Here is a 270084-nt window from a genome sequence, read left to right on the forward strand (position 1 = left end):
TAGATTTCTTGTAGAAATACGAATTTACGAATTCACAAATCAAATACAAACCATTACAAATTCATTGCCAAGGATAATCTTCTTTTCATAGCAAATGTAAGATTAAAAGGAAATAAGTGCCACCACTAGCTTCTGTAAACTTCCTATCATACCGCTGTACTTCAAATTAGTTGGTTTACAAATCAAATATATATACAAATCAAATATAAGCCATTATCTTCAAGTGCAAGGGAATGAAATGTCATTTCTTACAATTTACATTGTAATTGGAAAAGCTTTTCAATGATGTGCTGGATTGAAAGTCAGGCTGTATTTTCAATAGGATAGTGAAATACAAAAATATGGTAATTTCCATACAGTAAAAATATTGTTCTTTATGGCTATTGTAGTGCCTACTGTTACCAAAGTTTATCCAGCAATTAATCCCCTAGTGAAGGGTGAAACAGGCTGGTGTTGCTCACTGGGCTTCTCCAAATTACAAATCTGTTTAAGCGTGCAAGTTGCTTAGGAAAAAAAAACAAACAAAATGGGTAGTGGCAACAATAATTTTCCTCCTGTGCTCAGTATCAAATCCCAAAAGTTCTACCCAACAATTTCCGTTTCTTCAGTCAATTGTTCTAATGTTCCCTCTTTGCCATTTTCTAAAATATTTTCCTCGAGAACAGATGACCAAATAATAGATATGCAGGTCTTGGAGATGATCCCAGCTAGTGGATCAGCCTAATGGGTCAAAGAACGAGGGATTACAAAACTGGGTTAATGCCCGGGGTGTTCATTAGTGCATTACTGAATAGCTGCAGAAAATGTAACCTTTTCTATTGAAGGTGACACATTTTGGTAAAGAAAGGAGCTCTACAGGAATGACAATCAGGTCATCCCTTTTCCTAGGCAGCTACATCAACACTGTTGGAAAGGAAACAGTGCATTCCTGGTGTGAATACTGGAAAACATACCAGTTGTTAGAGATGCTCATAGAGTGCCTGTGAACTGGATATACTGTCCATGTGCCATGAACATGAAAACAGTATATGCACAAATCAATACAGCCCTGCAGTGTGTTTCAGTGTTCAGTTATGCCCTGCATACAGCCTTCAGTATAGTGTTCCTGATATACAATCCCTGTCACAGAACAGCAAAGATACTCTCTGGTTTCTGACTTGCTGTGTGCCAGTTTGGCACTGATCCTTTAAATGCTCACCATGATTTAAGGGGTTATCCCAGTAAAAAGTGTATCATATATACCCTACCTTGAACTTAATTTCTGCATCAGGCAGATGCAGGGGTTTTACACTGAAATGCAAGGAAAATCACAGAAATTATATACCATAAATGTAGGAGAAAGAGTGAAATGGAGGCTTCAGAGTACCCAATCACCCCCACAGGCCAACAGGTGAACGGACTCTAATTTTATTTTCCTCAGTAATCTTCCAGCCTTCCTTACTCTCTGTTTGAAGTGCAGCAACCATCAACAGATTGTGAGCTACGAGGACATGTTATCTCCCGTTCTAGTCACAGTATCGCCGCAAGAGGGCAAAACGCAAGAGGGCAAAACACCACGGAGGTGCAAAAACTGCCCCTGGGACTCGCCAGCTCGTGTCCCTTCGCTGCCGCGGTACAGACGCTCACGAAGGGGCCGCCGTGCTGCCTTTCCTTCCACGCAGTCCTCCGTGACGCGCAGAAATTCCCTAGAACGATTCATAAGTTTCCTTTGTTCCCCCACCTCACTTCATTTAAAGCTTCCTCCTTTTTCTTGCTGCCCATTAAAATAGTCAGGGGCTACTGACGATACCCAGCACTACCGGCTGGCTCGCACCTGCCGGTGTCTCCGATGTCCTTGGTCCCTCTCTTTGACTGTACCATGTCGGGCCTGAGAGAATGCATTTTTTTGTCCCAGTGTCTATTGAAAAGTTTTGGTTTAGTTCCCCCAAATCCCTCTTCTCCACGGTCGCAGCCTGACGCCAGGGCCGACCCCACCCCGGCTCCATCCCTGCCATTCAGCAGGAGACGGGACGTGCCCCCTCAGGGCTCGGCAGGGCGCGGGCACTGCCCTCCTCCCAGCGGCAGCAGGGCTGGCCCTCAGCCGGCGGAGTCCCAGGCTCCCGGGAGACGAGGGACGTGGCAGCTGCCGGGCAGGACCGGGTGACTCCCTCGGCCGGGCAGGGGCCGCGCTCCCGGAGCGCTTTCCGCCGCCGTTTGTCTCCCGTCTCTTCCCGTTCGCAGGGGCAGCTGCTACTGCGCAACCCCATCCCCGCCCGCTCCAGCGCCACCGCCTCCTCTGCGCTGCCCGGTGAGCTGAGTGGGGCCGGGACGCGCCGCCGCTGCCCGCGGGGCCGAGCCGGGCCCTGGCTGGGGGGGCGCGGTTGCGGAGTGAGCGTGGAGGTGTGGGGACACCTGCCCGGAGCGCCCGAGTCGGGCAGATCCCAGCGCTCGCCCGAGGGGGCGCCCGGCGCGGCGGCGGCAGCAGCGCCGCTCCCCACGGAGCCCCTCAGCACCGCCGCCCCTGGGCCTGGCGGGCTCGGGGGTGTCCGGGCACCGGCGGGCGCCGCCGCGGGCAGCTGCAGCACCTGCGGCGGTGCCCCCTGGTGACTTGCGGCCAGGAGCTCGAGTTACGCTGGGACAAGTCGCCGTGTTCCTGCTTGTTTCATCCTTTGTTTTGTGAAGCGGGTAATGTTTGTACGTGCAAGAGCATGAAACAAGCAGTGCTGGTCTCATGGGATCTCAGGGAAGAAAGCGGCTAGGCGCCCATCCCTTGTGTCTGTAGACCCGCTGCGTCGGTTCCCTGTCACAGCTATTTATACTTTCCACATCCCAGCTGTGCCTGATGACCTGTCGACTTCAGCACCATGCAGCAGGCGATTTTAGCAAGTTAAGCAATACCTTGCAAGTAGCATTCTTTCCTTTTTTTTTTTTTGTTAACTGTCATTTAATTACATGGTCTAGTCTTGCTACAAGAGTATCACACGCTGTCCATCCTCTGTAATCAACTACTGGTCTATGGTATGGAAGCTGATCACACAACAGTAGCAGAACTGGTAGAACAGTTCATAGTCGAGAAGGAGCTGGCACAGGAGCAGATGGCACAGCTCTTCGTGCATCTTGCTGCTTTTCTTCTTTGGCAGCCTGGAGACAGTTCTTTAAATTTTCCGTCTTCCCGTGTAAGTGCTACTTTACTGAGAAACACTGTTTAAGAAGAAGTTTTTTAAGTGTTTCTTTAAGCAGGAATAATTTGGAGATGAGAAATCATCAGCAAGTTTTTATGTGTACCTTAATGTCTTCCATGAAGGTTTCTCTGTCTGATGGAGTGTCAGCTTCTCCTTTTCTGTAAGCAGGAACTTATGGTATGGACTCTTGTTTGCTAGGATAGCTCATCTAGCTTCTCTCTGTCATGCTTCTTCAAAGCTGACACTCATCTACTTTTTTCAAGACTCAGTAATTAATGCTTAAGTTTCTGTGCCCTAATTTCTCTCTGCAACCTAATTATTATTGTAATTTTGATGGCTGCAGTGTTCTGAAATGACAGGTAATTTTTGAACAAAAAGACCTTAATAACCACTTGTGCTACTGTACTCATTTTCTCATTTTTATGTATTTGGTAACAAAGGGTGAGATAGTTGAAATTCTAGATAAAATTTCAACACAAATTTAGAGGGTTTTCTTTAGTTCTTCGCTTTGAACATTCAAAAATTTTTAATTGGAGTTTTTTAGTAATCTTTTTGAAGAAGAAATGTCCAAAGCTTAATACATTATGCAATTTGAATTTTACAAGAAATTTAGATATAAATAGGCATCCTTCATTCTTTTTTTCCCTTGAAAATTTATATAATCTGTTTCGTTTCCTCAGTGCTAGTGAAGCTTCACAGGGTTTGTCATCCATCTTGTATTCAGCAAGAATGGCTGACCCATTTGAAAGAGTTCACAAAATAACAGTGACAGTTGGAGACCAAAAAAGCATGATCTATGGGGAAAGTGATAAAGATTTATTTAGCTCAAAGACAAGTTTGAAGGGGAGGTAATATATAATAAGTGTTTAAAGTTGTTAAATGTTCTTGCACAGAAGAAAAGGAGCCTTTTTGTTCTCTGTATTCACAGAAAATAATGGAAATTACTGGAAAATATAGGTGCTAGGGAAAGAGTTAATAAAAGATAAGAAGGTAATTAAATAGTTTGGGAAAGTTGTGAAATCTTCATCAAAGATCTCTAAAAGAAGGCTAGACAAATGATTTTCAAAAAAGGGAACTGGGAGTGACTTGGAAAAGAAGTCTTAGGACTCTGGTACTGGTTTTACTGGTCCTGAATCATAGGAAAGGATCTAAAGGTCATCAAACAAAATCCATCAAGGAGCACAGGCTTTTTAACACTCAGATATGTCTACATGCTATTTTGGAGGCAAGCATGAACTCACACAAAGCAACTGATCTGGAAGCAGTACAGACAAAACACACATGGCCCAGTGCCAAGCTGAAAAGGCCCACTCAGGGTGACACTGTTTTCTGAGTTCCAAATTGAAAACTTCTATCTTTATGCTGGCACTTTTTGCTGAAAGACAAATCACTTGAACTGCATTTAACTACAAACCCACTTCAAAATCCTATGTTCATATGCTTTTATTTGAGTTCCAATTGAAGTTATGTGCAAATAAAAATAGAAGTAAATTTGATGTGATAAATCAGAAACATCTCATTTGCTGTTCTCTAACAGAATCCTCTGCAATGTGTTAACATGCATTTGTAGTGTTTCTTCTGTCCTTTGTAAGAACTGCAAAAGGCACATGCATGCAGAATTTTAATAGATCTACAGGAATTTTCCTTTTTAAATACTGCTGGGCCAGAAAAACACTGCAGCCTCCTGTAACATAGTGTTAAAAAGTATCCACTTGAGCTGGATTTTTTCCATGTAGTTCACTATCAGCATTCTTGGTTACACAAATTATAACCTGTGCTATAGACTCATTTTTCTTATGTAAGTGTAGTTTTAAATCAACAGTATATGCTGAACTAAGAACCTTTCAAACCATAAAAATAAATTAGAAAAAAAAAAAGACCTATTTTGCAGTAAAAACCGCATGCTTGGAAGATATTTAGATAAGATGGATGTTCAAATCACTTCAAATGCCAGTCAACCTTAGAGAGCCTTTGTTTGCATTACTTTAACCTTGTCTTTTAAATATAGCAAGTGCATTTATTCATCAGTCCTTTGTTTGATTGTTGAGGGGTCTAACACCAAGTGGTTTTTACCCTGCTCCAGTGAGCATCATCAGCCTCAAATGAAGCAGCTGTTCAACAGATAGCAAAGCATCTTTTTCTCTGAGGGGAATAGAATGTATGTAGAGACTTCAATATACCATTTGAATACACAAATGCAGCATATAAAGATATGTAAAGTGTATATCACTAAGTGTAGACCATTTCTAGAATGTATTTGAATAGATGAGGATATAGCTGTACCTGAAAACAATCTCTGAGCTAACCTTGTGCATAAAGTCTTTCAGTCCTTTCTGGTTGGACTTGATTTGGGGCTCTCACTGGGCTGTTTTAAAATTAATTAATTCTAGAATTGTGTTAAGAAGCTATGAAGAATTAATTAGAACTGGTTTAAGGTGTTTGAGTGATATAAAGAAATTCATAACTGATAATCATTCTTTCACTACCCTATGATGCCTAATGTTATCATAGCAAAGTGATACAAAGTACTTGTAAAATTTATCAGAGTGTGGATTTACTTTTAAAAAAATCATTCATAGAAGGGTTCATAATTTTATACATTCAGGTTTTGAAATGTGTCTGGTACAGAAAGCAGCACTGACACAAGTAGGGTAGTAAAAACTTGAGAGATATCCTGCTTAAGTTAAAACGTTTGAATCATCACATTTTGTCATGAACAAGACGGGTTACTAGTATAGATTCTTACCTTTTACCTAAGTGTCTCTTCCCTGGTCTTCTGCTTGGCCACCTTATGTTAAAATACATTAATGGATTCTAAATAAAAATTTATTTTAATTTATTGTGATATTGCAAGAAAATATTTGATGTTTGCCTTAATTTCACTTTTTAAGCCTAGAATGGATCTGGTTGTTAAAAGCTTCATGTACACTGGGCCAGGAGTCTAAATTATGCACACATTTCTGTTCATCCAGTATTCCAGACTCTTTAAATTTGTAGAAAAAGTAGAAAATCTGTTGATTGAAGACCTCAGACATAAGTGAAAAATAATGAGTAACCTCTCTGTGTGTTTCACAGTCTTTGATTCAGAAAACAAAGCAGAAAAAGGAAAGGTAGAAATAGGGAAAACACAAAAGTCTATATGACTCAGTAAGGCAAACTGCTCTTCAGACAGCCTGTAGTGAAGGCCTCAGAGTTTCTTTCCTTAGTGAAAACTAAATAAAAATTAAAAGTTAAAATAGTTGCAAAATCAGATGTTTGGACTGGTAGAACAGAGATTCTCTTGATACTGATTTTTATACTCCAGCTTCCCCATCAGTGAGCACTGTGCATTTTAGCACTGTGAATAAGCATAACTAGTATAGGGCTTCAATTGAGATGTAGATGAAAAAGATTTTCTTATTTTTTTCATGTAGCTAGCACAAGAGGATAAAACCAGAAGTGGGTAAAAAGAAGAGCTGGAGGACCTTTGAAGAAAGCATAACAAAAAGGGAAGACTTTGGACACAGGTTAGAGAAGACCAGAGGGACACCAGAACACAGCAAGACACAAAGTAAAATAGAATATTTGTTTTGTCCTTGATAATCCTCGTGGGCCCCTTCCAACTTGGCATATTCTCTCATTCTGTGAATTTAGGTCCTTCTTCACAGGGAGGTCAATACAGGTCTGTGAAAAAGTCTGTTGCCACCAGTAGCGTTGATCCTTCTACACAAAAAAACTTCTAAGGAGCAAGCCTCCAGGGGCATATTGTAAAAGGGGTCTTTGTCTTGCATGGTTTTATGTTGGCATTCAGTTTTGTTATGTGGTATTAGATGTGAGTATGCTTATTTTATGTTTAGGATAGCAATGATTCATTTCTGTGGACATATTCTGGGAAAAAGGGTGTTCCTTGTCTTTTGTCTAAATATTGGACAGGTTTTTTGCTTGTTTGTTTGTTTGCTTTTGTTTGGTTTGGTTTTAGTTGTTTTATTGTTGCTTTCTAATTCTTTTATGCAAACTGGAAATAAAACCAACTGTGTTACTTTACTATTAAAAGCATCTAGGTGGTATGCTATACAAGATCAAAGAATGTTTGTGAATAAAGTATTAGTCTCTTCTGCAGTGATGAGAATACTTATAGACTTCAAGGTAACAAGAGACAAGCGGTGGTGTCAGCAAGTGACCAAATTGTATGTTTTGGGGTCTTTACAAATTGACATACAGAGCCAAAATATCACAAGCTGAAATAATGAATAACCAAGAGGCTGATGTTCTGCGTTGCTGGAGTTGTAGAAAATACATAGCAAATTCTGTTTGCCTTGCCAAATGTAATGGAAAAGAACTATCTGAAGTAAGTATACCTTCTTTAGAGTGAGTTTGTAAGTTTCTCCAGTGCTGTTTGTTTTAAATGAAGGAGAAGTATTAGCCTCACTTTATAATTAATCTTGTATGTCCAAAGTATGGTTTGCCCTGCCAGGCTAAAATACAATTTAGTAATTTATATCTTCTTTATTAAAATACACAGAAAGATTATTATACAGAATAAAACTATGACAGAGTATTTCCTACTGTTTTATGATGGAAGTTAGTAATCAAAAGGACCTAGAGTCTTTCCAAATATGCCAAAAAGACTGTGCTTACATTTGGTGATCTTGAATCAAAGTGAAGAAGCAAATAGAAAAGAAGGTCTTGGTGTTTTTTATTAACACGTTAGTAATGCAACACATTCTTTTTGGCACTGGAGAAGGTTATAACCAGTAAATGCAGAAACAAACTTATTTTTAAGATCATTTTTAATTAGTATTGTTAATAAACCCGATTTTAATCACTCGGCTTACAGAGCTTGAGGCCCTGGAATAATTTTCATGCTTTATACTTGAGGGTGTTTTTTGTGAATGGTTTGAAGTGATTTTTAGGGAGGGATGTGGGCATTGCAACTCATTTAATGAAAAAAATGTATCCACTTTTTTAGTAGTGGAAAGAAGGAGGTATCTTTGTCCCTGCCCCATGGTGACACTTTTAGTTGTGAGTGGAGATCCACCATCATTGACTGAAGTAGCTCTTTCTCTGATTATGTAGACAGAAGATAAAAAAGTGTGTTTTAACACTATATCTGAGGGTGTTGGGAGGCAAAGATAGTACTATGATGAGAAGAATGATATTTTCAGTATGTTGACTTCCTAATGAATTTTAGACCTTCACTCAAAGACACAGCTGAAATATGAGTAAAAAAGAAAAATTGCAGAACAGATTTTAAAACAAATTTTGAAGTTACAAATATAGTATAAACACTTTAAATTAGAATTATATCCAAATTGAAGTACAGGTACTCTCCACAGATAGGAGGGAGACAATAGCGTAGGCATGGTAAATGGACCTATCTATCTGCTGTTAATACTTGGAGAATTTCTAAAAGCTTCTATCTTCTGTGTATAGTCCCACTTTCAATTTTTATCAGAATGAAACTTATATTCCATACTATAGGAGCCTACATTTTCCATATTCATAAAATTTAACAACTGCTTTTAGGACTTTTTCACTAGAATTTCCTTATATCTTCAGCCATCTTTATTACTTTAGTTACATAATTGTTTTTATTTTAGTATGAGTTAGTGAAATGCTATAGGGTGTTAGATTTATTTTTTTTTCTATTTAGTTGATCACATTGTATCAGTAAAAACTCTAAAGTTGCTAAGACTATCTGATTTCTCAGCTAGTTATTCTAAACAGCATTAGAAAATTAATGTGAAGCTATGTGTGTCCTTTGTGCAGTACTGATCACAGTCTTCTTATAAACTATAACTTACATTTTTCTGATTTTACTGGAAAATTATGCCCACTGATAGTGCTTCTGAAATCACTTTACAAATATTCTTGGAAGAGCTGTAATTGCATGCTCTCTGTTCTTGTAAACAAAACAAAACCACCTCCAGACACCTACATCTCTACTGTGGAGTCTGTCCAATGTCCTTAGATTTAGAAATAGAGAATTATTGACAGCATCTACCTGATTTTTAGAATAAAAAATGCATAAACATATTTGAGTATAATCTTTTGTTAATATTTACTGAATTTGGGAAGCTGACTTCTGGCAGTATTCAAAGAAAAAGATCTCACATGAATGTTAAATATCAATACAGTAATTTTTTTTTTAACAGACATCACAAACTTCAGCTGCTGCTCAGGACTCTTGCAATGTGAACTTAGATACCATTCCAGAGTGGGTGAAATGTGTCATTGAAAAGGTAGATTTTTTTTTTCTTGCATCTTTACATTCAAAATGTAAAATAACTAAGGGGAACAAGTTTCAAGAACACTTTTCTGCCAAGGTCTGTTGTATGTTACAGACATCTTATAGCTGAGGGAATTCTTCTCAGTAACTTCTATCACTACCATTTACTGATGGGTTTTTCTCCCTCTAAATGCTGATTTCTTTTGTTTTGTTTTTAATGTATGCAGAAATGCTACAAGTGATAAATTCTGTTTCCTGCTCCTTTATAGATGAGTGTATTGTTTGTCCAAAAAACTGTCATGGGCACCTCTGGATTTGTCAATGCTTAATATTATATTTATTATCTAGGTTTTGTGGTTTGCTTTGTCTTGCTTGCTATATCTTGTAGTACTAACATATATCTTGACAGTGACAGTAATGAAGCAGAGCAAGGCCTGAGAAACGAATGTGATATTAGCAGAATGAGAATTAGAGAGTTAATTTAGAATCCATACTCTGAGCAAAAGCATAGAGAACTAAGTCTTAGGAACAGCAGAGATAATAACTCCTTAAGGAATGCAGGACACTGACACAAAGGACATAAAGTAAGTACACAGGAAAACAGAGAGAACCAAAAATGCTAACATACACATAAAATGGGCATATGGAGGGGAGACAGAGGAAGATGAGGAAAAAGAGATGAATCAAGGCCTAGGTACTCTTGCCAAATATCAGGAGCTTCTGCCAAATGCACAAGGAAACCATCCAAAGTAGGGAAAAGTCAAAAGTTTATGGTGATGAAGAGGAGGAAAAAGACCCTTCAAGAGGCTGAAGAACAGGAACTACCACCAGGTTTCTCCCCAAATTGAAGACTGTGCCCGTAACTCTGTCTTAACTCCTCCTGTTATGAATATTAAAACTAGATGTTCCAATATTAGGAATATTCATGAATAATGATGCAATTGCTTAGCAAAAATTGTATAAAAGGATCCAGATGTTCATACTACTTTGAAACTCTTTTGTCCAGCGTGAGCTGGGAGCCTCCTGAACATTGTATTGCAATAAATGCCTCACTACTCAAAGACCTAAACTCTGTCTCTGGGTGGTTTCTCTGCGCCTGTTTGGGGCATAAAATTGGCATCAGTAAGAAACAGGTTTCCTCATAAAACTGGACTGAGGGTTTGTTAAGAGATCAGTTTTCGGAATATCATGTGTTGTCTTTTATACTTAATGTGCTATTATGTCATATGAATAGAAAGTAGATACCATCCTGCAAACTCAAAGGTCTGATGACAAGCCAGTGTCACTGCTTTTGAGTTTTAACTGCTCATTTGAGATTACAAACCATCTCCTAACTTTCCTGTTGTACTGATTGCTTCAGTTGAGTATTTTCTCTAAGTTGTTTTAGGTCTGGAAGTTAATGTTTTTGCATAGATATTAATAAGCAGAAACAGTGCTTTTCTTTTGCCCTACAGATTTTCTTTGATGAGTCTTTGATTGTGATAAGCAAATGACATCTGCATTCTTTTCTGCTTAGACTTCAGCGTCTAAGCTTTACTATATTCTAAGTAACTTCTGTTCTAACAAATCCACACTGAAATTGATGCACAAAGAAAAACCGAATGTTATGACTGTAAAACTAAGCATTTAAAAATTTTAAAAAAATTGTTTTCTCTTCCTTCATTGTATTGCTCTACATTTTATTTTGTTAAACATTAATTAAATTATTTTCAAAATAAGCAGTCTTTTTTTCTTCTATGATGAATAACAGAATGGTGTATCTGTTTGAGAAACATTGATCTTGGAGGTGCATTGAAAATTATGGGTCATGAGGTATTTTCTCACTTTACAAAATTGCCTAATCATGAATCCTTAATCAAAAGGATGCAGTTTTTGACAGTACTTTGCCTGTTATATTATTTCAGTAAAATTAGATTCAATATTGATAGTAATATTATTCTTTTCATACTTAACTGCAAAGGAATTCTGTTTATCTCTACCTTCTGCATTTGAAAACTTAGAGGGTTAGCTAGGAGACCTGGGAAATACAAAACCCACAGACTGCCCAGAAAAGACTTGACATATTTGCTCAAGGTTGCAGAGGAGCAGTGCTCCTCTGGTGAAAAAGGCAGAGAACACAATTCTCTGTGAACACCTTCAACATCTTTGTTTTCATTTTGTCATTTAATATCCTAGAAACTCTTGCCTCAAACTCTGGCTTCTCTGGCAAGATCCTGTGATTTAATGGATAAATGTTTGGGGTTTTTAAACAATTCTGAGTTATCTTCAGATCCTCCTGGGCTCTGAATAATTTTGTGATCATGTGTTATTTTCTCCTGTATGACTCCTGAATCAAAAGCTAAATCATTTTACATAAGCGCAAAGTCTATTTGCAGGCTGTAAAAACCCACTGCTTCCCAGCCGGTTCTCTTTCGCCATCTGTCCCTGTTCTTAACTGATCTCCTTGGATTTCATGCACATATTAATGTATAGATAATCTTCAATAATTGTACATATATACCTAGTGCTGCTAGTGGCCTTTATTGTATTTTCTTTTCCCCATCACTTATCACTTGTTTTGGCTTCTTTTTCTAACCATTCAAAATTTTTCATCTTTATGCAGTCCAACATTAAATCTGTGTACCTTCAGCTCCTCTTCAGATCTTGCTAATTTTTCCCCTGCCACCTCCTCCAATGGTAGGCTGTTACTTCTTTTACTGAGTCAATGCTTTCACAGTCCATTGCCAAATTCATGCTAAATCAGTCTCAGGCTCCTTGGTACCACACCTCATCTCTCAGTCTCTGTGCATAAGGGACATAGACATGTCCTTCTTCTTCCTTACTGTCTCTTGCATTCCCATTTTTACCAGACTCCTAGCTTTCTTCCCTAATCTTCAGGAATCACTCCTCCTCTCCCTTTGAAAATCCAGGATACTATTCCATGCCAGAAAACCTCAATAAAGTTACTAGAAAGTGCTATTCTCTTAATTTTAGTGCTTATCTCTTAATTTTAGTGCTTAGCCCTTGGCATCACCCAGAGGGTGGTTGGGCACTGGAGCAGGCTCCCCAAAAAAGTGGTCACAGCACCAGGCCTGACAGAGTTCAAGAAGCATTTGGATGATAGTCTCAGGCACATGATGCGACTCTTCAGGATGGCCCTGTACAGGGGCAGGAGTTGGACTTTATCCTTGTGAGTCCCAACTCAGCATATTCTGAGACTGTGTGCTCTGTGATCTCAAAATGGAGTGCTGGAGAGTAAGTCTCTGAACGAGCCTAATTTCTCTTTGGTAATGGCATATGCACACATTGGTCAGCTTCATAAACTGACAGATTGTGCACGTTCAAGGAATTTTGAAGGATTTGAAAGCCTTTGTTCATATGTAAACTGGCCTTTGGTTATATATTAACTAATCTTTTTTTTTCTCCAAGTTAAAAACCTGTCCAGATTTAAACAGATCCTCACAGGTGTGATACAAGGCACATCTTTGGTGCTTCATGTAATTTTGAGGTTTTAACTCACAAGGCAGGAGTAAGTTTCTCTGATAAGTGTTTCCAGAACATTTTCTAGCATTTTGTGTGAAAAATAACCATTTTTTTCCACACAAGTTGATGGGGTTTTTTTCCTGAAACTGCAAAATTTGTTTTACTGAAATTTTGTATAGCTTTCAATCAGACAAGTACCAGTCATCAATCTTCCCGAATTACCTTGAAAGCCATTTGCAACTGAAAGCAGTGCTTAAACCAGAAATGCTGGGCAGCTTCTGTATTCATGGCTCAACCTCACTTTAGAAACATTAGTGAATAAAGTGTGACTGGAGTTGATAATGTTTCTCATCTGGTCTTTGCTCCTACAAACACCTGCATAACTTTAATCCTCAACAGTGTTTGTCTTGACAGATTACTATGTTTACTGAAAATACTAATAGTTGTGTAAATATGTTGTACTAATAATTGTGTAATTATGTAGGAGTTCGAAGATTTTTGACACATATTTTCTTTTGAAAAGGTGACTTCAGGATTGAAATTAAATTCATAAAATTACAAATAATGAAAATAACTGTGTCCATGTAGAGTATTAAGGATTTGTCATGGTCTCTGCACAGAGATTGTGTTCTAAAGCTACATACACCAAGATACAAGTACCATTTTAAGCTTTTGTGGGGTAAATAAAGTGAAAAACTATATTCTTTTTGTAAGGTATCTCCTTCCACTGTACTTAGTATGCAAGAGTTTATGGATTTCCAGCCCTCAGAAAATTCAACGGAGAAACTGTGCTTGCCAATTCCAGATTAACAAATGGCAAATTGATTTCACTGCTTTAAGAATCTAATGTTTTCATTAGTATTGCAGCATTATTCTGTCTCTGGACAAGTTTTAAACATATTTCAAAGCTCCTGCATTTTGAAATGTGTTACAGATTTCTTAGTTAACAGTAGCAAGCAGAGTTTTGACCAGAAAATCTGTGGTGGATTTTCTTTCTACGCTGAAGTCTCTTGCCCTTTGACTAAAGAAGAAAATAACTCTAGTGATCATTTCTTACTCATTTATTTTCAGTGAACATGATGGGTATTTTTCTTCTTTTCTTGTCAATAGGCAGAGTGGACAATTGGAAAACCACACTGTCCATTCTGTAAGGCCTGCTTAGTGGGCTTTAACTTTGTTTGCAACAAAAGATATTTCTGTGGACAGTTAGTAAATATACATTTCTGCAAAACTCAGACTGACTCTCAACCATCTTTCTCTGTTAAATTGTCAAAATCATCAGGAAAACATTAGCCTGTCCTCAAAAATCAGTCTGGTTTTAGCAAGGATACCTGCCACAAAGTGGTAACTGCAACTTTGCAAATCAAAAGTCAAGGACTTTCCTACATGGCCAGAAATAATAATGGTCCTGGAAAATTAACAGAAGCACTTTGTCTAGAAGTAAAAGCTCCAAGATATGAGATGAAAAGTAAAAAACTTCCCTTAAGGGCATTAAACCAGAACAGAAATCTCTCTTCTTCCTATCCTATAAATGATGCATGCACTGTAAAACCTTTTCACAGAAGATCACGTAGTTTGGATTTACATATCAGAGAGAGACTGTTTTTGTCACCTGTGTTAAATGAAACTTGCAGTATGGGAACAATTTACCATGGCCATAATGAAAACCCACCTGTTTACACACAGGGTGGCTTGCAACTAGAGTCCAATAGGAAAGATGGTAGTTCTTTTCAGGACCTGTGTAGTTCTAGTGCTGCCAAACTACAAAACCAATTTCAAGTTACATCCTTTACCACATTACTGCACAGAGGAACAGAAAGTGAATGTGATTTTAGAGCTCATGGACAATCTTCTGCAAGTATTGTTGCTGATAGGTTACCATTTGTGCTGAAACTTTCTTCACCTATGAGGGCTGTAGAAGACAAACAGTACCTCACACCTGTTGGTCTTGTGCAGCGCGCAAGTATTTCCTTCAACCAAAAGCTGAGAAAGAGAGAAAGAAGCAAGTTGAAAAGCCTGAGGAGAAAGCAAAGAAGGTGAGAACGATGGCTACAGAACCAAGCAGGTGATGAAAATTAATTATACTACTTTTTTTGGTAAAGTTTGATTTACTTATTCTGACGTTCTTTTTATGCTATCTCTTAATACTAGTATAATGTCGAACTGCCCAGAGTCAGGTATCCTGCAAACAAGGATTTATGACCCCTTCCTACATGTATTTTTTTGATAATTGAATCATATTTTTTTCTGTGCAAAATCCAACAACAGTGAGTTGGCCTTCTTATTGTTTTATGATGTAATAATAAATTTGAAGAGGGGGAAAAGGCAGTGAAATACAGTGAAATTTAATCAGATTAAGTGATTAAAGAAAAATTAAACATTTAAGTCTTCTAAATGAGAAACTCTAGCATTTTGGTGTTACCAAAGTTTTAACTGATGGCATTTTGAGTTAACTTCACAGTTAAGAATGTTTTAAAAGATGTTTGCATTTATTATTATCGTAACACAAATATTTTTCTGTGAGTAAAGAATTGATTGTTGCTACTTAAAATATTAGTCTTTAGTAGGTAAATATTTTGTCTACAAATCTAACATAAAATATTACATATTCTTACCAACTGTACAACCATAGTTTCCTTCTTTCAACCATCTAAATCAGAACAGAATTAAAGGCCATAGATAGTCATGCAATTTTTGGTGGAAGGCAAAGGAAAAAGGCCAAAAATATGTCTCAAAATGCTTAAGACAGTTTTTGTTTTCTCTGAAACTTAGTAGAAAGACTAATGATATATATGCCTTTAAAAGAATATTTCTCATCATAAATTTCTGTGTGGTCATCATAAATACTGTGTGATCAGCAAGAGCAAACATACTAATCAGATAAGTAGTATCTATTCAAGAAATTTTTCCTGCTTTGGGTAGGTTTGTCATTGTGAATTCAAGATTAAGAGAGAGAGAGAGTTTGAGGCTGTCTCTCTCTCAATTAAATGTGAGAACCAACTTGAAAATGTAATGGGTCTGGGACATGCTATGAGACTTTTCAATATGGTATGCATACTGAAGAGTCTTCATCTTTCATTTTTGAGAAGGGTTTTTGTTTTGCCCAAAGACTTAAATCGATATTGTGGCCTTTTGAACAAAATTTGTTCTTATTTTGTAAAATGCATCTCTGAAGCTGAGAGTAAAGAACATTTCCAAGGTTTGGATGTCTTAATACTGAATACTGGTTTTCTAATAAGTCTAAAGATTCTTAAATATCTGAGTCCCTAAAGTGGCTTTAAAAATTCCGGGCCTAAATGATGATGCACAACAACAGTGTACATGAGTATTTACAAAGTTGTATCATCTGCAGTCTCTCCAGACACTTTAACCTTTGTTAGATGTTACTTTCAAGAGTAAAATGTTATACAAAATTTCCAAATTTGTGATATGTAAGAAAGAAAATACTTTCAACTCTTATTCTTGTTAAAACTTACTTAACCAATGCTACATTATTTCAGTTATTTACATTAAATAGCAATTTATATAGAGTTGTTAAATCTGATAAGACTCATCAGTAAGCGTACGGTATACAAAGGAAAAAAAATTAAAATTAGTATGTAAACTAAATGATCTGGGTTTGAATAGTACTTTTAAGAAGAGTGTATTTTGAATTTGCATTGATTTCTTTAACCTTGGTGAGAATCTGCAGTCATGACATGGAGTATTTAAATGAGTCTACTTCTCAGACTGTGTCAAGCAGCATGTGTGAATAGTGCAGCTGTGTTTCTGATCACTGAGATATCTTCCCAGGAATATGTGAATCCAGAAAATCACATCCTCTGTACAGTCTGACGTGTCGCAAATAGAGATGATCCTCTGCCGCCATACGCTCCATTTCGCAGCAGCTCACCTCTGGTGTCAGTATCCTCCCTTTTCTTGTAAGTTCTACTTGCTGTTGTTTTTCTTTAGCATTCTAACAATCCTCGTTGTCAAAATGTGCATTTTGTTGCTGTGGTACTTTCAGTAGGAAGCTGATCTGTGGTACTTCATAACCATGATTTCTAACATACTTACCATGTATTCTTAAGCAATCAGTAAAACTTCATGAAGAGAAAAAAGCATAAACCTCTGGGGCTATGAAGTGAAAGAATTTTGATAAATGACAATTGGAAGTATATAATTTAAGTGCTCTTTTAAGACATACTGATGTGAGGTGAATATCTTCTATGCTATTAAAGGTATTGTGCATCTCATTTTTATCTTTAATTAAAGTTTTTCTGGAAAGCAAGCCAAAGAAAGCAGACCTGTTCAGCCTTTGGAATTTCTTTGTTAAATGCATGGGCTGCTCTTCTAAGTTTATTTTGTTATGAGATAACTTATCTGCTAAAGGGATTTTTTCTGTCCTTCAGAAAGCCAAAGTGTGGCCATAAATGTTGTGTTGTGACAGAATGCAACTATTTTATTAAATTGAAGTATATACACCTTGCATTGTAAATAGGAGCAATTCTGTGAGCTCCTGAACTGCACTTGTCTCCAGAGGCTTGCACTGGTGCAGATTCTGAGGTGTAGGTGCAGACCTGAGCAGCTATCCAACAGCAGAGGGACCCAAGCTTCCTCTGTCTGTTCTGCAAGGGACTGCTCTTAATGCCTGTGAGGGGGATGCTTGCATTTTGTGTGCGTGTGAACATCTGTGTTCACAGGGGATTTTTAGGTTTCTGTTAGGGTATGATTATATTGTTGGTGCATGATAATTATATAAATTCTTAGGGTATGACAATAACTACTTAAGTCTAGGAATTGCCAGTATTAGTAATGGTTCTTGTTATTGTTGCTATAACTAGGAAGATGAAGTATTCCTTTTAAAAATTCCATTTTGGGTATATCTTGTTATATATTTACATTGTTTGTTAATGCATGAAGCTTGTATTAATTTTCTGAAAGATCTCAGACAAAAATACCATTTGTGGCTCTTCCAGTTATATTTCCTTTCTCCTCACAGTCATTTTACGTAGAGGAAGGCTATATAGTCAGCTTCAAAACTGCAATATCCTCTCGGAAATGATCCTGATTCATTGGGGAAAAAAATATTGGCATTTTTTTGCGTCATTTCTTAATGACACTTCACCGGTTCTTTTGTATCTTTTTGAAAACATCAATGTTTGTCTTACGAAGGTGACTAATGCTTCTTGGAAACTCAATTTCCAAGAAGTGAGTTTCTGTTCATGCTCGCAGTATTAATCTGAACTTAGGAGAAACAGGTAAGATACTGCATAGTTTATCCACACTGTCAGGTTCTGTTATCTCAGCCTGCAGCCTTGAGTTTTCATGTCCGTAATCATGTCCTCTAGCAACTGACAGTCTTGTAGTGAAGGTGTTAGGCTTCAAAGGCTTAATTTATGACCAAAGTTCGCTTAATCTATGCAAGTCTCTTTTTCATGTATAAATTGGTGTACAATTCTTTTTCTTGCATTGTCATGTTTGTATTGAAACTGTAAATGCGTCAAGAGTTTAGTTTTGCGTTTATGCACTTGGATTTCAGTCACTCTTTCTGTGATGATACTCATTACAAGAATTATCCTCAAACTATTTATGGATTTCTCAACTGACTGCTGAAGGGCTAAAAGCATTATTTAGTGTTGGCACCAAAGTAAATCAGGAAGGGAATGAGTTGAAATAAAATCACAGCTACAGTAGGCAAGCAGTATCTACAAAGTTTCAGTTGAGACCTTTCTTAGGGAAATATGAGGACCTGGAGGAATTCTATATCTTCCTTAAGTGACTTAAAGAGAAATGAAGATTAAATATTAATACAAAGCTTTTCAACCTGTGAAAGAGGGAAACTCTAATTTCAGAGTTTGAGAACCACTCCTGCTCTTATGTTTAAGGCATTCTTACGTTTAAATCCTTCACTGAGAGCAGCTAGTGGTTTCTTTCTATTTACCCCAGAATCTATTTGTGGTCATTTTTGTGTACTTGGTTACAAATTTCTTTACCTTCACTCTCTGTTTACTGATCTCCAGCTTCGTGCTACATCCAAATTACTGTATGTGGTTCCTTTCATGTGAGATACAGTTACTTTTTTCTGTTGGTTATCCTTGAAACCATTCTGTGCAGGGCCAAGTCTGCATTTCTTTAACAGACCTCTGAGAAGTTTCTCAGAGCTGTTGTAGTCTCCAATGCCAAGCCAGTGCCCCTTTTCATGTGATCCTAGGCTTGTACTCCTCCATGTTGCATCCTGGGTCTCCATTTCTTAATACCTCTGCTGTCTTTAGCAGGCCTGCATTTCTTTACATCACTGTATTACAGATGCAGCTATCTAATTATACATGGAACAACTGCTGTCAGTGGTTGCACCATACAAAGATAGCAAAGGTAAAACAAATTGGCCAGAGAGACATCTGGTCAGTTAGAAAAATTGCTGTCACAGCTAAATGAAGTAAAGCCAAGGAGCAGGTAGGGCAGAGGGAGTTCAACCAGAGCAAGTATGACCAGCGTCAGCCCTGATGCCTCAGAAGTTCAGTGCTGAGCTTGTAGCTGTTCCTAGAACATAGCATTACAGGGCTATGTAGTTACAAGGAGCAGTATCTTTCTTCACTTGCTGATAAAAGGAGGGGAGAAATTTTGGGCATGAATTTGTCTTATCTTTGCTTTTGCTCTGGCTGTAACTATTGTTACTGCATGGTGATTTTGTACTTATCACATTAATTCTGTCACTGATTATAAATTGGATTAAGAAGAAGGTATTAAGAGTAACGAACGGATTCATATCCAAATGCATGACTTAACTTTTTTAAATTGCACTTGTGGTTTCTGTAGCAATTGTATCTGAGTAAAAAAAGCACATCTGCTGGTTTCTGAGATGTGTCTGGAGCTCCTGTTGCAAGTCTTTAAACTCCAACACTTTTGAGTTTAATTACTTTTAGCTGCACTCTTTTTATGCTGTTATATGAGATTTCAACTTTAAAGGTCTGACCTGGCCTCTTCTAGTGTTTAATAGGTCTTTTACACAATTTGGTGCTAATAATAACCAGTGGGATAGAGAGGTTTGCAAATTTTTTAGGGATTCGTCAGGAAGAAACTTTGCTTGCGTTGTGTTACGAGTTGTGTTGTAGTTTACTTAACCCTTAACTCATGTATTGGAAAGGAGCAAAAATTGTTCAGGATGCTACTGGATAAATACATTGTATCAGGATTGTCTCAGTGTATCTGTATGTAACCTAATATATTTATGATCATCTTGAAGCTAGATTATACAGACTAGACTACAGTGTAGCTGCACTGTGATAATAGCTTTACTGAAGGCCAAAATAGCTGGCTGTGCTGTGATCATGTTCCTTCATTTAAGTGAAATAAATGTTAATAAGTTCCTTGTCTATAAACTGCTTTTAGAATGTACTGATTTTATAGAATGATCTCAACATAGCAGAATTCCATGAGCTGTTATTCATTTTGTGCCTGTCTTGCAAAAGAGGGAGAGGATCATCTGCTACTTCCTGTTCCAGGCCACCTTTGACAGTTAGTGTGCTAAGAAAAGACAGTAGTATTCACTGACATATTTTTGCTTTTCCTGCTTCTTGGTAATGTGTAGTTTTTCTCAAGAGGGACGCATGAAGTCTCCATATTGCAGCCACCTCTACCTTAAATAGTAATATTTTACTGATAGTCCTACAACCAAAAGATCAATAGTTGTGGTAATGTATCTTACTGGATGAAAACCCCAAAAGAAAGAAACTAAGCCCATTTAAGTGAATTACATATTTTATTGTTGACTGTTTGCCAAAAAAAAAAAAGTTCTTTAATAAATAACCACAGAATGATTGTTGCTGTTCCAAAGCTATATTGATTGCTATTCCAAGAAAATATTGATGATTAGCCTAAAATTATAGAAACACTGTATGCTTTTTTTTATATATAAGAAGTAAGGTTTAGAAACTATTATTTTAGTTTTCTAGAAGCTCACAGACCACTTAAATCATAAGAATTTATGAGACTTGCAGTCCCTCAGCTGAGAAAGACAATGACCTGTTTGTGGAGGTGGGTTGCAGTATTGTGCAGTTAGGTCAATCCCATAATTTGAACAGGGATTTTTATTAGAAAGGTAGAGTGAAGAGCAGACTAAATTGCAATTATAAAAATACCTTGTGGCAGACGAAAATCAAAGTTCAACAATGGCATGAAGAATACAAGAATACTTTCATATTTATGAATGTTACTGTGTATTACCAGAAGAACATCAAATACACAGTAAGGAGAAAATTTAAGATAGAATTTTACAAAAGAAAATAATGTATTGTTATAAATTTGACAGAATTTTTTGCCCCTAGTTCTAAATTTTTACAAATTATTACTGTCTCAGTGACTATTTGTCTTTGATTTTCATGGTACCAAACTCTCTGAATACATATAAACTGAGATAAATTAAATGTGGCTTGCATGGAGATTTATGTTAAATGTTGGTCTTGGTTCTTAAAATTAAAAAATCTTTTTTTTTCAGGAAAATAAAATTCCTAACATATGGGACCATTAAAGCTCTCTACTATTTCATAGAATCAGAATCATAGAATGGTTTGAATTGGAAGGGAAATTAAAATCATCTGGTTCCAACCCTTCTGCCATGGGCAGGGACACCTTCTGCTAGACCAGGTTGCTCAAAGCCCCATCTAACCTGGCCTTGAACACTTCCAGGGATGAGGAAACCACAACTATTTCTTCATGCTTTGTAGCAGACAGTGTATCTATGAATGTTTCTAATCCATGACCCCCCATTAACTTTTATGGTATCTAGCTCCTAAGCATTTTTTCCTCATGTCTGCTTTTGAGAAAAAATAATGCTATCTGAAAATATTTTTTTTATCCTTCTTTCACTATATTAGGTGAAACTGCAGGCAGTCACTGAGAAATCACTGTACACATTCAAAAGATGTCATGCTAACAGAACAGATTAGATTTCATACAAACACTATTTTTGAAGTTGATAAGGAGTCAGTGATTCTAGTAGGAAATGGCAAAGTTAAAGTAGCAAATTAGTGAAATGAATTATTATGTATAGTACTGCAAAATACTGAAGAGGTGTTGTACGGTAATTGCATTTCAGAATTAAGGAAAAAGTAAGGACAGATAGCACCTACTATTACAGCTGAAGAAGCTGGCAGTCTTTTGGGCATATGAATGTCTTTTTCACATACAAAGTATAAGTTAGGTAAAAAAAAGTTTTCTGTGTTATGACCTGCATCCTTACAACTGTAAAGCTGTGACCACATAATTTTTTTAAGCTAGTTACTGCCAAGACTTTATTCAGTCCAGCGCTTTTTCTGATATCATGTAATTCCCAAATCCTTTATATCAGCAGCTAAATTAAAATGATTACACATCAGAAGGAGTCCCTTATGGATGACTTAGCTAAAAACATACTTCACATTTAATACAATTCAGAACTGGGGAGGGTGGAGTGTGGGGTTGGTTGGTTTACAGGTTTTTTTCATTTGCTTTCAAGAGTATGTCTGCTTTATGAGAGAATGATAGAAATCTGCCAGTTCCCACTGTTAGTAATTTTTGAAAATGCTGTCAGTCAGAAGAAACATTTATTGCACAAGGCTTTCTCCCTATAGTCTTTATAAAAGAAATCCTGCAGTTTGACAAAAGGTTAATAAAATCTTAATATTTTGTAGCTCAAAAAGTTGAAGTGATCTTATTTTCATATTTTATATATCTCATTTTCTTTTGTGTACAGAGTGAGGAGAGCTTGCATTACGTGGACTAATCAACTTTGTATGATTAGTAGTAAAAGTATGCAGCATCAAATGATGTTATGAACGCTCAAAGAAATAAATAATTTCATGGTTCTCCCAACTTTTAATGACATTATTTATTTCATTTTTATGCTCTTCAATGGCTTTTAAAAGCTATTTTGAGTTTTGATTTGGATTTAAGAGTTTTTGCTAAAGTGCACTCCTAATACAAATTCTGAAGCAAATTGAAAATAATTAGCTAGCAGCTTGAGAACTAGAATGTGATCTTATCTAAGGGAGACTGAGTGGAAGCAACTGGTGAAGAAAGATGATTCTCAATTTCTTCCATAAATGCAAAAATTTTAATTCATGTTTTGGTAAAAGCTGTATAGAAAATGAAGAAATGTCTAACCAAAAACAGAGTGAGAAAAAAGAATTCCGTGGACTTTTCTAAAAGTCTAATTAAAAGATGAAAATAGATGTAATTTAGAATATCTCAGCTTCCATTTTCAGATTAAAATCAGTATGTCTCAGGAAGAGGAGAGCTGGAATTGCAGTGCAATTCTGAAATGCATTTTACTGTGCATTTTACTGTGCTACTCCCATCTGTGTGCTTACTCTGCTGTTTTTCTTGTCATATTAATTTTCATGCCAAGCAATCTACTTAAGAAAATAAGTCATAGAAAGCATTTAATTAATAAAAAACAGAGCAAAGAACATTCATTAAACCATGAAAATGTTCATACATGGTGAAGGAAGAAAAATGCATTTCAACCACAATTGATGATGTGGTAAATTTTATTCAGGTAACTGCTAATCTTTAGGAAATTTGAAGAAGTCAGGTACACATAGGAGACTCTTAAATGCTCTAATGTATGAAATGCTGTACTTGAACTTTGCAAAAGGAAAAGTTACCATTCACAGGGCAAAAATCTGTAGAAACCAACCCCACTGTAGCAGACCAACCAGCACTGGCACGTCCAGAAGAGCATGTCCTAGATAGAAGCTGCTCTTCTTCTGTCAGATTAATTTGCTTTTATTCTTAAAGTCTGGTGCATACCAAATACACTTATCAATGGTTTAGAGAATTACTTGTTTGTTTTATTGACAACATTAGAAAATAGGATTCTAGAATAGTAAAGAGAAAAATGTAGCATTGCATATGGACAAATGTGTATGGTTTATATTATTTGCATTTTTTCCAGCTTTGGGTGGAATTGGGTTTGGTGCTCCATCTTACTTTCTACAAGATAGACAAGGTTGTAGGAAAAGATACATGAAGAAGTTGTTTAAAGAGTACAAACAGACAGACCTGGTGGTTCCTCTTGGCTGCATAATGACACAGCTTGTACTGTTAAGTAGTACTTCTTTTGAGCTGGGTCCAAAATCCAGTTGAAGTGAGCATGTTAATTATGTTACAGTAAAGAGTAATACTGGTTTTAGTATATTAGCAAACTGAAATTGAGATTTATGCTTTATAAAAAAATGCTGAGCAGAAAGAGATTTCTTCTAGATCATCAATTCTCTTCATCAAGGAACTACTAAACTGAAAGGCAGAACACCATTTTTGTAGTTGCTGTGGCAATATGCTGCTGTTTCCATCTGCAGCACAGACCAATCTGGTTTCTAAAAGTAAGCTGTGTTAAGAGGTTATAAATAATGCATTAGAATTACTATTAGATTAATCTTTCTGGATTTAAATCTCTTAATCTATGGAATATATCCATATTTAGAATGGTGTTAACCACTGTGTGGATGTCTGTCTTTTGGATTCCTTTTGTTCTGAAAGTAACCCAATTCCCTTTAGTTTAAGTATAAATGTAGCATTGACTAGTGCAGGGAAACTGTTTTAATACAAACGTGTGAGCAGTACTGGATTTTTGGGATATATGCTGAAAAGTACAGTATGTGACCCACGACAGTGGGTAACAAAATATTATGAGGATCTCCTGGGCTTAACTTGAGCCACTATTAGTAAACTATAATCTTACTTTATAATGGAGAGATGCAGTAGAAGGTAGTTGCTTAACCAGAGTGCAAAGATGGCCTCTCAGTTGTTCTCTGCATTTTCTCTAGATCAAACTTCTGTAAAACCTGTAAGTGGCAGTAATAGTGTAACATCTTACAGAAATTTGTCTGTAGCAGCACATTATCTGTATTCTCTGCTTCTCTTTATCTATACTACTATTTCACCACTTTCAGCTACGAAGATAGGTTTTTCTCTTGCTTTTAGCACAGATTTTTTTCAGCATTTTGAATCTCAACAAATCCAGTGATCTGGTTAGATAAGATTCAGAGTATCAGTTTATCTGTCTTAAATGTCTCTACCTAATATTCTACCTATGTTCTTGGCAGCAGTTTGCCTTTTTGCCCTTTTGTACATGGTACTGTATCAAAAGACTTTGGACCACTGGAGCTGCTTTTTTGAACTTGCATATGTTTCCTCAGCATCTTATCTTCAATTTCTTATTTGTACTTTAAAATACAGGGAGTTTTTCCACTTGTCTTCTGTTGTTTTTCAAATATGGGTGTGAATGTTCTATGGCAACAGACTTGCTTTTTTTTTTGCGTGCAGTGTGGTTCTTGTCATCCTTTATTGTGGGGAGAGCTCAGTTTTTCAAGCAATTCTTCAGGAAAAGCAGACAGAAAGTGCGATTTTGAGCACAGTGGAAGAAAATAATTCTTATACCTCAAGCTGGTTACTCTAAAAAAGCTTGCCAGTATTTTCCTAGCCATGTACATGATGTATGGAACATGAAATGAAAAGGTACATTTTAGTAACATGGGTATTGAAAACTCTGCAGCAAGACCCCTCAAGTAGTGAACTATGGCCCAAACATAGCTCATCTCACCTTCTGCTCTCCTTTGTGTCTCAGATAGTAAGGGGTCCTTTATGTGTACAGAGGGAGGAAACCTGGCACAGACAGAGCTGTCTGGAAGGTGATTGACAAACCATGCATCACAAGTCCAAGAGTGAGACCACTTAGCCTAAGAAAGTAAATACAGGGGTTTTTTTGCAATTGTCTCTTGTCATGCTCCCACTATGTTGGATAGGGTTGCAGATGGAGGTTGAAAGAACAAAGGGTAGTGCAGTTGGAGTGCAAATGCACATACCTTCCCTGCTCCTCCTGTTCTTTGTTTTGAAGCTGGATTAGAGAGAAGAAAAGGGAGTGGGGGGAAACAGATCAGACTCTCAGGAGACTATGACACAAGTGCAATCTAAGTGGAAAACAGAGACAGAGTGGTGACTGTCAACTCGTATGTATTTGAATGTTGAAGTAAGAGATCAGGACTTGTGGGTATATGTGAAACACACAAGATGGAGAGCACCTTTTATTCATTTGGCTCTGTGTTTTTACTTTTAAGAAAGAAGTAAGATAAGACATATTAGTAGAAAACTAAGTGCTGCCATTTCCATCATTTGCCAAAGGACTTCATCCATTTTTTATCTCTGATATAAGGAGTTGTTCTAAGGACCCACCTCCCTAACTTTGTGTAGAGCAATAATGTTTAAATTCTTTGTATTTATGACATTTTTTGTGGTTAGTGTCAAATTTATTCAGAAAAACCCAGTGCTCTGTTTAAATTTTTGTTTCAACAAAAAATTGTGCTGAGTGCAAACTTTTTATCAATAGCAATAGCTCACCTTTCCTGATTTAGAGCCTGTTAGTGCGAGATGCATCTTTTATGAGACATTGTTCTAGAAGATCACTAGGAGTTCAAGGTACCTGCTAGTTTATGGGATAGTCCTTTTGGAAAGCTTACAAATGAAACTAGATTTTTGGCATAACAAATAAAATAAAAGAAGGTATGAATTATGTGTCTGTCTGCAGGGTTCCTACTAGTGACTCTCTGAACAGCACCAGCCTGTCATAATTGTGGATGGGCACAGTGCATTTGTGACTGAATCAGAACTTTTCAGGAATTATGTTTTGCTTTTGCCAAATGTGGACATCAAGGAAATGTATATGACTCACCGTGTCAGTGATATGCTATTGCAACTTAGTTTTATGAATTATGTTCTAGACAATTTGCAGTTCTTTGTTAAAAATACTGACATAGTCAGAACCACTTGGCAGTGCCAAAATATGCCAGTATCTGATTACCTTTTTAGTTTAAATGATAGTGTGAGTAGGCAACATAGTTGGTGGTTTCATGTGAGTGAAAAGGCATCCACATACAGTTCTGACCAGAACTGTCTATGTCTCTTGTCTCATCTGACTACACAGTGCCCTGATTCAGAGAGGAAAAAAGACTAAAACTAAATACCTCTCTGTTGTTTTTTTGTGCCATGTCAGGTCATGCTGGGTTCACTAGTTTACTGTAACCAGCATAAGAGTATAGTTGAAACTGTGTGATTGGAGTTAAACAAATGTTAGCTGATAGATCAGCTGAGGTATAACATGAAAACATGGCTTTATACTTATGATTTTTGCTAACTATTAGTTTGTTCCATAGTCTAACAATCCTGCTGGAAAATGTTCTTGTGTTAGACTTTTGGTTGTTTGCAGTCAGACTGTTTCCTACCAGCAAATCATTTTTACTTGATGGATGTTTCTTATGATGGCTATAAAAATGTAATTACTCTAGGTGGGAATGTCTGAGACATTATCAAGAACTGATTTGCTGCAGATAGAATTAAGTTGAGGGCTAGAGCATAATCACCATATATTGATACCCTGACTTCCTAGTGTGAATATAAAAACTGATCCAGCTTTTATCTCCATAAGTTTTAAGATGGACTTTTGTATCTGCTTTTGAGCTTTTGTAGCCTTACGTATTTAAGTTATGTATGTTATAGGTTATAAATTTAAGAGTGGAATTTTTCTTCCCCCTGCCCCCCCCCCCACTGTAGGAAAGAAGGAGTTTGAATGGAAAGGGGGAAGGGGTCAATTAACCTTACAAAGGGTCTAGCTGGTCAGACTGCATTCCTAGCTGATGCCCCATCAGAGACTGGGGGGAGAGGGGAGGAGTTTTGGGAGGGGGTGGCTGGCTCTGCTTGGAGGGGAGAGGGGCAGACTGCTGAGTTCTCTCTCTTGAACGGATACAGGGTCTGTGTGCGGGTATTCTTTGGAGAAAAAAGCCTGGAAGCCAGGCTTTTCTGGCTTCTCATCCTGGTGAAGCCAATCACTGGTCTCGGCTGGCTTTGCACGCTGCCTCGTGACTCCAGCCAGAGCCTACTGTGTTTTCATCGGAGAGCTCTGTGCCCACTGAGGGAGAGAGAAGAGGAGCCTGGAGACACTGTCACCTGGGAACAACGGTGAGTTCCGTGGGGGTGGACTACTTTCCTTTCCCCCTTTCTCCCATTGGGGGAAGGGTCTCCATTTTCCTTTCGGCTTCTCCCACGACCCGAGACCAACCCCCAGACCCCTCCCTGTGTGGTGACCGACAGAGCCCAACAGCGCCCCCTGCAGGTCACACAGGGTACTGCAGGCTCTGCACCCCCAGTGACCCAACAGCGCCCCCTGCAGGCCACGATTAGGACTGTGCTAAAGGACAGAGAAGTATTCAGACCCTTTCTTTTGTTTGAAGGGGACTTTTGGGTACAGGACTATTGTCTAGGGTTTTTTTGTGTTCTGTCGCTGTTCTTGCCAACATACTTATATCTTTTAATAAAGGGTTGTTATTTCTTCTGTTTTTTCCACACTTCCTCGATTAAAGCCCCTTAATTTTGAATTTACAATTGCTGAGAGAGAGAAGTTTGGTCTATCTCATAACTCATCCTGTTTAGCAAACATTCCAGTCTCATCAGACTGAGACAATGTAATAATCCATACTTAAATTATTAGTTGTTCTGACCTAAGAAACTAACATATCTAATTTGAGGTGGAGGCAGAGGGGGCCACATTTTAATTTCCCCTCAGTAATGCAAGAACAATGAAAAGGAGCATCCTACCTAGTAATTGTGCCTGGGTGACCTGCATGCTGATGGCATTGGATAACCAAAATATGAAAATGTACTCTAAGATTGAATTTAGTCCTCTGTTGATTCTAGGGAAGACAGTTTTTCACTCTTTTGTTTGGCTCCTTGCTTTTGTACTAAATTTGGCCAGAGTGGACCTGACAGTACATCATAAGCATGTTAACTACAGAATTAACTACTCTGTACAAGTATTTTTAGAACTGAACCAAAATGACAGAAGTAATTATATTTTTATCATCTGATAGCAGAAAAATTGTCCAGCCATATTTTAGAGAACCTAAATGACCTAAAAGTCCAGTGGCATTTTAATTTTATCTTTGTAGAAAATTTGTAATGTCATGTCTGAATTTCTGAAAATTAAAAATACACTCTGAAAAAGAGACTGTGTTCTGTGGATCATCATAGAATGATAGAATGCTTGGGCTTGGAAGAGACCTTAAAGATCATATATTTCCAAACCCTTTGCCATGGGCTGTGGCACCTTCCGATAGACCAGGTTGCTCAGAACCCCATCCAACCTGGCCTTGAACGCTTCCAGGGATGGGGCAGCCACAGCTTCTCTGGGCAACCTGTTCCAGTGCCTCACCACCCCCACAGTAAACAGTTTCTAATCTTAATCTATCCTATTTCAATTTAAAGCTGTTCCCCCCTTGTCCTATCACTACATGCACTTGTAAAATGTGCCTCTCCCTCCTTCTTGTAGACCCTCATTAGGTGCTATAAGGTGTCCTGGAGCATTGTCTTCTCCAGGTTGAACTCCAGCTCTCTCAACCTGTCCTTAAAGGAGAGGTGATCCAGCCTTATGATCATCTTAAGTGACCCTTCTCTGGAATTGCTTCAGCAGATCCATGTCCTTCTTATGCTGGGGACCCCAAAGCTGAACACCATACTCCAGGTCAGACAGACTAGCATAGCTTAACGTATTTCACTGCCTCATTAATAATTATATTTCATATTAGCATGCTGTACTCACGTATTCTGTCAGGCAATGAGAGTTTTTGCTCTAATTTTGTTTTTTCTTAGGAATAAAAAATTTTGGAAGTATGGTCCATTGCAGTAGACACATTGACAAATCAGCAAAAGCTATACAGCAAACTTACTTCTATGGTGCAGAGCTGCCATAGAGTATTGCTCTAGCAATAATGGCATATTATAATTATGCTGAATATATCGGTACCAATAATTACATAAATGAAAGCAAAAGGCATGCCAGTACTTGAAGGCTCATTTTTTTGCGTGATTCATTGTTGCCGTGAGGAGGAGTTTCATCATACAGCATTAAACAGTCCTTACAAAGCATATAAAAACCATTTCATATTCTTTTTTGTGGTAGAGTTGTTTTGGAAAAGACTGCTCTCTGTCTAAGCAGTAGCCATCATCACAGATTATTTGCAGCCTAAACATTATATTACTTCTTGAGGTACATGAGATTGCTTTCATTAGTGAAAAATTGGAAGGAAGAACATCACATACTGGAAGAACAGGAATGATGTTAAATATATAAGTGTACCAGTGTATAGTGTACAGTAACACTAAATACACAGTGATGGTGTCTAAGAGCATAAAACCCATAAGAGCTCCCCATAAAAACTGCAATACCGTTTGTTTTAAATACTGCTAAGTTCATACTAAACATTTGCTTTGTAAGCAACATTTTGTTTAATAGCTTTTCTGTAGAAGTAATTTGGAGCATTGACAATGAACGCTTTATGTGGTAGAGTATTCTAGCATCTTTATTTGTTTCAGAGAACTTCAGAAGTATTAGGTGCTTTTTCAGTGTAGGTGAACTCAATAATCCCTGCCTCAAGGGCATGCAGTTTACTTTCAGTAATTATTCAGTGGGAGAGAACAACCAGCTAGAATGGTGAAGATCAGATGAAGTAAAACAAAAATTAAGCGCTCAAAAATATTGCATGTATGGAGAAGCACATGATGACCTGAATTTACTTAACAAAATTAGAAATAAATAGTGTATACTTTACTCACTGTCTCTGAAATAGGTACTATGGAGACCAGTGGTTAGATAGTTCAGTGAGGTTACAGTGAGAGAAAAAGTTTTTAGAGATTTGTGTGAGAAAAATAACATGCTATGGTGAGGCTAGAACACTAGCAGAGCAGGGACTGTGAGATAAGACCAATAGGTATCCTAATTCAAATTTGATTTTGAATTAATGCAAAACTAAGCATGTCACATTTTCCAGGCAGTTTTTTCTTCGAGAGTACTAAGTACAGCGTAGGTACTTCATCTGGAGCACTAGGAATCATGGGGTGTTTTAAGGGATGAAAATGATGAAAAACCGAAATATTGGAGGATTTTTGTTTTCTTGCATGACCATCTTACCCAGTTGCAAAAATTTTCTGTTGTATATAAATATGTAGGTATATAAATATGTAAGTATATGCCTGGTGCAAACCACAAATCATCTCTGATTTGAAGGATCATGATTTTATGTAGTAGTGTTTTTCTCAGCTGCATTAAAAGGTGCTGCATTGATTGTGGTAATATGGAACAGTCTGAATTATTAATTTAGTTGCATTTGGCAGGTAAACTAGTTTTTAATTGATTGTGCTATAAATGATGATACATACTTTCACAAAGCCGTTACCTACATTTGAAAGATATCTGTGAATATCTAATGTTGAGTATGCATAAATTAGTATGCTCAAAAACGAAGTATAATCTGAAACTAAAAATACTATCAGAAGTGCTTAAGAGGCTCTAGTTAGGTAATAGATTTCAAGTTTTAAGATATGAGTTGTTTGCTGGCTAACTGTTGCAAATCACTTTGGAATAAGTAATTTTATTTGAACATTTGGCAAATAATCTTTGTCAAGTGGGTTAAATGGATTCACACGTAACACTAGCTGTCTGTAAGCACAATTACTCATGAAAAAGAAATTACATTTCTTTTGCTGCACTGAAAACTGAAGTTAAAACAGATATACTCTGGGAGAGCAGAGGTAATTACTGTATTCCCAAAAGATTTTTCCTGGATTTTTAAAATAAAATTATTTATATATGCCTCTTTATTCCTGACAAGATACAGTCTTTGAAAGAATAATTAAACACTTACTTAGTAATGTGTGTTCTCTGCCTTAAGGGCTGTGATGGGCTGCCCAGCCAGCAGCTGAACACCCATCCAGCCCCTCGCTCAGTCCTCTCTCTTGCAGGTTTAAATGGGAAATAGAAGAAGATGAGAACACTCATGGATCAAGACAGTTTAACAGGGAAAGTAAAAGCTCTGTGTGCAAGCAGAGCAAAAAGAGGACTTTATTTGCTTTTCTCATCAGCAGTTGTCCAACCACTTCCAGGGAAGCAGAACCTAAGCACATGTTGCTTGCACAGAGAAATATCATAATCACAGACATCTACCCTTCCTCTGCACCTCCCTGAGGATCTATTGCTGAGTGCTGTGGTATAGATCACCTGTCTTGACTCTATCAGCTCCCAGCCTCAAGCCCAGCCCCAGCTTATGTGAAGGAGAAAAGAAAGCATTTGAAGGAAGGAAGTACTGTTCAGCAATAGCCAAAACACGAGTGTGTTATCAGCACTGTTTTGCCTACGAATACAAAGCAAAGCCATATATCTATGCCATGTATCTTCATACTACCTATGAAGAAATTTTTTTTTTCCTGTCATTGGTAGTAGTTTTATAGCACACCTTTCTGATTTTTCTCTGCATTTTCTCCCCAGCGGCCTCTCCAGTTCCCATCTGAGTCTGTTTCATTGCCATTTCATACCCTATGTATCCACTAAGTGATCCGTGGTTAAATAACTAAAGTTGACAGTGATGGACTTCTGAGTTAAGACTGCACTCAGGCTTAAGCAGGACACAGTTCGCATCGCTGAGTTTTTCTTTTTGGTTGTCTCCATCAGTAAAACTTTATTAATTTCAAAGGTTTATCTGCAGAATGGGGACTAAGACTTCTTTTTAGTAACAAAATGCTGGGTGCTAGAAGATTTGAATTTGTCATGTGCACTTTAAGAATTTGTGCTGGTTGCACCCTTCACAAAGACTTTATGTTACATCTTGTCCTTGAGGGCTTTAGCTTGCATTCTCTAAGATCCAAAATGAAGTCCTAGCCTCCCACTGAGTGCACTGTGTAAGTTGTAAAATGAAAAGTTTGTAGCCAAGCAAGTTTCATTCTTTTTCAGATAGGCAGGTCTTTGAAAAGTGTAAAAGTGAGCTTTGCTGCTCCAAACATGCCCTGCTTTCGCCTGAAGAACTGACGTAAATAATACATCTAAAAATGCTCACAGTTTATCGGCTACAACTCACATTAAGGAGGCAACCAACACAGCACAATAAAATTAAATGGCATGGATTTCCTTTGTGTGCTTCACTGTATTGAGTCTTTTGTCTTTGCATGTTATGTTTCCTCATTAGAAAAGACTTTTTCTGCTCTGCTAAACTAGGACATAGGATGCTGCCCACATTAAGGAGATCAAAATTAGCAGCTAACTTTGGAAAGTTTCCAAGACCTCACTTGAGAGTCCTGGGATTATGAAGGATGCTCCTGTGTGAGATCTATTCTCTACTGAAGTCTAGTAGGATTATTTTTATAATTTTTCCAATTTTTCCCTTATTATTAAGTAGGAAATAGTGTCTTTTCCTCCTGTCAGCATAGATAATTAAAAATGAAACCATTTTTAACTAACATGTTAATAGTAGTGAGGAGTGTTAAAAATCTGTTGAATTTTTCAAAAAGAGGATATATATTCTGGTATCAAACTTAAGTACAGTACTTTGCCACAAAAATAAATTGTAGTTCATTTTACACCATTTAGAACAATGAGTCTGAAATAACTCTTCCTGATGTTCTTTTTTTCCTGTGTTTATTTTGAACTGCTTGTCACATAAAAAGATTGTAAGCTGTGTGTTTCAGTTTTCCTTATATTTCTACAAATTTCCAAACTGTTTTATATCTTCTTAATGTCTGTCTTGCAGACATCCTGTCCTATTTTCAGGATGTCAGCAGTGAAATTTTTGAGATACCTTGTCTACTGATGATTATTTACTTTGTATGTTGGCTATCATAGTTAGATCCAAGTATTCATTATGTCGTATATCTAGGTTGGGTCAAATACATGAAGTATAGGGCAATATATTAATTTCAGTAAATCCATGTATCTTGAGAATTTTAATGAATGTATAATGAATATATTAGTTTGTTGCACAAGAAGTTAAACTTTTTAGATAAGGTTTATCAGTGCTAAGCTAAATCCAAAGGTTCAGATTAATTTTGGATGTGAGAGGATGATCATGTTTAAGGTGGATTTTGTTTTTCTAGGCTATTTTCTGAAAAAATTTAACCCTTAAACAAAAGGTTTGCCTTCATCTAAGGATCACAAATCATACTTCATGGTAACATTGTCTTCGTCAAAAGATAAGTTACTGCTAAGATTCAATTTTCTGTTGGTGAATGTGTTGCACCAACATTAGTAGTTGTATCCTACTTTTTTAATCCAGGCAGAGGCATGTGAAATAGCAGATGTTCAGCTTGATTTTTCTATTACAGCTTCCTGCAATTCCAAAGAAAAGCTTTAAACACTGATTTTTTTTTTTCTGGGAGGGTGGATTTTCATATTCAATTTCTGAGAGGCCCTGTGAGATACTTCTTTAGAATAAAAATCTGCAATATTAAACTGTAGCAGAGAAAAAAGATTGAAATCTCTAGAGGCCATTATTTAGATCCCTCAAGGTTTTTATAGGAAGGCTCATGACAAATGTTGCCACCCTAAAATTTTAAACAGCCTCACCGTCTTCATAAATAACTTCTGGGGAAAATGGAGTACAGTACAATATCCTGCTTATACAATACAGAAAATTCATGTATTGCATAAAATAAAGTCTGAATATTTTAATACCTGTTCAGGGATTGTAATTTGCTCTGCTTGAAATTAAATATTTATGGAAATGTATAGGAGATTACTAATGATTACCAAAAGATGCATGAATGCATACAAAATTTTTTACTTATACTATGAAATAAAAAATAAGCCATCATTTATTTCTGTTCTGTTTATTAGACAGAAAAGATTTGGATAACAGCAGCTTAAATGAAGTATCTGGAAAGATACTGTCAGAATACTGACAGCTGACCCTTTTGAATACATCCATGTTCAGTAGTGCCAGACTGAAGCATCGAACAGTTAAATTTGAGGAAAAAAAGCTTTTGCACAATTTGGTTGACTTTGGATATGACTGAATAAAACACCAAGTAAAGAATGTAGTGCTTATTGCTGATAGCTGCCAATAAAGAACCATAGTTTATAATAAAACTTCTGATAAATTTTCAATAAAGTGTCATAAAGAAAAAGAGTTGAGAAGAGATTGGTTAATCAAATTGGGTATCCAGATATTATTTGTCAGAAAAAACAATATACAGAACATTTGGACTACATTTTATTACTGCTCCACCTGGATTATATTTTTAAATAGCGCAGGTTCAGATTTCAATGTCAGTCTCCAAAGGTTGCATGAAAAGAATCAAAAACAGGGACTTTTTTTTCTATTGCTGCATGAAGACATCTGAAACACGTGTGTATCTTGGTGGCTTATTGTTTTAACTTTGCATTAAAATGTCTACTATAGATGGATTACAAACTGCAAGTTTTACTGAGTCAGATAATTGTGTTATCAAAATGGAGAAAGAAGTCTTGTTTTTCTTGTTGTTGATGGCTCTTAGAGTCTTAACATTAAATAATTTTTTACTTTTAAAAGTGTCCTTTACAACTTAGAGAAAATCTGTAGGAAAGCAATACAAGTTCTGTAGGAAATTAAACAGATTTGGACTTGTAAATTTGTAGTAATGCAAAATCTGACATAATATTCCTGGGTTGTTTTTTTTTAAGTAGAAACAGATATTTATGGTTTTGGTGATTTGTTTACAATTTTAAGGAAAAACTATTTGATTTTTTCCAAGTCATCCTGAACTGCATAAGAAGCAAATTGAAAGATTTTATTCTGATGAAGTTAGGATTATTCCATAGTGATCTTAGTAGGTATAAAAAAATTAAGCAAAAGTGATGTAATCTGATTACGTTTCTCATATATTCTTCTTTGCAACGCTTTACTTGTCTTTATTTTCCTTCAGTGCAAGTGAATGCTGTACTCTAAACACTCTTTAGTGATGGACTCTGTTTAAGTAATCAATATTTAAATTGATTTTAAGAAATTCAGGCAAGACACTTTAAATAGGTGGCCTGCTTGTTCCAAGCAAGATGATCACCCCAGTTACTCCATCTAGGTAAGGAAACTTTTAAAATCTGGATCAGTCCTTGAATTGTCTAAATATAACTTTAGGTTCCTAATTTTAGGGCAACTTATTTTAAAGCAATTCATCTCACTGGGTGCATCTTTCTTTTACTGCAATATCTCGCAAACTATACCTCTCTTATGGAAACAAAGGATATTTGTAGATTCATAACTCTTGATTTGGGGGTGAGAGGTAGAAGCAATGTAAGGGACACAGTGGGAACCCAGCCAAGACATGAGGATGTCACATTCCACAGGTGTTCAGCTGAAGGGGCAGAGATGGGCATACCATAATGTGCATCCTGCTGAATACAGGTAAAGGCAGAGTTAATTTATCTGGGTTAAATACCTTCTTTGAGTCACAGTTGTTATGAATCTTAACTAAATTCTTTTCTATCTGACGAATAAAAGGCAAGAACTCTATGACTTCTGCCCCAGCCTGTGTTGGAAACCTGTGTTATTGTTGTATTAATAAACTTTGAGAGATCATGTAGCCACCACAGCTAGTGACTGAAAGGAAGGTCATGGTTACACAATACTACTGAGGAATTCATGGAAAAATTATTAAAGACGTTTTTGAAAGGGCTTGTTCTGCGAGTTCAGTTCAGCAAACTCATCTTTCTGTCCAAAAGAGTACAAAGTCTTCTGTAATACTGTCTAGCAGCCAAGAACTCCATGTAACTCTCATTGTGTTGAACTTCTGCTAGTTGTTAGCAGACAAATCTTTGCAGTTAGTATAGACTGTATGAGTAGAGAGAACTGTAACTTGGAGCTGGCAAATCCCCGGAGCAATGTGACTGGTAAGAAACTTAAAATCTGTACACCAATCTTATTATTTTAGAAAGCTGTGTTCCACAAGTGGAGATAACATTGAGTTATAAACAACTTGTAAATGCTGTTCAGAACAGGAGTGAATCTCCATCTCTGACCAGCACTCTTCCATGTCATCTACTCTACTTTCTGCTGTATAGTGCTGGGGAAAAGACCCATGTTAATGATAAGAGTACATATTATTTTAGATATTCTTCTAAAACATCTTCTGTTTCATATGAGATAAACAACAACATTAGATTAGTTACTCTTTTGATTACTGGTAACTTTAAGAAAACATAATTGTACAATAGAAATAACATCTTAAGTAATGGTTTCCTTGAATAGATTTTAAGATAGATAAATAATGTAGTTTGAATAGGAAAGTTAAATAGCAAATACACTCAATTGGATCCTGTTGTCATATATTCATAGTGTAGTAACATCATAAGTGTAGTCTTCATGTGCCATTAAGTAGAATTGCATTCTTTCAGCACTATACAGTCACAGAAAGTTCACAAACTAAGGGTAAGTCTCCAAAAGTAATTCAATACCAGAAATGTGGACTAAAAGAAGTGATTATTTAAACTGAAAATGCAATACTTGACAGTGACTCTGATGTAGTCAACTATAAAGATTAAAAATTACTGAGACAGTGCAGTGGGCCTAAAAGTGTTATTTCAAAAGCTTTTGCATAAATCTGAGATAGAAACACATTGAAGGGATACAGGACACGGTAGTTAAGATAGTGATGGTAGTGTTCTAGAAAGGTGCTGGCTGCCTGCATATAGAGGAAGACTGTAGATATCGCTCAAGATAAGTAAACAGTGAGGTGTTCAGAATGGGAGAAGGGGCTTATGAAATCTCTGAGTTGCAGCTTTTGGTGACTATTTAAAGTTATAATTATTCCTAGGCTAGTAGGAAATTCCTTCCAATTCTTATTGTTGCTAAAGCTTTTATTTAAAATATGGGGATTAAATTGAAAGCCTATTTAAAAATAGAATAATTATTTCTACCATTTTTTTACATGTTTAATCTAGAAAACATACAATGAATCTGTGCAGGTTCTTTATTGATCTCATTTGTTTAGGGGCTTAATAAAAAGCACTGCTGGTTGAGTGTTTCTTAGGTCAGCTGCACTGATAGCAACTTAGTCATTTTGCTGATTTGTCAGCACCTAGACCCTAACTTTTGCACCTGTTTTCCTTGCCTACAAGTCCTTTTGGCTCCAACCAGTAAAAAAATGCAAGACTGATTTCTTGATTCCAAGGTCCCCCTTGGGTCTCATGGAGCAGCCGAGCTCTAGCTAGCATTTATGCCTTTCCTTCTGCACCTCACCAAGCAGAAGTCAATCTGAAAGGAAAAGAAAATAAAACGGAAAGGCAACTTTAAGGTACAAAGGTCAATGCCACACAGAGATGTCTTCAGCTTCAGGACTGCCACTTTCTGTCCCTGCTATTTTCCAAGAGTGCTTATACAAAACACTGTGTAAGTATCAATAGCCTTGTTTATCTTTTAAGCTGTTTTGCAGAGGTTGTTCTTTAGAGGCTTCTTCAGGGTCAGACTCTCATTGGAAAGGATGTTCCATGACCTTTTCCCAGTCCTGAAGCACTAGCCTGTGTAGGAGAGTAATTTACTACTCAGAAATTATGGTTGCTTACTTGTCTCTATTGGTTCATCAATGCACTGAAGGGAATCAAATTCTAGCTAATCTGTATGTGTCATCAGGATTGCTTGTTTCCATTAAGCTGTGATATTGTAAGACTGCTGTACCAGGGATACTGATAGCCGTAATTACAACACCAAGGATTGGTGATAGAATGCTCATGGCAAAAAAGCATACTGTAGCCTTTCTCCGTATGTTTCTTGACATGTCCCTGAATGGATATTAGATTGGCATCTTTAGTTCTGCTTAGGGAACCAAGTGTTCATACTGGTCAGTAAGACAAACTAAGAACATCTTGGACCTCTTACGCAGCCATGGTCCAACAGCTGTAATTTGACTTGTCAGAGGAAGAATGACAGGTAGGAAGACCTTTAGTCTACTCAGTATGCTTGAGTATGCCTGAGATGTCTTATGAGATGTCCTACAATTTGATTACAATGGTGTCTTCCATTACAATTTTAATTTAGGCATCATGAAAGGATTTTATTACATTTATAAGATCACAAAAATATTTACTATTTGCTCTCTAAAAACAATTGAGAACAATACATGATCCTAGTTAAACCACTCTAGGTAAATTTTTAATTACTAGATTTTGAAGTGGTAGTTTCATCATAGAATTTGTTTAGAGCATAAGATATCCCTTAATTTTTTATATTCTGCGTAAAATTCTCCTGTGGTTAGTTCAGGTTATGGTTGGTCTCTGTGAACAATTAGAAGCAAAGATGCCTTCTGTCTTCATCACTGGCAGGAATTAGCAAGTGTCTTTTTATGAGTTATAGTGGAAGTGGGGAATGATCCTTGCCTACCGTGCCAAATAGAATGGCAGAAAGGTAGATCATGGTCACTAGCAATGAGCAGTAAAAATGGTTATATTCCTAATTAGCTGTGAACTATTATGTTTAGTAAAGTTTACGTCTGACATTCTTCACCAGCACATTCCCCAGATCCGCTCAGCCCTGAAATGAAGAGCAGTTTGTACTGAAGTAGCCCCTAAAGAGTCTCAACTCTGCTGGCTTAAACATATCTTAACTTGAAAGTCAAGTTTGCCTGATGTTCAGTCCTTTGATCTGATGCCTCATAGAAATCCTATTTACTGTAAGAATAACAAAGAATTTTTGACTGATAATACATTGTAGAAGTGTTGGTTAGCGTCATCACTATCAATGAGTTAATTGAGAAGGAAGCAGGACAGTGTTTCTGCTACCTAACATGAGTGTGATTTCTATTTCATAGATCTGTACCAGTGACACAGATAGCTCTGTGCTATTCCAAATTTGGACATGAACACAAGTTCAGTTTGATCCTAGAGTATTTATTGGCCAGAAACCTGCCAGGATTTCTGGAGGAATATGGTGCTTGCGTAGCATAATTATAAAAAGTTAAGCAACATTTTTTTGGTCAATGCAGAGTTGTGGAAACCCCTAAAACTGAAAACCAAAACTGAAATTTTAATTGGATGAAGGTCAAAACAGGAAGCTCAAAAGCATTCAAGGTGACATGTGAGAATAAGCAAGAAAAGGTGATCATATTTTTATTAAATCAGAGTCAGATTGAACATACCTTCTCAAAGAAGCAAGAGATGAGCAAACAGCAAAGTAAATTCAGGAGGCCTTTTGTGAATATCCTAGCTGAATAGATAAAGATGAATGTTTGAAATAGCAACAGAAAAAATCAGAGATAACAACTATTACATAACTAATCAAGGATTAAAGGAAGGATTTTTTAACTGTTCATAATTTAATTTTTTTATTTCAAATAGCTTCTTTCATGTTAACTTTTTTTGTAACTCTGGTTTGTTAAAATTTATCTTCAATTTTCTGTTGAACATCTTTGAAGACTTTTAGACAGCACTTTCTGTAATACCTTGGTTAACTTCCTAAAAACTGATTAAGTACTGTCGGCATCAGAAAACTTTCAGTTCAGTAAAACTGTGCCAGCTTTCTCAAGATACAGTCTTGTGCTTTATATTTTTCATTCTCTGGAGGAATTAATGTTTCTTTTGTTTGCTTAGATGAAATAAGAATTTGGGGCATTGACATTAACTAAAGCTGAATATGACTTTGTTCAAAGACAATGGTTTGGCTCCAAGATAGGTCATTCACCAGTTTCTCTGGAGAAATTAAGGGAGGCATGTTGCCAGATTTGCAAATTAACTAAATATTTTGTGTGGGTATACACAGCCTTGTCTTATAGAGGGGTATGGTGAGGCCCTGGCATGCCTGTCTTGGGTATTCCCTCTGACCGTTGTTGCCACACTGTCCCTGTCTTCAGATAAGTAGGGCCAATTCATGAATTTATTTTTAAGAAATTATTTATGTTACTGTATACCTATGCATGGTATTGCACTAAAATTGACTTGAAACATTAAAGCCTTAAGCAGTGAAAGGGTTGTAACAGCAGTTTATAACCAAATTCGGAAAAGTTTTTGTTAAATCATCATTAATATTAAATTATTAAGTTTGACAAAATATAAATCATGCAGGTAAAGAAATAAGCATCCAGAGAGTATTAAGCAGTTTGCCAAGTAGCATTCACACTAGGGACATCAGTACAAGACACTTTTTAATGCTATTTTATACTTAGTCATCTCAAGCTATTATATTAAGTCTATCTGTAAATATCAATAGCTTTTGATTCTCTATATGTTTGGTAGTAGTCTGTAAAAATGGAGCCTAAAGGAATATACGTAGTTAGAGAAGAGTTGTAGGGAAAAATGAAACTAGAGGTAGGTAATGCCACTACAGCAATTTGATACAAAAGGGTAAAGGCTTTTGTGATGATAACTTATCAAGAGTTGCTGGCAACTGAAATGTAATATTTGGTCATCTGGGGAGATGACAAACAGAAAGGAAACATAAACCTGCAACATGATTCTTAGAAATGTTTAGTGATAAAAGTAGGAACAGCAGAAGATGGATGAATAATGCTGATAATGATGAGTTCAAGAACATGATGAGTAAGACATAGATGAAGAGACAGTGGAAAAGAAATAGAAAATAGGTTAGAAAAAATAAGAAAGTATACAGATACAGAATATTCTGAATACTTTTTAAAATTAACTTTTCTCATAGAATCTTGGGGCACGTACCACAAAAAGTTAAATACCTCAGGTTGCTGTCTGAGATTCCCTGGTTTTCATTGTCTATGCAGTAGTGGCAAGGAGAGAAGTTGTCCACAAGTTAAATTCACGGTTAAGATATAGTTTATATACATGCAAATGTGAACAAAAATGATTACAACTCCCCATCTTAAAGGCAAATTATGAAAAAATTACCTTAAATGTACTTTGTATGTCATCAATGTAGACATACAAAACTTACCTTATAAATTAACAGAAGATATTTTATGGTCTAGAATGTATGCAAACTCTGCATTTAGAACTATGACATGATCTCACACAGAGACCATGCAGCTTTATTCCTTGATATCAGTCATCAAGACTGAATGGATTGAAATCAGAACATATATGGGGAAGGGGAAGGCAGTTAAAGAAGCAAGAATGTACATTTCAATTACTGTTTATTGTTTTTATTTCATCTGTATATTTTATTTCATCTCGCTTAGCTAAAATTTGAAATAAAATGTTTTTAAAGCAGAAGAGTGGGATTGTCTATAAATCATTTTAAAAAGCTGTTATATAATATCGTGCCTATTTGGTAGTTAGTGTGTTATGGTTTAGCAGAAGAAAGAAGAAGCAAACAGATAATTCACCTAGTTACTTAAAAATAAGATCTGCTTGCAGACTGGCTTTCAAAGTTCCTTCAAGTCTTCCAAAGTCAAGTGAGTTTTACGTTGTAACATATGCATTAATTACTCCTGTTTTAGTTTGCATCCTATCAGTTAAGCTAGCCAATTAGCTTGTATTTGTGAGTATTGATAATTATAGAATAATCACAGATGATTATGTTTGTGATAATAATGACAGACAACGTTTTCCAAGTACATTCTGCCCTCCCACAGTCCTCTTGTTTCTTCATTCCTTTATTTTCAGGAAAATAAACAGCCCAAGAGAGGAATCATAAGTTGTTCTACTTTTTATTTGAATTTGTGAGGGGGACATGATATAGTAGTCATTGAATATTTCCCATATAGTTGGTAAATATATTTCACATTTAATAAATTAGTGACATTTTTAGTTATGCAAAATGCTCACTGTAAAATGTGTATGCTTACATTTAATGTGGCTTTATGGATTTTGTCATTAATATCCACCTCAAGTACATTTCATATCCAGGTTTTCTAAAGCCTAGCTTACTAGCAGGAAGTAGGACTTGGATTTTGGGGATGGAAAAGGAATGGAGAGATGTTTAGGCTGTTGTGTAAGTTAAGTGGATATAAGATGCTGGGAGCCAGTGAGAGCCCGTGGGTGAAATCAGAAGGGCGAGAGCAGAGAAATATTTGAAGAGACCAGAGAGAAAGTGAGAGGAGGGTAAGTGTAGGATAGCGAGGGAGATTTAAGAGATGATTTTGCAATGGAACAGGCGTTGAGAAGTTTTAACATAGGAAAGCTGGAAGTTCTGGTGTTCATCCTGGGGCACGAAGAGTTTGGAAATTGATTCTCTCTCGAGAAAAAAAGAGACTTCTGAGACAACAGGTATGTGGAGCTGAAACACTGAGGCGAGACAGTGGGAAGGTTCAAGCTTTTCATTCAGGAGGAGAGGAAAAGCTAAAACTCTGGATCTGAGAAGGTCAGAGGTTGCATTGAGTGGCCTTGGTTAAGGGAAGAAACAGGATGCTTTGGGAACTTGAGTTCACTAGAGAGCTTGAGACTGAATAAGAGCTTGGGACGTGAGATCAGGACTCAACGGGACATGCCTGCAGGCATTCACATAGGAGAAGTGCTATCCTCTCATAAACCTCTCTGGCAATACATGATTTTTCTTTGTTGGAAATACAAACTTGTTTTAACTAGCAAATCTTGCAATTGACGGCACGGACCCAGTCACTTGCGGTTCCAGGCAACTGAATCACGTTTATTGAGAACAACAACGTCTTATATATGCAGTTTGAACAGTAACAAATCACATCCCAGTACTCCATGGAGCATGTGCAATAGTGTATCAGGAACTACATTTCCCAGAATGCCTTCGGCACTCTTCCTGTGATATAAACCTCCACATGCAATTTAGCTATTATGTTAGCGTAACCAGAATATGATGCCGCTTGATTTGTGTATGAGAGAAGGCTGGCATTTGTGCAAGAAGTTTGGGATGATACCTTATTTGTAAAAGCACCTGTATCCTTGAAAAATTATAGAATACTTGGAAATTTTGGCCTTTTTCTCCATGTCGTCATCAGGTCTGCCGGTGACCACACGTTGGTAGATTCAGTGGTGGGGCTGCTATTCAGAGCGAACAAGACAGGTTGGAGAAATGCAAGGGGCTTCAGCAAACAAGGACGCTTTTGCCAGGCACCTAAAAAGAAAACCAGATCAAAGTAGAAGATGGAAACAACAATGTAAAAGATCATGTAGCAAGCTAAATTGGGTGGTTGTCAGAACGCCACAGCAGTCTGTGTAGTTCAGAACATTCATATGTGATTTGGTAAAGTGATACATATACAACTGATAAAGTTTATTAGTGATATTAAATTACTCACTTCACTGATGACAGTAAATGTGAACTTGACATCTAACAGTTCTCTTGATCAGTGACCTCAAGGAGGCAACAGAATACATTTTCATCAGGCCTGCAGAGGACAGCAAAGTCAGGGACAGATTGACAGACTCAGCACAGGGCTGCCATTCAGAGACATGTAGACAAGCTGCAGAAATGTGCTAAAGGAACTTTATGAAATTCAACAAGGACAAATGCACCTGGGAAGGAAGAGCCCCTGGCAATGAGACAGATTGGGCACTGACAGCCTGGGGAGCAGCCCTCTGGAAAGAACATGGGCCTCCTGATGGAGAGCAAGCTGCACGTGAGCTGGAAGTGTGCCCTGGCAGCAAAGAAGGCCAACAGCATCCTGGGCTCTATGAACAGGAGCATGATGTATCAACAGCAGTAGATGAAGCTTTTATCTCCTGCTACTCAGCATACCACATCTAAAATACTGCAGTTTTGCCTAGCAGAGGGTCATCAGGATGTTCAGGGGCTTGGAGAACCTGACTTGTAAGGAGAGGCTGATGGAACTGGCTTGTTCATTTTGCAGAAGGGTAGGCTTTGGGAAGGATCTCCAGTCAGCCTTATCATACCTGTAAGGAGACCACCAAGATTACAAGCCAGCTGTTCACAGTGGTGCATGGCAGGAGGATGAACATCAACGGATATGAAAAGTTCAGAGTGCAAGTAAGGAAACCACTTTCACTGTGGGGAGAGTCAGATGATGGAGCAGTTGCCCCCGGAGGCTCTCCATCTCCATAATGCGTAATATTCACTATGATGTGCTGTAAATTAGCTATTGCCACTTGAGAAAAGACATCTGGATCATTCTGTGATTAGCTTTTTGAAAACATTCCATGCACAGCCACAGTCAGAAGGTAAGCAGGAATTTTTAGAATCATAGCAAAATGGAAAGTATTGTGTCATTGTCTAGATTTGTGGTGATCCCACATCTCCAATTTTGCATATAATTTTAGATTACATCACCTCAGAGAAGGATAAAGCAGGGTGAAGCATAATGATGATAGGATGATGTGAAGTATAAAAGCTGTTCCATACAAAGGAAATTTAGAAGTTCTTTTGTTTGGAAAGGATATTACAGAAGACAGATACAAGAGATCTGTGCAATTATGAATGACATAAAGATGTTTTAGGAAAGATTGTTCACTGTGTCTCAGAGGCATTCTTGCATTAGCAATTATATCAGTCATAATAGATGGAGCACAACAATTGACGCTGTGGGGTCAGATGTCCACATTTGCATGTGGGGCAACTTGCTTGCAATCCCCAGGGCTAAATGCCCATTAGTGGTTGAAGCATATTACTGGAACACATCAGAGCTCTTGGAGCTCATCTTCTGGTTTAGTTTCACCCGAAAAGAAATCAATTTATTTGCTCCACCAAGGGACACAAAGTGCAGTAAATGGAGGCAATATGAAATCTGGTCCTAAAGCATGCAGAGACCCGTGTAAGAAAAGAAAATCCCATCAATGCCGTTTTAATACATCGTTCTGAAAACAGCTTCCAAAGCACTAGGGCCCTAAGCTGCTAGTTGCTGCAAGGGCACATATGGGAAGGTGTCAGTCAGTACTTGCATTTTTTCTCAGTCTTTCAATTGCTCTGTCTTATGTGCCGCTTTGGAAGCTTATAATCAGAAAGAAAAGACTGTGCCAAAATGATGCACCTTGGTGCATCTGATTACCTAAGAACACTTGTTCATATGTAATTTAATTTTATATGAGCACTTATAATGTTAACAGTTATTGTAGCTTGCATATCATTAGTTTGGACACATTTTTAGACTAAAATTTTCCATCTCATACCTTAAACTCTTAAGTAATAGAAAAATTAGGTCTGTCAATTTATACAATTGGGAGAATGTTTTAAATTGTTTGTAGTCTAATTTTGTGTTTTGCTAGTACCTCAACAGGAGGTTGCAAAAACTTTGGCAGGGACGCATGCAACAGATGTGCCTACTGATGCTTTGGTGAAAATCCTTTTTTGTTTGCATGCTTTCTGCATATAAAAGTGTGATTTGCACACAACATTGTTTTTGTTATCTAACCTATTAACTAACAGGTTCCTACTAACAGTCTGCCAGACTCTGCTGGCACTGTACATGAATATTCATGTGTTTTGAGTGGAAGTTCTTATTCAATGTATGCATGCACACAGACATGCACAAGGAAGTTAAATAAAACACATTTTTTTACAAATACATGTCCATGCAGAAATTATTTGGAGACTGTACTATTTGGACACTGAAATCCTGTATGATAAGATTTCTTTTTTTAAAAATGAAAAAATATATTAGAAGTGAATTTGAAGCTTCCTCAGGTCTTTTGTTTCATAATTCAACCCCTACTCCATGTTGCTGTACAGGTTTTGAGGAACTTTACAGCTCTCAGTTTTTATCTGCAGATGGCTAAAATCAGATGCAGAGGCATGGCTTATTTCCACTCTAGCTAGAGATACAGATATTTGAAGGCATTTTTCCTGTCAGAATTTATTATAGAATCATAGAATGAATCATAAAAATTGAGGATTACATGAAAACAGAGTGAAAATCCAGAGTATGATTGCATTCCCTCCTTATTCTTCATAAGACTTTCTGCCTTTGCAGTAGAGCTGCCAGGCTCTTTCTGGGCCACACAGCTGCACAGGCATTTCTCTAACCTCATGTCTTGACATATGGAAGAGCTATGCTCCTATAGTACTTCTCTTGCTACATCAGGAGAAGCAGGAGAAGTCAGGGGAGCAATGAACAGAAAGAACCTTATGGCGGGACCCCACACTCTGGCCATTTTTGGAGTTATAGGACTTTTACTTCCACTTGGCTATGTTTGCATCTGCCTATATATTCTAAAGGTGTTACCAGCATAAAAACAGTGATTTAAAAATTAATTTTAACCTAGTATGGATCAGATAGGAACATAACATTAAAGCAAGCAGAATTTATTTTGAAGACTGTTTGGAAAAAACCCCTCAAATTCTAGAAATAGGAACTCAAATGTGTTTCAGGCGTTGAACTATGTATGTACAAATCTGGATGTATCTTGATTACTGAAGAATTCAGCTGAGTAGAGATTACTAATTAGAGAAGAGATTGATTACACTATATGGAGCCTTTCATTTCTGGATCGCTGAGTCAAATTCAGTGGAAGAAGGCACCAAGACAGGTGTTCACAGATCTGGATAACATGAGCAGATAGCATTACTTTACTATAACAGAGAATGCCAAATACAAACAAACAAACATATTACTTTCTAGATGTGGAACACAGAGTTAACTTTTTTAAATCTTACAAAATCAATTCCACAGAGAGCTTCTCTGAGTCCAACAAAGTAAGGAAACTTAACAGTGAGGTGTGAGATTTCCTGCTTCTATTTGTCCTTTACACAACCAGGGAAAAAGGTGTTACCTTTTCTTTTCCTAGTCAATCTGGTTGCTTTTAAAAAGATTTTTATCTCCTAGTCTGTTTTTCAGCAGATTTTCAAAGACGCTCAGATAGTGTAGCAAGGAGGCATTTCCCATATGGACTTCCAGTATGATATCTGTGGATGGAGGTTTGATATGGACATGGTGATAATCTACATTTATTCAGTCAACTGGATAATAGGATTTATTGTTTTCTGTTTTCTTTGTTATTTCTTTTTCCCTTTTTAGGCTGTAGAAATCACAGTAAAAATGACAGTCGTGAAGCACAATAATGTGAATAGAAAAAAATGGAAAAAGGCAAAATGTTTGATATTGAGTTTTTATCATTCAGAATTGTAATAGACTGCATCAAGCATGCTGTGAGCCTATTTGATACTTCTGCTAGGTGTGACAATTTTTAAAAAAGTCCCAAACAATAGTTGCACAGGGTGTAGCTACTGTTAAGCACAATGGATTCTTTCACAGCTGTGTACCTGCCTGCAGAAGCTCAGATCCAAGTTAAGCTTTTGCCAGCATTCTACATATACACATCACATTTTTATCACATCAACAACAGCATTACCACAGTTACTGATACTGAGATGGAAAAGAATGAAGAACCAGAGTTAACGTTTGTTTTGTCATTTTTAGAGAAAAGTATTTCTGGTGACATGAACCTCTGGGAGTAAGAACAGCTATTGTAGCTATCATGTGACAAGTAACTGTCTTGATGATGAGTAGTGTTGCTTTTGTGGATATGTTTTCAGCTTTTTTTGTCCTTGGCAATCCTGACAACATCATAACTATGAGTTGCACAGTCTCCTCTGGGGAATCCCAGGTTTGTACAAGGGGAGTCACAGATCGACAGAAAAGAAAGGCAGGACATCAAGAGAAACTGCTGGTATTTAGTCCCACACCCAGGCACATGCTGAGAGAAAGGAAGTAAGATATGCTGTGGATTGCTCTGGCTGTGGAACAAGACACCAAACTCTCTTTAGAGATGTCCTTTATTTAGCAAAAAGTGCTAAGACAAACAATAACAGTGATGTGGATTTAAAACAGGCTGAACAGTTAAGCTCAGAGTGCTTTGGTTAGTGGCACAAAGTCTACCTGGAGGCAGGTAACTAGTGGTGTATCTGAGAGATCAAAACTCTGTCCTATCCTGTTCATCACCTTCACCTGGATTTTGGGGCACGGCATACCCTCAGCAAGTTGTGGAGGTCAAAACTGGAAGGAGTGGCTAATACACCAGAGGGTTGTGCTGTTGTCCAGTGGAACCTTGACTGGCTGGACAAATGGACTAAAAGGAACCTCATGCTGTTCAACAAGGAGAAGTGCAAAGTCTTGCACCTGGGAACAGCCCCATGCCCCAGAACAGTGCAGAAGATGTACTGAATAAGCTGACAAATTTGATCAGAGGAATGCTTCTGGACAAGTCAGCAGATTGACACTTTAAAAAAAAAGCTCTGCTCAGTTCCAAAGGAAAGGCTTCAATCAGGACAGAGTTATATAGGAGATCAAATGGCTTTTCTTGCCCGTTGAGTGCTGTGCAGGGCACTCTTTACATATACAGTCTCCCCTGGCATTTTGGGGTCCATTTTTTCCTCTATTGCACAAGTGTCCTATACAAGTCCTTGGGAGTTATACAGGGCATCTGATGGCAGACATTGATTTTTCCTTTTCTGCTTCATTAAAAGATTCCCAAATATTCCATTTTCTTAAGATATTTTGCTTCACTGCTGGATTCTACCCAAAGAAGGCAAGGTGATGTGCTGTTATTTTTCATTGCTTTTTGCCCTTTGGGGCTGCTCTTCCATTTCATTCCGTTGTTTTGCTAAGGTATGACATACCCCCATTCTGAAATGCTGAACTTATACCCAGGTAAGAATCTGTGACCTAATTTATTCTACAGACTTTAATGAAAATTGTGGCGTATATAAACAAAAGGAAAATATATATCCATGACAAAGAAGGGAACAAAACACTTTGTTACTAGATATAAACAAAATCTCAACATAAAGGGATTTCTGGGTCCCTGTATAAATTATGTCAGGAGCCAGAATATGGTTGGTTCTTGCAAGAAAGCAACTATGAAGGTGTAAAGTAGCAGATAAGCAAAGGACAGTAAAGCAGCTGCTTCCAGGGAGGTACTGGGTAGCACTACTGGGTAGCAGTGGCAGATACTGTATGGATGCCTTTCAACCTGGCTTAGTAAAAGCAAGACAAAGCACAAGGCTATTTTACTTAGCATCACCTAGAAAGCAGCTGACCAGTCCCTCAGCTCTGCTCAAGACTGGTAGGAAATGGAACAGGAACAGAAGAGTGGCTTATGAATCTGTTCGTTCATCATCTCTGTGAAGATGAAAGCCCTCAAAATCCTGGCTCATTCTGCCTGGACCTGATCTTCTAAGGGCTCTTTACACAGTGATCCTTGGTTAGGAAAACATGCTGCTTCATTCAGAATTCTTCACGATACATGAAAATGTAAATGAAGAAGCCCCACAGGATCGTTTGAAATTTAAAATATATCTGTAAGCACTTCCTTTAATATCATAGCAGCAGTCAGTTTCCTGTGTACATTCATCTAAGCAGAATCATAGAATCACAGAATCAGCTGGGTTGGAAAGGACCTCCAAGATCATCACATCCAACCATGAAGCAGTTTTTTGAGTTTAAAAAATATTCTAGATCTCTTCTCTGGTACTCAACAGCAATGCTGCCCTCCCTCAGCCACATTTTTTATTGTCCATTCTACTTTACAAAATTTGGAAAGACTTCATCATCTTCATGCCCTTGATGTCTCAAGGCTAATTTACAAGTAAAATAAAATTGTTCCCATGATTTCTAGATTGATGTTATACAAGTGATACATATCATTATGCTACTGTATTAGTGATGGCTTATTTAAATTTGCACTTTGGTTTTAGGATTAGAAAACTCCAGTAATTATGTCCTGACTTTTCAGTAAATACCATTTTAACTTATTAATAATCTATTTTATTTTCCATCAAACATTTTCAACATTCACTTGAAGTATTTCTACATTTCCATTAAAGCATTAACATGTAATCAGGCAATCACTTGAAAATACTCCATATGTAATCTTTTATCCTCAAACGAGACGATGAAGCAGAGAATGTAAATGCCACCAATAAAAGGATTGTGGTAAGTAATTTGATACTGATGCAAGCATTAAAAATTAATTATTTTAAATCCTTTTCACTCTGCCATTTAAAAAATGTGTATCAGAATGCTAATCATGTAATGTACTCCACTGTTTCTGACCTGGAGAATGAAATTCAGATTGAGCAGATGGAAAATCTCGTGCAGACTTACTGCATGAAATAAAGGATAATAGATATTGACATAAAAATCCAGCTGACCATCCTGATCAATTAAAATTGAGAAGTAATACTTTAAAAATTCTATATAATACCAGTCTACCTTAAAAAAATCCCTGGTTTGGGGATATTAACTCTTCATATAATCAGATTGCTACCCAGGAAATATTGTTTAGACTTAAAACTGAAGTGTGAAAAGCCTGTCATTAATCCATATCCAGTACAAATCCTTGTGGAGGTACATGATTCCAGAATTCATTACCAGTCATAGCATAGTATGTGACAGTGCCTGAAAGACGACACATTTCAATTAGAAACATACTAGGCAAGAATGTGTAAGAATGCCTTGCAGATGGCTCTAGATAGCTAATGTATGCATTTCAGCTGTGAGAAGTTAAACTAGTTCTAAAATAATTTGAATTAGAGTTCAGGAGAGGAAGAATATACTAATTTTCTTTTACATTTTATCAAGCAGAGAATGCTTGCAAGAATTTAATGTTACAGTTAATTTATAGCTCTATCTGGTTCTATCTCATAGAACTGGACTCCACTGTTTACCGGTTTTAAGACTTGTGAATTAAATGAACATAAAAGTTAATAATTAGCTATACGGTCACAGATTTTTCCAATGTAGATTATGCTTTAAATTCTAAACTAAAAATTGACATAATGGTATTAAATTACCAAGTTGTGCTGGTATCTTATCTTTAATTCTGCTTAAGACAGGAATATAATATAATGATAACAACAGCATAAATCAAGATACCCTTCTCTTTCCTTAACTCTTATTTCTGAAGTGTTTTATTTTCAGAATGATCTACAGGTCAAATTCTCATTATTTTTAATCTCTAAAAACAAGTTGTTCAGAACTTTATTTTTCACGCAGAGTCTAGTAACAACAATGCTCAATGTGCAAAGCACTTGGAGCTTCTCAAGTGAGAAGCACTTTTACAAGCACAAGGTGATATCTAAATGCAAGTATTACAGGGTTAATCTAACAGGTTAACACATTTTTTCGCAACAGCAGCTAAATTATCATATTACCATAATTTAAATCAAAGGACAGCCAAACTGTATATGCATGACTTGTGTAGGTACCAACTAAATTCTTTATTGACTTAAAAAACAAAAAATAACTGGTTTAGCATTTAGCGCTTTACAGGAAGTTTAACATTAAAAGGTTTTCGGGATTGTCTGTGACCCACTGGTTGAAAAGACAATGGAAACCAACTAGTCTCCACATACTGTTTAGCTGAGTACCCTCAGCAGGAAAAGAAGAAAATGTCTAAACCTTTAAATAGTGCAGATAGCCACTTGCTTCAGGCAGCAAAATATAAATCACAATGTGATTTAGTAAACATTTTTTCTGGTTTTTTGCTTGCAAGCAAGATGAGTTTATTTCACATCTAAGATTTTTAACAAACACAAGTAAAGAAATACAATAGTTATTGCAAAAACGTAAGAGTCAAGAAATGCTTCTGTTGTTAGCATCATCAGTGATCAGCAATGTGATCATAGCAGTCATACTTCTTTTGTTCAAAAGAACATTTGTAAAGATTGTTGAGTTGTCTCTTTGAAAACACTACAAGTATAATTCAGCATTATATTAGAAAAACTTTGCAATTGTAACATATGGCAAATACAAAAATAATATTTTTAAATTTATTGAAATTACTTGCTTTTTAGACATTAGTAATGGGTAGCTTTCAAAAGCCAGGTAATATTATTTCAAACATAATGAACGGTATTATATTTTTTAAAATCTTCAAGATGCAACAACTGCGATTAATTTATGTTTCCTCCTGAAAGATAAAGCAGTTAAGTCAAACCACTGCACAGTAACCAAGTCACAGTGCAAGGATAAAATCAAGGACTTGAAGGAGAAAATGCCAAGTCCTAGGAAAGGTAGTCTTCAAAACAGATAAGGATGAAGACCTGATTCATTGATGAACACTATCTGCTAGCCCTTGTTTTTAACCTGCTGTTACAGAAAAGTCCAGTATCTCACCAGTCCATCTTCTGTACCGCTGCAACAGCCATACTGCATCTGAAATTGCTGTGCTTTTACCCCCTTTTGGTGCAGGAATCCTCACATGGACTAGAGCCAGCTGGCTGTGTGCAGTACCACTTGGCATTAGGAAATCATACAGATGGCAGGCAGCATGGTCAGATGACAATGCAAACTGCCCATGCACTGCCAGGCTCTAGGTGGCTGCCTAAATTAAGTGGATATTGAGTGCCTGCATCTGTCCAAATATTTCTCATTTACTCCAAGAAAAGAACTGTAACACAGAATTAATTAGGTCTGTACTTTCCAAAGATCCTGGGCATCTAACTGCCCTTAGAATAGTGGTATCTGTGATGAATAATGGTGTATATACTAGTAACAGTAACTTTTTGTGTAGTTTAGTGGCCAGATCACTTCCAGGAAAAGGGTTTAAACATATCCTCCTACAATCAAAACTTCATTTGTACACAGCAAATGCTCTAAGCACTAGATGAATATGTAGTCAGGGGAAAGAAAAGTTCTCTATTATGGTAAGACTTGATGATCCTAAGGGTCATTTCCAATCTCAATAATTCTCTCTGAATTTAAATGCATTATTAAGTGCGGAAGATGGAGTTTCTAAGAAGTTCCAGTTTCACATACATTTAATCTCTAAATTACATGCTTCAGTCACAAGTATATGAGAGAAGGGGAAAAGAGGCAAATGCTATTCTTGGATATACCTATCACATTCTAGGGGCTGTTTCCCAAAGTCACTATTGTGAATTCCATTCTCCTGCATCTCATATTCTTTCTTCTAGATAGAATGAATTCTAGCTAAACCCTATTTTGAATGTTGGTTCCCTTGAAAAACTTGAAGATCTGAGTATGATACCTTAAACTGTTTTAATCATGATCCTTTATGCATCCAGCTCCTAGAAAACAACTTTTGGTGTACTTCTTAGGAAAAACTTTTCAATGTTCAAAAAGCAGTCACAGCTTCATGAGATTACTTTAAGTACATTCTGTGAGATCCTTCAAAGATTAAATAAGTGCAGCTAATACCACTGTCTCTTTAAAACCTCTTCATATATATAATTATTTCAATAGTATTCATATGTGCTTACTAAGCCTTTTTATATGTTGTTGTATATAGGAACAAGGTATAATTATAATACTAAACATATCAAAACCAGAGTATATCAAATAATACATCTGATTAAAACCCTGGAGATACTTACCTTTTAAATTGTCACAAGGAAAAGTATTGGTGACATAAATGGATTGAGAGCAGCCTTTGAGAGAAGGATTTGGGGGTTCTGGTGGATGAGAGGCTGGACATGACCCAGCAATATGCACTCACAGCCAGAAAGCCAATTGTGTCCTGGGCTGCATCAAAAGCAGTGTGGGCAGCAGGTCAAGGGAGGTGACTGTGCTCTGGTGAGATCCCACCTGGAGCGCTGCATCCAGCTCTGGCGTTCTTAGCACAGGAAGGACATTGACCTGTTGGAGTGGGTCCAGAGGAGGGACACAAAAATACTCAGAGGGATGGAGCAATTCTCCTACAAGGAAAGCCTGAGAGAGCTGGACTTTTCAACCTAGAGAAGAGAATGCTTCAAGGAGACCTTTTTATGGCATTTCAATACTTCACAGGAGCATATAAGAAAGATGGTAACAAAATGTTAAGCAGGGCCTGTTATAGGACAAGGGGTCATGGTTTTAAACAGGAAAAAAAGGTACTATGCAGGTTGTGAGGCACCAGAACACGTTTCTCAGAGAAGCTGCTGATGCCCCATCCCTGGAAGTGTTCAAGGCCAGGTTGGATGGAGCTCTGAGCAACTTGATCTAGTGGAAGGTGTTCCTGCCACATCCACTGCCCCCTTGGCAGGGGAGTTGAAACTAGATGATCTTTAAGGTGCTTTCCAATTCCAATATGAATCTATGAGTTTTAGCTAAAAGTTAATCTTCAACTCAACTATTACTGCTTTTTGCTAAGCATTTCTTACATGCCAGTTACACACAGAGCTGTTTTAAGACTTCGGACCTCAAATGCACAGCTTGAAAGAAGATACTTCAGAAATACCATTAATAGACCTTGCAATGAGTGCACTAGAGAGCTATGTACCTGGTGAATCTAGTGCATAGGGGGTACCTGTGCAGGTAGTGCCCAGGAGCTTTTCAGAGTTTAAAAACTGCTGAACCACAGACTGAACACCGTACATATATTGTGCAAAGTGAATATGATGATTAATTATTTTCATAGAATGAAGTCATCAGTGAGTTTAAACAGCATGACAACAAGAGAGACAGAATTGTGAAAAAGAGTAATTTAATTTTCTGTATAAAAAAAAGAGCTCAAATATTATGTGGCGATAAGGAGGGAACCAATATGTGATTCAGAGGGGGAAAATAATCTGGCTTGCCCTGTATTCATGTATCAGGACGTCCATTAGAGAGACTACTGTTCTCATGAACCATTTAAAGTAATGTGTGGGCTCTGTTAGCTTTGGAGGGGTTTGAAAAGGATGACTCTTTCCTGCACACAACACGTCTGCTGTAACAGGCTCAATAAGGAAAAGTGAGGCCACTTTTATTATCCATCAAAAGACTCTTGTGCTAGGAGTAGGTACAGCAGAAAAAAGATGTCATTCTTTTCATTGGCTTTTCAAAGTGAAAAAAAAAAAAAAAGGAACAGCTTTATGGACGATTGAAAGGATTTTACTCATTGCCTTAAACTGCTTGTAAGAAAATTCCAATTTTTAGCTTTTCCTTCTGCGTGTCAGACTTGAGACAAAGGCATGGTTTGTTGGTATGAAATAAGAAGGAAGTATTTCAGTCTGTAAGGTTCATGAATAAAGGGCAAAAGTCTCTTACAAAGAAGACCTCTAAGTTAGTATTGCAGTCGCTTAAAGAATTCCTTAGATAAACATTAATCCCTTCCTGTAAGCAAACAGTGCTCAGAAAGAAGCAACTTCATTCAAGTAAAGAATAAAGTATTAGCTGGGATTTCTTAGACCTGCCCAAACAAGTCAGGCCTTAAAATCCACATAACCACTTTAATGTCATGTATATAAAAACTGAAGGTGTTCTTCCAATAACAATAAAAAAACCCTTTTTTGGTGTTGAAGTTATTTTAAATTAATTCCTAGTTTTGTAACCATGGAAAACCTGACAAAATAGAACTTCTGCCACTGGTGTCTGCAGGAGAATAGGAATAAATCTTTGCTCTCTGCAGATGTTTATGGATGTTTATGAAATGTTTTTGAGAAGCTAAGAAAGAAAAGGAGATAGATGGTGACAGTGCTAGGCTGTGTCAGCAGACCAATATCTTGCATAATTAAATTTGTCACAGGCTCTTTGTGAGGGTGAAGAGGTAACATTGTCAGAAAGGTTCTGTCCCTTGAAAGCCTTATGTGCTGAATCCAAAGCCTATCTGTATGTCTGATCCACCTCCCTATAAGGGGACTAGAATTTCGAAACCAGATTTGACCTTCTCAAGAGTCCCTTCTATGACAGCGGCCTAAATGATGTTCTCAAACTGCAGGTTGGCAGGCAAAAGATTTTATTATAAACAAACCTTTTCTTTTTATCCACTTTTTCTCTGTCCACGCACTAATATAATATATGTCATTGGTTAAGTACTCTTGTTCACGTGTCTGTATCTCATCACTAATTGGTCTCTAGCGTCTGTGCATGTGCCACATCCTGTCTCCTGACAGGTCACCGGCATCTCTTCTCATGTCCAAACACATTCCTCTATCTGCAGCTGTTTTTCTTCTGTTTCTCACACTTTCTTCCTTAATGAGGTTTTACTTGTTTCTTTGCCAGGCCGCACCTGTAGCTCAAGGTCAAAGCTGCCTTACTACAATTCCTCCTTTTTGTTTTTAAATTGAAAAATAAGGCCTGGGAGAAACTCTGACCTATTACTTGTTGAACACAAGATATCAAACAGGGGATACATAATAAATGCACAAAACTTCAAATAATGTTACAATTACTATCTTCCCAAATTTAGCACTAACATTAAAAATGTTTAGACTATCAAAAAAGACTATCAAACATTTGTTAGATATAGAAAGGTAAAAAAGGAACAAATGCAAAAAGAAATAATTTTAAACAATATCAAACCAAATAACCAATACAAAACATGTTTAGTTAGCTTAAACAAATTACTTAATTTATTCTCATTATTCTCTATCAGAAATTAACTTTATTTCAGTTATTGTTTCAATACTTTACCAGAACCAACCTATAAACAAATGGCCTTGAACCAAACTTAACAACTTGATGACCTCAGGGTTTGTGCTCCTTAACTTTTGTTTAAAGGTGTTTCTAATACAGGGTTTGTTCTTGAGAGCTTTTATTCAGTCTAAAAATACTTCTGTAAATGGAACTCCATTCAAATTTAGGGCTATGTGTTTTCTGTTTTTATTTTAAGGTTGTTTGTGTATTTGTGAGCAAACTCAAAACATACACACATACAAACTCTCACAGTGGCCACTGTCAAACATACTTTCATACAGACATACTTCTGAGTTTCATGTCACTGTGTTTTATGAACTAAGAAATTATTATTCTTGTGTTTTGCCCTCAGATGAGTAAGATCTAATTATGCATGTCTGTTTTATGAAAATATAACTTGTAAAATACAAACATATTTCTGTTTCATGTTCAATTCAAAACTCAAATACATACAAACATTTCTATAGTTCAAAGATAAATATATACTCTTTCTACTTCCAAAGCAAAACACACACTTCCCCATGTTAATGGGCTTTTGGACTTCAAAGAGAACCTGTTAGTCACTACAAAATACTTCAAAACCTCTACTTCTCCACTGCATTTATGCATATATCTTAAAAAAATCTTGGCTATTTAATCAACTTCAAAAACCAGTTAGTAAGACCCTCTCATGAACCTGTCTTTCCTCAGTCCCCCCTTTTTTTTTCTTTCTTCGCAGCTGGAGGTTGAGGGTGAGAGAAAAAGGGTTGTTGTGTTGTCTCTCCATTGTCAGCGTTCATGCCCTGAAAATGAACTGTTAGGTTAGTTGTTACATGAATAATAAGCTTTGCTTTGGTTGCTGTTGACTTTGAGCTTAGTGTTCCATGTAAGGACAACTTTCATTCCATTGTTCTTTACGTATGAGTTATTTGCTTTTTATATCATTTGTTTGTGACATCTACTTGGGTAGGTGTGGCCAGCACCACTCAGTCAGTGGCCTTCAGCCTCTCCATCGTCATGTAAGTGGTACTTCTTTTGCACTTGCGTGTTGTATCTCAAGGGTCTTTCTTAACATCATCCTTTTTGTCACTTTCTCTTTCAAATGCTTTTGGAGGGCTGTCAACTAATAGTAAAATACTAATTAATCTCAAATTATACAAGATGTTTGTTTCAGGGACAAAGTTTTTGTCTATCAGCGCTTGCTTTAGGCTAAACACAGACTAAAGTAGCATTATCTAATTAACCACAAATACATTCTATTGCATGATCTGTGGTTGGACCATGCCACTGTTGAACAACTTAAGCAGCATATTGATGAAAACAAGGAAGACAACATAAAACATTCACAACAAATGAGTAATAGTAAAAGTGTAGACAATAATATCTTTGTAATCATATCCATCTTTAGTGAAGGGATCGGAATAGGTTCCAGCTGTTCTTGCTTCGTTGGGTCAGCTAGGGTCACCTGCATGCTATGCTTTGGTTGTAGGTAATCATAATCTTTTTGCAGTCAGCATACAGGGGGTCAGCATCCCACTTGTGAATGTAGACTTAATCTCCAAGTTGGAATAGATGAACAGAAGTGCTTAATCTCACAGGTTCGGACAACAGAATGAATCTGTGGAATTTCTGCAAAGTAGAGCTTAGATTATTAAACAATTTTCATAAAATAAGTTCAAACTTCAGAATTTTTGTAACTTGGCTGTAGCAGAGGAATTCAGGTTTTATAGTAAGAAGTGGTTGGTTGTCAGTTATTAATAAAAGGCTGCAGAAAATCATACAAAGGAGGTAGCACACTATAACTTGGCACCAGGCACTGACACTGCTTGTGTTAAATGTTCAGAGCTTGTGTGCTGTGAAAAACCCAAGAGTATTCACTGGACACACACAGAGTAGGAGCAAGTCAACTGGAAGACTTATTTCTTATGTTTATGTGGCTTTCATTAATGCAATAGTAAATGTTCTATATTTAAGTATAACATAAGAGCATAAAGAAAAGTATCCAGGACATGATCAAAATTCACTCAGCTAAGGTATTCAGTAAGCAATGTATAAGTTAGACAAAACATTTAAACAACTTGAACAAACCAACATGCTATGATGTTAGCAGTCTATTAAAAGATTTCAGGTATGATGCAAGCTAGGGCCTATGGGGGGACTAGCACTTGCTTTGTTTTTTAACACAAGGCTTTTCTTCTGTGAGGTTCAGCACTTCATGTATTGTTATTTATAATCTTGTGTGGACTTGTAAACTAAGAGGTTTCTTTCATATGTTGCAGCAGTTAGAGAGGAGAGAGAGATATTCTAAAGAATTCTCGCCACTTGCTATAAAACTTCTGGGATAAAATACATATAAATAATATTAATTTTCATGAAAGACAATAGAAATATAATATCAATAACTATAGTATTGTCTCATAATTTGTCTCATAGTATTTGTCTCATAACTATACTAGCAATCCATTCTTTTAAAGTTTTTCTAGTTTGGATATTATGAAGTAAAGTCACTGAAGATATCTCTAAAGCCAGTGAGATATCTTCAAAAGTCATTTGATATAGAATTTGGAGTTTGTTTTCAAATTCCAGTTAAATTCATAATACAAATTAATTCATGTTATAACCTTCTATACTGGAGACAAATGCAAGTTTTGATTCTAACTCTGATTCTTGCTTACCAGCAATATAACACCACATACAGAAAGAATAAGTTAAAACACATTGCTGGTGACAGAGACTTTCTTAACTCTGGAATAGTAGATCCAGGGATCTATTAGGGCAAGAGGCCTGCTATATAAGAAGGAAAAAACCAATGCATTTTTTTCTTCATACATGGCCTGCACTGAATGGCTAATGCATGGCTGTAGTTGCTGCTCTGATTAATAGAAAGATGACAAAAGCAATTACAACAGTTTCTCTAATTTACTGTATCTTGCATCATCTTCTCAGCCTCGGGCTAGGCTCACAGGCAGCTACAGTTTGGTTCTTCTGTTTATGAGAACTACTAATGATAGATTGAGAATGGATACTTTTTCATTTGTGATACAACCAAACAAATAAGGATCACCTGAAGGGATATAAAAGGTATTGTTAGTCACACTAATCACAACATCAGGTGCACCTCAGGTCTTTCAACACAGACCATATATTTCTCGCACTTGGGATCAAATTAAAGATTTTGTTTTGTTTTATCTCTTTTTTCTTTTCAAAATTATAATCAATATTATCTCAGTAAGAAATTGAAAATATAACCATAAAGGTCTTTCTTTTCAAAGCACTGTAAAAATGTTGGCTGCTATTTCAAGAGGGAAGGAAAAATTAATTACTTAAAAGTTAATTTACTTATTTTCCAATATATTTGGTATGTTTGAGTCTATAACAGTGAAAAAATACTGTTTGATTATTTTTTTTCCATACTCAGCCTCAAGCTACATGTGCAATTCAGAAGGATGGAGAAGGCCAGATTCCAGCTTAGAGCTGGTTCCTTAGATGTGATCTACATTATTTGCTTGTATTTTTAGTCCTCTCGTTTATGAAATTCTAGTAAGAGAACAAAATTCACAACATATGTAGCACAAAGGAGAACAAATAACTAGTTGTAAGATCATGTAAAAATCAGCTGAGTAAACTTTTTAAACACAATTCTAAAGATGTGATCAGTGTAATGCTAACTCTGGGTAAGGCCTCTGGCTTCAACCACTTGTATTCACAGCACTAACTGTGGGGCTGTTTCAAGAAGACATTTCCCCCATCCCTGCAGACTGACGGTCTAGAGAAGCACTGAGCAAATGTAGCAGCAAAAATACAAGGGGAGTCACAGCTGCTTTCTTTTCTCAACCACTTACATGCATGGTTTCTGCGGGGCAACTTCCCCGCAAGCCGGTCCCTCACTAATTCCTAAATTGCAGAGCTAAGGAGCTAAAGAGGGAAACGAGAACTATGAAAAAGTGTGTACTTGTTTGTTTTAGAGACTTAGTCCCCAATAGTAACAGAAAAAGGAAAGAAGACTCTTGTTTTTCTCTCTCACTGCAGCCTCTGCTGCTGTTCTTGCTCGCTCTTCCCTCCCCCCTCACGGGGTGGAAGGGAGAGAGAACCTGCTGAAGCTATGTTTAGTTTCTTTTCTCGTTGCTGCAGGCCCCGCCAAGCCCCCCACAGCTTTCGCACGGCAGCTTGGCCCCCAGTCCCGGAGCGCGGCAGCCGTTGGGGACTCCCACAAGGAGCTTGGCTGGCTCCACAGAAGCAGCTCTTGGCTCTGCCGCCTGCTCTGCTGCCGCCTCTGCCTCCAGGGTTCCTCCGCCGCTCCACTGCTCTCCGCCGCGGCTGCCGGCGCCGCTCTCTCCCTGGCCCGGCATGGCGGCGGGCCCAGCGCACAGCCCCCGGCCCCAGCGCCGGCGTGCCGGACTCAGGCAGCAGTTTGAACAATCTCAAAGGGAATTCCTATGTTCTTGTGTCCATCTGAGACACCTCTCCCGGACGCTCATCCCTGGGTTTTAACAGTTACTAACAAACCCATGGTTGCTTTTCCACACACACGCACAACCCCCAACACACACACACACTAGCACAGTACCGTTAGTAACACTGTGAGCTTACAATGACACATTGGACAGATAACAGAGTTAACATGAGAGTTAACAGAAATACAGGAAGACAGCTTTCTAGCCTGTCTTCCCCCTCAACAAGAAGTGGTACTTTTCTGGGGTTGCTCCATTCCTGTTTCCCTCTGGAGCCTCTCCTGGTTTTTTCTTGCACCGCTGCTGCCAGGCTGCTCTCCTACCGGCTCTCAGGCGCTTTTGCTTTATTCACACGGCGCTGCTTCGCTCCGCTTCCCCACACCATGCGCTTCAGGGCGCCTGCACGGCCAAAAAGTCTTGTATTAGCGGCAAGGGGGGCTGGCCTTTCTCCCTTTACTGTCTCCGGGGGTGATTTGCTAGGTTTTTCTTCATTTTCTGGCTTGAAGGGTGATGATGTTTTAGAAGCGTGATCTTTTAAAGTTTTAAAGACAGTTCGCCAGAGTTCCAGGACGCTGGCAGCCTGCTTAAGAGACTCGGTGCCTGCATTGCCTGCATTAGAAAGCACTCTCCCCTCAGAGTCCCAAATGTCTATACAAAATGCTATCTGAGCATCTACACCATTTCTTTTGCACCAACTATGTAAGGTGCAGAGCGCACGTTTCTGATATCGCACACTGTGCTTCTCTAGTATCTCTGTTAGCACTGTGACAACAGATTCCTCCTCCACGGATATCTGTGCTCCCATTATTTTTGTTCTCCAACGGCACACCTTCTTTCCAGGTGTCTGTAAATAATTAGGTCCCGACTTTCAGCTCTCAGGTCCACCAACAAATGTTGGAGCGCCACCGCCACCACTCTCAGGTCCATGGTTGTTATTGTAATAAATCACGTCAGGGTCACCAATTGACGGCAGCCTAAATGATGCTCTCAGACTGCAGGTTGGCAGGCAAAAGATTTTATTATAAACAAACTTGTTCTTTTTATCCACTTTTTCTCTGTCCACGCACTAATATAATATGTCACTGGTTAAGTGTTCTTGTTCACATGTCTGTATCTCATCACTAATTGGTCTCTAGCGTCTGTGCATGTGCCACATCCTGTCTCCTGACAGGTCACCAGCATCTCTTCTCATGTCCAAACACATTCCTCCATCTACAGCTGTTTTTCTTCTGCTTCTCACATTTTCTTCCTTAATGAGGTTTTACTTGTTCCTTTGCCAGGCCACACCTGTAACTCAAGGTCAAAGCTACATTTCTACATTACTACATTTCTACCTCCTTCATTTTCATGTCCCTTCAGAAACCCATCCCTACATGCCTGCAGGATTAATCACCCCAAAATGATCAACTGTGAAAAGCCTGTGAAGCAGATTTTATCTGAGAAATTATTACCATATTCATAAAGTAGCAGCTCTGTGGATTAGAGAGTCGAGTACTCAAAAGCTGTCACAGATCTTTTCTGCCTTTTCTCATCTATACTCTGAAAAAGTGTGTAAAGTTCCATACGCTGATGCCCAAATATTTTCTGCTTTCTGTATTATGTATCTTTATTTGCTGTATTCAAATTCCCGATGCACTGGATAATTAAAAGATGACCATAAAAAACAAGTCTCTGAGAGAAATAAAAAGTCCCATTCCCATATATGACAGTTTTGTAAATGTACACATTTAAATGTCTATTTCAAAATCACTTTGAATTGTAAAGTTTCAGAAGCATTAGGAATAAAATGATTCAATTTTATTTAGTAGGAATTTCATTTATTGGTTTGAAAAGTGAGTTGAAATTGCTTGGAGCTGCCTTCTTAACTTTCAGACTGAACGTGTACATTTTGCATGCAAATAAGATAGAGAGACTGTGACTACAAATAGCTATACTTAATTTGAATATACAAAAATAGTATTTGCATGTGTGAACTTTACTAGAGGACAAGTAAGGGAGTTTTATAAACAAGCTTGAGTTTTCTAATCTTCTGTAGGATGACAGGAATATTTACCAAATTAAAGACACATAGGAGTATCAGGAAATTAAATTTAGAAACTGATGGAGAGAAAATAAGGAAAATAATCAAATTATAATCCAATATATTGTCATAATTCAGCATTCAATCAGAATGTAGTTGATTCACAAGCACAAATAATAACAATAAACATAACACAACTTACATTAGACAAATATTTGGTAATGGCAAGTTGGTAGACCTTGCTTTCCTTCAGATACAGTCCTTGATTTTTTACTGAGTCTCCTAAAGTTCTGTGCCCTGGTTCTGCATCTGGATGGAGTCCAAATTCTATTCCTGCTACCAGAGGAAATCTGGAAGTTAAGAAGACCAGTACTGGATAGGAAAAAGGAATAAATCAAATTAATGAACCATTCAGAACAATGCAGTAAGGGGCAGACTCAGAGCAAAAAAGACATTACTCTTAAAATAAGATTAATGATCATACTTGCATCAAATATCCTAATATTATAAGGATATTTGAATCAGCAGCTGTTACTTCTTTTTGCCAGCAGTCCAGAACTGATCATCTGTGTTAAGGCACTACCAAATGAAAGGTGTCTACATTTTTATCCCACTGTTTATATAGCACTATATAACACTATACAGTAATAATATTAAATATATTTATTATAGAAAAGTAATCATCATACTTTCTAAAAGTATATTACAAGTTTTGTGATACCATTTTCAGCATTAACTGAAACTGTATGAAACATTTTCTGTACCTAAGACAACTAATATTTTTTATACATAGGCAGAACAGACTGGATGATCACTCTACAGACTTTCCATCAAAAGCTGAGTACCTGTAAAACTCCTTTAAAAAATCTTCCAATAGTTATTTCACTGTATTTTTTAGTACTAGTGGTAGATCTAGAACAGGGAAGATAACAGAAAGAACAATCCATAGTAAAATCTTCTGCAGGGTATACTCAGTATAAACACAGGGTATATATAAAATGAAAACAGAAAATAATGAAATTTCTAGTAAGATTTTTTCTTACATAAATATTTGACTAAATAATACATTATCATGTTGAAAGATCTGAAGTTAGCTGTGGTTTGAGTTTATTCTAAACAAGAGGCAATGTGTATTAAAAAGTTGTTCAAATAATAATGATGTAGGAGTCAATACTGCAAATATGTATACACATATTTAATTTTATGTGCAGTAAACAGTCTTAGAAAATTAGGCAAAGACCTTGACTTAATGACTTATATATTTAAAGGTATGTTCCCTGTTGTTCTAAAATATTGCATACATGGGTAGAAGGAGAAGCCAAATCTCAATCACAATGCCTTCTACAATAAAAAGAGTATAGAGTAATTAACTAAGAAGAGGTAAGTGGAGATAGCAATACCATCAAAACTGATTGTATATGAAGACTTGTTAAACTTTCACTTTTTAAATCGTTTGGTAGCATTTTGGTTTAAAGCATATTTGGCAAAACTAATTGCTCTGCAGATTCACTTCAAGATATGTGGCAAATTTGTTCTCAAACTGCTCATACTGAGGAATGGGACTAATGGGACTAATCAGGAAAATCTTGCTTTTAAGGCTAGAACCAAGATTTCACCCAAGCTATTTTGTCTCATTTCAGTATTCTGTACTTTAACATAGTATCATTATTCACTCCAACCACATTTGCCGTACAAGGACAATAAGCAAGCAGATAGCTTATGTGTTTAGTTAACATGCTGATATATTCAGTATATGTATTGATACATGAAGCATTAAGATTTACTTTTAATTTTTGTTCTGCTAATTTTAAGTTCCTAATTTCTTCAGAGATTTCTTTTCTTTTAATATAACTATATTTGAATGCTTCCTTTTGTGTTACAACTCCCCGACTTCTAGATTTGCTCTTATTCAGACATTTTGGAAGGACTACTCCAAACAAAATAATTAAGATACATTTCTAAGGTTAAATATTAATATATTCAGAAGATTCTGTGTTTCCAAAAGCATTTTAAATGATGATTTGAAGTAGCTACTGCTACATCATCAGCATAAGCAGCTTCTAGTATTGCACTGGCCATAGAATTTCCTAGACCACCTTCTGCTCCCACAGCGTTTATACAACCATCTAGTTCTCTCTCAGCTGGGCAAAGAACTACTTCCAAAAGATGCTGAATAATAAGATTTCCAATATACTTATTTACAACAAACATTCTTTAACTCTAGAAACCTGTTTCAAAAAGCAGATTTAAGTTTCAGCAGAAAATCATGAAAAATGTCCTATAAATCTCAATAAACATTTAAAGCATCATTAGTTTTGTTCTTAATTAATACCAACACTTCTGAAGCCACCTAGCCTACACTCTATGCCCACACTTATGAGAAGTTTATCATTACCAGCAAAGCTACAAAATACATCACTCAAGTTTATCTAAGTAGAGGAAATTACAGTCTAGCATTTCTTCTTACTGTATCTGATCTAAATGATTTGCAGATAAAAATAGTGGACAGGATCCAAACCTGCTGTAAGATGATAAACCCAAGACATTCCCACAAGAGTAATAAATACAGTTCTATCCATTGTTGTACTTGGGAAAAAAGCTTGATTGGACAGCAAGAGACTACTCTGCTGTTAAATGAACTAGAGGAGTTTGTTCTCATGCAGAGAATCTGCAACACAAAGTATATCTGGGATTTTATTTGTGAGCTTTGAAAAGTCAAAATTACTTTTCATTTGATGTTGCCTCTTCAAAAGGAAGATAAAAGGATTCAAATTACGGTAATAAATCTTAGAAGAAAATTGAGAAGAATTTAGAAAAAACTTGAGGATATATGGAAACAGTTGATAACCCATGTGCATCAAATCAACAGATTTGATATACCTGATATACCCGATGCTTAAATCTGCTTTAGAACCATCATTACCCATGAGCATTTCCTGAGCAATTTTCTTAACTATTCTCCCAATGAAATATTCAAAACAAATTCACCTGTGGTCAACGACAGAAATATTTCTGTGGGTTTAAGATCAGGAACTGTAAACAACTCCACAGCCAGTCTAACAGTCTTAAAGCTTTACTGTAATGCTTTCTGGGTTTTAGCATCTTTGTGAATACTAATGATCTAATTAAAATTGTCTTGTGTTATATTCTCCAGAGAATATAACAGAGGCCATGCTAGTACAGCAGGTCAAAGTCTGCTTTATGGGAATGTACCTGTGGTTCAGTGCTGCATATCAGATAAAATAGGTCATTTAAATGTAATATTATGTAAGAAATATTCACAGTAAGAATGCACAATGCAACTCAAGAGCAATAACCACCTAGGTGATATAAGTATAAAGGTCTAGGGATTGGGGTATGTATTATTGATACATAACTATAATAAAGAAAATCCTTATGAATGGTGATCTTTCAATTAGAATGCCCCAAAATACATAAAACAGAATGTTATTAGATGATGCAGTCTTTCACTCTGCCATTGTTTCTAACTGTTGAATGAGTAGCTATGTCAAGAATAAATTAACTCATATTAATCCATATACCATTCACATAAATCCTATGCCATGTAATTCATATACTCTTACCAACACATTCTCTCAAGAATTCAGCAAGTAACACAGAGATGTCAAGGGTACTGGTTTTTTACCATAAGCAGATAAAGTAATATTTTAGAATCAAACTGCATAAATTACAAGATTTCCAAATCCCATTTTCATAGTTGAGCTTAAAACTAAGTTTGATAGTGTGATGTTGGCTGAGCAATCACGAACTATATAAAGTTTACCAAGGGCAAGTGCCAGATTCTGCACCTGCCATGGCAACCCTGGATGTATCTACAGATTGGACAATGAGATGCTGGAAAGCATGTGCTGTGGAAAGGGACCTGGGGGTCCTGGTCGATGGCAGGTCAAATATGAGCAGTGCCCTGGCAGGCAGGAGGGCCAACCGTGTCCTGGGGGACATCAGACAAAGCGTTGCCAACCATATGAGGGAGGAGACTGTCCTGCTCTGCTCTGCACTAGGGTGGCCTCACCTTGAATACTGTGTGCAGTTTTGGGCACCACAATTTAAGAAAGGTATTAAGCTCTCAGAGAGTGTCCAAAGGAGGGCAATAAAGGGAAGCCATATGAGGAGCGGCTGAGGGCACTTGGTGTGTTCAGCCTGGAGGAGACTGAGGGGAACCTCATCATGGTCTATGAGGGGAAGCAAAGGGGCAGGCACTGATCTCTTCTCTTGTGACCAGTGTCAGAACTCTAGGGAATGGCAAGAAGCTGTGTCAGAGGAGGTTGGCTATTAGGAAAAGGTTTTTCACCCAGAGGGTGGTTGGGCACTGAAACAGGTTTCCCATCACCTAAATTCATGCTCGGATAGGAAGTCAGGATGCAGACATAGTAAAACTCTACATCTATGAATACTGGCCCAGTATTCATAGAATCATATGGATCATCAAGTCCAACTCCTGACCCTGCACAGGACACTGCAAGAGTCACACCATGTGCCTGACAGCATTATCCAAATGCTTCTTGAACTCAGAGAGCCATGGTGGTGTGACCACTTCCCTAGGGAGCCTGTTCTAGTATTATTGATATGGACATTGAAAACAGCTGGTTTTTAAACAATTTTAATGTAATTCTCTTTAACTGTTAATTTTTTAAACAAATCATTAAGAAAATCACATCCGTCTTATGGCGAATATGGTGCTGAAAGCAATGAGGCTGCCACCACACAGAGTTTGATTTCAGGATATATCCGCCAATCTTTCCAGCTTTCCCCTTTTATTAGGGTTCCTTTGCAAACAGCATCTGGTGTTTGTCTTTTAGTTAATTGGAATTCCCAGGATCGTCCTAAACCAGTGCCTTGATCACACACATTCACCTCACGTCATGTGGTGGCTGTGTTCAGCCACGAGAGAAACACACTCTATTATGCAGACCATTCAAAGTAGTTTTTGCTATGAGAACACAGCACTCTCTTTATCAAAAACACCAGTCAAGGCCAAAACACTCCTTTTTGATCCTACTTAACTGAATGCAGGTGCTGCTGGCTCAACTCGTTCCCACACCAACTGAAGATTCAGAGTATACTCAAGTGATCACTGATTTTATACATAAATCTTTTTCTGAATTTCCCAAAATCCTAGTTCTTTGAAAATCATACTGAAAGAATGAAACAAAGTCAGGGTTTTCGGGGGGGGGTCTTTTTTTTTCCCAGAAATTTCTAAAACTGGACTTTTTCCATAATGCATGCTCCATTGATCTTTTTTATTTCATAATAATTTTCATGGCCAACTAGGATCAGATCAATTCCTTGGATATTATTGGCAAATCCAACAGTATCTGTGTCATAAATTGTAATAATCTTGACCTCTTCTGCTTTAAATTTTGAAGATGTTGTTATCTTCTGTATAGTCTAGGTTAATTTGTTGATAGTAGCAATGGTATCTAGCCTGTTAACCCAGTTTTTATACATTCCATTTAAGTTTAGGTTTGAGTTTGTTTTTTTTACTGCACTGTGACCTGTTAATTTCCAAGTTAATCTGTCACATACATTGCAGAGGAAGCCTGGAAAACTGCCTTTGTACATATTCTTCCAGAATATCCAGTGCTAAAACCAAATTCATCGTTTCCTAAACTTAAGTTCAGGAAGTAATTTTTTTCAATGTAAAAAAAATAACTGCACATTTTAGCCAAATGCTGGTGTGCTGGTTTAAAAGTTAACCAGCAGGGGAAACCAAACCAACTCAAAAGAGAGATTACCAGTCAGAATAACAATTTAATAAAATAATACAATAAGTACGACCACACGGACAAGCAACCGGCCCTAACCCACAAAACCGAAATGTACAACTCAGCACCCCGGGGCACAAACAAAGCAGTGCTCCCTGCCCCCCCCCGAGTCCAAAGCAAAGGGAGAGGGGAAAAACCTGCCAATGGGAGAGCTGCTGCAGTCCGGCCAAAAGTGGCGACTGCAGCCCAGCCGAGGGTGGTGGTCTCAGTCCAGCTGAGAGCGGTGAGCTGCAGTCCTCCTCTGGATCCCACGAGTGGTGGAAAGGTTCTGAAACTCCAAGTTTATATATTCTCCAGCTCAGGCAGGAATGCTTAGTCCCTCCCTCAGAGTGGGGAATTCCATAAAAGGATGCTCAGTCCTTCCCTCAGAGTAGGGAATTCCATAAAAGGGTGTAAGCGTGCTCAGTCAGGGAATTCCACAAAAGGGCATGAGGACAGGAACATCCCCCACCACCACCTCGCAGGCCTCTACTGACAACAGTTTCTGGGAAATGGCATGGAGGGCTATAGAATACACAGTTTTGGGCTACACCCATCCAGTGATGAATCGGTCCCAGCTGTTCTAACTAGGACAGCTGGTTTTATGTATCATTTACCATGAGATAGAGATTGAGGAAACATACATTTTGCCTTGTCTTTAAAATAAACCCGATAGGGAGGTTTATTCAATCTATCCATTACAGCAAGAAAAGCTGGATCAATTTAATATATTTTTTGTATCTATTCTAAATACATAACTGCATCTATTTCAATTTACAAGTTTAAACATTCATAAATCATATTTATGGGAGCATTTTTTTATTAAGACTGAAGAAAAAAGTTTACATTTAATGTTGAGATGGATAACTGAGGTAAAAAAAAAAAATCTCAGCTTAGTATGATATTCTGCACTGAGCATTATAGTCTACAAAAAACCCCATAAAACAGGACAACAGTAGGCGTAAGAAATACTGACCACAGTATTTTCAAATCTGTGTATGTTCTACATAATTCTACATAAAGGCAGCACTGAGTGACCTTTTGGTTCAAATACTGGAGTACTGGTGTAGTACCTGAAAATGTCCTTCTTTGGTGTATTATCCTAGAGGGTTCTGAGTGTTAAGCTGCTTCAGCAGAGGATATAATTGCTAAGGTGAAAAATTCAACATACATATTGAACTTGAAACAACACTAGCATTAGCAGAAGGACAATTTAATATGAAAGTGACTGTTAGTAAGTACACAGGCAGATTTTTATGGATACAACCTACAGTACTTTTCTTTGAAAAATATGATGTTTTCATGTGTCATACATATACATCCTCGTTTTGGAGTATGTGTAAAACAGGAGCAGAAAACCAAATATATTAGAAGGATTTAAATTTACTTCCTAAAAATTAACTAGCCTCTGAGCCTTGCAAAAGAGTAACCAAAAATAGTAGGGACTGAAAAAAGACTAGCTGATGTCATCCTTCCACCCAACTAAATCCATAGCTGAAAGGACAGATATGTCTGGAAACACAAAGTAAATCAAACAAAAAAGCCCAATAAGATAAATACTTAACATATTTCTGCTTTCCCTTTTTGCCTCATAAGAAATCTTGTGCTGGTTTAGCAACCCTAAAGGACTTTTGCTTTACTGATGAGTAGTTGCCAAACAAACTAACTTGTGCTTTAATAGTCCCTGCGTTACTGCACTGCTGTTCTCAGTAGCCTGTTTTGTTGTCTTCTAGTTCTGAAACTAGACATAGTGCTGTCTACTCTCTTATATGGATCTGAATCATGGGTCATCTACCGCCACCACCTGTGACTCCTAGAACGCTTCCATCAACGCTGTCTCTGTACAATCCTAAACATCCACTGGTCAGATTATGTGACTAATACGTCTGTTCTAGAACAAGCAGCAATCACAAGTATCGAGGCCATGTTGCTGAGAACACAGCTGCGCTGGGCAGGGCACGTCTCAAGGATGAAGGACCACCGCCTCCCTAAGATCCTGCTTTATGGTGAACTTGCCACTGGCTGCCTCATGAGAGGAGCCCCAAAGAGGAGATACAAGGACTCCCTGAAAAAACATCTCAGCCTTGGCCATACTGATGAACATAACTGGTCTACTCTGGCCTCCAGTCAGGAGGTCTGGAGACACACCATCTATAACGCCGCTGATGCCTTTGAGAACGCACGCAGGATCACTTTCGAGGAGAAAAGACAACGCAGAAAGAATTGTGCCTTGCAGAATTTACCACCTAAGGAGTCCTTCTGTTGTGCCTTTTGCAACCGGACATGCCTGTCTCGTATTGGCCTTTTTAGCCACCAGCGCGCTTGTGACAAACGTGGGTAGAGCCCTTCCCAAATCTGCATTCACAAAGCTTGGCCATGATGATGAGTTCTGAAACTATTTATCAAAATGTCATTTGGGAATCTGAACACTTGCTGCCCACAACAAAAGCAAAAGTCAGTTTCAACTTAGAATCAATTACTGTATTTATTAAAAAATCATGGCTAGGCTTCATGAACAAAGATTTGGGAAGGGCTGTACCCACATTTGCTACAAGCGCGCTGGTGGCTAAAGCGGCCAATGCAAGATACTTATTATTAAAAAGTATTTCTTTACCAAGACACACTTTACATGGTTTGTCTCTTTTTGAAGCAGATTGTAGGCCAACCAAAAATATTACATAGGCTTAAATGGTCTTGGATTTACTTCTCCTCTGAAGTAGTGGTTCCTGGGGACTGGAAGAGCCACAAAGATGGTACCACTAGACAAATTGTATGCCTGTCCTTCTGTGACAAGGGCTATTCTGAGGCTTGTAAAGCACTACTTCAGCCACTGAATAAAAACAATATATTTCTACCCCTCACATGAAGAATTTAGGCAGTATTGACAATGCCAACACCACAGTCTGCAATAAAGGCAAGAACACAAAGTCCTGCCTGAGACAGCTTATAATCAGAAAACCACAGATGAACAAATGCAAAGAAAAATAAACCAACAAACCACAGGTATTATGAAATTCAACTTACCTTAGATTTCTTTTTTAAAGACATCACAGCACATTGGCAAAAATCACACACTATTGCTACACATAAAGCTGATGGATTTAAGCAGTCTACTCTGAAAACATTTTAGGCAATCAAACTTTTTATATTTGTTGCAAGTCTACAAGGAAAAAAATAAAGGAAAAAAAAAGGAAATGCCACAGGCCCACTTCTCTTACTCATCATGCTGTTCATCCATACTTGTAGCCTCCTTTGCATTGATGTTTTGGCAGAGCTTTCATTTTGAGGCATTTCCTCAAAATAACTGAAAATATTTACAATTAAACAAATTAACAATGTTTAGAACACTGCATTCTTTTTCAAATGTGAATAGCAGGTGTTCTCTGAATAGAAACATAGGGGGAAACAGAGAAAGGCTACAAGCAAAATGTGGATTTGCTCTTTTTCTGTGCCCCACTGAGTTGTGTATCTCACTAGACCTTCACCCCTAAATAACTGCCCTCTTAAAACTTTCCATTTTGTTTTTGCATAAGCATTCCCTGTTGCTGTTGAGCTTTTTCTACTCTGCTTCTTAATGTATGTTTCTCCTTTTCTTGCCCTTCATTTCTTTCCCGCTTTTTCTTTACCCTTGTCTTTAAAAGCTGTACAAATTCATGGAATATTAAATAGCACCAATACTGCCATCATTAAATCACTTCCCTAGTGATCTATTGGGAAGAGCATTTCTAGTAACTGAATATTTAGAAATTTTGCTTCCAGCAGTACTAAATTCAAAAACTTGAAAAGATGATGAAGTACTGGCAAACAAAGTCTCTGTCTCATGAATTGACAAATAAACTTCCATGAATTTACAAAACCTTTCATAGCATCATGGAATGTTGGGGAAATGGGAGTTTTTACCTCCTATAGGAAAATTTATGAGTTAATATTTTTTACGAAGTTTATGGGATATTTTTGTAATTCTAAAATCCTACAAGAATAAAGTTGAAAAGGACCTTGAGGAGGTCCTATAATTTCCGTCCTGGGAGGTGTTTAAAAGTATGTGCTTCTAGAATAAAATTGTTCATACTTTTCTTAAAACCCTTCAATTAAAATCGCCTTGGAAAACTAATCCATCTTAACTTTAAAAAGAATTTTCAATCTAACCTTCCTGAAATTTATTATATATTTCTATGATGCCAGGAGAGGAAAATGTATTATTCCTTTCCTTAATGTGTGTCCTAGTTAGAACAGCTGGGACCAGTTCATCAGTGTGTGGGTGTAACCCAAATTGTGTATTCTACACCCTCCATGTCATTTTCCTATTAACAATAGACCATTTGCAGCAGCTGCCCAAAGCACACCTGACCCCTCAGGCTATAAGCTGGGTGTTAAGAGGCCTGTGAGACAGGAGGATGTCCTTGTCCTCACACTCACCCATTGTGAGTCACAATCACTCATTGTGGAACTCCCCGCCTTGGGGGAGGTAGTGGGCATTCCTGCCTGAACCTGAGGATGTATAATCTTGGGGTCTTGGGACTTCTGGTACCACTCGTGGGATTCAGAGGAGGACCAGAACCTTGACCAGACTGCGACCACCACTCTGAAACAGACTGTGATCATCACTCTCAACCAGACTGTGACCATCACTCGCACCAACAGGTTTTTTTCCTCTCTTTTTACTTTTGGACTCAGGGGACCACAGGGGGCTCAGCACGGAAGCCAACGAACAACATTCTGTTCATGCCCCATGGTGCCAGGTTATACATCTGGGTTTTCTGCGGTCTAAAACCAACTGTTTGTCTATATAATTGTATTTATTGTATTATTTTTATTAAATTGTTATTCTGGTTTATAATCTCTTTTGAGTTTGAGTTCGAGTTGGGTTCATTTCCCCTGCCGGTTTACCTTTAAACCAGCACACTCTGTAGCAGTTTGTGTACTTGCAAACTGCTGTTTTCCCTCAGTCATCTACTTCCAGGTCTTTCAGTCTCTACAGAGTTCATCTTTTCCATCACATCTTATAATTTTTTCTGCATCCCCCTTCTTTCCAAGTAGCCCACATCTTGCTTAAAGTGCAAGGTACCAGACTGGATAGGTCTTAACAAACTGATAACTCAAGACTGAGTAGGTATTAAGTGGAATTATTATTTCAGGTATCTCACTAGTGATAACACTAATTCTACCTCCTGATATAATAGGGGTTGGTTTTGAGTAGCTTTTGTTTATTTTCTGTTTTTTTGGTTGTTTGGGGTTTTTTTGTTATTAATAGCTTCATCTTCGTGTCAACAACAAAAATGCCTAGCTCATATTCTGCAGCGCTTTACACACTCATATGATTGATAACTTCTACCAAAGTGCAGTATTTGCTCATTTCCCTACATGATTTCACAACACTTTTAAAGATAGTATCTTCAGTTTGTCAGGTTCACAATAAATTCTCAACTGAGTTCCAGCACCTGTCCCTTTCACATTTGTGTCATCTAAATTAATAATCATAAGCCAAATATCACCATCTGGGGAACATGGCAAACACTGAACAGAGCTGGACTCTCAGCATACATCTGCTGAGCCCCAGTCACATTAGCTCCGTGTTCAAACTACTTTGACCTTCCTTAATTTTGGCACTCCCCAGAGAGAAGGCGAAGAGACAGTTTATAAGCGAACCATAATCCAGAGTATATACATCCTATATATATGTAGCATATATTCCACAGGACTTCTCTGGTCCCCTGTGGTTAGGTGGTGAACAAAGAACAGGACTAGGGCTCTGGCCCTGTAAGTCTGTCATGTAGTGTAGTTTATGTCTATATATGAATTTTTATGTAATTTTTAAAATCCATTTGTATAATAAATCTTCCTCTCTCATCATGAATTTTAGCCCATGCAGGGTAAGCTTTGAAATTTGCTCATATTTGGAGGTCTGACATGCTAAATCTTAGAACTATAATTTCACTTGTGATTTAGAGAAACAAAATACAAAACTGTTCTTTATCACACAGAATAAACAGATGGGACTGTGGACAACAGAGAAATGAGTGAGAAACAAAACAGGAAAAATAAGGACAAAATATTGAGTAGAAGGATAATATATAACTAGAAGCAGAAGATGAAAACAGGCCAATTAAAACATATGGCATAAACCACAAAGAATATAAAGCTTAGAAACAGGAAAAAGTTGAAAAGAAAAAAAGACAAGAACAAAAATGCAAATCCATAAAACAACCAGGCACTTATTTATTTGCCTCTATACAATAAATCAGTCCTATATCTTTTAGGAGAGTAGTCATACATTCTCAGATCTTTAGCTTTTTGCTGGCAGCACAACAGCCTCAGTCAGGATTTTAAAAACATATTTCAAGATAAGGATGTGCTATGTCTTTCTGGATCTCTTCAGGTCCTCCCACATGCTATGTCCTTTTCTCAATCTAAGTAAGATTCATTAAAACTTCAGATGCTTTTTTTCCCTTTGAAATGCATTGTCAGAAACATTGGTCTTTGTGTGTATATCTCCCTAAACCTTCCCTCTTCAGAATTCATGATTGTGTTTAATCATTTTTTGACTCTTACAGGGCTATTTATTTCATTATCATATAAAGATCAAGGAAGAAATATTCAAAAGGGCTCTTCTTGTTTCTGTCATCTGCAAAGAAGAAAGAAGGAGGAAGAATTAAAGGAAAAGGAAGTTGCCAGGCAGAGCCTTCATCTGGATGCTTCTCGGGTTCCAAGCAATGCAGCTGCCACCACAAGCAGAAGGACACTTCTCTTACTATGAATTTCTCTATCGCCTCAATAACCAACCAACCAAGTAAAACTGGAAGCCTACAGCAGCAAACCAGCATACCCACACCACAATAATGATTACTAAACTTTCTGCACAGGTAAAGAGATAAAATTAGGGCAATCTTCAACTCACTATGGTTTTCAGAATTGTGCATATAATGAAAAAACAAACCTGGACATTCTGGAGAGTATCTTTTGAGAAGCCACCATTCTACCATTCTAAAGTAACATGGTGGAGGGGGGATGAAGGAAATCTTTAATTTGCTTTCATATGGATAAGTATGTTTTGTTTGGGGTTTGTTTTGGTTTGGTTTTGGTTGTTTATTTTTTGGTTGATCTTCATATTTGGAAATGCCCTAGTTTATTCAGTTCTAGTTTTCCTTAAAACTTTCCCTGCTTTCAGTGAATGTTCTTGGAATAACACAAAGCAGCACCATCATTCTCTCTCAAATTTCTTCTAGATCTTTAGAAGAATAATATAATATTTAAAAGTTAGGCAAACAGAAAAGGAAGGTTCTCATTACTGTCCTTGTATGTCACACATACACAGCCAGATTCTCAGAAGTACACAGCATTGACCAAGAACAATGACAGGTTTTGTCTGCCTGTTTTGAGTTGAAAATTATACTGATGAAATTCCCATGAAAGGGAATTTAGTGGGTGGATGAACTTAATGAAAGCAGGATGATAACTGATTAAGGACAAGAACAACAAAGGCACATGGCAGTATATGTTTCTATCAAGAATGTCTTGATTTCAGTGCAGTTACTCAGAGCAACACAGCTAAAAATCTTGTACGGCAAAATAAGAGCTCGGGTTTCCCCCTGAAATCCCCGCTGAACATTTGATTCAACCCAAACTGCTATTTCATGTAAAAATGAACTATGCTGCTCTTGCCATGTATCAAAAGTAGATTAAGTCACTGTGGTGTGCTGTAACGACACTTCCACAGAAAACACATAACTTCCCATGAGATTTAGGCTTTTGTTTAAAGAAAATATGAAAATGTGGTTATTAAAATAGTTTTTCAAATGTGAAAGTTTATTTAACCTGCAATGTAAGAGTTCAGATGATAGTTTTTAAGAAGATGTGATCCATTTCTCTTCTTTTAAATAAAACATTAATTCCAAAGTGGAATACCGATAATTTCAAAAATCACTTCCAACGAGTTAACAGATACATACAACAACAGAATAACTGAAATTTATATAAAAAATTACTTCGTAGGGCTACAATCTGTCTTTCAAACATGTAGGTAGTGAATAGTTATCAGGAGGAGCAGAGGAATGAAGATATGAAGTAGCCAGTTAAGCTTATTCACAGAGGCCAAATTCAGATGGCAAATAGAAGAGGTTTCAGAGCACTGCTGCTTCCGATGAGTTTACTAATTTCGAGTTGTATTCTCATCTTCTTATAACATAAACAGAACTTTTTCAAAATGACTTGGCCTCAGTGCCCAGTCTGATTTAGTTTCCTGACTTTCATTAGGTCACTTGCTCTGAGACATAAATTTGGATTATTCCTTTTCACAGCACAATTCTTGTGCTATATTTACATTAGATACAACAGTGAAGTTTTACTATTCTTCATTTGCCTTTGTCATCTGAAAATGTTTGTCCTTTAAATTTGACTTTTGCTTTTTAAAATCTTGAAGAGAACAGTCAAAATTTTATATAAATACTACTCATTTTAAAAATGTAAACATGTAGCCCACCAGCAAGACTCCTCTTGTCAGTGTAATTTATGCTGCTTGCTATTCCATTTATGAGCACTGGAACTGTGTGACCAGGAGACAGCACAGGCAGTGGAAAACCATACTGAATAAACCAGAGATTTTGTATAGGCCTTTTATTGCTAGTAACCACTACAGAACAGCCACGGACATGATAATGACTGCAAATTTTGCCATCTCTTTGACTTCTATAAAGAACATGGCTTTTTAAAATGTTCGTGAAGATGTAGTGGAGGGCGTTGTTCCAGGCTTTTTTCTTGTAGAAGTAAATAGGATGAAGAGTACTTGGGTTTGGTATTTATGCATCATTCTCAGATTCTCAAAAGACTATGTGTGTTTTTTTGAATTAAATATATGTTCACTGAATACATAAAATACTGCAATTTATACATTTAATCTAAAAACACAAAACCCACATATTTATCTTATGCATCCATCAAGCAGTCTCTAAACCACTATGTCAAACATTGAATTTTCTAAGTAGCAAAGCACTGATACATATATAGATTTTAATTACTTAAACTATCTATTTGGCTAGAACTCTGTTCTCTCAGTCCTCTGTCTAACAGCTCCATGGTGTTTTCTTTTTCATAGCTGTTCCTATTCTACTTTAATAATAGCAATCTTTGAGAGTTTAATCTTCTCTAGTCCATGAATAATGTACAGATTTATTGCAAGACTTTATTCTAATATTTTACTACATGGTAGTTTATTAAATTTGTCATGGGATTTGTGATTCAATTGTGATTATTTTCATAAGAAAATATAAAACTTAGCTTTTAATTGTTAGTTCTTATAAAGGTTTTTTAATAATTTTGGGCTTTGTGTTCTATGATCTTAAAGGTAATTTTTCTTGTTACAGATATTTACAGGAAGATTTATCAGTGATCTTTTTTATCTTCCATTTCTAGGGTGGCTTTGTTTTATGCCAGATTTTCTGATAATAAAAAAAATATAATATTAAGGCAAATTTATATTCATTTATTGCAATCATTCCCTATTGTATCAACTACACTAAAGGTAAAAGTAAATTATTCTATTGATACTTTCATAATGAGAAACTCATATTAGCCTTTTTCATTTCAGAAATAATTCTTAATTTCTGCAGTTTGAAGATTTGTTATGCTAATGTTTGGCTTTTTAAAGTAGGCCCTCTTTTCCTCTTAATAGTGGACGTGTTGATGTCAGTAACATCATGTTAGTAATGATACTATATTTTAAAAAAATTATAGAGGTGAAAGCAAAAAGTATCTGGTTCTGTGGGCCATTTTTTGGACTTCCTTGTCATTAAATCTTATGTGGGGCAAATCCAGCTAAATTTGAAATAGTTCGTTGGCTAGCTACCTGAGTGCTACCATAGGTATTTCCATACAAATTCATGTTGGACTTACATATGTAAATATATGTGGTAAAAGAAATACAGAAAGTGGGCACATATCCTGGACAATCTGACTTAGAATTTCTTTCATTCCCTGATTTTAAAAAACACAATATTTCTTAAGTGCCAAAAATATTACCACAACAACTTCTAGAGTCTTCAAGACATGACTTATGTGTCATAAACAATTTTTTGCAACACTTACAGAGAAGGCAAATAAAGCAGACTTAGCCATTTTTACATTTTTGCTAGCTTAAGCATGTTGTTTCATGCATTCATAACCAAGAGTAACATGCCTATACTGGGCTGACAGATACAGATAGACTCTCTAATGGCTACATTTTTAAAGAAATTGCGGTGATGACAAGCAAAGTAAGCCTCTTCCTCAGCATCTCCTCTACTAATACAGTGTATGAAGATTAGTTTCCTAAGTGAACTTCGAAATTATTGAGACTTCTAAGACAACAGAACTTAGGAAAGTGTTTCTGGATTTTTAACAATCTCAACTGATGTACTGCCTGTGTTTGTTGAACTGTGACTATATATTTCACAGGACAGATATGTCTTTCTTTGAAGAAACTAAATACGATACTTTTCTATACCTTGGTATTAGACTGGTAGACACTTAGAATACATCAATGTGCAATCTTTGCTACAAAGTCAAACTAGTAATTTGACTTGGTAAGCCCTGCACTGAGCATAGGCTGAAGAGAAAGGATGAGGGGAGCTGTCACTGATGGAAGATTTCTGAAGTGAGGAAGGCTAACACTTTGGATACATGAAAGACTTATTTATAGAATCAGTATATCTCCTATGGCACTCCTTTCTCTAACATGCCAGCCTGTATGAAATGATTAATAAAACAGAAATGGCCATTGAAGCTGTGATTCTCACATGCATTATACATTGTTATTTGTGATAGTTAAACAGTTTTACTCCACAGGAAGCCTAGTACAAAAATCAAGTACTTTATCTTCAGACACTGATCTGACCCTGCATTTCCAGAGAATAAACCTGTGCTTTGTTTAAAATGTACCCTACTTACGTAGAAAGACAGTTCAACTCCTTAAAAAAAGTATTTCAAAGACTTATGGAAAAGTCTGTGTTGTTACTGTTTTCATTTTAAATATAACTTTAAGCTTACATTTTATTTTTCTGTCCTGAGAAGATGCTGCAGAAATACTTTCCTTTATTTTCTTCAGTACCTGTTTCTCAGTCTCCCCTTCTCTCTATGTATCTCTACAGAAATGGCCTTTTTCCTCCTATATTTCATATCTCTCTTTCACTTTTTTTTCCTACGAAGACATCTCTTCACATTTCTCCGATAATCAGTGTCTCTTTCATAACTTATCTAGTCCATTACGTTCTACTCACCCTTGGGAAATACTACCAGAAGCCAACAACCAGAGCAAAAAATGGATTAGACAAAGATTACAACAAAATGGAACAAGACAAACTCACAAGTAAAAACAGTTCATCTGAGTTCATTTTTTAGACTTAGCATAGAGACTAGGCAGAGGAAAGCCTACATATATGCTCTTAGTTCATTATGAGTTGTAGAATTGTAAAGAATTTGACTATATAACGGACCGTGTACTCTCTAAACTTATCTCAAGGTCACCTACCTGTGGTCTTGAGAGGATACCATGGGAGGCAGCAACAAGCTCGTGCTTCTTGCAACCCATCGAACACCAGGAAATTAAGGTAGAATAAGGAAAAGCTGACAAAACTCTAGTTCAGACAAAGGAAAGAATCATGTCTCTCACTTTTCAGGACAGTTTTGCAAAATACATACCTCTGTTTTCTCAAGAGACCATTTTGTTTCCTGGTGATACATATTTTCAAACCCAGTCTGCCCACCCTGAGACAGCATTTGGTGGCTTAGCTTGGAGATCTTTCCCTCATCCCAAGAATGGGGATGCCTACAAAAATCATTTTTTCTTATGCATCCCAGCCTGAGTTGATCCCCCTCACTCCTGCTTCTTCAACATAACCCTAGGGTGCCATCAAATTCATTGCATTCCATCACGACTTCAGAGGCCAAACCTACTTCCAGATGTGGACATACTGAATATACAAACAATGAGGAGTGAACTGGGACTTCAAAACTGTTCCAGATGTTGGCAGAAGGGCAAAACTGAGCCTGAGCTGTGACTCAGCTTTATACGGGGCAGATAAAACACCAGGAACTAAATTCCAATATTTTTTAAATGCCAGTGGGACTTTGGCGTTGACTTCAAGGGACAAGAAGTTCAGCCAAGGCAGGTAATGTGAAAGCAAAAGTGCTGCATTCTTTGGTAGATTTATTGTTATTGTTGGTTTTAGTATTAGCATTATTTCATTATTGCTATTGCAGTAGTTCTTAATAAGACTAGAAATAGAATAAAATAAGACTAGAACATATGACTAAAATGGTACATGAACAACGACTAAAACACTAGAACTAGCATAGTACTATATTTTAATCTCCATTTACATATATATATATGTTCTTATCAGTATAGATGTTAGGAGAGGATGTGTTCATTTGGCTTTTTGGCAATATTAAAAATATTTTTCTTGTCATTGGGAAATGTTTTTTCTGTATATCGTAGTAATATGATGTCCTGACTCAAAGCTTGTGCTCATGCATTTATTTCCTGTGAGTAATAGAATTATCTATGAAAAAAAAATGATGTCCCTAAAGTAGTACTTGCAAAATGCTCTGAATGCTGAAAATCTAGCAGTATATTTACAAAGGTAACATTACAATTACAAGGTCATTTTAGTTGTAACTAAAATGATAAGAGCGCTTTCAAGTGATGCAAACCCATCAACATTATCTCACATCCAACAGATTCCATTTCTGTGAAAATAGTAGGAAATGTCTAAAAAGGGTTTCAGAGTAGATTAATAGACAATGTTCAGACTAAGGTAGCTATCAGTTATCTATGTTACGGTAATTGTCAGCATAGCCTGAAAAGAGTCCCTCAACCTGCCAGAGTGCCATCACTGGCATATTCGAGCTCCTTGGCAAGACTAGGTTACTCTGTGTGATCTATTTGATGTTGCTTTGGATTCAAGAACATCACCAAAATACAAAAAACCTTTTATTCAACAGCCTGAAGAAACACAATTATATCAGAAGTTAGCTATACAGCTCTAGCCACTTGGCTACAGAGAGGAACAGGACCAGCCCTGGAGTTGAAGCTGGCTCAATCCATAGCTCAGCCCTGGGCAGTGGGGTCCCTGAGCAGCCCTACAGTAGGGAGCTGCAGACACAGCACAGGCACAGCCCCATGGCCCTCTGCATTGGAAGGGGTGGTGCCCAAGCTCTGGGAGGACTGAGAGCATCAGCCTGGTGAACTGAAAGCACTCTGTGGTACTGGCACACAGAGTAAACAATTCCTCCACTTGATTATTATTTAATCTTTTCTACAATGAACAAATACAATCTAGTTGCATCACACACCAAACATTTTCATAGAGCCCCAAAGTACGATGGTTTTTAGTGACAGAAACTAAATCATATAATCATAGAATTTGCTGAGTTGGAAGGGATCCGTCAGGATTATCAAGTCAAACTCCTGGCCCTGCAGAGGACACCCCACGTATCACACCATGTTCCTGAGGGCATTGTCTGAACGCTTTTTGAACTCTGCCAGGCTTGGTGCTGTTGATCACTTCCCTGGGCAGCCTCTTCCAGCGCCCAACCACCCTCTGGGTGAAAAACTTTTTCCTGATATCCAACCTAAACCTCCCTCCGTGCATCTTCATGCTGTTTCCTCGAGTCCTGTAACTGGTCACCACAAAGATCAATACCTGCCCCTCTGCTTCCCCTCATGAGGATGTTGAAGACACCAATGAGGTCTCCCCTCAGTCTCCTCCAGGCAGAACAGACCAAGTGACCTCAGCCGTTCCTCATACGGCTTCCCCTCCAGATCCTTTACCATCCCCGTGGCCCTAGTTTGGACTACTCAATTTGAGTAGTGAACCAAGTCTCTGTTAAAAAGAAAAATGGTTTCCAAGCACGCCTCTTGAACATCCGTATTAACTTCGGCAAGCGCTGGGCGGGCCGTGCCCTTACCGTCCCCCGGCGCCCTAGGCCAGCTCTAGGTGGAGCTGCTGTCATCAAACCCGTTCCGGCCATCGACCCTCTTCCGGTGGCACCCAGCTGGGCGAGGGGCGGCCACAGCGGGCGCGGGGGGCGGTGCTGCGGCCCCGTGGGGGCGGTGCTGCTGATGGTGTCAGCCCGCCGGGCTCCACCGGCTCTTCCGAGCCGCTCTCGGCGGGCGCTCGGCGAGACGCGCTGCGGCGGGTCTGGGTTCCCCGCCGGGAGCACCGGGGCGCGTTTCGGCAGCCGCTGGATGGGGAGCCCTTTCCCGCCGGGCACTGCTGCGCTCGTCCCCCCACGCCGACTGCGGGAAGGAGGACGGAGGAGCATGCCACCGGCGGGGCGGTTCCGCGGGGACTGACATGCTGCTGAAGGAGGGCAGGTGCCAGCCCCTCCGCCTCTCCCCGCGGTAGCCGAGGCGATGCTGCAAGGCGCTCCCCGGGCTCTCCCGCAGGCGCCAGGCGATCGCCCACAGCAGCCGCGCTCGCTGCCGTGAGCAGCGCGGCTCCGGCCAGGCCGAGGCGACGAGCGGCGCGGGCCCGCTCCCCTCGGCGGGGCGGCGGCGGCGGCGGCGGGGAGGGTGCTGCCCGCAGGCGCGGGCGGCTCCGCGCGGCGGATGCGTGTGCATGAGCGCGGCACCGAGCGGGCGCAGGAAGCGCCCCCGCTCCGCCGCCTCTATCTTCCAGGGAGGCAAGACCTCGCCGCACGGCTGCGACAGCGAACGCCGGGGCAGCGGCTCCGATAGCGCCTACCAGACCCAGCGAGCCCTGGACGACTGTAAGATGGTGGGTACCGCCGGCGGGTTTGCCATGATTTTCACCTTTCCCGAGCTCCCTCGGCGGCGGTGCCGCTCCTCCCTCCACGTTGGCTGTTCCCATCACGTACAGTTGCACTGTTTTTAGAGGCTCAATCCCCGTCGGGGTGCTGCCCTGCACCCCAACTCGCGGCGGCTCAAAAGCGAGACGCGCGGAGCTCGTGCTGGGTGCGGCGGGACAGGCGGGGCGGGGGCCGGGGTCGCCCGCCTTGGCAGTACTGCGGGAGCAGGAGCCCGAGCCCCAGAACACACACTGCGAAGCACTGGCGTTGCTTTTTCCTAAAACCGTCCAAATCTGTCCCCAGACTTGCACTCACTGAAGCCTAAATGGGTAAATAGTTGCCTCCGATGAATCACCGCACTCTCTGCTTGCTGTTTTGTTCAGCAACCACATTCTCGCTGTAAAATCCTTCTAAAACAGGACTCAGAATTTGAGGCCCTGAAATTTTCTCCCTTGCATATGTGGTAACTGTTACTAGTCTTCCTGGAGTAGCTGACTGTCATTGTAAAACCTCAGGTCAAACAGCTACATCCGTGTTAATTTTTGGACTGTCACGTTATGGTATGAGATTTTTCTCCATTCATGTTAAAATGCTTGGATCCTGACACTTTCCTCCAGATCAGTGCCATATACCCCCTTTATGGCTCCTTGAGCTACAGTCAGCCTGACATTGGACCGCAGAATTGCTCCTCTAACCGGTGAGAGAAGTAGAAAACAAATGAAGTTGCCGCTACTTTACATGAAAAATCTGGACCTTGCTGAAGCTCTGTCCAGTAGCATTGGAAATGGAGCTGCTGCTTCTGTTCTGCTGTATTCTGACAATTTTGTTCCCTCTAGAACTGAAAAATGTGCTGGCAGATTACCCACTCTGATACTTCAAAATTGGGAGCAATTCCCAGTGCACGGTGGAACAAAAGCTGCCACAGTAGGTCTATAAATATACCCAACAAGTGGATCTTACTGGGTTCTACCTTTTTTCTCATTCCTGACAGCATAATGTGGTTAGTTACAGAGAAATGCTACCTTTGTAGAATTCATTGATTAGAAATAAAATATAATTTACAGATGGGTTGTCAAGTTGCAATAAGATTCAGGAGATAAAATCAGTATGTTTCTTTCTTGTTCTCTGTCTCAATTCAGTAACATCTGTGTGGTTTTATTTTCCTTGGTGATGCCGAGGTGGCAGAATGAGTCTGTGTGGACAAGGGATGTTGGGTGAGAACAGGCAAAATGTGGCTGGTGCAACCAGTTACCAGTTGCAGGATGCAACACTTTTCTCTTTTTCCTCATGTAGCATAATCATACTATGACACAACTTAGTACAATTGGTTTTGTCTCCATTGCCTTTATGCGTTCTCTTAATCTACGTAATGAGGGAGTAGAAGACCTGTTTAGCAAATATTTTGCCTAGGACTTTGTTTGCTGTATGCTTTTTGGTTTGTCTGGGGGTGGGTGGGTGCAGATGTACTGAAGTGCACTTCAACTGATGTGCTGCTTCAGAAGCAGAGAAACCTATTTGCTATTCTTACAATGAAATTTTGGAAAGTGTGACCAAAACAATAACCTGATACCAGTTCCCAGCTATATAGAGTAATTGCAATGGGATAAATGAAGGATCAGAATATAATACTGCAGGAGAAGAGACTCGTTTATTCCTGAGCATAAGAATTTGGGGGCTTGACTTTAAATACTGGTAGCTCTCATAAGACTCCAGGTTCTTAGCATGCTTGTGTATGTTGGTTAAGTTGTACTTCTGGTGGTAAATATGACTGCAGAATTATGAGCAATTACTCTTACGTAGTTTGGAAATTGAGGTCAAAACACAGATAAATAAATATTCTGTTCTCTTACTCCATGCCTTCCACCCCTACCACTTTGTGGAGCAAATGGTCTTATGCACTTTCTTTCAGAAGACAGCAAATGCTTCATTTCCTTAAAATATAATCCCATGTATGTGATCACTGGAACTAAACAATAATGGTCTTTCCATCTGTAAGATTACCCATGTATCCAATAGCATCCGTATGTATCTGTTGGATATTGAATTTCTGTGAAGGCTGAACTGTTTATTTACTTTGTTGTTTCTTTTTCCCCACACACGTTAGAAAAAGTGTTTTCTGGAATTTTAACAGGAAGATGCCTGTCTGAGACACCTTCTCAGCCAATAACTGCAGATCAGTTTTAAGTCTAAAATCTGGGTTGGAGGCAAGTGACAGAACAGAAATCATTACAAAATAAATTGGCAAAATTGCCAATCTGAAAGCAAATGCTACATTCCAATCCCTAAATGTGCTGTAAATCAGGAAGCAGGATGAGCAAAGGCAATAATTTCTGGAGATATTTTTATCGTTTATGATAGCAAAAAATAACCTCATGTTACTAGTAAAACAGGGTTTTTTCATCTGCTTAATATTTAATACTACTAGCTTAAACACTTTCAGATATTAAAAGCAGAAACACTGCTTTCCTACAGATGAACATTTATAGCTCACAAAACAAGCAGCTGCCACAAAGACCCTAGTCATTTACTAAATCTTGGGCTCTTGATTCTGTATGCCCTGAAATTGTGAGCTGCAGGAACAAGCCCTGGATTGGGCATGTTTATAAAAAACTTGATTTCTTTTACCACCATAGTTAAAAATTCTCATGTATGTAAATCCTCTTTGTTTTTCAGATTGTCCAGGAGTTCAATACCCAGGTGGCTCTCTACCGGGAGCTGGTCATTTCTATTGGGGATATCTCTGTCACCTGTCCGTCTCTGCATGCAGAATTGCACAAAACTCGAACCCGGGGATGTGAGATGGCCTATGAGGCTCATCAAAAACTAGCAGCAATTTCTGGGTAGGAGTCAACTTATGTTTAATTAAAGCTGTATACATGTGTAAATCTTTGTGAGATACTGCATTATGGAAGCTTTCAGCAAAAGCATTAACTTGTTATTCTGTTTTAGGCATAGAAGTGTATGACTAGAAATCTACAGAATGCTTATATCCTTATGATAGCATAATTTTGGTTCAAATCCAGGTCCCCTTACAAAGATAGTATCCTACTGATTTCACTGGATGCTTTTATGTAAGACAAACAGGATTTTACTGCGTATCACTACACAATTTAAAAAGATCAGGGTAGAAGCCATGCCATTCAAGGGTGAAATAGCAATAGCTTTCTGCCCAGTCCTGCATTGAGTATACCTAAATGAATAGTTAAAGACAACTAGCTTAGCTCAACTAGATACTCAAAAAAATTAGACCAAAAACGATTAGGTGAAAATTGTGTGAGGGGAATATAAATACTAGTCTGAAAACTTGTACTTACATTCTACATGTACATTTTTAAATCCTTATTTGTGTTGAAATAAGAATGGAAGCTTTGCTAGCATATAATGTTTTAATTTATTCTTTGGTATTACATTATATATGTGCCTTTCCATGGTGACAGAATATATTATCACATACTTGAGACTATGCCTTAGTACAAGATAAACGAGCATAAATAGCCATGTCTTATAAAATGGAAATTTATGCTGGTAATTATGTGTGGGTTCTTCACGGTATGGTGACTGGGGCATTTGTATTTACACGTATCTCCTGAGTCGTGTCTCTCTGATTACACTTCGTCAGAATTTTCTGCATCTGCCTTATCTGCCATAAGCCATTGTGTACTATTGGAAAAAAACAGAGTTTCTTTTTTTGCAGCTCTACCTAACCTCCGTTGAATTCCTTTTGTCACTTTATTATATATATGAGAAATCTGTCGTAGGCTTAGTATATAAGGGAAAACCACACTCACTAAATGGAAGAAGGAACTGGTCGATTACTTTAGTAGGACTGTCAACATTTTCAAGTAAGACTTTGTGCAAAGACTCTTAAGTTGTTTTTGTGACCTCTGATTTGTTCCTCAAACAAAATGCATGCTTTTAAAATACTAGAGTCTCTGAGAATTTTTAAAAAAACACCAAGCAATAGACATGGTTCTTTTAACCCATACACTGAAAATGTGAAAGCAAACAGTAGTGAAATTTATCTTACGTGCTTTCAGACTCAAAAGAAAAACTAATATAAACAAAATAAATACATCTGAGTAGCTGAACCTATTTTGTAATTTTTTTTAATCTTTTTTTCCCTATAAAGAAAACCATTGATATATGCTTATTTAGAAGTACAGAGGTTTTTTTTAAGTAATCATTTTGCAGTTGGGAGTCTGCCATATACACGAATATGTCCTGAAAGTTGTGCAGTTGCTGTGAGATTGACATTTAGCTAATCTAAAGCTGTTCTAAATAACTGTGATAATAATGTGATATCCGTAACAACTGGTAGGTGTTAGAAACTCCCTGAAAATTGCTTGTTTGGCTTGACAGACATTTTACAAGATGTGCTTCACATCCCTGCCCTCCTGCAGCTGAGGAAAGCCATATAAAACAACATTTTTGGTGTATTTGTGAGGAAAGTGGGAAATGAAGGTAGAGCAAGGATTCAGTGTAGAAGAGAGTTAGAAGGAGAGGAGTAATAAATAGTCTCAGAAATTCAGTTTTTAATGCAGCAGGAGGAGTGATGTAGTGCCTGTGGCGTAGGATCTAGAATGGGAACCTAATTGAACAGGAAGAAAAAGTATCAGGAAGAAAAATGCTTAGGGACAGGAATGTATTAAATCATCCTCAGTATTAAATAGTCAAGAGGGTAGTGTATTGCTCAGAAACCACAAGTAGTCAGCAGATGAGACAAAGGCTCATTTAGTTCACTGCTTTAGTTCAAAATGCACGACACTGCACTGTGCAAACTTTTGGGTAACACAACCAATTCTGTCTTCCAAAACTTTTTAAAGAAAGCCTATTGCTCTCCTACTGAGAGAAAATAATAGCAAACAGCTGTTTATGCTACTAGAGGATAACATTTCATGACATAACAACATTCTATTAGTTAACGTCATCAGTAATGTTCAGTTAGTCTCTAAGTGACCTACCTGAGGTGTTGCAAGGCAATCTTTCTTTTAAGAAGTTGGCATCACTGTCTAAGAATACAACAGTAAGTACATTTATCTTGTTTGTGCTGATGTCTTCCTTTGGAAAATTAGCAGACACCTTAATTCTTGTTTTAATATATCAGAATTTCACAGAATAGGCTTGGAGGGGACCTCTAGCCATCATCTGGAGATCACCTAGTCAACCCCTATAGGCACCAGTGCACTTGAGACTCCGAAATATACTCGTGACTCAGACAGTTAGAAGAGACACCTGTTTCCCTTCCTGACTCATCTGTTCTACAAGACAAAGGAAGGTAACAAAGAGGAAAGGTGTAAAGACTTGGAAGGAAACAAACAAGAACAGATCCACTAGTGCTGAGAAAGGCAGCTTTGGGAAAAAAATCTGGGAATTGTGGGAAGGGAAAGAAATGCTGAGGCAGAGATAATGCATTAGGAACAGGATAGAAGTCATGAGGACAAAAAAACTTTGATCATGGGTATATCAATTCTGGAATATTAGGCAGACATCAGAGTAGGACAGGGAACAAGAAGAGAAAGCTGCAGGTCTGCTTGTAGAAAAAGTATACACTGATATGCCAACAAAAGGAGATTCAACTATGTGAAGAAAGTGAAAGTCACGCTTATATTTCAGCTATGGAGGTGAGGATTTTAAAAACTGAGAGAAATAAAACCAAACAAGATTGTGAAAAAGATGAGGAAGTAGCAAGGAAACATAAAACCTTATAAAGTCCACAATGAATTAGACCATATCACCCCCATCTACCTCAAATCTGACAGCTGCTCATAACAGAGATTTCATTAAAAAATAAACAAACATACAAAAACCAGACTGTGCATAGAATGATGCCTTCTCTCATATTTTTGCCACTACGTAGGAATTGGTAAGCAAAGGTTGCATCTGATCAATTTGTGTCTGACAAATATGAGTTCCCAGAAGATTTCAGGATTTGTGTAAGTATGAATGTCTTTTACTCAAAAAATGCTGAGGTTGAATAAGGACATCTTTACCCTGTGATGTGTTTAAAATTAATTTATTAAAAAAATATGGTTGAAAAAGGAAACTTCAAATTAAGTCTCCAAGTTAATAGGGCCTCATAGATGTTACATCCTCTTCTTAACTTGCTTTCTTATATATTTTTCTGGGGGAAATAGTGAAATTTTATCAAAGGAGAATAAAGATTAGAAATGAAAATAATCTAAATTGAAATATCCTATTTTAATTGATGGTCTTTTAGGAATGCAAATCAGAGTAAACGCTTCTTTCAGTGTTGGTTGTCTGAGGACTTTAGGTAAATTCCTACTTTCATAGTAAAAGTTCTCAGTGATTTTTAATGAATTGTCTTCTGAAGAAGGTAAGTTTTGGTCCTTTTATCATATTTTCTGCTGTATTAATGTCTCAGAAATTAAATATCTCAAAATATTTACATTGTACACCCTTGCTGTATTAGTTGTCATGGTCAAAACTGGAGAAAGTACAGCAACAAGAAAATGAATCAGCATGATTTTTTCCAAAAGAAAAGAAAGGAAAAATACTTGTAACAACAGGAAAAGGCGGGGGGGAAAAGGAGCAAATCTGTGTTTTGGAAGAAAGTCTACTTTATGGAATCATAGTGGTGATATTTTAGAATTCATCAAATAGAGAGCCAGCTTTGTAAGTGAAGTCCACTAAGTCTGGGATGTCAATAGAAAGATAACTCATAACTGTATGTTAAGATACAGTTTTGCACAACTGTGCACGCACTTTTCTAAATATTCTTTCATATTCTTAAGCACTTGATATGCTTACATAATGTGTGCACTTGGCACACTGAAACCAGAACTGGCAGTATCTCTGTGGCAGTCTGATATATATGTTGGCAGTGGCTTTTTTGCATGAAACAAAATTGTGTGACGAGCTCAAGGGTGCATGGCAATGTACATATGTGTTAGCATAACTCTGAAATTGATTTTTCTCGGTGGTTCAGACTGCTGTTGCAATGTCTGGAATCTAAGAAGGAATAAACCCCTACACCAATACAGACAGGGGCCAGGCAGTTGGAAAGCATCCTTGCAGAAAAGGACCCTGGGGGGTTCTGGTGAACATCAAGTTGAGCATGAGCCAGCACTGTGCCCTTGTGCAAATCGTGGGCCAACAGCCTCCTATGATACTTCAGGAAATCTTGCCGGCATGTTGGTGGAGCTCATCCTTTCCTTCTACTTGGGGTTGCTGAGGCCGTATCTGGAGTACTGTGTCCAGTTCTGGGCTCCCTAGAAAAGTGACATATCAGAGCAGGTCTAGTCAATGGCCTTAAAGAGGCCATTGGTTGGGAGCAAGCGGCATCCAAAAAACAAGGAGAGGCTGACAGACCTGAGATTATTTAGCTTGGAGACGAAAAGACTTGGATGGGGATTTTATCGATGAGATAAGATGTAACTTTATGAGTTTACACTCATACACTTTACACTTGATGAGATAGTGTAAAGAAGACATAGCCAGACTATTCTCAGTGGTATCCAGTGACTGAACAGAAAGTACAACCTGAAGTAAAAGAAAAAATTGATTTAAACATTTTTTTAAACTACCTTTTTTCTGTGAGGCTGGTAGAATATTGGAACAGGTGCAGCGAGAGATTATAGAGTCTCCATCCTTGGAGATACTCAGAACTCAACTGGACTTGCCCCTCAGTAACCTACTCTAGCTGACACTGGTTGGAGCAGGAGGCTTGGACTAGATTAGTTCTAGATGTCCTTTCCAGTTTGTAACAAAAATCACTGTAAATATTCTCCTTGGGAAACTGCAAAGTTAAGGTTTCCTTATTTGACACTCATATGCATCTGTTACTCTTATAAAATAGTTAATTAAGTTCCCCTGAATTCAAGAAAAGTTGAGGAAGTAGACCTAAGAATCACATTCTGATTGCATTCTTGTGCACAGAAATGTTACCATACCATAGTGTTGCCTTAAGTTTTTAAATTTATGTAATTTTTACTTTTGTTTTCCTTTTCTATATACTGTAGGATTTCTGATGTTTTCGATAAGCACTAAATAGTAATTTCTAATTAATTAAGAGCTAATTAACATTAGATCTTTTCCTAAGGTTGTGTTAAAACATTCTGTTGACACGCAATTGTGGCCAATTTTTTATTGAACTGTCTGAATTTTCCCCGAATTATGACCCTTCAGAATTATTATTTGCTTTCTGAAGCACACAAGCAAACTAAAAAGACTCCTTCAAAATATTTTACAAATCAAGGAAAAAGGAGACTCCAAGATTCTAAGTTAATAAAAGCTACATTAAGACAGGCATAACAGAAACCATTTTAACTGTTTAACTTCAGATGTTAAATAAAGCACTGCTGGCAGTCAGTGTAGCTGAGCAGAGACAAAGAGTAGCAACGCTTAGCTCAGCAGGAAAGAATTTTTATAATCGTGATTCAAAACCAATGTTATGCCAACAGATAGAGCAACAAACTAGAGCTCTGCCCCAGCTAGATACCAACTGAGCAGCATTTATGGAGATCTCTGTCCTCCCTGGATGTCTTTGCAGTCACTGCCATGGTACTCCTCTAAAAGTATGTATGAGAGGTTGGGAGTGTGATGTTGGCTCCAGTGTCCTGGAGTTCTGAATCACAGGCACTGCTGCTGGATCCTACCTCTGTTAGAGTTATCATTGTTCCAACTGCCGGATGAAAGTTAAGAACTAAGGTATTGTTTCACAGAAACTGATAACCAGAATGTGGCCTGGTAAAAGTATAATTAAGTATGAAAAATAATGTTACGACATGTAAGAAAACAAGGAAAGCAGCCAGTATGCACTACAAGAATCAAAACTGTTACACATGATAATGCCAATAACATAATACCCTCTGAATCCATACAAGGTTATGTGGGGTTTTTGCTAAAATTTTAAACAGTAGCACCTTAAAAATCTGACCTTAAAATCCTATGAAGTAAAAAATGTTGAGATTTTTTCAATTCTGAAAACTGTTGGAAATATAAAGCTTCCCTTTTGCACTCTCAGGCTATACTGAAAGCATCTCAGTAAGTTATTGCAATGTGGCAGGCTAGATTCCACAATTCTTACAATCGTTTAATAGTACCTTACTCACCAAGTTGTTCTGATGATTTAACTGTGTCCAAAATGAGTAAAGTCAGGGAGATTTTTGTCTCCCTCCAAAGAAGAGCTTTCAGGATGTGGAGCAAGTTCATTACCAAGCATTCTTATCATGTAAAGTCTCATTTTCCCTCAATCTTTACATTCAGCTTCTGTAAACATTTACTGTAACTTTCTTAAATGCTTAAAATTTTGATGTGATTTCAAGCATATCAAATTCTAGGGGCAAATTCTGATAGTGTTTGTTCTACTTTGTTTGGATCATCTTCCCTGATTTCTAAATCGTGAAGTGACTCTAAACTTACTAAGGACTAACTAAAGCATGATAGTGCAACAAGTATAGCAAATAGCTTACTCCTTTCATAAGAGGATAAGGTGCACATGGATTGTTCTGAGTAGATTCCTTTGAAAAAAAAATTCTGCCATGTGCACCCAAAACGATGGAAAAGGACAAGGAAGAGATAAGACTGTTTTCTGTGGAATAGAGCTAAAGTGGGTTCTGTTGTTAAGAATAAAATCTGTTTACTTAGTTTAAGTTGCAAATTGAAAAGGAAGTCATTTAAGTAAGATACCTCAAGTTCTGATACATGAATTCAGAAAGCAAATAATGGAGGAGGAAATAAGGTTATTTACTAAGGTTATAGTTCTCATAATAGCTGATCTCTGCAGACTGACTTTTTTTTTGTACTGTTGTCTTTGGAACTGTGCTTTAATAGGTGTTTGGGACTTGAAGATACAAGGCGTTAATATCTCCCTTTATAGATCTGTCTGTCATAACTGGAGGCTAGATTCAGTAAAGGGCAAACATACCTAAAAATGAATTTATCACTCTATTATTTCACTATGTTCAGAACAGCAGTTCTGAAAGTCCTGGAAGTTCTACATCTTCAGTAACACAGCATAACTTAGTTTTGACAAAGTAGAATAGCTAAGCACCTTGCTTAATGATAAACCTTATCAGCAGGCAGAAGGACAAGCATTCTTGCTTTTCCAAGCTCTGACAAGCTTTATCCCAGAGGTGCTGTCAGAGCATCCTCAGAGTCTGACACACACTGACAGTTTTGGACTACTCACAAAACACAGTGGCACCTGCCACTTCCCTTTAGGCAAAGCTGAAGGTGAGTCAGCTTAATTTCTAGACAACTTGCACCTACCTCCTAGAAAAGGGAGGAAAGAGACAGAAAAGTGGATGCTAAAGTAGAACGGACACATTTTTGTCAGTCCCTTATTTGCCTCTGTCTTCTGTTTACACTCAACCAGCACATTCACAACCCCTTCCAGTGCACTGCTGCCACTGTTGAGACACTGAAGGACTGCATGTGCTGGGTAAGCCAGACAGATAAGCCTGCCGCTGGAATGAAGGGTCCTGCAACAGAAGAGAAGCTGCATGGCAGCCCAGCAGCCAGGGACATTGCCCATGCTCGAGAGTCACAACACACAGAAATATTCTCCCTGGCAGGCATAAAGTAACGTAGCTTTTCCTCTGAGACATGAGGTGAAGCTGTGAGGTGACTGTGAAGCAGTAGAGGGCACATTCCTATCATCTGACCCACTGGAAAGAGTATTGTGTTGAAGTCTACACTGTACTTGGATTTCTATCAGTGCCATTGCAGGTAAACATTAAAAACTAAAGGAAGTTCCTTTGTGGTATTATAATCCTTTCTCCCATAATTTTTTATGTTTTAAGCAGATAAAACACATAAAGACCCAGGGGAGCAGAGATTCAGAACTTGTGTAAATGCTGAGTATTCTCCAGCATTCTGCATCTTCAACCTGGTGAACTCTGAATCCATTCTACATGGTACCTTGATCTAGGGTTGGAGTAGCCTGCAGGTTTAGTGTGTATTGGCTTCCAATCTGACATGTGTTCTGCATTCATCACTCCAGTATGGGTCCCGAACTGCAGCCTGGAAGAGGATACGAAAAAGCAAGGTGTTGCTGTATTTCAAGTCAGTCAATGGAATGCTCTTCTCTGCTATGCACAAGCAGCATTCCACTGCAGTTAGGTTTTATAGAGGTTGTTTCTCTAAATCTATCTCATGAATAATGGAGTATTCCAGCCATAGGGAAGCCTATTTATCTGTAGCAATGGTTGAAATAACCACTGCTTTACCTTCCTATTTTGAAGTATACAAACCTTTACAGGAGAAATTGAAGGAAGACAACATACATAATGGGAGAGATTCTGAGACTGAATTACATTGGCACAGTGCCTTTAGAAATGTTGCAAAATCAGAGCTGACCTTGTTCAGAAAATTCAGTGCTTCTGCAGGCATTCTCATAACTTCATACACTTCTCTTGCACCATTTTGTCTTACTTTCAAAAGTCCTGCTCTCACTCTTGGACATACAAAAGTTTTCACACTCTCTCTATGAAAGCGATTTTCTTGGGGAGGATCCAGCGCTTATACAAATCTCTAGAAGCAGGAAATGTAGGGATTTTGAAAAGCCTTCAGAACTTAAGTGTGGACTCTGTTTTGACAGTTCTAGTATTACCTTCACTTCATTCCAGATTTTCTCATACCCTTTTCTCCCTTGTCATCCCCCTTTTTTTTAAGTGTTTCTTGCTTTTTTTTCCTCGTAGCCCATCTCCAAACATTAATGAAATTAACATCTAATTTGCTGTTTGGGAATTCTTCAGGGCAGAGTCCTGTACCTATAACAACCCTGCTGGAATCTACTTACCTTTAATTCTGCAGCATTACTGAAGTAAACATTATTACCAAAAATAATAATTTTTCCAAACTTTTTTATGTTTTGGGGAAAGTCTTAAAATTTCCTTCCATCTCTGACTGATGTTTCAAGTGAATTACTTATTAAATAGGTGTACCTGTATTTATTATCTCTGAAAAATAAATATTTAGTGATTTCACATCATATTTCAGTATTTCAAGGGAAGGCATAGTTTTCAAACAGTCTATTTTATTATTGCTATAATGTTTCCTAAATAAAGCATGTGAATATTACATTTTTATCATACTGATTTCATAAATCATTTCTTTTGAAATTGATTTAAAATGTCAATTTACTGGAATTTTAGGTGATAACATGTAACAGCATATAGCAACTCCTTTATATATCTTGGCATGTCACAAATGGAATCAGTTAATAAGCTCCTGAACAAAAACCTGAGTGTTACTAATTTATGTCTGCAAATAGTGCTTCCCAAAGGGATTTAGAGCTAAATTTTAAAAAGTATTTGAAGACTTAGAAGTACAGCTAATTATGAGCCTTTCATGTCGTGGTAATGTTTTCTGTGCCCACAAAATTTAGGGGTACTAGAGAAGACACATAGTTCAAAATTAGTGTCAGACAAATCCAAAGTATTACAATTTTTCATTGTAATATTTCTGAGAGAAAAAAAAATTATTTATTAACAGAATTTAAAAAAAATACATTTGTGAAAAAAAAGTATACTAGAATTTCATGCCTAGCTTCACAGATGTAGTTAAAAGTTACTGTTGTACTGATCACACTAAGCACAACTAAGATGGGCGAGAAGAGTGCCTTTTTGTCCCCAGTAGACCCACTGTTTTGAGGTCTGTTTCAACAGCATATGCCAGTAATTTTCTTCTGTAGGTTTCTACTGAAACACTGCTGAGGCCAAAGCTGAGAATTTCATAAACAGTTTTAAGAGCTTCATTCCTAATAATTTTCCTAAAAACTGGTTGATTAAGAAATCTCACATGGCTGCAATTTTCCATGCTAGACATTCTGCCTGTCTTGGCTCTGTTTGGGTTTGCTTATATTCTTCTCAGAAAATTATTTCTGATTCTCACTGAATCTTACAAATCCAGACTATGTTAGCAATATATTCATATTTCTTAAGAGAAGTGAAAGCATGATATAATGAAGTTATGCATAGAAGAGGACTTCAACATGGGCTCTTAGAATTCCACATATACTGAGATTTTGTTTCTGATTTCTTAAGTCTTTTTTTAAGTTTTGGACTGAAAATTGACTGCTAATGGAAATGTTTTTACTAATTCTCAGTATTTCTCAACATTCTGAAACAGTGCTCTCTAATTAGAAAGGAACTGTTTAGATTCTCTCCCTCTCCCTGAAATCAGCCAGTATGCCAAGTTAATTGTGCAGGCCCATGCAATTAAGGACATGTCTTTATCATGACCCATGTTCTGTTATGCTCCTTCAAGTGCTAGACTTCCTACATAGTCATCTAAGAAAAGACTTGACACTTATCATGAGCTGTGGTGCACAGAGATTTGCTCTAGTAAGATATGAAGTACCAAATGGTAAGTCCTCTGAACACCATCATCAGAAACTTGCATGATCAGTCTCCGGCCAAGGGAGATACCAGTTCTGTCAAGCTTACACAGGGAAAATTCCAACCAAATCTGAGAAGGCATACAAAATCCCTTACAATGCTCCCAATGGCTTTATAGTTCTGTTTCAGAACAATTAATTAAATATTTATAAACATTATCTGGGCATTAAGTTTTCATCTGGACAAAGCATTAAATTAGCATTCCTTAATCCAGAATCCTTACATTATTAGAAGTTAAATAATGTTTAAATTTCATGTTTTAAAATTAAACATATACTGAAGTGCTTGCTGTTACTGAATAGCATTTTCTCCTTGCTGGATACATTTGCAGATCTACATTTAGATTTCCTACATAATTTTTAACTATCAGAGAAATAATACACTGAGTTATTTGTATATAAACAATTATTCATGGAAGGTCTTCCTTTTCTCTTAATTTTTTATCTTGCTGTTCCTGTCTTTCATATTAGTACTTTCTGCATGAAGATTTCCTGACAGCAGATTTGGTGTAAGAATACTAATACTGCCATATTATATTAAATTATGTGCTTGAAGTTGTTGAAGAAGCTGCTTTCCCATTGGAGAAGAAAACAAGTTTGCATTTATTGTGTGAGCACAGAGAAGCTGACACTTCATATCTCTGTCTATCACAGCAAGACAGATCATTGAAAATATACTGTTGGTAACCTTGGCAGCACAACAAATGGTTAGGTGGCAAAGTATTTAGAAGTGCCATGTTTATACAGCAGCCTCTAATTATTTCCAACAGTTCTGGAGCTGTTATTGTCGTGAAGCAGCACTATTCACCCATATGTGTTTACACCCCCTCCCCAAAGAATCACCAACAAAGCAGAGATTGGTATTTTGGAATAGGATGATAAGTACAACCATATCACATGAGGCTGAGCAATGGGAAGCTCTGTGCTGCAGTAGGAGTCCCTTCATGCAGGGTGAAGAGCACCAGTGCCCCAAAGGGTGGACATTCCAAAGTCTGGACATTTAATTTAGTTGCAGACTTACCCAAGGTGTCATATGTGTACAGCCTTGCTATTCATTTTACATCATTCAAGACTTGGAAATGAGTTGTATGTCTGTGCAGCTGCTCATACAGGATACTAGATGCCCAAGGAAGACTTTGTGGAGGAATCCTTGTTTCCCATGCAGAAAAAAGGCATTTCAAAGAGGAAAAAACCAAAAGCAATACCAGTTCACAAAGTCAAATGGAGACAAAAGCAGGATTAAAAACTCTGAAGTGAAAAAAATGCAAAGTTCTTTATGCCAGAATACTGCTTCCTGAACACATTTTATCAACAGATGGTTTTAAAAATTTCTTTCTCCGTATATGAATTTCAATTCAGGAAGCTAATATTTTTTTTCTTTCTTTCTTTTTTTTTTTTTTTTTTTGACACATTCATGTTTTCTCAGTCTTGCAGCTGTGATTTTTAACTTCACTACTCATACAGATTTGATCTGTGAAGTGTCTGGTGGAGCTGTGTGAGATAATTCTACTGACTCTATACCACAATTTCTTTTTCACTTGAAATACTTTTATATGGAGGTATTTGGATATTTGGGGTTTTTAAAAAGATAAATACTCTGCCATATTCAAAGCACTCCTAGAAGCATTTGATACATCCAGAATCCCAAACACTTATTCCGAGCAACTTAGTAATGGTCTGCTTGGTGGATTGTTTTCCTTCCACTTTAGAATTACAGTAGTTAAACTGTTTGACTAACAGAAAAAAAAAGGATTATGAAAATGTATAGACTTTCCAGCAGTTGTTAATGCAGTAAATCTCATACCCAAATCACAGTAAAACTTACAGAATATTTTCCCTTTAGTTTAAATAGTCTCTATACCAATGTGGTATGTTATATTTTTGAGGAAAAGCAAATATATTATTCCTTACTACTACTCATTCTAACAGCAATGTGCCCAGGTGGCCAAGAAGGCCAGTGGTATCCTGGCCTGTATCAGGACCAGTGTGGCCAGCAGGACCAGGAAGGTGATTCTTCCCCTGTACTCAGCACTTGTGAGGCCACACCTGGAGTACTGTGTCCAGTTCTGGGCTCCTCAGTTCAGGAAGGATATTGAGGTGTTGGAGCAGGTCAAGGCTGGTGAAGGGACTCAAGCACAAGTCCTGTGAGGAGAGGCTGAGGGAGCTGGGGTTGTTCAGCCTGGAGAAGAGGAGGCTCAGGGGAGACCTCATCACTCTCTACAGCTACCTGAAAGGAGGTCGTAGCTGGGTGGGCCTTGGCCTCTTCTCCCAGGCAATCAGCAGTAGGACAAGAGGGCATGGTCTTGAGTTCTGCCAGGGGAAGTTTAGGCTGGATATTAGGAAGAAATTTTTTACAGAGAGAGTAATCAGACCTTGGAATGGACTGCCCAGGGAGGTGGTGGATTCACCGTCCCTGGAGGTTTTTAAGATGAGACTGGATGTGGCACTTAGTGCCATAGTTTAGTAAGCACAGCAGTGTTGGACTTGATGATCTCAGAGGTCTTTTCCAAACAAATCGATTCTATGATCCTGTGATCTTTTCTCTGGTTTTCTCATTCTGATATATGGAAAATTAGAAATCTAAGTTACAAACAGATAAAAGTTACCTAGATCACACAAATGCTTTATTGAATGCCTTTTGGAAAAACTATGTTGAAATTTATATTCTAAAAAGGTACTAGAGACAGAAGAAAAATGGAAAAAAGTGTCATAAATCTAAGGAAACATCTGGTTTAGTGTCCTATGAATGGTCAACAGCAGATGGCATCACTTGCCTGCAGCAGAGTTCCTCCTGAATTCAGTATGTTACTAGTTTGTTCTGACCTAGATCCTACAGCATCAAATAGCTGAATCATTTAACTCTTTTCCAGGCCTTTTTGGAAAGTTTGACCCTATTTGTCTACACAGATCAGAACCAATTTCATAATGACCCCACATCAGGTACTTGGCTTGATTTTCATAAAATCTCTGTACAACTGTTAACCAAAGAAGCTGCACAGGAGTGTAGGTGTGAATCCCTACCATTTATGTTTTGTGGACTTCTGAAAGACAGAGTTTGTAGATTAGTTATTAATGAATAATAACTGATTAAGGGACATTCTAAAGAATATAGAAGCTTAGCAAAAGTCAAAGAGGAAATCCACAGGCAGCACGACTCAGCTGCCTGCAGTCAAGTTAAAAGAGGCTGGGCTTGAGCCTATTGGATCACACAAACTTATCTGTGCTGTCATTAGTTTTTTTCAGAGAAATTCATTTGAGAACAACTTGGATGATGACAAGGCAGGGTACTGAATAGGAATTTTTTTATAAACTTAGGAATTACTGCATATACAGCTAATCTGACTGCCTCCTTCTTGCTTATCACAGATTGTTTCTGGAAGGCCTGTGTCATGGTTTGGGTTTATCTGTTATTTGGCATCATATAATTTGAGGCTGTGAGATTTTTTGTTCAGCTGAGGCTAGAGCTAAGCAACGCTGACTAGAGAGCTTGCCCAAAGATTTCTTGCATCTAACCAGACACCACCTTCTTAACAGGGAATCTGATAATATGCAGAGAGAAAAGCCCTGTTCAGCTTATGGTTGGCTAGTGCAGAAGTCTTTCAGATTTTTCTAGAGTAAAGGCAAGGGACAGACAGCTAAATGAAAGAACGATGGAAAATGGGCTTAGAGTTAAGTTTCTGCAAAGACATAGTGGTCAAGTGCTGCTTTTTTTTTTTTTTTTTTAAATCTTATGATAAAAGTAGAATTGAAGACACATGTGCAATTTCATTTGGAATTCTGAGTGCTTAAAAGTACCCTGTTGGGGATTTTAAGCTTAGTTAGGGTGGTGGTTTAGTCTTAGGCAATAGCCAAACTCCCACCCAATTGCTTGCTCAGTCACTCCTCAGCAGGACATGGGGAGAAAACAGGAAGAACAGGAATGAGAAAGACTGGGTGGCAATAAAGACAAGAGACCTTGCTTAGAGCTGTTGTTGTGGGTAGAGCAGGCTTGACTTGGGAAAGATTTACCTAATTTATTGACAATTAAAATAAAAATAATTACTAATGTAGGTAATGGGAAGCAAAAAGACAAACATTAAGCTAGCATCTTTTCTGCCTTGTTTCCCAAGCTCGACTTCATTCCAGGCTCCTCTACCTACCGCCACCGCCCTAGCACTGCAGGAGTGATGGGAGTGGGGAGGTACAGTCAGTCCATAACTGACCTGCTTTACTTCTCTTACATCCTCACACTTTTCCTCAGCTCTAGTGTGGGCTTATCCACAGGCAGCAGTCCTATCAGGAAAATCTGTTCCAGCATAGGCTCTCCACAGGTGGCAGTTCCTTCAGGAACATCCATCTGCTCTGGTGTGTTCCTCTCTGCGGGCTGCAGGGACAATCTATGTTTTCTGAATAGCATGCTCAAATAGTGGATATGCTACAAAGTACATGCATAGCTCTTAAAAACAGTGCATGATACTTGTTTGCCTGATAAGGTAAAGTCAGGGATGTGAAAGAATCATAGTATTAATTAATTTTTAATTAATTAATCCATTTTAATGGTAAAGTTACTGCATCTGTAGTAATTATTTAATATAGTGAGTTTCCAAAAGAATTTTAGAACTTCAACGTGAAAAAAACCCCAGGGAAGCTTCAGTAACATATGTGATGCTATATTTTTTATTTGAGGCTTATTTCTGAAAAAGGGGAACCCTCCATGAAAAGGAAACAACAGCATATTCAAAATGACTGTTATTTGCAGACCATACATGGCCCTGTAAATTGTTCTAGCATGGAGATATCTAAACTGCCATCAACCTGGGAGTTTGCAATGTCTCTATTATATGATTCACTGCATTGTGAGTTTATTTTGCTTTTTCTGTCATATACTCAGATTGAGTCGATCAGCTGTATAGAGTTATTGGAGATTTACACTGGTCTAACTAAACAAGATCTGATCACATGTCTTTGTTGTTGAGAGTGCAGTTGTAACTGCTTCAAAACAACAATCTGATTTAATAAAAACAACATTGCAATCATTTATGGTTCTACTAGAAAGAAAAAGCCCTGCTTTTTGCCTGCCTGGACTGGGGTGTGGCATAGAGATTGTATGACAGTATTGCATGAGTAGAGAACAAAAAAACAACACATGACACTGAAGCTGACAGCAGTTTGTGTACATTTAAAAAAAAATAACCCCAACAAATGGAAGGAATGTAAATAAGAATGTTTTCCTAATAATTGTTTTGAAGAAAATATTGTTGGATGACTTTCTGCCTATATTCACAATGCATCAGCCAGTCTTCTGTTGCCTTCAAAGCTGCATAGTTACATGATAAAGAAATAGACAATCTATTTAGGATACAAAAGCAGAGGCAGGTTTAGTAGGTTGTTGCACCTGAGCCATAATCAGAGGGGTCCCTTGTGCTCAGTTAAGTGTATCTTCTCTGCAGTATTTGTCGCATTTTTCATTGCAACAGAAGCTCCATATGTCTGAGGTAGGTCTTGTTCCCAGATCATCTTTTTAGCTGCTGTGTGTTTCTAAACTGCAAGTGTTTGTGATACTAAATTAAAATACAATCTACAGGGTTATATTTGTGGACAGTGATTTCCCGCAGCTCATCAAGGCAACTTGCATTTTTTTTCATGGGAGATACATATATGGAGCATAGGGCAGAATTTGATGAATTAATTTTCCTTTGGCTTTTGAAGACAAACACTCTTCATTATATGTTGAGATAGTTCTTTCAGCTCATCGTATTTTAGAATTATTAATACTTTTCCTTAGAATTAAGCACAGAATTTGTCTAAACAATGCTTTTACAAAAAGATGTATCAAACCCTTCATGTAACATCACTACTCTTTTAACCGGAGATCGTCAATATATATATTTTTCATGTTGTTGATAGTAAAAGTAAAATACTGCTCAGTTGTCAATATGTGACTAAAATTATGAAGTTAAATTCAGAATTAGACTGTTTTTTCAGTTTTATTGTCTTAAGTTTCACACATTTTAATGGAACTGTGAATGCTGGACACCTGTGGAAATTCAGAAAACTCTGAAGGTATTTTCTTAATTGTAACCAACATTTTGGCAGTACAATAAAATCATGTGTCAAGTATTTTGGGGGAAAAAATATTCACTCTTTACCTTTGCATTTAGGAAGGAGCATTTTAATAATTTTTATTCTTTTTATTCTTGTATTTTAAAATAATTATCAAATAACGATATTGGGTACTATATGGTTGGTGTAAGAGCTCCCTCTATAGGTTTTATTTTAAATATCTGCTTAGGAAAATGAAAAGGAAATTCCACTTCCTGTCAGTGCTTTGTAAACATATTCATTTGACCAACGTGACCCGATTTTTAAATGTAGGATTTTACAGAAAGAAAGCCGTCTATTTTACTAATGCTCAAAATGTGAGAATGTAATGTTATAGATTTATTTATTTTTACAAAAAATTATACTTTTAATAGCAATGTGGTAAACGCAAGCTACTGTTATATAAAGGAACAAAACAGCATTTTCACTTTTGTAACTACTTTAATACCTGTAGATATCAGAGCTCTCAATCTACAGAAGTAGGGCTCACACAGCAGTATGAATTTCTCATGAAATGAGTAGTGTTCACATCTTTCAATAAGGACTTCTGCCTTTTATGGCACCCTGGTGGGTATGTAGTTGTCACTCATGTGACAACTACAGAAATTCCCAGTAAGGAAGAGACAGGATATTTGAAAGTGTTTTATGTACAGCTATCAACATAATTTAGCAGAGAGAACAAAAAGGAAAATCAGAGCCAAATTATCTGCTTGTTTTACCTAGATATCAGCAAGTGTTTCTAAGTCAAATAAGTAATCCTACAGACCTTGTGATGGGACACGTCATTTTTGGTAGTAATAAGCTACCTATCTATCTGTCTTTAATACAGTTTTTAAGTCTTAAAAACAAAAAAGATCTTTGTGGGAAGGAACGTGTTCTCTTAGTTCAATGTGAAAATCAAAGCCTACTGTACTCTCGTGAAGATCAGGCAGGAGTTATGCCTGACAGTTGTTAAGCAATGTGGCAGCTTGCATGGACCTACAGACTTCAGCCTGCATGCAAAACATTTGCATAACACGTGCACCCATCTCACCGTTCACCCTTCTTATGTATGCAGACATGTGCCTTGCTGCTTCACTTGCGAGTGAGGAGGCTTTCTCAGAGACATGAAATTCCATAAATTCTGTCTTTGGTCCCTTCCTACATGGGCCATTCTCTGCATTCTTAGGAAAGGCAGCAGCACTTCCCTGTCAGATGAAGTATTCCAAGAAGCCACAACCTGTATATCCAAATCCTTTGAAAATTACCAGTAACTCTTCATTTTACCTGAGTGGATAGGGAAAAGCAAGAAAATTTCTGTTCCACAATGGATGTGGGAAGTGAGCACAATTCCTGTTCACAGTCCTGTAGCAGCTGTCCTTGGAAGCCGATGGTTAGGTGCTAGTCTTTGTCTCAGGTGCAGGTGGTCAGTGCTGTGCTAGCTATCATATGCCCACCTGCACATAAGCTATTAAACAGCTCTGTTGAGAACACGGTTTAGCACAGTACTGTATAAGATTGTGTTATATGGGATTACTCTTGAATATCTTTACTGGTCTTCATAAAGAAATCAGCCAGACTAGCTGAAGCAGCTGACTGTGGGGGATGAGAGGGGTGATATTATCAGTTTGCTTGAACTTTTCTTTGTAAATAAATTTTTTTAGTATATGTGCTGCCAAAGCGAGCACTTGTAAATAAATATTAATTTGATATATAGCTAATTCGTATTAGTTAATAATAAACATAACCAGCATTCTGAAAGTTATGTCTGTACCAGTCCCCCATTCAGCATTTCTCATGACATGACATTGAACATACAGAATTAGAAATATGGAGAATTGAAATTTATAGCACTTTAAAGAGAAATTTTAAGCCCTGTACACAGAATTCAGGGATTGTGAAAGAAATCTTTATGTGCATTCACATCAGCATGAAAATGAGGCCTATATACATGCATAGGAGAAAATTGTTTGGTTGCAAGCTAAAGGAATTCTTATGGTCATTATTGTAATTAAATAGTTTGAGACAATCAGTGAGGGCCTGGAAATAACTCTCTTTGTGTAAAGTTTTCATAATTAAAAATATTTTTCTTGGATGTCACTGCTGTTACTCTGGATTTGCAATGTAGAGAAACATTTTGCCTGCAGTCCAATTACATATGCTCCATATTCTTGAGAAAACAAGAATGGGTCAGAACATGCATATATCATCAATGTGTCTACATCTTACTTCACTCTATTCATAAATGTACTTTGCAAGAAAAAGACATTAGATTTACAAGAGCAAAAAAATATGTATTATTGTGCTCTTGAATACTCTTCCAGCTCATTTGTAAATAGGAAGCCGCTGAAAAATTTTAATTGGCTTATGAGCATCTTATATTTAATTGCTGCTGACTTAGTCTGCACAATTAAAAATTCTGACACTAAGAGTAAAAACGTTTTAAAGGTTTTCACCATTTTTGCTTCATAGAAATTTGACAGCTATATGAGGCAGGCAGATCCTGAAATCTTTTTGCCAATGACAGCTAGAAAGGAACGTTGCAAATTGTAAATAAACATTGCAAACTGAGTTCCTGTAATAGCCATGACTTCTAAAAGATCTGAATATTTCTAACATTTTAAATAGTGTAGTGAAAAATAGGACAGCCATAATCCAATTTTATCTAAATCTGCTACAAGGAAATTATTAATGTAGTGATTACTCCTCTTAATGATAGACTTGTGGTTAAATAATACTAGCTCTCACAAGAACTAGACAGATTCAGTGTGATTTGCATGAGATAGTGGAGTAGAACTGCTTCTCTCTTTCAGAAGCAGTTTCTCTGCAGTTTCTTCTCATCACTGAGGAGAAAAAGGTCATCATAACCATCCAAGGTGGCTATAATTTTTTGTAGGCTCCACTTTGCACAAGAACGTGGAGGAATCACCTTCAGGTGGAATAGGCAAATCAATGGCTTCAGGACAGAAGAAACCCTGCTCTCAAAAAAAAAGTTTGGGTATCTAGGAAACTCAGACAGAAACTGAATGTGCTTGTGTGTATATTTGAGAGGCTCCAGGACTTCGGTATTACAAATGAAGTAAGCAATAAGTTTGATGACCAAAATTTTGGACCTGGATCTTGAGGATGGAAAACAAATGTGATTCTACGCTCCTTACATTTTTTGTAATCCCTGTATTGGTAAGGACAGCTCAAAGGAAATTACTGTATATGTGCTTATTGAGAAAAAGGCTGCAACAGTAAGTGATGGAAACAATGGGGTGGAGGGGGGAAACAGCTGTATCATTGTCTACTGCAATTCATGATACTGAACTTGGGAGTAATGTTCATTGAAAATTTAAGCATATTTGATACAAAAGTGTATAAAAAAATCTTATCTGTAAGGTAAAAGGTAGGACAAATCAGGATAGTAAAAGCCTCCAACAGTCCACATATTATAATGTATTATAAATATATATTATGTTGATCATTTTGGCTGGACCCTGGATCTAGGTATAAATAATGATCTCTTTGGTCAGAAAGAACCTGTTTCTCTAGTGTAAATAAGCATTGTTTGCTGTAGGTCTTGAAGCCTTTGGCCTAGATTGGTATTAAGAAATTATTTGATCATATCAGCCCAGTCTAGTGTTGCTGCAAATAAATTATCAGGTAAGTTCCCTTGGTTCCTGTTAGGAGATCCTCACGTCTACTTTTATTTCATATATAGGGGAGTCTTTTGAAGTGTAAGTTTAACCACAGGAAATGCAATCACTTTAAAGAATGTTTGCAATCTTTTTATTGTGAAAGCTTCCTTTATATTATTTGTAGGCTAGAATTCTGTAAGTATGCTGAATTTTTTTTTTTTTAGTTTTTAGCAGTAGTATTCAGAAGTACCTTTAGGTTCAGCATAGTTAGAAAAGTTATTATAAAAGTCAGTTTTGAGGGGTGTCTTGCCATTTAGCATCACTGTGTAGGAAATGAGTAGTAAGAATGTCTGAAAATGAAATCTCTGAAATCCCAGTCAATCTTAACTGCTTACTGCCCTATTAAAGGTACCTTCACAATGAGCGTTGAAAACGTCATTATCAGGGATTACTGGCTAAATCACTTTGTTAGCACTTACCAAAACAGTTCTATAGCATAATTTATATTAAAGACTGTTTGTACTCGTGTAGTATACCCAGCCTACAAAATTGATATTTAATGTCTGATTTTACAACCAGGCTTCTGGTTCCTGGGTCTGGGTAAATTATTTTCTTAGTTTCCTGAGCAATTAATTGGAGGTGTACAATTACTCTTGGTTTCTATTTTTGTTTTCAAGATTGTTACTACTTCTCTGAAAAAAGAAGTCTTGTGCATCCCATTCTCCTCACAGTGCAGTATCACATAACTACTAATTTAAACATGGGGGGAAAACAAATTCAGGCAGAATATATAGAACCAAAAGACTAAAACTGACTTGTTTCTGATGAGAGTGTCTTCAAAGTAGATTGATTATGCCTGATCCAGAATTTCTAACCTCGACTGTTAAAGTGGCCCTGGTGTCTCCTGTGTCTGTGTCAAGACCAAGGGTAACTGAAACTGGATGGCAAAAGAACGCTTCAGTCTCACAGGAAATTCTTATCCAAAGTTTTAAAGAGGAGAAAATAGTCACTTATTTACCCCTTTTCCAAAAATATGCAGAGAAGACAATAAGGACATGTAATCTTACTGAAGACAATCCAACTTTAGCTGTGTTAAGCCTAGAGCTTTATAGATCTAAAGAATTGTTTGTAAATACAATTCAGTAGAAACAGCTTAATAGTTTGTGAAGCAGATTCTGATGTGTTGCTTGCATCAGTAGGTAAGTGGATTTGATGAGCCTCGCATCCTTCTAGTCTCTTTCCTAACTAAATTATTCTCTTTTGCTGCAGCCCAGAAGATGGTGAAATTCATCCTGAAATCTGTAGGCTATACATCCAGTTGCAGTGTTGCTTAGAAATGTACACAACAGAAATGCTGAAGTCCATATGTCTGCTAGGATCACTGCAGTTTCATCGGAAAGGTATTGAATTGCACAAACATTCAGATGCTGATTTTGAAAAAAAGAACAATATTTTACAGCAATGTGGGTACTCATGGAAGACAAAGCACTCTTTTGGCTGGGGCAGAGTTAATTTTATCAACAGTAGCTAGCAAGGGACTGTGTTTTGGATTTGTGCTGGAAACAGGGTTGATAGCACAGGGGTGTTTTAGCTGTTGCTGAACAGTGCTTGCTGTCAAGGCCTTTTCTGCCCCTCACTCAAACCCACCAGTGAGAAGGCTGAGGGTGCACAAGGTGTTGGGAGGGGACACAGCTGGGACAGCTGACCCTCACTGACCCAAGGGACATCCCAGATCATATGGCATTGTGCTCAACATATGAAGAGGGGGGAAGATGAAGAAATGGGAGGACATTCAAAGGATGGCATTTGTCTTCCCGTCATCCTTACACATGGTGTAGCCTTTCTTTCCTGGGGTTAGCTGAACACCTGCCTGCCAATAGGAAGTGGTGAATGAATTACTTATTTTGTTTTGCTTGCATGCACAGCAGAGTCTTCTGAGATATTAAACTGTATCTCAACCTACAAGTTCTCTCACTTTTACCCTTTCAGTAGACTCCCTGTCCCACTAGGGGTGAGCAGTTGAGCAGCTCTGTGGGGCTTTGTTGCCAGCCAGTGTTAAACCACAACAAGCACCAAACTATAAAATGAACTATACCTATATATAAGTTTTCAACTACTTAAAAAGGGCTCTTTTTCTGTTTATCATTATTCTTGCAGAAGTGTGTCTTATCAGGCTTGTATCACTAATGTCCTTGCAGTTTAGAAGTCTGATTTTTTTTTAAAAAAAGAGTAGTCCCTGAAGTTTTAGCTGTCATTAGTCAGACCAGTGGGCAATCTTAGTAATTTTATTAGAGGTATTTGCTGGGTATAATATTTGAGGTCAAATGTTTGATAGAGCTCTGTGGCATGGTTTTAGTGCTAAACTGATTCCTTACTATCTCTATTTATTCAGCAATGCTATTTTATAGTTGTCTGGGTTTTGGCCAGGACAAGGTTAATTTTTTTGCAATAGCTGGGAGGCATCAGGACCTCATGTCACTGCCAGGGGCAGGGGAAAGGGACTCTCAGGCTTATGTGGAGGAGAGCGTGGCTTCTGCTCAAAAAACGTGGCAGGGAGCAGGGAGTCATTCACTTCACTTGTTTTGGGGTTGGTGGTGAGCATTTTTGCATGTGAATCACCCTCTCTTTTTCATGCTTTTTTTAATAGCATTGTTGCTGTTCCCATCCATTTTCTTATCTCATTGCTGTTTCCAGTAAATTGTTCTTATCTCAGTCTGTGAACTTCACTTTTTGTGCCTTGGTTTCTCAACTCCATTCCACCTCATCAGGGAGGGGAAAGAGAAGGGGAAGAGAGAGCAGCGTGTGGTTTGGCAGAGCCTCAGTGGGGTCACTGGATTGGGGAGTACCATTCCTAAACCACAATAATAACAGAAGACTAAAAAGTGTCATTAAAAAGCTGCCCACTTTTATAGAAGTAGTTAGTAGATTTGGAACTGAAATCTACCTCGCAGAGTATTTTTACACACAGAGGAGATGTCCTCGCTTCAGTGAAAATGCATCTCTAATGATTCATATTTGATTCGCCTCCTGAAAGGAAGATGTAGAAATGCTGATAATTTACTGGATAGTTTACTTAGTAACCTCATTGATCAGTGATGGCACACGCTGATTAGGACTGTATCTGTGCTGATTGTAACTACTCTTTCCCTAGATAATATCCCAGCAGAATATACTAGGTAAAGACAAGACAAAGCTCTGTTATGAACTGTGATAAAGGCCTTGTAATGAACCTTGTGAATTTCCTGTCACACCGAAAGGTCCTGTAGTATATTTTTTTGCATTGAGCCAGGGATATTTGGTATTGTTGTTATGGAAGTAAGAATGAGAGGTTTATAACTGCTTAACTGAGCTTCTCCGTTATTTATTTCAAGTCAAAATAAATCTATAGAACAAGAAGAGAGAGTTAACAGCCATTGTATAACAAGATACCAGTAGCTTTCACAATGAAACATCATTTTTTAGGACAGATTTTACTACATTTCTTAGTGCTGGTTACAGTTGTCAAACCATCTTCTGTAACTGCTGAAAGAAAATAGCTTGAAGTGACTTGAGTAACCCCAACATGTCTTGTCTCTCCCTTTTGCTTCTGGACAGAATCTACATTAATAACTTAAACTAAACAACAAACTGTTAGAAGTCTAAAGCTGGATGAGTTGCAGTTTAGTTCCTGTCTGGCAGTACTTTTGATACACACTAGTTCCTCAACCTAGTGTGAACCTCAGGATTAAAGGGTGGGTTCAGTTCCGCGCATACTGCATCTCACCTAAAAATCCATTGCACAGGCTTGAAGTTCCTCAACCTGCCATAGAGAAAGTCTTGGTAGCTATTCTGCCATTGCTAAACCGGCAGGACTTTTGTCCTGTATCCATGTAAAGATAAACACAGTAACTTGGCTCCAAGCTTCTCGGACATCCTTTGAAAAAAAACTCATAACAGGCAAAAATTATATGATGACAGGGATTTGAATAATTTGAATAGCCAACAGAACATTGCTCTTTTGTATTAAATACCTGGTATTTGCAACACCTAAAAGTATTATAAAGACATCATGCAATAAGGGAAATTCCATTTCTGTATTAACTATTTTTTCACAGTGAAGGTAGCTGTATGCTAGACAGGCACCAAAAGGGGCTGTGAAATATCCATTCATGGAGATACTGTTAAATCAAATATATCTGAACATTCATGGAGATACTGTTAACTCAAATAAACCTGAACAGTCTGATGCAAGTTGACTCTGCTTTCAGTAAGGTGTTAGACTAGATGACTTTGCAACCTATTTATTCTGTGTTCTGATAAAAGATAAAGTTTTCAAAGGAGTATAATGAGCCCATACTTACAGAGAATGATACTGCAGTGTAGGCAAAGTGCATAAATTTATCTCTAGGGAGGAAAGAGACAATAATTTCACCATTATAAAATATATTGTGATATTGCTAGTATATAACTTTTTTAGTTTTTCACCAGTTTTTCATCATCTGAATGACCATATTAAAAAAATAAATTCTTGTGTATTAAGAGTACTACCCCTATAATCTTTGTTTAATCCATAAATGTGTATGTCTGATGTTCTTGCTGTATCTTGAAGAGCATTTCTGAAGATAATATTTTCTATTGGGATGTAATATTTTCTAGTCCTCTTACCTGTTGGACAAGTTGTTTGTTAGGCTTTTAAGTCTCCAATACGATTTCACTAATTTATGTTCTTACTCAGGAGCCAGCAGTAGCATGACATGCAGACTGTTCTCGGCAACCTGTAGCTTATATATAATAATTATGGGTATTGGTACCTTAATCAAAATTCATCAAAAAAATTATAGAACTGATAAAGCTAAGGCGGGGGGCTGATGCTCTTTTCCCAAGAGAAGCTCAGCCAGTGCTCCCTACTAGGAAATAGATGCTCTTAATGAAACAGAGCACAAAATTTGAGGGCTGAGCTCTGTGTCTTTTCATCTGTTACAGCACAGATCTTCTCATCTCTCCTTATCTTTCTTTACTACTGAACAGATATTCCTTTATTTGCTGTATAGTGTATATCAAGCTTCCTGTACAGAAATTTCTTGCATATTTACAATGCAAGATTAACTTACTACTGCCATAGAACCTTTACTAGAAAAATCAGATATTCTGTTATTTCTTTGAAATTTAACTGTCACAGTGGGGCTAAAAGACATTAATATTTGCAGCTGTGTTATACAGTAAGTAAACTGAGGTAAGTGCTCTTTAAGAATTATTTTTTTAAAGATACATACACCACAAAAGCCCAGGGTTGAAAATATACTATCATTCAACAGTTCAACATTCAGAAAGTTTGCAAGGGGCATAAGGAGTCATGCCCAAATATCCTTAATTCAAGATTTTTGTAGTTACTAAGCTTTTGGTTACCTGATCATATATTTTGTTACTCCTTTCCACAATCCCAAGAATCCTGGCTAACTAATACACATATTCTACTTGAACACACATCTTTCTTTTATCCTAATTGTTTAGTATAATACATTGTATTTATTGCACACGATTCTCTTCTAAAGGCAGAATCTTTCTATTCCTCAGAGCTTGCTCAGTAACTCACACACTAATAGGTGTATCTTCAGAACTGCATAAATAGCAATTTCTCCCCATTGTAAAAAGAGACATTAAGCTAAAAAATGCTAATTTAGAATCTGAGAATTAGAATTTAATGGAAAGTAAGATACTCTGAAGAAACTTAGGTACCTCTCTGAAGCATTTACAAAATTCAGTTGTCATTCATTTAAATGTTGTATGTGTACCTATTGACAATTTTAATTAAATAAACAAATTCTGCTGTAGCTATCAAGGTCTTAGAAATTGTTGGCCTACTTTCTGTCCATGGAAGCTGCTGGATGTGATTATCATTTTTCAAAATTAACATGGAGGTTGTCAAGGTTGCACATTGAGAAAATCAAGGACTGCCTCGGAGTTTGTAAGTGCACTTCAGCATACATGGTGTACACAGCCACAAATACTTTGGGGTCAAAGGTTTTCATTGTATTTCTAATATGCAAGCATAACAGATAAAAAATCTTTACTACTTCATGTATCCACAATAGTAATTCCTTTCATTGTTAGAACTGTAAAACATTATTATAATAATGGAATAACATGTCACTGTGGAAGTCCACACTACCAAAGTTTAATGTCTGTACATGTTTACATAGAAACCAGGAATTTCTTAGGATCATCTACAGATCTAGTTGACTTGTTGGGTTATATAATTACTTATATCAGAATGTATTTTTTAAACCCTAGATTGTATATTGCAGTATTGTATATTGTATATTAGCTAGCTGTGCACATTTGAGCACTTTAATATTGAAGAGAGCAAGCCCATATAACAAATCAAAGGCAAGATGGGACAATTAAAATGAACTGGAGGTGTTTTCCAGAGTTCAAAACATGCTGTAAAAATAAAGCTACACTGTCAAAGAAGTACAAGGTCTGAAACTGGTAGCTGTTTATTCTGAGTTTTAAAAGAATAAGTCTCTGCTCATATATAGTTACAGGAATATATTATTCTTATGGTCCAACCTGCTATATTGTGTGTATTCTTTAATAATAAGTCAGTGAGACAGTCTCCAAGTTCCACAGGTCCCAAGTGTAAGTCAAGAATTAAGTACATCAGACTGTTAACTATATTTGTCAAATACTTTTTTTACCTCCTACACAATTCTTTCCTATTCCCCTTTTAGGTTCTCCTGTTCATGTACTTAAGCTGTGATTTATAGCTTGCACATTTTTCCTTAGTTCCTAAGTTAGAAACCTGATGCAAATGCTACCTTCATTTTGAGAGAGGGATTCTTTCAACTTTGTTAAATGCAGATATTCCCTTCAAAGATCTTTCTAGTTCCTCTGAAGTGAAATCCAACTAGCTCCAAGGGACATACAATAAGGGTTTTTTTCTTTTAATTTTTTTCATTCATCACAGTTTTTGTGCAAATTAGGTGATGACTAAGAGTTGGTGGATAGGGTAGCATGACAGAGGTCACCACAGAAGCAGTAAGAGGCACAACAAGTGAGACACATAAAACACTGTGGTCACAGGTTATATATGAAACCTTGCTGAACTGATAATTTTCTGCTCTTCTATTTATCCTCACTCAAGTTTGATCCTTAGCATTATTTAATTGAATTAATTTAATTTCATACCAAAGTATTTTCTGCTTCTTAAAGTGAAGGGGAAAAAAAAGAGATTAATTACTGGTAAGAAGAGGAAGAATACATCATTGCAACTGAAATTATTGAAAAATCTTTCCACTGCCTAAGTTGAAAGCCAAATTTAGGGTTTACATCCATTCATAAGTGTGTATTACAAAAGATATCCTTACCTACTACTGGAGGGATGAGAAGATTAAAGAGCTTTTGTTTCTCTGTAGGCTGTAACATGTGGTAGGAATGTTAAGCATGAGTCATACATTATTCAAGAAAAGCCTTTATTATTAGCTGACTGTTTAATTGTTTTCAAGTGACTGAGCAGATGATGTGAAATTCAAGAAAGACTTCATGAATTGCTCACAATACAACAGAATTACTGATAAAGAGCTATTCTCAGTGGAAAGGAGATCTGTGCGGTTCATTCTGCTAAATCTGCAAGAGCTTGCCTCGCAAGCGCTTTGTGCTAGTCTTGCAAGAGCTTTGTGCTAACAAAAAGAACGTTTCAGTCTCAGTGCTTCTGTTCTCAAATTGTGAAAAAGAATCTTTACTATTATTTCATCTAGTGCTTTCATCTGGTGTTATTGTTTCTTTTGAAACACCTTTCACATCCCTGAAGGATGCATCTATAGACAGGGTTGTTCTTGACAGTATGTTGCCAAAGGTCAGGTCAGAGTTCCACCATTGCGCCTCAAAATAATGGGACAATTCGTTAATATCCAGTTTCAGCCTTGTGATATTGGTGGCAAATTAGATGCTTTACATGAAACCTCTTTTATGAAAAAGCAAAAAGTGAGATATTGGTAACTTTATGTTTTGTTATGGGCTTACTGTAATGGGAAAAAATAACAAATAATGAAGCTTATATGAATGAACACTGAAAACTGTACAATAAGAACTACCTTAAAATAACAGTAGAATCTTCAGTTAAGAACAAGAAAATTTTAAGTTATACCTACAGAGTGATACAGAGAAAAACATGTAATCTGGGAAGTAGGCTTAGTCTGCTGTTCCGCAAGCAACTGAGTCAGCATTCAGGCTTGTAGCTTGTAACCAACAGGAAGGTCTTGATCCCTTTCTCTCTGTCTCCCCTCTCTTACAGTGCCTTCACTGCTTACTCCCACTATTTCTGACCATATGATCTTCCTCTGGCACTTGCTCTTGAACATGTAAGGTTCTTGACTGATCTGACTTAAACCACTTCATCAGAAAACTTCACATTTTATTTTTCATTTGGGTAATCTTCTACCATTTGATGGGCTAAAGTGGATCACAGAAGGACTTGGCAAAGCCCAAGTTAGCAGTGGATGCCAAAGTAAGCAGCAAAGAAAGGACACAGAACATCGTTCTTTTATGGAGGGTGAGCTTATATCAGGTCATGCACCCTCTTAGATTCAGTTAGATAACTTAGTTGGAAGGAAAGCTGGGAAAAGCGCTTCCTACTGGCTTTAAAGACTAATGAAAACATGAAGCAATGTCTTCTGCAGCATAAGTAACATCTAGTTTGATATTTCAGGCAAGTAGCTAAGAACAACTTTTTTTTTCTTTTTAGCAAAGGAATAATTTACCTGAATACAACAGTTTAGAGAACTTACGCAAAAAAACTATCTTAAAATCCAGGAATTTTTAGATTTTAAAAAAGAAGGTTACACGCCTGATAGCAGGAATATTTGTGATGTGGAAGAGCAGTATAGCATGGTATGCAGCCTTGGTCTCTAGTGTCCCAGAAAAATGTTCTATGTCAGCACTGCTCTACTGGCTGGTCTTGTTCTTCATGTTCTTTGCCAAGCCTTTCAGGAACTACTTAGGTTTGTCCTGATGTAAAAATTTTTCAAATTACAAAAATTGTGAAATGAAAGACATTTCCTACTCAACGTTACATACTAGTGGTTTAAACATTGACATTTTTTCTTCTACTTTTAGAAAGTTTTATTTGTTACTTCCTGAGATTGTTTACTCCATTTCCTGAGAGAACTCAGGGAAAAAAATTTGACTTCTTAATAATTTGTCTGGGATGCACTGCAATGTGAATTTTTTCCTTTAAATGTACCTGATGCCAGAACTGTACTTGCCACTACAGAAGAGGAACACTATCAGACAATCCAGAAGAGATTTGCAAGGATACCAAAATATTCCACCAATGCTTAACTCTCTTGCATACTCTGCTATCACGATCCATATCCTTTATCCCATCGTCTCCCTGACAAAAGCCCTGGAAGATCTGTCATGAAGCCCCCATTCAATTTCAACACTGAATTTCATTTTCATACAATGAGCATGAATTAGGTAAGCATCAGCATGGAAACTCAGAATACAATGCATTTGAGCTGTGAGTGGTGGCAGCTGTGTAGTCATTTTAAATGACAAAGTACAAAATTTCACATATTTGTCTTTTGTTTTCCCTCGGTATTGCTGTAGTAGTAGGAGACATGGATTGCACTGTTCTTTAGTGTCAGAGTTTCTGAAGTTGTTTCCAGAATGTGTGTTGTAGTTTCCTTACTTACTTACTTTGTTCTGTTTTGTCCTCTGGCTCTTAGTTTGTGTTGCATGTGAGTCACTGGAGTTTAACTGAACCCTTGAAATCGGTAAGAGTAACATATGGCAGCATTCTGGTGTGGTCTGTTCTCTTTCTGAACAGTTCTTGCATTCAGTACTCTTTCTCTCCATTTTTACTGTGCAAAATCAACATCAAGGCATCAATGATATAATCTGAGTATCCATTTTAATCAATAAATAATGGGGATACATGTTTGTTTAAATATTTTAAAGGAAAAGAACCTTGTGGCCCACCCAAGATTCTAGATATTAAAGTGGAAGAGAGTTCTGAAGTACCTATTTTAGAAGACATGTCATCGCCAACAGATGTTCAACAGCATCTATGGCAGGTTTCCACAGATATTGAAAACACCGAAAGGTATGTGTGGCACTTCATTCCTGAACAAAATAAAATTCCATCTAGGGTTTATTTAGTCTTTTTTAATTTGACAGCCAGTGTTGCTACTGTAAAAAGTATAAGTAAATGAAATAACCTCTTAACATTTCTGTTGCATTTAACATAATTCAGAGCAACTTCTAAAAGAAAGGCTAAGACGAGTGACATGCTTTATTAGGCTAATTGTCAGAAGGTAGCTGTCAAAAAAAGAGGGCAAAATTATATTGCTGGTGTGCCAGGCTCTCTAAAAGAAGCAGCTTTTGCCTCATCTTGAGTGGTTTCTGATTTTGTACCTGAAATCTGCTGGACTCCTGTTCTGCATTCCTAATTCAAAAGCACTGAATCTGGTTCATTTCTGCCCATAATGTTGAGTGCGAAAGCCTTAGGAGGGGAGAGGAACATAATCCGTAGGTTACCCTCTTAACTATGCAGTTGAAAAACAAAAATGAGACCCTTTAGTAGAGAGTAACCTTGATGGCCAACATTTCTTTGCAAAAATTCCTATTTCGAGGGCTTTGCATATTAATCTGATGCTGCGATTTGAATGGTTATCATGCTTATTTACATAAAACAAAGTTCTTTTCTACTGAGAACATAACTTGGAGAATAGAACTGAGCAATTTTTTACTAGTCACATGGCTTCATTTCTAAGAACTATTTTATATGTAGATGAATGAAGCAAGACCACATTGGTTTTAAATCCTGAAAGCATTAGGACATTACTAGCTTGCACACAAAATGGCTGGTCTGCTGTCTACCAGTAAAACTTTTTTGAAATTTCTGGCCACATTCAAAACATATCCTTATGTAGGTTGCTTTGGAGATAATATTTTGTTATCATATTTTCCATCATCTGCCTTTCAGAAAAACTAATGCCAGAGTCCTGCTAAGAGTGGTGGGAGTGACAGCCCTGTTTTTTAAATTGTCATTTAATGTGCAGGGGACTGAAGTATCATGGATTAGCTACATGTATTATAATTTTCTTCTAAACAGTGAAACACGTTCATGGCATAAGCTACAAAATGCTGACAAGGAGTACAAAGTTGACATTAGTGCTAGCTTATGATAATTTTATGGAATATTGTGTATTTTGTCACTGGGATCACATCGTGCCCACCAAGTCATTTACTAACTCAAGTGCCAGAATAGATCATAAATTTGAATCAGAAGCAACTAGTTTAGTATCAGGGTAGTGTGAAAGTGCTCCCTTATTAAATCTATTGCCCTTTCTTTTGGTATACATCTTCTGATATATGTTTGGAAACCAAATGCTTGCCCAGTTGATTGTTGTATTTCATCGTCGTGGCTAGGCTTCGCGAACGAAGATTTAGGAAGGCTCTATCCACGTTTGTTATAAGATTGTTGTATTTATTGCTCCATTATTTCAGCATATAAAGCTATACTGTGAGCCACTCCCCATTCAGTCTTCAACTGCCATTCTATTGTCTCTCTTTTAACTGTTGTATCCACAGAGATATGAGAGAAATGAAAAACCTTTTAAGCAAACTCAGGGAGACTATGCCTTTACCACTGAAAAATCAAGGTAGGTTTCAAATTTTCTTCATGTAAGGAAAATTACGATAATTAAAGGTTTTTACTTCCGTTAAATACAAAAAATCTAGGAGTTTTTCTTAGAAATAACAAGAAGAAAAATCTAGGCAAAGTCTCTTCCCTATTGATTCATTGGAGCCCAAATTTAGTATGTGGTCTTTGACCTCTCGAGTTTCACATGCATATTCTGGAATTTTATAGAAACAGCATCTATACATGAAATAATAGACATTTCCTGGTGACATGAAGGCAGAAGCACAACTAATTCCCTGTGTAAGGAGTTCTTCTTTTTAAAGGTAATGAAGGTCTAAAGGGATCCTACTGAGTGATGGCATTTGCCTCACCCCTGCAAGGCTTGTAGGCTCTGTGACATGACACTGACTCTATGCAGAAAAGCTACTTGCTTTGAGTTAACAGTAGCCAGCTGTAAGGATCTCCATCCTATGCATGTATTTAGCGATGGGCCTTCATGTTGTTGTCCAGCAGTGTTAAATACTTCACATCTGCAGGAACTCTCTTTGTTTGTGAGAATGACATTAAAAAGATAATGGTTTCCCTTTTGATTTCTTCTTGATAAATGGGTATTTCTTAAATGCCATGTAGTTTTGCACAGTGGCAGCCAATGACGTATGCCTAATGTGTCCCAGATCTTGTCCCAAGTAACTAAACAGTCTTGCATTCATCGTAATACAGTAATAGATGAATATGAAATAATTGGGTTCATTATACAAATAGGAGTTCATGGCAGGATGGCTTGATGGAAAACCATGTGAAAGGAAAAAGGCAATTGCTTATGATACATGATAGGTACTTACCACTGTAGAGACTGGAAAAGTGACAAAAAGTCTATGCCTATCCTAGAAGAAAGGAGTGTGCTGGAAATAAGGAAGGAAAAGACAAATTGAGGGGATGTAAAGCATAGAGAACCTGAGTTCAGAACAGAGATAAAGGCGCACAGAATTCTTTTCTGCTGCCTGGTGTCCACACTGCCCTTCAACACTGATCAGAATATCACTGACCACCTGTGCAGCAGGATAGGAAACATCCTAGAGTTTAAAAGCTCTGAGTCATGCCCCAGAATCAGGTAATCCTAAATGGTGTTTTTGCAGCTCTCACAGTCTCCAACTGTGATGATAGTTTACAGATGACCTCTGAGAATGGATGCCTCAGGAATGGACAGTCATACTCATTATTCATACAGTACTTAAAATTTTTGAAATAATCCAAGACCTGTAATTAATGAAAGCAAGATAACAGTACAAGTAAATAGAAAAAAACAACATTATAGATAATTAATATGGTCTGGACTCTAATTTTGATATTTATATGAATCACAACCATTGATTATGAGATGAATGAATGCCATTGAATGTGTTGATCTTTGCAAATGACCAATCCTGCTCTCAGTAAATGAGTATTTTGCTGTTGGTTTCGGTGACAGCCAGAATGGAGTTAAGATGGCAAGCTCACAAAAGTTTTGCATAATGTTACTGACTGCTCACAGACCAGGTTTTTATGTATGAAATTCTCTGAAGTGACAGCAGGAAAATTACTGTTGTAGTTTGTAAGACTGAGTCACAATATTAAATGATCTCTTAGCTATGTTCTTGTAGTTAAGTATTTGTGTTACAGTAGTGTCTATACAATCACACCAGATCACTGATGTAACCAGAATAGGAATATGATGAGGCATAGATCTTAGCCTGAAACCACGCATGAAGATGGCTCGAATTCAAAGTGAACTCTAAATTTGTGAGGTAGCTCACTGACACTGTGTGAGTTAATGTATAGGCACTAATACATACATTTTGTATTAATTTAGAAGGAATTAGTATAAAAGGTAGAAAGCTAACAAGTGGTAACTTTCCGAGGCAAATGTTTTTTTATCTCGATGTGCCAAGATGTTCCTGCGTTGCAGTTTTAAATGGAAATTCTCCCAGATATGCACAAACAGACACTCAATAGTGGAGATTTTTATGTTTAAATTAAGCCAGAATTTTACCTTAGGATTAACATTTCCAAACTTGCATGTCTGCAAGATCTCAAGCTACTTATACATTATTAATCCATGCAGGAATATTTTGGGTCAGGTCTCCCAGCGGTGGAGGTGTGATTTCATTTAGGTTTCATCACTGACCTGGTGTTCTTCTTGCCAAAATGTCTATTGTGTTATTATTATGGAGATCCCGTTAATTAGCATTGTAAAACTTAAATACAAATATTGGATTATTATTATTTGCTCTATGCCTTGAATTATGGGACCTATTACATCATGGAAAGGGTTCTCAAGGATTGGAATAGGCTGCCTATGGAGGTGGTGAAGTCACCATCCCTAGAGGCGAAATGACTGTGCGTGGCACTTAGGGCTAATTGACAAGGTGGTGATTGATCAAAGGTTGGGCTCGATCTCAGAGGACTTTTCCAACCTAAATGATTCTGTGATTCTGAGATATGTAGGTGCTGTTAGGGCACATATATGATATAATCTCTTCTGTGCGTGTACATGCTTGTGTTATAATGTGGGATTTTTCATCACAGATGATAGCAGCCTCCTAAACTTGACTCCATATCCATTGGTAAGAAGACGGAAGCGAAGATTCTTTGGATTGTGTTGTCTTGTCTCAAGTTAGAAGATTAAGCACAGAAGCACCAAGAAGATCATGACTTTAATTAAACCACTGTTATTTGACCACTGAAAAGATGAACATTGCTCCTCTTGATTATAAAGTACATTTTCTACACTACACTATTCATTTTGCTCTTCTGCTCCCTCCCCATCTTCAGATAAGGGATTTCACAGTGTAAAATTATGGTGATCAAAAAACAGCTGTGGAATAGATCTAGCATATTTAAAACTTTTTAAAGTATGTTTTGCATGCTTACTTTCAGTTGCTCAAAGAAGACACATGAATTATGGTTCATAGATTATTTTAAGAGGTTTTTTTTATTGTTTGAATTGCTGCTAAAAGTTTGTGCATAGTACAGTATTCTTAGTATCATAATGAAATATTTGGTCATACTCTTAACAGTCTTTAAGCATAGAAAACTATTTAACAGCAAAAGTATTAAAGTTCTAAAACATTCAAACCATATTGTAACAGAATTTGCCAAAATCTCCAGTTGCTTTTTGTGCTTACATTTATATTTAGTCTTCCAATATATCTCAATTTAAAAGCTTCATAGAAAAGTATCTTAATTTATGATACACAAATCATAAATGAAAGTAGTTAGGACTGTAAATACAGAGAAATATAATAACTGCATACTGTACAATGCATAGAAGCAACAGATTTCCTTTTAAGTCAATAGTATATCTACAAGTATTTGGAAAAAATAAATAATTTATTAAAAGGAGGTATTAAAATAAACAATGTAAAACACAACACCAACCCATTTTGTTTCCAATAGAATTCAAAGCATGGTGTCTGCATATCACTAAGTCTAAAACTTATAAGGCATGCCAGAATCATCTGAGACTGTAAGATATTAAATGATTTACATTGTTAATAAAGTTTTTTATTTAATTAGATATTGTTTTGTTTCTAGTTGTATTGCTGGACTATGTTTTGCTAATTTTGCTGTCAGTACTACACAAAGTTTTGATAATATTTCCATTTCAAGAAGTATGTTTAGAAAGATAAAAAATATGGAGCATATATAAATACTAAAATGACAGCTAGTAGAAGCAGTAGATATGAATAGGCAGACTCAATGTACTGATATTTCAAGATGATAGGCAAGACACCAGAAATAAACTTGTGCTAGACTGCAACACTATGAAACCCATAGCAATCTGTCATTACTGTGCACGTCAGCATACCCTTGTAGTCAATAATAGTGACTCATAGCCCTTTATTCCTCCATGACCCAGCATGTCAAAAGAACCAAAGCAAAGGTTTAGTGCTGGTAAGGAGGTTGTTGTGTCCTTGCCACAGGAAACACCCATACAGTTAAAATCATTGTCAGTTTTTTGGTAGGATATTAGTACACCCCCTAAAGCAGTTTGTTAGGGATAGCTGTTCACTGAACTGTATCTGGCAACTAAAAAGTTTGATCTGACCCATTTTTCTACCAAGTTTTTCTCCTGCTGTTTGCTGAGAAAGGGTGCAAAAGCCCACATTGTCAGAAATATTAACATACTGTTTATAGCAAAGACCAAAAATTCAGATCTAATTACCAGGAACAGAAGGCAGGACTTTTTCTTCCGGAAAAGCCACACCATTCCCAGATTAAACATTCATGTAACTGAGCTTCCAGCATTTCTCTAGAAGGATATTTTTCTTGTCAGTCAGATAAAGCAGAGTCTTTTAGTTTTTTCCAGGTTGGACTGGTCCGTTCACCTTTCACTCCCCCAGAGAGCAAAAACATTTTTAAATAATCAGGCCAAGAAATAAATATTTTAAATGCAATGAGGACAAATAAATTTAAAATGCCCTTATGGAACTTGTGAGTTTCCAAAATTAATTCCATCTGAGGAATGCGTGGCTAAATTCTTTAAATAGCACAGAAACAGGTAACTGCAATGTGTTTGAAGATTTCAGGTCCTGAACTATTCTTAAGCATACATATTCTTAAGCACCTAAACTGGGGAGATCCCTACACACTCATGAAACTGTGTGCTTGTGAGAACAAATGCATTTTTAAGAAGAATGGAATTAAAATCCATAGCACAGTATTTTTTCAAAGTTAATTCTTTGAAGTCTTCTCCACATTTCTCATTAACACTGTCCTCATTAATCAGAGCTGTTTTCTGTAATAGGCAGCATTGACATGTTTTCATTAGGAGTCTCAAACCAAGATATGCTCCATGACTCCATCCCCACAGGTATGCTAGTTTTTGCAACTGTTAAAACTTTGGAAAAACAACTCCTGATGTCTAATGGATATTAAAAATATTGTCTAGGAATACAATCAGTAGTTACAATTAACCAATTAACTTTTGTTCATAAGTGAAAAAGACATTAATGCGAAAAAAAAGGGGTATGAATGCAAGACTGAATATGCAGCGATACCATGAGAGAGGAAGGGAGAAAGAAACTTTTACACAAGACTTCTTTAGAAGTACACAGAGAGAAATACCCATAGGAGGTCAGCGTGATACCTTTTTTCAACAATTAATTTGAAAGGAAGATGGGCAGAGTAAGCAGTAACGTGTCTAGTTGAGTACCTGCTCACATATCATCACACAGAATTTAACATAACAAATTACATGACAGTTTATATCTCTGTATTTTAACCATGCCCATTGGAATGGAATATATATTAATTAGGCAAATGTATAAACATTTTAATTCATTTTACAAATCTTGACATCAGTCATATCACAATGAGTTGCACAACTTGAGCAGATTCTGTGATGGAGAGACTTGCATTGCAGTGTATTGAAGTGTACAGTAATATGTGCATCCTAGTACCTTTTGTTATTCTGGAAAATTCAGCAGTGTCTTTTCTTCCTGAATTAAAGACTATTAAAATGTCAGTCTTTACTCATTTGGAAGCCTTTCTATACTTCTAAGCAATTTAGCAGCTTATCTCAAGCCTTTCATCTTTATTATACCTTCTACTAATCCTAATGGACACATGCTGTAATTCCCAAGCTTTATGGCCACTTAAGGAACATTCTTGATCAAGAGTGAATGGAATGTCCTCAGTTACCTTTTAACAGATAGTGGCGTGAACCAAGGCCTGGTAAGTATCTGAATTGAAGAGGTGTTAAGGGATAAGTTGGTTTAGTTAGGAATGCAGAGCACTAAAATTCAAAAGGCAACAAACTCTTTTTAAGCTGCAGAACATCATGTCAGTAAAAGAAAGTTAATGATATTACTACAATTTAGTTTAATGGAACAGGGCAATGTGGGATCAAAGTTTAAAAGCTCCCACAATAAAATGATATGCAAATCACTTAAGAGATGATTTACAACCATTCTTTTATTTGTTTATTTTCCAAGTATTACCAAAAAAAAAAGACAACTTCACATTGGTGAACTCCTGAATGCATGGAAACAAGCAATTTAGGGAGAATACAGAGGAAAGCAGTAATTGCTTTCAAAAGGTTTGAACAGTTTAGTTGAAAATATTATAGGTTAAAGGCACCATAATTCTTTTGCAGGGTAGGAAACAAGAAGCAAAAATTCCCGTAACTACCAAATATGACAAGTTCCACCAAGTCTTTTTTTACTAAAACCCTGTGCAGCTCCAGGTTTTCAGATATTTCATGCCATAAAAAATACCAGTCTAAGAAGTCAAATATATATGTTCAATGTAAAGTCTAAATTTTTCAGAGTAGAAGCAAAATACAAGCATACAGAAGTAGAGAGCAAATACATATTGCAGGCTGCATGCTAACCCAATATGAAAAATTAGCATGCAAAATCTGCATCTTAACTTATACAATACGTAGAAGGTTGTCCCTGTGACCTGTTAACTGTTAATCCCAAAGCAGGCTTATTTTGGATGAGATACAATATAGTGCCATTCATTTTTCAATATATGGTAAGCAGATGAGTATAAATTAAAGGACTTTGACAAGTTTGAAGAGCTGTTTAGACTGTGGCAATGGACTACTATAAGAGATGTTTACTACATAGCCCAAAATTTATGGTCTTTAAAGCAGGTATAGAGACTCCACAGACATCAAGACAGAAAATCAGTGGGAATACAGTAAACTAGACAAAAATATAAAGATATGAGAAATATAATAGAAAACACAACAAGCTTAATGGAACATTTTTGAGAGCACTGTGGTGGGTTGACCTTAGCTGCCCACCAAAGTTGATATATTGCTTCCCTCCTTAACTGGACGGGGGGAGAAAAGGATGATGAAAGGCTCATGGGTTGAGGACACTGAGATCGCTCGACAATTTGATTATCATTGTGGGCAAAACCAAGTTGACTCAGGAAAATTAAGTTATTGCCAATTTACAGGGGAGTAGAATAAGAAGAAATAAGAACAGATCTAAACCCACCTTTCCCTCACCCCTCCCTTTTCCCCAGGCTCAACTTCACTCCTGGTTTCTCTAGCTTTTTCCCCCAAGCTGCATAGGGGGATGGAGAATGGAGGTTGTGGTCAGTTCATCAGGCATTAGTTGTCCGTGCCATCCCTTCCTCCTCACACTCCTTCCCTGCTCCAACGTGGGATCTTTCCCGTGGGAGACAGTCCTCCATGAAATTCTCTAACACGAGTCTTTCCCACAGCCTGCAGTTCTTCATGAACTGCTCCAGCTTGGGCTCCTCTCTCCATGGGGCCACAAGTCCTACCAGGAGCCTACTCCAGCACCATCCTTTCACAGGGTCACAGCATCCTTTGGGCACATCCACCTGCTCTAACACAGGATCCTCCATGATCTGCAGGTAGACCTCTACTCCACTGTGGACGTCCATGGACCGTAGGGGGGCAGCTGCCTCACCATGGGACACCTTCTCCCCCTCCTTCTTCATTGACCTTGCTGTCTGCAGATTTGTTACTCTTACATATTCTCAATCCTCTCTCCTTGATGCCGTTGTACATCAAGGATTCACTCTTTCTTAAATATATTATCCCAGAAGTCCTACCACCATCACTGATGCTCTTGGCCTTGGCCAGTGGAGCGTCCATCTTGGAGCCAGCTGGAACTGGTGTTGTCCAACACAGGGGTAACTTCTGGCATCTTCTCACAGAATCCATCCCTGTAACCCCCCTGCTACCAAAACCCTTCCAAGTACACCTAATATAAGCACCCACATCATGCTTTTTTAGACCCCAGGTCTAATGCATCAATATGCAAACAAGAAAAATTAAACTTGCAATAAGGCACCAGCTTCTTTACACACAAACAAGTATCATGAATGTTAAAGGGTGAAGGCCTTGAATTTTCAGAATTAAAAGTTTTGGTCTGTGACAACTCAATTTGCCTAAGACCCACTAAATTTTATTTTGGATCTGGTCTAGACATCTGAGAATGGACCAAATGGTTTATGTTCTGATTTGGGACTCCTAGTCACTTCTAAATTAGATATAATTTGCAAAGCAATAGCCAGAGTGACATCCCCTGTAAGTGGTGCTCAGCTGATTATCCAAATCCCAGTCAAGGTTGATCAAGATATTTAAAAAAAAACAAACCTCCAGAAGATAGCCTCTTAACCCATACTGAGCTTACTTGGGAAACGTGGCTGCAAAAGATTTGACTTCTTTGACCAGTCCCAAGCAGAAGTATAGTATCAGTCTTTCCTGGTCATGACAGACTGTGAAGCAGCACATTGAATTTTACTAAGTATTTGATTAACTGACTAGGAGAGACAGTTTAACTGTCTATTAATATTGCAGTAAGTACTGGATGCCAGAGTATGCTATTGATGTATGATTTCATTACAAACAGAATACCACCCAAATGAATATCTCAGTATAGCTAAATTAAAAACAAAACAAAAAAAGAGCAACGTAATTTTACTTTCTTAGTCCTAAAGCTTCCCATCTGAACAGGGTTATTCATATTGGCATCACTCAATATTTTTCCAGTATTCCTGTGAAACACGAACGCTTCTGCCTTATAGAGACGGAAAGAGGGACTACCTAAAGGTTGCAGCTAGGTGTTTGTAGCACTCTCAATCCAACTGACTTTTTTTGAGTCCTGAAAACCTCTGAAGATAGAAACTCTTCAGCTTTCCGGAACAACCTGCCCTAGTGCTGTACTACTTTCCTAGTGAAGAAATGTCAAATATAACAGATTTCTAAGATCGTGTCATTTATTAAGAGCAAAATCTAATGTTAAGTCTGCAATAGTATTTTTCCATCAGTGTTTGCACAAAAAAAATGCAAAAAAACCAGATGAATTCTCTTCTTTCAGTGCAAATGGATGGTGCTACCTAGCCACAGCACAAAAAAACTCACCCAAACCATAGTTGTTAGTACCTGATACTATAATCCTTATTGCTGGTTTCCCATCTTTCATTTCCGTATTACAATTTAAGCATTTCTGTGATTGTGACTTAACCTTCATACAACTTCCAACAAAAGACAAAAGTATTGAAGATTTAAAGGATATTTCTGTTGCTACCAACTAATAGTTTTTTGGCAGGCAATTCCCTGCTGATTTCCTGCAGATGAAAACATTTTAACACCTTCTATTAAAAAACCTGCAGCAGTCATCTCTACCCAAGATTTTTACAAAATTTTGGTTCCTGGTGGAAGAGGAATTGTGACATTTGATGGAAATGCTGGTTGATGTGGCAAAGAGTAGTCATCTGCCATTTGAGTATTTCTGTTCCAAAACCCCAGGATTTTCTATAAGGATTTTCCGTTCTAGCATTCTTTTCTTCTAATCAAAACTTAGAAAATCTCCATTAGAAAACAGAAAAAACAGAAGAACCAACTTCTATCCCATTTCCATCCCAGAAATAACTGTACAATGATGCATTAAATACCAACTGGTCTTTTGTCAGTGTAAAGGTGAGATTCCTTATTATGTAAGAGGTATCCTATCCATTGTCCAGCTTCATGAACAAGAAGCAACAGAAGCAAATGAAAGATGTATTTCTGCTCACTTAGTCCCGAGTTACTTCAGTGAGGATATTTGTAGCATTATTTTGGGAAGTAGTTCTAGAATCTTGAAGGCACTGACTGACAGGCAGCAAAACTTACCCTTTACCAGCAGAACCTTCCTTTTCTGCCTCAAAAAAACTGAGCCTGGCTAAATGCAAGTGAGCAGGAGATATCTTCTATGGATCATGGTGTGGCAAGAGTTCTAACACTGACTTTAAATTGTTCCACAGCTGTTCCTAGCATATGCATAATCTGCTGTTCAGATCTAGCCTCATATTGCCAGTCTTAGACATTTTCCATTTTCCTGTCTGAACTTGTTTGGCTTTGAGCTATCAGTCTTCTCCTTGAATCTTCACCTTATTTTGCATCATCTGTAAATTTTCTTGGCATGAAATTTATATTTTCTCCCTTCTTTTTAAATGTACTTAAGTACCAGTGGTAATGCGAATTCTGGTGTCCAAGAGAGCATGTGTTTATTTGTAACCTGTTGCTGTCTCATGCAAGCATATCTTTGAGCCATTACATGTACTAAACTCTTTCTTTCAGAAGTTTTATTTCTTGCTCTTCTAAGACTGCAGTTCTTTGATGTAAAGAAAGTTTCTGCCAATTTCCAGCCTAAATCTTCTCCTGGACAACTACCCCCATATACAATGTGTTTCTTAAAGCTCAACTTTATTCTTTGTTGAAATTCTCTGATGGTCAAAATTCTGCAAGGATATTTTACAAACTATTACACTAGGTTAAAGTCTCATGAATACTTATATACAATACAGATAAATAAGGAGTAATCATTCTTGTTCATAGTACACTTTCTCAGTAGGACAAGTATTTAGCTTACACAGAAAACTCTAAATAAGTCACATCTTAAGTACTATGCTGACATTTAAATTAACTCCACTAACTAGCCTGTTTCAGATGTCTTTATTGCTTATAGAAGATAGCTGACAGGGAATGGCACTTCTTGTTTGTACTGGCATCACTCTCATACTGTAAGAGCTTTGGTGCTTGCTGAGTAGCTGACGTACAATCAACATCTTGGGCCTGTACAACAGCAGCAGTTACGTCAGCGTTTACCCTTGAAAGTGCGATTCATGCAAACTGAAGCTAATAAGAATTGACAGGAAATGACGAAATAGCTAAAGTTTTAATATCAGAAATCTTGTTTTGAGATATATATGTGTGTGTGTGTGTCTGTGCGCGCACACGCTGGTCTATGTGTCAAAGATGAAATGGCCATAATTGTGAAAGAACAAAACCCAAGCAGAAAGGACTTAGAAAAACTAATGGCTTTTGTTTGCTTCTGTTTGTCTTCAGTTTGCTTACAGTGATCCTGCCAAAAGAACATGTACATGTATTTCACAGTCTAAGACTAGATCAATTTTTGAAGATAATTTTGAAGGCTCAATCTTTTTTAGCTCCTCATTGCCCATTCCTCCCTTCTCAGGACCTGTTTCATATTTGCACTTACTGATTAATGGATGAAAGCAGAAAGTGCTATGTAAAACATACATTTATTTAAAGGATAACAGAAAATCTCACTTGAATTTCCAGATTAGATTTAACCATTCTGACATTAAGCATATTTAAGTCCGTATCTTTCTACACATAAGCTTGCAAACTGAAGTTTACTATATCCTACTGTAAGGGATTACAAACACAATTACTCATAACTGAACTAAGAATAAGAGTGAAGAACTAGTTAAACTGACATGGTTTAGTACCAATAAACTTGAAATTTTTTCCTAAATGGTCCATCTAATAATTTGAAGCACTGACGTGTGCAAATAGATTTCTCAAAAATATACATATATCCCCTTTTAAAACAGCACTGCCAAGCATAAATAAATTTGATATGAAAGGAAAATCACCTTCTCTGCAGAAGTGAACACAAAAATAGACCAGTATCTTAGTCACTACTTGAACTGTCTGAACTGTCAGAAGATGAAGTTTTCTCCTTTCGTCTCTTCTTTTTCTCCTTTTTATGATGCTTTTCTTTCTTAGATTTATGCTTTTTCCCCTTTTCCCTTTCTTTTTTATGTGATTTTTGTTTTTTTGACTTTGGCCCCTCCTCTTCAACTGAACTTGATGCGGAAGATCTAATGAAAAAAAAAAAACAGATTAATATTTAATAAAGAAGGAAAATGCCGCGATAATTTTTTTTTGAATGTCACTACTTATATGTTACAAATAAAATTTGGTGTAGAATTTGCGCAGTAGCATCCACTGAAAAGCTTATGATATCTCAGTCTGCATGTTCAACTTCAATCATGACTTTCCTAATAAGACTTTTGTATGTTTATAATACAGATTTAAAAACTATGGAATACGCAAGTTATATGTTTTTTCAGTCTTCAAGAAGAAAAAGACTAGAAGTACAGATCAACAGAAAATAAAGTATGACAGTGAGATAGAGCTTCCAGCTTTTAAAATACCACATGATCAATAACAATGTGAGAGTAACGCCTTCAAAAAAATCTTAATTTATTCCTCCAATGCAAAAATCTAAGAGAAACTTGTTATGACAAATTTGGATGCTCTTGCAGCTGGTAGTATTGGACTCTAACCAATGATGAGTGATTACACACACAAAATAGTCATGAAATAATCATGAATACTCAGAAGGGTAATTTTGTGCTATTGTTTACATGATTAACTATTAGTTACTTGCATGAAAACCGACAGCCAAACTGACTCTTTTCTATTCTTCTTTTTTGTAAGTGTAAATACTGTCTTCAAAAGTGGAAGTTGGAGCTACACGATGTAAATAAAGAAGGAAAAAAATGTCAGTACAACCAGTATTAAATCCTGGTATTTTATTTCTGAAAAATATCTTATTGTGGTCTCCAAATACATTACACATTTTATAGCTCCCAGGGCAGTTCATGGGATATTGTCTTATCAGCAGTCCTAATGATTAACCATTAGTTTCATCTTAAAAGACAAACCAATCAATCATCAGGTCAGAACTCAGATTCATAATAATACTTTTTTTACCCTGACAGGTGCACTATAACTCAACAGATGCCAAGTAAAACTACAGAAGTTTTCCTTTTGATAACTGCATGTTACTCAGAGCATGTGTGTGCCTGCATGTGTGTCTACATGTGAATGTGTGCACACAAAGAAACTTAGGGTCTCTGAAGTGCAGGAAGCCTTCTCCAGTCAGAAGGAACATTGCTTTCTCCAATCTGCAGACCTCCAGTTTACTATAGTTTTCAAAACTTCCATGATCCTAACTATACAGCTAAAAGCCCATGACTTTACCATTAATCCAAGAACAAACAAGTTCTCACTGGAAAAGAGGAAACTTTTCAAACCAAAGCTGTACTTGCAAATCAAGCTGCATAAAAAGAAGCAATATCTTCTGAGAGACAACCCAAGTATCAGAAATATTTCTGAAGTTGTGTTTTGAAATGAAAACAGCTGTGTGATACGAGTTACCTTTTCCTTAGTCTTTTTGTCTTCTCTTTGTTTTTTCTTTTTTGTTTCTTTTTTTCTTCCTCCTCATTTAAATCTATGGGTAAAAAGTTACATTTTAAAAAGCACTTGTCTGAATTTAGATCAGAATTAAAAGAGTGGCTTCAATAGCAATGTAAAGTTACTACAAAATTCCTGTGAAGAGGTTTTCTTTTCCTTCCTCCAAATTCTGGTCTAATGCAACAATTTCAGAAACATTTTGCAGAGTGGCAGGATTTTTATACACAGCTTACATTCTAATGACCTTGATCTAAGCACTAAGAAGGAAGGAAGGCCTATAAAACTTAGCAAAAAGTTGTAACTTTTCCTATACGTTGACATCAGCTTCAGGTTTTCATATCTGTTTTTCTGTATTTTAACAGTCTTAACACTAACCGTATTATTGCCTAAGTCTGAAAGCAGGCCATTTAACTAGAACATACCAAAAAAAGGATATTCCCTTAAGATATTCAGGAATGTAACCTGAATTACATTCACACATCTTCCTTTCACACTTCACAAAGAGCAATGCTATAACTAAGATAAATGAATTAATTGTCCATGCAACATCTACAAAGACTGACAGAAGCATTACCCTTCATCTGGTTGTGTTTGTTTCCTGCCCCAATGCTGTATAGTACTGCATAGTAACTTCACATTTCACTTATAAAATATATTTTTATCACACTGGAGATGAAATTTCTGATCTTAGATTTTTTCTATACCAGTTCAAAAAGTATTTTTTAATTCTCCAAATGCAAATCCATTAAATAAATATACATTACAATGTCAGTTAACAGGAAAATACTGCCTTTATAATTTATTCTTAGAACAGTCAATTTTGAGCATTTCACCTTATTCCTATCATACTTTCTACAAAGTCTGCACGCTACTAGTGCAGTGATACCTTTGCCACCACAAATACAAATTACTGGTCTGTATGTTCTAGAGCAAAATTTGAAAGAATTCAATATGAATTAAAAAAGCAAATTATTTTTGGAGCAATTAAAAAACATGAACAAGAATGGGCAAACAAACACTCAGTATATTTTTAAGAAAACAGTGCAAAAATCTTGAGATGAGGCCACTTGAAAATGGCAAAATTCTGCCTAGATTATTGACAGTTAGAGATACATGTCTCCTTAGCAGCCACAGTTTGAGAAAGAAAATATAATAAATATGGATATTAGAAGATCAGGTAAACAGCTGCTTTCCCTGCAGGTATCCATCAACAATCAATTAGGGCCAAAAAACCCCCAATCCTTACATTCAGAAATACATAACAAGTGGGAACTAGTTTTTCCAAAGAGACTTGTCCCAAGAAAGGACCATTGCAGTACCAATTCAGCACTCTTGTCAAGCAGACTACCCATTTCTTCTGAAGTGTACAGCAAACTAGGAGGCTCTATCTTTCCCTTCTCCTCCCTAAATAGCATCTTCAGTAGGAACTAAATGTCAAGTCTGGAATGAGAGAGCAACAGAACAAAACACGATGTTTTGGCAGAGAAGAAGAACATTCATTCATTTAAAACATGCTATGGTGGAGTAACCTCTCCTTCTTACTTAGGAGAACTACTTCTTTGAAGTCCAAATTCAAATGAACTCAAGTACCTGATAAATAGCCCATCTATTCTCTCTGACAAACAATTCATACTCACACCTTCCAAACATAGAAGAGTAATTTTCCAAATATAAATGTTTGAATTCCAATTTACTAGCTGTTTCAGTCAAAATCCTACTCAGAAGCTGGAGAGAAATTGTCATATTTGCCATTAGTTATGTTTAAACTACATGCCATGATCAAAAGATTAACTCAGAACATCTGTATCATTTTCTCCTAAGCAGCTTCTTAGTAACAGTCTGATAATCTTTTGCATTTAGGAGCCCTTTTTGAGATGTTCCAAATGGATACATTAGTAATTTCCTATGACAGGAATTAATACTAATAAAAAAAGTGGGTGTATCACATCTCTAAGTCCGAACATAGGAAGTACAAGACCTACTTTTAAATCACAAGCTAAAAGAACTAACAGTAGTTATCAAAAAGGATAAAATGAGAGTTCCTACACTTCAGAAGACCATTATTCAATGTATTCTACGACTGAAAAGAAACAAAAACACAAAAAACATCTTACTCTTTTTTTCACGCATGGCTTGCAATCTCTGTAGTTCTTCTTCCTCACTGTCTTCACTGCTAGTGCTGCTAACATCTAAAACAATATCTCTTTGAGGATCTACTCGGAGGAAGTTTCGACATTCAAATGTCAAATGACCAGCTGGACAAAACAAATATAAAGAAAGAAAAATTACAGTTTAGCAAAAAATATCAGAAACTAAAGAACATCCATTTTTGTATTATTTGGTTTTGAGAAGTGAAAAAAGGGTAGGCTGGAATCTGTGAATTAGGCAGGAGAGGGCTTACTTTGAAAAAATCTCCAAGAATTTTGACAGGTAGTGCAATGCTCTTCCATTTAACAGTGCTTTATGACCTCTCTCCTATTTCTGTTAAAGATTTTGTTCAACTTTTATTTTTCTATTTTTAATTGTCTTGGATACTTTCTAAGAAACTACCTAAAAGCATCAAGTGAAATACTTAAGAAACTAAAGCAAGTGTTATACTGCTCTTTTTAACTCCGTCTAGTGAAATCACAGAATCCTATTTGCTTATGAGCTATAATCTTTACAACCAGTACTTACTACTGACTAAGTTACTACTTGACTAGTATTTTTAATTTTCTTAGTTACATCTTGATAATCATGACCAGTAAGAAACCTTATGCCGAACAAGCCTAATGGAATAATAAAGTGAAATAAAACAAATTGAAAATATGGTTTGGGAGATGCATGAATTCAAGTAGTAATTGAAATAAATCTCACGTTCTTCACATCAAAACACCTATATCTTGAAGACAGAGCTTTTAGGAACACAAACAGAGATTGTTTGATTTGACTACAGGTTTCCCTCTCTTCCAGAAAGTTTCTGATACTGAAACAGAGCACTAAATCTATATTGATATCCATGGTCCTTTTGAAGAAGACATACACAAAACAATTCAGTGACATATTTTCTTGCAAAGTCTGAAGTGACTTTGACTGAAAAAAAGACTTTTTCCTGTCACCCTATGTAACGCTCATAAAAAAACTCTAACAGCTTAGATCACTGTGTTAAAAGTTCAATATAACTCACTGGAAAACAGTGACTACTCCTCCGTTGTTCTAAATATAAGAGTTAGTGATTAACAAATTAAAATCTTCACTAAGACCTCTTTCCATTCATCAGGAAAGTAGCCACAGACATACCTGTATGATCAGTATATAATGCAAAGCATGAGTTAAATGCTAACTGCACAACTTGTAAATAATAAAAGTAACTGCCCCTTGAAATACACAATGCTCAAGGAAATATGTTTTCTTGGCTTAAAAGATCACACAGATTTTAAATTATTTTTTCTTGTAACATAGATTGGCCTTAATTTGAGCTGAAGTGCCTGCCTGTTTGCAGTGAGATTCAGAAGCACAAATGCTAATCTCAGTATGTATCAAAGACGATGCTTTCAATTCAAACTTTCTCAAGTAATTTACTAATGCAAATGTAGTATATATGAATATAATAGCATAATTTTTTTTCTGAGAAACTCAGGAGTTTTCAAAAGCAGCAACAGGTGTGAGAAGCCAGAGAATGAAAATGAAATAAATAAATTTTAAAAATGTCGTATTTAAAACTGACAAATATCTGCGCAATAAGGGAGAATACTTTTTTTCATTTTCCCCAACCCAGTTCAAACATCATAAATTGAACAAAACACTGTAACTTCATATTGTTTATTGCTGACTTACGGTAACCACACTTTTTGCATCCTGCTCTGATGTTATCCTTATTTCCGCCTGAAAGAGAAAATTTCACCAATGAGGTCTTGCTAAACAGAACCCTCAAGTTTCTTTCAAATCTGGCTTGACAATGTCAATACACAGACAAAAGTGATCACTCAGAGTATTAAATACATATGAAAGTACATATCTCTTAAGAAAAGCTTAAAGAAAGGTAAACCAGTGCATTTCTACGGTCACTTTCCTGTGTAGTATAAACCACTCACATAACTTATTGCCAAATCCTAATTTGATTTATCATGACCTTTCCATTATAATTTTAATAATTATTCCACTTCTCTGAAAGCTTATGCATTTGTTTAGTTACAGTATGAGCACAGTAATAATAGTTACCTGACATTCCAGTAATCTGTGACTGCACACTAAGTGTACCTATAAATTCTAGCAGTGTATGGATATTGACAGACATTCACTGGGAACTCTGAAGTGATTTATATTTTAATTACAGGAATTGACTTTAAACGGCAATTAAAAAACAAAGCAAACAAAAAAATCAGTCCAGAAAAGACAGAAAAAAAAAAAAGTCAGCAAATTGTTAAATGACTCTGAATCCAGGAAACATGGCACCAAATACAAAGAATTAAGAGGTGCAAGAAAGCAAATGTATAATAAAGTGAAGAGAGTAACAAAAAAGTCTGTAGTTGCTAAGCAGGAAGAAGGACCAGAATAACGCAAATTTTAGGTATGGAAAGCGTGGAATTTTCTCACGTGAGACCACAGTTAAGTTAAACAGAAACAGTAGAACATGATTCAGAAGAAGAGAAACACCAGAGACTTTTCCCCTTTCAAATAAATCGGTATTATTTTTAAACATCTGAGCCTATTCATAATGAATGTCACAACCGAATTTCCAAAAGCAAGGGATGCCCTTCTATCTTCCAACAAAACTTCAGTGACTTAAATAGTTATAAAGTGTCTTCTGAATAGCTTGTTAATGTATTTAAATAAATAAATAATCAAACATAATAAGAAATCTATTACAGAAATTAGAGAACCAGAAAGGGAGTACATCAATGCCAGGCATTTAAACTATGATTTACTGAGACAAGCACTGTCTTTAGAAAATTCTACACAAAATAACAGAGAAACCTTCAACCCCAGGTTGAAAAAACTAACTTGGAAATCTGGACGACTCACTGGTCTATGCCCTAAAGACTACTGGAAAGCCAAGAAATAAAAATATATACATTCCATTATAACACATGATTTTCTGCAGACCCCAAAACCTCAGTATTACATATCCCCTTAAAGGTCTATTAACTCAATGTTCAAGTGCCTGTTGCATGACTGCCTGTTTCAAAGACACATGGAAGGAAGTGTCACAAAACAAAAACCAAAAGCATGCCTGTACCTTGAAATGTCACATCAGAAAACCACTCAAAACAGTGTTTGCTTGTTCACTACACCTTGGGACTAGAAAACCAGATCACTTGAGCTACCTAACTGGTCTCAACATTCTGAAATTACTGCTTAGTAAACTTCAGCCCTACTACAGAGCTGACCTGTAGGCAAAGAAAGACTTAGTATTTCATCCAAGGGAGGTCAGTAAAGTCATGCACACACTATAAAATCTCTGGTGTAGGTCAAGATTTCCAAGAGAAACACCCAGCAGTTGACAAGAATATTGTCACCCAATACTCCCACCAAATTCTGATGACTGAAATTTTATTATTATTTTTGGTTTTAAATAATAATGTTAGAAGCTGAGGTTTAGACTAGATGAAATTTTAGACAATTAAAACAAATTGCTAGATGCTTCCTTTTGTAATTTCTTCTCCTTCCCATTCGTTAATCCTCAAGAAAATTAACCAACACAGCACTAAGGACTTGGTTCACTCACCGGAGCGTAAAATTAAAAATAAAAGCCTTTGAAAACCTTTGAATGCAAAGACGAGTCTTCCTCAAGAACTCCTTCTAGAATGGGGGCAAGCTTATTAAGCTTATACTTCACCAGAGAAGTAGCTCACCAAAGCCCAGGCTTGGTCAGCTGTTCTCCAACCATACACTCTTCTTTTTCTCAGGATCAAGACTGTGCAGCAATGGCACGAACACCCGGCTAACAGCGTAGGCGTCTCTCCCTGCCCTACCTCACCACCATTCCGAACAACAATCTGCTGGAGCACCTACGTTAACCAAGAACAACAATCGAGAAGGAAACCCAAGGCTGACCACCAGCATTCTTCGGATCTGACTTTGGAGGAGGCAACGGGAACGCAGGGCTGGATCAGCCAAAACCGCGTGGGGAGGCCCAGAGGACGCTCCCGCAAGGCTGCACTGCCCCTGGCCCTGCCCGCCCCGCCACCTCCGTACCTCCCTCCCACCCTCCCTCCCAGAGCAGCCCCCACCACCCCCCGCGCAATTGTTCATCACCCCGCCGCTCATTCCTCGTTCCCTCCTTCCCGGCCCCGATCCCACCAGCCCTGCCCCTTCCAGCCCCCGGCCCCTCACCCGGCAGGGCCATCCCGCCGCTCCCGCCGCCTCCGGCCCGCGCCTGCACCGACGCCTCTCCCTGCCGGAAGGCTTTGCACGGCGCACTCCCGGACCGTGCCACTCACAGGGAAGGCGGGGGACCTCAGTGCCCCTCGGGCGGGAGGCTCGAGGAGGGACTGCAGGTGTGTGGAGAAGCCCTCGTTTTTTTCCGAAAAGACGTCCTTTCGCAGTGACTCCCGTAGAGACTCCGGCCTGGGACTCATCTCTTCGTCCCTCCTCCTGGCTTGGACAGCCTCACGCCCCCCTTCCCAGGGCTGTGTATAGGTGCCCAAAATGGCTGGCGGCTGTGCGCGGTAGGAAGCGCTGGATAAGCAGCGAAGTCCAGGGTCGGGCGCGGGCGGGTGTTCGGTAGTCCCACGGTCCTTTCACCGCCATGAGCAACATCTACATCCAGGAGCCGCCCACCAACGGGAAGGTGAGGCAGCCGGGGCGAAGGTCGTGGAGAAGTTGTATGTTGCAGGGGTATGGGGGCACGCGGGTTGTGTGCGTGTGGGGTGGTGCTTTTCATGCTGGGCTCGTTTGGTTAAAGTTACTCTGAGGTGATGTCGCCCTTAAGGACGTTACCAGAGTCGTAACACGAGGCGTGATATGCGGATACATAATATAGAAGAATCGCTGGAGCATTTAATTTCATTTCCTCTCTTCCCGATTATATTTTAACGCCCTTAATTTTGTTACGACCTCTCACTGAATGTAAGGGTAATTCTTGTAAGAGAGAAATATGCCTTTGGGGATTTATGGCGCTTTTTTTCCGCCCTGTTATTTCATTATGAAGTGATAAAGAGCATCTAAGTTTCTGTCATGTGCCACGTACCAGCCACGTTATTGTATTATATTATATTATCATGGCCAGTCTTCTCGAACAAAGATTTGGGAAGGGCTCTACCCACATTTGTTACAAGCACATTGGTGGCTAAAAAGGCCAATACGAGATAGACAAGTCTGGTTGCAAAAGGCACAACAGAAAGACTCCTTAGATGGTGTATTCTGCAAGACACGATTCTTTCTGCGTTGTCTTTCCTCCTCAAAAGTGATCCTGCGTGCGTTCTCAGAGGAAGCAGCAGCGTTATAGATGGTGTGTCTCCAGACCTCCCGATTGGAGGCCAGAGTAGACCAGTTATGATGATCAATATGGCCAAAATGTTGTTTCAGGGAGTCCTTGAATCTTCTCTTCAGGGCTTCTCTCTTGCGGCAGCCGGTGGCAAGTTCACCATAAAGCAAGATCTTAGGGAGGCGGTGGTCCTTCATCCTTGAGACATGCCCTGCCCAGCGCAGCTGTGTTCTCAGCAACATGGCCTCGATACTTGTGACTGCTGCTTGTTCTAGAACAGATGTATTAGTCACATAATCTGACCAATCAATCCTAAACATCCACCGGTCAGATTATTTTATACATTCTTACTATACATATCAGTTCAGAGTTGTATCTCAAGTTCTGGAAATGCTATCTAGAACTAACAATAGCTATACAACACATTTAAATGTATATCACTGTTACTAATATACTAAATTCAGATGTATTTTTAAAGTAAGCAATGGTATTCTTTGATCACTGACTAACAATAAAACTGATAATCCACCTATCTGTATTTTTGTAGGTTTTGCTGAGAACAACAGCAGGAGAGATAGATATAGAATTATGGTCAAAAGAAGCACCAAAAGCATGTAGAAACTTCATCCAGCTTTGCATGGAAGGTAATGATGGGATAGCAGTTGTTGAAACTACTTCATATGAAATCTTCGTGCCTTTTTTGTAAAATAGGGGTTATAAATATGTTTTAACTTTAATACTTCAATAAATCTATTTCTATTTAAAAATTATTAACTAACACTCATACGATGTTTTTCAAGGTTACTAATGAACCTGGTGGAGAAAAAAAATTGGATAGTTTTCTCAACTTAAGCAGATGATGCAGTGTTACTGAAATGGTGCCTGTCAGAGGCTTGGAAAGGCTTACTTTCAGCAAGTCTCTACAAAGTATAAGTTCTTTAGTGTGTATATGAGATGGCACTGATGCAATATTGGATATCCTCCAAAATTCTCATTTCTGTGTCGCCATATTTACTACCTTTTTTTTTTCTGTGAGTGTTTCTGATTTTTTATTTGCTGTATTTTTTTGTTGACAGAAGCTCTGTAAAGCTCTCCACTGGAGTAGTGGGTAACAAAATAAGAAGCTTCCTCTTGGGAAACTGTAACAAAAATTTGTGATGCCTTTATATGTTTTCTAACTGCTGCTATTATCCCATTTTTGCATTTATAGAGTGGCTAAGAGTTCTTTTTGCCTTCATCTATTAAGCAGAAATAGCAGCCTAGGATTTGTGCCTCCAGCACAAATGGAAATGATATCTAGAACTAACAATAGCTATACAACACATTTAAATGTATATCACTGTTACTAATATACTAAATTCAGATGTATTTTTAAAGTAAGCAATGGTATTCTTTGATCACTGACTAACAATAAAACTGATGATGCACCTATCTGTATTTGTGCCTCCAGCACAAATTCAGCCTGTTCTTTGTTATTACACCTATAGTTGAAATTTTTTGACATGGTAAATCAGTTTCTTAGCTCTTGGTAAGAATCCACTTATCCTCAGTGGGCTTTTTTTCCTTTCCGATTTTTTTCTAACTGCTGTGTAGTATACTATGCTTTGTATAGTACATTTGAGTATTTCTTGTGAGTATCCTGGCATATAACCACCCATGACTATATCTAGTTATGCTGTGACATTTGCAGACCCTGCTTTGTCTTACAGCATGCTGCAGATTTATTTTTGTTCAAAAATAATAATAATAAAAAAATCAACCAGAAATATATGTCAAGTAAAGTTTTCATCCCTTTTGTTTTCTTATGATCGTGTAACCTTTTTCAGATAGATAGATAAGATAGATTAGATAGATAGGTAAGAAGATAAGGAGAAAAATGTGCCACCAATTTCATTTTGTGAAAATTATCAGTTTAGGCACAGTGTAAGTGGTGAAAGGGGTGACATGTGTGTTCTACACTAGTCCATGGAAGTGCTAATCATCTGATATATGAATATGGCTGATGTTGTATGTGAGACATTGTGTGAGGCAGAGCATAGTAGTTCTAGCTCTCCTTTGAAATGGATGCATTGTAATCATAGTATCATTCCAGTAAAAAAACTTAAAAGCTGAAAAGAAAGTAGTTGATCAAGATCATCTTGGTAGTGATGAGCAGGGTCTTTTGCAACAGAAACACATGACAACGCAGGGGTTTTTTTGTAAGACTGTGTGGAATAGAAGGGAACCCAGTGGCATCAGCAAAATCTACTGACAGTACTTGCTTTCTGGGACTAGAGTCTCTGGACATCCCTGCATGATCTATATGAAAGTTTGATTTTGAGACCACTAACATGTATTTAATGTTTTATTCTTTTTTCCTCTTTATTTTAGAGTATTACAATAACACAATATTTCACAGAGTAGTGCCTGGCTTTATAGTGCAGGGAGGTGATCCTACTGGTACTGGATCAGGAGGAGAGTCAGTCTATGGAGCTCCCTTCAAGGTGTGTCTCTGTATATCTCATGCATTAATTTTTGGTTATTTGCTATCTGTTGTTCTTCCTGCCATGTTATGTTGTGAAAAATCAAGTGTTATATGAAACGTGCAGTATTTTATTTCGCATGCTGCTTCAGTGTGTTTGAATATGTCTCTTTGAACTGAGAGTTCTTAAATCTAGCTATTCTGATATTATGATAAATGTATAACCATATTAGCATGAGCTTCACAAAAGAAAATTGGGGAGAGGAAGAATGAAGAGTAGGTCTTGATATATGACAACTCAGAAGTGTTTGTGCACATTATATCTCATTCAGCAAAGGTCTCTGAAGGCTGTATATGTGTCCATTGGTATTATTGTTATCATCATGGCTCATCACTTAGCCAGGAGGGTCAAATCCTGAGTGAAGCTAGGCGGTCTCAGCGGCTGTGTTCTGTCCTGCCTGATACTTCATTTCAGATGTGGGAGGCTCATGACCGAAGGTGCATAACCTGTCTCTGGGCCTTGCATCATCTTGCCCCTAGACTTGTACATTTGGCACAAATGTGAAGTTTTGGGAGGGATTGGTAACTAAGCAGAGAACAGAACAAGTATTACCAGTATTGTAGTAGCATTGCTGCTTAAAATTAATACTATCTCAATACAGCAGTGTTTAGAATTGTGATGTTACCATGGTATTCATGTATTACTCAACACTTTCTCTTTGCTTTGAAAGGAGTCCTATTTTGCCTTCTTATGGTAAAGAAAATGTTCTTCCTATGGATTTTTGCATTAATGTATTATTATAACCTCTTATTGTGGTTACTTTCAGTTACTTTACATGAATTATGATTTTTCACATAAATACAGTGATTCACAAGAATGGTACTTTTGGATGAAATGTATGAAATGCAGTTACTTTTTAAAACGCTTCTGATTTTTTTAATGTTGGGGGGTAATGAATGCAAATAGAAATAACGAATAACAGTTGATTTTTAGGGAACAATTGGAAAAATAAAATTAACAAGACAGAAATTTGAGGATTTTTATTAAATAATACGTCTTTCTGTTATTGATTTGTCAATAAACTTATTTTGTCAATTAGTTTCTAATTTTTTGTTTGGTGTTCATTGGTTATGTGTTTATGGTTTCTTTTGAAGGTTGTTCACTTGTTTGCATTATTGTAGGCACACAGGATTAAAAATATTGACTAAAATAATTTTCACTGCTCAAAATAGAAACTTTTAAATATAATTGTGGCACGAAGTTTGAAAATACTTTGGATTTATTACTGTCTGAATTTAAAAAAAAAAATTAACAGCGTATTTTCTGTGTGTGCATGTTGATATAAATAAGCCATAGCTAAAGAAGTGAAAAAAATAATTACAGACCTAAATGGTACTGTTTTCTCTTCTGTTTTGACAGGATGAGTTCCACTCACGACTGCGATTTAATCGAAGAGGACTTGTTGCTATGGCAAACGCTGGGCCCCATGATAACGGGAGTCAGTTTTTCTTTACACTGGGTCGTGCAGATGAACTTAACAACAAGCACACGATCTTTGGAAAGGTCTGCTATGTGAACTAGAGTCCCAGTTTAAGTTTGACAGAAGCTACTATAAGCTTCTCTGAAGGCTAATTTAGGGTTGTTTGCTGCTACATACATTTGAAATTTATTTCACTGCTTTCTCAGCTGTCTCCTTTCTCTTTGTTTCCCATATCTGGCAGAAGTGTTTCTATAGGTTGTTCCCATTATTCTGTACTTTGCTGTTGTTATTCTTCTAAATTGTATTTTCATGTTGTGCTGCCTTTAAATAGTCTTATTAATATTATTATGCCTCTGTTTTATTAATTAGTTCATCTAATACTAATGACATTTAAGAAAATTGTGTGCTTAGATTCTAATTACTCAAGAAGAATCAGGAAAATGTAAAATATAGAATGAATTTACCACTCTTGTGATTTACTTAGAAGAAAATAAACCAAATATTTTTTTATTTCAGTGGTTTTTGTTTTCCTGTTTCATAGCTCGCAAATAAGAATTTGACATCTTCCCCTGCGTACATTCTCAAAACTACCTGTATTCCTTAAACTTTTGTCATTAAATTTAGAAACCCCTTTGTACATTGTACTTGCTTTCTTTTAGAAGTCTTACATGCTTACAGTATTTCCTACATAATTTGTATTTTCAAAATTTCTTACATAATAATTGCCTTGCATTTTGAGGAATAAATAACAAAAATTACAGGCAAGGATTTTCAGGCCTTTTTTATGAATTTGCCAGGTTACAGGGGATACAATATATAACATGTTGCGCCTTGCTGAAGTAGAAGTTGACAAGGAAGAGAGACCTCTCAGCCCACACAAAATAAGAAGTAGTGAGGTGAGTATGTTCTGGTTTGAAAAGTGATGTTTTAAAATTCAGTGTTCAGAAAACTTGGCATATTGTTTTAAAATACTGAATCATTAAATTACAACAAAATACTTACTAAAGATGTGTCTAAAATTCTGGTTTTTTCACAGGTTTTGTTTAATCCTTTTGATGACATTGTCCCAAGACCAAACAGAAGACTGAAGAAGGACAAACCAGAAGAAGAAACTAAAAAGTCCAAAGTAAAAGGCACAAAGTAAATATATGCAACATAAGCAATGGTTAATTTTCTTTCACCTTTAGTTTGCAGCTTGGCAATTTTTTTGTTTCTATTTCTGCTTTTGAAGCACAAAATGTACAGAGTAATCTTACATAATCTTAGCAAAATTTACTTCCCTGTTTCCAAGGTGAATCTAGTGTCTCTCTTTGAAGTGGTTCCTGTGCATCAGCTGAGCTGTGACTGTTTCATGCATGGCGATAGTTGCAAAAGTAAAAGTTAGCTTGAGTCTTTCCCATATGCCAGGATGGGCAAGCATGTTACTGAGATGACACTGCAGTTGAAATGTACTAGTAGTAGTAGCTGGGCCATAACTCAGTTGTTTTGCACTTTTTGAACTTATTTTGTCAACTACCACTTCTCTCCCAGTGAAATACTTAGCAAAAGGCAGACATTTCGACATGGCAAATTTCAGGCCGTAACTCAGTTGTTTTGCACTTTTTGAACTTATTTTGTCAACTACCACTTCTCTTCCACTGAAATACTTAGCAAAAGGCAGGCATTTTGACATGGCAGATTTCAGTTTCTGTGAATGAAGATTCATAGTCACAAACAGGCAATGAAAAATAATAGGCAGTCTGAAGTGTGCGTGCTGTCAGTTCTGCTGCACAAAAATAAAACATGTTGCAACTGCCTGGTTCCAACGTCACATAAACAATTAACTCTTGAAAAAAAAATTAAAGATCATTATTTCTTCTAATTACATTCTGTGGATGTGTGCACATTTGATGCCTTTCTGAGCCATCATATCTTGAACATTTTGTATCTGTTACTTGAGTGCTGCTCTGTTGAGGAAAAAAAAATTAAAAATGCAGCAGAGCTGTCATCATATAAGAGTCAGTGGAAGTTACTCAAGTCAGAATTTCTTAAATTGTGTCTTAACATTTTCTAGGGGGTGCTTCACTGTCCTTTTTTGTCTCAGGAATTCAATAGAACATGCTTTGCTAAATATTTACAGCTTGTAGCAAAGCAGCATGTTGTAGTTGTTTGGAATTGGAATAGTTGTTTGGAATATTTAACAGTTGTAATTGTTTGGAATATTTAACAGGACAAGAAGTTTTTTGAAATCACACAGAACATGAAAGTAAGATGTTTAAAGATAATGGAGTATTACTAAAACTGTATTTAAAGTTTTACTAGAAAATTTTTTTTCTCTCTTAAAGAAACTTTAACCTGCTTTCCTTTGGGGAAGAAGCTGAAGAAGAAGAGGAAGAAGTCAGTAGAGTTAGTCAGGTACTGTATCAAATTATCCTCATTTTTCTTTTCAACCTAATTACCTTTCTGCATGTTTGTGAAAAGCTTTAAAGTTCTTAGTCTTGTTCTTTTGTGTGAGTTTTGAACAATACTAGAAATTTCTTCAGTTTTTAGGATTCTACTGTTTTAACATTTTGATAAAAACAGAGGTTTTTATGACTTTAAAGGTGCCTTCAGTTACTGCAGGGAATTCCTACATTTCCATGAACATACTGTTTTATAGTATAGTTCTGTGTTTCCTGTTTAAAATTCATGTAGGTGATAGGTACTTCTTTCTTCTTCAGGTCCTTAATTTAAAGTGTGGGATTTTATGGTAAAATACTTGAGTTTTGAAGATCATCTTGTGCATTGCCAGTGCATTCTTAGCTCCATGTTCTTATGTGTATTCATTATTCTGTGTGCAAAATGAAGTGGGGCTACTGTGGAGAAAATAGTCCATTATCATAATTTAATGTTGCACTCTTGCGAGTTGTTCACCTTCACAGAACTAGGGCTGCATAGGTAGTCTTTGATCCAACACTTCCTTCCCTGACTTTGCAACTTAAATAAAGTTAATTTAAAAACTTTTCAGTAAGTCGTTACTCGTTTCTACCGCCGACCAAATTATTTCACTAGGGCCCTAGGCTTTCTACAGTTCAGGTACCTCTCTGCTTCAGATAGTGAACAGGATACATGATCCTGAGCCCTGTACCACATCAGTGAAAAATGGTGGTCAGTCCTCAGGAATTAGTTAAAATACAAAAGAAAAATAGTGAATAATGATGGACAATATTACAGTGAAATGATGTCAGTCAGGATGACAGTAGAGTAGTTTTAAGTATTTTTCTCTTTTTCAAGTTGCCAGTCAGACTAACTATGCTTGTTTTTCTTAATATGCTGATCTGCGGTTCTGCTCTTGATATATGTCTGGCTTTTAATACTGCATTTAATTCAGTTGCTTTGATGTTGTTTCTTTCTATGCCAAATACTTGCTTTTCAGTTTAAAATTATCTAAATAGAATGTGGCTTTCATGATAAGCCTAATTTCAGTGTTGTCATGCTGTCTTTCAGCTCAGCCTTAAAATCTCATTCTCCTGTTTGTCATGACTACATTATGGACTAGCTGTAGCTGGATAAGTAACCACATCAACTGTTTATGAAAAAATTCTGTTCATTCTTTACAACAAAATAAAACCTTCTTTTCTAAACCTCACTGCTTGTTCCTAAAAGGTCTAGATCAATATCTTTGTAGTTCTGGACATTATCTTAATGTTGATTGAGTTGAAGTACATGAACATCAGCACTAACTTTCATTCTCTTGATATGACAAATGGAAGGTCAAAGTTAATAATGAGATCCTTTGACATTTACAAACTAAAAATCCTTCTATGATTTTTTTTTTTTTTTTGCTGGATGCAGTAAGTCTTGCTTGTTTCAGTGTAAAAAGGGTGTATTTTGAAGGACAGAGTTTGAGGAAAGTCTGCAAGTAACTGAGGAATCCTCTAATAGATCTGGGAAAAGGGAACATTTTCTATTAATTTTTAGTGTAATGAGGCTGAGCCTAAAATTATTTGAGGAGCAAATGAAAACACAATATAAGGTGTTTCAGGGTATCGACACTTAGTCTACACTAGGGAATTTATTTTGCCTTTGCTGCAATGCATTATCAGCCTCTTATTTCTGAGGCTGTACAAAGAAGGGCAAGAAGAATAACTAGGGATATGGATCACAGTAGCTTTAAAATTTAAAAAAGGGAGAGAGGAAGGAAATTACGAGAACAATTTTTTCGTATTTCCTGCAGTATAGTGATTGATACACAAAAGTAAATGAACAAATAAACATACAATTAAAAATTTATTTTTCCGTCTTGTAATTTAGGTTGTGAGCATTTATGCCACAAAACATGATTAAAATTATAAACGCTTTTAAAAAGAAATTAAATGAGGGATTAGGGCCATTGGTGTCATTTAAGTGTTACAGGTCAAATTGTGTCTTCTTTAATAGGAGAGTCTCTAAATTGATATATTATAGAGAGTATGAATCTTAAGAGAGAAAATTTGTGTACCACAGGAGGTTATAGGAGGCAGAGATGACACGGTTGGGGAAGACTGTGTCAAGGAGGGGCAAGAGCAGAATACCTGCATGAGGGATGGTAAGCGAAAAGGCAAAAGTGATTCCAGCACAGGCAGTGTGCTTACCAAGAGGGGTACAATCCCACAGCATCTGGATATAGCAGGCAGAGTTGGTTCCTCGTAACAGGATCCAGCAGCAGTCCTGAAAATGTCAAGCAAGAACCAAGGCTGAGGTCCCCAACCACAGAGTCCAGTCAGGAGCAGCAAGAGATGGGAACAGAAGGTAGGATTGGAGACAAGTTTACAGTGTGGGTCCAACAGGCCCATCTAGAATAGACACGTGTATACTTTCAACATTGTTCAGGTGGTGAGTATATTCTTGGGCCTGAGCTGGAATGGTACTCATGGGCACAGGAGCTCCCGGTAAAACCCTTCAAGGCCACAAACGCTATTAGTGCACTCAGGGATCTGACAGTGGGCCCCCCACTGGTTGTTGATTAGTGTTTGAACTGAAGCTTTTGATGTCCAAACTGCTGATTGTCTGTACTTGTTTGGAGCACTTTACAATACACCCAGCCCCACTCCAAACACACACACCACCCTGTTGCTGAATGTGTTAGTCTTTGTTTTCTACATAATAAAAAGCTGAAGTTGCATTTAAATGGGTAAGATCTGTCCACACAATTACTGTCCTCCTGGAAGGATTATGCAGTGCATCTGCAATGGAGGCATTCAAGTAACAATACAGACTGTTTCTGTAGCAGAGATTTTCACTCCGATTTCAATCTGAAATTGAAGTATATTTTTCTTTTTTTTGGATTATCATGGAGAATGCTTTCTTACTGTAGTCTTTCTGCCTGAAGAGCTTATGTATTGTTAGATTTATTTGACTCCTTGTGTCAGTAGATGATTCCTGCAGGATGTGTTCCTGGTTGATATATTGCAGTTTGTTAATTTCTTTTTTTTTCTCCTAAGGATCTAATTAGTGTTCTTCCAGTTAATAAGTACTGCCTTGTACATGGTAGTTCTTTGAGTTGTCATGTGCCATTGTTGGAAAGTCAGGGTCTTACCTCTTCATTCACTCAAGTGCATATGTGCTAGACTGTATCTTTATGATATGTGATTATCGGCATGACTAAACAATCTCTTTCTTATTTTTTCTTCTCTTTGCTTTAAAACTAAGTGCATTGGTATTGCAAAAATATTTTTTAAATTCATGGAGTCAGTTCTCTTTCTGGAACACTTTCTCTGTTCTTCTGCTCATAAAAATGTTTATGCTTACTAGTTAGATGAAAACTAACAAGAAACAAGTTGCCTTTTTCTTACCATAACCTTTTTTCACTATCTATCCTCTTAAACACTGAAATAAATAATATCTGTTTCCTTTTTTTTTTCTTTTAACAGAGCATGAAGGGAAAAAGTAAAAGTAGTCATGATCTACTGAAGGATGATCCACATCTGAGCTCAGTTCCTGCTGTCAAAAGGTTAACATGTGATTTCTAGTTTCCGGTACAGATTTACTTTCAAGTTGTTACACCCAATTAACATCATGTGTACTCATTGTTTGTCTGTCACTCTTTAAGAATTTAAGAATGCCGGTGCTGGATCTGAGAAAAAATTTCTCTAACCCACTGTCACCAACATTGACCATCAGTGGATGCCCAGCAAAGAATTAAAGCAGAGCAAGTGTAATGTTTATCAGAGTGGTTTCCCAGCCTCCATCAACTTTCATCTCAAGGGACTGTCAGAGTTTGATGTGGTTCATCTATTTAGTAATCTTAAATAGAGCTCTCTTCAAAGAATGTCTTAAGTCCCTTGTAAAATTATTTCTGTTCACACCATCCGGTCTGGTACAGGAAGAAGTATCGCCCCTTTTTGTTCTGAACCTGGCTGCTGCCAGCATCATTTGATAAATTCTAACTCGCATTCTGGAAGAGACAGTGAACAGTCAGTCCCTTTATACCTCTCTTTACCACAGTACTTTCTTAGAACATCTCTTTTCTAGCCTAAACTTTTGAAAGTTTACTCAAATTTTCTTCACGCAGAAGTTGTTCTCTACCATGGTTATTCCTGTTGCTCTTCCCAACCCTCTAACCCTGCTTATGCTCAAAAGTATTTTTTTTTTTTCAAATCTAAAAAACATATAAAAAATGAGGTGAATCACAAACCTGTATGCTTGGATAAAGTTGGATTTCTTCTCTATCTATATTTAATGTTTGTTAAATTCTGATTCTAACCACAGTCAATATATTTTCATTAAATTTTCTCATCTTAACACTCAACTCCAAGAATTTGCTTATCATAAAATTGTGGAGTAGTTTACTTTGGAAGGGACTATTAAAATTTACTGCATCCAAACCCCATGCAACGGGCAGGGACATCTTCAACTAGATCAAGTTGCTCAGAGCCCCATCCAGCCTGGCCTCAAATGTTTCCAGGGATGGGACATCTACCACCTCTCTGGGTAGCCTGTTCCAGTATCACCATCCTCATTGTAAAAAATATCTTCCTTATATCTAGGCTGAATTTACCTTCTTTTAATTTAAAACCATTACCCCCTGTCATATCACAACAGGGCCTGCTAAAATGTCTGTCTCAGTTTTTCTTATAGAGCCCCTTTAAGTAGTGAAAGGCTGCAGTAAGTATTCGAGTCTTCTCCAGGCTGAATAACCCTGACTTTCTAAGGGTTCCTCATTGAAGAGGTGGTCATCTTCATGGCCCACCTCTGGAGTCCTTCCATCAGGTTTCTGTTTTTTTCAGTTCAGATGGGATCTCATGAGAGCAGAGCAGAGGGGGAGAACCCCCTCCCTTGGCCTGATGGCCATGCTGCTTTTGATGCAGCCCAAGATACAGTTGGTTTTCTGGGCTTCAATCATGTATTGCCAACTCATGTCCAGCTTTTCATCCACCAGCACCCCACGTCCTTCTTGCAGGGCTGCTCTCAGTCCATTCATCCTCCCATCTGCATGGATACCAGCAGTTGCCTTGACCCAGGTGCAGCACCTTATTAATATAATTTATTACAACACATTTAGAGTTTCTTTGATGGCCTTGGTTACTTATTGATTACCTAGAGCACACTTCAAAGCCTTGACTTTTGTGACTCATTTGATATTCTTTGCTTTTTCTCTAACATAACTTCTTCTTTAAATTGTGAGATAGAAAAAGTTTCAAGGCTTTTTATTATTAATTTGTGTTAATTAACAGTGGATATGTTAGCTTTAGTATATTCAAATAGATTTCTTTTTTAATTCACTAAACTGTAGCTGTATAAAAAATTAAAATTTTGTTGTTAAGCTAAATTATCAGTAGAATGCCTGTATAAGGAAGACTTTCCAAAAATAAGCTATTTGGAATTAAATGCTTTTATTGTTTGATATATGAAATCAAAAACATCTTAAGTGAGTTTTGGTGGTATACATTATTGTTTTGCTTGAATAGCTCAAGATATGGTTAGACTTCATCCATTGTATGAAAGTCCATGGTTTTAAACATTTCTAACTAGGAAAAATTGTGATAGTCAAATGATAGAAGATTATATTAATTGATACTTTTAAGATGAATGTGATGATGACACAAATGACTAAGCTGACTAAAATTTCAGGTAGCTAACCAAACAAAATTTTTTATTTAAGAAATGGGGTTTTTAAATGGTATTTTAAATCTCCTCTAGAACTTCAAAGTAATTGCATTTTTTTCTTTTTTTAGTGGAACAGCAAGTGAGGAAAAGGATTTGAGTGAGGTAAGTAACACTTTTTTACAAATAAGTCTGTTTTTTACTGTGTGTAAATTAGATTTTCTTGGGAGAACAAATGGTACTTTAGAGATTTTTGAGAACTAGGTCAAGTCAGATTTCCAGCAAAAGCTGGAGGCTCTTTCAGAGCTCTGAGGTTTGGCCATTTTGAACATTCACAGCAGGATAGAGTTAGCACACTACCTACTGTATTTTATAGAAACTGCTTATTCTGTATTTCAGTCAGTAAATTAGGTGTATGGGATTATGGTATATGGGTTATGTACCACAGAGTGACAAACCACCGGCATGATAAAAGCCTTGAAATTGCTTCTAAAAAAAAATTACAATTAAGTTTGTCATGAATAATGATATAACTGCAATATTTGAGGGTGAGTCTGCTTATGAGTGAGAATCCTGTTGGAAAGGTTTCTTCCAAGAAAACAAAATTTCAATGCATACTTATCACTTACATTGTATTGATGAAGACTGCCACCTCTGAAAGACATGAAATCTGAATAGTCAAGCAGTAACATTCAACTAAACATGGAGGGTATTCTAAATACAAGAAAATTGTCATGGTTCAGAGCAAGCTCTCTAGCTGTCTCTGTCTCTAATCATAGGTCATGGGAGTGCACCTTCGAGTTGCTGTTGAGACAAGGATAAAATATTTGACTAGGAATATAATCTCCCATTCCCCAGACTGAATCCTGAAAAGTGCTGTTTTATATGTCTATCCATCATGCACAAGTACTAACTATGCTGTTCACTGACGCACTGTGGAAGTAAAGGAAGACCATAATCTGTCCAGTTCTTCTGCCTAAAAAAAGTCTGCTTGCACCCTGTTCCCTCCTGCTTTTTCCATAAGGCATAGTATGAGTTCAGTTTTTTTGACTCTTCTCCGTTGTAATTCCTTCTGTGCAGGAGCATTTAAGTGTTAGAAGGTTTTGGAGAATGCTATTTAATTAATAATTCCTAAGATATTCAAATAGCCCTTTGTTAAGTGAACTGGATTCAGGGAGTATAGAACGTGGACGTGTTAGGCTGAAGAATAAAAATTTAAATAAATATACCTGATTAATCTGAAGTAGGAAATAGGAAGACTTTTTTTTTTCCCTGAATAGATATTCTCCTTAGATTTCATTTCATTGAAAGATTTTCGTTAGGATCTAGCATTTCAGGCAGTTACTGGAGTCTTGTGAAGTGGTACTAGTATTTTATCATCTCTTAGAGTTATTTCAATTAACATGTCACAGGATCACTTTCACATTTACACGGCTGTGACATGTTGGTAGTTTTATAGCCAATCGTATGGTCACATAATTCTTCTAGATCTCCCTGCATCCCCCAACAAGTCCTTAGTGTATAAGAGAAACTTATTAATATTCCCTAAGCGCCTGGCCTTGCTGTTCATGCTATTAAATATCATCCTGTTTCTCTTACTGCAGTCATCAAAGTCATACATTTCATTCTCTGAGTCAGATCCTTTGTATTAACAACACCGTATAGCTATTTCTTAAGATGCTTTTTGTACCCAGGTCTTTAATGAAAGCATTATGTGAAATGTGTTCACAAGATTGAAAATTTTTTCCCCAACAGTGTAATTTCTCCTTTTTGCACAATTTGTTTTCCTCTCCCTATTTGTCAATGAGTTGCTGAACAGTAAGGTTTGTGCAGTATTATGTACAAATAAAACTTGATATCCACCCCCCAATTCAATAACCTTTTTAAACAGGAAAATCATATTTCATACAATAGCCATTAGTCCTTCTGTCACAAAGTATCTCATTGCATTTTAATTTTCATAGTAAAGAGAAGAATAGGGCAACTCCACCCAGATAATAACAGCAGCAAAAAGTAGTACAGCTTTCAGGCAGGCAGTTTTCCATTTCTGTGTCATTTGGGGAACACCCATCATCCAACAGAACAGCCCTTTTGAGGTGTCAAATAGTTCAGTCTGGGTGGAAATGTGTTAATTCTATTAGTTGATAATGAGACTTCTGAAAAACAGGAGTCTAAAAGATAGAAGGTCAGGTGGAGTTAATGAGGCAGAAGAGGGACTGAAAGAGAAGACTAGGCAGGAGAAAAGAGTAGAGTTGCAGGAGGGAAGAGGTTGAGGAAGAAGGTTATATCCTATTTTCTCAGTTTTCTAGAATAAAACTGATAAAATCCTGTGTAAAGTGAGGGTAATATTAGGTTTGGGAAGTAGGGAATTTAGCTCAGTGGGAAAAGTTGAACTATTTTGTCTCTCCCGTTTTAAAATACAATCCATGGAACTCCTCTCCTGTTACTCAGATTTCTGTAATTTTTACTAGCTTACTACTTAGCAGTTGCAATCTGTCCAGAGATTGCTGGGTTTATTCCAGAAGTTCTCCTATCCAACTGTTTCAGTGAAATACTCTTACCTAAGCCCTAGCCAAATCTCCACCAGGAGTCTGTCTTTATCCCTGACTGTGAACACCTCAAACACAGTCCTGTCGCTTTCTTTTCTGGATTCTGCCCCCTGCCATTTAGGGCTGTAGTCACCTATTTCCCTTACAATTTATCAAGTAAGCACATCCTTCAGAAATTTTCATTATCTCCTTTGTCAAACAGTACCTTTCTGGTAAATTAAGGGAAATGCTCATCTTGTTCCACTTTTCTCTTCATCTGTTTAAAAAGAAGCTGTACTTAAGTCACTATTTAGGAATCTGAAGATTCTGAAATCCAGCTTTTGATTTTTCTCTTCTGTTCCCAAAATTGTGCCCCTTGCTGCTTTTACTTTTCTACCCTCTCTCTCTCCATGTTTATGGATGTGGACTTCATGGTGCTCTTCCTCCTAACTGTCCATCACACCCAGGACATACACATGGTCTTCAGAGTGTTCCTTTCCAAGAGCTTACATCCTGACTGTCTCTTGGATACAGTCCCCAGGAACACCATTTTTAAGTATCCTTTCTCTGTGTGGTTAAAATTAGTCATGTAGTATCTTACACTTCTCTTTTGCTGATTAGCATCACACCAAAGTAAAAGTAAAAAGATACACCATGTAATCTTTGAGCTGGCATTCTTCCTTTAAGGTTCATGCAGACTTCCTTCTTCAAGGAAGAAAGTAATCAAACTTAGATCCCTTGATCTGATCAGGCCACATTTTCATTCTGCAATTATTTCTACCTCCAAATGTCTTTGAACAAGGTAGTTTATCTCCTTTTGCCCCCTGCTAGGACCTGTGTAGCAAGTTGGGATGATTGATTCCACACGTTTTCACAGCCTGTTTTGATCAACTTAGTATTTGTAAATTTCCTCACAGAGACTGATGGGCTTACTTCTTCCATCCCATCATGGCTGTAGTATAGCCCTGTTGCAGGCAGTTCTTGAACTTTGTTTTTCTTTTAGTGGAAAATGAAAGTTTAGTGTATTGCCTTGTTCAAATTTTCGATTCATGAACAGTGACCACAGTAATATCACATTGCTAGGATGTCATCTGTAGACCTGTAAAAGTTGATAGTCTACAATAGATTGGTTTTAATTTTTTTAACCATACAAAAAAGATGTAATTCGTGTATGAAAAACTATTATATTTAGGGTTTTTTTGTTCCCTTTGAAGCAAATTTTTTCCATTTGTTTGAAAAGTTTGATTTGAAATGAAGTATTTTTCTTTGGAAGAGATTACATTTATAAGAAAAAATTTCCATATTCAACACTTTGTAGTAAAAAATCTAAAGGAGTTTTTCCATTTCAAATCAATAAAGGAGGAAGAAGAACATGATGAAGATGCTGATAGTGTAGACAATGAAACTGCTAGTCATGAGAGATCTCAAATAAAGGAACGCATTGCCAAGAAGTTGAAAATTGATACAAGTGAAAATGCTAAACAGCAATCCGAAGAGGAAGAAAATAAGCCAGAAAAGAAAACAACTAGTCGCAGGTAAGGGTTGTTTTATTTGTTTTGGTCTTTTTTCTTTATGTTATTTACAGGTAAAGGTTTTCTTCTCAATTCCAGTTTTGCAGTTATAATGTTGATAGGGTAAGCGTTACTTAAAAGTATTGCCCGCTGTCCACCTCGAACTGTGGAAGATGAGCTTGCCTATTGCTTTCTCATTTCTTAGTTTTGTTTGGCAGTTTGAACCAAACAGGTAAGTTACATTTTGTTACACTCAGCACTTATTGATACCTTCTATGGGAGTTTTATTTTTCCCTGTGAGTCAGAAATGAAGAGTGTTTGTCATGCCTTACTTTGTCTTTCTACTCAGTTGTAAGATTGAGTTTTGTAGCTTTATCTGTGATAACACATAGTAGTTGTCCATCACTGTGACTTGCAGAAAACAAAGGCTTCCTAGCCATCTGATGAAGTCTGGTTTAACAGAGTAATCATTCTTGCAGTGTACCGGCTTTTCCACACTGCAGTTGGTACATTAGTTTTTCTTTACGGACATAAAAGCGTTGGGTTACTGTCCTGTAGTTTAGCTGTGCCAGTCTTTGTGAATGTCTGTACTGATTAGCACTCAATTTTCAGTGAGTTAATTTGTTTTCTTGGAACCTTATGTCTTGACAGTCTTTCTTGCAGAGTGAGTTTGGGAATTTCTGCCAAATAATGTTGATATTGCATAAAAACACTCATCACGTATGCAACTGATGAGTAGTGGCTCTTATGTCAAACTTACTAGGAATTATTATCCAGTATTTCAATAAATATGGATTCCAGAAGTTACTGAAAAATTAATACCTTGCAGTTAAAAAGTTAAATGTGTAAGTTTACTTATTCAGTGAAGACTTACTGGGGGAAACATCAGAAAGGTGGTTTAGCTTTTGTGCTCTTAACTCTGCACAATAGCTCTAGAAACTAAAATGTTCATGGGATTTAAGTGGGAAATTGTGTCCTTTTCTACATCTTCCCCACTATTGATTTGCATCTCAGAGTCACGTCAGGTACAGTCAAGAAGCCTTTGTAATTTGAGCAAATCCAAATTGGTTCCACTTACTTTTTTCTCAGGCCTAGATGGTGTTACTTCTGAAGTTCCTCATAATTTTATGTTTGCTGAAGAGAGGACTCAGTACACTTAATAACTGGAGATATACAAGCAAGAGCATTTGACATCAAAGACCCAGCACAATAACAAAAATAAAGATACAGTAAACAAAACCTGTAATTCAAATGGACATTAGTTTTTCCTCTCATATGATTTCCTTTTAGTTAGAGGCAAGGCAACCAACTTTCATACTTAGTCAGACTTTATGTAGTCAACAAGATCTGTATGGTCAGATCTGTAAACTGATGTTAATCCATTTCTTTTGGAACAGCACGTAAATCTGATCTTTTGTAGAGTCATGTGACGATATGTACACCGTGATAAAACTCTAATTCATGAACACTGTTTTTTAGTTTTCATTGTTTCTTTCTCTCTACAAGAGCATGTGAGTCACAGTGCATGAAATATAGTGTCATGATTTTATGACTATGTTAGATATAACTAGGTACTTTTACAAAGAACATATACAAGACATCTTGTAAAAACCTGTTGCCTTGTTTTCCTTTCTGATATCTTTGAAGTTGTGCTGTTTGCTGCTTTGGGAATTGGTGGCTGTATTATCTTTGCTGTAGACAGTTGGTCCACAGGAAATATACTGATGTATACTGATATTGATGAGTATGATGGATAACTGTGATCTCAAAATCTGTTTTCTAGTTCTGTGGTTGAGATTGATACATAATCCCACTGATAAGTTACATAAATATTTATCTAGTGTCAATTAAAATGGCTTTATATTAGTATGCTGGACAAGACTACATGGTGGTAGTTTTCTTTCTCAAATCTTGCAAACACTGGGCTGACAGTTTTCTGACTGCAGAAAGAAGTAGTTCCTAGTTTTCAATACTCTTGCTTTCAGTGATTGATTAGTCTTGCACCCTAATAATGCTTGTGATAATGCCCATAATATTCTCCAATACAGAATAAGTTTAAGCTTCTCAGATTGAATGAACTGTTCTTGATCATGGAGACTGAACAAATACAGATTAGTGTTAAATAGCTGTATCAGATAGTGGAGGCAAGGATTCAGAAATTTGAAAGGACTCCAAGAAGCTCTATGAAAAAGAACCTTGAAGTATATGGCAGCAAAATAACATCCTAAGAATAGCAAAAGACTTCGGAATCTGTTTGTATTTACTACCTACCTGTCTGTACAACCACCTGCCCACTAATCAGTTTAATTATCTCGGGGGCTTTATAGGGGTGGCTGCTGGAAATAAAATAGTCTAAGGTGTAATAGCAAGTTTGTAGCATGAAGGGAACACAAAGGTAGAACGAGATAGTCAGTGCCTAACCTTGCGTGATGTTTTGTCCTATTTTCAGAGACGTGTATAGTCAGTCTGTAAGCTGCTGGCTCTGATTGTGGTTATTCCATTCTTTCAGGGTAACAGAAGTAGTATTATAGCCAAATGGGTTGTCTTAACTCAGAAGAGGCTTTTATGGGTTTTATTTTTAGCAGTTGGGAGTTATAGCCTTGGGTGACGCTGCTTAGTATCACAAGTAACATAAATTTCTAGACTTACTGTTTTCCAAATAATTGTCTGACGTCCTCTGGCATGAAAATCAAAGCCATTACTGTTTGTAATAAAGTGTTATTAAATTAGAGGTCTGATGAGATAAAATAAGATAAACAACATCAAGTTTCATTGTCTGAAATAGTGACTATTTTCTAATGTACTGGAGATGGTAGATGATATACTCATGGGTGTTCACCACCCACTGTAGTCAAAGTCTGTGCTGATTAGAGGCAGAGATGTGGGAGGTGCAAACATCAAGCAAAAAGTTGGATTGACCATACATAGCTTGAGGGTAATGTCTACTAACATATCAGTGGGCCAAGAAACATCTGATACCTAACAAAATTACTCATCTTATCAGATATTTAAATGTGCTAATAGAATAATTGAACTAAGAATATTTTTTTCAATGTACTGTCTTTAACATGCATAATTTTTTTTGCAAATCTGTATTCATTTGTATCGGTCCTGTTTCTTTCAATACAAACGCATGAGTGAAATCTGAAGGTTGCACATCTGTTTCAGAGAAGCAATATGGAAATAATAGACACCATCTCAAATTCATGATACTGAGATCCAATACCACTTCTAAATGCAATCATGTTGAAATGGTCAAATGGTGAAGGCAATTTTAGTCATTTCAGTATGCATTTTAACCTTCTGTGTATGTTTTAAAAAATAATTACTATACTTTAAAATTGTATATTAGATAAGAAACCTGAGGAAAAAGAGTTTCCCCCTAATTCTGGCAAGTTGTTAGAGAAATTCCACAGGTCTATTGTTTTTTTTATACAGAGCTTAAACCTAGACTTCAAAGTATAGAACAGCTGCTTACATGAAGGAATGTATAGAGATAGAAGTGTTTGCCATCACTGCAAGAGTAATCAACTTTATCAGCATTGCATTGAGTTTGTAAAATGGCAGTGGCTTAAGATGACCATCTGAAGGCTTCAGAGTAAATAGTCCTCTTCTAATTTGGTAATTAAAAATATTTTTTTTACAGTTCTTTATATCCTGTAGGTGGAGCTGGGGCGCTACACATTTCTTGTTACCAACTTTAAAAATTTTCAGTGCTTCTTGTTTGCAAGACATGCAGTGTGGAGTGAAGTACAGTTGACTGTGCAGTATTTCACTGTATAGTCAACAATTTCGGTTGCATCCTTCTAATGGAAGTGTTATTAAATAGCAATATGGAATAAGTGCATAGAATAGCTAAACTACTGAGGAAGAGAAGCTGTCTTCTTTTTGAGTAGTTAACATCACTTAAATTTAACTCTGTCTTTCCTATTGTATATATTTCTCCTAGTGATCCTATGATTTGTGGTTGAACTAAGTAATCACATTCCTTTTTAAGGTGTTGTTCCTCAGAGTTACTTTTTAGTTAAAAGACAAGGTGAAATAACTTGGACAAATAACTTGCATCCCCACAGTCCTTTTGTCATCTAGGCGCAATAGTAATGCTAGGCAGGAATTCAAGTTCATACTAGGTCCATTTCAGACCACACAGTAAAAATTACCTGTCGTTAAGTCGCTATAACATTGTCTTAGCATCTGAATAAATACTGATACACTGAACATGCAAGTTTGCTCTCATGGTACTGTGGTGTGGAAAAGCCAAAGCTGATTTTACGTTATCATATGGAAGTCTTATAGAAAAGACCTTTAAATCAAAACTTCTTTTTTCTCCGTATATCTGCAGTTGTTATGAAAAATTACTTGGATGTTTTGTATTCACAACTGGATAATATTTGTTAGAATATGTTGTTTTAAATGCACGTACTGTGCACCTGTTACCTTGTGCTCATAATGCAGGCATTATAGTGAAAAGTAATAAAAATCATTTTGGAGACTCAGATAATTCTACAGTGGAAGAATTTGTCATTCCTATCATTGTTGAAAATCTGAAACTTCTTTGTTATTTGTAAGTTGCATTTCTGTGCATCTATGGAATGCATTCAAGAGGGCTGAGACTGTTGTCATACAAATCTGCTGACTATAACCTTTATTGCAAGGTGGCTGATATCATTGCAACACTGCTGTATGTGATCTTTCAAACACTGTGGAAATCCTCTGACTGGAGGCTGTTGCAGATTTTGCACCCATTTTCACAAAAGGCAGTGACCATAGGGAGGATTCAGTAAGCCTCACTTTGACCCTAAAGCAAATCACAGGGTAGGTCCTCATGGAAGCTATTTCTGGGCAAGTGAAGGAGAAAATGACTGGAAATAGTCTAATTCTGTGCTACAGATTTAGCAAAGGCAAGATGAGAGGGCAGTGGATATCATCTGGTTTGAGCATGAGGCTGCAGTAGATGAGTTTTTGAGGTTCCTTCCAACCTGAATTCTTCATGATTTGTATTTTTTACATTTTTTTATTTTATTCCCCCCTTAGACTCTGCTGAGATCTGGAAAAAAGAAGTTCAGCAGCTCTTCAGTCATTTTGATTTTTTGTAATTAAGTTACATGTACTGTATTTGGGTATTTTATTATGCTTCTACTTATTTAAACTTTCTCCAGTATGTCATTTTGTATTCAGGAAGTTACTCTTTTTGTGAATGTTGGTTGATCGTAAGTATAGCAATGTGATGTCAATACCATGTATTTAGAGCTACTTATGTACTTCGGAATGTGAAGATTTATCTGTTTCTGTATAGAATTATATTATTTCTTCACAGTAATTACTATTTCAAATTTATTAACTGTACTTCTAATCCTTCTAGCATTTTCTTAAACCAACTATAACTTACTGTCCAACAACAGAATTTTTCAGTTTAGCATCAGGAAATATTCATTTTATGTTAATAAGACTGTCTTTTGAGTTCCTGAGTAGAAATTTTCTTTACAACTGACTTCAAACTTCACTATACCTATAGAACTGCTGCTGTTTTCATACAGCAAATTCAGGTGATCTGTTAATAGTATTTTAAGCCATTAGATAAACTGCGTATCTCATGCCATAATTTACTGCCAGTTACGCCTGCACTGAACTCACTGTTTGGCTACACCTGAACAGGAAAGGCATTCAAACATAATTTGTAGATATCAAGAGACTGTAGTTTGGTCAGTATTTAGCTAGGAAGTGTAGTCTATTCCAGTATTTAGATACATTGCTCCTAACAGTACCTCATCCAGTTTTACATTTTAATTTGTCTGCATTTAGGTTGTAGCAAATTAATTTTTTTCCCTGTGCCTTTTTCTGAAATTCACTGCAGTATGCTGTATTTTTTCTTACTTCAATTCACTGCAGTATGCTGTATTTTTTCTTACTTCAACTACTTAAATTCTAATTGAGTCCTTTTGATAAGCTTTACATGTTGAGTTCTTTCAGTCTTTCACTGCAAGATATTTTTTCCAGTCCTCACATCACTTTATGGCTTGGGGTTTTTTTCCTTCTTCAATTTTTCAACATTCTTTAAAGCACTTTAGTCATTAATCTCTTATTAGCCTTGATAGTGCTGTGTACAGAGAGCAGCAACTCTTTTTTTTTTTCTTACTTCCACCTCCCTGTTCATTCATAGGTTGACCATATCAGTCCTTGCTGGTATTCCACTGATACACTTATGTTGCTAGGTCTTTCCGGATTCTTTTCAGTCATCACTCTCTCAGAACTAGTTTCTCATTTTGTACACTTATTCTGGGTTTTACTTCCTAGATTGTGGCAATTAGCTGTCTTTGGCTTTTATTTTGTTTAGCAAGCCTAGATTGCCCAGTAGTTCTGATACGAGAATTTGCTACTCTGGCAGTTTGTGTAATTTGCTACTAATGAATTTAGTACTGAGTTCCCTGGAGTCAATAGATATATTTCTAGTCAGTGATTAATGTGTCATTGACAACGGTTTTAAGCAGTAACTTTGTAACCCAATTCTTGAAGATGGCCTTTCCACATGGTTTTTTTTAGAGACTTCCTTACCTGTGAGTAATAGGATGCATATTTTCTTGTTTCACATAGTAAGAGGGTTTATTTAGGCTGACTCTCAAATTAGCCAAGTTAGTTACCAGTCAAGAACTCATGCTGAATTCTACTAAGAAACTCCCCAATGTTACAGTCAATACTCTGAAGCCTTTTGGGTTTTGACTAGTGATTTTTCTGTGGGAGGTTTTATTGAATTATTATATTCTAACTTGCTTCAAGAAGTACCTTTTTGTGTGTAGGTAATACAGTACAAAATTTTTTTAGAAAAGGTAAGTTTCATAAAATTTAATAAAATGGATGTAAAATTCATTTAACTGTTTAGATGAGCACATGTAAACTGATTAGTTTTCATTTTTGAATGTGTAAAGAAACTCATAACTTTAACTGCAGTTCATTATAATACAGACAAACCTATTGCCCTTTTATCATGACCCTTTAAGTTGAGATTCAAAAGTCTTTGCTGAAGTCCGTAAAGTGCCCGCTTTTAGAATAATGAAAAATATCTGTTAGATGCTAAAATGATAGAAGAAAAAAAAAATCTGTCAAGTTTATATCACTAGATATACTGTACTGCTGTAAAAGATTATTGCATGAGATTGCCTTGACAGTTGCAATTTCTCCTGTTCTTGTATTTTTAAATTTTTTTCGTATGTTACTGTGCTGCCTACAATTTGAATTTAATTTTCCTAGAAATTTTGGATTCTTACATGTGAGTGGTGCAGCTGGAGGGAGGGGATGCCATACAGTGGGACCTTGCCAGGTTTAAGAGGTGGCCCTGTGTGAACCTCATAGAATCACAGAGTGTTATGGGTTGGCAGGGACCTTAAAGATCATCTAGTTCCTGACCCCCATGCCATGAGCAAGGATACCTCCCACTAGACCAACCTGCTCAAGGCCTTGAATGCTGCCAGGGTTGGGGCATCCACAACCTCCTTGGGCAGCCTGTTCCAGTATCTCAGCCCCAGTAAAGAGGTAGAGTTTGGATTATTATATGTGACAAAGTAGTGAAATTATCCAATTATTTATGAATTGACTTTGCAGCACAGAATATAGAAAGCTGCTGCCCACTTGTGAAGATCAACACATTCCCCAGGATCAACACGTTCTCTGTAGTTTTAAGTGCTTCTGTATACAGTCCTTGCCACACATATGCCAAACTCAGCTTGAACTCAGGAGTTCAAGGGACATGCTTGAAGTGGTGAGCTACCTTTGAAGAATTTTGGAGATTATGTCAGAAATTAAGTAGACAAAATAATGGTCTGAGAATTACTATCATATAGCACAATACCTAGTTGACATTGAAAGTGCATTGTAATGGTTCTGATTTACACATACCTCCGGTGGTTTGCAGGTAAAATTCTCCTGAATTCTAAATACATTTAAAACTGTGTTATCCAAGAGAACGTGTCTTGTATTTTATTGCCGCAGCTATGATATGCAGAAGTGTGTGAGCTAGAGCTACCTGAACATTTTTTATTTTTTTTGCCTGTGGTGTTGAGAAGAAACATAGACACAAATTGGTGGAAATTCATTGTCTAGGTGGGAATGAAAGTAATCTGAAAAAGGAACTTATTTTGATGTATTCTTTTAAATTTAAAATAATTAATTCTTTTAAAACACAATTTGGTTGATTGTGTGTCTAATAATTGTAGTAGCTCTTCTAAGTTTCTACCTCAAAACTGTAAACATTTAATTTCCATATACTTGTAATTTATAAACTGAAGGTTTTGTTTGTTCTTGTTTGGAAGTTTTTGAGGTTCTGTGAAGGTGTCTTTATACACTAGATCCTCAGAACAAGAATGTTAGATATTTTTAAGGTGCTTTGCTGGATCTGGACCATGGGTGATGTTAAACTAGAAAATCTCACACACGTAAATGCACTATTGAAGTAAGAGGAGAAATTAAGAGAATTAGTGCTATATATTTCAAGAGTGTCTGAAAGAAGGGAGATGGTTTCAGAGTATTTTGGTTGGTATTGGTATCCTAATTTTATAATTCTGTCATACACAGAGTCACCCACAGGCCATATATTGTCTTATAGTCATACCTACCTACACATCCGATGTTTATTTTGGTAGGCTTCCATGTTAATTTATGTGTATTTTGTATGCTTTGAGTGACTGAGCATACAAATTAAATAAGGACTTGAAACCAAATTGCTGATTTATAAATTGCCATTTGTCCACCGTCATATGGAAATTGCTCACTCCTCCAAATGTTCACATGACTCAATGATTCCAGTAAAATTCACATATAAGCCTGAGAACCTGTGAAGTTCCTTTGGAATTTTACTGTCATTGTATGGCATGAAGGATAAAGGGAAGGAAGGAATATTTTGGCTAAAAAGACAGAAAAAGTCCTTACCCTTGGGATTGAGTAACTTTTTTTTTCTGTAAGGCTGTCTCAAGAGATTGTCATCTTGTGTTCCTGTCCACTTGGCCCCCTATTCTAGCCAATTTTCACTCAACTAGAGTGTTACAGTTGTGGAGTTCCTTGTAAAATAGATTGCTTATACAGTAAATCAAATTAAAAAAAAAAGTCAGCTACCAAATCCAAGCCAGAAGTAAACTGTCATAGATAAGAGACTTTTAAGCACGTTTTAGTGCTGCAGAAAGTGTGTGTGACCTTCTGTTCACAGTACTCTATAAAAGATATCAGTCTTACAGTGCAATGGGAACAGCCTCTTGATGGGACTAGAACGTTGAATAATACTTTTGTTTTAATCCTTTAATGTTTCATCAAGTCATTAGGTTATTAGTTTTTTTCTGATCTTCTCCATGTGTAGCACTAATGCTTTGAAAGTACACTTAATTGATATTTTCTTTTTCTTTACATACTTCTTTTACTCAATGCATGAGGGATCGCTCGCTTCATCCTGACTATTTTTCTTGAAAGATAGGAATAATATTAGATTTAGTTAGCTGTAATGTTTTATATTTTATCCATTTTTCTTTAATACTATTTATAAGTTACTTTTTGACTGATGAGGTTCTCTGTTTAATTGTGTCAGAAAATGAAAATAATTGTCTACTTTTCCTTTGGTAAAAATGAATTCTTGACTTATCTGTTTAAGAAGCTAGTGTAATTCTTTTTGCTTTTTTTTTTTAATTTTGTTCAGGGAATTCAGTATTGCAGGCATATTACATATAGAAAAGAAAAATTACTTCAGAATTGTTTTTAGAAATACTTTAATTTTCTGAATAAGACTAGTGGTGTTATCCTTAGTGCTAAGGATTGCATGATTCTATTATTCTTTTCAAAATAATGTAGATTTTTCTGCCTTCTTTACCTTAATAACATTCATTCTAAAGAAAAAAAAATAATCCCAGACTTACTCTTTGTAGAGTTAATGATTGGCAGTAACTTAAAAGCAGACTATACTATGTTAAACACAAACCCAGATTGTTTGGGCACAAAACTCAGAATCCCAGCGCTAAGATTTTTCTTGGCTGAGCATCAAAGCATGTTAATAGGTATAGTGTTAGCCTAGGACAAAGACAGGATTGTTACTGTGGTATATTTCATCCTGCTGCTACTTGGCAAGACTCTGTATTTTTAGGTGAAGTCTGTGTGTGCATTTGTCTAGTCACCTGGAAAAAAAGGATGCGTACATGACCCGTAAAAATGCAGTTAGCATGATGGAAGGTGAGAATGTATAATCCTTATTATACAGTGAATTGTTAGCACTGTATTGTGGGTAAGATACCATTTCAAAGAGCTAGAGTGTTCTCAGTTGTTTAGCTGCATATGTGATTTTTTTTTTTTCTGGTAATGTAACAAGACAGATTTAGCAGTGGTATAGCCGTGTATTTTTTAATTGCGAAATGTTCATGCTCCGTTTGCTTTCTTTGTTTCAATAGAGTTCAGTAGCATGGGAAGAGACATTTTGAGGTTTTTCTTTCTATTATAGAATACATTTTTTGTAAATACAAGTGGTACATTTTAAAGCAGTACTGCAGTGAAGGATGACTGCGCTATGTTCAAACATTTTCTTTAAATATCACATCTGCTGTTTGACTCTAGATAGTCAATCTATATTATAATTCAATATTTAGTTATTTTTGCATGCCTTACTATATAGCAAAATATGTAATAACTATTTTTAATATAGTGTAGGACAAATTATATTTTTTATCAGACTCTGGTTGTGAAATCTGGTTGTGAAATTCGATTATTGCCTAAAAAGTTGGTGTGTTGTATTTTTGATAGTTATTGATTAATAGTAGCAGTTGATAGATAGGTAGCAATGAAACCAAATAAATTCCAAACTTTGTGAGCTGAATCATGGAATAGGTAGGGTTGGAGGAGAGAACAGTGAGTCACTTGGTCCAATTAAGCGGGGTCATCCTAGAGCACTTCCATCAAATGTCTCCTCACTACAGTTTTCTAATAATCGTAAGCGTGAAAAGCAATTTATTAGATGTTTTAACAGAAATGTGTTACCTGAATATTATCACCACAAGCAATTGTATTGATTATTTCTGCAAAAGTTCTAAGATTAATCAAGATTATGAATAGAATTTGTGTCAGCAGAAATAAAGAAAACCCAACTGGAATCCTTATAAGGGTATTTCTGCTTTTAATGAGAAGAAGCTGTTTATCTAATGAAAATGGAAAACATCCAAAAAGCCTGGACTTTGAGAGGATAAGGCAAAAAAAGGCTACTAGGATCATTTAATCCATTGTTTTACCTAATAGAGCACACAAGATTCTCTTAAATTCTTTTATCTCATTCATCTTTTGGTGGAAAAGAAATCCCATTTTAATGTAGAGATTTTTGCTGAAATACACCCTACTAAAATTTCTTTGGTAAGTCCTTTTCTTCTTAAATAAATAAAAATACTGCTCCTTTCCAGTCTTCCTTTTGACTCCTCTTAGAGCCATTAGACCCTTTTTCACTCATCTGCTAGCCTTTTTTTAGCATGTCCTCATTTGCGAATTGTACCAAATCTCTCTTGGACTTTGATGCATCAAGTAGATTGAGCATTAATCTTCTTTTGTGGCAGTTTACTGTTTTCCCTAGTCTTTGTTGTGTGTATACTTGGTCAGAAATTATGCTATGTTCTCTTCCTTCATGTGGGAGGCAATTGAGCTGTGGACAGCTTGGGCCCTGAATTTGAGTGGTTGCAGCTGTGAAGTTGTGAAGGTATGTAAACAATGAAGATGAGAAGGTGGACTGGGAGGACAGAGCTCAGGGGCAGCTGTGATAGCCGGAGAGCCTGGACTGTTTGCTGAGTCACCCTGAGTTGCAGAAGCTGTAGAGCAACCAGTCTTAAGATGTGTATGTAGTAAGGGCACCAATGGTGGTGAAACGCACTGGCTAGGGGAGAGTATAAATTGGCTGTGTTTGTATGAAATAAAGGCTTTTCTGCATGAAATCCCAGTGTGGTGCCCATCCCAACAGCGACACCTTCACACAAGATAGTTTGATGTCTCTATGTTCATAAGTTGTAGAAATAATTTTTTTATAGTCCTAAGTTACTGGCTTTATTGTATTTGCTCAAGAGCACTTTATCAATGTCAGGCGTATAATTATCTGATATGTATTTTCTCATTATAAATAATGATATAACGCTACAGTTTCCCCTTTTTTCATCCCCTGCACCTCTAGATTTTTTCCTCCCATTTTATTCAAAACCAGTGTTTGCCATTGTTCAAAATTATCTTTAAATATGTTTTAAGAAACAGTTGAAAGCAAATTGCCCTGTTACTTTTTTTTTTCTGCTGCTTATTTTTAGTGGATTTTCTTTCTGTTTTGGGATAACTCAGGAACACAGAAAAATGTCGTCTTCAGATGTCATATCTGGCTTTCTCAGAGAATAGAAAGAGCTATTGAATCTTTTTTTCCCCCTCTACATTTTAGGTACTTTTCCTTTTTTTAGGCTTTAATCCCTAACATAAAAAAAAAATTAGAATTGTAGGGGGTTTTCTGTATGTGCTCAAAGATGAATGTCTGTATAACTTTACCTGTGTTTGTTGTCATAAATAAATGGACAATGGTTATTTAACGATCAGTTTTCTATGTAAAAATACTTTTACCTCAGTGAAATAATATCTGAGGCCAAGTTAAGATTTTTTTTTTCTTATTTTGTACCATTTTTTAATTCAGGCTTTTGGCAGCAAATTACAAATAACCAGCTTCACCCTTTATTCTGTACAGCTGTTTACTCTTTGTATTTTCCTGAAGCTTGAATATAAAATTAGGGCTACTGGTAAAATCAAAGTATCAAAGCCAACTATCCTATGTTTAAGGCATCTTTTTAAATGAAATTTTTGTTAGAAAGTAGTGTGAGGGGGTTTTTGTATTAAAAGTTGAAAATAGGCCTGTCTGTGAATAGACCTGACAGAAAACTGATTTGGTGAATTCATGTAGTTTCTTCTTCTGGAGAATGCCATGATAAAATGGTCTTTGTTCCACGCTACCTTTACTAATAGCTAGACCAGGTATTGCCATTTTCTGTACAGCATGGCATTTTGTAGAGACTGCCTTTGTTATCAAGGAGGTGTAAAAGGTTTAGACTAATGCTATAGGATGGCTATCCAGTCAGCTTGTTACTGTTAGGGATATTAGCATATTAAAGCACCTGACATGAGGGAAGAACTCCAATAAAACAGGTAGTAGTATTAACAGCAATGGGACCAGCAGTTCAAAATACACAATTTCGTGGAGTTGGGCTCTAGCATATGAATTTTCATTTTACAATTTGCTGCTTTCCCTGTGGAGAGGGTAAGTTTTCCTCATCCCAGAGCTCAGACAATTAGTGGCACTGCCTCTTCACTCTCCAATAAATTAGGGAGATTCCTTTGAGGCATCAAAGACAGAGGGGTCATAAAACTGAGCAGAAGAGAATTATATAGAATGCTGCCATGCTGCATTATTCTTGTCTGCCCATTTCTAGCTAAGGGACATTACAAAAGAAAGACGTACCGCTGCAAGAGTGGATGAGAAGCCAGTCTGACTTCTGGTGGATTTTGTGCCTTGATACAGAAATGTGGCTTATCTATCTGCAAAGATAACTCAGTTTTCAAAGCTGTATAAACTGTGTTACTGCAATGTAGAATGAAAACTTTAAAATCCTGCCCAGCCTATCAACTCACACATGGATACAGCTTGTGTGTTCTTGAACATGTTCTTAGAGAGTTTGAGTTGACCATTTTGGACCACATGGTGGTGTGTGGAGTCAGCATGGCTAATTGAGTCTTCTGCAAAATCTAGTCTGCACCCAGCTATTTCTCCATAGTGCTTGGAACCCTCCAGAATATGGAAGCTTTACTGGAACATACTGAGACAAAATATACTTACCTGGGGGAAGGAGGGTGGAGAGGCAATCAACAGAACCAACCAACCAAACAAAAAATTAATTCCTTATTAGAAAAAGAAAAGAAAAACACAATAAACATAACAATGCAATTATTATCGCCATTTTCATTTGTTCTTATTTTGTCTCATTATGTACTTGAAAATCTGTGATCCTCTCAATAAAAGGGTTAATGCACATTGTTTGACAACTTCCCAAGTTGGAGAACAGCAAAGCATACCGTAGTCACAGTTGGATAATTTCACAGTAAAATAACTGTTTAATGAGAAGTATATCAGCAGTACAGACCTTTTGAAGTTCTTATTAAGTCTGGCCATACTGAGCTCATTGATAGAAGAGCATTATTTGCTGAACAGGCTTTATGCTTAAGACTGGAAGTCACTGTTACGTCATTTCTTGGTTAATTGGCTGCACCTGTCACTTGTTAACAGCTCTAATCCAGTGGTCTCTGAACCACGTGTGGAAAGGTCAGCGGGAGCAGGAGCGAATCTGGTGCACTGCAAAACATTGTTAGAGGTAATGGTAGTTTGGCAACTTGTAGTGCTTGTTAAATTCAAATTGTCACTTTTCAACTCATGACATGAGCTTCTCAAAATGAGAATGTTGCAGATAACTAGAAGGTAAAGTTCATGGTTCTTTTCCTTCAAGGCAATGCTTAGTTAAGAACACGGGGCTTTTTAAGAATGTATTAGTTTGTGGGTTTCTCTTTTGTAATGAAAAATTCTTTACAACTTTGTTCTTAGAGTTGGAATTTGTTGTGGGTTTTAAAATATGAGTATAAAATAATTATGAAGCCAGTGAAAATATATCCAGCTATCTATATGTATACCTGCACACAAATGCATTCGTTGGTATTTAGGTGCCCTTTCCATATCATAGAGTTTGGGCCCTCAGCAGTCTCAGATGCTTGTCATTGTGATGAACTCATATCTGGGGAGATTGAATTTTCAGTATAGTTATTATATATGAGTAATTATGTTGGTGCTATTTATATATATAAGCCATGTTTTATCTCTGTGTGTTTTTTCAGCTAGTTTGAGTTCTGCAATACATCTGGAAAATTCTCACTTTCAACATATGTTGATATTGTACCTGAATTTTGAAAGTATATCTGAGTATCTTGGGCAGTAGAAATTGAGATAACTTGTACTTTGCTTTTGGGTTTTTTATTGGAATAGACTTTTAAATGCTGTCTAGTCTAACACCCCTGCAATGGATAGGGATATCTTCCACTAGGTCATTTGCTCAGAGCCCTGACAAAGTTGACCTTCAACTGGGGAATGGGACATCCTCCACTTTTTCTGGGCAACCTGTTTCAGTGTTTCACAACCCCCATTGTAAAAAATATCTGGTCTGAATCTACTTTTAGTTTAAAACCATTACCCCTATCACAACAGGTCCTGCTAAAAAGACTGTCCCCGTCTTTTTTATAGCCCCCTATTTAGTATTGAAAGGTGGCAGTAAGGTCACCCCAGAGCCTTCTCTTTTCTAGGCTGAACAACACCAACTCTCTCAGCCTTTTCTTATTGGAGAGGTGTTTCAATCCTCTTACCATCTTCATGGGTCTCTTCTGAACCCATTCCAACAGGTCTATGTGTTTCCTGTGCTGAGGACTCCAGAGCTGGATGCAGCATTCCACGTGGGGTGTCACCAGAGCAGAGGAGCAGAATCCCATCGCTCGACCTGCTTTTGGTGCAACCCAGGATACAATTGGCCTTCTGGGCTGCCAGTGCACATTGCTAGGTCTCATCCAGCTTTTCATACACCAGAACCCCAAGTCCTTCTTGGCAGGGCTGTTCTCAATCCCTTCATTCCCTGCCTGTATTGATACTGGGGGTTGCCCTGACCCAGGTGTAGGAGATGGACCCACTTCTTGAGCTTGTCCGGATCCATCTGGATGGCATCCTTTTTCCCTCAGGCATGTCAACTGCACCACTCATCTTGGTGTCAGCTGCGAATTTGCTGAAGGTACACTTGATCTCACAGTATATTTCATTGATGAAATTATTAAACAGTACTGGTCCCAATATAGACTGCTGAGGGAAACCACATGTCACCAATCTCCACCTGGACATTAAACCATTGACCACAACTTTCTGGATCCAATTAATTCCTCATACACTCTGCAGTCCACTCGTCAAATCCCTAAATCTCCAGTTTACAGAGAATGATGTAGTAAGGCACTGTGTCAAAGGCCTTGCCCATGGTGAAGCTGTGCTGGCTGCCTTGAAACACCATGTACCTTAGCATAGCTTCTGGGAGGATCTGTTCCATGGTCTTATCAGGCTCAGAAGTGAGGCTGACAGGATGCTAGTTATCGAGTTCTCTTTTCTACCCTTTTCAAAGCGTGTTTGTGTCCCTTACCAAGTTTAGCTTCAGCCATGCCTTGACCTTTCTGACTCCATCCCTACACAACTGGGCTGCATCCCTGTATTTTCCAGGATACCAGTCCTGCTTCCACTGCCTGTGCACTTATTCACTGTACTTAAGTTTGACCAGCAGGACTCAACTCATCCATGCCAGACTTTTGCCTTCCTTTCCTGGTTTCTTAAACCGATATTTGAGAGCTCATGCGCTCAGTGGAAAGTGTCTTTAAAGATCTGCCACGTCTGCTCTGCTCCCAGTCCTTGAGGGCAATTTCCGGGGGGACCTGATTGAATAACGCCCTGAACAGCTGGGATTTTGCTTTCCTAAAATTCAGGGTTCGATTTTCCTCAGGACTGCAAACTGCAGCAGCGCATGATCACTGCAGCTCAGGCTGCTTCCATTCTGGATGTTGCATTGATGATCATCAAATCAAGTATCGCATCCCCTCTTATAACAACAGTTTAATATAGATGGCCTACAGTAGATCATTATGTTTAAATAATGTATTTAAATTGAATAGAGTACTCTTCAAATATTGTGCCTTGGCCACCTGTCTTAAAAATTTCATACAGTGCAGTTAAGCCAGTAAGTAAAGAGTCCTACCTGGATGAACAGATGAAATTGTAACTTTTTAGAGGATAGAACATGATTTGTTCTTTCTAGAAACCCTTTATAGAATCTGAGTTTCCTTGAGCTTTTCAGCGGGAATTTAAGTGGGTTTTGTTCAAATTTGTGAAGCTTTATGGGACAAGATTAGCTGCTACGTCCTGTCACCGGAATTAATATTGAAACTGTAACCTGATCTGACAAAAGTGGCCCCTGTTTTCCTTTAGTATATGTAGATGGTCCAAACGAAGATGCTTTAAGTAAAAATGTCACCTCTCTATCTTTCCTGTGAGTTTGAAATTAATTCATCTCCAAAAACAGGAAAAGAGGATGAGTGAGAACAAGGGATGAGGGATGTCAGTAGTAAAAGACAAGGAAGGAAGAGTCATAAAAATGTGAGAGACAAAACCAAAGAGACATGAAAAGAATATGAGCACGAGGTCAGCGAGGAGTGTATGAAAATGTGTGGTGAGTAGGGCCTTAGGAGGGAATGAAAAAGGAAATGCAAATGACTGGCAGGATAAAGTGAAAATAGGTAGGTAGTGGAGAATCTGATTGCAGTTTGTTCTCATTTTCACATATATGATTCTGAATGAGTCCCATGGCCCCTTGGGGCACAGGAATCGTATTTCTTCAGAGGAGAGTATAAGTTGATAGGGTTTTCATGATTAAATTAACATTTGAATAACATTTGAATATTAATTGTGAGATCATAACATCTATTTTGGAAGTTGTTAGTTGTGTACGGAATGGAGAATATTTCTGAATGCATGTGGATTAAATACTAATCTAGTACAGTATTCATGTTCCATTATTTCCAAAAAAATTCATCAAGAAGTAGCAGTGACTTTATATACAGCATGTCATTGTCACAGAAATGGCATTGTGGTAGTATTCTCTTTTCAAGTATATGCATACCGTAATTCACTGTAGATGGAATAGATGATAGTGAATGAAACATTTATGCCACTTTTGCTGTGGTAGAAGATACAATCCATGCTGATTTTATGCATAAATTTTTCTTCTGTAAGATAGCATTCTAAAACAAGTTGCACTATGTGGTTTCAGCACCTAGAGCACAAAATGGAAAAAAACCCAACTTTTATTGTGAATTGAAGTCAGCAGTTGCATAATCACTGCAGGAAAAGAGGATGGACTAATATGTCCACCTTATTCTGACTTGCAATTTTTTATTTTTATTTTTTTAAATTTTATTTTTAATGCATATTATCTGTGAAATGCTCAACCTGACAGTTTTTTCATTTCTTACATGTGGATATTAATTGCAATATACTTTGGAGTATTCTGATATAATATTCTATTTTTATAATAGTCCAGATTTCAGATTGTTTCATAGATGCTTTATGTGCCTATTTTTTCCTTACAGTTCAACACTGAGCAATTTACTATTCAGTCACAGTAGCCTGAGACAAGTAGATACCAAACTATTTCTTAGGTATGTTCAGTTTGCTAACTGTTTTAATTACAAAATAAGGTATCTGAAACTGTACATTTTGTTAAAATGGCTGAAGAAAAACAGATCATGTCAACCATCTAAAATGTGAATTTTCTATCATAGTTATATGTTTGAAGTTAAAGTTACCTTTCATCAACAAAGTATGTTCTCTTCTGCAGAAATAAGTGCTTAAACGAAAAATAAACCTTTATTTACTAAAAATAGCTGTATTTTTTGTGTCATGGTATTTCTTCTATTTCATAGTAAGTATAATATGTTTATGATAATTATTTTTAGTGGGAAAAGTAGTTGATTTAAATTTGACACTAATCATCAACTGCTTTAAAAGTGTGAAAATTGAATTAAAAACACATTCTTATTTTTAAAAACAAGTGCATGATCCAGTGAAAACAGTCCTTTTAATTAAAGCTGTTGGGTTTTTTAATATCGCTTCTGCTCAGAAAGAAGAATTGTAGTTGGTGGAATGTTATCAGAATTTTAAAGCATTCTTGAGACATTGTCTTATACCCTTCATGTATAACTGAATTCAAACCTCTTTGAGAAGAAGACTTACACCTACTAAGAAAACAGTATTTATATTGCTTTTTGTATTAATCAAAATCCAGTGATACTTTTAAAGGATTATTATTATTAATATTACAATTGTTATAATTTGATTTTTATTTGGTAAATCTGTAACAAAAACGATCCAAATAAAATGACTGTCCTTAATCAGAGATAATTTTTTAGTCACATAATATATATTCGTCTCTAGGTCAGTTTTATGGGCTGTCCCTCAAATCCTGTCTGTAATTTGTATGATCAGAAGTTTCTCCTGTGAAATTTCCAATGGCCAGACAAAAGTAAATAGTTTAACTTGTTCAAAGGCATAAAAGTACTTTTATTTTGCATCTGCAAAATTTATCTGCAGTCTGTCCATTGCAAAATTATTATTATAAGGTTATAGCAAGGCTTTAGACTTGTTGTATTCATTTTCTGATGGGAAGTTTAAAGGATTAAGCAACTGTTTTCAAAACTGTGTCATCAGTAAGATTGTAGAATATTGGCAAGGGAAAAATGCATTCATGGATGTTTGTTTTCATTCAAGCACTTCCTCCACAAATTCACTGCCCAGTAACCTTTAGGCTCACTGTTGGTTTTTTCATTGACTGCTGAAATGGTAGTTGCAGGCTGTTGGCAGAAAAGGATGGTTTTGAATGGTGGCTATTGTTCTATTAACATTAGAACCCTCTGGCTAGAGGCTCAGCAACAATGCCTGCGAAGATAAAGTGACAATATTGTCTCCTGTTCATGGGAATAACTTACTGATAAACTATGACAGTACAAAAAAGCCTTGAGAGCTTGAGTGGGAAAAGGTGTATTAAATTTCATATATTGCTCAGAAGAATTCTTAGTAGCCAGTTCAGGAAGCAGGAATGCTAAGTGCATCTTTCACAATAAACCTTACTTATTTGTACTGGTTTTGTTTATAAAATAATTCTTGAAACAGTTACAGATCATGAAGTTCTGTTTCTGTCTCTTTATTTCCATGTTATTTTATGATGCCAGAACATTCAAGGCATTAATTAATCATTACAGGGCAAGGAGTTATGTAATGTTTATTAAATAAATGTATTTCCAGTGCCCTTACTCAAATTCAGATGCTAAAAGGCTAAATAATAAGTTCCTATTTCATACCTCCAAAACTTAGAGTAATTCTTACTTTCAGGCAAACTGTAGATAAGCATTAATGCTGTAATTGTTTGATCAGGCTCTGCTAGCCTACTCCAAAAGATACTTAGCTTTGTTTAAATACCTTTATAACAAGTATTATTTTTGATTCATATAATGTTTTAGAAAAGCATGCTCCAAAGTACCTTGGAATTAAAATATTCTGTTGTTCTTGAAACGTTTTAGTATGTGCACATCCACCACTAAACCATGTCTCTAAGGGGCATATCTGCCCCCACTGGTGAAGGGTCTGGACCACAAGTCTTATGAGGAGCAGCTGAAGGAGCTGGGGTGTTTAACCTGGAGAAAGGATGGCTTAGGGAGACTTTATTGCTCTCTGTGACCACCTAAAAGGGGGTTGTAGTAAGGTGGGTGTCAGTTTTTTCTCCCACATAAAAAGGAATAAGATGAGCAAATGGCCCCAAGTTGCACCAAGAGAGGTTTAGATTGGTTGTTAGAAAAACCTCCTTCACCAATACAGTTGTAAAGCATTCGACCAGACTGCCCAGGGAAGTGCTGAAATCAGCATCCCTGGCAGTATTTAAAAGACATGTAGACGTGGTGCTTAGGAACATAGTGTAGTGGTGAAGTTGGCAGTTGCTGGGTTAACAGTTGGACTCAATGATCTTGAAGGTCCATTGCAACCTAAACATTCTGTAATTCTATTATCTGCCCAGAGCATCTCTCAAAAACAGCAGTTATGGGTGCTCGAATCTGTTTTCCACAAATCTGTAGGTTCTTGCATTGGCGGAGGAGAAGACTTAGAGTTACGAAAACCTTTGCATATTAGCTGAGATTCTTTGTATCAATTATCATCTGCGAGGGCAGGTTCAATCATTTTAAACTTTGCTCAATAGTTCATGCTGTCTACCCCAGTCAAAATCTTTGTCATAGATAGACTCCATTCCCCTCTAGGGAAAAAGATCCAGTGTCATACCATAGGGTCATTCTGGTACTAGACAAGAGATTTTGTCCTATCGTTTCCAAGTCCTTTTCTCCTTTTCTAAGTATGTTCCCTTGCAGCTTCTTTTCATGCTTAATTTCAGTCATGGTTATATTAGTTTACTGTTTGAAGCCAGGGAAAGAAAAAACTCTTATTCAATATGGGTCCTTAAAAGGAGTTATGGAGGACTGTTGTTGCAAGTGCATGTTAAGGAGCTCTCACCAGAAGTAAAAGTTTTAGCTGCTGTGGTTCATATTTCGCAGTATAACAAATGTATTTCATATCCTAAGGTCTCTTCCTACAGCCTGTCCTTTTTCTCATAAATCAACCAAGAAATATATATTTTGTGGCAGCATTGGCAGTAAAGAGTGAAAAATTCTTATTCTTGCATTCTGAGGAATCTAAAATTTCAGGAAATAGGTTTTCTGTTGTTCAAGAAGTGCTTGGACAACACTGTCAGGCCATGGTGTGATTCTTGGGGTTGTCCTGTGCAGGGCCAGGAGTTGGACTTTGATGAGCCTTTGATGATCCCTTCCAATTTAGAATATTTTATGATTTTATGATTCTATTGCCAGAAGAGGTCATCTATATTTAATGAAAAAGAGAGGATTTTTTGAAGAATAAACTTTTTTTTCGCCATTAAAATGAAGGTGTAGAAGATGTCCAGTTAAGGGGTCTTCCCAATAGCACAAATTCATGCTATTAAGTAATTATCACATGTATTTCTTAGCTCTGAGTCTTGTGACTGCATGCTGAAGTGTATGTTCTCTCAATGTAGGTACACAGAAGTAGAACAGATAACAAATCTGGCAAATGCTGTTAACTAGCTTAGTGATGATGAGTATTTAAAAAAGAAAAATGTGACCTAAAAATCTGAAACACAGAGTGGTGACTGGATTCCTTATCAAAAATTAAAACTTATTTGGCAATTGTAAACAATCATCAGTGGGTCTGCAGTTTTGCAGACAGGATTAATTTACCGATCTCTTTTTTGTTGCTCTCTTTTACTTACACCTCCAGCTCCTGGTCATGCATTTTTACCACTTACTGTGCACACTTCTGCCAGCCTTCATCAGAATACCACAGATTTATTTCACTTTCCTGTAAGAAAGTTAAGTGAGCAAAAGCCATTAAAAGTATTATTTTGGAAAGGGAGTAAGGCTCTCGTAAGTAGATATCACGAAAGAGAAAGGAAGGGCAGATTAGGAGGGAACAGTAGTGCAGTACCTTCTGTTTTCAGTGTCAGCGGACTGTCAGCTGGGCTGTTCATGAGAACTTCATCTATGCATAGTGGTAAATCTCAAACAGTTTCTGTAGAATTTCACAGTGTTACTTTCCAGCTGTCAAACTGTATTAAAGCACATTCGGTATTTTCCTATTTTTTGATCTTTACCTTTCCATTAAGTCTCTGTTAGTTACAGGTAGACTTGTTACTTAACTGTTGATGAGCAAAGCGGACTGTTGTGATGTCATGGTAGATTATATTTTCTGGAAAAAAAGTATGAAATAATGTGATTTATGTAGAATAGGTACTATTGCAGCACTGACCCTAGAAAAGAAAGACCAGGTTATTTTGGTGCAGGAACCCCCAACTTAAGATCGTATGTATAGTTTTCTTTCCCTGCTCTGTCTGCCAGTCTTGTAGTAGTCCTGCAGTAGTAAGAGATAATAGTATTAAATTATTTAAAAACTTATTTCTTTATTGCCATTAGAATTTGAGGCATACTTGTAAGAATCTGAGGCCTTATATTCTCTTGCAGCATGTTGCCAATAAGTTTTCTGCTTCAATATGGATGCAAAAGTACAACAGTGAAGATTGTATGGTCAATGTTTTACCCCTTCTTCCACTAGTACTATTTTTTCAGTTGTGAGGAGACTAGCCTGATGCAGAACAACAGGTTTCTTTTTTTGGAACTTACTGTAATTGATGAATCTAACATGCTGAATTCAAATACATCATCAGATGCTTCCTCTTCTTGGAATATGTTTTCAGGGACTTACATGCTACTGTTTCTGCTTACATTTTTGGGTTCAGATGGACTCAAAATGAATGGAAAAAGGAATTTTTTTTTAAGTTGATTTCCCTCTCTCCCTGAAAGTTTTTTAACAGAAAGCTGGAGAAATTACTGATTACTTTAAAGTTATGGTTTCTTTTCTGTAGCATACCTACTGCTGTAGTAATCTGCCACTGTGTTATCCTGTTTTTCACATCAGCATACTTCATTTCTCTCCCAGTTTTTTCTCTCTCCTATATAATTTTTTTGTCTGATCTACTTTGATCTCATGTTGAGCATTGTCACAAATTAGATTGTTTTTCTTTTTTCTATGTCCTCTCCAGTTGGTGATAAGTTATATTATCCGTAGTCTAGACTGATTTAAGATTTGAAATGTATACTACCACAAATTCTAAATATTTCCACTGGTTTGATTTTAAAGCTTCTTTTTTTTTATATAGCAGGACATTTTAAAACTTGATTTATCTCATATTGATTTCTTGCAAAATATGCCAGAATGGAATTCATATGCACCCAATACTCTTTTCAGGCTTAAGTGTTTCTAACTACATAAAACAGGAAAAAAATTCCATAATGTGAAATGAACCATATTATGCCCTCCATCCAACTCACTCTCCACGAGAATAGTCTAGAGTTACATAAAGTTTTTGCCAACCCATCAATAAAACTGCGTTTTTGTCATAGCTGTCATAAGAGTGATGGATTCTATGATTTTCATGTTTTAAAGGAAATATCTATGACTTTTGACATTATGGGTTTTTGCATATGTGTGGGACGACATGATGGTAAACAGTTTGAACCGTTAACCATTTGCACTGAGAACTTTCAGGGCTGCCAAGTTAAGCTTTGAGCTCCATGGGAAGCAAGTGGAGAACAGGAGCTCAGCAGCAGTTCTGCAGTGACACACAGGATTAGGCATGCAAACTGTCAGTGAGAACTTCTAGTTCTTCCAGAGGTGGTTACACATCCAGTTCCTCGGGAGGGTAGGGGCTTTTTATACTGTTATTTAGAAAGGTCAATAACTGTATAGTGGTGGCTGTTTAGGATCATGCCATGGTTCTCAGAGCAAACTCCACTCTGCTTTTTGAAGGGTTTTTGCCTTTTTTGGTGGAGTAGAGTACTTGAGTTTCTTAGTGTAAAAAAAACACGGCTTATGACAGTTTGCACTGCATTGCTGTAGTCTTTAACTGCATCTCATGCTCTTAGCTTTTAAAGGGCTCAACATGTGGTTGTTGATTATAAACTATTGAATCAATTTCAATAAATGCTATTTTATGTTTTACTTTGAAAAGATGATAAATTAAAATAGCATAATTACTCAGTTTATGGGTTTTTGGTTCCTGAGTTTGGCTGAGACTACAGTTTGCAAATAACTTCAGGAACATAAATTAAAACTGTACTGGATTAAGTAATAGTTTAGAAATTCATTATTTTTACCTTAAATGTGTTTCTTTTTCACTTGTCTCTATACATGTGCCAGTGCCTCACTATTTGATACCTAACAGATTTTTGGATGACAGATTGGCTTTCAAATGCACACAAAAAATAATATGCAATTAAGCTTTGTACACAAAGTAGACAGATTGGTCTTGTATGAAGAGAAGTATTTGACATTTATGTGTGAAATGCTTATATTAAACACCGCTTTTGATAACCTGTGGCGCTTCATAATCTGTCTCAAATAATTTGACTGAAAAGAGATGCAAAACTAGTTATGCTTAATTAAGAAGTATTTCAACTCATGCATGTTTTTTCTTAATGAAGGGGTCCATTTTGGGGTTTTGTCTGTCTAGGTAAACTGACTTTTGCAGCTGTGTTGCACAGCAGAGTACAGGGAGCATAGGCCAGGCAAGCTCCTACTTAATAGTCCCAATGTCATTGAGGCATCAGGTCCTTTCAGAGATGTCCAGAAGTCCTCTTTGACTCAGAGTTACAGTTACACACAGGAATATATCATGTAAGTCAGATTTGTACAGAAGAGGATAGAAGGTGTTTTATCTGTTTATTAAAAAAGATTGTATCAGTCTTTTTAAAAAAGTTTACTGTGCATTCATGAAATGTACAGGTCAAGAGTGAGATGTAACCATCTAATTTAAGAAAATTAAATTTTCTTGCAGTCATAATTATAAAGACAAATATTTTTCACGTATCTTTCATAGATTATGCAGAGCCTGTAAGAGACTGGGAAGAGAATATTTCCTTATTGGTCTGCATGTTTCTGACATTAACTCAAGTAGCTGTGGTGTTTATTAAATTTGCCAGAATATTTGAGCTTAAATATTCTAAAACAGCTTTGGAAAGTACAGCATATCCAAAGGATTTTCACTGTATTTTCTTTTCAGTTTTTTGTAGATAAATGTCCACAATTACAATGTTAGAGCAGACCATGCTGTCTCCATATGTGAGTAAATGCTGCTTGATTATGTCACCTTCATGCTAATGATTATCCCAAGAGAATAGTATATGATGGAAACTTTGGTCAGATATCTATCTATATTTTATATATAAAAGTCTGTGTTCTGGTCTATATATGAATCTTAGTTAACTTTGGGCACTATAGATCTTTGAATGCTTGTTAAGGAAGTGTGTTTATTTTGGCTAAGGGTATGGAAACGTGAATATTTCCTTTTTCCCATCATGTAAACTAGTAATGGAAAAAAGTAGCATGGATTTTTGGACCTATTAGATCATTTAGTCTGACCTTCATTATACCATGGTTTGTCCCACTTACCCTTTTTGTAAACCCAGTAATCCGCGTGTTTTGAAGGCAGAATTTGTGTTCAGTTCCAGAATATATTTTGAGGAAGTGGCTATTGTGATGTGAAGACAAGAAAATGTGGAGAATGCACTGCATCTTTTGACAGTTGAGTGGGTATACCTCCTGTGAAACATTTGTGCCCAATTTGCTACCAACAAATACATATTTTTGCTTTTCTCTGCTGAGGTTAGTCCTTCTCAGTTCTCAGCATTACGTCCTCTGATTTCAATTGTACACTTATGCTGTCTGTCTTCTCAATTTTTTTTCTTGGAAAGACAGAATAGGCAGTCTTGCACTCTTTGAAGTCCCTGATGGCTGGGAAAAGGGAAATATAACTCCACTTTTAAAAAGGGATAGGGGAAGACCCAGGGAACTATAGACCAGTCAATCTCACCTCTGTACCAGGCAAGATCATGGAGCAGATTCTCCTGGAAACTATGCTAAGGCACCTTGATAACAAAGAGGTGACTTGTAACAGCCAACATGCCTGGGGGAGGTCATACCTGACAAGTGTGGTGACCTGCTATGATGGGGCTGCAGCAATGGTAGACAGGGGCAGAGCAACTGATATCCTCTACATGGGCTTATGCAAAGCATTTGACACTGTCCCGTATGACATCCTTGTCTCTAAATTGGAGAGACGTGGATTTGATGAATGGACTGATTAGTGGATAAAGAACTAGCTGGATGGCCACACAAAGAGTTGTGGTCAGTGGTTCATTGTCCATATGGAGTCCAGTGACAAGAGGTGTCCCTCAGGGGTCAGTCCTGGGGCCAATCCTGTTCAGCATCTTTGTCAGTGACAGGGACAGTGGGATTGACAGCACTGTCATCAAGTTCACTGATGACACCAAGCTGTGTGGTGCAGTCACACACTGGAGGGAAGGGATGCCACCCAGAGGGACCTTGACAGGCTTCAGAGGTGGACCAATGGAAACCTCATGAAGTTCAACAAAGTGGAGTGCAAGGTCCTACACTTGGGTCAGGGCAATCCCAGGGTCAACTACAGGTTGGGGGGAAAAGTGATTGAGAGCAGCCCTTTGGAGAAGGACTTGGGGGTGATGGTAGATGAAAAACTCAACATGAGCTGGCAGTGTGAGCTCGCAGCCCAGAAAGCCAACAAAATCCTGGGCTGCATCAAAAGGAGTGTGACCAGCAGGTCAAGGGAGGTGATTCTCCCTCTCTACTCCGCTCTTGTGAGACCCTACCTGGAGTACTGTGTACATTTCTGGTGTTTCCAGCATAAGAAGGATATGGAACTGTTGGCACAAGTCCATAGGAGGGCCATGATGTTGATAAGAAGACTGGAACACCTCCTCTGTGAAGACAGGCTGAGGAAGTTGAGGCTGTTCAGCCTGGAGGAGGTTTTGTGAAGACCTCATGGCAACCTTCCAGTATCTGAATCGGGTCTACAGGAAGGCTGGAGAGGGACCCTTCATCAGGAACTCTACTGATAACACAAGGAATAATGGGTGCAAATTGAAAGAAGAGAAATTTAGGTTTGATATTAGGAAGGTGCAAGAGCGGTGAGACAGTGGAACAGGTTGTCCATGGAGGTTGTGGATGCCCCAAACCTGACAGTGTTGAAGGCCACGTCAGATAAGACCTTGAGTGACCTGGTCTAGTGGGAGTTGTCCCTCCCCCATAGCAGGATGGTTTGGGACTGGATGATCTTTAAAGTCCATTCCAACTCCTTACCATTCTCTGATTTTATGATTCTTTGTACAAAGTATTTTCTCCAGTAGGTAAGCAGGTTTTTGGCTTGCTTCTGTGCTAACTATGAAGTTGCAATTGTTACATAAAACTTGTTTTCCTTAAACATCTTTAATAATTGAAAATTTACCACTTACTATTTACAAAATACTTTGGTTTTTCCTTCTCATTTTTTCTCGTATATAGTAGTTTGTGGTCAGCAAGCTAGTTGACCAGTAAAACTGCTGGATAATCCTAAATCACTTTACAAAATTGGCATATTCTCAGTCTTCTAATTTTCATATGATAAATCCAAAAGATGAGGAGACTGAGAGTCACTCAACTAAGCCTTCTGGAAATTTAAATAGAAGTTGACATATTAAAATGTATTTATTATTCCTTTAAATGAATTATAACACCTTCCTTTACAACTGATGGCCTGAACAATTATGTACCATTTTTGTGTAGCATGATTTTGGGTTTTGCCAAACAGAGAGAGGTATTTATTTATGTGTTCATATCCCTTACTGTTACATGTAGCATTTTTCAATTCAACTTGCTGCCTTCCCTTTGACAATAAACCATTCTGAGGTTTCTACCAGCATTATTGTTTTTCTGTGTTGTAGAGTAGTGACTTGGGGCCAGCTAAATTGATGAAGCCTTTCAAATGCAGTCACAATTTCAATGCATCTTAGTATTCTCAATTTTGTAATAAATGTACAATCCTCGAATGTCACACTGTTTTCCTATGCTTGTGAGCCAGTTTGCTCTTATTTTCTGTCTTCTTTTGGCTTGTAATTGCTTGTCTCTAGGCAGTTGCTCGGAGTTCAGTTACTGGCTAACCTTCATCTCTTATAGTGAAGTCCAAAATACTTTGTGTTGGATGCAATATCAGTGATTAAAAGGTCATATGATACTCCTTAAACTATTTTCTTTAGAACTTCCAGTACAATTTCTGATTTTTCTCTCTGTGTCTTATTAGCAGATAATTTTATTGTCCTTTTTTGTTTGGGTGTTTGTTTCAGTTTTGATTTTGTTTTGTAGACATTTATAAATATTCTGTTTTCAGGATGTTCATTTTTTATTAGTTATCAGACTGGTCTGTATGCCTGAAGATTTCTTCAGCTCCAAAAGTATTTTAAACTAATTTCACCTTCCTAACCTTCTTTTGCTCTATACTATCTCTCTTAACTAGAATTCTGGTCCCTGATTTCCACCTAGAGTTTTCAACACTCCAACCATGTGTGTTGACCCTGTAGGTTTCAGTAATGTAAATTATATCAGTTAGCCAATTATAACAATTAGTGTCATCTTAACTTAATACTTGAAATGTGGCATCATTCCTACTAGAAGTAAGAGCATTGCAGTAAATTCATGTAATCTAAATGCAGAAGAGGTATATTAGGTCATCTAGTCTGTCATGTCATCAGAGGGGGATTATACTCTCATACTTTTCTAAAATTGTGTTGATGGTAAAATGCTCAGAGTAATGGTACTTCCATTGTGTCTTTAAATACTACACAAGTATGTTTTCCAGCAGCAAAATACCTTTGTGTGTGTGTGCGTTTTCTACTGAATTATTAAGTAACTGAACTTTAAGGTATTAGCAATTGTCTTCGTCAAACAGAACTGTTTCAGCAGTAGAGTTGTGTATTTTTGTTATTTTTGTGTCTTGTTCTTCTTTTGGATGAATGTGTCTTTTCCTAAAATCCAGTTTATGTGGATGCTTCTAAACAGGAATCTTCTGTGCAATTCTGATAGCTTTTTCTGTTTTTATGAACACCACTTCCATAAGTGAGTTCACATGTCCTAGCCCATGGTATTTTCCACTTGAATGTCAAACTGTACTAATTTCATTGTCTTACTCACTGTTGATCCATTATTCTTCTTAGTGTACTGACTTTTTACATCAATATGTAATCATATGCCTGGAGAGGAAGAAGAGGGTCGTGTACTATCAGAATACCATTTTATTAAAAAGTTGGGAGTTTATGGCGGTATGGGTCCTTTTAATATTTTTTTTTAATCCTTGTTTATGTGTAGATAAAAGTTGTTTCATATATCCATATTGGTAATGTTCTTATCTCACTCTTTTCCATGAAATCAAATTATAATTTCTTCATTTAGTTGTTGACCCAAATTGTTTTCATATATATAAAATAGCTAAAAAGTTACTTTTTTTTAAATTAAAAATTATTATGGATTAATCATGAATGGTTCAGTACAAATCCTTGACATCATGGAACAAGAAGTTACATAGTTGGTCCATATCTCTCTCTCTTTTGGTGCTAGGCATTGAGTTCTCTTAAAGTTGGCAGTTTCTGTGCATGGTTTATCACTAGCTTATACCCTGGCAGCAAGTAAAAGATTGCAACAATTAGTAGTGTGACTTCTAAAACATAGGACAAGGTTCACAAAATTGTTTTAAATACTAAGTGAGCTTAAATCGAAATAGACAACAGCTCTATTTGCCTTTTTTCCCCTTAATTTTAATAGTTATTTCTACGTGCAGTGTATAGAGTTGACCTTTTGGTGGAGACCTAGAATGGTCTGCAAACATTTTGGTAAAAGCTGCTGACTCATTGAATTCAAGAGGTTAGGCTCTGGGTTGTGTGGTAAGAGGAGAGTCTTGTTAAGACTGTGAAATAGAAGACAGACAAAACACTGTCCAAGTCTTAGAACTTCTTACGAAATACATAAACATGTAACACAGAATGGAGGTGAAAGAAGAAGTTTGGAGGTATCTCAAGGAAATGACATTATAGGAAAAAGATGCATTTTAATGAAAACTCACTATGTGTGCTGGAAATGTTTTTTGTATGCCCCCCACGCAGATGAAAGGGTGCTTTTTTCTTTTCATGATTTGAGACTAGAACATAACATCACTACTCCACTGGAGACTCCTGTGGGACAGGTGTGGTCAGAAAAAGACTGCTAATGCCGTTTGAAGAAAGGGAGTCTGAGTGAGCAATGCTTTCAGACAGTTAACATTCACTGTTTTGTCATAAGATTTTGCACACATTTCCAACCCATTTTTTAATAAAACTTAGCTTGCTATGTTTTAGGTTATTGACTTGAAGTTCTTTGTATATAATTCCTCCTTATCTGTATTGAAAGCTAGCATGAAAAGCTATGTGATATTGAGTTCATCTACCAGCGTCATGAAAATGAATATGGGCAAGCCAGAAGTTTCCAATTACAAGAACAACAGAATAGCAACTTATTTCTTTTGTTGTTTCTGTACTTTAAAATACTAAATATGTAATACCAATTTAATTCAGTGCAAGTTTTAGTTTCTGAGTTCAAAACAGAGAAGACACCAAGCAGTGAAAATTGCCTGCAAGTGGTGTCATGGATTGTGAATTTTTCTTGAACAAATATGTGATACCTATACCCACCCAAAACCAAAACAAGATAAAACCCACACAAACAAAGCCCTGAAACACGAGTAAAAATGCAATAATCTCAAAATACTTTATGGAATCTGTGTTCCATGCATCTAAAACTCAAGACTATTCAGTTAGGAAGTACTGTTTAATGAATTTCTACTTTTCTCCTTTATTTACTTCTGTCTATCACTTAATATGCAAACATTTGCAGGTGTTGAGTATATATGAGAGAACATATATGCTGTCTCCTGTTATTCTCCTGGCTACTAACCTTTCTGATCGGATATCAAGCTGTTCACTAAAAGCCATTACAACTGTTTCACAAACAAAATTATTACTTTATTTCTCAACATCGAAAGTGTGTCTCCACCCCTACTGCAACTTATAAATTCTGTATGTATTTACCAATATCTAAAATGTAGTGACTTCATTCTTAAAAATAGTAAGTTTAATAATCTGCTAAACAAATTTTTTCAAAATCCCCCTTTTTCCCACCCTCAAAAAAATTTCCTTGTAGCAAATGAAGGCATGGACTCCCTTGATGTGATGCAAGAGAATCATTTATTATTTATTTCAGGCCTCTATTTATAGAAGAACTAGTTTCATCTTTAACCTATCAACAAGCAATACTTGCCCCTATAAAATTACAATATGCATATTTCTACCTATCAGCAACTAATGTCTATCTTTACACCTGTCAGCTTTCAACATGCTTTCTTCTGTTCTTCAATCATCTTCTTATGCTGGGTCACGTGACCTTTGGCTCTGTGCACATTGTAGACACTTCCACCTTCTACCACATTCTCTTCCGTTCTGGCAATGTCCTCTGCTTCGGTAACCCTTTGTGTGCTCGCTCTGGTCACAATCCTCCACATCTCCTCCTGTTTTGTTTAAAAGCTGCAGGGCAAACACTGTATTCATCTGCATGGTCATAACATGATTAAGACTACGATCAGTCATTCGTTGAACACAAGATAACAAACAAGGAACACAGATCAAAGTCAAAACAAATACTCCCAACACATAAAATCCCAACACCAACAATCATTTGATCCAAGGCTCAATTCCAAAACCTGTCAGCCAGGTAAACAATCCCCAAAAGTTGTTGCTGTCATCTTCACGTAGCTGTTTGGTTAGTTCTTTTAGTTTGTCAATGCTAGCATGAACAGACTCAGAATGATCACTAAGGTTCATACAATGCATACCTTCAAAATCTTCACAACCATGACCGTGTGCTAAAATCAAAAAATCTATGGTCGCTTTGTTTTGTAGAGTTGCATGTCTCACTGAATCTGCATCAGTTAGTAAGGCATTTATTGCTGAGCTAGTAGCATTAGCTTCCTTTGCAAGCCGGCAGCCAAGTTTATTTAGAGAGGTTAAAGCATGTGCTGTCCCTATGCCCGCTCGCTATAAGGCTAGAAAAGAATCTTTTCAGTCGGTTCCAGAATGGAACGTTCGAGTCACAATCTGCGGAAAACTGGCGTACTGATCTTTTGCCTCTGCTGTGTAGAGTTCTATTCAGGGGTAACTTATTAGGGTGAAATAGTGTTAGCTGCCCAAAAGTACAGGGACCCCCTTCTACTTTACCAGGGATGCCTTACCACACTCTTTGTCCACAAATTAAAAATAATCCATCGGACAAGCCAATTGGATGTGACTCAGATTTAATAGTAATTGGGCTAGGTAGTTTACACCAAAAACTGTCATTTTGATAAGCTCCCGGAGGAGACACGTCAACTGCCAGTGGATTTACTGATTGCAGGTCAGTAGGGTAAAAATGAAAGCAAAAGGGGGCAGTTAAGCTGCCCATTGTGTCTATCTCTTGAGGTTCTACAGGGAGGGTAGGAAAGTGATCTTTATACTCTTCATTCGACTGCTTTCTTTTTTGCCCTTTTGTATCTGTGCACTCTGTCAGTGGTGTATTGTGAGCGTCAAGATGAGAACAGCGAGGCAAATATGTATTTAAAAAGGCAACCCACTGATCTTTGGACAGTGGAAGGCCTATCAAGCACAAACGAAATGGATCTAATGGAGTAGCTACGACAGGCATAGTGTGTCAGTTCCAGTCGCATTGGCGAGGGTCACCCAGCCGTTTCCTTTGTCCAAGACACCTCATTTGAGGGGCAAGGGTATTCCTGCTGTACTGACGAGGAGGCAACATATGGTCGCACACATCTGGAAGGTATCCATTTGAGTTGAGAACCTGTAGAGACACAAGCGTATCCCCTTCCCCAGGTTATAAGATCTACTGGTCCTGTCGACTGTCCTGTAATCAAATCTTTTACCATCACTGGTGGCTTGTGAGAAGCCAGCAATTTAGGTTTGTGCTGATGCTCAAAGCCACTCCTCACAGTTCAAGAAGTTCAAAACGTGGAGTGCTTTCCACAAACGTTCTTGTGGGCTAGAGGTAGACCCTCCCCTTTTTTTGTTTTTGTAACATTTCATTTAGACTGCGGTGTGCACATTCAACAATGGCTTGTCCTGTGGGTTAGTGGGGAATACCTGTGGTATGAGATTCACCCCAATTGTTGAAAAATGTTTGGATCCATGTTGAGCAGTATGCTGGGCCATTGTCTGTTTTGATGCATTTTGGCACACCTAAAACTGCAGAGCAAGCAAGCCAGTGTTTGACGATGTCTCTTGCTTTTTCACCTGTGTGTTCAGTGGCAAATATGTATCAAGAGTGGATGTTTACAGTAACATGCACATATTTTAACTTACCATCAGCTGTATGCGTAACATCTGTTTGCCATAATTCATTAGCAATCAAGCCTCTAGGATTGACTCCTCCTTTTGATGGCATTGGGTTGAACTGTTGACAATCAGGACAGGATAGAATAATGTCTTTGGCTTGATTCATGGTTATTTGAAACAGACATTTTAAGGAACGAGTATTCTGGTGGAAGAAAGAGGGAGAGAGCTTAAGCTTGTTCAAGAGTCTTTGGAACAACTGCTGTAGTAGCAGCTGCATCTGCACGTTGATTACCTTCTGCAATGGGTCCTGGGAGATCTGTATGAGAACATACATGCAAAACATAAAATTCAAACCTTCTGTGGTTAATGAGAAACCACAAAGCACGTAATTCAGCAAACAGAAGAGGATTAGAGACCTCTCAAAGAAATGAGGCTTCCAGTCAGGGCACTACACCTGCAGCATAGTAAGAACCAGTAACAGTGTTAACAGGTTCATTAGAAGCAGTTCAAAAGCCATGCGTATAGCAATTAATGCCAACACTTGAACAGAACCTCGATTTATGACCTGAACCTTTTCTTCCCATTGCTTTGTGATGGGTTTATCCATGTTGCAGCAGCTTTTCTCGATCATCCAGAGGCATCTGTAAAAACAGTTACACCTGTCACGGGTTGTCTCTGACAGTGCTGTGTAGCTATCAGAGGTAAATTCCCAATTTCAGCCCGTAGTCTGTGCTTTGGGAAGTGGATGGACAGTTCACCAGTGTAATCTGCCAGAGCAATATGAAATCTGGTGTCTTCTGCAAGCAGCCAGTCCAGATTGTCCTTTGTGGCTGGAATGTATATCGCTTTAGGGTCGCATCTGTCCATGGCTTACAGTCAGTCCCAACCTTTAATGGCAAGCTTAGAATACATTTCATTAACAGTTAATACAGTTTTAGATGGTGAATGTGGCAAAAATAGCCATTCTAGAACTCACAAAGGGTCTGACTCAGATTGGTCCCACTGAAACAAAACTGCAAATGGCTGAAACTTATTTGCTACAATAGCTAGCAGAATAGGTAAGTCTGGATAATGTCTCCAGCCCTGTTTATTTTCCAGGGCCTCAGAGCATTTTTGAAGTGCCTGTTTCACTTCCATTGTTAGAGTTCTGGTGGAAGATGAGACAGGTTCACCTTTTAGTAGCTCAAATAAAGGATGCAAGACTTCTGTAGAAATGCCCAGGATCGTTCGGAGCCAGTTTATGGCTCTCAGCAGTCCCTGCAAATCATTTAAAGTCATGGTGTCTTTTACCTTGAGTTTCAGAGGTTGTGGTGTGATTTCCTATTGTGTAATTCTCCATCTGAGATAGCTCCAGAGTTCTGTTTTCTGCACCTTTTCTGGTGCTGTTTGGAGACCTGCTGCTTGAATAGCATCAGTTAAAGCTGTTAGTATGACCTACAAGTCCCTGTCCTGTGCCACAGCTACCAAGATATTGTCCACGTAATGGTAAATGACAGCTGATGGATAGAGCTTTCTCACAGGTTATATTGCAGCTGCTACAACTGTTTGACAAATGGTTGGACTGTTTTGCGTACCTTGTGGTAAAACAGCCCAATGGTAACTTTTCACTGGTTCAACCTGGTTCAAACTAGGTACAGAAAAAGCAAACCTTGAGGCATTTTCTGGATGCAAAAAGATAGAGAAAAAACAGTCTTTCAAACAAACAATTGCCAAAGGCCACTCTACAGGTAACATGGAAGATGAAGGAGGTCCTAGCTGTAATACACCCATAGGTTCAATCACAGAGTTAATAGCTCGAAGATCATGAAGCATGTGCCATTTCGCACTTCTCTTGGGAATGTAAAACACAGGGGAATTCCATGGACTTGAGGTCGGGACTGTATGTCCTGCATTCAGTTGCTCCTGTACCAGATTCTGTAGTTGACCCTCTTTAGGAGACGTTGATCAACCCAAACTGGGTCATTTCTTTTCCATGTCAATTTGCAGATAGTTTGCACAGCTTTTTGGATGAATCACCATTGATCGTCAATCAATGATTCACCATTGATTTTTGGTGAATCAGTGACCCCTAAGGAAAAGCCTGCTTTTTATCTCGTGTGATTTGCATGACTGTACCAAATTGCCCCAAGATATCTCGACTCCACAGTGTACCTGGTATAGGAGCTATGAAGGGAGCTGTCTGAGCAATCTGCCCCTCTGACCCCACCACCATACGCAAGTGAGCACTTTGCCGAGGTCTCTGCATGCCACCAACCCCCACAATAGTTGAAACAGAGTAGATAATGGGCCAATCAGAAGGCCATTCAGCACTTTGAATTATAGAGACATCTGCCCCTGTGTCTACCAACCCCTTAAATTTGTGTCCATCTATATGACGAGTCATCCTTGGTTGAGAAGTTGTAATTGTTTTTGCCAATAAATCTGAGGCTGGCCCACGCTCTCAAAGGCCCTGGAACTCTTTCACCTTCCCCTGAGGGAGAGACACTGTGAAAAGGAATTAATTGGGCGAGCTGTTGCCCCTAAGGAACATGACAAGGTGGTACCGGCGTCCAAATTAGTATTTGTATTTCTCCATTGGAATTTGAATTGATTATTCCCAGTAAAACAAACAAACTCAATTTTGTTGTTGAGGATCTGCCAATTAAAAGTGCGTGGGTTCTTTCCCCCAGAGACCCCCACATTCCAGTATGGGGGCTATTTCAGTGGATGTCAGAGTCACTGATTTGCTTGAGGCCAAATCCAGACTGATGTTCCCTGGGGTAGCTGGGATGAGGTCGTAGACGAAACGTTTTGGGCCATATTTGGTTTGGGGGGGGACGTGACCCCGCCCCCCTCCCATTTCCCTGAGGCATTGGTTCACCCTTGAGGTTAAATCAAGAACAGCATTCACTGACCCAATGCCTACTCCACCCACATTTTGGACAGTTTCTAGATGGGAGGTTTTTATTTCTCCCCACCCCTTTTGGGCAATCCTTTTCGAAATGATCCATCCCCCCACATCAGTAACACCCTTCTTTCTTTCTGCCCCCTCCGGTCACATAATTGCGCAACCAAAGCTAATGAAGTCGTATGGTGATCAATAGAGCCTATGTTTTGGCAAGCTCTCACCATATCAGCAGTTGTGCAGGTTTCTTGTTCAGGGATGGTTTGCAGAGCTCGCTTACAATCTTTGTTTGCATTTTCGAAGGCCAGTTGTTTAAAAATCAGTTCACGAGCTTCTTCATTATCAATTTGTCGTCCCAAAGCAGCCTGTAGCTGATCTAAAAATTGTGGGTAAGGTTCTGCTGAACCTTGAACAACTTTAGCAAAAGATAAACTTGTGTCTTTGTCTGTTGCAGGGACTTTTCTTATCACTTGTAAGGCAAGCTTAGCGACAGTGCCATAAATGTCCTTGGAATAGTTTGCTTGAGCTTCAGGGGCTGCACACACTCCCTGCCTCACCAACAGAGCATAATTTATCCCCTGTTGTTGAAAGGCCTGATCTACAGCTTGAGCTGCACATTTTTCTTTAAATTCTGATAGCCAAACAGTATACTGTGTTGTTGTTCAAGAGGCACTTCCAGTCATGAGGAACTAACACATAAGAAGTACTTAACACTTCTAAAAAAGAGTACACGTGGGGTGAGGAGATACCACTTTCTCTTACTAACTGCTGTAAATCTTTTATCATCTCGTAAAACAGGTTATGATATTTAGGAGGTTGTTGTTGTCAATATATAACAGGACAGGTGGTTACAAATTCCTAGTCGCCCACCGCTAAAACCTTTCCTCTGCATTCATCCCATTTGTTTGCATGAATCTTTCTGCATGCATTCTGGGTTTTAATAAAAGGAGATAATTTTCATTCCGGTTTGTCAACCCCGAATCAGACAACTTGTTGGAGTCAAAGTCAGATTCCTCTTTCAGGAAGGTGGAAAGGCATGTTTGTGGGAGTTTGGGCAGCTTACAGCCGCTTTTCTCCTCAAAGGGTAACTCTACAGTCTTAATTTTGTCCTCCTTCATAGGAGGAGCGGAGGGGCTGGCTGCAGCAGTCTCTCTCTCTTTTTGAGCTGCTTTTAAAGTAACCATAAGCATACTCCACGTAGTTAAGTGTTTGCAAGCTGCGGAGTCCCCAGGTCCAGCTTGCTTGCAGAGCGTACGACCAACTTGTTGCCAAGTTTCTATTTGGACAGTCCCATCTTTTGGAAAATCAGGTAAATGTAAAAAAATCCAGTCTAAAAGTGTCATTGATTTATGTCCAGACATAAATTAATGTTTTACTTCTCAGTTTTGCTTTCATATAAGCATATGCAAAGCATCCAAGCTTTGTTTCTGTTCCAGGGATGTTTTTCCCCCCATCTTTCCCAGCTGCTCACATGCTTCTCAGGTGATGGACGACTGCATTGCTCTCCTGCTTGCAGTTGGGAGATCACTATGGACAAACGTCTTCTTTCAGCGTTTCGCTGAAAAGTCCCTGGGACCTCAAGGTCGTCATACTCAGGGCACCATTGTAGCGAATGAAGGCACAGACTCCCTTGGTGTGATGCAAGAGAATCATTTATTATTTATTTCAGACCTCTGTTTATAGAAGAACTAGTTTCATCTTTAACCTATCAACAAGCAATATATGGCCCTATAAAATTACAATATGCATATTTCTATCTATCAGCAACTAATGTCCATCTTTACACCTATCAGCTTTCAATGTGCTTTCTTCTGTTCTTCAATTATCTACTTATTCTGGGTCACATGGCCTTTGACTCCGTGCACATTGTAGGCCTTCTGCCACATTCTCTTCCACTCTGGCAATGTCCTCTGCTTCGGTAACCCTTTGTGTGCTCACTCTGGTCACAATCCTCCACATTTCCTCATATTAATTTTATGGGACTCCTAAAGCTAATCCTTGACTGCATAAACCAGTTTGGTTTGCACTGACATGGAATGCAAGACTGCCAGTTATCTCAGAAGTAGCTTCATGCAGACTAACACCATGAACTGTATTCAGCTAGTATTCTCACATTAACTTGGTTAAATATGATCTGGACACTGCAATGAATTTAGTCCCTGTAATATTCTTACTTTGTGACGTGCATTTGAACTACAGGATTGTTTTTTTCCATTTGCATAGTCAACTCTGTAGAAATAAGTCATTTTATTTGTATTCGTATATAAAAGTATTTGGCAGTGAAATACTGAAGAGAAAAAAATGTTACTTTTTTTATGTGTATGTAAATAAATCCAATTTGGTGATAGATCATGCTTATTTTTAACAATAAAACTGTAAACTGCTATTCTTTCTTTGTTGCCACTGGATGATGTTGCTTTGGAAGATGGTCTCATGACAATGATTTTTAAAATAATGTTTAAATATTTCTGCTGATCTTGAAGCAGTCAGCAAAGTTGCTTTTTAAAAAGAAAAGAATTTATTCTCCATTACTTTTGATGGCCCTGAGGATTACTGACAGTGAGTGAATTGATGACACCATATGTAACTAGATTTAAGCCATTTCACACTGGAAAGGATACAATCTTTGCTACCGTATTCCCAAGTTGGAGGCAAACAGAAAAGTGGGGTTTGGGGGAATAGATGCAGCATACAAATACTGAGCAGCAAATCATAAGATTGTCTGTAGAAAGTAATGTAATTCCACTCTTCTTGTTTACTATTTTGATAAGTGGGAGTAGGGAAGGACAGTGGGAAAATGAAAGAGGACAGAAGTTGGCTATAGACTGAAATCTGCTTATGCATAGTATTGGTTGGGATTTCGTTGATATTATGGCTGAGGATGAGTAACACAGGAGGTTTTTGAGGACGAAGCATTAGTTTCTGTCTGGATTTTATCACAGAATTTCAATGCAGACAAAAGAGGCAGCAAAATAGAAAGCAAAATAATATATAGGGTAGGAGCTGACAACTATTTATGTACAAAGCTAGACACAGCTGTTTTGGGAACCCGGTGGGAAATGGATTAGAAATGCAGTAAATACCTGAAAGGTTGCCTGAAGTCTTTTGACTTCCTGTAGTAAACCCAAATTTTCATATTCCTTGTGATCATAGAGTCTGATTGGAGTCAAAACACAGCAGTTGTAATATTGATCTCCCGTTGTACAAATGTAATCAGCAGTGGACATGTGGTGTTGTCATATTCAATTTATGAGTACTGGAAAAATACCAGGGTAACATTTTGAGCTAGTAGTTTCTGTTATCTATACCCAAGGCAGATTCTATATTTTTCTATAATACCAGTTAGTACATCCTTAGGAAGAAAATAATCAAGAACTGACATTATTTTCTAATTTCTTATGTTGTCCTTTCTAATGCAAAGGAAGGCAAGATTTTAATCATCACTTAGGATAAACTTCATTTTGTATTTCCTTTTCTTCTCTCAAATCTAATATGTTTCTGTTATACCTCTGTAGCTTCAAGGCATCAGTCCTCTCCAGAAGCAGTAAATTCCCTTACTTTGAAAATACGATTATAATCTATTGTCTCTTTTAAGGAGGCATCTCTGAAACTTAGGTTTAAAAATTATATATCTGCTCATGTTTTCTTTCCTTAGTACTCCACGATGTATTTCTGGAGAGCCATGAACCAAAACCTGCAGCAGATTATAAATAGTCTACTGAGCTTGAAGATAACACCTTACCATATACTATCAGAGGTGTGATGTAGTTAATACTTATGCTTCTTTCCAAATGCACTAATTTTCTAGTTTGTTTGGGTTTTGATAGATCTGATGCTGTATTTTAGTGGTATTTTTATGACATCTCATCTTGGTTAAGCCTTCACTACCTTCCTTTGCTTTCTAGAGAAGCTTACCACCAAAATTTTCAAGGCAGTGTTCTCTGTTAGTGTGCAATCCTTTGTCTAGGAAATGCTGAACATCATAAGATTTTCATAAGGAAAATGAAGTAATTAGAAGACTGCTTCTTTTTTTAATCCTATACTTTAGGAAATGTAGTTAAGAAGTTACATATTCCTCTATAGAAAGTGTTTCTTAATTTTTCCCTAGCTACTTAAACAGTTTTACTGCTTTCTCCAGAATGTTAAAGAAATTATGTTCATTTGTCATAGGATTCTGGCATATCTGCTTAGTGTCAAGGCTGGGTAGGAAGGGCATATGTAAAGCCTGGAAAGTGAAAGACATGGCTGTACTTAGTAGGAGTCACTACTGATGCTGCTGGTTTCACTCTTTCGCATACCTTAAACTAGTTGTGGAAAAAATTGTTCTTAATGAATTAATCCTCCTTTTTAACCTTTAAAGTAGTTTTAGTAAAGGCATTCATAAAAATATAAGCAATATGGCTCTTTAGTATTTCATATACCAGTCAGAAATGTTAAATGAATGCATTCTCTTTTTTCTTATATTTTATACCAGACCAAAAATTGTGCAATAACATGTAATTTGAGTGTTGCTCCATTCTTTGTAACAAGTGCTTAATCTTTTGCAAGAATGATAATGCAAATATACAAGAGACAGTATTTAGCAACAGTTTTCGTAACAGTGAATTGTTAAAAGGAAAAAGGAGATGGTAGAACTGTCTAAAAACAAAAAATAGCTGATAGAAAGGCAGGAGAAACTGTTGCAAGAATATCTACTGGAAAACTTATGAGCCATGAGGCAAAACTGATGTCAAAAGCAGTAATGTCTCACTATGATGAATAACCAAGTACGTATCAAGCACTTTTGTACCTAAAATAAAAGCTAGACTTAATATCAAGTCAATTTTTTTAGGCTCTTAAGTATTAATGTCAAAAATCATCTGGTTGATATTTTTCTTATCTGGTAACACAATGAAATAAAAGAGTTTGGTGGATTCTTGCAGCTGCACTTGTGCAGAAAGCAAGCCATTAAAGACAAGACAATCAATGGTACTCTTGTGAGGAAAACATGATAGTTCTTTTCCTGCATCCAAGCTAGACAAAGTTGTGTTAAGTACCTACAGAAAGAGTGCATGAAAGTAGCTGGCTAGCTGCCAACCTAGTGCAGGTTTCATCATTGAGAAAAAAACAGATTTTTGAGGGAGGAAAGCCTGCAAAAGAAGTTATGAACAGTCTTTAAAAAAAAATCCTGAGAGCAGGTAGAGGCAACCTTCATTAAAGATGTGTTTATGTAGCTGTGAAACATAAACACAACAGCTTCCATGTAAGTGTGGAGATCACTTTTTTCTTTATTTGCAATGTACACTTTTTAAATGGAATGTACTTTAAAAATGCGTTGAGCATGCAATTAGTAGTTCCATGTTTTTATGGTTTAAGGAACACTGTGATCATGTTACACCTACCAAAATCCAATAAACTGTTACTGGGTTTTAAGGGCTTGTGATATACACACAGTTTAAAAAAAAGTACTTGCCAGGTTTGAACTCGGCAATTTCCTATTAGTGCTTTCTTTTCTAGTCATCACTTTAATGGTTCACTTGAAAAAGATACTCTGGTTGAGCAAGATTCAGAAGTAGGGAAATTCCTTAAAAAGTAGTGAGTTGCAAGAAAATTGCTCCATTTTGCTTTACTATTAAAATTTTGTTTAACAGAGTTTGGGTTTACTAATTGTGAAATGTTTGGCAATATATATGTCAGTAATAGAAATCATTGTTTATCTTTTCTTTCTATGTTTTGTTCTTGTAAGATTTGTTTTAAACAGAATGTGCTGTGGTTCATGACTTTGATCATTTCTGAGAACAGGTATGCAAGCGAGATTATTCTTTTATACGGGACACTTAAAAAATATGTATAATAGTTTACTAGAGAAACAATTATAGGCCTGTAGTCTGTCTGTTATTATATTACTTCATAATACCATGAATACTGTTTCCTCGCCTAAATTATGTGAAATAGGAACACCAGCCTTCTCTTGGAAGTCAGAATTTCAAGGATGTGATGGCATAAATAGTAAACTCATTTGGGAATATGTTTTGGAAGGCATTTGTATAGAATATTAATCAGCTACTCACAGACTACTAGACTTAAAGTTATGTAATACTGTTTTGGTATTGGTTTTGCCTTCCAGTGGCCACAACCCCCCAACACTGTAGAACTCTAGATCATGAAACTTCTCCTTTTATTCATTAGAAATATTAATTGGTTTATAACCTTGTGAAAATAGCTGTCTGGCTTTTTCTCTACAGATAACTTTTTTGGTTTATTCTTTGAAAGGTAGGGTACCTACTGAATCATAAGGAAACCTTAGAAGAAGCCAGTTACCTATCCTAATTTTTTAATGCATTTGGAGTACTAATCTGTCTAAAAATGTGTTTCTAAAGTACCTGTGATACTTTCATTATCTCTTGAATTCCATTCAGTTTATAAATACAACTGAATATAATCTTAACCGAGTAACTTCTGGCTTGGCTTACCAAAAATGTTGAGTTGAATTGACATGGTGCAAGATTAATTACCTTGAGAAACTGTAATTGACATTTTAATTTCATTTTGAGCTAATATGCTTTATTTTGTATTTGTGATTTCCTGAGTATATATACAGTTACAACTGGTAAGTGGACACAAGGTCACTTCTAAAGCTTTAGTGTCTACTCATGTCTGAAGATGTAAAATAGCATATTTCTTATGGGAGTTTTCAAAGAAAGGAAGGGAGAATCAGAATATTTTAACTGGATATCAGAAATATTTTCCAGATTATGAAACATAATGAAATGATTGTTTCAGATATTTAAACTGAGAGTACCAAAAAGTGGTATGTGTCTTGTAGAAATGAGGAAGCAGATAAACTAAGTAATGTAGTAGATCTTTTGCATTTTCTTCCACAGTTTTAAAAATAATTTGCTACAAATTTTGAACTATCCTTTTTTAGGTCTTCCAAAAATCAGTTTAACATTTGTCATATCATTCATTGCAGTGGAATTTCAGCCAGGACTGTTATGATCAGAATATTAATTCCACAAAAGTTTTTAAAAATAACTGTGAATAGAGCCACAGTGTTGGCTTTAATTGGTTTTGTTTGCATTGTCTGTGGGTTTCATGTTACTACTTAGTTCCTCCTATTGAGTATCTGCACTTTTCACTATTTTTCCCTGATTTTTTTTCTTGCACTTTTCAAGACAGAGTTCGTATTTTAATTTTTATAAGTCTGTTAATGCGTTTTTATTTTCTTCCTGGAGATAACAATTATTTAGTGTCCACAGGTTTTATTAATGTGCTGTTTACTGTCTGATTCCTAGTTTAGCCAAGTCAGTTCATCCATCTCTGTTAGCTAGTGAAGAAGCACAGAGTATTGAGCAATACCAGCAAATTCAAAACACAGATGATCACTGAAAGTAAGATTTATGGTACTGAAAGCAAGACAGACTACGTAAAAATCAGAAGAGCAAGTGCAAATATTTCTGAATAATCTGACCACATGGAACATGCTTATCTCATATGTGTTACATCAGTATAACTCCAGCTCAGTCACTGTGAAATTAAACACTTTTTTACATGAATAGTATTTAGTCTGACCATAAATGTAGTTCCACTTTTGTGGAAGTGTGATGCATCTATATTAGCAGACACACAATGATTTAAAAAAAAACCTGCTAGCAGATGGTGTCCAACAAAGACCACTATTGTTTCAGTATGAGATGCTTCGAATGTTCTGGGCATTTAGCCCAGACACAGCCATTTTTCCTGTAGTATGTGATCAGGCAATAACAAAAAGAATTAAAATAGAGGTGTCAGTACATATAAAAATATTTTTATAACTTAATATATCTAACTAGTCAGTGGCAATTCTTAAACCAAGTTAAATTAACAAAACTGATAGGATCATTCTTTTTACATTTTCTTGTCTCTCCAAACAATTCTACCTTCCAGGAAGAATGAGTTTGGAAAGTTAAGCTACCTGCTGGTACTGTTTAAATGCCCACAGATAACATAAGCTGCCTGGTGCTCGAAAATAACTCAAGCTGCCTGGTGCCTGAGTGTTAGGGCAATCAACAGGAACAATAAAAATCTGTTCAAACAGAAAATCCACAAATCCCAAGGATTTGGAGCCTCACTATGGATTTTCCACAAATTTTACTGTTTTCATCAGAATCACAGCTTTTATTTTAAAGGTGAACTGCAAAGCTGAAAAGAAAATTGAGTTAATAAAATATATGCTAAATCCCCTGCTCTCCTTTTGCAGCCTCCTAACTGGAGCCGTCTGCCACATATGTTTTAAGTTTTTCTTTTTATTAAAAAAAAAGGCAACAACAAACTCTGTGTTTGAATGTCATCTAATACTTACTTACTGATTTCAGGAATAAATTTCCATTCATCTCAGTATTGTCTACTAACTTTGAAGAATTCCTTAAATCCATTAATTTGTTGTCTTCAAGTGAAATGTCGGCCATCCCTCAACTTAGTCTTACCCACTTTCTTTTCTCTGCATTTAACCTTTTAGGATATGAACTCTTGAGAATACAGTACTTTTAGGATAAATATTTGGTACAGCAAGCTTGAACAAGGAGTGACTGTCAATTTTAGTTTACAACCATGAAAGTATTTTTAGATTTTTGAATTGAAATAATCAGATGAACTCTCACAACTGTTGTGAAAATGTGATTTTTGGTAACTTAAGCGACATGAGAGAATTTCATACAAACATTTCAACTGACATTCCTTATTTGAGAATATTTAGTGATAATCATTAGTAGTTCAGTGAAAACAGGAATAGGAATTTACTGACTATCAATAAATGAAAACCAGATACCAAAATGCTAATAATGATGAAAGAGAAGTAACTAATACTCCAGTATAAATTTTGAAGTAAAAAATTTAAATATGTATTATTTTTTATGTTGTTATGCATTGACTTTATGATAGAAAGGAGATTTTTTTTGATATAAGGGAAAAGCAACATTGAAGAACTATGAGACACATTCTCTGTGTCCCAGTGATCTTTGTTATTTTAACAGTGCAAAAAATGAAACAGAAGACACACCCTAGTAAAAAGAATATTGGTAATTTTTTTTATTTTACATTATTCTGGTAAGACTACTTCTTTCTATGATCTTTATCTTTTTCTTTATAATTGACTGGCAATAAATGTTCTTTGCCATTAATTTTAGTAAGAAAGTGAAAACTTTTAAAAGGAAAGGGTATCCTTTGATTTCTAAGTGCAGATATCATCATTATTTTAACCATCTGTCTGACTTTATAAGCACTGAGTTGTATTGGTTTTCTAGTAGACTTTAGTATTTTTAGCTTCTTCTGTGATTGTAAATTCAAAGCAGCTTAGAGAACATATTATTTAATCCTGAGAGCCTTTGGGACAAATAGACTCCTATCAACTCTGAGGCTTTTTCACAAAACAAAGTTCACCCTTAATGTTTCTGTACTTAATTAAAACTGCTATTGAAAGCATTGTTATGATGCCATGTGACTGTTGTGTTCCACGGGTAGGGATGAACTAGACCAGTTACTAACTTTTTATTTTTTAACCCAAATGAGCACTATGCAGGTCATAGAAATATTTCATTAGTGTTACAGCTGAACTGGTTTTCTTGTCTATTTAATGGAACTCCTCTGTACTAAGAATAACTTGCATTACTTTATAGAGTGTAAAACACTATATGTTGATAGTATGTGAGGTATATTATATAGTATATTATTTAAGCAATAGTAAAACAGTTGCATTATTCAGAAGTATTTTTAAATCAAGTACTATATTTACACAATAAAAATATTATCTTACTTACCTAACAAAGTGTTTTTATTTTACAAATAAGTACCCTCTATAGCCCTCTACTGATCAAATTAATGTCAGTGGTGGCATTGTTGCAAGAACCTAACTGTTCTTGGGATACTGAATGTAAAAATTCAGCTAGTAAGGACAAAAACTTAATTGACTGAAACCTAAAAGGATGGAAATTGCAGGATACTTCTTGACTGAAGCAGTTATACATGAGATAAGCTGCATAGTAACTTGTACCTGTCTTACAAATGCTTAAATATAAGGTTAGCTTTTCTTGTATGCTTACGAATAGTTATTTGGAAGTGTTTCAGCCTCAACATTTAAGTCTATGTAATACAGTTAATAAATAGTCTTGCCAATTTCTATTTTTTTGTTTTGTTTCATTTTGAGATACAGATATAATACATTAAACTGTACTTAGAATAACCCAGTAGAATTATTTACATATAAAGCAGAGTATAAAGCTAGAGGATTGGAGATTGCATTATAACAGAAATAATAACTTGGTTGCTTATGCCAATCTGTTATCGTTGTGCTATGGCTACTAGAATAAAATATACTGTTGATCATCATTAGATAGATTTGATACAAATAATATTTATTATTAGTCAATTAGACCTTTCCTTTTTAAAATCAGATTAAAAGTTGTCAATTACACCTAGGACTGAGATGATCATCTGAAGTAGACTTTTATTATGCCATATGATTCAGGTCCAGTTTGAGATCTACTGCAAAAATGAAACATCTTTGCTATTTGATTTCATTTTTGAGATGTGCTTTAGCTCAACTTAGAAATACTCTTTATTCAGTGTAAAGAGGTATCAAAATGTTTTTTCTGCCTCATATGCAGTCCATGCTTAATTGCTATATAGATGTGGGATACTAATGTGAGAAGTATTTTGGAGGTATTCTTTTTTCACGTGAGAAAGCAATGAGTAATAGGAAGAGATTAGATATGAAGCTACTTTGTAAGAATATGAAATCAGTCTGGAGTATGGAGCAGATCAACTCAACTATTCTTCTGTAAAATAACCTAGAGCTGAGATGATCCTTGTAGAACTCTAAGATAATGGACCTCACTTTTTGTTATAATAATAATAATGCTATAGAAGCTACCACTTTAATTTTATTAATTCTTTTGTTGTAGTCTTACTGTGAAGCTAATTTGTTGCTGATTGTAACTCATATGGTTGAAATAAAAAAATCAGATGTATAGGATATACTAAGCACTGAAATAAAAGTTTGATCACACTGTGGGAAGCTGGGGGAGTGTTTCCGCTTTTGTATACATTGGTATAATTAATTCTGTAGTCTTTAGGCATTTTCTGGATAACTACGTCAGCTGTGGCATGACTGTATTAACTGTTCAGTATGGAAGAAGTTCACATGGGTCCTAAATGATGAGTCAGGCTTTAACTGTATTTCAGAATCAATCTATTAATTATTAATCTCCTCCATTATTTAACCATTCATGAATTACATAAAAATTAGAATGCTTTTCCTTTTTGTTTTTTGTTTTACCATGGTATATATCACAGTTGTTCCTTTCAAAGTTATATCAAGCTTTTACAGTTAAATAAAAAAGAGGAGGATGTTTCTTGGAGCTGCAAAAAAACCCCTCCATTAAGAAACAGAAAATGACAGATCACTTTCTGTGAGGAATGTTTTTATATAGGAGATATTTAATCAAAAAATTAATTTAAAAAACAAATACATTTATGCACCCGTAGACATGGACCTCTCCAGTACTGAAAATAGCACTCCTTGCTAATGTTCCACTAAGTCAAAGTAATAAATGTCAGATTTCTAGAAGTCATAACTGATTTAAGAATAAACTATGCTGGATTAGATCAAAGATCTGTTTAGCCAAACGTCCAGTCTCTGACAGTGGCCAGAAGCAGGGTAGTCGTAATATACTACTGGGGAACTTTTCCTGTTTCCCACAATCTGAAGTTTGAGACTTATTTAGTCAGAAAGTTCATTTGGCCTGTTCTATTTAGTACTTCTGGTGTATTTTTCTTCTGTGACTAGACCTAGCTGCTTTGAACCTGTTGGTCAGTGTGGTGTCTTGTAGCCGTACATTCCTCAATTTAATTGTAAGCAGTGTGAACAATTTCCTTTTACTTATTTTAAATCTTGCAGTTTCATTTTATACCAACAAGTCCTTGTCATAAGAAAATAGCAAATAACATCCATAGCTTACATTCTGCTGAAGATGCTTCTGTTCTGTGTTTGTTTGGATATATCAGGTCTCCATTTACATTCTAATTCGCCTTCCATACAAAATGTCCATATCCACTATCTCTAAATCACATCCTCTCTCTAATATATGGATTCAGATTCATGAACAAACTTCAGAAGTGGTGAGACGTGAGGGATCTCTTCTTTCACTGGACAGCCAGAGGGACTTGATGGCCCATTCTCTCCAAAATCCCAGTTGAAAGTGATCTACTCCTTCTGCCAGCTTATTTAGATAGATGGGATCATGGAATTAAGGCAAGGGGTTCTTAAAAAGTCCTCTTAACCACCCTGTTCTAATACAGAAGCAGGTGTGTAGACTGAGCAAGCGTTGCTTGACTGGTGAGTGAGCTAGATACTTTTTCAAGAGATAGAGAATTCCCAAAATGTTACTTGGCTTATTGTGACTGCATTCTACCAAGCATCTCTGAAGATTAATTCTCTGAAGTGCTGTGTTTACTGTGTATGTCTGAGTTTTCTGTCTTAAACAGGAAAAGAGAGACAAGGAGCAGGGTGCTGCTACCAGAGCATCTCATCCAGCCCTTACCTAGTACTCTCTGTCTTTAGAAGTCCCTCAGAAATATGATGTAAGCCCGAGAAATTGTTCTGAAATGGAAATCCTGGCTTTTGACTTTCCCAGAGTGTCCTACATCTCTACCCTGTCACATCATGCACATGTGGTCCCTTCATGTGACAAAAGAGGGCTTGGGAAAATCAGTGCTCCAGCTAGTTTCTTTTCTTACTGCCAGAAAAATTTATTCCAGTCTGCTGTCTCTTGTTGGGATCAGAGGAGCCCCTAGAAGAGGGGGCGGCCAGGAAGGATCCTCAGGCTGGATGAATCACCCTGTTGGATCCTTCGGAAAGGGTACGGGTTTGTTAGTTTTGAGTGAGGCTCAGTGGTTACTTCTAGACTTGAAACATTCTGCAAAACAGTCTTTAAACTGACATTAAGTTGATGACATTTTTATGTATAAAAAAGCAGCTTTCTGTAAAGTTGAGGTTCGAGAAAAATTATTTTCTCTTGAGAGATCTGCTCATTTCAAGTCTTAGTAAAAAGAGAAAATCTATAATTGCTTGTGCAGGAACACACTAGGTAGATTCTGTAGAATATTTAGCTGATTTTTCAGACATTTTGGCATTAATCCTGGATGCACCTCAGGATATACTTAACTTCAAGCCTTATTTTATGTTATTAGAACTACTAACTACTGTGTATTTAGAGCTGTCAGTTGTAGTTTGCAGTAGCAAATCATTTGAATATGATTTGTTTGTTTAAAATATCTATTGTATAGAGAGTGCAGAGCAGACTCACTTTGGAATAATGTTCCCATTTCATAATAGGGGAGAATGCTAAAATCTAGAAATGTCTAAGGCAACTAATTCTATGAAAGATTTTTTTTCAAGATTGTCTTTTTCTAATGTGGCTCTTCACTATAATTAAAAATAAAATGAAGTTGACTGTTTTATTTAAGGTTGCTTCTATGATAGAATTTACTGTTTTGCATAGGGTGATATGGCAGGTCAGGAAACAGTGCTGTATGTCTGTGGTGACTACATTTTCAGTGTCTGATAGGTTTTTATGGAAGCCATTTGGTGATCTCATCAACAAGTCTGTTGTTTCATTACTATCAGATTCAATGTTTGTGATTAAATCAGCACAATGGAGAACATGAAGGGAGTGCTGTTCACTTTGCAATCATTTCCATCTGTTATAAATTGTTGTCAGATGTTGGGAAACAGCAGGCAAAACTCAGAGCAAGTGTTTTATCCAATTTCCAAGAAATTGTGATATGTAGTTGGTGTATACTATGCTCTTAAGTTTAATCTGTCCATTTAGTTGTTGAATATCTTATGTACACAGGTACACCTGTGTTAATAGAGTATATAGAAAGCTATTTCCGTCATTCCTCACATTATTTTCCTTTGAAGACTCTGATGCTGATATAAATATTTTGGTACTTAGTAGTTATAAGCACTGATGACACTTTTCATAAAATAGAGAGTCAGGGTGAGACTTACAGGGGAAAATCTCCATTAGGCATATACTGTTACCTGAAGTGTGTTTGCCTCCATTGATGATGTAGGAATCTGCAATTGGAATTGGCTGGCCAATGGCCAGTACCATTTGCCTCAGAGAAGTGGGAGAGCAATCCATCAGCTGACTTATATTTCAGGGCATGAAGTATTCTATTTCTTCTGAAATTCGATTTTAATGTTAACTGTTCTACATAGATGTCCCAGGTTTTCATGTAAGCATCTGAGATACTTTTAATAATGTAAAGGTTTTTGCTCCAAAGAAATTGTCTGAAAAAAATTGTGTGATCTCATCTGAAAAGTGAAAAATATTTTATCTTTTTTTTTTCTAAATTACAGTTTTACTGAGTGTCTCCTTGACCTAGAAATTAGAAGTCTGCAGTATTTGTGGTTTTACTACCCTTTTCCATGTTTCCTCTGTCTCATTTTCTTCTGAAATGAATAATTCCATTTTTCTCTATATTCATGTCAGGGGTGATTTTTCATGATGGGAATAATCTTTGTCATCCTTTCTGAAGTTTCCTCTATTACTTTGTCAGCCGTTTTGACGTGGAATATCCAATTTCATTTATAGTGTTCTAAATTGAGCAATACTGGCTGTCTCTTGTAGAGCCACTATAATACTTTTTAGTGTATTCTCCTTAATAAATGTGCATTTTGTGTTATTGTTTTCCACAACTACATAATATTAGACATTTTCATTGAGCTGTCAATAGTAAAGTTCAGAGGCTTTTCGTGAACTCATTCTGTTACTTTATAGCTGTGTAAAGTGCACCAGGACTTCATTCTGCAGAGTCTCCTTCAATTTTCTCATATAATTTAATTAGATTTTCTGAGAACCTGACTGTGGATTTTTATTCAATTTTACATTCCTGAGTTAAAACCATGAGAAATCACCATGTTTTGTCTGGTTTTGGCTGAGTTCCTGATTTTGGATCTTCTGGAAATCCATCTCACTCTATTTTTTCAGATTTATTTAACCTGAAGTATTAACTTTGCTGTACTGAAAGGTAATTGCTTATTCTTGTCTTAGTTTGGCTGATTTTTTTCACTGTGTACTTTGTTTTCATCCACTTCTCACCATTTGCTCAGTCTTTTTAAAATGCTCATCATAAAGGTTTTTTGAATATCTAAAGCTGCTCATCTTGTTGTCCTTTACTTTGTTCATCCACACCTTCACCAACACATAGGAATGAAACTTCTAGATTAGTGAGGAAACAGAGACTCGCTGTTCAAGATGATGTTTATTTTATTTGTTACTGAAAACGGCTCACCAGAAGCTGTCATGACGTTTACTGTGCAGTCCTTAGTCATCCCTCTTGTGCTTAAGGTACCATGTTTGTTGCTACCTGTTCACCTGATACAACATTGTTTTTAAGGTGAGTTAGTGGAACAGCCATTCCTGAGTTCCTTCCCAAGGATGAATTCTGGAGCTTTATCATGCTTTAGTTGCTTGTTATCTCCCCTTGTGACACCTCTGTCTCTGGTCTTGTCTCATTTTAATGTCCAAATTAAATCAGGTCCTTGGAGAGTTGTCTCCCTAGAATCTTCTTTTGAGAAAGCTGACACAAATCAATAATTTATCTTATCAGCAGTGATTTTGTTTTACTTTATTAGTCCCTTTAATCCCATGTGACCTCTTCCTCCTTCTATGTTTTCTTGTTTTACTTAATCACTTTAGCATTAAACCTTCAGCTATTTCCTTTTTAAAATTCATCATAGCCGCTTTTATGCATCCTCTGACATATGATCTTCTACAGTCTATTCTAACATACCTAGCTGAAGTATACAGATAGAAAATTATCTAGTTTAATAACATTTTAAAACTTGTTAGTCACACTATTTAATTCTTTGTCTTTCTGGTCTCTTTTTTTTTGTGAGCTTTGCATTGCAGCCAATACTTTTGTTTTGTTTTCCTTTACACCCATGCTACTTCTAAAGCATTTAGTATTTTTATCTAAGATATTAGAACTTGTTTGACTTTTCAGGTGAAACTACACTTCTACACTTCATGAAGTTAGGGATTTGATTTGCTTCCCCTAAGATGGTAGAACAATATAAAACAGTGATGTAGATAAGAAAATATGAATAATAAAGACAATTAGTAGTGGCTAATAGAAAAATATGTTGAATTGTTTTACTAAGAGTTTCTGATGAAGAAACCTGTCTTTAGGTATTTCCTTTTTTCTAGGCTAAATGTTCATGATAAAATTTATTCTGGATTAATCTGAAGGAAATGGTTAAAACTAAGGAGAGGAAAATATAGAACAAGAACTGTAAAATAGGTAAGAAGTTGATTAAAAGAGAACATATGCTTATTTTCGAAAGCTGTTGTTTTGGGTCAAATTGATAGGATAGTTCTAATTTCAGGTTTTCAGTAATACTTTAAATATTAAAAAAAAAAAAAAGCCCACCACAGTTTGTTAAAAGAAGCTTGTAAATAGTACAAAGTTGGAAAGTAATGTTAACACAATGGGAACATCCTCGTAGAAAATTGGATAATCTCAAAAGCTCTAATGATAGAAATAGGGTGAAAGAGTCGTAGGATCATGCAGTAAGGAACAAAACCAAGAATTCATCCTTCAGGCTGTCACTCAGAAGTGACAGAGGAGGAGGAAAATCTCTTAATTACAACAGCTGTGTTATTACAAAAACCAAAAAAATAAAACATGTTTTTATCAATCATTGAGCTAGGCATTTCCAATCCAGGTAGATATAGCATGGATCTGGATGAGAGATGCTGTCAGTCTCCTCCACTGTTTCTGTTTGTTTTTGTTTAACAGTTGTTGACTATCTTCCATTAAGCAAAGTTAGGTTTTTCTCTTAAACTGGGAAAATTTAGGGTCTCCTGTCTGTTCCAGAATCTGCTGTGAACATAGAAGGTTCAGATAGTGCATAAAATCAGCCTTAATATATGATATGTGATATATGATACATGTCTTTATATATCCCTAGTGCATACATCTGCATTTTCTGGCAGTGTAGCTGGTGGCTGAACAATGTAAGCAAAGAAAGTTTGTAGCAAAAGCTAATACTTTTATTAAGCAAACTATGAAAGAAAAATAAACTAGCTGAAGAAGAGCACGTGTCCTGAAACCTGTAGGGGTTAGATACCGTAATAAGATGTATTGCTTCTCCTTTAATATCTTCTTGCACAAGTTTATAGTTCATGCTTAGCCTATGGGCCCTGCTGTTTTACTGAGCTTCTCTCAGTAAAATGGCAATATTCTTCAGTCTCAGCCTGAGAATTTGTTGCACAGTACTGAGACTGTTGACACACCGTGTAGCTTATAGTCAGTATGCATAATTACATTAAAATATAGTGCCAGTTCTCTGAAGCTTTTATAATATGATGCACCTATTCACACTCAGGTTTATGGAAATTAAAAGACAGTAGTGATTGCCCATATAGTCTTTAATAAACATGCCAGTCCTATTAGATTTCATCATTGAAATCTTTCCATAATCCTAAGAAAAGTATATAATTATTGGCAATTCACCCATATGCATTCAGTGCAGAAATTTTCATTTTGGTTTTTTTTTTAGAAAGAGTTACAGTACTAATTGTAAACTGTAATATACACACACAGATACTGTTAAAGTCAACAACAGCATTAATGTTACCCTCAGTGTAAGCACAGGTGTCCATACAGGACCCAGGACATATAATTAAAATTATTTCATCTACAAGTTTCCAATGTCAAGATGTGCTCAGTATGTCTGCTACCATTTTTATATCATCATCTTATGAGAGCTACAACTGCAATACACCATTTCTGATTCCTACTGCAAAACCAGGCTGGCAAAAAGGCACAGTGCATGTTCCAAATTCATAATTTTCGTTCTCATATTTAAAGTTGTAGAATTCTTGCAGTACCAGAAATGAACAGTAATCCAGACAAAAATAAGATTTTTGAAAAGTCTTAGATTTACATGCTAAATGTGGAAATTTGCTATCCATTCCAAGAATTGCATGTTCGCAGGTACCCCAAGAGGCAGAAGGGCGAATATCAGAAAAGACTTCAAAACTGATATTGTAGAGTAGACGTTTACGTTGATTCTTCCAGACATTCTGCAAATCAATTAGTTGTGCAAAGACAACCTTTCATATTGTTTCTTTTTATTGTTGGAATTCTCTACTTGAAAATAGTATTTATATTTGAACTTGGAATTGGAATTCTCAAAATATTGTGCATTTTTCAAGAGTATCTAGCAGAAACAAAAAGCTGTCATTTGAATAAGGATTATTCATCATTGTCCCTGATATTATTAAGGTGCCTCCTTGTCAGTTCTAGAATTACCTTTCCATATATATCATGGGTGCTAATGATATAATAGACATTGAAAATTGTCATTAATAGATGTAATAAAGAGAGCATGAAATATACTTTTAATGGAATTAGTACATTTGGGGAAAGAAATGTGCCTGCCTGTTACAGGAGGGAATTGGATCCGGGACTTCTTTCCAAGCTATTACCTTACATTATGAATTGATAATATTGCACTATAGCTTGGGTTTTATTTGGTTTATCTAAACTGAATTAAAATCATCTATTCATCTATGAAATTAACATGAACAGTGTTAAAGTACGTCAGTATTCATTTTATTTTATTAATATGTTAAAGGATGCTGCTCATGTGACAGTCTTGACATAGCTTTATATTTTATAACATTGTAAAATTAGTTTCAAAATTAATAAGACTATTTTGGGTTATTTTCCTTGTTCTGATGTACTTACTTGGAACAGCGCTTTCTAAGTGATGTTACCATTTAAGGGTAACCGGTTAGTAATTTTATGTTGATGATACTAAATGAGAAGACAGCAAAAGCAAATGGAAGGAAATTGTCTTTAAAAAATGTAAGTAATGTAACTATAATACCATAAAAAGAGGAAGGGATATAACATGGTATGCCATCAAAAATAATAATCTAATAATTTAATGATTATTGCAGAAAACAGCGCTTATCTGAATTAATTCTTGCTTCAACTACAACCTACCTTTTATAAAAAAATCCAGATCCAGTGATGCAGAATATACCATGATCTTGCAGTTGTTCAGTCTCCTAACAGTTACTCTGTTAAAAATATACATTTATTTGAGTGAATCCTCTGACTGTGAGGCTATCTGTATTGTTTTGCCACCACCTAAATACTTAGGTTTTGAAAGAATGTGACCTTGTTTAATATTGTTTGTACCACCGTCAGTAAATGACTGTGTGCTAGGGTAACCTCAAGGAGTTGGGACCTCTCCAGGGGTTTAGGTGGAGTTTAGAGGGGGAATAGTGAATACTCTGAATTGTAGTGAAGTTTAGACTGGAGTTGGAGTAAATTTGGAAATGCATAGAAAGCAAAGTTTTCTGGCATTTTGTGATTAACATATAGGCATCAAGTGAATTTTAGCATCTACTGAACTTTGTCTTCACTGGATGGGAAATATCTAAATTACAGTTTGAATATATGCAACAATTTTTCCCTAAATCACAGTCAAATAAGATATTATGCCTCTCTAGGTCTTATTTGTGTCTGTATATAATATATATATTGTTTGTTACAGATTTGGTATGCTTAAATAAATACAGCTGTTTATGATTTGTATACACGTATGCAGGAGCATACAAATACAAAGAGACTTATTTATGTATAGAGAAGGAGCAGTTTTGAGCTTTTGCATAGCAAAGCAAGTATGATCATATGGTCACTTACACCAAAGTCAGAGTTACTGTTTATTTCTGTAATCAATTCTCTTTTCTTTTGCCAAAGTGAAGTGAATAGAATATAAAACATCTCCTTTTTGAATTAAATTACTTTGTCAGTTTAGAAGACTCTTAGTTGCTTTCAGAAAGACACCTTCAGTACGTGGCACTTAGAAAAAATTGCATTCATTTAACTTAAAATATTTGACTAAATTTCCAACTGATTTTATTCTTTATTAATTAAGTATTAGTTCCTGATCAAAAATACAAAGTAAAAAATGTTAGAAAGCTGAAGCATGAAATATATGTCATTAAGAAAAGAAGACCCACTATTAAGATAAAAATATATTGAAATATAAAGCTTTATTTCTGGTACAAATAAAACCTGACAGATGGAAGAGCTCCTTTAGTAAACAAGCACTACTAAGTGCGTTTTGCCAGCACTTTATTTAAGTCAAAAATCAACTGAGCTTGAATCAGTAAAATGGCTAAGGTACCAAAACTGTAACAACACTGTAATGAGTTTTTGCATCTACACTTGCTCACAGCTCATCAGCTGAGGGCACAGTGTAGCAATTGTGTGTGTGCTCACTGATGAGTTAGACCCTTAGTGACAAATGAAGACAAGAGTTTTGTTATTAACCTTTAGTCTTGTGTGCAAACCACTTCTTCCTATTGCATTTCATAGGGATGGAATCTTGATCCGCCAAAGTCTGCTTTCAGTAGGAAGATTAAGGTCAAGCAGTCTTCATCAGATTGTGTGTGGAGTTTGTCCAGCCATATGCATATGTCTAGGTTCTTAGGATATTTGAGCTTTGTATAACTTGTGACATTAATCTCTGAAACAGTCGTAGGCTTGGAGTTAAGAAACTTTTGCAGTTTATGTATTGAAATAATTAATTAAAATAATCTTTTAACCTTGAGATTATAGAAAATGGAGGAAGGTTTTTCAGACCAGTACTTCTGTGTTGTCTGAGACCTCCTTCACCATGAAGTACATAAAACTGCAAATAAGTCATGAAGATACCTTTGCTGTGTTGGGGTTAAGAAAGGTACTGCTCAGCCATTAGGTGCAAGCAAAATTGTTTGTTTATTCACTTTATTGCTGACTTAGAGATTACTAGTAAAACAGTTCCTGTCAGTCCTATCAAACTGTTCACAGCGCTATCAAACTAAGCCACTGCTGAAAGAGAAATTCAAATGGAATCCTAGATTTGATTTCACTGTAAATTTTCTACATAAAATCATTTTATTCTTCTGAGTAGAATCTGAAAATTCTGGACTTATGAACCATTTAGCTAGATCTTTTTCAGTCTTCTGCAGAGGAAGGTTACACCTGCTCTGGAAGTACCTCTCTGTGTTGAGGGAGGGAGAGCAGCTCCCAGGTGGCGGGAAGTGCCAAGAGGAGGAAGAAGCAGGAAGCAAGAGGAAGAGGAGAGCCTTCCGTGTAGCAGTGGAACTGAGGAATCAGTGGGACAAGAATGGAGCAGAGAGAGCTAAGCCTTTGTAGCAACAGGAACTTTCCAAGGACAGCAGGCAACTACCTAATTGATTACAAACCAACAGCTATGTAATATGAAACCTGAATGCAAATTTACAGCATGCAAAAGCCTATGCCTCAAAGATGAAAGGGGCAGGTACAGACTTGGTACTTGGTACAGACCCTTACTTGGACTCTGCTCTGCCTTATCAGTTTGACATTTTCCAAGTCAGGAATCATTTCTAGTTCTGTTCCAGTAAATGACTGTAGTATGGCTTTCCTATCAACCAGTTCTTATGACTTCCTCTTAAGCATGAAGCGTTTTTGGATTGCCTTTCTTATCAACCTAGATTGGCAAAATGTGCCTAGGAATAAAAAGTTTCAGAAGTGTAGAGCCTATATAAAGAACCAAGTCCTTTATTTGCCTAGTACTGATCATAGAGGGGCTTGAAAAAACCATTTTGGAATTAGTCTTTCTAGGAATTAAGACCTTCTGTGTTCTGTACAAAAACCTGTTTCCATTGGGAAAAACAAGGAGGTGGGGAGCTGAATAGTTGTCATTAGTAGTTCATTGTTAATGCTGCAGTAATGTTCGGATAACTAAGCAAAAGAGTAAATGGGTCCCTGTTACAGGAAAACTGGTATGCTAGACTCTGTTACTAAGTATCATTTGTAACTCCCTCTCACTGTGTTGCTATCACTGGCACTCTAAGTATTTTAAACATACCACTTCTATTGGCATGTGTTGTTCCTACCATGCAACTTCCGTAAGAAAATGTTGCAGTATACTAGGTTTGTATTGTAATACAGCTTGCTTACCATACTATTCCCAATTTCTAGAAAAACAGTCAAGTTACCTGGATTAAAAATGTCCCTTTATCTTCCCCTATGATTTTCTTCTTGGGATAGAAAAGTAGAACTGTAGTCTTACGAAAAAGCTGTTAATGTAGCTTAGTGTAGCTTCCACCATTCTGTTGAAAATGAAGACCTACTGCTGTGGTTGACTGTTTGAATAAATTTACAGTGGCAGTCTTCTTTTGCTAGTGCTTTTCACAGACTCTGTATTTGTGCATACATACAAATGAAAATGAAATGAAAGAGGGGTCATCACCCCCCAGTTCCAAGTATTTCCTTAAAAAAGGCTGTTATGTTGTGAATATTACAGATGAGAATTGAGGTACATAAAACAACTGCAGGGAGATGTTTGCATGTCATGTTCCTGCATTGTAATAATTTCTGCTGTTCATTGACTGTGGTGAATACTAAATCAACCAGACCTTAATTGAAAATAAAATTAAAAAAAAAAAAGTGCAAAATATATATTCTAACACCAGAAATTTGAAGCAATTATCAATTCTTTTCCACAGATAACCATTAGATGGGCACAAATAGGTATGAGCTGAAATTCAGTTTAAATTGAATTTACAGAAGAGCTTTTTTTGCATTGAGTAAGGACAAGAAGTAGTTGCCTGGAGACATGGAGTCTCCATTTCTGGGTATTCAAAACCTTAACAGCCAGTGCTCTCAGCAATCTACTCTGTTTGACCATGCTTTGAACAAGGAAGCTGCACTGGCTTATCTTGCAGAGGTCCCTTACAATTCTGTGAAGACAGATATTTCATTTGATATTGGCACAGTGACTTGCAAATTTTATTTTCTTCTTTCTGGTGTTATCACTTGAGATTTTTGTAAAATTTGTAGCATGAAATTAATTTTCATTTCTAGTAATATATGATTACATACATTTCATGTCTTTGTCACTTAACACTACATTGCTTCTCCAATCCAGGATGCTAAGATTTATTACTTCAGTAAACAGAGTTTTATAACATATGTAATATTTATTTGGCAATGCCTCTGTTTCAAATTCTCCTTGTGTGGTTCTAATGGTTAAATATTAAAATGTTTAAAGTAAATTTCAGATAGGGATTCCTCATTTTATTATTCATTTCTTTGACATATTTCTTAATTTCTTATGGGGTCTTAAGGCATCTGTTCTTAAGGTGCACATGTAAGGTGCACATGTTCTTCTGTTGTCTCTTCTAATGAAAATATGAACTTTCTTAGCTCCTAATTGATTTTTAAGCTATGTTCTTAGCATTAGTGAGTCAATACCTTCCATTTGTTTATATCAAAGATCTAATACCCATTAACTTTGATTCCATTTCTTTTGAGTGGCTGTACATTCTCAGAAGATTATATTCATATAAATATTTCTCTTTGCAGTGAGGAGCTACGGAAAGAAGTGCGACAGCTGAAACGTGAACTGCTGGAAGCAAAGCAGAAAAAAGAAGAAAGAGCTTTAAAACCCAAAGAGAAAGAAGGTAAGGGTTTCGTGTAGATCTCCAGTTAACATTGCAGTCTTAGAAGTTTTTTTAGTTTTGTGTTTTATGTGGATAAATGTGGGCATTCTGTTCTTGAAATGTAGATTCTTTTCTTTCCTTAAGAATAGTAGTAATGTAATGATGTCAGTATATAAGAATAATGTACAGGTAGCATTCATTCTTTCAAATGAGGTAGTATTTCTCCTTCCAAATGTCCTTTATTACATCTGTGCTGTGACTTCTGACTTGGAAAGTATTCTTGACATTCTGACTTGGAAGGGTACTTAAATGCAGATGATTAACTTTGAACTCAAAGGTGCTGACTTCAAACTTTTATGTATTTTGGGACAGCAGTGGAACTCAAATTTAGAAAGTCATTACCATATATTACCTAAACGTTAGCAAAATGGGATCTTCAGCTGCCCACTTCATTGTCAGGCAGATTTTATACTCTTTTTCTTTCTAAATGTGCATAAATTGTTACGTTTATGATAGTATGTAAGGTACACATTTTAGTCCACGTGGATGTAACACCCTTTATTAACCGAACTGAAGAAACAGAAGAGAGCGTTTTTTAAACACTCAAGTTGCGAGCTGTACATGAAATCTGGCACCAAATGTTACAGATTGGTGACTGAAAAAATTCTAGGAATCCTGCACAATCGCTGATTGAATATAAGCTCTCATTGGTAAGATAATGATTGGTGTCACTGGCCATATAAAAAAAGAACTGCGAATAGAAGTATAGAGGAGGTACATAGTCCTTATGTACATATATGATAAATTATCTTGAATAGTAGCATATATACCAGTTCTTACACTATTGCTTAAACCTTATCTCCATTCCAGGTGGGTTTAAGTTAGAGGACTTTGTAATTTAAAGAAAACCACCTTTACAGTGACACACTAAAGTAATACTTGGGCAATACTCATAGTTAGTACTATGGTCCAGTTTGCAAGGCTGCCTTTTATTCAAGCAAAGCCCTTATATACTAGGGTTGCTGGGGGTTTTATACTTTCTTTGAAATAAATAGCAAGTAGGAGATAAACCTGTTGAAAATATGTAGGTAATGGCTAATGCTGAAAATAATCTTGAATTATCTTGGTTTTCCTTTTCATTATTGGAAGGAGTCTGTTCCAGTACCTGTTGAGAAAGATAGATGGCAGGAAAGAACCTATTCAACTAGTTATTGGAGAACCTAACTAAAAATTCTAAAAATAAACATGTTCTAAAATTTAAGGCAAAATTAAAAAGACATTAAATGAGATGCAAGTGGTGAAGGATAAAATGATCAATAAAAATATAGTGAAAACTGTTTCAGGTTTGTACTAGAAAACAAACTGAACATGAATTTTCTTCATGATATGACTGTCACTTGTTATGAATTCTTGCTGCAAGATTCTTGCTACAAATACCTTAACTGCAAAAGTGCAGTTGTATTATTGCACTCAGTTCTAAGTATTGTACCACCAAAAAAAGATAATGAACTCATGAAATGGATGAATTGGATAAAAATTAACAAAGCCACCCAAAACTAGCAGAAGACTATGCAAACTAATTTATTAGGAGATACTTGAAGATATGTGTAATTTATGTAGGGAGTGGGATGGAAGGGTGGAATCTTAACTATTTAAAGCGGTTAAGCGAAAGGAATGATGCATGCCTTTACTATGAATTTACAGAATTTACAACTGAAGAATAATTGAATAGACTTTAGAAACAATTTATCTTGAATACAGTGAACTCTAACAGTGGTAGAAGTTTTGTACAAAGTAATTAATTTTGCCCCTAGGTTAAAAGCATTTAGTATATCTCACTTAATCATTTTGTATTTATTGGCCTGAATATTCTTCAATGCCGTAAAACTATCGACATGGAGGAAGTCTGCTAAAAGTATAATAGTTTACCTATTCCACATTAGTTTACATATAAGAAATTGCATATATTTAAAACATACTGCTATCAGGAAATTAATGTGTATGTAGCAGGAGGTCTTTCCATTGTTCTCTGCCTGTACTCTTGGGCAATGTGGAATGGAGAGTGAGTTGTGTCATGCTGTATCAGGTGTGTCTGTGCAGATGGTGCAGACACTTGCAGTATGTCTGCCTGTGCTTTTAGCTGGCTGCATTAGGAAAAAATGCTAGTTCAGAGGCTATGTAACCACATTATTATGATTCTGTGCTTGATTAAAAAACATTGTGTCTAAGCCAAGACTTGCAAGTATAGTGGGAGAAATTCACTGAAGACTACAGAACTGTGAGAATAAGGCTTAGGTCATACTGGACTTGATGCAGGATTGAGTTTAATTCTGGAGGATTCTGGTGAACTGGTGGCAGCGTGACACATCTATTTTCAGTTCACTGTCGGATCTATATTAGTATTGGCATCGCATTTAGTATCACTTCTTCAAATTGTTCATGTGACGTAGTATGCCTACCTAATATTTCTCTGTATTCAGAGATTAGAATAATTAAGAAAGACTAAGGAGTGAAAATTTAAGTGTTTACATTGTTTCAAGAGGTCAGAGAAAAAAAATAAATCCCTCCATGTATGTTAGATTATAACCAGCCTTCCAATTTGTGAATAGTATTATTGACTATGCAAGACTGCTGTCAACTTTAAATAAGATGTTTTTCTTTTATATGACATTTGTTGTAGTGATGCCAGAAATTACATCAAATACTACAATTTGAGTGCTGAATTACTTCAGCGTTTTGAAGTACTTGGTCAAATATTCGAAAAAGATACACTTTTCAAAGTTCTGTAGTGTAAACTTGTGAATATACTTCAGTGAAATCTGCTTCAGACGAACAACTATATGTTGTTTTAACTATATGTTGGTTTAAAGTAGTAGGAGTATTTATGAAGTAATACTTTAATTTTTCATGTTAGAATATTTTTGTAAATGGTCTGATATTCTGTGGATTATGAAATTGTCACACATGGAAAAACAGAAAAGCTACAAAATAGTCTGAGTAGAGAAACATAACAACCAATGTAAAAACCAGCATTCAAGTGTAAAAGTTCTACTGAGGCATGCAGCATTTTCTGTTTTGTGTTTAGTTGTGATATGGTAAGCAAATGATTTAAGTGTTAAGAAAATCCTCAAAATCAGGTGAGGATGCCAATGTAAGATTATGTTTTATTTCTGTTTTATTATTACATTTGGGTACTGTCAGGCGCACTCAAAGATTTAAGCTCTGTCTTACACAGAAAAATGCCTTCTTGAAGTCTGAAACTTTTAACAAAATTTTGCACCCTTGAGAACATTGTGAACACAATAACTTTCAAATTTAGGTGGTTTGGGAACTTCACAGCATAAATGCATTAACTAATGAAGATTTTTTTTTAGTCGATCCAGTATAGCTGCATTGTATCAAAGTATCAATCTTGGCCGTGTCACTTTTGCAAAACTTCGTTTTCTTCCACTATTTACAATTTTTTTTCTTTCAATTTCATTAAATAATACTGAGCATTCCCTATTCAGTTTCTTCCTTGCTAAAGTGAATGCTTTTTTCCTCATGTCTCTCTGTCTGCAGAAGAGGACAAAATCCCACTGTAAGCCTGCTTTGATTTTAGTAGTAATCTTAAGCATGTACTCAAAATCTGCTGACATTTACAAATTAACTGCATTTTAGACTAGGACTGTGTGCATAAAAGCTACCAAAGTTCAGAAAACATTTTCTAGAAACTTACAGTTCATACTATTTTACAGATCTGCTCTGCTCTTTCCAATAAGTGTTTTGAAGCTCTAGGAATTACTTCTAAGGTTTTATTATTTATGTTGGCTAAATGAACTAGTAACTGTTCTAGAACTGTTACTTTTTCACTGTAGAAAACTGAAAATCCAGTAATCAGTCCAACCCTGGAAGCTCATTCTGTAAGCCAATCTATTCAGTTGTTCACAGTTGCTAAATATTTCCTGACTCTTACCTTACTTCTTGGCAAACTGTGTTTCTTCAGGATCAGCCAGAGCTATAGCAGCAGTAACTGAACATTTTTTGAAGGTGCAAAGAAAACCACAAGTAGAACTAGTTCTGAACAAAAATATATGGGAGAGTATGTTATAAATTCTTTCAAGCATAAAATTATATTGTATAGTCATATACAAAGTATATAAAGCTGTAAGAAAATTTTTTCCTGAATTCTAGAACTGTGTTATTGTCTTGACTATTAATTATAGAAAGTGACTTTAAGTTCTCCATTTGTCACTTCTGATAGGAATTCCATTTTAATTCCTGAGATTTCTTGTGTAATTCATAAGGGATTTGTTTGGTTTGAAACAAACACAGCTTCTGTTTTCAAGATTTCAGTCTCATGAAGATTTTTTATGGCAGTACTGCGTACCTCCATAATTCCAGAAGAATACAATATAAACTGAATATTGATGAGCTGAAAGTGGAATATAATGCACAAATACAGGAATCTGGTTTAGGCCTTTTATTTTAATTCACTGAAACCTTCATCATAACTTCTGTCACTCCAAACAAGGAGTTTTTAAGGTTTTTTCAGGTTTTTGTTTTTTCCCTTTGGTATTTAATCTAGCTATGCCATGCATTTCTTGAAATTTCTGTCCAGTAGGTCTTTTATCATATGAAATGTGTCATCAAAGTTGCTAAAGAATGCATTTGAGATACTGAAGAAAATTTATGGGTCCATCACACTTAAAACATACACAAACATAAATAAACTGGAATACCTTTCATTATAGATATCTTTGTACACTCTCGTTATCTTACCTTGGTTCTGCATGAACTCATGATTACATATGCAAAGTGCATTCCAAGAGTTAATGGAATTATTTTTGTGCGGTCCAGCATATAAGGAATGTTTTGTAATGTAAGGTCTGTGTAAAAATCTTCATCCTTTCTTTTCATCAACAAAAAACATAAATGAAAATTCTTTCACTGGTCACTGTCAGCACTATAGGCTCTTACTCTTCTCCTAGTGACATTAAACCTTCAAAATCTGCATGTCTTTTTCTCTGTGACAGTATGTATTGTTTCTACCCTTCAGAAGATTAGTCTGTTTCTGATAATACTTCCAGCAAACCAAACTCCTTCTTTTTCCAACAAATGTTTTATGAGCGGCTTCATTATCCCTTTCTTAAAAAGGAAAAAAAAAATGTAGATTTTATAACAGATTCTAATTACAAGGACAGTAATCTTGGTTTGTCAAAAAAAGGTTCGTGCTGTGGAAAATTTTATGCACACTGTCATACATTTGTGTAAAATTGTACCTTATCTGTGACACAGTTGGTGGACTTGCTAAGGCAAAGTTACCCCACCTGCAGTGCTAGAAATGGATCTCAGTCATTGAGGGCAATATGTGTATGAGCATAAGCAGTGATTGTGCTTTTCAGGCAACTGAACTAGAATTCATATTTCTTGGTTTCTATAAGGTGGAAGATAAAATTGCAGTTTCCAAAACAGAGCCTATGTGATGCAACTTCCGTTGAGTGTTATGCTGTTAAATTTAGCAGGTGCTTTAGGAATTAGGTTAAAACTATCAAACTTTGTTTTCTGCTTCACTTCATATTAGGGATTGATCCATCCCTAAGCCATCCCTAAACATCATTTCAGTTCAATGCCCTTGGATCAAGTTCTGTCTTTGTTATATTTCTACAGTTTTGTAGTTATAGACTGACATAATTTGAACTGTTCCTAATTTAAGTGAGGACAAAATAAGCTCTTCTGTATTTTTTTTAAAAATCAGTCTCTTCCTTTCTGGTTTAAAGACCTCAGAATCTCCTCCTTAGTTTCAGGCTATCATTGTAAACCATGTCCTAAAACCAAAGTCTTATGGTAGATTACACCATTGGGTTTGCATGTGTTCCTCCCTAAAGGAATAATTTCAGGATAGAAGAATCTATCTGAAAGAAAATAAATTACTTAAATGATAAAGTTTTTGTCACAGTAAGATGAGGAGTCTCTTGGTAGTAACTCAAGCTGGCTGAGATAAATAGTAATAGGCTTACAAATTCTGTTGAAAGTAGGATGAAATGTATTTTCGATAAGGAAGGTTATCTTTTTCTTTTTTTCTTTTTCCTCACCTTCCTTGCTGAATGTACACAGCAACTTGTTCAAACTAAAGGAGAGATTACACTGTGATGAAATGCTTCAGGGCACAAGTGTGCAAGATCCCTGTAACTTAAACTGTCATCTTCTGCATCTTGCAATACCTAAATTTAGTTTAATTGTTATTTCACTTCTGTGTATCCATGTCATGTTTTGTTAATTTTTGTCCAAAAAATCCTTTTTGGTTAAGGAGATTATTACCAAAGTCGTGATCCTTATACTTTTGCTGAATCAGCAAACTGGACCTAAATTTGTCAAGCTTCTTATGACTGTCAAGTCCATCATACATTGGTGTAGTTTCTCTTTTTTTTAACTCTACTGCAAAAGATTTGGAGGGGATCTGGGAAGCCGACTGGGAGATATGTAGTAGGCAGCAATCTGTTTTTACATTTAAAAGGGGTTCTTCCCATTAACATGAGTCTCCTCTGGACATTTTCTTTTGGTTGCTAATTACCACAGTTCATTCAGACACAAAATAATTTTTTTTCAACACGAACTTTTTATGCCTATCAAAAATTGAATATATAATTTATATTTAAAAGTACACTGTGGTTTTGAAATTATTGGAGTTTTCAAGTTTCAAAATGTGTAAGAAACCCATTGACTTAGGGGCTTTTGAAAATCCTTCCTGTATAATTGCTTGCTTCTGATATGGAGTAATAGGTTGTAAGACTTCATGGAGAAAGACAGTGTCTTTAAGCCATTTTAATGAAAGATGCAGAAATATGATGCATACAAGTGCACGGCTCTTTTGACTGACTCATGCTGAAGTTAGTTCAAGTGGATCTGATTATCTTTTGTCATTCATCTGATATAATGCTGCATGAAATTTTATGGCAGATTTGATTTCATTCATTCAGCTGTTTAATCATCCCTAAATGTGTGTGTATATGCATTTATCTATTTTGGTCATTCTAGAAGATGGCTTTTTCTTTCTTGCTGTTACCTGTAATCCACTGTTCTTCATTATACGCAAAGTATCAACTGGAAAACAGCAAATAAACCAGCCGTGAATTGTATTCTGTATGTTTCATTTTTTTCTGATACCTTTTAAATACGATGTAGCAAGGTTTAAATGCTGTTTAAATGCAACATAGAAATTAGGATAAAAAGGAAATAATATACTTGCAGAAATATAAAAATATTTTAAATGTAGATACATCATTACAAATTTATTTCCTTTTATTATGAAGTGCTATGTTCATAAACTTCATAGAATACCTCAGTTGAGAGAGGAAAATTAGTTTGGGATCAGGAGCTTTTTCTGTATAGCTGTAAGCAATCATCTGAAAAAAACCTGATACCAAGTTTGATTTAGATTTGCAGTGCATCAGGCTGCATATCCTGAAATTTGTTGAAACAATTTCTCTAAAAATGTTTTCTATTCATCATTTGTAGTGGACATCTGGAGGCTTTATTCTTCTGCTCATTATCAGGAATAACACTTCTGTAAATATATGTACATAATGTTCAAGAATACTAAATCAATACGTGAAATGTCCTGATGCTATTCAAGAGGAAGAAAATGTGAAAGGATGGTGTTGTTCATTTTCCCAATTCAGTTTTTGTCCCATTAAATTATTAATTTGTCATGGCAGTGAATATTCTGCAAGAGAAGACAATTTTAAAAAAAAGACAAAAGAGAGTAGCTGTTGACTAGTCTAGATATTAATTTGTTACTAATGGGGTTTTTTTTTTCCTGACTGACAAAATGGACTCTGTTTAAAGTTTAAATGTTACTGGGTTTTTTTCCCTTTTGCAAGATCAAGGTTTTGGTTTGTGACTACTTCAGCCTACAAAACAGGAAAACTGTGAACTTTTCTATAGGCTATATTTGTCTACTGTGTAACAAATAGTCACAAAATATTAATACATATAATAGTTCATCTGCTCCAAGAAAGATCTTCAGAAATGAAGGTCAGCTTGTTAAAGGAATTTCAGCAGTTTTCATCAGAGATTTTATTTCTGTTATCCTGCTTTCCCTGGCTCCATAGTAAAATAAAATTGAAACAAAAATTTCTTTACTTGTCTGCCCAGTACAGTGTTGTGTTTTTCATTTCAGCAAGTAGCAAATCATTCTGCTGCTGAGAAAGCAATACAACTGAAGTGTTTTATGGAAGTGTTTTTCTTGGTATTTCAGAAGTCAAAAATTATCTCCAAAATGTACTAAATCATTAAACCAAATTTAATTTGTTTAACCAAATATGTTTCCTTATTCAGAGGAGGAACCTGCTCCAAACAGTGTTGTTGAAGAATACCTTCAGGAGAAGAGAAAATATGAAGACAAGCGAAAGCAGCAGCCAAAGAAAGGAGTTTCTCGTGAAGATCAGGTAATAGTTTGATAGCCTGGGCAAAAAAAATACAGAGGAAGTTCTGAATATGTTTATCTCTTCATTTGTGTAAAAATAAAGTTTTAAAATCTGTTTTTAATTTACCATTCTAAGAATCTTTTTATTTGTAAAATTAAATATTTTAATTACCCAAGTAGAAAGATAAGTGAAGTGTCAATGTGTATTTGAAGCTGCTCCCAGTTTAGTCACTAAAATCTTCCAAAAGGAAATGCTAGCCATGAAGTGGTATCCTTGATTACATTTGTGAGAGTTTGCATTTCTACCCAGTGCTTTCCTTGGCTCTGCAACTTGCCATAAGATAACACCGGGACAGAAGTTTGCATACTTGGCATCTCTTCTAGTTGGGGTTTTTAACATTTTAAATTATGTTTTAAAGAGTACTTCTTGGTGTCATGCAATGAACAGCAGTAGTTCATTAGTCTACTGTAAGAAGAGAATGCTTTATGAAATATAATGAAAATTATGTTTAAAAATTAGTTAGGATTTCTGTAGACTTTAGTATGCAAATATGAGCAATGTAAAGTTTGCTTTACAAAAACATTTATTTTTTTCTGAGATAGGAAAGTTTGAAAGTATTAAATATATGAAATTGCCTATGAAGTGGAAATTTCCTTCAATTTAAAATCTATGCAGCTCATCAAATACATTGGTTTGTAAGTGCATGTCAGTTTAGCTACAAAGATGTTCCTATTCAAATGTTGAATCGAGAAGAGATTGAAAATTGAGGCTTAGTAACTTCAAAGCAGTGTTTGGCAAAACTTGATACATGCAGCAAGCTGATTTAGCTCTAAACTAAGTAGTTTATGGAAACTTTGTACATTCAAAATCCTATTGTCTTTAAATCAAAGAATACTGAAGCTCTGTTGGCAGTGTGGATCAAGGGACATAAAACCATGTCTAATGAATTTATATCAGCCCTGTCCCGAACATCACAGAAAAATGAGATGACAGGGATGTATATTTTAATAGATCTTAATTTTTATTTACATAACCCTACTATTCAACAATAATTAATCAAGTTTATCATCATCTGCTTCACTTGTGGGGTGCCTCTTCTAGTCTTTTGCCCCTTGTAATTGATCCTACAGGACAATACCATTTTCCATCTTCTATGCAACAGTTAAGGAAGAGGGGGAAAGGTATGTTTTCTTAAATTGCTAGTTATTGGAAGTCCAAGCCTTCTAATTCTACAAGGGTTGAATTATAATGTTATTTGATCCACACTGTAGAATCTACTCACTCACTACAAAAATGACTACTAAGATTTCAAAATTATTTCTGTCACCTGCTCTATTCACGGGAATGCTGACACCAGAGAAAATTAGACAAGACATAAGGAATGTGGCTTTTGTTGGTTACAATTTCATGTTAAAAGGGTTAGTTTCTTTTCTCCTGGTGGCTTAGGCAGAGATTTGCTGTCTCAGGTGTTGCAAGTGCAGTGTTTGTTTGCAATAGTATGGAAAGCTATAGAACTAGGATGATTTGCAAGCCCAAATATCTTCAAAACTTTCCTCTCTTCCATCTTAAACAGAAGATTAGACAGAAAATAAAGAAAATAAATGCAAAAAATTCCTCAAATCTGTATTTGGCAGTGCTAAAATATGTTTTTGAAAGAATTCAAAACCCAGGAAACTCTTCAAGTTAAGATTGCTCCCAGAAGGAAATTTGATTCCAGTGAACACTTCTGGTATTTCCTATTTCTGTTTTCTATTCTCGTTTAGTTTTTATTCTTTTAAATTTGAAAAACTTGACCAAATAAAACTACACAACCATAAAGGTGTTTTACAACATAGGTTGCCAACCTATCACCTACAAATCAAATGTAGCCTGCCACATAAATTCAGCACTTATTCCCTGATGCTGTTGTTTCCAGGAATGTCTCAAATATCAGCAAAAGATAAGCTATGGGGTATACAAATTATTCGTATGCTCTGCCGTTTTTTTGAAGAACCCCCTTCTCCCATTGCAAGGCTCAGGCATACAATTCTTGTATGATCAAAATCTCATTTCAGATGATCAGAAACAAGAGCTGTGGTATGATCTTCAGATGTCATCTGAGATTTGATGACATCATTGTAACTGAAAGACTGGGCAGTATCAGCTTGAGAATAAAATAGCAAATTTAAATCAGTATGAGCTTTATGTATGCTGCATAAGGACCTGTATCTGCAGAATTGGTTAAGGTGGTTCATTTTATTTGAATTAAAAGCTTTGAATTGTTTCCATGTCCATACATGATTTAAAATACCAATGTAAAGTGTGTAAATATCAAGTAAACTGGGTCTTTAAAGCTGTAATTTATACAACTGATTGCTTTACAAGAGGATAGAGCAGGTTCAGACAGTAAAATTCATTGTCAGCAGTGTTAATCAGCTGTTTTATTCCGTAAATAGACACAAGTTTTTGTTCTTTAAATAGGCATTTTCAATTCACTGGATGTGCTCTTTCATACCTGATGGGCCCACTCCCTGCTTGCTCTTGATGCCTCAGCATTGTTTGCCCACTCACATCATGAGTGCTCTCCAGGCAATCTTGTTCCCATGTCCCCCACCGCCTCTCACTCACTTGCCTTTCTGAAGTGTTTCTTTTGAATTTATAGGAAAGATCACTTTTCCATCTTATTGTACTATTTCTCAAAATAATAAAGATGGTGTATAGAACAATATACAGCTTCTCTAAAACCATGTGTTTAATTTCAGACACTGGCACTATTGGACCGATTTAAATCAAAATTATCCCAGGCAATTGAAGAAACTCCTGAAAATGAGCTTTCTGAACCTGATGTGGATAATGACGAAGGATGGTGAGATTTTTTGATTTGGATTTCTCTGTTTGCCAATGAAAATCCTACTGCATTAACTTAGTCTCACTGGTAAGCGTAAATTTGAGTAGCAGAAAAGACCAAATACAAAGATAACTGCTGCATCAGGAGTTGGCTAAAATTGGTTGGTTTAACATTCTGAAAATAAGGCACGAGAACAGAAGACATATAGCTTTTTCTTTTAGAACTCTGTGTTAAAACTGATAAGTATTTTTAAATGATGGATGAGATGAAATTGCTCATCTGAAGTACGGGGTGACCCCAAGGAAGTGGAGTAGCACTGAAATCAGTAAAGCACTGCAGAAGTTAATACCTCAAGGCTTCCCAGTCAAGGAAGCAACTTTTGTACCCTGTTGTCCCATGTTCATCTTTCATCCAAACCACCCACCTTAGGTAAGCAAGGGGATAAAAATCACTATGATTTGAAGTGTGATCCTGAAGTCCTAGGCTGCAAGCTGTTAGATCCTTACAAAAAATATCTGCGTAAATTGACTGGAAAAAAGAAAAAAAAATCATAACAAAAATGTTTTGTAAGGATAGGTCATTTCTGTTTGTAAGGCAAACATTATAGCTGGTCCAACAAAATAGGCTGTCTCTACCTACAACTTTTTCCTTAGTTGTATGCATAAACCATCACAGCTACAGCAAAACTACAGCTAAAATAGCAACTTTAAAAAAGTTCTTGACAAGTATTTTAAGACAACCAATATTTCTGTATCTCAGATGACTTAAAATTATTTGATTGTTTCTTCAAACTGTGTTTTCTTCCTTCATTATGTCTTTTTCTATCTCAGACTCTTTGAGGATGAGGGAAAACATAGAATATTAATTTTGAGATCCTTGGATTTTACTGATATTTTGAGGTTCTTCTGAGCTGCTTCTAAGTTCTCCAAGAATTACAGATTAATTATTTCAGTTGGAAGGAACCTACAACAGTCATCTGGTCCAACTGCCTGGCCAACACAGGGCTGACCAAATTAAAGCATTTTATTAAGGTCATTGTCCAAATGCCTCTTGAACATTGACACAATTCCCTCTGGGCCTTCTGCTTTGACATATCTGGTTTTCATATTAGTCTCTAAACAGATGACACTTCATTGCCACTGTGATGGATCTCAGCTAGATTTTGGGGAATAGTCTTCTTGGCTAACATTTTAAGCCAACAATGAGTGACTGAGTTCTGCCAGATAATCTCCAGCTGCGTCTGCAGCACTCCATACAGCCTTTGAGAAAGTGAAGAATGAAGTAATGATCTGACTCTTCCTTATTTGGACTGTAAGCAAATAAAGAACAACTAATGGTCAAATAGTACTGAAGACATCTGACAAATCATTAAAAGAAAAGGATAAGCAATAGTTCTCAATATGGAGCCACGGAGAAAAAAAATGCCTGGAAGAACTCAGAACAAGCATGTCTTTCTAAGGTACCCAGATGCTGTAAAAATGTGTCCGTCTACTAGTTTACAGACATTTTTTTCTTTCAAGTACCCTTTTGGTGAGCAGATACCATGTTTATTATGATACTTTGGAATTCTGTAGGGGAAATTAGATTTTCATTGCTGCAGACATATATATAATAATTCTCAAATAGCAATAGAAGTTGCAATAGAATGTCTCAGCAAAGATTCTGGTATTTCATGTTAAAACTTTGTATTATGCATTTCTCTTCAGTCCTCTTCACAACCCTTCCTCAGATGTGTTCTTAGACAGCAAAATCTGGTAATAATTATCAAACACCATACACATTGTTTACAAGAGAGTCATATTTCTTCTTTTCTTCTTGCATGAAAAGTAGAATGCTTCTGAAAAATGCCCAAATGTCTGCTATGTGCAGAACACTGCTGCTATTCATTTTCTTTAGGACTTAGACTGCTGTACACATATAGTTGCATGCATGTGACACCTATTAAGGTTGTAGTGACTCTTCATGGTTCTGATGATGATATCCAGTAGTTACAGCTGTAGTCAAATCCAAATTTCAGTCCAGAAGGTGTTGCAGTAACTGCAGATAATGAAACTAATGATGCAGATCCTATGAACATGACAAAATATTTTCCATAGAGAGAATCCAGCAATCAGAGAAAAAAATTCTGATGCAATCAATTACATACAAAGATTGACTGCTTTTAATTAATCCGTGCAAAATCTCTTTAAATAGGATAAGAGTGATACTTAGTGCTCTGAAACATCCTTCCATCAAGTAATTCTGGGAGTTCTGAGTGCTTCTTTCAAAGTGTGAAATCTGAGACTAGATACAGCACTCAGCTAAGCCTTTGTCAGCGTTGAGTTGGAAGGATTATTTCATTTGTCATTGTTTCTTTCATGCCTGGTTTCCAATCCTTCCTAAGCCACAAGTTCTTCCCTATTGAATGGTTGCCTGACCTAGCTCTGTCTCGTACTCGTGCTGCTGACTGCTCTTATTGGAATTCACCCACTGCACTTTCTGAATTGTATCCTACTTTTCAGACTTCAACTCTTGTTTGTCAAAATCACATGAATTCTAAATACTCTAATTCAAACCTTCATATTATACATTCTGTACAGTTCTGTAATTGTATTCTTCTCCAGTAAAATCTTAAGTGGAAGTGAACTAACCAACCCTTACCACATTAAACTTTTCACTTTGACATTAGAACATGGCTATTTACTCCTAAAAATAGGGCTCTCCAGCTGAATTTTTACCAACCTTACATGCTTATGAAATGCAAGAGATATTTATCTACACTTTTCCAGATGGAATACTGGTCTTTGTGGAAGGAACAGATTCTCTGCTATAAAAATCCACCTGTCATATCCTTAACCAAAATTCTGGACTTTCTTATATTCTTTTCTCACTGATCTTTGAAAACAAATGGAGGCTTTCTGCAACTGCAAGATTTATTGACATACTGAAGTATATCTAGTGCTATGACAGCTTTTAAGTTCATGGAATTTTCTGTAGTAAAGAAGCCACCACTACTTTCCTTCTTGAAAGCTCACCTGCTTCCCAAGTCAATTCAGCATATATCTATGAAGGGTCCCAATTGCTTGTGGAATCTCACAGATAAAATGCACAAAAAGGTTCAGGAATCAACTCCAGTACTGTTCTTAAATTTAAAGCTTAATTGTCATCAAGTAACTGACAACTCAAAAGGATCAGCACTCCATACCTTTCATGTACATTGTACATGAAACCAGCCAAGTTTACATTTCCTTATAAGACATGGATTGCAATAGGATATGTCTATCTTGTATTGGCCTCATTAGCCAGCAGCGTGCCTGTAATAAATGTGGATAGAGCCTTCCTTAATCTTCGTTCATGAAGCCTAGCCATGATAAGACATGGAAGACACATAGGCTAGCAAATCATGATGGGATTTTTTTGTGGATTGATTGAAAAGATGTGCCTGCCCATTGATTCTCTTCTTGGGACTGGTACTCTTTAATATCTTTATCAATGACATAGACAGTGCAATCAAGTGCACCCTCAGCAAGTTTGCAGACAACATGAAGCTGAGCGGTGCAGTTCACCCCACAGAAGGACAGGATGCTATCTAGTGGGACCTGGACAAGCCTGAGAAGTACACCCATGTGGGAATCTCATGAAGTTCAACAAGTCCAAGTGCATAGTGCTGCACTTGGATTGGTGCAATCCCAAACACAAGTAGAGACTCTTCACCTAGACTGGGAGAAGAACTCACTGAAAGCAGCCCTGCTGAGAAGGACTTGGGGGTTCCTGTGGATGAAAAGCTGGACATGAGCCAACAGTGTGCACTTACAGCCCACAAAGCCAATGGCATCCTGAGCTGTATCTAAAGAAACGTGACTAGCAGGTTGAGTGAGGTGATTCTACTCTGATCTCATGAGACCCCACCTGGAGTACTGCATCCAGCTCTGGATTCCTCAGCACAGGAAGGATGTGGACCTTTTTGAGCTGGTCCAGAGAAGGAACACAAAAATGATTAGGAGACTGGAATACTTCTTCTGTGAGGAAACGCTGAGAGATTTGGGGTTGTTCAGGATGGAGAAGAGAAGGCTCTGGAGCAACCTTATTGTGGTAATTATTTAAGTAAATTAAAGGGGAATTAAAAATAAAAATAGGGAGAGTAACTTTTTACATGGGCAGATAGTGATAGGATGAGGTGGAATGATTTTAATTAAAGGAGGAGAGATTTAGATTACATGCTAGGAAAAAAATCTTTACTCAGAGGGCAGAGGCACTGGAAGAGGTCACCCAGAGAGGTGGCAGGTGACCCATCCCTGGAAAGGTCAGGTTGGACGGGACTCTGAGCAACCTGATCTAGTTGAAGATGTTACTGCCCGTGACATGGTATTGGACTAGATGACCTTTAAAGGTCCTTTCCAACCCACACCATTTTATGATAAGAGCATTGCATTGGGGCAATATTGTGTTCCTGCTTGAAAAGTATTTCCATGGTGGTAATCTGATTTCTGAGAAGCATGGGTTTATGTTATTCCATGAACTTCCATGGACTTCATGGAAGATGCCCAATTCATTCTGCTGGACCTTCAGTATTCAGTACAGAAACTGAAATATTAGCATGTGAGAGCTGTTCTTACCAGATGAACATGATTATGTGAAGTGCATTTAAATTATTGTTGCCACCAGGGAATAAGCCAAAGTTTATATCATCCTCAGTAGAGGGATTTGGTCTGTTATTAATCCCATCAAATCACACATCAGGGCTGCAAGTAGACCTCCAGTTGATTTTAGGGTTTGTGTTACAGTGTAGCCTGGTAATTTTTCTTCATTCTGCACCTGGCTAGAAGTTTAGGATTTCTTCTTCAGCATTCAGATCTCATCACTGGCTCTATCTGCTCTCAGGAAGGCACTCTGCAGCCATTTAGAATTTGGTTGTGACTGCCAGCATCCTACATAGTTCATATAATTAATAGCACGTGATGCCAGTGCCTCATAATTGAACTACTGCAGTGTTTCCTGGGTGAAATGTAAGGATGTGAAATACAAAGCTTCTTAATCTTTAGAAGAGATCAACTTCTTTCTTCCCTATGGAGTGCTGTCACAGCTGTAACTAAGCGACAAATATAAATAAGTCACTTAAGTAATTTTGGAAGTATGTCTAGACTCTGAAACTTACTCTTTATTTGAAATAACATAAATCCATTCAGCTTTCAGGTATACTGTGGGACAAGAAGGAATGAGTAAAATGGGAATTCAGAATAAGGTGATGATTTTTCACATAGTTTTTCAGTTTAAAATTCATATGGTTAGTTACCTTTGTTGAGTCTGAACTGTTCTAAAAGTTGGCTAATTTGAGGTGTAGGAAAAACGGACATTTCTTTAAAAGCAAAGTGAATAAGTCAATGCCTGAAAATAGCCTTCAACTTACAGTGAAAAGGTTGTTGTGAAAATTGTGTGACAGCAAAGATCTTCCATCTCAAACAAAAAGGCATTTCAGGTCTTGCTTAATGGATTGTTTCATGTGCATGTTGTGTAATTACTAATGTTATCAAGACCACTGTGCTCTAAGTTATTTGTGATAAACCTCAGTTAAGATAGTGAGGATTAAAACCTATTCAAGTGAATTTACTGGCATTATTTACTGATATACACTGTTTAAAATCGTTGCCTCCATGAAAGCTTTAAAAGATATCTTCTTCTTGGTCACAAAATATTATTTTTATTTGCACAGTGATGCTTTACATGGATCAGATCACCTTATTATAGCAGAAACTAAAGGGAAATGATCTGGGTTTATTAATTTATTGTTTCTGTGAACAAAAACCTCACTGAAGTTCAATGATAAACATATAAAGTGCAACCTGATTTATATATGTCAGATAATCCAGTCTGTTCCCAGTTGAGAATTTTTGAAAACTGCTGCTGAGGCCACTAAAATATTGTGGCAACATTGGGTGCTAATGCTAAGCTCTTTCTGCCAGGACATTAATTGCAATTTGAGTGTACAGGTTTTTACCCAGTTTGTAGAGATAGTTATATTTTTCTCCAGAACAAACAAAAAATAAATCTCTATATTCAGTGAAGGTACTCTCTATCCTGCATCAATAGTTATGCTTTGTATCTTCTTGTAAAAATGTTTTTGTTAATAATAAAAGGAAAACTTCTCTCAGAATATTTAGAGTTGGTTTCAGTGAGAAATCTGGAACAGTTAGAAGTGGAAACACATAATATTTCACTTATTTTGTGTTCTTACAGTAAAAGACTTTGTAGTAGAGAGAGATTTAAGTCTAAAAAAAGGATCAAGGCACCACTCTTCAATTTGTGTTTTTGAGTATAGGCTAGAATTGATTTGGGCTTGCGTCTTTTTTAATGGAAATAGCAATTTCAGAATCAGGTTAATGTTGCAGTTACCCAGACTGGTTTTATATTGCAATATTTCATTGCTGTTAAAAACTAAATCATGATTCACACTGTTAGTATCCACTCCATTTAAATTTGATAATGTCTTCCACAATTTGTTACCAGGATTTCCTATTTAATGCAGCACATACTATCGAACTTTGCATGGTGAAATTCTTCAGGATAAACACCTAAAAATATTGGTTGTATTTCTTTTATAAACCTAGCTTTATATAAATCTTCTAAAATGCAGGGTTTTTTCTTTGCTATAGTACCTCAGATTTAGTATTATGAAATATGGCTTCCTTAAGATTAGCACCAGTCTGCAGATTCAGTTGCAGAAGCTTAACTGTGACAAACAAAGTAAACCCCTGAAAACTAAGCTGCAGTCTCTTTCACATGCCGATGCTAGCTTAGGGAACGACAGAAAAAATGCTGATGTAATTTATGCCAGTGAAGCACAAAGATGGATTAAAGCCATGTTTGCTCCCCTCCTCCCATCCAGACTTGAGCCAACGTTCCTCCACTAGTCTGGAAAAACTGGCACTGTATTAGGTCTCTCCTGCTAAGGCCATTGATTTACCTTTTTAAAAAATTGACAAAATACTTACTTGATTTTTACAAAGGGTAAATGAGTGCCAGAGGTCTATATTAGAAACACGTTGGAAAGAGGGGTTTCTTTTCTATTTGCCAAAAAAATAAGCATTTGTTTGGGTTTTAGTACTGCCACTAACTTTTAAAGGAAGAGAGGAAGAAAAACCCTTCTGCTGTAAATCTTTCCCCCCGCCCCCAGTTTTCTCCCCACTTTCACCCCTGTGCTGCTAGAATGTGGTCAGGCCTTACTTGATATGTAAATGCTAACCCCTACCCCGCTGCTTCAGACAGTAATTCATATTAACGAATTGTTCTTCTCCTCAAGTTGTGTATTTATTGCTTCTAGCTGTTCAGCATGCATGAGAAACTCAGAGAATTAAAGTGGGGGGGTTTGTGTGTTTATTTTTGTTAATTCCTCCATGTCTGAGTTTATTTGGACTAGGCATCTGAGCCTTGACTACTGTTTGACTTAAATTCAGAGATGATCCATGCTTTACTCAAGGGATATCTAGTGTTAGATTTACTGTCTGGAAATCTTAAATTTTTTTATTGCCAGAAAATCTAGTGAAGAATGAAGAAATAATCATCTAAATCTTTATTAGCCTTAGTTAAGCTTCCTGCTTATTGACACACCTTTTCAAGCACCCCAACTTCATCTCATTGAATGACATGTTTTAAACAGTAAGGATTTGGACATATTCTGAATGGGGAGAGGGAGGGATAAAATAGAGAGTGTCCAGAGAAGCTGAATGTTATGAAAATCTGAGTATTTTTGTGCTAGAAATGTTCTCCTCTCCTTTCCCTCTCTTCAGCTGTGTGCTGTGGTGATACAGTACTGGCTGACTGCTTGTGTTAACTTGGGGAGGTGATTTGCTGACTGACTTCAGAGAATCAGATGTTGTACAGGCTATTGCCAGAGACAGGATGCTAGGCTGGATGAATTATTCTGATATGGTGGTTCCCATGTCCTTGTAGTAAATGCTGTGTAAAGTTTTTCTATACTGATGCACTGTCTGGAACAACATCTGGAATTTGCATTCTTCCATACTGCTCTACCAGAAGCAGTTGTCTATTTAAAGTACCATATGCTTGCATTAAACTACTTAACCTTTTTGTGAAGAGGTCAAGGATGTAGTGTTAGTATACTATTTATGTATGTTACACAATATCAACATAAAATAACTGAATTTTTAATAGAAAAATATTTATTGATTTAAAAAGTAAGTCATCACAGTTTTACATATTTCTAATTCTGATATTATGAGAACTAAACTTCACTAATTTTCCCACAGCTTATCTTTTAATGAGGTGAGCTTTTTCATAGTTAAGTTGATTTTTCCGTGTCTTAGAAGGTTACTTACAATTAAATCTTTCAAGAGAAAAAAATGCTTAGTACTATCTTGAACAGTGGAAGTATACAACACCACATTAGTCTTCACCAAGATTAGGTTGTTGTTGGCTTTTCAAAAACTAATGTCTGTGGGGTTTTTTTTAACCTGGAAATCCCATACAAAGTGAAACTATTAGTTTCTTAAAATTTCTGTGGTGATTTTTTTGGAGTAAAACTAAGCTTATAACATTCAAATAGAGTATCTCAAAAAGTATTATGTTAGAAATATCTGTAAAAGTTCTGTTCTGATTTTATGCTGTCGGCCTACACAAAAAAAATACAAACTATTAATTCTTTGGTCTGTGGAGGACCCGCAACTTTCTTGTTATTCTGAAGAGGTTAAAGCCAATTTTTTCATCTTCCAGTACCTGTAATACACAAGTTCAAAGGGCTAGTCAAAGTTAACGGAAGTGTACAGTCTGAGGTTGTATGATATTTTTGAAGCATATTTTCATCAGCTTTACCTGCTTAGCATTGGGGACATTTTTTCTCCATGCAAGAACAACAGTAAAACATTACCTGCATTGTTGTCATGATTTAACCCCAGCCATCATGCAGCCACTCACTCCCCCACCAGCAGGATTGGGGAGAGGATCAAAATGGTGAAAGCTGGAAAAGTCATGGGTTTAGATACAGTCAGTTAAATAGGAAAAGCAAAAGCCACACACAAACAAAGAAAAGCAAAGAATTAATTCACTACTTCCCATGGGCAGGCAAGTGTTCAGCCATCCCCAGGAGAACCAGGCCCCATCACATGTGATGGTTACTTGGGAAGACAAACACCATCACTCCAAACATTCCCCCCTCCTTTTTCTTCCCAGCTTTATGTACTGATCATGATGTCATATGGTCTGGAACATCCCTTTGGTCAGTTTGGGTCACCTGTCCTAGCTGTGTCTCCTCTCCAGACTCCCATGCTTCCTCGCCAGCTGACAGTATGAAGAGCAGAAAAGGCCTTAGCTCTGTGTAAGTCCTGCTCAACAATAACAAAACATCACTATACTATCAACACTGTGTTCAGCGCAAATCCAATACACAGACCCATACTAGACGCTGTGAACAAAATGAACTCTACCCCAGCCAAACTAGCACAAACAGCTGAAAGCTGAGATATTGTGAGCTAATAGACCTCCATTCATCTGAAAGTTAGAAAATACCTCTTTTGAGTCTTGAAATTATTTTCAGTAAAGTACATGGGGGTGGGGTATTTATAGTAATACTAAAATATCCTTTTTCTTTGTTTGTACTCTTGTTCTCTTGCCTTGATTCAAAATATATGCTTGTTGTAATTGTCATTTGACATTTTTCACTCTATTTACGTTTTGAGCAGTCTCTTTCTCTCTGTTTTTGTTTCTCATTCCAATCCTTTTTTTAGTCTTTACCTTCCTCAATTTGTTTTTTTGTGGTCTTGTAACTGCCCTTCTATGTTTCTCAACTCTCTCTCCTATTCCTGTGCCACCCACTACTCTTCTGGGAGTGAAAAGAGTGCCAGTGAGTTCATTTTTCCAGAACAGCTAAGGTTTTTTTCCTTGGGAGAGAGGTCTCCTTTGCTTTGATCTGTGGATTCACTTGTCTGTGTTCAAAAGTTAGTTTCTGTCCGCTGCCTAGGTATCTTGAGGGTAATGGAAGGAAAGTGTTCTAATGTTTCCTGCCTTAATGATTAATGCTTTCAGTTTAACATACTAGTTTACAATATTTGAAGGAAAATTATAGTGCCAAGTAGAGTATAATTTAAGGAAAGCAGTAGTGCTTGAGTTTTTCGCATTGTTTTTCTTTTAAATATGTGATGCATTGTGAAATTGAGAAAAGTAGGAAGCACATTACTTGCAAGCAGTGTTGAACTTGGAAACAAATGGTAGTATCAGTAGTTATGGTCCATACCGGGCTCCTTTTTTTAGACAGCCTATACAATGTAAGAAGCAGCACTGAATTTCTTGACATATGTACTTACTCTCCTGTGTTCGTTTTTAACATCCTGATGGAAAGAACCAGTAACTCTCAAAAAACTATACCATAACTTGCAAAGTTATGATATTGTAAATGTCATAGCAATGTGATTAGTTGTTTTATTTATTTAGTGCAAAAATGTAGGGTATAACGCCAACTGCAGTGTTTTATGCAGGCACCTCCAAAGAGCAGGCACCTGCCTAAAACTGCTTAAGAAGTTACTATCACTCTGCCAGAAGCCACTACCATCACAACAGAGTTGGCAGAGCGTAACTTTTGTTCACGCTTGTTGATGATTTACTGCAAAGATCAGCTGCTTAAAAATGCTGATGCAAGTGAGTGCAAGGCTTGCTCTGTAGAGCCACTTGAGCAGAGGAGTTTGAAGGGGCAGGAGGGTAGGTGGTAACAGCCACCAGCTGTATCAGTTTGAAAAATAAGTGTGGACTTAGGCGATACAGCTTTGCAATTTCATTCCGTTAGTATAAAAGTCACTGATACTTGAGTGCATTTATACCTGGCGATTTGAGCTTCATCAGTAGTGCAAAAGCATTATGTTTTGTTACTGTTGTCAAGGTTCAAAATTATTCAGTTCACTTGTTGCCGCTTTAGTTTCTCCCAAAGGGGGTTCTGGAAAGGCCAAAGCTGCTGGATTACCAGGCTTCTCTTTATGCTACACTTAACATGAGTGCCGCCTGTCAGCAGCTGGCATATGGTTCAGATCCAGTGCATGACTCACCCATCTCAAAATCAGAGGGATTACAGTGTATCATTTTCTTACAAGTACTGTCTCACTAGAGGAGTTCAAAAGTTCTGTTTGCTGACCTGAGAATATCACTAGGCTGTGAGAGCAACCTACCTTTGAAATCCTGTACTGTCTCTGAAACTGTCTTAAATTAATTCAGATATTTCAGTCTAACATTTCAAGACAGTCCATTTTGGGAATACAGAAGAGAACCAACTATTGTATATTCTTTAGTAACACTGAAGGAAAGAAGTGCAGTGCAGCAGAACAGCTGTTCCCGCTTTACACGGGATAGGATCATGGTAAACCTGTAGGACGCTGTCATCTGGTCAGAGTAAAAATCAACCCTCTCCAGCAATACATCCATGCAAAGATTGCTCGTTCTGATTTGCAGCACTCTCTTAATAACAGGTGTTAAGAAAATAATTTAGTAGTTATTTCTACTAAAGAAAGACAGCAATTTGCACACTTAGGTAGTTCAAACCCAGAGTCATCAGTTTTGGCAAACTATTTTATTAAAACTAAGTTTTTGCAAAAAATATTAAGCTGCAAAACTTAGGGTTTGTTTTGAGTTCTGCATGGTAGAACTGACTACCTTTCATCCTTTAAATTTTGAAGAAAAGTGTGTTTTAAAGTTAAATGTCTCACTCGTTTAAAATGAGCTGTCAACAGTCAGCACAAGTTAATAGGTTCCTGAAGACCAGAAATAAGGAGATGAAGTTAGTGCTTTCAGCACAGTGACTGCAGAAATGTGACTAGGCAGCCAGCTCCTTGTTGAACCCAGGAGCATGCAAAAGGCAAGAGAGCTATAAACCAAACAAGGAAAAGTCTCATGAAACCTATATTTGTGGAATTGCAGCCCTAACTCTGCACTTGGAAAATTATGCAAATACAAACTTCTGTTGGAGGAACTTGAGTAAGATTATTTTAAATTAAAGTAATTAATATAGAAATAATTATTAAACACTTCCCATGTTCCTTAAAAAATAGAACAATTCCAGTTGGTTTGAAAAACAGTATTCAGTATGATTTAATATTTACATAGATGCAGAACAGGTCTACCTCTGAAGATGTGTAACTTGCTAAAAATAAACTTAAGTTCATAGCAGGAAAATATTTTTTAAAATCTCCACCACAGTCTGTGTTTATTTTGCTTTACCTATGAGATGCTGCATCTGAAGTTGATTCTGGGAATATCAGAAAGTATCTTAATACTGGCTTATTTTTAATCACAGCTGGGAATGTCTCAGTGAAAAGTTATGCATAAGAGTCAGAGACTATGACTTCTTTCAGCTCTTGGGGAGAAGTAAACATTGCTTCATCTGAATCTAGTGCATCTGATTTGCAAACTACCTGGGACCATAGTATGGTCTGACCCAAGAATTAGAGATGCATTTACTTTTAATTCCTGTTAGTTGTGTCCTGTAAGTTGTATCCTGTGCTATGGCATTCTTGGAAAATTTGAGTTGGTGGAAGAGCTAAATGTGACTACACTTCTACTTACACTCCTATAACACACTCTAAAACCATGCACCAAGGGATGACTCCATCTCTTTAGGCCTGTGCTTTCATTCAGACTAGGATAGTGTGATTTGGTACGTGTACTCATCTTTAATAAGTTGAGAAGAATATGACAAATGCAGAAAGCATGTTCACTAAAATAAATTACTTCAGTCCCTCCACTGTGAGACAATGTTTTTATAATTAAACTACAAATATGCAATCATGAGTCACTGTGATGGTACATTATGTTTTTCTGAATTGTAGAGATGACTAAAAAAATAAGTTTGGGTATTAGTAGTGTGTACAGGGTTATAAACTACCCAACTTTTATACACTGGAAATGACTCTTAATTGTTTATGAAACCCCCAGGGTCAAGAATCAATTGTAATTAAAATTCTCAATTTTTGTTTTTAGGAATTTTCTAAAGCATTCAAACAGATTTCATATGGTCTATAGCTTTGAATTTTGTCTGGTTTCTTTAATAGTACTTATTATCTACAGTAACTGAGCTGGTACTCCCTCCCTTTCTTTATATGTGGAGATTTGCACTAGAGCTCTTTGAAAACCCTGTTTAACTTAGGACCTCTTACATGTTGCAAGGGGCCAGTAAAGCAGTATTTCATTAGCCGCAAGACTTCCCTTTTGTAACTCGTTTTTCCTGGATTTTCTATCACAAAGACTGTTGACAAAGACATCTAATGCTGTAAATATTGATATGCTTAGATTCAGATCAGTATAGCTCTTTAGTTGTCCCAGCAAAGTCAAAGCCGTTTTTGAAATTGTTGAACACCGAATCCAAAGATTAAGTGGGGGTTTTGCCTAGGCTTGTGTGTTTACCCTGAAAAATCATTTAATTCTGTTTTGCAGGGTTTTTTTAGAATGAACATACAAACTTTTCTATATATAAAATGCATAAATATATATACAAACACATCACCTCTCTAGGCAACCTGTTCTAGTGTTTCACCACACTCATTGTAAAAAATATCTTCCTTAAATCTAGTCTGAATCTACCCTCTTTTGGTTTAAAACCATTACTCCTTATCCTGTCACAACAGGCCCTGCTAAAAAGTCTGTCCTGTAAACTCCATTATGTACTGAAAGTCCACAATAAGTTCTCCTCAGAGCCTTCTCTTCTCTGGGGTGAACAACTCCAACTCTCAGCCTTTCCTCATAGGAGAAGGTGCTTCAGCCCTGTAATCATCTTTGTGGCCTCCAACATGTGTTGGAGTGTGTCCATGTGTTTTGGTTGCTGAGGACCCCAGAGCTGGATGCAGAACTCCAGGCTCTCACCAGAGCAGAGGGACAGAATCCCCTCCCTCGACCTGCTGCCCACACTGCTTTTGATGCAGTCCAGGACACAGTTGGATTTCTGGGTTGTGAATGCACATTGCTGGGTCATGTTGAGCTTTCAACCAGCACTCCCAAGTCCATCTCAGGAGGACTGCTCTCAATCCCTTCATCCTCCAGCCTGAATTGATTCTGGGGGTTGTCCCAATCCATGTACAAGACCCTGTACTTGGCCTTGTTGAGCCTCCTGTGGTTCATATGGTCCCACTTCTCAGTCGTGTAATTGTGATGTTTTCAGATTACTGGAATTTGCTGAAATGAGGAAATATCTGATGGGGGAAAACTACTAATCAACAGGAGAAAAAACATGGAATTGAACAAGGCATTTGTTTAGTCTGGTATTCAAAGCACGATCTGAGCCAAGTTAATGTGGAGCAGCAGGACTTGAAGCATTCCCCTTTTGATCTTTTGTGTGAAACCACTTCAAGTGGTTTCCATGTAAGCTCTTCCCCACTTCTGTAAAACCGTACACCCTGTAGTCCAAAGTGACTAATAGGAAACTTAAGAAACAGTCCGTATTCCTGGGAAAAATTTGCCATACATTTTGGAAGATATGTTAAATAGAAAAAGACAGGAAAACAGAGTTTAGTATATGAAATAAAATCCAGCAGACACAACTCTATCTGTATTTAGATGTATTTTTCAAAATGGGTCTTTACAAAAGTAGTTACCTTATAATACTTGGGTCTGTTAAGAAAAAAGAAAAAATAAATAAATTAACAACAAAAGAAACCCAAGCCAGTTCTATTTTGCTGTGCCCAAAAATAAATCATAATACTAAAATCTTGCAATGCACATCATAACTACAAATTATAGCTTTCCATTCTTTCACAGAGTTTGAGCTATGTTTTGTTTTTGTAGGATGTCACATGTACTTCAGTTTGAAGACAGAAGCAGAAAGGTGAAAGATGCAAGCATGCAGGATGAAGACACTTTTGAGATCTATGATCCACGGAATCCTGTAACTAAGAGGAGGAGAGAAGAAAGCAAGAAGATAATGAGAGAAAAAAAGGAAAGGAGATAAAAGGAGTGTAAAGCTAGCCAGAGCTGCCTTGGAAAGTGACTGCAATAAAGCACTGGCTCTTTTGTAAGCTGATTCTAAAAATATCCCTGGACAAGTGTGAAAAGGAATCTCTCAAGAACCTGTCAGACAGTTTTGAAGCAGAGCTATCACTTGTTTCTTAAGTTGTGCGATCATGTGCTCTCACTGCATTCATTATCCAGCCTCTCTAAAGGTGTTTAGAGTTATATATTTAATAAAATAGCTGACTTGGCTTTTGTCTGTACTTTAATTGCAGTAGTCACCATCATTGTTCAATCAATATATGGTGATCAAAAAGTTTTCAACAAAATTAATGAGAATTTGTCTAAGCAAGGGTGAAATTAACACATAGAAACCCCATCTGCAGGGTCTTAAGATTTTCTGAAAGTACAATTTTACTAGTTTTTATTTTTTTTTTATAAAGACATATAAATATTGCAACAGTAAACACTGCCTGCCTGAACCACTCTGTCACAGAATTAAGATGATGCACTTTCAGTACTCCTTAGAGTGGTCCCAGCTTTCTTGAAACAAACTGAGTTTAATTTGAGAATTTGGTAATTGTCTCCTTCTTTTGAAATACACATTCCAATACAGATCCCAACTTCCCAATAATATTCCCAATAATACATTATGGATAGTGTTATTCATTATCCATACCACGTGAACAAAAAGAGAATCTGAATGTGCTGCAGTTGTTGCTTGAACCACTTGTTTGTAGACTTTTCACGTATTTTACAACCCTGGACGTTAATATTTTTACAGATAAACGTGAATTTTCATTGCTCCTTCTTTGCAGCAGTTCTTAATCTACAGGAGCATGAATTACCCATATGGGCAATAGCTAAAGAAAAGTGAGCAAAGTCAAAAGAAAGTGCCACCAGAGTAGTGGGTTTGCTGATGTTTTTAGAACAAGTTCAGTAAGTATGGTGTCCTTATCAAGCTTCTGCTGCCAAATTTTTTGATAGGGGCTGAGGTGTGAGATACATAAACCTGCATTGATAGGTTAATATGGCCCAAATGTCAGAGGTTAGATTAATACAGACTATTGCTTTAATGCACGGTGCAACTTTTGAGATAAGAAGAAAACTTGGAGGTGTGAAGTGAGTCCCTGTATAAAGCTGTCAGTATCCTCCTCTTAGGCTGAGTGAATTATACTGTGCCATGGTGTAAAGAAGTTAAGAGAGGTTACATTCCTAAACATTTCCATTCACAAACTAGTAAGTCAAAAGTTTTTAATCATTTATTAACTTTCTGTCAGGCTGCTGTTGGCAAAATTGAGAACATCTAGTGTCACATACTGTTACCTCTATTCATTGCTTTGTTTGAGGAGAAAATTTTTAAGCAATGATTACAGGAAATAGGCATATCAACCCCCCATTCTGATGGGGATGGGAGGAAGGAGGTAAGTGTCTCTGTGTGTGTGTGTGTGTGTGTGTGTGTGTAGGCAGAGGAGGTTGGCATGGGGAAAGTAAGGGCTAGATCTAGAAAGAACTTGGAGCATCAATTCCAGGACACAGTTACCACCCCTGTAATAGAAAAATGTTCTAATTACGTATTGTCCTTGTAAGCTAAAGTAGGATGCATGAGTCAATGAATGGGCAAGTTGACTAACACCCTTCTTAGCTGAATCTTTTTGCTGACTACCTACAGCAGCTCTGAGTTGCTGTATTAGAAGATTCGCAGTTTTAAGCACTAGCCAAGCTCAGAGATGAAAGCTTAACTTGAGGGTTAGGGCTGTGCTCAGTAAGAAGAGGTTTGAAAGTCTGGACCTTGCCTATACACGACAAGAGCAAGAGAATAACTGTGCTGACATTTCTTGATCAGTGTGTATTTAAAATCAGATTATCACAGCTAATCAGCCAAAAGTCACTTAGAAATAGGTTAAGGTGTCTAAATTTTATTCATTTCACTGAAGCAAAAGTAGTTCTGCATTTCATTTAGGAGACATCTGGAGTGAAGACAAGAGATGCTGATATCAAAAGTACCATGTCAGGTAAAGCCAACACCAAGGAGTAAAAATATCACAGAAAGAAGTTGAAATGATGACACTTGTCTAAAACAAGAAATTTGCGGGGTCAAAGGTAACTCCCGTACTGCAAATAACAATCCTGCTTGTTTCCCATACTACCAGGCTAGCAGAATCATATTTTAACTCAAACCTATTTCAGTCATCATCTAGTATTACTATAATTGCATGAAATGTTGAATGCTACAGGATTGCAGTATTTTATATGGACTGAAATGGGTGTGCTCAGAGTTACATCTTTTATTTATCGATCCTGAAAAGCAAGTGGGAAGCACAATGTGGACAGGTGTCCCCCTCTCTCTGAAAGAGTCATCTTGAGGTAGGTTAGTGTCTGAAAAGTGAAGTTGGTTTTGCAGCTGCAGAAAGAATTTGTTCTGTGGTAGTGAGATTTTAGACTAATGGTGTTTTCTTGAATCTTCATTAAGCTGCTTCCTTCTTCCACTCTTATGGCTAGTACCTCACCTGTTTATATAAACATGAGTGTATTCTCTACATAGTTGTAACATACAGCTAGGAACATTTATCTATGCATTACTAGTACGAAACCAGTGTTTTAATGCTTGTGAAGTTGTCTTTTCTAAAAAATGCTAATTACGGGTATAGATCACCCAGCCTGAAGATGCGCACCACAATGCTGATAATTAAATAACTTCTATAAACAGCTCACTGCTTAAATTTGCTGGGTATGCTCCACTTCCCAACCACCACCACTACCATCACCACCTGCTTTTTTGATTACTCATTTCAATAAGCTAAAAATGACATAAGTCCAAACTATGACTGAATTTTGAACTAGAACACAAAGACCAGGTCTACCTTTTTTTACTGGCAGCTAAACTCCAATTTCAGTACATCAGCTTTCCTGCCAACACAGTGGGCTAGTGTTAATGACACTCTGTAGGACAGAGTCCTTCCGTCATCCCTGCCTTCCTTTTAGCAGAAGCCTTAATGGAGCCCTTCATTTTGTAAGAGGGAATTTGACTTTCCTAAATGAAAAGAAAATGGGAAGGGGGGAAGTTTTACCTGCACATAGCATTATGTTGGTTGACGTTTTTGTTTCCAAACCAGCTGGGTTTCAAGTAGATAAGCTTCTTCTAGGCCATGTCTGGTAATAGCAAGGTCCTTGAGAACAGCTTAAGGCTTGCTTCACAAATACCATCAGTGATGCCAAAGGTAGTACAATGTGCCCTTTTTGCTTCGGAGCTAAAAACACCTTAAGTGCAACACAGCCTGGTTTATTTCTGTTAAATAGCCACTATGCCCAGGCTGCTGTGGGTGTAGTCTGCAATGCCACATTACGTAGCTTTGCCTGAGCTGTTAGTTTCCAGCATGAGCAGGTTTGGGAAGAGGTTTTTCCCAAACTGTCTCCTTTCCCCTCTAACAGTTAAAATAACTACACACCAATGTTGTCTGCTTTCATCTAGAGGACATCAAGTTTGCAAGAGACACAGTTATGTTTTGGCAACATAAAAACTAGCCTCAGACAGAAAGGATAGCTTCAGACTGCCTCATTCTGGCAGAGACATATGCATCTGTCATTACTTAAATTATGATAGACTTGGGCTGTTAGAAGATGAGGAGACTTCTTACCTGTATTTTCTCAGTAAAAAATGTGGGTATTTTCTTGCATCTTTCACTGTAACAAAATGTGGGCTGATCATACAGTGACTACATTTATAAAGTTCCTGATGAAGTATATACAGCACAAGGAACATAAACCAAAAAGTTTTTGAATGTATCTGATTCATCCCTTGTTAACACACTCCTGCCCTGCCAGTACCGGAAGCTTGCCATATCCCAGTCTAATGCCATAAAGTGATTTGCCTTGAGTTATCATGGTCAGACGTGCCACATTCCAGCTTGCTAGTCACAAATTCCTCATGCAAACAGACACCTTGTACCCACAGTGGGGCTCTCTAATGGATAAGGTCTGGTCACAACATCTGCAAGGCACCGAGGGCAGGTGGCACACAGCCTGTTCACCTTAGCTACTGTCACAACAAAATATTCCTCTGAATTCAGTTTAGTTTCACAGTATTTTTTCTTGGCAGGATTTCTCTTCCACTCCAGTATCTATCACAGATGGGGTTTTCCACTTGATTTTACAATTCTTTTGTTTTTTAAGAACCCACTAATGTGGCAGAAGTTTAATTTGTAAGTCACAGATTGGAAGAGTTTGTTTAAAAAGTTACTGCACAGTTGTGCAGGTCTTTCTTGTGCATCTCACACAGATGTGTAAGAACCAGTTTCTGCCTCCACAGACTTTATCACCACACTTTCTCATCATCATGCCTTCCCTGTCAGCCTCTATTACCAAAGGCCAGAGAAAGAATTTATATCCTCCTCAATCTTCTGATAGCTTTTACATTTATATCTAGTCTCTACTCCACTGTCCTCTCATACTGTTTGAATGTCTCTGAGTGCTTGGCTTCCCATTGCAGAGCTGAAGAATCTGTACACCCTCAGAAAAGTAACACTCCACCTGAAGCTGCATTTTATTTTATTATGTACATATGTAGTTTCTGTACATACTACAAATGCAAAAAACATGAAGTCAAAGCTTTAGAGAGTAGACTTAAAATTTATATTTTAACTTTTTTATGTTTTAATCACTTTCTCTTTATATCTCTTTTTTTTTTTTTTTTAATTCCTAAAAGACGTACCAAAATAGCATTGTACCCGAAATGCTTTTTCTGTTCACACTTGATCCTACCTTTAGGTCATACATAAAAGACGAAACAAGATGCTAAAATACCTAATATGCCAGACTGTTCCACTAAATTGACATGACTTGACTAAGTATGAAGTGTCTATTACTATGAAAAATCTGACCACTGAATGAGGATCTTGTGATTGGGAGCTACAATTGTTGTTTAGTATTACTCCAAAGCAGTACAAAAGCCTGAAAGATAATTTTTAAGGGGGAAAATAATTAAAGCCTAACCTTTTCTCCTTTTTTTAAAACATAAATTGGTTGATAGTAATAACCTTCTACTCCTAAGTACAAGTACCTTCCTTCCCATAACAACTCTAAACTTACAGACATGAAGGGAGACTAAAAACAACAAGACAGCATCTTCTGAAACAAAAGAAAATCTCTGATCCTAAACCTCAACTCATCAGGAAAAAAAGTTGTATTTTTATGCCTAATTCTCCAAATCTAAAAGAAAAAATTTTTCATTACAGGGAAGGTAGGCAAAAAGTCTACTATTCTTGACTTATAAGATCACATGCATGGAAGAGAAAACCACTCCTGATATGAACAGCTTTTACTATGGTTCTTATTTTTAATTTATGAAATGCACTGGCTGTGGAACAAAGCAACATATGGCAGTCATATTCCTAAGTCAATGGGAATCATGGACTTGAAAGTCCAGCCTGATATTCATAAGGTTATTTAAGCTGTACACTTGCCCTTTATGATTTGTCTGTAGTAGTAAAAGGGCACAGTTATGGAATAGCCCTAGGATAGCCTTTAGTTTTGGCAGCTTGATTTGGCAGCAATAAAGCACTGAAAGCTGAAGCTCTTTATATAGCACACAGTATGGTAGATCGTGTTTTTGCAGCAGCTATTGAAAATTGGCTCCAAAATCACATATGCTCTTCTTCAAAAGTAACTTCTGAGTTGAACAGATTTTAATACAGCATTGCACTCAAAGGATACTTCTTTCCCTTGCTTGAACTGAGTCTCTCTACAGTCTTGGGACACAGTGAGAGACACCAATTCAGAAGTGACCTTATAATTTTCCCCATTTCTTCTTTTTTTCATTTTTTCCCCATTTCTTCACTGTGTGAATGGCCTGTGTGATCTGACGTGTAGTATCAGGTATTGGTAGAATGGAAGAAAATAGCAATTAGTATGTGTTTAATCATTTTTAAAAAATATTTCCATTACAGCTACATTATGCTCAGCCTTTCATTTACAGAATATACAAACCAGAAAGTTTACACATGAAACACATGAATTATTTCAAATGACAGAGTATGAGTTGGTCCTAACTTGGTAACATGGTATAATGAGCATGAACATCTAAATAATGATTCAGGGGCATGAGGGGGTAAATGGGATTGTTAACTGTAATACCTATCTCTGCCCTACAGATTAGAAAGATTGTTTTTGTTACGATTGACCTTGAGGGAAACAGAAATATGTATCTTGTGCAAGATGATGTTATCTAGGTCACCAAAGCCATGAAGTTATCCCTGAAAGACAATGGAAAAGCATTTGGAAGATCTGTAAATGAGAGAGGAAAAAGTAATTCTCACCCAACTATTCCAGACTTACTTATACTAATAATGTAGTTAAAAGAGTCTCCACAAAGTGTTTCATAATATTTTATTTTAGAAAATAAGAATTATATAGAAATCATCAGACAGGAAAACAACAGTAAGCAATGTTTGCCTTTGCCAAACAAAGAATTTACATAAAAGTCTGCAAATAGATTAAAGAAAACCTCAAACAAAACAAAACAAACCAGATTACTTCAACATCTAAATCTGATGCACACTACTCTTTTTTGTTTAATTTCAGGTGGTTTCACTGCTACAAGATCAGAACTCATATACTGGAGGGACCAAAATATACTGCCTCACTGTCATATAATTTAGTCTCAGTCATAACTCAGACAATATTTTTACAAGATCACTTTGCAAAAGTATGTCTAGCCTATCCAAATGACAATATTATTTATGCCAAAGGTTTTGCTTTAGGGATGGAAGTATTCCAACTACTGTTTAATAGGCTATATGGAGAGGCTAAAAAAACATCATTTGTTGCATACACAGCTTATGTATACACTGTAAAACTAAAGTGTACAGAGTGATCATTGGCAACACAGGCTAAAACTGGCCTCAGTGAAAAAAGCCACAAAAGCAATGAGCTTCTGAGTTTTCCTCCCTGATATTATTTTTGGAATTCCTGAGCTTAACCAGAAATATGAATGCACAAGTCAGAAATAGATCTGTATTCAGTAGCTACCTGGATATTCAAAATGCTAAAGATATTTTTCAAAAGAGACTTTGTAACACAGGCATATGACTTCATGAGCAGACGTATCCTCAGCTACAGTCTTAGAACAGGGAAGGGATAGGAGAGTAATGTCAGGAACTCCAATATAAAATTTTTTACAATACTGAGGTGAAGACAATCCAGTCTTCATAGCTAAAGTAAATTAGTATCAGGACCAAGTGTTTCTGAAGGCAGTTAGAAAGGAGAGTAAAACAAGTATGTTTCTGTCTTCTCAAGCTGTCTTCGTAGAAAATTATCTTCATCCGTAGACTTTATTTCTAGTCAATCTGTAACAGTTATTTTGGCAAACTACAATTCTTTAATGGCTGAAACTGGCACTGCAAATTCATCATTGTTACGGACTAAAATCATGGTTCAAATGTACTGTATTTTTATGGTGTGAAACCTGTCTATATATTACTACTATACAGTAGTAGCCTGTGCTGTTTAAAACACAAACTGATTCAGAAATTGTGGCGTTCTATTGCAATAACAGGAGTTCTCATTGAAGACTTACCTTTTCATAAAGCTCAATGCTTAAAAACTGGAAAAGTTGTTTGTTCCTGTGATTCGATTGTTCTAATCAAGGACAGTGATATTATCCCTTAAATAAAGCCACATGCCTGCAGTCAGAATCTCAGGATCCCAATTCCCATGCTGTGAGTGACTGAGATTACAAAATCTACACCAGACAAACACTGCCATATACACCAAAATACTATAGCATGTGAAAATCGGCTGGCCTCCGAACAATCCCAGTGCATCAGATTCATTAGGATGGTGTAATTAAGATTTGGAGGAACAGAAGCACAAAAGGAGACCCTATGGACTGAGGAAGGACCTGGAAAAATACTGCAACTGTGTAAGGATCTTTTAGCCAGGGAACTCAGGCCTGGATAAACTCAGCAAGGAATTTTGAGTAGGAGTGAATGGTGTAAGAGCTTCATAGTACATAATATATCCACTCCATAATATTCAATGATAATTAGGCTTTCAATATGGAAAATTAATATTTATTTACTCTACGGAACTGTGGAGTAGCTGCCATTCTTCCTCTGTCGCAGTGACCTTTAAGTTCTATGCTTTCTGACATCACCAAAACATTCAGAAATCTGGGACTTTGCACCTTATGAGAAAAACTATGGAACAGTAAGCAACCGGTTTTTTTGTTGTTGTTTTATTTCAAGAATATTCTTGTGAACTGTTGGTCAAAGTAGCTACATTACTCAGAGTGGCAGCAGACAGTGGAGTGTTGTTCTCCCACATCTGGCCATTCTAGTGTTTGGATCTGATCTATATTTCATAAATATCAGTTGGTCTCCCAGTTGTCAGACCACAGGTTTAGTTTGGGTTCCAGACAGGAGGTGGAGAGGCAAGGAAAGAACTTCCGTAGTGACAAACTGTTTGCTATTTCCACAATACGGCTTTTGGAGTAGTGGTCCCTTGTGACCACAGAAAGCCACAAGCATTCGGAGACATTTGAGCAAGCCAATATAGTATCACACAGCTATGGATAGACAGAATTTGGCTCCTGGTCACGCTGTGTGGAATGTAGTTTTAGAAGAAAAATATGTTAAACTCTTGGTTGAAGGGCAAGTTCAAAGACATCTCACACAAAGACAGACTCAATGCCTCAAGTTATCTATAGATTTCTACCTTTATTACCTAAAGTACACATTTATAAATTATATGAATGCATCTAAAAAGAGAATCTGGAGGCTGAGGTGGTATTTATTCACAGACTAGAAAATAAATATGTGCTAATTTTTGCACTTCAGAAATATAGGCAACACAGGAAGGGAGAATACAGGTTGCAATGCTTATAATGGAAAAAGGATGATATTGTTCGAAGGTCAAACATGACCAAACAAAAGTCTAGACTCCTTTAACAGCAGTGAATTAGTAAGAACAAAGCTACACCAACAGCTCGTGGGCCTTCATATTTCTGAAGCTTCTCTTTTCATGCTGTTTTGGCTCTCTGCTTACATAGAGCATCCTATTTTTACTGAGCTTTCCAAACAATAATTACATAGCCACTCAGCATCATTTCAGGTCAAAAAGACAGGACAGAACCAAAGTACCTCCATCATTTCAGAAAGAGGTTTGTCTAACCTTCATCCCTCAACACTCCATACTTCCCCAACTTTTTTTTTTTCCAATGCATGACTATTCTCGTCTTCAGATACATTTTCCTAAAATCTTACCTAAATCTCCCTTACTGTAGTAAGCCCCATAACTTCTTGTACCAGTCTGAGTGAATAACCTTTTCTACTTCGCAGAAATATTTTATGTATTGAAAAATTTATCATGTCATTTTTCTCCTCTAGTATAAACAATCTCAAAATTTCAGTTCTTTCTCTAACAGGCATGCTGCATATATCTCTAAATCATCCCTACTAATCTTGTCTGGCTTTTCTCCTAGCTGGCCTGCATTCTTCTTTAACTGTGGTACCTAAAGAAGGCTGGACACAGCAGTCCAACTAAAGTCTTACCGATGCTAAGGACAGAGGAATGAATCTTAACAAACAGCACCTCTGTCTATTCATACAAGCATACAAGCCATTGATACAGATGTTCAGATTGTGAGCCATTATAATTCTCGAATTCTTTGCTATTACCCTTCTGGTTAGCAGTTATTTTTTTATTTTAGCAATTGATTATTACCAAAAGCAGTATTTTGTATTCATCCATATTGAACTGCACACTGGTTTTTTGTGCATTTTATCAAATAGTTGCAAGTGTTATGAATTCATCTTATTCTTCAACATGCTTGCAAGGCCTTCTAGCTGTAGTTTCATCTAGTCAGTACTTCATAGATTACTTATCAAAATGCCATCACACAATTAAACTTACATTACTCCTCTGCTATCTGCAAGCCCTTTTACCATACACTAGAAGGAAATTGCGCAATAAAAGTGAATTCATGCTGTTAAACCTAAGTGCAATTTCATCAAGTTCTGAAGAATAGTATGAGGGGGAAAAATTCTATTCCTTGGGAAGAAAATATTTGCTGAAATGCAATTTATCCTTAATAAGATATAGACTGTGTAAGGTAAGAAATGCTTTTCATACTTCACTAAATGCAGCAGCATAAACCAAGTTAACACAGAGTTGAGGCACAAAATCTGATAAGCCAGTCACAGGCATTTCTTTTCCCCAGATGTGTCATGAACTGTAGCAATACAACCTCTGGCTGCAAATAGCGAGACTTAACATACCCCAAGCCTCAGATTCTTTGAAAAGGCTGGATGAATGTGTGAAGCTGAATAAAAAGGCAGCTCTGAGTCTGAACAAATGGTATGATGGAGGTAAACACTACTCAGCTCTTCTCAATCTTTTCATGTCAGTAAGGGTCTGTTACAGTGCTCCTTCCGAAAAAAAAAAGGAATCTGCAGAGGCTTCTTCCTTGTGTTGGCATTGCAAATTCTGTCATGTATATACAGTAACTAAAACAATTTAATATCCTATATGTTCTCATATGAGTGGTTATAATTCCTCTTACCAAGGAAGAAAGTGAAAAGGAAAAGAATTAAAGTGTCAGAACAACTGTTCTCATCTGTCATTTGGTAACTGATCTGCTGTGTCTGCACAAAGGCAGTGAAATGCCTCTGGCAATTTTTTTTAGACAGATTTCACTTGGTTCTTTACACTTTAGCCAAGTGTACTGCCACTGAGAGGAAGCCCACGTTCTACAGAGAAGGAAGATAAGGGAGATGTTAAGTGTGTGAGGTAACTTACTGGTGACTGTGAATGTAAACCAGCATTTCACATTTGTGAAAGCCAGCTGATCTTAGGGTGAGATAATGGGATGTTCTCTAAAAAGACTGCCAACCTTGCATGTGAAAACAGAATCTGTAAGTGGTCAGGCTGGGGGTGAATCTCTCCTTTTCCATTTTCTGAAGTATTGGACACATAATCAGAACACATATTCTATTTGAATTGTTGTAACTAAGCAGGTCCAATTGTATTGATCCTGTGCAGTGCAGTCTTTGCTATAATCTAGCCCTTGATTCTGACAACTCTCTCTGCAAATTAGTGAGAGTTTAGATAGCTTGTTTTGGCCATCTTCTCAGGATCAAATGGCATATTTTTGTTCATTAAACAAAATCTAAGTAAAACAATACATATTGTCTTGAAAAGTGCATTGAACTGGGAAGCAACTGCCATTCCTTGTTCCTGCTGGCATACCAGTCTAGGGAATAGTGTTTGCATATAATGCTCTAATCTTGGGTAGTAGAGCAATCTATTACAAGTAAAAAAGAATGAGAGTTGTTTCCTGGGAGATATTGATCATAGAATGTGATTACTCTTTGGTACCAACACAGTCCTTCATGTTCTGCTGTTGATGCTCTCAGTAGAACTATCCCTTCCCATTCTCAAAATTTTGACCATTATTAAGCGAAACACTTCTTGAGCAGAGCCACTGCTTTCCTCAGACCCAAATATCTGACTAAATGAAGGCTTCTGCATTTCTTCAACAAGTCTTTTTCAGTGGACATTACCTAATCAGAACAGATGTGGCTGTTGTAAGAGCAGTTTGTGCCTTAGGACTCCAAATTTTTGTTCCCAGAACAATAAGAAACAGCTGGTCAAACAACAGTGAGAGATGTATCTCCTACAAAAGACACACTAGTTTCATTTTTCTGAAATGAGAATATTTTTAGGAATACAAACAAGGCTGAAACCTTCCACAGTAGGATTCACAGAAAAGAAAATCTTTTTATGTCTAAAGAGAAGGATTAAATACTCATTGTTTCATAAGTGATTGAAAGCAGTCCTGTATCAGGGTTGAATTAGATTCATGCTGTATCACCTACCCCTTTCCCCCCCAAGCAAAACGTAGAACCTGTCAGGCAAAACACAGGCACTACCAAGTGCTGCAGTCTGGGCCATACTTCTGAGAAGAGCATTGCAGAAGGTCGGTTTGTCTTAGCTGGGAACACTTGCATGCTACTTCAAACACAGTGCTGACTTTTCTGTCTGCTTGCACCTCATTTTTGCTTTGATGCTGTCCATTGAAAAACAATTGTTTTCCTATTAGAGCAAAGCACAAGGTGTCAGAAGAGCACTACTTCTTTATACATGGGTTGCACCAAAACAGTTGCTTCTATTTTACCTAACATGATATTATTTTTACTTACTTGATATTAGAAGTTACTGTTACCAAGAAGCTATGTTTGTCTTGGGGTTTCTTTTTTTGGCCAAAATCTGTCCATGAGGAAGACCAAACAGAAAAATGTATTTTAAACCTTCCACCTTGTTGCATGGATTTTACTAATGTGGCATTTTTCTCTTTACAAGTGTTTTTCCATAGCACCCATGCCAAACTGACTCTTAGGCTGTAGGGAGGCAGAAGACAGACAGGGACAATGCTATTTGAAAGGAGTTCAACTCACCTCCAAAATAATGAAGCTGTAGTTTCTCTCTATGTTGTCCCATGCACACAAACAATAATTAAATTAAGTGCTTGAAGACAGTACTTCATTCTTCTGGAATCCAAAGGAAGCATATCCCTACATAGTACTTGGACCCCTTTATATCCAGGTGGAACTAAGGGAAGTCTTAGGTATTGAGTACTGACCTGGTATTTCAAGACAAGCTCTCAAACTCAGGATTTAATTTTAGACTTGTTAGAGACCTAAAACCCATTCTGAAGTACTTGGAGTTTCAAAACTGACATAGTCTTGAAAGCTGGAAACATTACACCACATTTTCTAAGAAGAAAAAGTAAGACACATAATCATGCATTATTGTGATATTTAGAGGTAGTTTTCTGAATCACCTTCCACTAGAGTTCTAGGACGATTTTCTGGAGCAACTGGGGTGGTCCTGACCCAAGTGCATCACCCAGCACTTGGCCTTGTTGAACCTCATGCCAACTTTTCTCCAGCTCTGGGGAACCCAATGTAAGAAGGACATGGACCTGAAGGAAAGAATCCGGAGGAGAGCCACTAAACTGATCACAGAACTGGAACACCTCTCCTGTGAAGACAGGCTGAGAGAGTCAGGGTTGTTCAGCCTGGAGAAAAGAAGGCTCTGGGGAGACCTTATAGCACCTTCCAGTACCTGAAGAGAGCCTACAAGAAAGCTGGAAAGAGACTTCTTACTAAGGGCATATAGTGATAGGACAAACTGAAGGAGTGTAGATTTAGAGTAGATATTAGGAACAAATTCTTTACTGTGAGGATGATGAGGCACTGGCACAAGTTGCCCAGAGAAGCTGTGGATGTCCCATCACTGGAGGTGTTCAAAATCGGCCTGGATGGGGCTCTGAGCAACTTGGTCTAGTGGAAGGTGTCCCTAGATGATCTTTAAGGTCCCTTTAAACTCAAATCGTTCTGTGATTCTGTGATTCTAAATCCATTTGATACACAGAATAGATTGAATGCAAGTACCATTAAAATATATTAAGATGCATTTGCTTCATTCATGAACAATCTGAAGAGTATCATCATACATCACTGGAGGTTGCTGAAGAAACAATCTCTGGGCAGATTACAGAAAGCTTTCTCCTCTTCACCACAATCAACATATTAATACTCAGTAGTGCCAAAAATTAATTTTGAACTGTAAGACATAGGAATGTTTTATCTCTGAAGTGAAATAAAAGCACTTTTAATAAAATAAAAACATGTCTAAAAGCTAACAGGACAGAAAAATCCACCTAAGGTCTCATAGAATGTATTCTTACATTAATCAACCTTCCAAATAAAAAAAATATTGCTGCTGTAGAAAAGTTATGCTCTCCCTCCACCTTATTAGAAACTGTAGAATAGAAAGTCAGCTCCCCTCCAAGGAGCCACTGAGGAAAAAACTTCATTCCTAGCCTTTAAACTTAATTACTGCATGAAATTTTTAAAAATACCAGATGAAATAAGTCTTAGTCACTTTTTCAGAAAAATTTTCATCATACTCTTAATTCTGGAGTTATTACTGGATTTCTTTATGGTATAAAAGATATATTTGGACTTATGTATAGTACCCAGAAGCAAAAAGGAACGAACATGAAGGGAAAAAAAAACAAATAGATTCATTTCTCACAGCTCAATTTCTTCCTCATTTTTTCTCTCTCCTTCTTCCTTTCTAGAATTTCCCTAAAAATTCTTTTCCCCTCGGGCTTCCTTTTTTTCAAATAGGTTTCTTCTGTTTCTTCTTTTGGCCACTTTCAACTATTTACCATCAGTCCTTCTTAACAGTGGAGTTTCCAGTTGACTGGAGATTAGCAAGTGTGATGCCAATCAACAAGAAGGGCTGGAAGGCAGATCTGGGCAACTACAGGCCTGTGAGCCTGACCTTGGTGCCAGAGAAGGTTGTGGAGCAGATGACCCTTAGTGCCATCACGTGGCACACGTAGGACAACGAAGGGATCAGGCCCAGCCAGCAGGGGTTTGTGAAAGGCAGGCCCTGCTTGACCAACCTGATCTTCTATGACAGCATGGCACACTGAGTGGACTAGGGAAAGGCCGTGGACTGGACTTTAGTAAAGTCTTTCATGTTGTTTCCAAGAACAGTGTCCTGGGGAAACTGGCTGCTCATGGCTTGGATGGGTGCAAAAACTAGCTGGATGGCTGGGCCCGGAGGGTGGTAGGGAACGGGATTACATCCAGCTGGGGCCAGTCGCCACCGTATGCAGGTACCAGTTTAGGGACTTCACCTACTTTCTTCTGGACTAACATATGATTATCAAAAAAAAGTGCAATAGAGGCTGGGAAAGCAATAAATATATGTAGATATTGAAAGTGCCTGAAAATCAAATAATGTTGTTGCATCCGCAAATAACAGATTACTATTCATGATTTGATAGATTAGAAGGAAAGGGCAAGTATAAGTAAATCTTTACAATCAATAATTTTACATTACTTTACATACTTTTTAATTACATTTTTCATTAGAGTTTTCATATGCCAAAAAAGAATCTGATTGTTTAGATTGACTTCATGTTTCTCAGCCTCCTGTGGGATTCATTTGCAATCAGACATTTGCATTCAGAAAATATTCATTCAATACCCCCTCCCACACTAAGGTGTTACCACACGCAAAAAAACAACTTCAAACGAAACATACCGTACACCAACTTTAGAACATGCAGTGAGGGCTTTTAAAATTGCAAGCTGTCCTAGCTAGAACAACTGGGACCAGTTCATCACTGGATGGGTATAACCCAAAACTGTGTATTCTATAGCCTTCCATGCCATTTTTCCCAGAAACTGTTATCAGTGAACCATTTACACCATCTGCACATAGAGCCTGACTCCTCAGGCTATAAACTAGGTGTTAAGAGGCCTGTGAGATAGGAGGATGCTTTTGTCCTCACACCCATTAAGGAACCCCCCGCCCTGAGGGAGGTACTGAGCATTCCTGCCTGAACTGGAGGATATATAATCTTGGAGTCTTGGGACTTCTTTAATCACTCGTGGGATCCAGAGGAAGACTGCAGATCACCGCTCTCAACCAGACTGCAGATCACCACTCTCGACTGGACTGCAACCACCACTTTTCAACCAGACTGCAACAGCACTCTCACCAACAGGTTTTCCCCCTCTCCCTTTAGTTTGGACTCAGGGGGCCCAAAGAACACCACTCTGTTCATGCCCCAGGGTACTGGGGTTTTGTGGGTTAAAACCAATTGTTTGTCTGTATAATTGTACTTATTGTATTATTTTATTAAATTGTTATTCTGATTTATAATCTCTCTTCTGGGTTGAGTTTATTTTCCCCTGCTGGTTTACCTTTAAACCAGCACACAAGCAGATTGTCTTTTTCTTTGCTAGTGATTGGAACAATAGCCTTTTTGGTTAAGCCCTACTGTTCTAGGCAATCAATAAAGAGAGATTTTAAAACTTAAGAATATAGTTCTCTTGCAAAGAAATACATATTTAGAATTACTGAAATAGCTACAGGTAAAATAGTATAGATCCCTACTTAGTTGCATGAGTAGGATTTGCCTTTATGTGTGCTATTTTGCAAAAACCACACATCAGTGAAACTTAAAATTCTGGCAAAAAAGCAGAATTAGCAAGGGAGAAGAGGAGCAAGTCGTCAGAAATTCATGTCTCTCAGAGAGGAAATTAATAAGACGTATGGTATGAAACCAAAGCAATTATAAAAATCTAAATAAGACAGTGTCTAAATGGAAAAACAACTGAGAAAGGGTAGAAAAAAAGTAAGAAAAAAGAAAAAGAAAAGCATGCCTTCAAAACAGAAAGAAATTTTACATGAGTAACACTAGATGATCAAAGAAGGAAACTAGTGATAGATGGTCAATATGCTGCAGGTCTAATTCATTTTTTTCTAGACAGTCCACACAAAAGGAAGGAAGATAACATCCTAGGGACTGAGGCATGTTTTCTTAGGCTTGGGGGAGTGAATTGTTGAAAATATTTATCCTCATCATAAAACCGATAAGAAGGCAATTAGAATCCTGAAAGCCAAAAAAGCACTAGACCCAGATGACTTACATCCCCAGTGGAAGAAAGGGGAACTGTAAACCTTATGGAAAAGATTTATGACAGCTTCCTGAGAACAGAAAAGGGCTGGAAAAAGAATTTATGCACTTATCACATTCAATAGAAGATGGAAGGAGCCAGGGAACAAATGCACTGACTTGTAGACACGGACATAGGAAAGGCTCACTAGGAAAGACAAAAAATCTGTCTGACACTGACGTGAGATATGGAAATAATTCAGAGAAAGGGAAGATAGGGAACTCACATTTGCAAAACTCAGTATGTTTACCTTTAGTACTGATCATCCAATACTAGAAAAGGGCACATGTAGTAAAGGCCACTTATCTGTGTTGAGGCAAGAAGATAATCTCCCCCAGATCTATATTTGTGTGATTATTACTCAAAGAGAGCAGTTCTTCCTAATGAAGAACAAAGTGTAGAGAGCTACATCAGTCAGTGGAGCATGACTGTGTTTACTGTGGCAGGTTGCAACCTCGCAGAAGCAGAAGTTAATTGAATAACCCGGCAGACACATCTGGCAACTTAAGAGAAATTTCAAAAGTGCCACAAAGCATGAAGACATATAAATAATCCTCAGAGATTACAGAGCAACAGCACACCACCACTGAAAGATATATTAGTCACAACTCGGTGTTGAAGGGATGCTTTCAGAAGCGCCCTTAATAAGCACTTTTTTTTAAATGAAGACACCATAATTTGAAGTTATTTGGATGGTTAAGGGGAGATAAAAGGGGAAAACATTAAAGAGATTAATTTGTTTAAGGTCAAAAGACAAAAAGCAATAAGTGGATGTGTATAACCCCTTTCCTTTCTCCCACAAAACACTATACCAAATTAATTCCTCTAAATTACACTGTTAATTTACTCTGGACATTAGTTTTTATTTTTAATCTGTACTTTCTGTTTATAAAGATTTGATAGCTTCAGAAACTGAAAAATCTCTAGGATCAGAAGGTCAGAAATGCTTACTTACACTTTTCTATTTGTGCTCTTAGAGTCCTGAGTGTAAAGTTTGAGCTGCCAAAAAAAACTCTCAAAACACTAATTTTCCTACCATAATGTGATGTGGCACATGGAGTCTTCTCTCCTACCATTTCACATTACAGGTAGAGAAAAGTACTATACAACTGGAGGACTATACATGGAGGATATTTTGTCAAAACAGAAATATGAACATTTTCAGCAAAATGAAGCTTAGAAATGCACAGCCAAAGTCATGGGAAGAAGCAGAGCTACAAGACAGCCTTTATATTTAAATAATGTACAGTCTTCAAAGGCCTTCAATTTTCTTATCAGCAAGCCTGTGCACATTCGTCCAGAGTTTGTCACATGATTTATCTCTTCTAAAGGGGGAAGAGTTTCTATGGGAATTGCTGTTAAAAGACCAACACACTTCATCATTGTGAAACAATTAAACAAATGCTACTATTTTTAGTTTCAGTGAGATGTTTAGTTCATTAAGTGGCACTTCTAGCTGTTCTGATCACCATGTCAGCCTCTGATTATGGACTGTAATGGTTTGGTCTAGGCCTCTTCCTGGCAACCAGGTTGAAACTAAGGAAGTACCTATGTCCCAGTATTCCATCCTCTTCCTTACGTAAGCAAACATATAAATACAATGGGAGAAGGGGTTGAGTTCTCTTTCTCTTCTGGCGGACTTGAAGAAGACAGCCTCCCTGGGTCTCCTCCAGCTGTGGGGGTGTGGGGGCTGTGGTTTGTCGAGAGGCCGCTGCTTCTTCCTGAGTTCAAGAGGGAGATGCGGTGATTTGTGGACTGAGACATGTCCGTTTTCTCAAGGAAAGTACTGAGATTTCATTTGCTAGTTCTTTATTCTACTGTGTATATCTGGGGTTTTTTGGTTTTGTTTTTTTGTTTGGATTTTTTGTTGTTGTTTTTCCTTTTTGTTTTGTTTTTGGTTTTTGGGGGGGGGGGTTGTGTGTGCTTTGGGTTTTTTTATTATTTTTTTTCTTTCTTCTTTTTTTTGGGGGTGTTTGGGATTCTCTTTCTCTATATATATAGTATTGTAACTGTATATAAATGTAATATATGTAAATATATATATACTGCTTTGGTTGCATTATTTGAGTTTTTGGTAGCTTTTTCCCTTTCGATTTCCTTCCCCTGTGTTCTTAAGAAAGGGGGGGGGAGAAGAGCTTTTGTTGTGGTGTTGGGCACTTGGCAGGGAGCCAAGCTCAAACTGCCACATGGACAACATTTCTGATCATCAGAAAATTAAAATAAGCTTGAAACATACATCATGGAACCATAAGTGGTTTGGGTTGGAAAGGACCTTAGAGGTTGTCTAGTTCTTACCCTCCTGCTGTGGACAGGAGGGTTCTATGATTCTGTGACAGGGATGCCACCCACTAGACGAAGTTAATCAAAGCCCCATCCAGCCTGATCAATAGCAGTAATGAAAAAGAGCTGGATCCACTGAGGAAAGGAAATCCGAAAGCAAAGAGAGATTTGCCAAACAAAAAAATGCTCACATAAGCACCAACAAATTGAAAGCTGGTACCACATTTTTCTTGTATTCTGTAAGTGCCTAAGTATTTGTGTACTAAATCCACGTACAAAGATCACAGCAAGAGTTTTCATGTGAAGTCGTACACCAATTAACACACAAAATCAGCAGAACTACACTTACCACAGAAAAGCAAAAGCAGCCTTGGAAAAATGATTAAGTGTACTGAATTAGGACAGTCAGGACAGTGCTCAAAGTTCAATACAACTCATCTTTAAATGTAAAAGCTGTGAGAAGAGAAAAAAAAAATAGCCACATTAGCATCTCCAGGATTTTATAGAGACAGATCTTTGTGGCTCCATTCAGAATAGTCATCATCTGTCATTTAATAACTGTGTATTCAGAACTACACAGTCAGCCTTGCTGGAATCTAAGAACCTAAGGACTGGCTCTCCACTTTTTATTCATAGCATTTTCTCATGGCCTTTGAAAGCATTGATTGGACAAAAAAATTAACACAGCTGGCATTATAAGCACTACACAATCATCAGGAGCACACTTGCTGATTATATACAATAAGATCTGAAACAAATAAGAGCTGTGATATTTTTTGACTCAACGCAATGTAGTTAGTTACTAATTCAAGTTCTGGTACACTTTCTCTGCACAGACAATTTTTTTTCTTTTTTTTTTGTTTTCACCTGAAATTTTCAGTCTTCATTTTACCAGGTCAGATGGTATCATCTTCGACAGCCTCAGGGGCTTCTGAGCAATTAATTGCACAGAGTACAAAGGTTGAAAAAGCAATGGCAGGTGCAAACTGTCCTACGCTCTGATCCCATATGGTGCATTCTCATCATCCATTTCTTAAGGCTTCAAAAACTCCAAAGCTGATCCTCTGCTTTATAAATCATGCCACTTTTACAGAATTATCCCCTTCAGCTATTAAATGAATTGTTTTGCATAAACATGCATCAAATCTTGTTGTTCCTTTCCATGCTTTCAAAGTGCGAAGCTTACACCAGAGGGGAGAGAAGCTGAGAGAGACTTGGAAGATCATAAACCTCCTCCCCAAAAAGAACCAAACAATAAACAAAAAAAAAAATCCACCAGATACTATATTCTATATATTCTATGTAGTAAAAAACAATGCTTATCCTCAGGTTTATCCCTGTTAAAACAGTTTCTGACATTATTTAAATGAAGCATAAGTTTCCCAAGAACATTCAGCTTGCAAACCATTAAAACAGATTTTTTTTTTCTCATTTGATTAACATAAGCACAGGAAACTCCCATAAGGCTGATCTTCAGGCAAAAAAACTGAAGTATTTTATGGTTACTATCAGGATAAAGGAAGTCAATATATCAAGCTCATAAGGAAGCTTGCATCCATTTAGATACCCATCAAAACCTAGTTCCTGAAGCTTTCCCATCTATCTCTGTAAAAAACTAGTTACTAAAGAAACTAGTTTAGGTTTAGGTATATACCTAAACCTAGATGTACCACTTCAGATGCATTAAGCAGAGGGGGACTAAGTTATTGCTTATTTGCAGAATAGAGATGTTGATTTTTCTCACTTGTGGGTATACGCACTCAGTCCACATGTATTTGCAAAAAAGACACAAAGGAAATAGCATAATTATCTCCTACCCTGTGATTAACTGTCATCCAGGATGTGGCAGACCAGAGTGCAGTGCCTTTATATCTGCCTTGAGGTTTAGAATCCATACCTCACCTATGTTTTTTTTCATATTTTTTTTCCCCAAACACCAAGCTATGGGATACCTTGAACAAGGGTGAAGACATATGCCACTAAAGGGACATATCTCATTACACTGACACAACATCCTCTTGTGCATCTAGCATTACACATTCTTGGAAATTCCCCCCATAACATTTGTTTACATGGCATTTCGCAGGCAGGCACATGAAAATTCCACCCAAACTGAGCCAGCAGGACATGTGCCAGCTCTGAATGAAAAGCCATACTGTTGCATTTAGCACATCATCGAGCCTCAAATGATAAACTCCACTCAGCAGTAAGCAACTTTAAATCCTGGCATTTCTTAACTTTTCTTAACTTTTAACTACATAAAACCCAAAAATGCCTGCTTGCAATATATTAAGTAACAAGATTAGGAATTTTCCTCTGTCGCCCTTCCCTAGAATTTGAGCTAATGGTAAGACTTGCTTTCATTTTGTGTCCCTGTCTGTAGGAGGAAAAGATACACACCTTGACAATTTGTTTGTCAGCTTTTTGTAACACAGTAATGCAATCTGAGATCTGGGAGGAGTGGATCTGCTGACAAGCAGGCTGTACTTAATATGCCAGTGAAAATGATCCAGCTGCTTCGGAGAAAATGGTTAGAAAAATGAAAAGCTTAAAAGAAAAAATAATGATCTTAATGAAAATACTTATCTTTGACTTCCCTGTTCCCTCATGAACAATAAGATCTATGAAAACCACTGTCAAAATGTCCAAGATTCACACAGAGAACAGCAACTGATTATTGCTTCCAATTACTTGTTTACTTCAAAGGATTTGCTTTGATAGACTGAAGATTTCAGTCTATTTGGAACCAAAAAAGCACCTTGGAGAAAGTAGTATGATTTTCAAAATCAGTCACTCAAGAGTAACAAAGAAATGAAACTAAGACCTGCTTATGCAACATTAATTCAGCTACCTGTTTATGTACGCACAGGTCAGATCCAACAGGGAAGAGAGCTCAGCCTTTCACAAAGATACTTCTCAAAGCAAGGGCTAGTAACATTCCCTGCAGGAATATTATATAATTTCAGGCAGAAAGTTACTTACAACCATTCTGTCTAGTTTCACTTAAGAATTAGCAATAGTTTGTGCATGCTTTTGGAATTTTCAGTTTGCCTATATGAAAAATAAGTTTCAGTACACAAAGCAGTGATAAGTGCACTTAGAACCAAATCCCAAATCACCAGTCCAATATTTCCCTTGCATCATTTTGTGTAACATTTTGTACATATTTCAGCAGCAGGGCTGTCATTGAAAATTTCTGCTAACTGTTGGGAGTCTGAGCCTTGCCCAAGGGTTCTCCGGTTTCAGTCAGGTAGAGGCTGTAAACAAGCCACAAGCACAAGTGCAAAGCCTCACATTCAGTTCTGAATGTGCTTGTTTTAGTAAGCGAGGGGGCTGAATCTGAACAAAACTTCAGGAGTTCAGTATGACATGTATCATTTTATATCCAAGACAGACTTTGTAAGAGTCTTAATCTTGATGTGAAGTAAGAAAGTCTTCACCAGATGAAAGAAAAAAAATCCTTCAGGGGTTCATCTAAGTTAATGTTGTAACTATGGAGTTAATCTGATGTTGGGTAAATAGCTGTTTACTTACTTGTCTAACATTTCCTTGTGTAAATGTTGATTCCAGTCTAAGAGACTAAACACCACTGCATTCTTTTCCTGTGAATGTGGCAATTCCTAAAACGGAGGGAAGTAACAGCATTTCAGCAGGGAAAGCCTGGACCTCAGGACACTCCCTGTGAGTCTGCAACACTCCCTCCCTCCCCTCATCTGTCCATGATGTTATGTTGCATACTTTAATGATCACAGAACAATTTTTCATTAATGACCTCTGCCCCATTCTGTATGTTGCAGACTTGGAGAGTGAATCAAGGCTGCAATATGCAGTACAAAAGGCTGTCTTCTGAAAGTACTCAGCTTGGCCAAAAAGCTGAAAGAAAAATTTGAGCAAAGCCAGAATTGAAGAAAGAAGAGTCTGGTTTCATAGTCAAGGCTGATAGGTGGTAATCTGGAGCATTTTTCTCTGGACCCACCTCTGTATAACACTTTTCTTTTAATTTTAGCAAATGCAATATAATGCCAAGTATATGGGGGGGGGGGAACCAAACCAAGAAAAAAGGTTTGAGCAGCTGAACATCCAAAGTGGGTTATAGCACTGAATTGCAAGGCTTAATTCTGATCTATTAAATATGGGACCTATTAACCTGCTAAAAATGGTCTGAAAATATTATTGATACTTGACTAATATGTGAGACTGCTTAGATACCATTGTGGCACCTTCCACATAAGAGATGATCAGAAAGTTAATAAAACTATTTACTTAGCTAATTTTTTAAAAAACACAGTAAATATGTGTTTAGACATTAATTTGCTTGTTATTTCATCATCAGTTATGGTATACAGAAGTAGCACAGGAAATAAAGGTAGCATAATGTATTTGGCCCTATGTGCAAAACTACTATATATTTTATTATGGATCATTTTAAGAATGTTGAGTTCTATTAACAACAGAATCCAGAATTCCAAACAGTTTAGCTGTTAGCACAGTCACCCTTGTTAGTCGTGATTAAATTTCAAAAACAGAAAAGCAACAGCAATTCTGGGGAGGAAGGTCTTATTTTTCTATACCATCATTACCAATGAAGTCAAATCATTATTTTTATAAAATGAGGGTGAAAGCCTAAAGTTTTACAAAAGTTGCCTTCACTGAGAAAGATACCTATCACTTCCTTAAAAGTGTAGTGACTATTTTATTCTTAATCAAAACGGGCTATTTATTCTGCCAGCCCCTGTAATTTTATAATGTGTGAAAGTGTTTGTGTTTTCTACTGAAAGACTATTCAATGTCATAAATCCAGTTGTTCCTACCTTTCCTCTTACCCTTAGAAAGTAATTTTCTGGCTTTCCTCAATGTACAGAGTGGGGGAAATGTGAAACAGGTAAACCATAAGGCTAAAAAAAGGCTAATAAGAGAATAGTAACTCAGAAGTTTGATTTTGGTTTGGAGGGTTATTTTTCACAAATTTTCCAAATCTTGGTTCAAGATTTTTGAGAAGTAGGGCTGACTCTTCATATGTGCATCCCTTTCCAAACTTCCATAGACTATATCCAGGTAAGAATAGGCCATACTTCCAAAACCAGAATGAACTGAACTGAAACAGAGATAAACATATATGATTGAATGACATACAAAGGAAAACACAAGGAAAACATGTAACCACCAGACTCCATTGCACAACACTGGACACCCTATGCAAGGTGACTGCTTTTGTAACCAAGTTGCTTAAGCCACAGAGGAATGATCAAAATTTCAGTACAAAGTTTACCAAAACATGTCACCACTCTCTTTTATTTATAAAAGGAGATACAAGACTTATTGTTTTGAAGTCTTAAAGTCTCACACTGTTGACAAGCAACATACCTCTTGGGAGCTCTTCACTATCCTGATGACCAGCTGAGAGTCAACACACACTTTAAGCATTTGTTCATCAGTTCAGCAGAATTACACAGGATCCAGTGAGCATCTGGCATTCAAGAATGCAGCTGTCTTTGCTGCAGGCAGATTTATGGACATAAGTTTTGCAACTGCTACTTTTTGTGATCATTTGCAGTTCACTGATCTGCTAAATAGAGCACAGCCATTAAGCAGGTTATTCAAATTTCTGCTCACTGCTGCAAGTCACTGAGAGAGTTGTGGCTTCCTTTTTTAATAGTATGTATAGCTTCAGGTGTTCCATGAAGGGATCAAACTGGCCAAGGGTCTCTCTATCTCTGCAGTCCCTGCAAGGGCTCTCCACCCTGAGGACTTGAGCTTCTGCATAAGAAGTCCCTTTGATATCTCTGAGTCAAGGATTTTCTACAAGTTTCTTGCACTCCATTATCCACAGGAGCCATCTTCTCTCCACTGTAGGGGCACTTCTGGCTGGAAGCTATGGTCTGCACCAATTTATCCAACCCTTGCCTCAAGATCCCCTCCCTACTCGAGATTTCCTCAGTGCCTCAGGCACACTCCAGCTCCACTACTCCATCTCATGGTCCCACTCTCCCTCCCTACTCTCTGGCACCTCCACAGCTGCCCCAGCCTGGTGGCCCCAGCATAGCTCCCCCAGACCCACTGTTGTTGGCCTTCCACCTTAGCTTAAGCCCTCTTGCTCTCATCCAGGGTCTTCTTCCTTTGGAGCTGCAGCAGCCCCTTCACTTCTCCAGCTTTAGTGAGCTGGAGGCTGGGCAGTGGCTGCTGCTCAGCCCAGACCAAGCAGCCAGGAAGGGCTACAGGCGCTCCTTACCGGAGCACTCCTCAGACCCAGGGTTTCCTGGAGCAAGGCTGACCCCTGCCCAGCCCTCAGCCTCCTCTTGGGTTCCAGCTGCTTGCAGAGGAGACCCATCACAGCTTGGAGCTCAGCAGCTCTCCCCACCACACACAAGTGACCAGGGCTTGTCCAGCCCCAGCCAGACCCCATGGCAGGCCTGCCCATTCCAACACCATCCTGTCTGCAGCTCTGAGCTGCCACGGGCCACAGCTGAGCCCCCACAAAGGGCTGAAGGACACCTGCTGCTGTAGGAAGGCTAAATCTGGAAGATGCTCTGGGAAGGGCATGTCCATGGAGTGCGCCCTGTCCCCAGCATGCAAGACAGACGACAGAAAGTCCACATCCCACCAAAACCAACTTTATGTGGTGCGGGTCCAAGGGACCTGCAATGTCTGAAGCCACATCCACACATTTTACTAAGCATCTGTACTCAGCCTGGGAGTGCAGATGAGCAGCCAGCAAGCCCAATGGTACTAGAAACCTGTTTTGCTCAGACTGAGGGCAGAAAGGCCACATGGCAGTTTTCCAGTTAGAGCAGAAAGGGAGTGAGGGGACATCCAGAGGCCTGAAACACGCCATTCTTAGCTTTTATTTCATTAAAATTTGTGATCATCACAACTGCAAGAAGTGGCAAAAACTGCATTGCAACTTCACAAATCTGGGGGAGATGCTTTACAGAAAGACATTTGTCTTAGATCAGGACAAGAAAGTTAAAATAACTCCCAAACCCAACCCCATGGAAACAGAATTCAGGACATCCATCCTTAGCTTTACAAACATCTTACCACGGATTGCAGTGAGCAACTAGTACTGAGCCAGCTTCTTAAACCTCACTGAAAACTGAAATGGAATAGTCTCCCCTTTTACTGTCTTTTTGAAGCTGGTACAAAATGCAGCTTAATATCCTTTCCCCTTTTAATTAAATACACTGTTCAGCACCCTATTTCACAAGGCCTCTGAGCAACATATCGATACATGTAATTACAGCCATCATACTTCCCCTCCTCTCTAGAAAATCACTTACCAGCCATATCCTCGACAAAATGCTTGCGAAGAATAATACATCTGAAGTCAAATGTTATCTTCTCATTGACAGGACAGTTTCAACAATGTAACCTTATCTTAGGTAAATAAACTTCAAATGAAACCCAGCCAGAAAGGCCAAATGAGATGATTGAGATTCCTTTTTGCTGCAGAGGGTCTTGTTTTGATAGTGCATTTCAATAGCAAAGGCTAAATGTGAAAGTCTAAGAGAGATTCTGAGCCAAAAGAGAGGCTCAGTCCCTTCTGTTTATATTCTTTCTTATCTCAGTATTTTTCACAATAGGAAAAAATATCTGAGCAGATCTGTAATTATGGCAGTAGAAAAAATGTTAACAATTATCTTTACTTAGTATAAGCATTTCTAGCATTTGTTTTAATTCTTATTTAGATTTTATATTTGTTTTTACACTTCAATAAATAATTCATAAAACTAGCCTAAAGTTAACATTTTTAAAATACAACATTAGGTTACAGATGTAAAATTCTCATTAAAGATTCACATTAAAGTATCTGATCAAAGACAGCAGTAGTGTACACCAAATATGAGATCTCCAGATATGTGAAAGCAGTGAGAAAGAGGAGAAGCAGCTACCCACGGGGGAGGAGAAGATGGAGGAAAGAGAAATCCTGTCCCAGTGTGTAGATTCTGAGGAGCAGATTCTGAGGGATGAAAGAATGTCCTGCAAATGGACTGCAAACTTTTCAACCACACATTGTCAGGTGTGCATGTTGTCCTGTTCCTATTTCTGATCAGTATTCAGAGATATTAGGAGGCAGTGACCCTACCAAGTGCACTGCACTTCTGTAAAATTATTTGTTTTATAAAGCATAGCTGACCTCAAAACAATGTGGCAATAATAACTTAAAATGCATTCTTAACTGAAGTTGCCTCCTGAAATTCCAGTTAACTTTAGGTCTGTGTTTTTTTTCATAGAGATATAACTGGAAGACATTCCGTATGTCCAGAACTGTTACCTCACACTAAACTTGCAGATAGAGCATTACTCAGAAGCATTAGTCAGCACTGGTGGAGGTAGATTCTACACAGGAGACTGACCTTCATTGCAAAAGATAATCATACTGCAAGATGGGTTTTCAAACAATATGAGGGATAATTTTGTTATGTTATAAACACTGCAAGAGAGTGTACATTTGTAGACTTTGATGTCAAGGTGGGGAGAAGAATAAATGGAGAATAAACAAATATACTGATTTTGATGCAGATTAAGAAATCAAGTCTCCAAAATTCATGACTTATGCCTTATCATCCAGGCCAGATCTGATCACTCTGTGTGGTCATAGCAACTGAAGCCTGGCACGGTGGCTGAGCCTTCGCTTCTAGCTTCCAAAACACTTCCTTTTCTATCTCAAATTGTGATCTGATAAATTTATTCTGAACAAGATTACTAAAGAAGTGAGATTATTTATTTACTGATCTTGCTGAGTCTTCTCTGAAAAGGCCTTCTTTTTTATAGAAATTGCATCTTCCCGCTCTTAATGCAGAAATACATATGCATAACCTTTCCAGGACAGATTTCAGTAATTGTCTGACTGGCAGCTATATGACCTCTGAACATAAACTGTGTCCTGCAGCCTGTCCAGCTCAATGAAAATGTCAGTCCTGTGCAGAAAAAGAAGAAAATAAATGATGTGTGGTGCTTAGATTGTATGCCAGTTTAAAGGATATAGTATCCTTAAATGTACACCACACCACATTCTGAGTTGCTCAGTTTCCTAAACTGGACATGAACTCCCACTTTATCCAGGCCAAATATATTGGGAAACAACCTACTCACTAGTGCTGAACCTTGTTCACTGTGGCTGACTGAGCCCTTACAAATCTGTTTGGGATTCCATCCTGATTAGTGCATGCAAATGCTCTTACACCATTCTGTCTAGGACAAATTCTGGAGGGACCACACAAAAGCAATCACCCACCCCTTGACCTAATTGTTGTTTGTGGTGAAGAGAAGATGGCCAGAAGGGTGTCACTTGGAGAATGACAGCCTCAGCTTAGTAATGGGCTTCTACAAGACTCTTAGACTGATGTCTGACTGACTCAAGATGAGGCTTACAAGATTCATCCTAAATCTATTGCAGTAAACCTCCCTAGAAGAGAAGCCAGAAGAATCCTAGATCTTGGTTCCTATAACAATAAAAAAACAATAAAGAAGTAATGAAAAAAAACCAAGGCCCATTCAGCATTCTACAGAGGATACTTAAAAGTGCTTCTTGTAGATCAGGCATCTTCAGATAGAACAGGGAGTTTACTCAAGAAGGAACAGTTCTGCGGTATAGCAAGGGAAATTAGAGAAAGGAAAAGCCAGTATCTCAGGTAAAAATGGTGTTCATTTCCTCAAGAAATAAACTGAAGAAGTGTAATAGAGAATTACAATAGCAGGGTTGGCTTCAGAAGGAAGTTCAGGTGCAGAAGGAAGTTTGGGTGCAGGAAAACTGCATTTTAAGAAGACTGAAGGGAATATTGTGTGCCAGGAATTCTATAGTCAACATGGGTGATGTTAGCTTTAATGCAGAAGGAAGAGAAAAGGAGAGAGAAGCACAATAACATCTGTTTCAGTGCACTCAGTTTGTCATTATAATCCAAAACACAAATGCTCTGGGGAGAAAAAAATAATACTAAAAACTGAACAATAATGGGAAACCTATTGGGTTATAACTTGTGGTATAAATGTATGGGAGGAAAGTCAACAGCCTTGCAATGACAGAGAAAATTACTCCATCTGACTTCTGATCTGAAGGCCAGTAAAACTTTGTGATCAAATACAGATAGAAATACCCATACTTTTAAAACAAGTAATTGTTTTGTGAATTCTCATTTGTAAATAGAATAAAAAAGAATATCCAGAATTAGTAAACATCTTATAAAAATATTTAAGGTTCTCTGTACTTTCTTTCACATCTTACTCATAACAGTAGTGCTTATTTTTGTTAAACCAGAAACTAGATTTTAACTCAGAAACAAGAAAT

The 270084-nt window shown here is 37.1% G+C and overlaps 4 protein-coding genes and 2 long non-coding RNA genes across 9 annotated transcripts; 4 read left to right on the top strand and 2 right to left on the bottom strand.

Annotated features, from left to right (window-relative positions):
• Positions 1–2143: 2143 nt before the first annotated feature.
• Positions 2144–14910, top strand: RNF180 (ring finger protein 180; the record flags this gene model as incomplete). The annotated part of the gene is given in 3 exon segments (XM_032675630.1): positions 2144–2287; positions 9296–9382; positions 13942–14910. Coding segments are annotated over 3 exon segments (1200 nt in total), but the record flags the coding sequence as incomplete, so codon positions are not given.
• A 12788-nt stretch (positions 14911–27698) lies between these two features.
• On the top strand, positions 27699–35332 carry LOC116780910. The gene is made up of 3 exons (XR_004354704.1): positions 27699–27801; positions 29168–29359; positions 31636–35332. It is a non-coding gene; the product is annotated as an uncharacterized LOC116780910 (long non-coding RNA).
• A 22529-nt stretch (positions 35333–57861) lies between these two features.
• Positions 57862–65663, bottom strand: LOC116781188. Its single transcript, XR_004354800.1, has 3 exons — positions 64086–65663; positions 63443–63612; positions 57862–58398 (listed from the first exon to the last, which is right to left on the bottom strand). It is a non-coding gene; the product is annotated as an uncharacterized LOC116781188 (long non-coding RNA).
• Positions 65664–83122: 17459 nt separating this feature from the next.
• Positions 83123–123972, top strand: RGS7BP (regulator of G protein signaling 7 binding protein). 2 transcript variants are annotated; one of them, XM_032676840.1, is made up of 6 exons: positions 83141–83755; positions 86460–86626; positions 108099–108229; positions 116769–116913; positions 118404–118474; positions 121021–123972. In XM_032676840.1, the coding sequence occupies exons 1-6, from the start codon at positions 83597–83599 to the stop codon at positions 121110–121112; spliced, it is 765 nt and encodes a 254-aa protein (XP_032532731.1). In that variant the 5' UTR covers positions 83141–83596; the 3' UTR covers positions 121113–123972. The 2 variants fall into 2 exon arrangements, with proteins under 2 accessions (XP_032532732.1, XP_032532731.1); XM_032676841.1 differs by lacking the exon at positions 121021–123972 and having other exon boundaries at positions 83123–83755; positions 118406–118478.
• On the bottom strand, positions 122714–138249 carry SREK1IP1 (SREK1 interacting protein 1). 3 transcript variants are annotated; one of them, XM_032676843.1, is made up of 6 exons: positions 137792–138249; positions 135293–135340; positions 133591–133731; positions 131441–131513; positions 129868–130095; positions 122714–122834 (listed from the first exon to the last, which is right to left on the bottom strand). In XM_032676843.1, the coding sequence occupies exons 1-5, from the start codon at positions 137802–137804 to the stop codon at positions 129906–129908; spliced, it is 465 nt and encodes a 154-aa protein (XP_032532734.1). In that variant the 5' UTR covers positions 137805–138249; the 3' UTR covers positions 122714–122834; positions 129868–129905. The 3 variants fall into 3 exon arrangements, with proteins under 3 accessions (XP_032532734.1, XP_032532735.1, XP_032532733.1); XM_032676844.1 differs by lacking the exon at positions 122714–122834 and adding an exon at positions 127802–128706; XM_032676842.1 differs by lacking the exon at positions 122714–122834 and having other exon boundaries at positions 129492–130095; positions 137792–138244.
• CWC27 (CWC27 spliceosome associated cyclophilin) lies at positions 137893–241247 on the top strand. Its single transcript, XM_032676839.1, has 14 exons — positions 137893–138248; positions 139432–139528; positions 141255–141367; positions 142766–142909; positions 143624–143722; positions 143863–143966; positions 145151–145220; positions 148697–148776; positions 151001–151034; positions 154757–154932; positions 214760–214857; positions 223156–223265; positions 225986–226089; positions 240817–241247. Exons 1-14 carry the CDS (start codon positions 138207–138209, stop codon positions 240977–240979), a joined length of 1434 nt encoding a protein of 477 aa, XP_032532730.1. The 5' UTR covers positions 137893–138206; the 3' UTR covers positions 240980–241247.
• The last annotated feature ends 28837 nt before the right edge of the window (positions 241248–270084 follow it).

The sequence above is a fragment of the Chiroxiphia lanceolata genome, chromosome Z (assembly GCF_009829145.1).
Source record: "Chiroxiphia lanceolata isolate bChiLan1 chromosome Z, bChiLan1.pri, whole genome shotgun sequence".
NCBI lineage: Eukaryota > Metazoa > Chordata > Aves > Passeriformes > Pipridae > Chiroxiphia > Chiroxiphia lanceolata.

Coding starts and splice junctions, on each gene's coding strand:
- SREK1IP1 (XM_032676843.1), bottom strand. Junction 131,514..133,590: donor AGCCATGCGTGAAAAAAAGA/GTAAGATGTTTT, acceptor TTTTACCCATAG/ATTTAAATGAGGAGGAAGAA. Junction 130,096..131,440: donor ACAAAAAGACTAAGGAAAAG/GTAACTCGTATC, acceptor TTTTTTCATTAG/ATCTTCCGCATCAAGTTCAG.
- RGS7BP (XM_032676840.1), top strand. CDS start 83,597: ATGAGCGCGGCACCGAGCGGGCGCAGGAAGCGCCCCCGCTCCGCCGCC. Junction 86,627..108,098: donor AAACTAGCAGCAATTTCTGG/GTAGGAGTCAAC, acceptor CTTTTGCTGCAG/CCCAGAAGATGGTGAAATTC. Junction 118,475..121,020: donor TTTACCACTGAAAAATCAAG/GTAGGTTTCAAA, acceptor TTTTCATCACAG/ATGATAGCAGCCTCCTAAAC.
- CWC27 (XM_032676839.1), top strand. CDS start 138,207: ATGAGCAACATCTACATCCAGGAGCCGCCCACCAACGGGAAG. Junction 143,967..145,150: donor TCCAAAGTAAAAGGCACAAA/GTAAATATATGC, acceptor TCTCTCTTAAAG/AAACTTTAACCTGCTTTCCT. Junction 151,035..154,756: donor AGGAAAAGGATTTGAGTGAG/GTAAGTAACACT, acceptor AAATCAATAAAG/GAGGAAGAAGAACATGATGA.